Below are 288,358 nucleotides of genomic sequence, written 5' to 3' on the forward strand. Positions count from 1 at the left end.
AAAACAAAACAAAGCAAAACTCACATTATCATCACAAATGAAACATTTATAAAGTTCCCATGAGAAACTGCTGAACAGATGTTAGTATCAATGGTTGTACTAATATTAACATTGTACTAATATTGGAACTAATTTGAATACTAGTAATAGTACTAAGGAATAGAGAGAAACCTATCATTGACTCCTTTTTAACTGAGGTAACAGAACTATGATTAGATGGCCTCATGGTTGTTCTTTTTTTCATCAAAATAGTTTAAGAAGGGATCAGAATGCTTTAGCCCTTTGAGGTAGAGGAAACTACGGCATCTAAGAACTACTGTGTTCCTTTTTTAGGTAGAAAGTGGGGGATGAGAGAGTGCATCTAATTAAAAAGATTAAGCTAAAAATGGTGGGATAATACTTGATTATTGTTTAATTTTGTTTTGTAGAGAGTAAATAGGTGTTCAAAATAATTTTTACTGACCTCTCAGTGTTTTGGCATTTTAAAACTTTTTCTTATAATTTATTTAAAACGAACAAATTAGATGTAACCTCCCTCAAAAGGAGTGATCTCTTATTTTAGCAAATGTTTAGCATAATTCCTAATCAGATTTTCTTATGTATGTCTCTAATAACTCATCACTTTTCCTGAGCAAGTAGAGGAATGATAATTTGCAAGATTCTATTATCTGCTTACAAGTACTCATGTGATTTGAAATCTTTTTTATTAAATGCCCACACCCTATCTTTCTTCTAAAAATAATAGATCGTTTGGCATTATCATTTTAATATAACAAACACTTACATGCTAGGTGTCAAGGATGCAATAGTGAACCATCAGCCACCTTATCCTGAAAGCAGGTTAAAAATACTGTCAATGAGCAGTTTGTCAAACTGAGATTTTCCTTTTGGGGAAAAGATGCAGAGAAGTGAGAAACAAAGAAAAAGACCTGAAGTGAGATTTCTTTGTCTTTTTTTTTTCTTTTAAAGCAAAATTTCTTTTTTTAAAAAAATATTTTTTTTATAGTAGATGGACACAATACCTTTATTTTATTTTTATGTGATGCTGAGGATCAAACCCAGTGCCTCACATGTGCTAAGCAAGCATTCTACCAAGTGAGCCCCAGCCCTAAGCAAGACTTGTTAAGGAATGGTGTCATCCTTATTGTCTTTCCCTCTATGGGCTTGGAAAGATAGGAAGCTTTGTACCCCAAAGGCGGAAGCTTGGGATTAAAATCATCATCATTTAGAAGGATCCCTAGTCCCTGGCTCTAAAATAGAACATTGTAAGATGCAACACAAAAAGAATGGCATTCTTTAAGAGAGATGGAAGATGTAGCATGGGTTTTGTGGAAGAAATCAATAGACATACAGATCAAAGAGCAAAACAAGTTTGCTTTATCTTTATACAAAAAGCAAATTTTTGTTTTGAAATTATCCTTTTGAGGGAAAAATGGGCAGAAATTTCACCTTGAATATTTTTTAAAGAATGAATGAATTATTTTCAACAGCTTTCTACTGTTTAGTGATGAGGGGCGGGGATGGTTGGGGGTGGGGGAGGACGCCAGAGAAAGAGCATACTAGAGAGAGAGAAAGAAAATCTCAAATGCAAACACTAAACCCCCACACTGACCTGTTTCCACTGCTACCTAATCAGCGGGCCCATAATGTTCAGAACTAGAGTGGATGCCCCTGAAAGACAAGAGCCATCCCTTGCTGTTTGAGTGACTGTTCATGCTGGCAGCAATTTTCACAGAGAGAGAGAAAATACCAGATACAAGGGAAGAAAAGTTCTCTTTCATTTTCTGTTCCTCTACAATACAGAAAATAATCTGCTGACAAGTAGGGGGTGGGGAAAACTCACAGATGACTGTGTATTTAATTTTTATTTTAAATTTTTATATTTTATTTTTTTAACATCAGGCTTCAGCCAGGAGCTTCCTTCCCTCAGTAAGTTCTGATCAGAAACCGGGGGTCAGATAACCATGTTATCTGAGCTCACAACATCCTCTACTCCCCATCTCGTGGTGCGCAGTACTCCCATACTGGCCACATTTCACTGATTCACAGATGTCCTTTGTTTTACATTTGGTTTTCCTCCAAGGCAGGAGCATGTCTTACAATGACTCTTGCACAAATAGCAGTTGTGGAGTAGTTATCAGAGTCTGTACAAGGGCCAATGTGCCATGTACCAGGGATCAAAACTTGTAAAAGAGGTGCCAGTGGCATGGAAGGAAGCCCCTGAGACAAGAGTGGAGCTCTCTTAAGCCCTGGAAACCCAAGGGTTGTGGAGTTGAGATGGAGGGGATGGTGAAAACAACCATTCCAAAATGGGAGTCAAAAGCCAGCGTAAGAGCCCAGCCCCAGTGGCTTCTAGCTTTCAAGGACTCTTCTAAGAAATGCTGCATGGCTCACACTCTTGGTGTCACAGAGGACATCAGTGGGTGTGAGTCTTCTAAAAAGGAGATTTGGAAGAGAAGGGCTCTAAATGTACAAATGTTTTAGGAATATATTAACCAGCTTATTTTTCATCACCAATTTCCCTTCATATGTATTCTCAAGAATATATACAATCCATATTTAATTAAGTCTAAATTCTTTCAACCAGCATAAAAAACTCTAAAGGATAAGAAAGATTTGTATCATCATATAACTTTTTTTTCTTTTCTTTTCTTTCTTAGGGGTACCTGAAACAATGGTGCATTAACTATGATACAATAGCTATTTAGTGTCTAGATTTTTAGGCCACAGGAGAAGGACCAGATGTGCTTCCTTTACCTCTGGATCCTCAGCAGCTCTCACTGAACTGGGACAGAGTAGGCACCAAGTACCTTTCTAATGTAGTGCCCTGAAGTAGAGTCCCTGACAGGCAAAGCCAAGGGTAGGACCACATCAAATGGCTAGTGCTCAGGCCAGATGTGGAAATCTGAAAGCCAGCTTGCTGCTTCTGGCATTTGACTCTGTTGGTCTTTCATTTGACAGTAATACCACTCGGCAGTGTTTTCTGGTATTGCTGTGTAAAATTACAAACCCTGCCCTGACAGCCTCACCAACAGCCTGACCCTTCTCTCCTCCCTCTGCTTGTCTCTGCTTTGGCCTAGGAACTGGCTATTCTGACTGTATGAGTGAATGGAAGGAAGTGGAAGTGTGTCAGGTCAAATAAATAAATGGTGCTATGTTAGAAGGCTGCAGAAACTGTATGTGTCAACCTTTCCTCACTGTGACCAAAATACCTGATTTAAACAACCTAAAGGGGGAAAATTTCATTTTGGCTCATGGTTTCAGTGTGTGGTTGACTGGCTCCATTGTTCTGGGCCTCAGATGAGGCAGAATATCATGGTGGAAGGAAATAGCAGAGGGAGCTCAGCTCTAGGCAGCCGGAGAGAGACTGAAGGAGAGGGAAGGGATGAGAAATACTGTTTCAGGCAAGTCCTTGTGACCTGCTGCCTCTAACCCTAACTCACCTTCTGCAGTTTACATTGCCCTAAACTTTTAAAAAAATGAATTGATTATAGTGAATAATTGTTTTGCATTGAGTAGAATAATGATTTAAGATTTAACAAGTAAGAGACTTGGCTGGCCCAGTGATGATCTGGTGGTGGTTATGAGTGTTCACAATGTGCCTGACATTACTCCTTATATTATCTAATTTCACAATATTCTATTGAACTAGGCACATTATTTTTTGTTGTATAATGAGGAAATGAGGCAGGGGTAAATTCTTTATCCAAACTTATACACCATCTATGCAAGCAGAACTGAAATTATCCTAGGCTGGTAAGCTTCAAAACCCCATGGAAAACATGCTGTAGAAGAGCTCAGCCTAGTTAAAATTTGAATTTTCAAATGCCTAGGAAAATTTGAGACATAGTGAACATTTGAGTTAGGTAAATTTTGAAGATATTAGATACATGATTATTTTATCATTTCTTATTTTTCGGCAGCCCTGATTGCCTAAACCAAGGGGTTCATGTGCCTGTTGCTGTGGACCGAACGCTTGTGTCCCCTCAACTTCACATGCTGAATTGAATTGCCAATTTGATGGTATTGGAAAGTGAGTCCTTTGGGTGGAGCCCTTATAAATAGGATTAGTTCCCTTGTAGGAGGACATAAAAACACTAGCTAGCTCTTTTTCCACTGTGTGAGGGTGGATGCAATGAGGGGTCAAAAATGGCAACCCAGAAAAGGATTTTCACCACAACTTGACATTGTTGGCAGCCTGGTCTTGGATTTCCAGTCTTCATAACTGTAAGAAATTACTTTCTGTTCTTTATAAGCTGCCCAATTTATGGTACTTTGCTATAGCAGTTTGGATCAAGATACCTATCCTATAACCCAGCAAAGTCCATAAATATCTTATTGTCACTTTAGGCTTCTGGAGAAAAGTCACTAATATATCTTGCATTGTCTTTCTCCATGCAAGATGCTTGTGAGAATAAGAGAGCAGTTTAATGACAGGGAGAGAAGGCAATCGAAAATCAAAGGAAGGTAAGAACAAAGAACTGTGAAGGGACCTATGAAAAATTGAGATGAGAATGAAATCACTGCCTGACGCCCTAAGGGAAGCTGACAATTGGCACGATATTTTTCGTGCCTTTTAACACAATGGAAAAAACATGACCTTGTTTTATTTATGAAGCAACTGAATATTCTCACTCTAAAATGAGGTTTCAAGACCCTTGTTTGTATTAGATTAGAGGAAAGCAATCTTTTCATAAGTTTTTAAGTACTCAGTGTTTTTAGCCATTCAGATTTTTCTTTTCAAATGTATTAAAACTATTAACTTTTCATGACACCCATGAATTTGCAGAAATGGAGAAATATATCACCCAATTTAAGGTATGAAATATATCCCACTTCCTTTAGTCTTTCTTTTTAATTATCTTTTTCTGAACTTAAATTATATAGCTGTCTATCATAGTGTGCAAATAAAAATTCCTACCATGACACAATCAAAATAAGATATTTGGGTACATAATTAAATTGCATGTTTATCTTGAATATATCTGATTCATTGCCTTACAAAGGACTTATTTAATTTTTGGATATAAAAAAGCACTGATTTCATGCTGCTTTGGTGAGCACTGATTCCAAGTACATGAAAAAATGTTCAGAATAGGCCAAAGTATAGACAGAAGATTTGTGGCTGCTTAGGGCTGAGAAGTAAGGAGTTGGGAGAAATGGGGATTGACAGCTCATTGGTAAGGGATGAAAAGTTTCTAAAATAAAATTGTAGCAATACTGGTGAACCATTCCTTTTTCACTTCCCTTTAAAGCCCAGCAGATTTACACATGGCAGTACCTGTAAGTATTGGCATAGCAAGCTCACACGGTTGCATTCAGTTATAGTGGTGAGACCTGATATTGTTTATATCTTCTGTTTTGTAAAGTTGGAATGTGGCCAGTGATTTCAAATCCATACACAAAGTGCAATGTTTTCTGGTGTAATTATCAAGTGAGAATGTAAATGACTGATGATCTGTATCTAATTTTAGCTCAACCATCAATTCATCTTTTAAAACTAGGAACTACAACATAAAGAAGGAACTTATATTTAAATAACAATGCTCCATCTGTAGAAAATCAAACCCAATTACAGTAACCCTTTATTTTCTCCATGTCCTCATTTTTGAAAGTCAAGAGGATAATGCCTTACCATCTTTTTTTCTCCTGCTTGCAGTTGTGCAATGAATAAGTAAATGCACACACACAAAAAGATACACTAAAGAAGATCACATATGTAAAGGAAAATAACAGTGTGTCTAGCATGTGGTGGGTATGTGATAAATAAATGATACAGTACTTTCTTAATAAATAGAAGGGGGTTGTTTCCTGCTAAATAGAAAGCAGGCTTCAGCTTGAAGCTTTTCACTAATGCATAATTACTATTTCATTATATGAGCTATTCAGGATATAATTAGTGATTTTCAGTAGTTAGACCTTTGCATATTGAGGTAGTGGCTGGAGGACAGAATGTAGAAAGGAGATGATCTATTCTTTGTTAGATCTCTCACTTTGTTAACATTCATGGGTAAAGGAATATTCCATCTATTTGGTGGGTGTTGGTGTTTTTCACCTTTCACTCTGATCTCCTTTGAGAACTGTCAGGAAATTTTTTAATTTTCACTTTTCTCCTTTGAGATCCACAAATCAAGTTGTAGAAGTAGTGTCCTGGGAGACAAAGACACTTTTCCAACTTAGCAACACCAGCCTTCAAGCTGATTTGAGAGAGGTGTTGAGGGCCCAGATACCATGCCAAATTGCTTTGACCTGCAATAGTAATGGTACACAGAGAGATTAGAGAATTCAGAGAAAACATGAAGCACAGCAAGCCATTCCTGCAATTTCATTAAATGTCCCCATAGTGGGAAAGCATCTAACAATACACTCCTCCAGTTAGGAGTAAGGAAAATCCAAATCACCTTTAGGGGAGCCTTGAAGACAGACACAAGGTCAGTAGCCTTCTTAAAATCAGATAATGGTGGCCTTGTTGGATGCATAGAAGATATGAGCTGACCTCTTTTGGGTGAGATGCATCATTCGTTAATTCACAAATTTTATTCTTTCATTTAGCTTAATAAACTGTGAGTGTTGATTATGTGCCAGACTCTGTGTCGATAGTGGAGATAGAGATGGAGATGCTGAAATAGAGATGGAGAAGGAGAAAAGAAAATATTAAATTATTGTTATTTCTAATCATCCCCCACCTCCTAAGAAGCAGCCTAGGTTGTTATTGACCAAAGTTAATAGTGAGAAGGGTCAAAGTTGCAATAAACAGAGAACGAGGAGAAATATTGGGAATATATCAGAAAAAAAAAGCTTTATTGGAAAATGAAAAAGAATAGCCTTGGGAAAGGGAAGTAGTGAGGGAGAGAGAAAAGCTTGTATAAACTGAATCTGCTGGAAACTAATTTTAAAGATCCCAATGAGGGCTTTTGTGATTACTTCTGCAACTGTGAAATTAGAAAAAGAAAGCCTGAGGGGGGAAAAACTGACAAAGAGTTTGAATTAGTGACTCCTTCTTTTTGAATTTTCTTTTTGGTTAAATTTTTTTATTTTAATATTTATTTTTTAGTTATAGTTGGACATAATACCTTTATTTTATTTATTTATATATGATGCTGAGGATCGAACCCAGTGCCTCACACGTGCTAGGCAAGCGCTCTACCACTGAGCCATAACCCTAACCCCTTAAATTTATTTTTTAATTGGCAAAAGCATTAAGACAAAGTAAGAGTGTACACAGTAAAAACATCTCTTTCCTAATCTAACACATAGTTCCTCTTCCTTAAGGTACCTATTGTATTTTGTTTGTCATTTCAGGGATATTTTGTGCAATTAAAAGCAAATATAAGGGCTGTGGTTATGGAGCACTCGCCTAGCACATGTGAGGCACTGGGTTTTATCCTCAGCACCACATAAAAAATAAACAAATAAAATAAAGGTATTTTTAGAAAACAAATATAAATATATAATATTCCCTTTCTTTTTATGCAAAGACATATAGAGAAAAAACATTAAAAATCTTCTGAGATTAGAATTACAATTTTGTGGGAAATGCTTGGTTTGACACTGAATATAATCAGATAAATATTCAAAGTTAAGCGCTGGGGATGTAGCTCAGTGGTGGAGCACTTACTGAGCACATGCAAGGCCCTGGGTTTAATTCCCAGCACAGAAGAGGAAGAGGAGGAGGAGGAGGAGGAGATTTTTTAAAAAAATATTCTAATTTGTTAATTTGTTATATATGACAGCAGAAGGGAGGAGATTTTTAAAAATTTATTTTGAGACAGAGTTGCTAAATTGCAAAGGCTGGACTTAAAATTGTAATCCTCTTGCCTTAGCCTCTTGAGTTGCTGGAATTATAGTCACGCACCACCCTGCCACCTTCTCTATTGAGTATTAACAAGAAACACAAATCTTTCACTACTTTGCTACTCCTGTTTGTCCAGCCACACAACTCTTCCTCAGACCTCCTTGTCCCTGTGTTCTACTCCTTCTTGTTTTCAGCTGTTGACCAAACAGCCCAACCATTTGCCACTGTCTGTGAGACTGCATAGTCTTACCTTAGCCCACCTTTCTTGGGCACAAATTAGATGACCAGGCAACAGCAACCAAAGCCCTGTTCATTGGGAAGATTTCTCTTCACACTGGTGGTCAGAGTCTTCTCTGGTCAATAATACGATGTTATCAATACAGTGGACCAAGGTGTTATTCTATAGAATGTCTAGAAAATTAAGTTCCCTCTGGGTTATATTTTGACATACTGTACAATAGTTAACAATACTACTGTGGCAAGACAGTAAATGTATAGTCTGGCCCAAGTGAATCTTTCTCATCTGTCTTACTGATAGAGATGGAAAATAGGGCATGTTACAGCTCATTGGCCACACCACTTCATGTACCAGAGGCAGTATTAATTAGATCTAACAAAGATACAATACCTGTCACTGCAGGTGCAATTTGGGCTACAAATTGGGATAGTTTTTTGTTGCCATATTCCAAGATATAATTTTTGTAGGAGAATTGGAAAGTTAAAGGAATTGGACCATTAATCCCTGTATCCTCCAGGTCTTTAAGAATACAATGAAATCACTTTCATTCCTCTCTGGGATATGATATAAATCATAATTAATTATAATTATGATTAAATTCACATCATTGTTGGGGAAGAAGAAGCTAATGCTTTCCCTTTACCATTTTTATAAAGTATAAAGTTTACCCTACAAACCAAGTAACTAAGGTAGGCATTTTGCCAACTATTAAGTATATGTGATCCAACATTATATTCATACATAAATACATGTACATATTTACAAGACACAAAAACAAATTAATTATATACAAAATACACAAAGAATGGAATGGGGTTGTGGCTCAGCGGTAGAGCACTCGTCTTGCACATGCGAGACCCTGGGTTCGATTCTCAGCACCACATAGAAAAAAAATAAGTGAAATAAAGGTGTTGTGTCCAACTGCAACTAAAAAAAAATACATAAAGAATGAATTATATTTTTTATACACTAGGATGGACAATAAGCAATACGAAGTACTGGGGGTGAGTCAGCAATAGAGCATTTGCCTACCTTGTTTGATTGTGAGGCACTGGGTTCGATTCTCAGCACAGCATATGAATAAATAAAATAAAGGTCCATTGAAAACTAAAATATCATTTTTTTTAAAAAAAGAAAAGAAATATCAAGTACTGGCAAGTACATGGAAGAATTGCTGGTGGAAACATAAATGAAACAACTACTTTGGAGAGCAATTTGGTAGTTTCTTAAAGAGTTAAACATACAATTTCTTTATGATTTAGTCATTTTATTTCCAGATATTTACCTAAGAAAAATGAAAGAAAATGTACATATAATACTTGAACATAATAGCTTTCCTTTTTTTTTTTTTTCCTGTGCTGGGGATTAAACCCTGGGCCTCGCATGGGCTCGGCAAAGTGTCTGCCATACCACTGAGCCATATCCCCAGCCTTAATAACCTTATTTTTATAGTCAAAGACTGGATACAACCTAATTGACCACCAATAGATGAAAAAAATGAATGAATTTAGTAAGTTCAAACAATGGAATACTATTTTAAAATAAGGAGTGGATTATTGATGCACACGACAATATAGATGAATTTCAAAAGAATTATGCTGATTAAAAATAGCCACATGAAAAAAAGAGTACATAGTTTTTGTATTAACTTATATGAAATTCTAGAAAACGCAAACTTTTCTATAAGTGAAAAATTGTCCAATGATTGAGAATGGGAGAGAGTATAAGGATGGTTATCAGAGAGGAAGAAAACTTTTTCAGGGGGTGGATATATTTATTGTTTTGACTGTAGTAAAAGTTTGGTGGTTATATACATAATCAAAACTTATCACATTGTACACTTAATATAGGTACAGTTTTTTGAATGTTACTTATGCAGCAACAAAATAATTAAAACCTGCATGTCTTTTGACTAAGGAACATCAGTGGGTAATATATGTGTAAAATACATTTATTATAGATAGCATGGTTGACATTGTGAAAGCTGATAACAATGCAATGTCCATTATAAGAGATTAGTTGAATAAAATTTTGATGTCATCATAAAATGGAGCACTAAAGTCATTAAAAATAATCTCTACAGAGAAAGACGTGTAAGATACTTTAAATATAAATAGTAACTTGTTTGCTGGTGAGGATATAAAATGGTGTGTCGACTGTGAATAATGGTTTGGCAATCCCTCAAAAAATTTAAACTCTTAGGTATTTACCTAAGAGAACTGAAAATATATGTCCTTGCAAAAACTTGAACATGAATATTCATAGCAGCATTATTCATAGTAACCAAAAAGTGGAAACAACTCAAATGATAAATGGATAAACAAAAAAATGTATTCATAAAATGGATTATCATTCATTCAGGCATAAAAAGGGATGAAGTACTGGTGCATTCTGGTTAGTGTAGATTAACCAAGAAACATTATGCTACATGAAGGAAGCTAGATATAGAAGGCCATATTTTGTATGACTCCATTGATATGAAATGTTCAGAATAGGAAAATCCTAAAGATGGAAAATAAGTTAGCGGCTTACATAGTTGGGGGAAAGGAGGAATTGGGACTAACTACCAATAGGTACAGGGTTTCTTTTGGGTGGGATAAAAATATTCTGCATAATGTGGTGATGTTTGTACAACTTAATGAACTTGAGTGTACACTTTCAAATAGTGAATTATATATTATGTGCAGTATGTTTCAATTTTTTAAAAAATTATTTAAAAAAACCCTGTGGGTAGTAAAAGGTGTGAAGATTTAAAAAGTAATTAGGATATAGAATAAATGGGTGTGATAGAATACTATTTTGTTTAAAAATCATATGCATATATTAATATGTATGCACAGTGAACAGTCTTCCAAATTTATTTACATGCATGTTCATGTAAATAAATGCATATGCATGTAAATAAATTTGGAAGACTGTTCACTGAACTGAGGAGTGAGTAGGAGAAACTGAGGCATGAGATAAGGAGAAACTTTATTTTATAAATAATACATTTTAGTGCTACTTGAATTTATTTATTTTTTAAAAATTTTAATTAATTTTTATATATATAGTGAAATGCATTACAATTCTTATTACATCTACAGAGCACATTTTTTCATATCTCTGGTTGTATACAAAGTATATTCACACCAATTCCTGTCTTCATACATGTATTTGAATTTTTTAAACAAGCATATTTTGTAATGAAGTAAAATTAAAGACTTTTAAATGATTTAAGAAATGTATTAAAAGAGTTCACTATTAAATATGTTGCATAGAAAATCTTTTTTAAATCCTTTAAAGTGAAAATCACTATTTTTTATAAAAATTTCTCTGATATAAGGGGGGTGACTCAAAATGGGATAGGGAGGAAGAGCATGAGAAGAAGGTTACCACTAAATAGGGAAGAGAGGTGGGAGGGAAAAGGAGGGAGAAGGGGAGTTGCACGGAAGATGAAAGGAGAACCTCATTGTTATACGGAATACATATATGATGTTGTAATGAGAAAAAGAAAAAAAAAAGTGTGTCACATTAGAGTGGATAGAGAGAAAGGATGGGAGAGGAGGGGAGGAGTAGGGAGGATAGGAAGGGCAGCAGAATAGAACAGACAATATGACTGATGTATGTACATTCCATGTATGTATTATATGTCAAAATGCATTCTACTATCATGTATGACTAAAATAAATAAATAAATAAATAGACAACTAATAGCCAGAAAAAAAATTGGGGTTTTTGTACATTAAAAAAAATATTTTTCCCTTAATATATAGGATGTATATAATAGGTAGGAGATATTTGTATACTGATTTTTTAAAATAATAGGCTCAAATATTGTTAATTGAAAACAATCTATTTTTCATTTTACAGAAAAATCTGAAGTCTGAATCATAAGTTAACAGTATAGGGCTCATAATATGTCCATCTCAACAATGGGTTCTGGGAATTAAGGATCCATACAAATTAAGGTAAGAAGTTTATTTTTGTTTTTGGTACTAGGGATTAAACTGAGTTCTATCCTCAGTCCTTTTTATTTTTTTTATTTTGCAACATGGTCTTGCCAAGTTGCTTAGGGTCACCTGATCCTCCTGTCTCAGATTCCTGAGTTGCTGGGATTACAGGTGTGTGCCACTGCACAGTTAGGACCCAGGTAGGAGTTTGGAATTTTTTTTAAACATATTTTTAGTTGTAGATGGACACAATACCTTTATTTTATTTGTATGTGGTGCCGGGGATCAAACCCAGTGCCTCGTGCATGCTAGGCAAGCGGTCTACCACTGAGCCACAACCTCAGCCCCAGGAGTTTGGAATTTTGAGGGAAGAAGGGACATGGTAGGAATAGCTCAACTTTTCTCAAAGAAAAGGTGGTAGAGCATGCAGAGTCCCTAACAGCTGTACAAATGGGCTTCTAACACAAACACTGTACTCTAAGCTCTTGGGAAAGGTTCAGGAAAAGGACATTGATAAATAAGAGGGCAATTTAACTTTTTAAGTTTATTTTAGTTGATATATAAAAATATAAAAATTATGCCTATTAAAGGGGTACCACGTCATGTTTCAGTACATGTGTATATTGTATAATATTTAGGTTAAACATGTCTATCTTCTCAAACACATATTTCTTTTGGGAAAACTTTCAACAACTGCTTCTGCTGGATTTCTGAAATGTCTAGTACATTCTTGTTGACTATGACCACCCTACTGTGAAGAAGCCTACCAGAATTCTTGTTCCTATCTAACTGTAACTTAATTCCCCTTGACCAGCTTTCCTCCATCCCCTGGCCTGTACATTCTCCCTGGCCTCGGGTAACTGGTACTACTCTCAACTTCTATAAGATCTACTTTTTTAGGTTCTGCATAGGAGTGACATCATGTAGCACTTTTCTGTGCCTGGCTTATTTCACTTAGTGATTTCCACTTCTATTCATGTTCTTTAAATGACAGGACTCTGTCCTTTTCTCATGGCTGAGTAGTGTTCCATTGTGTTGAGGATGAGGAGGGAAGCTTACTATTTGAATGACACCAGCCCTAGGACCTGATATTCAGAAGAGACCATGTTCAATCTTGAACCATGACCCTGTTCCAAAAGAGATGCCAGGGAAGGGGGAAGGAAAAAAAAAAGAGAGAGAGAGAGAGAGAGAGAGAGATGCAAGTACCTGTGGGATAGACCTTGAAGATATGCTGGTCATCCCTGAGCCTCTGTTCTATGCCCTGTAGCATTTTGGTGGCAGGAAAGGGTGGGCAGGTCAGAGGCTTATCGGCTGTGAAAGTAAAGAGTTTAGTTCACATTAAGCACTGATAAAACCACATGACTGAGAAAGATCACAATCAGACAGAACTGTTGAAATAAGTCTGTTTTAGACAGCTTTTGGGTCACTCTGATCAGAAGACCTGGCAAGAACAATTAAAGGAGGAAAAGTTGATTTCAGCTCATGGTTTCAGAAGTCTCAGTCCACCATCAGATGACTCCCTGCCTCTGGTCTTGAGATGAAGTAGAACCTCATGGTGAAAGAGTGTAACAGAGGAAAACAGCTCAGAAATGGCAACCAGGAAGCAGGGAGAGCTCCATACACCAGGGACAAAATAGAAACCCCAAATGCATGCCCCCAATGACCTACTACCTCCAGCCACACTCTTCCTGCCTCATGTTATCACCTAGTTAATCCATATCAGTAGATTAATCCACTGATTAGGTTACAGCTATCGTAGTCCAACCATTTCATCTCTGAAAATTCTTGCATTAACTCACATGAGTTCTGGGGGGACTTCTCATATGTAAACCATAGCAAAGTGTCTAGTAGGGACTAAGAGGGAAGGTCCACAGCACCTTCAACTTGAGGTATAGTTAATATGGAAAGTCTGAAATAAGGTTGGTATTAAAGTGGTGGAAAATAGAGCACTCCCAGACCTTCATTTTAATGGGATGATTTTTAAAAGAGAACTCAAAGACTGGGTGCCAGTCACAACAAATGCCATGCTTTGATTATCTAGTAGCATTACAAAATTGCTGAAGCATGTCCACCTAACAAATAGGTCTTTCGAGAAGGTATTTGTGTGGATGGGAGAGGGTCACAAGGCTTGGTACAGCTGACAATTCAATATGATTCCCATGGGAACAGGGACAGAGTCCTGTCTTCTGGTTTTTTGAGCCCTGGTAAAGCAGAAGCAAAATCTCCAGGTTGTAGATTCCCTGCAACCTGCTTTAACCCAGGGAAAGAGGAGCAGTTGCTCATAATAGAGAAGGTAAGAGACCAAACCTAATCCACAGCACATGTATCAGACCTACTCATCCTACAGTTGATGAGCAACTTATACCAGGAAGGGGAATGGAACTGGTTTCAACTTTTATTGTTTTGGTATTGGGAATTGAATCCAGGGGTACTTAACCACTGGGTCACATTCCCAGATAAATTGCTGAGGCTGGTTTTGAATTTGCAATCCTCAGATATAACTTTATTTTAAGTCTTTAAAGGCCCCCTGAAACAAGAAAAAAAGTGTATTGTTTATTTAAGCATTCTTGTGTTCTGGTAGTCCTTTTCTCCCCAGTCTTCATTTTTACCTTGGTTTAGAGTCCACACACATCATCAGACCATCTGTGCTTGTGGACTTGGGCTTCTCTAAGGGAGACCTAGGACTCGACTCTAGATGAACTGTCAGGTACAACTAGAGCCTGTGACACCCCATCAGGATCATGTATGTGTTCATCTTTATCAGACCATGGTACTAGAGTAGTTTCCACTCTGAGTATCTACATCAGGCAAAGGATTCTTGGTCTTGCCCTGATATAAAAAGAAATTGGACACAATTTTGTACAGTTGAACAATCAGCTTGAATATAGGAATGTTAGGCAGATGTTTCACAGCAAACTTTTGTTGACAGGTAAATCATGGATTTGTCTTTGCTAGCACTGCTTGGCTGTAGCTTGGCACAATCAGTCCTGAGTGGGGTATATTCCAAGTGTTGCCTTGGGACTTTTTGTCTCCTGTATTTTTGCTCACTGCCTTCTGTAGTTGTTAGCCAGGCAAGCACTTCCTGATTTGACTGTCCATGTAGAGGTCCTACCTGCCTATTCATGGCTGCTGCAAAAACAAAAAACGAAAAACAAAAAACAACAACAACAAAAAAAAACAGTTAAAGGTCTAAAAAGGCACTGCTCATAAAATGGCTGTTATGGGTGCTTGCATTGCTGGTCACTATGGGTGGTGAGGTGAACTGAGCATAAGTGTAGCCTAACATCTTGGTGAATTTGTGGGATCAGGCCAGCTGAGAGCCAATAGCCCAATACTGCAATGCTCCTGGTAGAGATTTCAGTAGATCTTTGTTGTAGCACACAAGGTAGCTTCGTGACCAGATCCATTAAATCTTAAAAACTCAGCTCCAAGTACTTGGCTTGGTTGATCCCTTCTACATATGTTTAGGCAAGATTACCCTTACAGATGAGGACTGTAATGGCTGTACAGAGCTGAGACACAAGGTATAAGTTGTTAGGAAAGTTGCTAGCATGGTGACCCCATGAGAAGGCAGAGCTGCCCTCTTTGCCACTCTTAACAACAATACAAAAACAACTTTTCTTTTTGAGATGAGGTCTTGTTATGTTTCCCAGGCCATCCTTTAACTTTCTATCCTCCCGTCACAGTTTCCTGAGTAGATGAGATTACCACACTCAGCTTTGCCCACTCTTGAGAGCAAAGATACATGTTCCTCTGTTCGGATCTTTCCAGTTATCATCAGCCAAAATAAGCACTCTGGCAGGGGTTCTTTCCACCCTTATCCCTGGGCAAAGTTTCTGGCATTGGAAATGTGTCCTCATAAGGATCAAGAACTGATGTTTCATAGGTCAATCCTTTTATGCTTACCCTGCCACCTTACACCATGTGCACAGTGAGTTGGCCCAGCCCTGTTGCTGCCTGAAGGTCTTAATTCTGGCCTGATCCTTAGGTTTCAGGTCAGCCAATATGTCTTTCACATTTGTTTAGGAAGCACTGGCATACCAGGCAGTCAGAACAAAGGCAGAATGCATTCTTGGTTTCCAAGAGCTGGGAGTCTATAGTGAGTGAGCCATGGTGGATGACCTCTGGCATCTGGTGAAGAGGGAAGGAGGAGGAAAAACTGTGGTAGAAGTGACAACCACACTAACAGGTGGATAGGGTTCTTGAAATATTTTTAAAGTTTGAAAGTATTTTTTTTCAATACAAACCAGACTATTGAGGTTAAGAGAGTCACTAATATTTTAATGTAACTTTTAAAAAAGCTTATTTCTCATGATCTGTTCAGACTCTACTTAAGGGGATTCTTTTTTTTTGAATTATGAGTTATAATCACAATTTGATCTTTATAGATTTAAAATTATCCCCCTCTCAAACTGAGCAAAATAAACACCAACATTTCATCAATAGCTGAGCTTTGCTGTTTTTGATTACAGATGCCTCCATATGATGGCATGGCAGCCATGAGATCTACTTCTCTCTCTCAGATCTACTCCTTTAGGAATGATAACTAACTGTGTTCAAACCACCGCCCTGCTTCCCCTGGACTGTTCCCATTGACTTCTCATGGCAGAATACTAAGGCAGGCCAATTTGTGGACATCACAAGGCTTCTCTGGAGGACAGCTTTGCCTGAGGACTCAGGCCTTGTTGAAATTTCCTTAGAATAAAGCTGATGACTAAGGTCTCCCTTCTCTCCTTTCATAGGAGTCAAATCAGCATTGTCTCAGCTCTCCATTTCCTCTCATCCGTATTTGTCTCAATAAATCTCTTGAACATCTATCTTAGCTTTTGCATCTCAGATGACTTAGTAGAATGACCCAAGAAAACAGATGGTAAGATGATGATTTGGGACTGATCCATTAACCACCCAGTAGGTAAAGGGGATCTCAGCTTGATTATAGATGGGACATAGATTGTCCCTAGGATAAGATAATGAGTTAAATGCAGAAGATTTCATTGATGGTGACCTGGGAAAATGTTCTGGCAGAGAAGAAAGATGTAGATGTGATGTCTGAAGCATTTGAAAGCTATGGAGAGAAAAATGTCTTCAAAGACAGCAGAATTGGATGACTACTATTAAGTTGAATTGATGCCCGTAGAGAATATTGAGAACAGTTAAACAATTAGCTCATAGTTAACTGTGTGAGTCTTACAAAGAGTTCCCTACTCCTTCCCCTCCCCTTCCCTCCCCTCCTCCTCCTCCTCCTCCTCCTCCTCCTCCTCCTCCTTCTCCTCCTTCTCCTCCTCCTCCTCCTCCTCCTCCTCCTCCTCCTCCTCCTTCTCCTCTTTCTTCTCTCTCTCTCTCTCTCTCTCTCTCTCTCTCTCTCTCTCTCTGCTAGGGATGGAACTCAGGGCCTTTTGCATGCTAGTGAAACAGTCTACCACTGAGCCACACTCCCAGACACTCCTCTTCTAATCTTTAAGGCTTGCAAAGGTGTCTTATCATTCCTGTTAGGGCTAGCACTTCTATTGTGCAAGAACATGCTGCAGAGGCCTCTCCCTTACAAGGGGACATGTGCTCTTCTCAGTAGCTGCTTTCTTTTCTAGAATCATCTGACCACCAAGGTTCAGTCCCAGCATAACCTGGGTCTGTATGTGCTAGGATGGATTAAGAAGAAAAGAGGCTGTATACCAGATGAATCTCAAGAATTAGCTAGTATATATTGACAGGAGCCAGAGGGGAATTTTGAGAGTGCTTGAATAAGGGATTTGGCATTTACTTTCTTAGAACCTGAGATCCAATGTTATGTCAAGGACCACAGGAAATAGGACAAACCACCACTGTACCTGTGGTGGTTCTTTGAAATCATGAAAAAGCAATGACCAAAAAAACCCTCAGTAAAGGAGAAGTTTCAGAGTTTCCCTCAATAGGAAAGAATTCTGCAACAGGTGTCGATTGCAGTGTAAGCAACGTGATTAGATGAAGGAATAAAGATGCTGAGGGAAGGGGAGTGGCTCTAGGATGTACCTCACAAGCATTCACTCTCCTGCCATTTCAGTGAAGTTTTCCACGGGCTCAACAGTCAGGAGCATGCTAGGACATCTTCTCCAAAGTACAAGACAAATAGGTGCATCTTGCATCATTACTAGGTAAAAGAAATTGAGCATTTGGGTAAGCCTCTTTGAGTTTGAATGACAATTTATTCCACAGGTAAGAATATTGCTCTGGCTCATAAACTATGTGATCTAGGTAACTACCAGTTTTGAATAGATCTCAGAGCATGAAAGGGCTCTGTAACATGTACATCAGCCCTGCTACTTGATCCATGTGATCAAACAGACCCTATTGCTTTGGAAGTGTCAGTAAAGGGAAAAGATGCAGTGAGAATGAATGGAGCTTATGGCAAGTTTCAGGGAAAGAGTTAGCTCCCCTAATGCAGTCCCTGCGATCCTTGAATAAGGTTATGCCAATCACTGAAGGAATAAACACCTTTCAAGAAATAGCAATTAAAGTGTCTGGTGGAAATATTCTAGACTATGGGTACAGAATTGCCCATTATGACTTGGGTTCTATTGAACTCTTCAAGTCATAAAGTTGAATAGGCCCTGTAATCCATGATCATATCTTGGTACATCCAAGATCAAGACTGAGCAGGACCAGAATCCATGAGTTCAGGGTATGTATAGGCTGCCCAAACTGCCAGCAACCCTCTGTCATCTCATATGGATAGCCATGTGGAAGTTCCCATATGATCAGCTGAAGGAAGAAGGAAAATCCTGGGCTTGGTTTATGGGTGGAATAGCTCAGTATATGAGTGCTGGCTGAAAATGGGTAGGATGACCTTGAAAAACAGTACAGAGGGAGAATCTTCTCAATGGAGAGAGGTATAAGCACTGCACTGGTATGGAAGAACTGCACCTGATATGGAAGCACTGAACCACTTTGTATGGAAGAGGTGTCTTGAGATTAAAAAAAAAATCTCTAGTTCCTGGGTAGTGATTAATGACCTGGCCATCTAGTCAGGAGCCTGAAAGAAAAAGGATGGAAAGATCAAGACAAACAGGTGTGAGGTAGAGGTCTGTGGGTGGACCTATGGGAATGGGTACAAACTGTGAATATTAATATTCATCAAGGAAGAGACACTGAACAACCAAGACACTGAACAGCCAGTGGACATGACTCTTACTGCCATTGACCATCTCAGAATTAGCATGATGGATATATGAACAGAGTAGACATGGTAGCAGAGACAATGCATTACTAGAGGATCCACTTCACAGCAAAGGATGTAGATGGTATAGGCCTTCAAACACAAATACTACATTATCTAGAAGCCAGTCTCACAAAATGCAAAAACAATCTATGGGTCAATAGAAAGAGTAGGAAATATAAGAAATATTTTTATAGCCACCACAAGTTCCAGTTTGCACTGTACAGATCCACATCTCCACCTAATTGACCCACTGACCCAGCCTCTAAGCTCTGAAATCTATCACTGCCTTTACACTGAGGGTGTGCTTCTTTTAGATTGCTCCTCACCAATGACTGTAAGAGGAATACCAAGTAGGCCTGTACCTGCAAGATGCTGGCCTTCTCTAAAGGGCTAGTATGGCTCAAGCACTCCCCATAGGCCTGGCTGAAACTTGCTTAGAACAGCACTTGGTCTAGAAATAACTTCTTTATTCCCTTCTTGCTTTCTTTTCTCCCTCTGTAGCTTCCTTTCTTCTTCACAGGGGCAGAACTGCATCATAGTCTGATGGCACCTCCATTAACCCCTTGTTCATTTTCCCTCTCTAGTATTTCCTTTCATAAATCACTTGCACATATAATCCCATCTTGGCATCTGTTTCTAAGAGGACCTAGACTAACACAGGTGGCTTGAATATGTGCTGGTGGACATCTAAGATAGAATGGCAAATATGCCAATCTTGCCATGCTAAGTATAGCCAACTGGTAATGGCTGCCAGGAAAATGCTGGATTAAGAAATACTCTAGAGCCGTATCTGTTCCATTGTAATGAATGTCATTGTCTGGTGGAAAGGTCCGCCATGAGGGCAAAGGAATAGGATCTTGGCTTTTCATTAATCAGGATTGATGAAATTTCTATCAAGAAGGGTTATGGTCAGAGAGCTACTGTATGTTAAACTCTTTTTGATGATGACTGGCATCCATAATGATAGTACATGATTAATGATAATGATGGTTAATGATTAATAATGATGGTTATGAAATAATTATGGAATTGTGCAATATGATTATATAATCATGTGTAATTAATAATAATATTTAATGATAAATGATAATTATGAAATGGTATCATATAATTGAGAATTCTAAAGTGCTACTAAATATAAGAAAATTTGTGGCTTAATTATTTAAGAAATAGATTTCACACTGAGTCATATGGAATCTAGAGAAAAAGATTGAAAGCATAAGGTTTTGTTAGTGGTTTCATCTCTGGCTTGGGGTGACTGTGCTCTGATGAGCTGAAGTGAATATTCCTCTTTCTTGGCAGGTCTACATCATGAAGCCCATCATAACAGGAGGCTATTCATGAGTATTACTCATTTCCTTTCTGATTTTATACTTTCCAAGCAACATTCTGATGTTAATCAAGCTTTAGAAGTTGGTTTTCCTACTGAAAACAGAATATGCTGACTAGTTTTCTGGTGTTTTTAGTTTTTCTAGTATTAGTTTTTTCTTCTACAAAGTCATCTTTAAAATTATAAAATAATACATGTTTACCATAAATAAAAATTAACAAGTATAAAAGCAAAATTCTAAGTCCACTTCTTACACATAGCTTCTTTCCAATCTGCTTCCTAGGAGTAAAGCTTTGTTTTTTGTTCTAAATTAATTGGTTTCTTCATTGGATATCCAGTACTCAAGATTTTTGTTTTATGATCTTGTTTTTAAAAAAGAATCTCTTGTGAATTGTCCAGAATGAATTAGTAAAACTGAGTTTCTAAATACACAAAACTGAGAGTCAACCTTTTCATTTATTCGTGAGCTAGTCTTTTGTTGCCTTTTATGATAGCCAACAGTATACTTTACAAGAAGTATAAACATTATTTATCATTCATAGAATATAAGAGACCAGTTTAGGAGAATATGTGTAGTGCTGAGCTCACTGCATTTTATGATTTATTTAGCTCTATGAACTACTACTCACTTTTTTGTGTGTGAATTGTATCACTGTCTACTTATTTTCAAGGAGTCTTTTCACATCCACCCACACTCAAGGATAGAGTGAGAAAAATAACTTTAGTCCAAGTGTGAATCACTATGCACCCACTTCAACAGCTTTTTAAAAAAGAACACAGGAAGACAAAATTGAAATTATATAGATGGGCTATTTTTTGTTTCTTAAGATTATTGTTATATTGGTTATTTCAAACTCAAAGCAGCTCCTAATGAGAAAAATTAGTTCCCTGAGATGAGTAAGGTTAGTCTTTCAGTTTTCATATAATTTATTTTGAAATATTTTACTCGGTAGAGAACACATGGATTTTTTTTTAAAAAAATGCTTTCCTTACTAGGATTCAGGGAAATCATCTTGAGCTTAAGATCTCTAAGGGAAATTATTGTTTTTAAGATCAGAAAAGACAACTTATCAAAATAACATTGACAAAATTATAAAGACAGATAATTGTATAACTTAAAAAACTTAAATCATGGTTTTATAAAGAAAGAGGGATTGAATCATTTGTATAAATGAACCAAAGTTACAGAGTATACTCATTTAAAGCTGATGAGTTTTAAAAATAATTTCAAAAATCTGATAAAATTAATTTTTTTAGTTGTAGATGGACATAATACCTTTTATCTATTTATTTTTATATGTTACTGAGGATCAAACCCAGTGCCTCCCACATGCCAGGCACATGCTCTACAACTGAGCCATAATCCAGCCCTGATAAAATTTTTTGAGAATAACTTTTTAGATGGCACAGTCATTATAGTGAACATTAATACAGAAATCTGGTTGATTATAGAGTTAAATTTAGACATCTTTTCCTGTAGATTAAAAAGATTTTCTCCCAAAAGCAACTCATTTACTCTCTCACACTTTTATCAAATTAGAATTTTTATTTCTATTTTATAGCACAGAAATAAAAATTCTCTAAAATATTAATAAACTTATCCACTTTATCTTTTTCATTAAAGAAAATGTGGAATTATTTTGTATTACATTTATTATTCACCAGTTTTCATAAAATGTAATGCTGTAAATGTAGTTACCAAAATACACTGTAGAAATATCTCTGGGAGAAGCTATGGTTTAGTAAATATTGCATTTGTTCAAGATGGTGTCAGAGAAGCAAGCCTATTATTCATAGGCTTTATTCGCTAATCTTCATTTTCTGATGTTAGAAGTCAGACATGATTTAATAACATTTTGAGGCAAAATTTATGTGCCTTAAAATCTTGTTACAACAAAGAGCCATAGTAGTGTGGCAATGTCCTTTCAGTTATCAGACCTAGTGGGTTAGACTGAAAAGTTTGATGATCTTCTTTTTAAGGTCAATGATTGTTGCTTGAGGAGCTTTAATACATTTGTTTCCGTTTTTTCTTTTAAAATTTTAATGTTGCCTTCGGGTTAGTCAAGATATCAAGGTCGGAATGCAAATTTGCATACTGCCTTAATACTGAATTTATCTCTGGCTTGGGAGAAACTGCTCTTTGGCCCCATGAAGTTGTTCATAGTTTCATGTGCCCTACTGCTGTGATTCTTAATATAGATGCTGAAGTTTAGAATCTCAAAAAACCATTGCCATGACTATCTATTACACTGACTCATGATGCCAGTTTGTTCTGGAACATTCCAAATTTATTTTTTGTCCTTATTTTCATACATGGGGGATGAAACTTACTTTATTTTAAAATTGTATCTTATTTTTTTTGCTGTGCTGGGAATCAAACCAGGGCATCCTGCATTCTAGGGAGATAACTCTAGTACTGAGCTACTCCCCAGCCTCCAAACTTTTACTTTAAATATGAACCTGTGTGAATGACCTTTTCAGTGTCATCTGAGTTGAAATAAAGGTTTTGAAAGCATACTTGCTTTCATGCAAATGTTATCTTCCAGTTCAACCAGATGACAAATTTTTAATAAAGCAATAAATAGATAAACACTCTTTTGTCACATTCTCAACTTACTTAATTCCATGTCTTGTAGGACTAGTTTTTATAAGTCCTACCTAAACATGATTTTAGAAGCCAGAGAAACTGGATTTAAATTCCTAAAGATACAACAGATTTGAGGGCACAAATGAAATAACAGAATAAACCCATGGTAAGATCAACATTTAGGGCCCAGTAGAACTCAAATTATTTCTGAAAAATAAGAATCCAGAATAATTACACATATAAACCAGTTTATTAGATTGTCATTGATACTTTGAGACAAATTTCAAGTTATTTTATTTTACTTCATATAAACAGAGGAAGGGAGGAAAGTTTTAAACTTCAAGCTTTGTTCAGCATGTGTGCAGTTAGCATCCACAAAAGCACCATTGGATATGGAAGAATTAGCACCACAGAATTTTAGGACCTAACTGTTAACATGCATCACTGAAAAACTTGGAACATGGAAACCAAAGTATTACATGGTATGGTCTATTATAAACAATACAAGGCAATTTATGATTTCTTTTTTATACAGTACAATACGATCACAATCAATGAGAACCTTTTAAGTACAATACAAGACAAAAAACACTTTGTACCCTGTTAACACTACAGCAGTTACAGATTTTAAAAAAATGTTTCTTGTAAGAGGCATTGGGTCGAATGATCCCTCCCCCCTCAATTTTTAAATTCAGAGTTGTATAGTTACATGATCTCTTGAGAAAGTATTTTCAAATCTACGTGTCTTGTACCTCAATGCTGACAAATGGTGGTTTGAAAATGGAAAGGCTGGATGAATTAAACAAGAAACCAAAAATCTGGAAAGAGTCAAGAAGTACTCCACTGTGGTGGAAGGTTTTCCACATAAGATCAGTTTGAAAATGATGCCAATGGTGTTGATACTTGTCTTCCTTTCCGTGGAGGAATGCCAAGTATAGAAGCCTTGGATTCATGATGAACTTCGGTTCATTTCTTTCACCAAATGTCTTTATTCTGGACTGTAACATTACAGATTTTATTCCTTATTCCTCAACTGTTTTTGTAGTATCATTGGGCTGTTCCTTATGCTTGGTTTGACAACAGTGAAAAGGGTTGATATTCTCTCTGGATTTAGGGTAATTTGTGAGCTAAAGAAAAAATATTAATTTAAATTTAGCAAATAGGAAATTTTAAAGGGAGTTCCACTATTTTTACAGTATAAACCCATTATATTATTGAAAACCTTTCTGTTAGAAAGCATGTAACAAACCCTTAATTTTAGTTGTGCCTAGGTCAATTTTGGCATATGAGAAGATACTGTATAAGAAATGTGCAGTAAGAATAGATACAGGTATATTCAGATCTCAATGCATTGATGCCAAGGAAAATATATTTTTACTCACCAAGAGAAGAATATACCTTGAAGCATCTATGCAGACACATGAATCAATCATGTATCTGCCCAACTTCTAATTCTGGAATAGTGATAACAGGGTCATTTAGGAAAAAGTACTCAATTACAGTACAGCAGCAATTTTATGTTGTCTATATTTAACAGTGAAACATTTTTGAAAATAGAATCAGTACTATACGGTAAGTTTACAATTCACCATATCTATACTTGTAATACATGCGGTTATTTGTTTTCCAAATTTTTAAAAATCCCACTAGGACCAACATCTTTCAGAACAACAATCTAACATTAAACAAAACTTTCTAAGGAAAATATTTAGCATCACAGATATTTGAGAAAAGTCTGTTATTCAGCATCACAAAATACTCAATCGATCTACATTTAAGATTGTTCATGCCTTGACATTAACACACCTTTGGGTTAATATATCTTATTTTAAAAAGAAAACAAACAAACCAAACAACTGACATGGAATTTGTCTTTAGTCTCTCCTTGATAAGGACAGACCTGATAAACTTGACTTCTTTCTATACCATGTAATGATGACTCCATCTAAGGAACTGCATTTACATTTAGTAAAAAACATTTCAAACTAGAGATAGAAAAATGGCTACACAAAGAAAGACTTAAAGATAAGTAACCTTATAGAAAAATGTTTTATTTTTTTTAAATATTCTGTTCTCAAACAAAAAAGAAAGCAAAGTTTGTTCACTTTGAAATATTCTGTTGAAAAACATTCTGAATGAAAAGTTAGCCTATCTTAATAAATGTCAGGAAGATGTTAAGTTTAACTTGAGAGGGTAGAACCCTTTTGAAAAAATATCTTGCTTTTCTTGCTGAACTATATCCATTCTATAAATCTACCCATTTCCCAAAGAAGAAACACTGCACATAGCAGTATATTTATGTGAATGATTTAAATTTGATAATTTACCAGGTATGACTGACTTGAGCAAAGAAGAAACAAAAGTGATTTACATTAAAAAATTCAGCTAAAATAAAACTGAGCTGTGATAGGCTAGCTGAATAATTTTGATTGCCCTTATATTTGATCAACATTTCAATCAAGGTAGTAAAAATTAAAAAAAGAAATTTAAAAATAAAAACTGTCCAAAAATTGTTCAATGATAAAGTCTTCAAATTTTACAATATTTTAACTTCAAATGATTGTAGACTAACTTAGACAGTTTTGCCATTATCATATATACTTTTGTTACTCTTGAGTTTTATTTCTGTATTGCTCATTGGCTATATTATGTAACATATTGTTCTGTTAAATTAAAATAGTTTGATTTATTACATTATACTCTAAGTGGCTTTAGAAAAACATATAAATAGGATAAATTTATAAAAGGATAAAGAATATTTTAAGAGATTTTAGACATATTCTATACAGACAAATAGCTAGAGTTCAAGGTAATAAAGTGCCTTCTTTTCCAGGTAATTAATTTTTCACTAAAATATTTTAAGGCTTGTAGCTCTTATATTATTTAATCTTTCAATCCATATAGTAATCTTTAATAACTAGCAGCTTAAAATTATAAATTTAAATTATCAATTCTGAATCCATTTTGCAGGGAAAGGAAAATATGTATAATTTCTAAATGCTGGGACTTTTACATAAGACTCTCATGTTGTTTGTGAACAATCAGGTTTACGTCATAATCTACAGCAGCCAATGTCCCTCAAAAAATTCAATAGAATATTTAATCATATGGCAAATGGGGCCATTATTTTGTTCATTTATTCATATATTCTGTTTTATTTACATTTAAAATGATTGTGCAACCTAAAATGAAAAAGGCCAGAGAAAACTAACAGGGAATTCTTCAGATACAGGCATAATGAATACCTTTTATTGCAACAGACTGTGCATAACCTGTATTGATGCCAACAGTTAATATCGAGCATTTATATTCTTTTTGCTTCTACTATCCATGGGTATATCATAGTAAAATACTGGTATCCTAATAAGAGTGTATCTATATGATATCAATAAGCATATGGAATTCTATTTATTATATGTTTAATTATTTCTCTTTGGGGATATATATGTTTTAAGCACATCTGTATACTCAGTTATTTAGACAGGTCCAGATTTTAGGAAAAATTATGACAACATACATATCAACTGCTTAGTAGCTCTTAACCATTAAAACTCAATTAAAATATTTGAATATTCAATTTTGGGAATTTAGCTATTTTGAAAAGATTACTGAAATGAGGTACAAGATTAAATGGCCAGGATACCTAAAATGCTTTTCTGACTGCCACTGGGTTAATTAAAAATGTTCCTTAAGTTAAAGGTTTTGCAGTCAGGATAGAGAAGGTAAGTGAAAACTCATTGAAAAGAATGGTTTAAGTTAATGTTCCATATTATTAGAAAAACAGGAATTACCAGTAGGGGAAATGCTAGTCTTAGAATTGGGTTTGGCTTTGAATCTAAAGCCTAGGGAGAGTAATTCCAGGGTTTAAAAAATTAAAGTGGCATAAACCTTTATAATTGCACATTCCTTTACCAAAGTGCCACGTTACCATATATTTATCTAAAATGCACATGATTCTACTTTTCAAAATCTAAATACATATACAGTTTTACCCTTTCCATACTAGTATAGTACAATTTCACAAACTTAGCAGAAATATAACTAAGAAGATGAATTATAAGTTTCTAAAAATGATATAGTTTGTGTGTTAAAGAAAAGTAACTGTTAAGAGCCTTTGTCATTATGAAGACTCAAGTCCAAGTATAGACAAAGCATTCCATGAAACTTGAAAACATCATGAGAGCTTGTTTAGGCAAATTTTAATAATACTGTGCCAGGCAACACACAGAAGTCATATGTTTAACAGAAAACAAATTGGTTTAGTTATCCTGTTTTTTATCTATTTGACTACATATTATACTTACTCTCTTCAATCACTTTCTATTATCTAGAAACCTAAGTTTTGAAAACAGTAGTAAATACTGAGGTTTCTAGCCTTAACTGGTCATTCCTCTGAAGTACAGCAAAAATGTCTGATGGGTGGGTTATTGATTTTCATGCTTCTCTTTATTCTAAATAGAAGCAGTAAGTAGAAGTGTACAGAGATAAAATAACAAGGACAAAAGCACAAATATATAAATATAAAAAGACCAAAGCACAAATATACAGAACAAATAAAATAGTAAGTCACTGTGTGAAAGTTCTGTGTATGACTGAATTTGGTCAATCAGGAAAAGAGAATTAAAAATGGAGATTTCCTTATCATGTAATAATTGTATGAATATATATTTTTATAAATAAACGGCATGCACATAAATTTAAATTTTGAATATTTTTGTTATTTCTGAATGTAATGAAATTAAACCAGGGTGTTGTCTCATTATAAACCAAGGTCAAAATTTTATATTGTTCAGGAGAAAGAGAGAATGTAGGGTCATGATTCTCAATGGCAGGTTATTTGGGTTCTGTTATAATACAAACTAAACACTGTGGTATATTGCTCCTTTCAATTAGAGTGAAAATGCGGGTGTTGGATATGGTGGTGCATGCCTGTCAATTTCTAGCTACTGGGGAGACTGAGACAGAAAGATCTGGTCAAGAGGATCACATACTTGAAACCCATCATGGGCAATTTAGTGGGACCCTATCTCAAGATAAATAAAAATAAAAAGGTCTGGAGATCTAGCTTAGAGGAACAAGGCTCCTGGTCTCAATCCTCAGAGCAACCCTCCCACCCCATCCCATCCCCTCCCCACTAAAAAAAAAAAAAAAAAAAGGAAAGAAAAGGCTAGTAAAAATATAAAAATACTAATTTTTTAAAATTGGGAGTAAATCATAGTCACAGAACATTAATGTCTACCAAAAAAGATTCCTGTCCTTTTCCTCCATTTTGAGAATGTATAAGAATGACTGTATAAAAGCTACATCCCTGGCCTGGGGATATAGCTCAGTGGTAGAGTGCTGGCCTGACATTTGCAAGGCCCTGAGTTGGATCTCCAGCACTACAATTTAAAAAAAAATTTTTTTTTTCAAAAGAAGAATTTGAGCCAGGTTGCATGTGCCACACCTGTAATCCAGCTGCTTGGGAGCCTGAGATAGGAAGATTGCAAGTTTGAGGCCAGCCTGGACAATTTAGAGATATCATGTCTCAAAATAAGAAATAAAAAGGGCTGGGGGTGTACTATCAGTAGTATAGTGTCCCTGGGTTTAATCCCCAGTGGTGGTGGTGATGGAAAGCATCTGAAAAACAAAAACAAATTATATAAACTTGTCTTTTGTCTAAGATGTAGGATGGGATAAAAATATCCCAGTCTTCTGAGAAAATTAACAAACTTTAAAAATGTAAGTAAAATCAGGGCTGGGGTTGTGGTTCAGTAGTAGAACGCTCATCTAGCAAGTGTGAGGCTCTGGGTTCGATCCTCAGCTCCACATACAAATAAATAAATCAAATAAAGGTATTATGTCCAACTACAACTAAAAATTTTTTAAAAATGTAAATAAAATCAGTTACCATGATAAATCACTGATAACAATTTCCACAAACCCAATATAATGACAGATTTAATCACAGAATAAATATTCACCTATAGAATCTTCTCAGTTTCTGACTTATAAAAACATAATACCTTGTTGGTAAATAATAGGCTTTGATAGTTTTAGTATTTAAAATTTGTTACATAAATACTGCAAATAAACATTGAAACGCAGAAGATTCTAGAGCTTGTGTATATGTGGTGCTGGGGATTGAACCCAGGGCCTCACCCTTTCCACATAAGTGCTGTACCACCGAGCCACATCCCTAGCCCCAGATTTGCAAAAGAAGTTGCTGACATGTGGGAACTTCACACTACATGAGATATTCCAACTGTATTTAGCACATATAACACCCAAATAATGTAAGACTCTATAATCTTTCTTGCTAATATACCCAGATATTTTCTTGACTTTGCAAAAGCTGGGTAGGCAATTGTGTTTACCTAAAATAAATTCTCCCTGGTAGCAGTCCTGTAGTGGTGACATGAAAGATTGGACATATATATGAGAACCGTTCCTACTATATTATTTAATCTTGTGTTTTTCTAATATTCATCTCTTTTTATAGCACTCTCATTTACAAAATGCCTCACAATACTACAGTAGTTATTTCTCACAGTATACTAATGAGGAAGGCAAAGTTAATAACTCGCCTGTGCAGTGATGAAGCTGCGGGAAACTTGTAGAAGTCTCTTGTAGTTTCTCGTCTGTAGGCAATTACCTGGCATTGCTCAATGCTGAGCACAATATATGCTCTTTGAGGCCAAATACTGGATCTCATCATCTGCTGTAATATCTTGATCTACTGCTTAGCTCACGTGGTATGCACAATAAATATTGCCCATCTCTGACTCCTTGAGAAAACCTGTGCAGGCCTCCTTTTGTTTCTCCACTAAAGTAGGGTAGGTAGCATTATGGTCTTAAATAATAGAGGTAGTATTACTCATTCTTGAGTCTTTATGACACAGCCTACCAATGACACAATTACTCCTAAAACTTTGAATTATTCATCTGTACTTTTACCAGGCATTTGAGTTAAAAGTTGTGCTGTGTGTATGGTAGATGGTTCTTTTGTAAGCTAATCCAAACATAACAAATCAAGGAAATAATCTTCACAGCTACAATCATTAGCATGAGTATGGAGCATACCAGAAAGAGACGAAAGGATGGTTACACATGTACAGCAATGGGGATCGGAGGACTAGTGGTTCTTCAATTTTTTGGCAATCAGAGCAGGAAAGCCAAGACCCTTGAGAAGATAGTGATTTTATTGAACTGGGTGAATGCTGAAAAGGTTGGATGATGACAAGACTTTTCTAGTTTTAAAATTCTTTATTTTGTTGTTCAGTGCTCAAAAATCTTTCTTAAGAAAAAATAATAGTTAAAACCCCCAAAGTTTTATGTTTTGAAACTCTAGAGCAACTGCTAAGTATCAAATGTTTTCTTTTTTAATTCCTTTTTTGGTGAATAGTTTATAAAATATTGAATAAATGTATTAAAATTGCATTGCTACAGTGTGGACATTTATAATAATTTATATGTCTGCAAAATTAGTATCTGGGAGTTTGTTCCTACTCCCACTACTTTATATAAACTTGTTGCCTTGAGAATAGGTTGGTTTCACTAATAATGTACAATTCATAGTCTCAATTCCCATTTCAGTGAGTGAAATGTGAAATTATTTCTTGTAAAGATTGGTTATGGTTTTAAATTATCAGTGAAAAAATATATAGATTTGATATTAAATGTGGATCTATATATTTAAATAAAAACACTTCTAATTACAACATTTTGATTGAGAAGCAATGAAAATGTAAGTCAGAAACTAGAAAGTAAAAACTAATTTTTTTTTTTTTTTGGTGTTGGGGATTGAACCAGGGACCTTAAACATGCTAAGCACATACTCTACCACTGAGCTACTTCTCTTACCTCCTAAAAACCTATTTTTTATTAGCTAGAACAATAAGTAGATGGGAGGAAGACAGGTGATTTACAATAAACTTTAACTTCTGATAAGCTAGGACTTCCTTTCAAGCAGAGTGCCCTCACTGAGAACTGAGGTTTATAATTCTTTAACTCTGAGATCTCTTTGCCTTTCTTACATTAAGCTGATATCATTTCTCATATTCAAATGGGAACAAGAGCCATATCCTCATTTTTTCATCTGGTAAGAAACATTATTGGCACTTACTTAAAATTAATTACTACAATTAAGATGATGGACTGTTTAGAGAGTTCAACTTACACATACTACTGAAAATAAGGTATCAGTCTTTAGAGTTGGGAACATATATCCTTGAAGCTTAGTGTGTCAGCACTATTGGTTCTCCTCATGAGTTAAGTTGTCCTAATGAGGTTTTCATGGTAATTCAAATGTAACTGCCTTTTATAAGAAGTAAGACATAAGTATCTCAATAGAAAAATAATTTGACAAAATATTGCATTCATTCATGTTCAAAACACTAGAAAAACTAGGGTAGTAGGAACATACCTCAACATTGTAAAAGCTATCTATGCTAAGTCCATTCTAAATAGAAAAAAAGTGAAAGCATTCCCTCTGAAAACTGGAAAAAGAAAGGATGCCCTCTTTCACCAATCCTATTCAATATCGTTCTTGAAACCCTAGCCAGAGCAATTAAACAAAAGAAAGAAATTAAAGGGATATGATTAGGAAAAGAAGAGCTCAAACTATCCCTATTTGCCTATGATATGATTCTATATTTAGCAACCCCCAAAACTCCACCAAAAGCTTCTTGAACTCATAAATGAATTCAGCAAAGTAGCAGGATATAAAATTAACACTCATACAGCAATCAATGACAAATCAGCTGAAAGAGAAATCAGAAAACTATCCCATTCACAATACCTCAAAAACAAAAACAAAGTAAAAAAACTTGGGAACCAATCTAACAAAATAATAAAAGACCTCAACAATAAAAACTACAGGACACTAAAGAAAGAAATTGAAGAAGACCTAAGAAAATGGAAAGACCTCTCATGTTCTTGATAGGCAGAATTAAAGTTGTCCGAATGGTAATACTACCAAAAGCACTATACAGACTCAATGCAATTCCCATTAAAATCCCAATGATGTTCTTCATAGAGATAGAAAGAACAGACACAAAATTCATTTGAAAAAAAAATAAGAGGCCCAGAATAGCCAAAACAATAAGTGAGAAAAGTAATGCAGGAGACATCACAATACCAGACTTCAAATTGTACTATAGAACTATAGTAACAAAAATGGCATGGTATTGTCAAAAATAGAATTGAAGACCAATGGAACTGAATAGAAGATACAGAGACATAACCATATAAGTATAGTTATCTCATACTAGACAAAGGTGCCATAAACATACATTGGAGAAAAGATAGCCTCTTCAACAAGTGGTGCTGGAAATCCATATGTAGTAGATTGAAACTGAATCCCTATATCTCACCCCACACAAAACTTAACTCAATGTGGATCAAGGATCTTGGCATTAGATCACAGACACTGCACCTACAAGAAGAAAAAGTAGACCCAACTCTCCACCATGTCGGCTTAGGAACTGACTTCCTCAAGAGCAAGAAATAAAATCAAGAATCAATAAGTGGGATGGTATGAATATGAATACACAACCAGTGTAATTCCACATAAATCTAAAAAGCTTATTCACAGCAAAGGAAACAACAAAGAACATGAACAGTGAGATTACAGAATGGGGGAAAATCTTTACCACCTGCACCTCAGATACCGCATTAGTCTCTAGGATATACAAAGATGCAAAAAACTTAATACCAAAACCCCCCAAATAACCCAGTCAATAAATGGGCAAAGGAAATTAACAGACACTTCACAGAAGAAATATGAATGGTCAAAAATATATGAAAAAATGTTCAACATCTCTGGTGGTTAGAGAAATGCATATTAAAATTACACTGAGATTCCTTTTTGCTCCAGTCAGAATGGCAATTATCAAGAATACCAAGTCACAATAAATGTTGGCAGGGATGTGGGGGAAAAGATTCAGTCATACATTGCTGGTGGGACTGCAAATTGGTGCACCCACTCTGGAAATCAGTATCCAGATTCCTCAGAAAACTTGGAATGGAACCACCATTTGATCTAGTTATCTCACTCCTCAGTTTATACCCAAAGGACTTAAAATTAGCATACTACAGTGATGCAGCCACATCAATATTTATAGCAGCTCAATTCACATTAGCCAAGCTATGGAACCAACTGAGGTGCCCTCCAACAGATGAATGGATAAATAAACTGTGGCATATATACACAGTGGGGTATTACTCAGCCATAAAGAAGAATAAAATTATGGCATTTGTCAGGAAATGGATGGAACTGGAGATGATCATGCTAAGTGAAATAAGCCAGTACCCCAAAATCAAAGCCCAAATGTTCTGATATGTGGTTGCTAAGCCATAACAAAGGTAGGGAGAGAAAGTACAGAAGTTTATAGAAATTCATTGGATTAGACAAAGGGAAATGAAGGGAAAGGAGAGGGGATGGGAATAGGAAAGACAGTAGAATGAATCGGACATAACTTTCCTATGTTCATATATGAATACACAACCAGTGTAATTCCACATCATGTTCAACCACAAGAATTGTAATGGGTTAACTCCATGTATGTATAATAAGTCAATATATACCCTACTGTCATGGATATTAAAAAAAGATAGGGCAAATTCTACATTAAAGTAGGTCATATTAAAGAGAAGTGCTTCATGTTAGTTTTTTTTGAATGATATCAGAATTAAATATAAGCATTGTAAAACAATTTAGAAACCAGAAGGAGGAAAAAATAGTATGAGAGGGCAGAAGGAAAGTAGGTGCATAGAGACAGGCAGGAAGTGAAAGAAATGGGAAAACAATGAATAAGAGTTTCAGAGAATTAAAATAATTGGAAACTTTATTAATATCCACTCAATACTCTGGCTGCATTTCTTATTTCATTTGGGTACTTTTCCCATAAAACTAATGTAAGCACTGTAGCACTATATGGCTGTCTTTTCTCTTACTCATGGATTACGTGAAATTGAAACCAATACCCATAAAAGCAAGACAATGGCTATGTGTATGCTATCAGTCTGTGACAGTGTTCTAAGATGCTTTTGTGTTCCTGTAGAATCTTGAAAGTGGAGATGGTTAAGGATGTGGGTAGACTAGCCAAAGATAGTTCAATCCTCTCCTTTATTTAGTTATGTCAAATTCAGCCATCTCCTTGATAAGAATAGAATTCTCTTGAAAATGACAATAGAGGGCAAAAATTCACCCTTTACCTCTATTAGAACTCATTTTATAGTATTATGGCTCCCAAGAATCACAGTATACTCTTTGCTTAAATGTATTCCTGCTCCCCTGGACCTCAATGAATCTTTGCATAAAAGAGCAAAACTTAGCTGTGTATAATTAGGACTTTCAGCAAAACAAAAATGCAACCTGGATGTTGCTTTTTTTGTTATCTACTCTTCTTCCATTTATATAAGCTTTACCAGGAACTTTAGATTAAAGTGAGTTTCTAACAATAAAACTGAACTTATCAGGTCCACATTATGTCATTTTGAAACTGGTATTAAGGCATCACCATATTGATAAACATTGAATGCATTCTTTCCAGCATGTTTTAATAACAGAGATACTAAAAGAATTAGCTCCTCACCTGGGATTATTTTTCACATTTACTTTCTGAAGTCAAAATAGGAGGACACAAGAATTCTATAGCCATCTCAATTGCTAAAGTGTACACCCCCATGTCTCTGTTTTTAGTAGCATAATTTAGAATCTCCCCAAAGAGTGTGTCTTATTCATATAACACTAAGGTGGGAGAGTTGTTTGATTGTAGGTGTATTATCACTTAATATTAGAGTGCATTTCTACCCCTTGAATGGTTATTATTAATTTGCTACCATGATTTTAGCAGTAGTTATGTGTCACTTCAGACACTTCATGAAGATCTGCTTGTTTCTTGCCTGTTTTAAGCAAGTTTCATCAGCAATAAAAAGAAACGGTTGACTGATGAACTCAACAATATGGATGGTCTCAAACCTACTAGGCATAATGAAACAAACAAAATACGAAAAAATACATGTTAATTTATGTGAAATTCTAGAATAGGCAGGACCTAAGCTGTGGTGATAAAAATCAGATTCGTGGTTGCTTTTGGAAGCTGGGATGGTTTGGGGTCTGTTGATGGTTGCTTTTGGAAGCTGGGATGGTTTGGGGTCTATTGATGTTGATTGGGAAGTTAGGTGTTACTTGGGAACTTTCTGGGATGACAGAGGTGTTCTGTGTCTCCATGTTTGTCAAAACTGATTGAATGGTATATTAACATTGGAGCATTTCACTCTATGTAAATTATATCTTAATAAAAATGTTATAAAATATTACAACTAAACACAATATTTTTGCAGAAGCGTCAGAGGATGGTTGGCGTTTGTTTTTTCATTTTAAACTTCTCCCTTCAAAGTATCTCACAGACAGAAGCATACCCTGGAGTGAAATCCAGGACCTATAACTCTACAGGAATTTATATCAAGGATTACTTGTGGAGCAGTAGGACACCACTAGTGTAGAAAGGAAACTAATTTGCCTAAAACTTCTAGGTGGGAATAAAAGAAAATGTTAACTTATACTTCTTGGTACATAATCAAATGTATATGGGATTTCACATTTCAAAACCATTTTGAATTTCAGTGATTGGGACCTAATTTATAATGATTACCTTATCACTTCAAATGTGAGGGGACATGTGTTTATCAGTTTTAAAGAGGTTACCTTGAAAGGCAAATATCCAATGAATTAGTGTAATCTTATTATAATACTTGATAATCCTAAGTAAGTGAGAAATTCTGTTAGTTTTGAGAATAGGAATATCCTGAATAGAATTTATGCACAAGTGATGCCAAATATGCATTTGCAAAATTAAAATTATAATCAAAAGTCAGATAATTATTCTCCAATTTTTTTTGTAATTTTTTCCAAATATACCAAAGATTTAAGCTGTTCCAAGTCCATGTTATACAAAGACATTAGAATATGTAATTTTACTATTCATTATCATTTTCACAAGATACTAGATGAAAAAGTAAACAATTTCCTTGAATAATACCTGACTATGGGACAAAAACAATAAGTACTTGTTGAATAAATAAATGAAGAGTCTTATTTACTTGTAATTGCGATTTCTTACCTCATATAGTGGCTTCTTACTCTATAAAATCAGATTTATTAAAAAGTGAAAGTTTAGGTATATGCTTATTTAGAAAACAAAAACAAGTAAGTTTTAAAATCCCTAAGCCAGACATTATTATTTTTATTGCTTTGTTAACATAAGAACTGCATAAATTTAAATTGGGGCAATTTAAAAAACAAATTGATACAGGGTAACATGGATCCTCACTATAAAATTTTCCCTTTAAAAACTCAATGACACTAAGGACATTGTTTGCCTCTTTAGGGTGAACAATAAAAACTTATGCAATCAATAGAATGGATAATGATGAGATGTTTCAGTTAACATTTCTGAGAGTTGAGAGGTTTAAAGGTCCAAAAGTACCAAAAGAAAACAGAGTTTCAGTGTAAGAAAATAGAAAAAATACTGTTCAAATATGAAAGCGAAAAAGCTAAGTGTTAAGACTATTATGGTCTGGGGGGTTGAGGTTGTGGCTCAGTGTTAGAGCGCTTGCCTAACGTGTGAGGCACTGGGTTCGACCTCTGCACCACATAAAAAAAAAATAAACAAAATAAAGGTATTGTGTTAATCCACAACTAAAATAAATAAATAAATAAACAAATAAATAAATACATACATACATACATACATACACACATACTATGGTCTAGGGGTTGGGGTTGTGGCTCAGTGGTAGCGCACTTGCCTGCATGTGTGAGGCACTGGGTTCAATTCTCAGCACCACATATAAATAAATAAAATAAAGGTCTATCAACAACTAAAAAAATAGTTTTTAAAAAGACTATAGTCTGTATGATTCTCTTTATGACAGGGCCTAAATTATAATAGTTTCTTACTATCCTGAAACCAAGGGTTAAAGTATGCATTCACTTTCAAAACCTATTTTTTTAAGAGTCAAATGGGCTAAAACATCATCTTATAATAACGTTTTCAATTTAAGAAAAAAAAACAGGTGAGGAAAACTTTCAGTTGAGAGATGAAAATAAAAATATTCTGATGAAGCCCACATATGTCCACTGATTTTGAAGCTAAGTAGTGAAGAAGCAGACAGTGGGTAATGGAAGAACCATTTAATAATATCGAGTTCATATTCTATAGTGAACAGTTAAATGATTTTTGAACATAACATTTTTAGGATTTTCCCCATCTGTTATGAATGAGGATGAAGAAGACTCCTTCAGGAAAAAAAGTTGATGACAGATATAGACAAGAAAATACCAGGTTGTCAAGTCATTATAGATACCCACACCAATACTAGAAAATAGGTGAATGGAATTCTTTTGGCACTGGGGAAAATGATTCCTAAATCCTGCAGACTGCCTAATAATGATCATCTATTTAAAAATAGAAACAAAGCAGTTATGATTTCCTCCAGGAATAAATGATGGTGTGATATTCCCTAGTCTGTGGGTAGGCCCTGGGTTTGATCCCCAAAACCACACACACAAAAAAAAAGGGAAAAAAAAGCTTTTCTTCTTTGAAAGAATTTGGTTGACCACAGGTCCTATAGGGTCGAGAAGCCTGTTTTGTTTTGTTATTGATACAATCCCACAGGATCTAGAATATTGCCCAGCATATAGCAGGTAATCAATAAGTATAAATTGAGTGCTGTATGAGTACATTTTTGGAACAAAAATGTAAAATTAAGTTAATTGTAAGTGCAAAATTAAGTAAAATGTAGAATTAAGCAAATTGACCTAAATTACATAAATGAGAGAGTTTGGGCTTGAATTTAGAACTGGCTGATGCCAAAATCTGTGCTATTTACTAGTTTATAGTAGGCCACATAGGGCCAGATAATTCTGCAGGGAGATAGTAACTGAAAATACAGTTGAAATTATTGCTATTGCTTAAGGGGGTGAATGGAGGAAGTAGGTTATAATAATTATTGTTTTATATCTGCCATAGCAAAGGCAAATGTAGAACTTTTATGAAGCTTCTCCTTGATAATCTTAGCATATTGATCTTTTTATATTTACAAATATATAATTTATAAACACATGATAATTCATAACAGATTAGGCTAATCTGTGAGTACAACTTTTAGGGCTTAAAATATTGAATCAGAATAATTCAATCTGCATGCCAGAATTGAGAATTCAGCCTGCTGATTCCCCAGTGATGCTACAAAAACATGGTTAACTGGAAAAGCCAGTGAGCAAGGTCATTTATTTAATGAAATTTCCTCTTAAGAGTTTTAATCGCAATGCTGTTAACCCTGTTGAAATGGAAACATTTCTAATATGTGCTATTTTGATTTTCTGCTCTAATAAATACGACATAATGAACATGATTGAATTTGTGTGCATGAATGGGAATATTGTAGTGCTCTAGTCTTCATCAACAACTTTAATTGCCATATAATGATGGAAAGGAAGTTGATGTGGTTCTTGAGTTAATTTGATAAAAACCTGGAATATTCCTTCCAAATAGTTTTTTGAAAAAGCCTGCTTCCTACTTATTATGTGGTCATTTATCTCTTGCTTGTAGGAGTATAGGAAAATGATTCACTAATTGAATCCAGAACCTTAAATATGGTAGGCAAGTGCTCTACCACTGAGCTACAGCCACAGCCTCACTAGTTTATTTTTAATTGATAAACTTCACAAATGAAGTAAATTCTCTGAGTAGTAAAATTTTTTCTGGGCTACTCTGCAATGCAGAGACTAGATACTAAGACAGAAAGAGATCAGGTTCTGAAACACTAGCTAAGGAGGAAAGCTCAGGCAGGGAGATTAAAGCACATAGGGTCAAAGACTCAAGAATTTAAGGCAGAGGCTGATATGTATATAGTTAGAATCCAGCAAATGATTTATGTACAGACATGTGCACCAATGTAACAAATACTGTGCCTTCTATTAGGGAATGAACAGTGTGAATTCAGGGCAGAAGCGAGCCTAAAGATGAGATAAAAATAAGAAAATGCCTAGAATACATTTAAAATAACATTTTAAATTAGCTATAACAACATGCATAATTTTTACCAAACCCTGAAATTTTATTAGGTAGCCAGGTGATTACAACAAATAATTTCCCCTGCCAGAGCCTCAGTTTCTTCATCTATGATGTGGGGATAGTGATATGGGGCTAAAATAATTTAAATTAGTATTTTCATTGAGATAAAATGAGATAGAATATGTGAAATATGAAAATAATTTTAAATTAGATGTAAATTATTATAATTTAAAGTTTAATATTATTTTTACCTTTAATTACAAAATATTTCAGGCCAGGCATGGTAGCACATTCCTGTAATCCCAGTGTCTTGGGAGCCTGAGGCAAGAGGATCTCAAGTTCAAAGCCATTCTCAGGAACTTAGTGAGACCCTGAGCAACTCAGTGAGACCTTGTCTCAAAGGTATCAGAATACAACAGTTACTAATAGGGCATTATGTAAAATTGTGGATGTATAACCGATGTGATTCTGCAATCTGTATTTGGGGTAAAAATTGGGAGTTCATAACCCACTTGAATCTAATGTATGAAATATGATATGTCAAGAGCTTTGTAATGTTGTGAACAACCAATAAAAAAATAAAAAAAAAATAAAAAAAATAAACAATACAAAGAGGTAGGGATGTAGCCCGGTGGTTAAGTGCCCCTGGGTTCAATCCCTGGTACAATAAAAAGAAAGAAACGATTTCATAGTTAATGACTAATTATGAGAAAACTTTCAAGACAAATCAATCTTTTGTACCTATAATTCAGGTCTCTACTAATGGTCTTCAGCTCTATAGTGAAAATTATTACAACCGCTGATTTACTAATACAGCCAATGTAGAATGGGGCTTATAATATTTGGCTAAGACATTGGTGAGATAGTCATCATAGTTGAGAACAACACTGATGGAATTTTGTAAATTCAGCTGTGAAGAAAAAAGGAATCTGAAGCCATGCATGGGGGCATAATCCTGTAATCCCAGTGATTTGGTAGGCTGTGGCAGGATGATTGAGAACCTGTCTTAAAAAAAAAAAAAAGGCTGGGGATGTGGGTCAGTGATAAAGCACTCTTAGGTTCAATCCCCTATACCCCCACTCCCAAAAAAGTCCTTCATGATGAGCCTGAATGGGGCTATAAAAGTGATGATTATAAAATCATTTCTAAACTAGGCGCTCATTACCACTTGAACACAGAAGGCACATGAGAACATGAGATGAAACAGAAGTGTTATTTTCATCTGAGGACATAAAGAGAGATTTGGAATGGGAAAGACAAAATTATTTTTTGAAATAGTTATCATTGTATTTTTCTAAGTCTGCACTATCATATTTTGAGCATTATGACAACATACAGATAATTAATAATATTCAAAGGATAAATTGTTAAACGGAAAATAAAATGCAGCTTTTTATAATAGATAGCTTCAAACATTCTCATATATACAAGCACACTGCCTGGCATGGAGGAAAAGTGGAATATCTGTTGAATGAAAAATATGTCAGTTTTATTAGGTTCCAAAAGCTGCTTTTAATCAAATAACTTTGGACAGGCCATACTTAAACCTAATAGCAGTGAAATATCTATCTTTTGCAAATAATTGTATGCCTAGTCCTAATGTTCACTGAATGAATAGAAGAACAGCATCACTTATTAAGTAAAGGAAACAAACACATTTCTGAAGTAAATTTCAGGATGTGCAGGAAACAAAAGACTCCACATTAAACTGTACCTTAGTTTATATTAACTTCAAAACAAAAATGACTAGTATTTCTTATCAGGTTTTAAAATGGTCACTTTTATTTCTATTTGTTCCCACTTAGATTTGTCTGTTGAATACTGTGATTTCAAAGGCAGAATAGGAAGAGGAAAAGGAACCATGGGGATTAAATTAAGAGGGATGATTTAAGGAATTAGTCCAGTGTTAGGTATAGAGGGGTATGAAAAGGAGAAATATACAGTCTCTGGTTTTAAATTTAAATTCAAGTTAAGAAGATAGGGTTTTCATACGGGAAACTAAATTTAAAAATATATTTAACAAGATTTAGGTTGCATATCTAAATAAATCTTTTGGAACTGATAGAACAGCCAATTTAAAGCTCTTGTATACAAAGTCAAAGGATAAGTCTTACTGACTGTATGTATATCATGCTCAACTAGACTTTATGTTAGTTCCAAGAGATTGGTGTACATACACACACACACACACACACACACACACACACACACACACACACACAAATGGAGTGTAACAAGGATCTGGATAAATTAGAGAAATAGTACACTGAAACTCTGTAAAATGGATATAACTAAATATGAAGGGTGCCAAGAAGGACAGGATGGTTAATAACTGTCAGGTGAAACAAAAATTTGGAGAAAAATGAGAAAAAGCCACATAAAGAAATTGAAGATATCTTAGGGGAAGTTTTGCTGACTCCAGGGATAACAGAAATTGACAGGTTTCTGAGAAATCAACTATTCTGGGCTAATCTCAACTGACAGATAAGCTAGTTAGGATCCAAAGAGGTTCAATGACTTGTCCCAGGGTCAGTCCCAAGCACAGATCTGGGGCTTCACAAGGGTAACATAGGGTCCTACAGACCTCCAAACTACACTTCTGCACACTATGAGGTCAAAGGCAAGATGAAAAGGGTTTTCTAAAATTCCATGAATGCTTGAAATCATAACCCAAATAATAAAACAACTAAACTTTTGGCTTTAATAATTGTAGTATAAATCTGGTACTTCAGGATTCACACTCAGTTTGTAGTTACCTTTAACAAATTTACTAATTTGTCATTTAGAGTTATTAAAAACCAGTTTAAAAATCAAGTTCTGGGTTACCTAAGACTGATATTTTTCCATGTAAAACATTTCTATCAAATAATATATAGATTTTATGTAATATATCTCAAATCAGATTCAATTCACCTTAATGGAAGGTATTGCATGAATTATTAGCTTGGTATGTCTTCTTCCTTCCTCCTCCTTCTTTTTATTTTTTTTAACTAGTGAGGGAGGTGTGTTGCTACGTTGCTCATGTTGGTCTCAAACTTGGGGCTCAAGTTATCCTCTTGCCATGGCCTTCCAAGTGTCTGGGACAACAGGTACCTCCCCTGCAACCACCACCACAAGACTTGGCTAAATAACAGCTTGGCCTGTCTTTAAATGCAGTATTTGGATCTTTAAAGGAGTCCAGCCAGATGTGATGGTGCACAGCTGTAATCCCAGTGGATTGGGAGGTTGAGGCAGGAGGATTGCAAGTTCAAAGCCAGTCTCAGCAATTTATCGAGGCTCTAAGAAACGTATTGAAACCCTGTCTCAAAAATAAGTGGGGTGCAGTGGCGCATGCCTATAATCTCAATGGCTTGGGAGGCTGAGACAGGAGGATCACGAGTTCAAAGCCACCCTCAGCAAAAGTGAGGCACTAAGCAACTCAGTGAGATCCTGTCTCTAAATAAAATACAAAATAGGGCTGAGAATGTGGCTCAGTGGTCAAATGCCTCTGAGTTTATTCCCTGGTATCCACCACCCCAAAATAAATAAAAAATAAAAAGGGTTGGAGATGTGGCTCAGTGGTTAATTGCTTCTGAATTTAATCCTTGGTACCAAAAAAAAAAAAAAGTCAAACAATCAATGGTGATTAAAAAAACCAAATCACACAGATACGGAATGACCCAAAGACTCTATTAAATACTAGTACTGTTTAATAATCCTTTAAGAACAATAATTCAAACTAACTTTAATTATTATAAACTGTGTAGGCATTCTTCATACTAAGTAATCGAATTTTTTTTATAAGTGACAAAGTAGGTAAAAATTTATGAAACAATGGCTCAGAATTTGGGGGAACTTTTCAGGCTGGAATGCACAATATTTTATAAAGTTTCCTATTGGTAAAATATTAGTGCCTACCTTTTGTTAGAGACTAGAAATAGAGGGAAGATTTAAGTTCTGGGTCCTGGCATCATGTGCTCTGATGAGTGCAGGACACTAAATGAATTTCTGTGGTTTAAGGGTGATAGTGGAGACAATGAAGAAAGATAGTGAGGGGAGCACTGAAAAGAAGAAGAGTAATTGACTAGTATGTTACTGAACCCGTTGCACCCACAACTTCTACACTAAATCTCTTCAACTTATGGGATTTCCACCCTCTTCCTTACTAAGAAAACATTTCTAATTTTTAAATGAAAATCAAAGGAATAATAAAGAATTCTCTTTAAAGTAACCAGCAGTGTTAAAAGAAAAATTTGAGTATTACAAAAATCATGGAAATATTCAAAATGATTCTAATTTGATTCCCTTTGTCTGAAAACTCATAACATTGACATTATAAATTATTAAATTCATAAAATGAAGAATCAGTTATTATTATTCAAGGGTCATGATCAACGAGTTTTTGCAGTAGTTCCAAAGTAAGTAAGGTCAAGAAAAGGTAGAATTTTTTTTTCCTGTGGCAAGATGATATGCAGTATACTCATAAGATAGCATTTTTGGGTATTTAGATGTATATTGCTTGCAGAATTTTAAAATTTATTGATTTCTTTGAAAAATTTTAATAATAAGAAGAAAATGTTTTGAAAAAAAACTTTTGAAAAATAAGTTTAAAAATGTTTTTGGTGTTTTTTCTCACTGCCAATGATTTTGAAAATAATATTTGAAACAGTTCATGTGCAGAAAAATATTTTTATTTTATAACTATTTCCTTCCAAATTATGCATCTATCTATTTAAAGCTAAACAGTTTGATTCTGAATTAAGCAAAGATTTTGAAATCATCTAGTGAACACTGATATTGTCAAATTCTAGAAAAATGTCCAGTCTACAGTATAAATTATGTGTTATGGGAAAACCAGAATGTACATAGGAAAAAGTCACAGAAAAAAAAAGTCAGAAATTCTAGCATTTAAACTTACTTGCTCTGGTAACTCTAATCTCCAACCTTCAACAAACAAATAAATGAGCAAGAAAGTATAAATATTCATTTGGAGTCCTCCAGATCTCAGGAAAATAGGTTCTTATTTTCCCCTTAAGTCAACAGAAAGCTTTCAGGATAAAATATCCTTCACTTACAATCAAAAAGTTTATAAGGATCTTTTATCTTAATATAAGTACAAATTGCTTTGTAATTGTAAAAATGTTTTTCACCTGTAAGAATTATAACAGTACAGGAGATAAGATTTATATAAGAGTGAAATAACAATAAACAAAAAAAAACTATTATTGAGAGGATATGGGTTAAGAAACCATTTTGCATATTTTTAAAAAGATTGATTATGTTATGTATTTTTGGCCACAATTAAAAAAAATTAACAGCACTAGAAGTGAGGCATTCAAAAATTGATTAAGGATATCATTTTACTTCTAATAAATTACAGGTTTATATCTAAAGAAATAAAAATTTTATAATAAAAGATTGAGAAAAATCATTATTTAATATTTAAAGGGTCAAATCATAAAAGACTGAGTTGAATCAATTCAATCAATCAGTCGATTGACTGAATCAATCACTTGATTCAGGCTGGAGAAATTTCAGAAAGTTTGTGTTGTGAAATAAAGGGAGATGTAACCAGTGGTTATATGGCAAATAAGAACAGTTTGAACTTCAGCTTGAGTTGGGGAGAAACTGGCATTCTCAGTAATCATTAGAAGGCTAGCCAATACAATAGTATAAAATCTTGGGTTAAATACCTGGACTTACGTCTTTAGCCTCTCTGTTTAAAGCGAGACCTAAACATTGTTAATACAGGAACCTCTTCCCCTCCCTCTGCCAACGGAAAAAAACCCAACCACCCATGGTGTCATGGAGACAGTATTAAAACTTAAGCAATTTCAGTTGGAAAAATGATATGTAAGTCAAAGTTCCACATTTATATGAAAATGAGCAAGACAATTAAAATGCCAATTTCTGAACCCCATTCAGTACCGAACAAACCAGAATCTCTGGTGACAGGGACCAGAACCTACATTTTGTAATGTCTGAGTATCATTAGACTAAATTTTAAGGGGAGAAAATGCTGTCCTTTTATTAATTAATGTCATTTAATGGTGAGAACTCATTAGAAGCAAATATAAAGTTTAATGATTAAAGGTATCCTTGATGACATCATCATGGTCATGATTCTTTGATTCTTCAGAGGCGTAGTAGAGATTCTGTGCTGTATAAAGGAGGGACTGTCAAGTTAAAACAATCTCTGAAGTATTAGAAGAGACACTTTTCTAGGTGGGTCACATGGTAGTTTGTGCTGTTGAGTACAGCAGCTCTTTGGCTAAACTTGAAATTTTTAGAGCTTCAACAAGAACTTTAACAGCTTTAAAGCAGGGATGATAAATATCAAATGTCTGGCATGAATGCTGTTTTCTCTCTCCCTATAGATGCAGAGTTAAATTCTCTACACAGCACTTTAAGACTGCTAATTCACTGTAGTAACAACTATGGTGAAACCAATTTGCCATTACTTCTTCAGGGCAAGAAAGTGGGGACAGGACAAGGCTTTCTTTATACTTTATGTAAAAATCATATAGATAAGGATTAGTTGTATAATATTTGAGTGGAGGAGTACAATTTTTATTTAATCATTTGCCCACTTGAACTGTATCACACAAAAGAATGAATGCTGAAAGAAATGACAAGGAAACACAGTGGACATTGTCATGGAAAATTAAATTTTATACTGGATCAGACTACATCCTGGATTTAGATTTTACTATTACCTTTTTGCGCTTTACAAAGCCTTGGAACTCACAAGGAGAGCATCACATGCATTATTTGCCAAAAAAAATTAATTTACTTGGAAACTAGTTTGCTAAATATTATAGATGCTTTGACCTTTGAACAGAATTTAATACGGATTTTTATAAATAAAAACTAAGTTTAGGGGTTGAGGTTGTAGCTCAGTGGTAGAGCACTTGCCTGGCATGTGTGAAGAACTGGATTTGATCCTCAGCACTACATAAAAATAAATAAATAAAATAAAGTTATTGTGTATGTTTACAACTAAAAATTTGTTTTAAAAACTAAGTTTAACAATATCCAATAATTTGATTTTCCAATCTGTCTTTTTAAACAGACCTATATGCAGAAACTTTTGAAATAGCAACATAAATACTAAATTTATTTCTTCACATAATCCTTTTTTAATATTCATTTTTTTAGTTGTAGTTGGACATAATACCTTTATTTTGTTTCTTTTTTTCTTTTTTTTTTTTTTAATGTGGTGCTAAGGATTGAACTCAGGGCCTCACATGTACTAGGCGAGTGCTCTACCACTGAGCCATAATTCCAACCCCTTCACATAGTCCTTTCTGAAAAAATATTAATAGTGAAAAATTTCTTCAAAAAAAGTAAAAAATTTCAGGGCAAATTGCATGAATACACTTTTAACTACTTCATTTAATTAGTAAATTTCATGGAAATTTGAAAACAAGTTTTTCTAGGAGTAGGAAAAAAGGGTTTTTTTTTTTTGGCAATGTTTCCAGATTAATACTAAAAAATTTGAAGTCTTCTTTATTCAAAGTCATAAATTCATAGACCCGAATACAAAAGTTCCAAGTACTATTCCTAATAAATTCTGAGTCTGAGTTGAAAAAAAATTTGAGGTAGTAACAATTCTTTTTTGAATTATTAATTACCTTATATACCCTATAGTAATTTCATACCTAGTCTCTGCCTTAAATAATTACAGAAACAGGGAAGTCTTATTCTTGAAGTGTGCACTCATGTTGAGCTGAAATTTACTATAAATCTGTATTCTGACATCAACTCAAAATTCTAAAACTTAAAAATTTTAATCTAAATTTATATCATAGCTTCCATGCAAACAGACTAGTGAATTTAAAAAGTTACAAATGATCCTTTTGAGTTCATGACTATTTCTATGTCAGCAGTTAATCTTTACTTAAGGATGCTTCAGTGTTCTGCAGTACTAATCAGTAGAAACTAGAAGGGTAGTAATGAGAGAGAGAGAGAGAGAGAGAGAGAGAGAGAGAGAGAGAGAGAGATATGTGTGTGTGTGTGTGTGAATGAACTTGGAGAACTGACAAATTTGTATGTATTCATATAATATTTCCAAAGGGGTGTGATCCCCTTTTAGAATAAAAGCTATTAAGAGGCTTATATATTTATTATATAGATTTATATATAAAACATGGTTTTATTCATTTTGATTAACACAAATATCTAATATCTACAAGGCTGACAAACATAAATTTTTTTAAATGATATGTTTTCAAAAATATGCTCAATGAATCCTCAGGAGAAATATCTCTAAATTTAAAGCAGTGGGTCCAGCTGTTGATCTAAGAAAGTACCATATCTACAGTGTAGTATATAGTTCCTCCATCCTGCAAAGGAAGGATATAGGAAGATGGTGAAAATACTATATGCTTTGAAGCTATATATTTCTCATCACTTATGTCTTGAGATAATTAGCATTTTAAGCATTCTTTAAATTTTGTTTACTTGCCCTGAAATAAATTTCAGATTCTATTTTTACACTATTCTAGTAATTTCTGAATCATTTGAGCTATAGGTTATGTGTCACAAAATGTAAAATTAATGGGCTAAAGTAATTCCAGGTCTCTTCAAGTTCTAATAGTTAATATTCACTAAACTTGGTTAACAATTTATTTTCCTTTACTAAGATTTACTAAAATTATTCACTTTCCTTTACAAAGATTTATATGCCAAAATTACTTATTAAATTAAAAATATGCTTGTCTCCATACATTTAAATTGTAAGTTTTTCATGTAAGTTTTCATAATTAAATGCTACCAGATTTTTCTCAAGATAGCTGTAGAAAAGTGAGAGGAAATCAGAAAGTTAAATGTGATGAAAGGATGAAAAGGGAAGAAAAACTCTAGTCAATGTTTTAAAAAAAAAGTTGCTTAAGATTTGTAAAATTCTCAAGGCAGAATAAGTAACAGAGTCTTTTACCAAGATACTACAGTTGTTTTGACCAAAAATGTTTCCTTTTTTGTCTTTTGTAGCTCATCAGCCTAGAACAGTGGCTCTTAAAGTATGGTCCTCAGATCAGCAGCATCCACTCTCCAGGGTATGTGTCAGAAATGCAAATTCTTGGTTCTCTCCCCACCCTACCAGTCTTACTGAACAGAAACTCTGGAGCTGAGGGCCAGCAATCTATGGTTAAACATACCCTAGACGTGCTCTTATTCACACTAATGTCCTGTCCTGGAGTAATGCAGAAAAATATATATCTGTAAGTAAAGCAGTTATCCCAGTTTATTTTGGAGTTAAGAGAAAGAGGAGGAAACTTGGTAATTAAATATGAAAAGGAACAGAATGACATAGGAAGCCATGGCAGGAAGGTTGTGAGAAATCACTAAGATGGCAGGAAAAAGTTGTGTGAAATAAACATAACTCTCAATAATCTTGATAAAATTTATTTCCAATAATTTAACATAGCCATTTGTATCGTAGACCCACAACGAATAGTAATTTGTCTCTTCTTTGCCCTTACAAATAAAATTGGAATGATCCATCTGCAGTCTTATCATCTGATCCCTTTTAAAAATGACTGGCATTTATTTGGAAGTTAATCAGGATTAGAGATTCAATCTGTAAACTATATTGAAGATCAAATAAGTTGTATTTATTAGCAGCAACTTTAAACGGCTGAATAAATTCTTGTATAAGCAAATGTCTCTTGGTGTGACAGTCCTGTGCATAGGGAGTAGTTTTGATAAAATAATTCCCAGTAATCTAAGGCAGATTTATTTAGAATGACAATGACAGGGGGGTTTAGATTGTGCTTTATTAGAGTTGGAGGGGAATCATTTTCACAGTAAATCTTAAAAGGCAGCCTGGCTTAACTGAATGAGCATAATCTTTGGCTTTGGTGTTTATTTTGGTTAGAACATATTAGTTCTGAAACAGTGAACCTGTTTCTAAGCCTCTGGAAATTACATGAAAATGGGAGTGATAATGGGGTTGTTATGAGGATTAGAAATAGTAGATAAAAGTGGCCCAGAAATGCCTAGTACAAAGTATTCAATAATACTTATTAACAAATCTTAATTGATTTTTCTTTTTATTACCCTCTTCTCTTTAAAAATGCTCATGATAGCCAGATGCAGTGGCATGTCTGTAATCCCAGCTGCTTGAGAGGTTGAGACCAGTCTTGTTTAAGACCAGTGTTGGCAATTTAGGGAAAGCCTGTTTCAAAACAAAAAATAAAAGAAAGGGAGCTGGCGATCTACCTTATTGGTAAAGCGCCCTGGGTTCAATCCCTAGTACCAAAAAAAAAAAAAAAAAAAAAAAAAAAAAAAGCAAATCATGGAGCAACTTTTCATTTCTAAAATTACCTGTCAATCATGATAGTAAAAATAGTTTTCTGAAGATCAATTGTGTACTGAAAAGTGGGGAATAACTGAACTTCCAATTCCTATCATTCCAAGTGAAATCTGTTTTCTACTTATTCATCTTAAATTATTATATAGAAATATGATAAGAGTATTGAGATTAGTTAAGTAGCAGGATGTCTTTCTTATAGTCTATGGATTTTGAAATTTCGAAAATGAGCTCCGGTCTTTTTTAAAAAAAAATTTAAAATATTTTTTTAGTTGTCAATGGACCTTTATTTTTATTTATTTATATGTGGTGCTGAGAATCGAATCCAGTGTCTCACATATGCTAGGTAAGCACTCTACCATTAAGCCACAACACCAGCCCTCCAGTCTTTATTATGAGCCAATTGTTATCTGAGAAAGAAATATGATGAAATGGGGCTCTGGTAGAGGTGAGAGTAATTAAACCACTTTCCAATAGGTTACATTGTAGGGGAGGGAAAAAGAGATTGTTAGACTGATGGAAATTTCAGATTCTATTTTTACACCTGACTATAGCATGTCATAGCTCATTTGGAGTATACACTAAGCAATAATGGATTTTTTCCTACTGGAATTCAAACATTTGGCATAAATCACACTGCTAGTCTGTAGAATCTAGAAATGAAATGCAGTGATGTTTGAAGTAAGTCAGTAAATTATAAAGTATGTTCTGAATCTAGGTGTCTGAACTTATTCTTATCCTTACTCCTAAATTGTCTTCTGGTTCTGTAGTTTCAACTAGCTGGGTAGTTTTTGCATTTAGATAACATTCTTTTGGTAAAGTTGTTTGGAATGTTTGACAGGAAGCTAAAGAAAATCTCTGCAAAACAGCAACTGCCAAACTAAACTATTCTTTCATATCCCACTTAGATTTCAAACAGCAGTAAAGAGAAGCAATCAAGAACATAAAATGTATCTGCTATTTTAAGAAGAGGGAAAAGAGAAAAAATAATCTACCTCAGCCAATTCATTCTATAGAATTTGTTGAAAACAGACCAATCAAATTGCTGTTGTCAATACTACTAGCCAAAGATTATTTGTCTTATGGAATATTTCAGTAATGGGATTTTATGTATATACTTGTTTTTGAAATAATCAAAATACATGTGCATATCCATTTCAAATTCACTTAGATTACTCTTAAAAACTGTTTGATAAACAAGTAGACACCAAAAAAGAGCTTTGGGGAGAAAGGTGCCTTTTTTTTTTTTTATTACTTTCTATAGACAGTGATGGTAGCATCGTATAGCAGAGGACTGGGGTACCTAAATAAATGCCTCCATCACAAAAACCTGTGTGTTGTTTCTCTTTCTCAATCATCAGACTTTGTTGTTTTTCCACACTAAACAATTAAGCATTAGGATGTTTAATTTTTGCAAACCCTAGTAGTTATAGGTCCTCCTAAAACAGAACAACATTTCACAGATCAGTGTCTTTCCTGTTGTTCTTTGTTAAACATCATTTTAAAGGTATGCTATTCAATATGATCACAGAAAAAAGGACCAAATGCAGTACTTAATTTTTAGGGACCACCACAATCACAGTTGTAGTTTACTGTTTAGCAATGTAAATCATGGATATTTCAGTAACACAGTATTCCAAGGATGAGACTTTGTATAGATAATAAAATATTTCTTTTAAAAAATAAAGTATATGTAAGATTTGCAGTTAGTACATAATAACTTGGTGTTGGGTAAAGAGATCCATAAATGTTAAGAACTGCATTGCTGTGTTAATCCTTTGGGTATCATCACAGTTTTCAGATTTATTAGAGTTGCTTTTAATATATAAAGAGAATCTCTTATACTTTCCAATTGTGATATACTTCATCTAATTTTTTTCCACACTCTAATGATTCAGAATTTTAAAAGTTTTAGAGTAAGAGGGATCCTTAGCTTCTAGCCCAATGTTGTTCCTTCTTCATGTAAGGAAACCACCCAACAGAAGTTAAATGACTTACTCAGAGTCAGTCCAGTATTGGTGGAATTAGGTCTTACTGCTTTTTCTGAGACTCTCTTTTAAAGGTGAAATAAATATTTAGTTTTGAGAATGACTCTTTTCCTCTCATTTCTGTTAGATTAATATATTATATACAAACAAAATCATTAGCCACTACTTGATTTTTCTATTTGCTCCTTCTGTGTAACAACTTCATCAAATCCATAACAAATAATTCTCATCAAATCCATAACAAATAATAAGTAAAATCCTGAAGAAGAGTATTATCCTGCAGAACCATTTTCCCTAAAAAAATAACATGCTAAATATTTCTGAATATAGTAACTTGAAATACTATAGGAATTCTGATTTGAAGCAGATTAAAATCAGATTTATACCATTAGTCCAATAAACACAAAAATCAGTAGAAGCCTTTTCCCCTCTTTGAGCAACTCTAACTTTTAGATATTTCTTAGGGTTTATTTTCCTTTTTCTTTACCCTGCTACTTCCTAGATAAATGAAAACTGTGAATAGAACAGCTCTTTCAGAAATTAAGTATAAGAAGGTGAGAAGGCGGACAATTGCTATTCAATCTTAGAAATAAGTAAAAAAATATTAAGGAAGAAACTATATAGTCCATTTAAAATGAGTTATTTTCTTCATATAACAAAGTAACTTTGATGCAGCAGCACTAGTTCATTATACCTTAATTTACTGGTGGATATCACTGGCCTCAAGAATAAGCAATTTTTCACAAGGGATACTTAAAAAAAGGTAAAATATGGAAAACATAATTTACCAGAAAACACAAATATGGAAAACTCATAACTAGGGATGGGGGAATTAGTAACTTTTTTGGCCTAAATTCAAGCAAAATTCATTCTTTTAAAAATTTTTTTGCAGTATAGGGGATTATACCCAGTGCTTTGCTCATGCTAGGTAAATACTCTATCACTAAGCTACATCCCCAGCCCTTTTTATTTTGAAACAGGGTCTAAGTTGTCCAGGCTGACCTCAAACTTGTTGGTTTCCTGACTCAGCCTCCCCCTTAACCTTCCTGGGATCACACGTGTGTACCACCATGCCTGGCCAAAATTCATTCTTGAAAGTGAATTTACCTTCCTTTTTGACCCCTTCTTTAAATAAGGAGAAATATACAAACATAGCATTTTTAAGTTTAAACAAATAAATGCCTGGAGATTTTTTAAGTCAACCCTACAGATTCTGTAAAGGATAATCAATGATTATGATGATCAAGATGAATGAGTTATTCATAATCAAAAGATCGATTCTAAGTGAAATAAGCCAGACTCAAAAAGCCAAGGATCAAGTATTTTCTCTTACATATGGAAACTACAGGGGTGGGGGATAAAAGGGGATCTCAAGAAAATAGAAGGGATATCAACAGAGAAGAGGAAGGGAATTGAGAGGGAGGGAAAAGGGAAGGGCATGGGGAAGTAGTAGAGGGGAAATGAAATATACCAAATTATGATATGTTCATGTATGAATATACAAAAAATGAATACTACTTTTGTATATAATTATAGTGCACTAATTAAAAAATAATAGAAGAGAGATGAGAATAGCAGATTATGGTGATTAGGGGGAGGAAGGGGAGGGAAAGAAGAGAGATACTAGGGAATGAGATTAATTAAATTATGTTCTGGGCATGTAAGAATATGGCATAATGAATCCCACTATTATGTAAATTATCATGCACCAATAAAAAATAAGAAAAGAATCAAACTCTCTTATGCATTTTAAGTATGTTTATGAGCATCCTGTCTTCTAATAATATGTTTCTCATTTGATAAACAGAAAATAATGCCACCAATCATGGAAAAATTATTATAAAAGTTAAATCATTGCCTTACAATTTTCCACCTTATAGTATTTTTATAAAATTTACAGATACCAATTCATTAAAATATTCTTTCTTAATCCACATTAAAAAAAATTTCTAATCGTATTCTTTTTTTTTTTTGTACTTAGGTGCTTACCACTGAGCCAACATCTCCAGGCCTTTTTATACTTTTGAGACAGGATCTCGATAAGTTGCTTAGGGCCTCACTAAATTGCTGAGACTGGCCTCAAACTTGCATTCCTCCTGCCTTCAGTCTCCTGAGTCACTGGGATTTTAAGTGTGAGCTGCCACATCTGCTGGCTTGTATTTTTTACTCTGGCTACGTTAATTTATAAGATTGAAGGGGTCAAGTATGGGATCTTTAATTTTTCAGATAATATTTTTTTCATGATCAATATAAAAGTGATCTTAATATGCATACTTGAGGGTTGGGGGTGTAGTTTAGTGGTATAGCACTTGCCTAGCATGCATGAGGTCCTGGATATTAGATCCCCAGGATAGTAATGGGGTAGGGAAGCCAGATCAAAAGAAAATGATATGGCGGGGGGAGGGATAGTTCAGGAAATTATTAAAGTAATTTTGCTTTTATTTTCAGGTTTAGTAATAATGCTAACTTCATTTTAATACAATTACATTATTAATTTAATATTCTTCCAGCAGAGAATGGAGAAGGTACTTTTAACTCTCAAATTCTCCATTTTCACTCTTTTTCCAAATCATCACCTTCTGATCGCAAGGATTTCTGACAGATACTGGGTTCTTTAATAAAAAAAAATAATAAAAATGATGTTTTAAACAATTAGGACCAATGTTATTTCTTTGCATATACTTGGATTTGATGCAGTCATTTATACCCTTCATATTATTAAGATAAAAGGTTTATATTAATAATCAAATGATTACAAAAGTCATAATCTTTCAATATAGTTCTAATACTCATTGGCTCTTACAATGGCAAGGTCTTTGGATTAAAAAATAATAGTAACAGGATTAGTAAAAACTGAAAATTACAATTTGTTAAAGCTTTTAATATGAGTGTTTCTCACTATAGAATGTAGTTAGCTTAAAATTACACTTGGTTACATCATTTAATATCTTGCTACTCCTAAACTGTTTTACTTTAGGAAAAAAGACCCAAAATTTCTTTTTGAGGAAAGAAAAGGAGGAATATAGAAAGGCAAGATGGTTAAGAATAGGGTAGAGAAAACAGTAGTCTAATCTGAATATTTGTAAATTTTAAAAATTAAAATATATATATATATATTTGTATTTTAAGTAATTACCAAAGGAATTTATTCAAAATTTCCTTGACATTCTGTTGGTGTAATAATAATATAATGTAAATTAAATGACATGTTAACTAGGTCAAGTATGATATTTAAATAAATTTAAATAAAAACAATCCCTTAAATGCCAGATCTAAAGTAATACCACAAGGTATGGGAAAGTATATGTTTTAATTTGTATGTTTAAGAATAATTTATGTATATAAACATTTGTATATGCAGAGTAACTCTAGAAAGATACACAAGAAATTGAATAACATTGGTTACTACTTTTCATTGTCTACCCATCTGTAGCATTTAAATTTTGTACTATATGCATATTTTTCCCTATTAAAAAAATATTAGAATCCACTACTAAAATAAATTTAAATGATTTAAAATGTAATGTCAAAGTAAGAACATAGGCTGATATTTTCCATCATACAAGAAAATATACTATTATTTTTCTAAAACCTACCTAACATAAATTTGGGTATATTTTCTTTATGACAGATTTACTGTGATCTAAAAACCACAATATTCACTTGATATTAAATTGGGAAACACATTTTTCCTGTACTTCATTGCTATAGTGTTGTGGACTATGGATTGTCTCAACAGCATGCTAGTATCTTTATTCCCTCATGGGCTAGCCAACATTCATCATTTCTCTGTGAAAGTCAAGAAATCTTTAAGGAATCTTCAGAAAGATTTTAAGAATCTTATCTGGCAGTGATAAATATCATACTTGCATTATTTTATAGGCATAGAATCAGTGTCAACTTCTCTTTGTTAAATATTCTGCCAAAGGTGTTTGGTATTTTGGTAAAGACGATTTCAAACTAAAGTGGTGACTAAGCAAAGCTCTCACATAAAGCTTGGAATAAGATTTCATAGTTTCAGTGAAAGACATTTGGAAATAAGCAGGACAAAAATATCTCACACATGAAAAAATTATTTTTAGAAAACCACTCAAAAATTCAAGTTAAATCTTACTCATTTAAATATTAAAATAACTATAAAACAAAATTTAAAGGAATGACAATACATACATCAGCTTTCAATGGTAGCTGCTTATTAAAAATGAGTATCTGAGGGTGTATTTCAATTTCATCCTCTTCAAATTGTGCAGCTGAGATAAATGTTTATTTTACTGAAAATATTTGCAAAATTACAATATAAATACATGATTATATTAAGATAGGATGACTATATAATGTATTCTTATCTATAGATATAAAATGAATGCAGTAAATATAGCACACTTTTGATGAATTGTTAGTACACAGTGTTTTCAGTAAAGTACATACAACCTATTATTAAGCAACAATTATCTACTTTTCACATGTACATCTTAGGAAGTTTTTAGGATGGAAGGATAACTAATTCCTCCAATACCCTCTTTAGTTGGCGAAGGGTTAGTACTTTTGCAAATTTTGATTTGTTGTATTTATTTTAGTAACTTATTAGGCTCTTTGCACTTCTTTAACTTGAAACATTATTTCTTTAGTCTGAGTGTTTAAAAAATATCAGCTAACCCATACTTGTAACTTTAGTATAGAATCAAGTTCTTATTATCAGTTACTTGAATCAGAATAAAACAGAATCATTAAAATTTTTTTAATTTGGAAAAATTCTCAGAATTAACTTTCAGAGTATTATGGAGGGTGTGTCTTCAAATAGATACAGTCTGAACTGCAATACTAATCTGGACTAGAAATAGTCTTTAAGAATACAAATATGAACTCTACTTTAAAATTCTTTGTTAAATGTATTGGGATTTATTTCAAAAGCATCTTCTACCCTTCTCCATTACACTGATTTAATGGAAACCTGTTACATCAACAGTTCCAACACAAACATATTCATGCAAGAGATCACCCTACAGATTCTAACTACATAGTTATTGGAACACATCCCACCTGTCAAGTGGCATAAATGTACATCTTCTATATACAAAAGGTAAAGTGCATTATTAAATTAGTGAACTGACAGATTGTCTGCCTGGACCATATAGCTTTCAAATAGACAAATGTGAAATTCTCTTATTAGAACCAACTTTTTCAAGAGGTTCCAACTAGCTTTTCCACCCTGTCATTTTTTTTTTTTTTGGCCATGCTCTTTTTAGTGCAAATATGCTTGTGTTTGACTCAAGTTTAAGGGACATGGCAGTTTGGGGCTTTAATAAGGAAAATTATAAAATGTGGCAGAACTTTAATACCTTTATAATACATTGCATCTTTTGCATATAAGCAACAAATTAGTGCTGCTTTCAATTGCTAGGAGCACACTGCCAACAATTATGAGGAACCCGTTTCCAAATTTCATACTATTAGCTTATACTATTACAGTTTGAGTCTGTACCACATTATGCCTGGATTATTATGTGCAAACATCATCAGTGTTTTAGCATTATGCAGTGAACAAGTAATTTTGGTTACTAACTTCAATGCTCATTTTTTACTTCAACGTCCAGTTGCCTTAAGAGTTTAATGTCTTCAAGGCAAAGATCCTATTGTTTTGAGGAATACCATGTACACTTGCAGCTCCATTTACGTTAAAAATGACAATAAAATATATATTGCACAGATAAGACTAGTAGCTTATTTAATAAGATACATGGCATTACATGTCCTAATACCAGAGTTTTGAACTGGATCATGCTTAATTATGGCTAATGAATTCTTGGGAAATTTTAGTATCAAAAATCATAGCATTATTTTCATTTCTCAATGAATATGTTAACTATGAAAAAGTGAAACAAAAGGACTGGTAGAAGCCTTAATGATTCTAAGAGTATATTCAATTGCCAGTATATATCCATCTATCCAATTTGCAGCTTTGAGATGGTAAAAACTTTGAAGTATACATACAAGGCAGAAAATTTGGCTGCTTAACTAATTCCTTACTTAAATAATTAAAGCAAAATTAAACTAATAATTTTATATACAATGAATTAAAATATTTAAGTCTGACATAGTATTGTGTATATATACATATATATGTATATGTACACACACATACTCAAATCTTATCAGACCAAAAAAGAAATCATTTAATCCTAATGGATATAAATATTTTTAAAATGAAGGTTTTAAGAGAGAGCATACACTCATAGCAATAGTGATAGGAATAATCAAATCTTGTAATATTCACAGCTCCAGTTTGCCAAAATCTGACAGGTTGATTATTAATAGGCACTATGATGGGCAGCAATAACAATCAGTAGTACAGTAATTCAAGTGCACATCACTCCTTCATAAACGAAAAACTATATTTTTAGCAAGCCTACAAAGTTATGTTATTTTACAGTTTAAAAATCCTTGCTACTTTTATTGTTTCAACACCCACCATGTGCTATTAACTTTAGTTATTAACATCATCTTCTAACCTTCAGTTGTTCCATAGTGATCCAGATGATCCACAATTATAATAAACTGAGATTCCTCATACTGCTTGAGGAAATGTGAAATATAATCTGCAAACCAATACCAGTATATATGTCTGAGTTACTGATCACTTGTTCTTATGTGACATAAACCAATAAAATTTTCTCAATTCATACCTTAAAGTTTTCTTAGAAACTTAAATGCATTTGGAGACAAAGTCTGAAGGAAAAAACTTAAATAATTTTGAGTTATAGCTTATCAAAGAGCTACATTCTGACCTCAATCCATGCAGCCAGCTCTCATCAATGAGAGCTATATTTGGGGGTTGAAATCAGTGTTCTGGCTCTTAGAACATGATTATATGAACTTACTATGTGGGAGGTGAATAAAAGCCAAGATAAAAGACAATTTCATTCAGAATAAAATGAAGCTTAACAGATGAAATTTCAGTTAATACAAGTTGGGTTGGTACACATATACACTATATCCACTTGTTTAAAAATTGCTTAGGTGTTGAAAAATTGATGTGGCACTTTCTGGAAAGTAATTTTTAATACAGGTAAAGGGATGAGTCTTGTGTAAAGTAAACCTCTTTTAAGTACCTTAAAGAGCACCTTGGAAAATGCCTGAATTTTCCTTTCAAATATGTTTACAACGAATCTAATTTTCAAATAATATTTTCCCAGGAAAAAAATTGTATTCTAAAGTCTTTAGGAAGAATATTTTTACTTCCCCTTTTGGAATTAAAACACCTGTAAAAGTTTGGTTTATACTGGAAGCTTGATGTGGTTTTAAGGGTGGCAACTCCAAAAGCACTACTGAAGTATATTATTACAGATATAGTTTTATATTAGATAACTGGTGACCAACCCCTCTGAAGTAGTTAAAACAAAACTCATAAAATATAATACCTTGAATTCATGACATATTTTAGGGATAAACCTATCACAATCTTCAAACTAGCACGAAATGCTAAAACACCAAAATTTCCATAGCAAAGCCACTGGATGAAGCCTCCCACTCAATTGTAATGTAAATGAAATTCCTGAACAGTTGGAAAATCAATACAACTATGTGGTACAACAAACAGAAGTGAAGATAAGATTTTAACTAGCTTAGGATACCCAATTAAAATGCTCCCATGGCTTTGATATGGCAACTGTAAACTGTAGGGTTACCACAAAATTTGAAAATTATAGAATACTCTAGTTAATTCTTAAGGAATATTAAAGGTTTAATTATCTAATAAGATTTGATCCTTTAATGGTACTGTTCAATATTATTATCCAATGGACAATATTTTTCTATTTTTTCTTTTATAAATAAATATAATGATGATACTTGATATAAGATTCTGTTTCTGTGGTAACTGTCCTACAGGTAAGCTTAGCAGTTTTTAATAATATAGGAATGGAATACTGTTTTGGAAATTTGTTAAATAGAAAATCACACTTCCATAATAAGTATATGTATCTTTTTTCAGGATTATGTCATAGTGCAATATAAATCTTAGTTATGATATTTAGAAGGTCAGAATGTCACATTTTGTGCTGATTTGCATACTTCAATAGTCTGGAGCAGTTGAAGCAGCTAAACTATTTAGCTCTGGGAAGGTTGGAATTCCCATAAGAATTATAGTGATCTATGCATAACATAACATGAAAATCAGACTTCTTGAAGTATAAACTACTAGAGGTATTACTAATAACAAAGGGCCAAAAAAGAGGAAAAACTTCTTCAAATGATTATGGATCAGTACTTTTAGCCAATTTATGATTTTAAATTTTGCCTGATGGAGTTCAATTTCACTCTAGTCGAGGCATTCTTGTTCTTCACCACTGGCCCTTCTGCCATCCATTCTCTTTTCTTTATGGCTGTTGCAAATTTTCCTCATCTCTTCTTCATACTTGATAAAATTCTCCCCAAACCTTGTCCAAGCTTTGAATGGAACAGTAATAGTATTACGGTAAGGTGGCCTCACCTCACTTACCTTCAGGAAAATTCCATATTTATTAGAGCCCACATCAAAGTAGAACCTTTTATTGTCCACTCTGAAAGAAGTCCCCTCTGGGAGTTCAAGTGGGTCATCATCTCCACCTCTTCGTTCTTCTATGTCCCCTTCGCCATAGTCTTCAATCAGCTGAACCAAGGCATCACGAAACTCAATCATTCCTTGTGCTGGGAGGACAATAGTCTGTTCTTGGCCCAAACTGTGGCCAAAATAACCTATCATGCCGGTTCCCCGCATCATGGTTTGTCTAATTCTTAGGAAGCGACCCCGCTGATTTTCCTTTAGGTCTAGGTAATATTTCCTATTGTCTCTCTCTATATAGTCTGTTTTGAGGACACTGTGAGTATGCTCTTCAGACCCAACGGAGACTGGCGGGGAGGGTGCTGAGTGCTTCTGCCTCCTCCTGGAACCTTGCTCTTTGCTGTGGCCATGCTCTTGCCTGTGGCCTTTCAGGCCCAGGTGGGCGTAATGCTCGATGAAGTCCCCTAAACAGTCCTTCAGCTCCGCTGCCACAGACAAGGATAGGGTCAGCTTACTCTTTCTGATATTGTCCTGCCGGCCTCTCCCTATCCAGACTTCGGCTATCTTTAGGAACCGGCCCCGGGAGCTTTGCTTCACGTCTAGGTAAAACCTCTTTTTTTGGATGTCCACTCGTTTGGAGGCCAGCTCCTGGATTTCGGTTGTGCCCCCAGCCTGATTAGGGGTGGCTGAAGCAGCGTAGTGGGGGTAGTGAGAGTGCTGGGCCTGGGGATACAGTCTACTCTTGCTTAGGCCAGAGCCCCCTATATTCTTGCCTCCACGGCCGCGGCCGCCGCCGCCTCCCCTCCGCCTGGCTCTTTCCATCTTCAGCTGCAAGTGACAAACAGACACACAGGGTGGGGTGGGGGAGGGGTGTTGAGAACAATCGCAGACGCCCCTCAGCCTGCAGTGCCCCCGCCCGGGACCCCCACATCCACTAGAAGCCCATGGCTCTGGCCTGTGCCCGATCGTCGTCGTCGTCGTCGGCGACGGCGGCTCCCGGCTCTGCACTGGGTACACAGCATCCCTCCGCCACCCTCGGGCCTCCCATTCCCGCACGCAGCCGGGCCGCCCACCTCAGGCTCCGCAGCACTGGGGTCCCCAGTCAGCAGGCACTCACATCATCTCTGCCATCATCGCCGCCGCCGATGCCCTTCACGACCGCCGCCGCCGCCGCCAGCTCTCGGCCCCTCTGCTGCAGCCGCCGCAGCCGCCGCCCCCCGCCTCCTCCCCCGCCTCTGCCCGCACTGCCCCCCGCCGGAGCAGCGGGGCAGGGGCATCGCCTGCGGCGCCCACCGCCGCCGCCGCCCCTTCTGCGGCCGCTGCCTCTCTTCGGGCACCGGCCCGACACCAGCGGGGAGGGGAAGGAGGAGGCGGGGAGGCTGACGGCGGGGGGCGGGGGGTGGACCCCGCCTCCCCGGTACAGCCAGCTGAAGGGATGAAGGGGTCTGGAGCCGTCCCTCGAGACGCGCCCTGACAGAAGCCCAGCGCGTGGGGATGGAGCGTGCGTGTGAGGTGACGAGACAGGTGTGAAGATGGGAATAAGGGTAGGGTGGTAGGAGTGCTCAGACTTCCACGGATTCCGCCGGGATGTCGGACTCTGGCGGCTCACCGGCACGGGCACGGCGACTACACTTCCCGACGTGCTCAGCGGCATCCAACATTTGCGCATGCGTGCCACGGCGCGCCAGCCCCAGCGGAAAGAACTGTGGTGGGAGGGCTACGACGCCGCGCGAGCGCTGTCATTCGGGGGCGGGGCCAGGGAAAAGACGGTCTCCCAGAGCTGAGGTGTACGGTGCGCGCCAGTGAAACTCCCATGTGGATTCTGCAGCGCCGGAGTGAATTTGGTTGATTTGGTGCCTAGCCTGGATGCCCAGGTTACAGGCCTTGGTGTTCTGGCGTCCCACAAAACTTCCAGCTGGAGAATTCCCGTTGAACTGGCTCTTCTCAGGGTAACGTACCCTCGCCACTCCTGCTTCCCTTAGCCTCCCACCCCGGGGGATGCCATTTTAAGCTTTTCCGACACTTGGAGGTGTTCAGACCTCTGGTGCAGGTCCCGGGGCTGTTTGGGAGATTCGTAGAAACGGACTGTCTCTTTTTCCTGTTCCCTCGGGAAGAGGAGCCCAGACCGCGGGTAGGCCGTCTCGGAGTTTTATCAGTCTGTAGTTGTGCTTCCACGCCCCTTCCGCCCCCTGCATGCGTGACAGGTTGTCTGTTGGTTGGAACTATCTTTCATTTCTGATCTTTTGCTATTCCTATCATCGAGACACTCCATGTTTACCTAACAAAAGTCTAGGGAAAAAAACCTGGTATCTGTGGTTTAGCAAGTTGTGTTGGGTTTCTTCAGTCTATATTCAGTTTTCTTCTGGTTGGATCTGACTTGTTCTCTGTATAAATTTGATATGTAAAGATATTACTTCCTGTTAGAGATGGCAATAAAATTTTTAGGGTGTGTGTTTAAACTTCATATGGTTTACTGACCATATAAAGGATGTTGGAGGTCCAGATGGGTAGGGCAGTTCAGATTTCCTTGACATAGTTGTCTCCATTTATTTAACTTGGGGATTGAACCCAGGGTCTCCCACTGAACTATATCCCCAGCCCTGTTAGTTTTTGCGATGATTGGGAATCGAACGTAAGACACTGCACATGCTAGGCAAGTCCTCTACCACTGAGCTGTATCCCCAGCCGTCCCTGTGTTAATGCAACAAATACTTAACAGAGATCCCAACAATGTATAAAGCAGAAAAATCTCTTTGCTATTAGTGCTTACGTTTTAGTGGAAAGAGATGTACAAAAAGTAAAATGTATAGTATGCTGGAAGGTGAAAATCCTATGGAGAATAATATAAGAAAGGAATGACGAGTGTGAGTGGGATCTGTAATTTTACAATAATTGGTCTGGGAAAAACCTCACTGAGAAGCTAATTGAGTAAAGAGCTGAAAGAATTGAGAGATTGATTACCTGTGACTATCTTATTTCCTGTGGAATTTTGACCCAGTGGACAAGTGGGGGATAGGACATAGATATAAATGGTTGTGATATTGATAGTTATGGTGATGATGGAAGTCCATAAATATCCAACTCAAATACCTTTAATTGATTTCTGTTTAACTCTGGAAAGTTAGATATTGAATTATATGTGGTTATATTACAACTCATAATTAACCCATAGGCCCTTTATGGATTTGTTTTTATCAAACTATTATTGTTGGAGTAGTAAGTAACTTAAACCATCTTTTTCTTTCTGTCCTTTTTTTCTTAATAGAATCTCACTATGTTGCCTAGGCTGGTCATGAACTCTTGTGCTCAAGTGATCCTCCTACTTTAGACATGTGCTACTATGCCTTGCTTTTTAATATCTTTGCTTGTCAGTTCAAAATCCTTCACTAAGGGTTTATTCTAATCCAGCTAGTGTAAAGTTTTTTCCTGATTTTCTGTGCAGTCTGCTTCTTGGGCTGGTCTTTCCTTTTGGGGTTAATGGACTATTGTGAATAATGCATTCATGAGAAGTCAGGCAGAGAAGCAGGAGTACTCTATGACCTTGTAGTTTCATATCTAGGAACCTTTAGAAATAATAATAATAATAATAATAATAATAATGATGATGTCTAGAAACCCCCACATATGTACATGGGTGTTCATTGAGGATTATTTATGGTAATTTTTTCAAATATCCTGTCATCAGTAAGGAATAGTTAAATAAATCATCATAGCTAAAGATAATGGAATTTTAAAAATTAAATTATTTATTTATTCTAATTTGTTATTCATGATGGCAGAATGCAATTCATTTCATATTACACATATAGAGCACAAGTTTTCAAGTCACTGATTGTACACAAAGTATTTCACACCATTCATGTCTTCATATATGTACTTAGGTTAATGATGTCTAACTCATTCTACAATCATTCCTACCCCTTTACTCCCTCCTTTCCCCTCCTTCCCCTTTGCACTATCTAAAGTTCCATTCCTCCCATGCTCCCCCCCCCATCACCATTATGAGTCAGCATCCTCATATCAAAGAAAACATTAGGCCTTTGGTTTTGTGGGATTGGCTTGCTTCACTTAGCATTATATTCTCCAACTTCATCCATTTACCTGCAAATGCCATGATTTTATTCTCTTTTATGCTGAGTAATGTTCCATTGTGTATATATGCCACATTTTTTAATCCTTTCATCCACTGAAGGGCATCTAGGTTGGTTCCATAATTTAGCTATTGATATGGCTGTGTCCCTATAGTATGCTGTTTTTAAGTCCTTTGGGTATAAACCAAGGAGTGGGATAGCTGGGTCAAATGGTGGTTCCAAGTTTTCTAAGGAATCTCCATACTGCTTTACATATTGGCTGCACCAATTTGCAGTCCCAACAGCAATGTATGATTGTGCCTTTTCCCCCATATCCTCGCCAACATTTTATTATTGTTTGTATTCTTTTTTTTTAATATTTATTTTTTAGGTGTAGATGGACACAACACAATGCCTTTATTTTTATGTGGTGCTGAGGATCGAACCCAGGTCCCGCCCCTGCGAGGCTAGTGTTCTACTCCTGAGCCACAATTCCAGCCCTATAGTTTGTATTCTTGATAGCTCCCCTTCTGACTGGAGTGAGATGAAATCTTAGAGTACTCTGTTTATCATAGCTAAAGATAATGGAATTTTATATTGACTTAAGAGATCAGATTAAGAGGAGGTGTTAGGGCCAGGATGTATGTAGCTTAGTGATAGAAGCCCTGGGTTTTATCCCCAACATGGTTAAAAAAAATTGGTATTAGGTTTTAGGTTTTAGTTATCCTGTTAACAAAGATGCTTTCATTGGAAAAACCAAAGTCAAGCTGACTTCAGCAATAAGAGGTTATTTGTTGGACTGAGGCTGTAGTAGCTCAGTGACAGACTGTTTGCCTACACATGTGAGGCGTTGGGTTTAATCCTTAGCACCATATAAAAAATAAACAAATAAAATAAAGGCATATTGTCCATCTACAACTACTAAAAAAAAATTAAAAAAGAGGTTATTTGTTGATAGCTTTAATAGATACATCCTGAGGTAGAGTGGCTTTCTGACAATTTTCTGGCCCTGTGCATTGACTTCTATGAAACTACCTTCAGGGTGGTTTCTTGTATAGCTATAATAAGATGGCTAGCTTCATCAAACATATATATATATATATATATATATATATATATATATATATATATATATATACATACACACACACATACATACATATACATATATACATCTATATGTATATATACACACATATACACATACATATATACACATATATACATATATATGTGTGGTGTGTGTATCTATCTATCTATCTATCTATCTATCTATGGATATCCTTCATATCTAGCAGGAGCAAAAGCATCCTTTCCCTCATCATAGAAGTAGTGTTCTGAGTTATTGTAATTGGGCTATCTTGGAACCAATAATTAAAACCAGGAGATGGATTCCAGAGAACTGAGACTTGGGTTATAGTTTCTTATCTCTGAATTGATTGTATGATGTTGAGAATGGAATTTTCCTGTTGGACTTAAGACAATTAGATTTCACCTCCGGTATTGGTGGTGAGATCTGTTTCAACCAAAAAGCTTTACTATTACACATGGTGGGGTATGGAATAGATTGCTCTTAAAACATACTGCACACAATGGGCCTGTAACCCTCTTCTTTCCTAGTGTGTATATATATATTTTTTGGTATTGGGGATTGAACCTAGAGCCTCTATCATGTTAGGCAAATGCCCCACCACTGAATTATTTCCTAGTCCTCTTCTTTTATAGTATTAAGGTAACTAGCCTCTTTTTCTTCCATGCGTTCCTGTTTTTATTAAAACCATAAGACATGTATATTCTCAGGATTCTAAGTTGAAAAAGTGTGTTTACACTGCTTATTATTTATAGAGGCCTTTCATATTGCTCCTCAGATTGCAAGAAAGATGTAGATGGAGGAGAGAGGGTGGAAAAGGAGAGGGGAAAGAGAGGGTGGGGAGGGAAAGGGAAATAGTATGGGGACAGAGAATGGGAATGAGAGAATGAATTTTGTGCATGTTGAGAGAAGCAAATGAACTTTAGAATATTGTACCCCACTCTTAACATATCTGACCTCAGTGCTATTCTGTTCCCTGTAGGGGCTCTTATTAACTGATATGTATCCTCCTGGATTGTTTTTTACATTTACATATACAGTCAGCTCTCTGAATCCATGGGTTATCATCATCATCAGTAGATTCAGCCTATCATGGATCAAAAATATTCAGAAAAAAATTGTTTCTGTACTGAGCCATTTTTTTCTTGTCATTATTTCCTTAATAATATAGTATAACAACTATGTGGCATTTACATAGTTATTAGGTATTATAAGTCATCTAGAGATATAATATATATAGGCTATATTGCAAATACACCACCATTTTATATGGGACTGAGTATCTACTCATTTTGGTATGTGGGGGGTGGTCCTGTAACTAATCGCCCATAAGTACTGAGGGGCAACTATACACAGAATTTCATCTTATATTAAAATTTAAATGGTAACTATTGCTGACAGTTTTTCCTGTTTCACTTAGCACATATCATAGAGAACTTGTTAATACATACTTCTGTTTTCTTTTACTGTCTGCTTAGTTTGCTATATTGTGGATGTGTCATTGTTTAACTATTAATTTACTAATTGCTTTCAGTATTTTTGCTATTATAAATAGTAATGAGCAACCTTTACTTTTTTGTGTATATATGCCAGTATTTCCACAGCGTAGGTGTAGTTGCTAATTTGAAGGTTATGCAGATTTAACTTTTGGTGTCTTCTACAAAACATCTCAAAATGGTAGGACTAGTTTTTTTTGCTCTCTTGCAAACACTGTATATGATCAGTTTTTTAAAATTTTTGCCAGTAATGGGATAGCCAGTTGTGTTGACCCCATTTATTGAACAGTTTGAACAGTGATTAGAATGCTTCCTTTATCCTATGTCAAGATTCCATATTTACCAGATCTATTTCTGGAGATGGTATGGTATGTTGTATTTATTTATTTAGTACGTATTTTTAAGGTATACAATATTAAGTTTTGAAATACGTGGAATGAAATGATTAATTACTAATGGTTAAGCAAATTAATATCCATCAGCTTCTACAGTTACCTTTTATTTTCTTTGTTTGGTAAGAGCATCTAAAATCTACTCACTTCATAAAACTTCAGTGTACTATGTAATGTACATGAAAACTGTAGTTTTCATGTTATATCTTAGATCTTTAGACTTATTTATTTTTTGTAACTAAGTTTGTACCCTTTGACCTTCCTTCTTCTCTTTTCCTTCCCCTCCTGACTCTAGTAGTCCGGGTCTAATGTTTGTTTCTAAGTATTTGAACTTTCTAAAGATTCTATATTTAAGTGAGATCATGCCATGTTTTTCCTTTTGATTTTGACTTATTTCACTTAACATAGTATTCTCCAGGTATATACATATTGTTACAAATGGCAGTATTTCTATCTTATTGAAGTCTGAATAATATTCTATTTTGTGTGTGTGTGTGTGTGTGTGTGTGTGTGTGTGTGTGTGTGAGTGACAATTTCTTTATCCATTCATTCCTTGATGGACACTTAGATTACTTCCATACCTTAGCTATTGTGAATAATGCTGCAGAATGTGGAAGCTGAGATATCTCTATGAAGTGCTGATTTTTTTGGGGGGGAGTGGGCACTAGGATTGAACCCAGTGGTGCTTAATCATTGAACCACATCCCCAGCCCTTTTTATATTTTATTTAGAGAAAGGGTCTCATTGAATTGCTTAGTTCCTCACTAAGATGCTGAGGCTGGTTTTGACTTTGCGATTCTCCTGCCTTAGCCTTCTGTGCTGCTGGGTCATCGTGGTTTTGATGATTACTGATGCTGAGCACCTTTTCATATACTGTTTGGTCATTTTTGTATCTGATTTGGAAAAATCTATATTCCAAGTTCTTTGCCCATTTTAAAATTGTTATTTGCTTGTGAGTTTATGAGTTTCTAATATATTTTGGATACTAATTATTTATTATATATATGATTTGAAAATTTTTTTTCATTCTTTAGACTTTCTTTTTATTTTGTTGATTGTTGCCTTGCTATTCAGAAACCTTTTAACTTGATGTAGTCTTACTTGTTTATTTTTACTTTTGTTGCCTGAACTTTTGATGTGATATCCAAAACATTGTGGCCAAGACCAGTTATCAAGGAACTTTTCTTTTTTTTTCTTTTAGTTTTAGGTCTTTAATCCATTTTGTGTTGATTTTTATGTATGGTATAATATAAGCATTCAGGTTTATTATTTGTGTTTGTGTGGTGGTAGGGGTTGAACCCAGGGTCTTAAACATTCGAGGCAGGTGCCCTACCTCCTATGTCCCCAGCCCTAGGTTTATTCTTTTGGATGTGGATATATACTTTCTTTTTTAAAAAATATTTTTATTTATTTATTTATTTTTTGTAGCTGTACACAATAACTTTTATTTATTTTTATGTGGTGCTGAGGATCAAACCCAGGGCCTTGTACATGCGAGTCGAGTGCTCCACTGAGCCATAACCCCAGCCCCATGGATATCTACTTTCTAAGTACCATTTCTTTAACTTTTTTTTTTTAAATTGTTGTACTAGGAATTGAACCCAGGGCTTCAAACATGCTAGAGAAGTGCTCTCCCACTGAGCTACACTCCCCAGCCCTTTATTCATTTTATTTTGAGACAAGGCCTTGCCCAGACTGGCCTTGAACTTTTGGTCCTCCTCTCTCAGGATTCTAAGTAACTGGAATTGCAGGTGTTTGCCACTAGGCCTGGCTCCCAACATTTATTGAAGAGATTATTGAAGTGTCTTCTTGGAAACCTTTTCCAAAATTAATTTACTGTGTATGCTTTGGTTTATTTCTGACTTCTCTGTTCTGTTCCATTGGTCTTTGTGTCTGTTTTTATGCTAATGCCATACTGTTTTTATCACTATAGCTTAGTAATATAATTAGAAATTAGGAAGTTGAGATACCTTCCTTCTCTTTTTAATTTTCTGGGGATGTAGCTCAGTGGTAGGGGGTTTGCCTACCATGTGTGAGGCTCTGGCTTCTATCCCCAGCTTGGGGTGGGAGGGAATGTTTTGATTCTTTCAAATCTTTTGTTCCATACCAATTTTGGAATTGATTTTTTTTTTTTAAAATTCTGTGAGAAATGCCACTGGGATTTAAAAAAAATACTTGTTTTTTTTGGGCTGGGGATGTGGCTCAAGCGGTAGCACGCTCGCCTGGCATGCATGCGGCCCTGGTTCAATCCTCAGCACCACATACAAACAAAGATGTTGTGTCCGCCAAATACAAAAAAATAAATATTAAAATTCTCTCTCTCCCTCTCTCTCACTCTTAAAAAAAAATAAAAATAAAGCCTCTACTTTCCACTCTAAAAAAAAAAAATACTTGTTTTTAAAAAAATGTAGTTGGACACAATACCTTTGTTTTATTTATTTATTTTTATGTGGTACTGAGGATCGAACCCAGGGCCTCACACGTGCTAGGTGAGTGCTCTACCACTGAGCCACAACCACAGCCCTGCCACTGGGATTTTGACAGGAATTGTGTTCGCTTTGTATATCTCTTTAGTTTTTAACAATATTCATTCTCCTAATTCATGAACATGTGGTATCTTTTTTGGATCATCTTCAGTTTCTTTCATCATTATTTTATATTTTATAGTTTCATTTTACAGGTTATTTGCTTACTTGATTAAATTTATTAAGTTCCTGAGTATGTTATGCTTTTTGATGTATCAAAAAACATCACAAATGATATGTTTTTCTCTTTTTGATAGAAGATTTTTGATGTAAGGAAATACAATTGATTTTTTTGTGTATTGATTTTGTATTCTACTTAACTGAATTCATTTATTGGTTCTTTCTTTTTAAAAAATATTTACTTTTTAGTTTTTTTTTTAAGGTGGACACAATATCTTTATTTTATTTTTATGTGGTGCTGAGGATCGGACCCAGTGCCTCACGCATACCAGGCAATTGCGCTACCACTTGAGCCACATCCCCAACCCTTAGTTCTTTCTTTTAATGGAGTCTTTAGGATTTTCTACATAAAGAATTGACTCTATGTGTTTTGTTCCATTGATTTATTTTTCTATTTTTACATCAGTTCTACTATTTTGATTACTGTAGTTGTGTAGCATTTCATCTTTGATAGTGTTTTCCCTTATTTGTGTTATTTTTCAAAAAAAAATTACTTCTCGAGATTTTTCTCTGTGAGCTTTTTCGTTTGTTTTTGTTTTGGTTTGTTTATGTTTTTGTTTGTTTTGTGGTGCTGAGATGTAGTGAAGTATGGGTTTTTTGTCTCATGAAGAGTGAGACCCAAGGACAGAATTTAGTTTTTAAACAGGAAGAGCTCTCACAAAGGAGGGATTCCAAATGAGTTGTCCTTCCCTGTGAACTTTAATATAAACTATGTGGTTCTGTGAAAAAATCCTGCTGACAATTTTTTTCTTGGTATTAATTATTTTGTACTGGGAATTGCACCCAGGGACACTTAATCACTGAACCATCCTCAGTCCTTTTTAATATTTTTATTTTGAGACATTGTCTCATGAAGTTGTTTAGAACCTCCTAAATTGCTGAGGCTGGCCTTGAATTTGTGATCCTCCTGCCTCAATTTCCTGAGTCACTGGGATTACAGGTACATGCCACCCCCTGGCCTTGGTATTACTTTTTGAGTGTATTGATTTAATTAGTATAGTTACAGTTTCGAATCTAGCCATCTAGGAAATCTTTGTCTTTTCTGGTCATTTATGTTTTTTGGTACTAGGGATTAAATGCAAGAGGCACTTTGCCACTGAGCTATATTCTAGTCTTTAAGTTTTATTTTGAGACCGTCTCAGCAAATTGCTGAGAACCATACTAAATTGCTGAGGCTGGTCTTGAACCTGTGGTGCTCCTCCCTCAAACTCCTGAGTCTCTGGGTTACAGGCACACACTATCATGTTCAGCCTCCAGTCCTTTATTGATGTCAGTAGTTGTCTTTAAAATTTTCTAGTTGTCTTTAAAATGGCCCTTATATTTTTTGTTGTTTATTCTAGGTAGGTGGTCATTTTTTTGCTGTTATTGATTTTAGATATAAATTTTGGATATAATTTATGTAATTTAGATTTGGATATATTTGAATTTGATTTTGGGTATATATAGAAACTGCTTAATTTGCATATGAATGAAATCTGGTCACCTGTTAAATGCATAGGTAGAATTACCTTCTCTTAAAGAGGTACTGGGGAATTTTTAAAATTTTTATTTTAGGAGACTTTAGTTCTTTGATAAAAGTTAAGGAGATCTTCCCCTTTGGCAAAATGCTTAATATGAGGAAAGATTCAGACAGAAGATACTTTTTGGACAATTTCTTCATGGAGAAATAAGAAATTAGGATGATTTCATATTCTTTTCTTTATGCCTTTGTTTCTGTCTGATTCTAGTGTTCTTGTCTCTGCATTCTTATAATCCCTTCTCCAGTTAGTTTTGCAGGTTAGCTATCAAGAGGATAGCAGAGATTCATCTTCTCTTTAGCTCTCTTTGAAGCTAAGATGCTAGTAGGAATAATAGAAGCCATCAGAAAAAATACCTCCTCCTGTAAATTTTGATGTGAAGCATGAGAAATCACCTCTTGATACCAGATCTCTCTCTCTCTCTCTCTCTTTTGGCAGAGGATGGTGGTGGGGTATCAGGGATTGAACTCGGGGACACTCGACCACAGAGCTACATTCCCAGCTCTATTTTGTATTTTTGGTCTCATTGAGTTGTTTAGTGCCTCTCTTTTGCTGAGGCTGGCTTTGAACTTGTGATCCTTCTTCCTTAGTCTCCCTGGCTACTATGATATAGGTATGAGGCAGTACCCGCCCCACTCAGATCTATTTTTGCTGTTAATTCATAAACCAGAATCACTGAACTACAGGGGAATGGTAATTGGTCTGGAAAAGAACTTTTTTCCTTGTAAGAGGTACACCAGAGGGCTGGGGATGTGGCTCAGGGGTAAAGTGCTCCTGGGTTCAATCCCTGGTACCAAAACCAACCAACCAAAAAACAAAAAAATTACCAAATTGTGTTCCTGGTTTGTGGGCAGTGTGGCTGGCTTTTCACTATGTTACAGCAGAGAGACAGAAGCTTTTATCTTTTCTCCTGTGCTACCATTTTAGTGGCATTTCATTTCATTCGTCCCATTTACACTTTATTTCACTTGGCTTTATTAATACAGAATTGTGCTTTAGATAATATTTGACAGTTATGAAAATTTGTTAGGTACCTAGAAGAGCTAAATCTCTCAAAACATCCTACTACTTTTTATAATTACTATAGCTGACTCAATGCTAATAGATAGCTTTATTTAGTTTTTCTGATTGACTTGCTTGAGTTTTTGGGAGAGAAGTTAAGATTATCAGAAATATAATAATAGATTGATCAAAGTCTTAAAAGTCTTTTTTAAGGGATTTAATGAAGAACTTTGTTAGAGATTCTTTAGTTTATCGCCATCTATCCTAGCGACCTAATGCAGGGTTCACAAGATCTGACTATTCCAATAACTTAAGAAAACATCAGAGAAAGCATGCACATACACAGAAGTACCTTTTCAGTAATCTGGGGACAGCTCTGGGACCTTATGGGTCTGTGGAAAAAGAGAGAGCCACTGGAATTCTTTATACTTATATAGGGGACATACAAGGGGAGGTTCCATGGAACATTGTATCCCAAAAAAAGGGCAAAGGGGTAGGATTACAAAGGAATAGGTAAATGTAACTCAACCCCCTCGGGTGATGCCTACACCTGGAGCCACGCCTTGTTATCTGAGCTGGGGTAATGCCCAAGTTACTGTGTGCCAGACTGTAGGCAATAATTGTTCAGAACCTGGTGCATCAGGACTTAAAGGCGTGTTCATCCAGGGCAGCTCCCAACATTTGTTCATCTATTTTCTTCTATCCTTTCTTATATTTGGAATAAGTTCATAGAAAAGTAAAAAGGAATTCTTTTTTCTAAAAATCTTTTTAATTGTAGATGGACATAATACCTTTATTTTATTTTTAAGTGGTGCTAGGATTCTACAAGTGCCTCACACATGTGAGGCAGGCACTTAACCACTGCGCTACAACCCCAGCCCCTAAAAAGGAATTAAAAACAATTTTTTTCCAGCTATCATTGGACATAGTATCTTTGCTTAATTTTTTATGTGGTGCTGCGAATTGAACCCAGTGCCTCACACATGCTAGGCAAGTGCTCTACTGCAGAATCACAATCTCAGCCCTACAAAGGAATTCTTAAAAGCATTAGAGGGGACTGAGTTTGTGGCTTAGTGGTAGAGCCCTTGCCTAGTGTGTGGGAAACCCTGAGTTTGATCCTCAGCACCACATATAAATAAACAGAATAAAAGTATTGTGTCCACTTAAAAAGCAATACAAGACACAGGCTGGGGAATATAGCTCAGTTGGTAGAGTGCTTGCCTCACATGCACAAGGCCCTTGGTTCCATCCCTGCACCACACACACAAAAAAGCAATACAGGGCAATACCTTGTAAATATTTCCTGTTACAATAAAGATATAAATGATACACATTAAGATTATGTATGTGTAGGTATGTATATGCGTGTGTATAGACATATATAAAGTAGTTGCTAGTATATTGTTAAGTATGTATAATATGCGTGGTTACATTTTCTGAAAATAATATAATAAATTAAAAGAAATCAGAAATCAGATCCAGCTTTTTTTTTTTTTTTTTAATGGGTACTGGGGATTGAACCCAGGGGCACTTTTGTTTTGAGACAGAGTCTCATTAAGTTGCTTAGGGCCTCGATAATTTGCTGAGGTTCGTAATCCTTCTGCTTTATCCTCTGGAGTTGGGATTACAGGCATGCTCCACCATGCCCAATGAATTTTAAAATTCATTGAATCATTGATTAAATTTGAAAGTTTTTTTTGACTGGAAGTTGCCTCTCAATAAAAATAATATAATTATGTAGGTGAAATCCAAACCGTCTTAACCAAAAATAGGACATTGATAATAAAATTGAATTGCTAAAATATTTAGGTTGCTTTGGTTTTATAAGCTTTCTGTGTTAGATTATTTTAAAATGCTTATTAATCTGGTCTTATAACTTTATTAGTTACTTATTATTTTTTTTTAGATGGATACAGTATCTTTATTTATTTTTATGTGGTGCTGAGGATCGAACCCAGTGCCTTACAGGTGCAAAGCAACCGCTTTACCACTGAGGTACAGCCCCAGCCCACTTTATCAGTTATTGAAGTTTCTTTTTCTGCATTTCTTTCTACCCATATCAAAATTTGGGTTAGTACATGAATATTAGGTTATAGTTGGAAATTCCTAAATACATTTTGTGAAGTATAGTTAAACAGAAAGTACATTAATGTTGAAATTCATTACTCCTTGAGTCAGGCCTGATGGGTAACAATGAAGTATTGTATTGGATAAATGAATCTATTTTTCTCTTTTCAGCTTGAATTTATCATTTAAAAGAACATCTACTTAAATGGTTAATTAACTGTTGATGAATTTATATACCTTGTCTAATTTGTGTGGTTGGTATCTATTTGTACCCGCAGATTCACAGATTTTTGATCCCTCTTAAGGGATTCCAGTATACTATAGGGGATGTGGTATAATAATGGTAAAGACCTATCAGTACTCCTACCAGTATTCCAACTCATAACTACAGTTTGAAAAATGTGACATCATGTTTATCATTGCTTATCTTCACATTAGCCCCATAGTCAACAAGATAAGTAACATAAATATATAAAAATAAGATTATCATAAGTAAAGTATTATAGTAATGGGAATATAACCCCATTTTCCAGATGAGGAAAATTTAGAAAAGCAAAGTGGCTTACTCAAGTGGATGCTAAGTGATCAAGTGTCAAACATCATTTTCAAAAAAATTTAAAGACAGATTTAGTTTTTGTACTTAGGATTGAATCTGGGGGTGCTTAACCATTATCCACGTCCCCAATTTTTTTTTTTAATTTATTTTGAGACAGGGTCTCACTAAGTGGCTTGGGCCCTCACTAAGTTGCTGAGGCTGGCTTTGAACTTGCCATCATCCTGCCTCAGCCTCTCAAGCTGCTGGGATTATAAGCATGCACCACTGTGCCTGCCTATGACACATTCTTATACAAATATAGATAGAACACATTGTAGGATTCATTTTATTAATGAGGGAACTGGCAGCATGATAAAGTTGTTTCAAAGAGCAACAAAAATTATATGGATATTGGAGAAAGAAGTTTAGAATGAGTTTGCTAGTAACTAACCTTTGAGGTTATCTTAGAAAAGATAACTGGACAGAATTCAGCTACATCTTTATTAGACAAAAACTTATGAGTTAAAATGAAACATGTTGTCTGAGTTCTTAAATCAGTACATAACCAATTAAAAATATATTTTCTAATGAAATGATCTTTGGATGGCCTTGTGCTCTTAAGACATCGAAAGGAAATATAGTCTGTTTTACTTCTGAGTTTTCTGACACAAGCAGCACTGGGGCCTGGGTTTTCTGATTCCAAGTCCAGATTTCATTCTACTCTACTTTTCTGCTTCTTTTTAGTATGGTTTGTAATAATAGACCAATTCTACTAATTTTTGCAAAGTCAGCTAGCTATTCTTTGTTATTAATTTCCCTTTGTGCATAGGGTAGTAATTCAACTTTGTTCCTTAGAAAATCATTGTGAAACTTAATGAATGTTTGTAAAATTTGCATAAATGCCAAAGTGAGAAATTGAAATTATAGATTAAGTATTGTGACTTCTGTCTTATGTTAGCAAATTTCAGAGTAGTTGTAAACATTCTTACCTTATGATTACAAAATCATTATTTATAAAACTGTTTATTCCAAATATGTAAAGTTAGCCTTACTTATTTGGAACCAAGTAGAATGGAACCATTTAAGGTAATAAGTGAAAAATTTGTCCACATGAAAAAATAAAACTGTGTATCAGAATTAAACATTGAGTTATTTATTTAATTTTGTCCTGGACTTGAAATGGTCGTCTAGACTGTGCCATTTAACTCTAACAGTGGCTTTTTAAATTTTTTAAAAATTTTAATGCTTTTAAAAAGAGAGTGGGGTACCTTATTCAGATTAGCTTGCAAGCAATTAGGCAAGCCAGTTACCATGGTCGTAGTAGGTATTAATTTCCATACCTTAGTTAGAGGTTTAATAACCAAAGAAATGTCTAAGCTCATCTACTGAAACCCAACTTTTCTTTTGAGACTGGCATTAAGTATGTCCATTCTCTAGAAGTTGACTCTAAGTACAAAAATGTGTTTTTGAGATGAATCTACTCTGTCAGAGTGAGTTAGAGTGTGGTTTAAAAACTAATTAAAAAACTTCTCTCAGCTAATTTGTAATGTGATTGGTCTTAATGTTTCAAAATTTGGTCTAACTTAAATCTGAAAAAAAATCTGAAATATTAGTAGTGTGATTTCCACTGACATAAACTAGAAATGACTTGTCCTACTATCACATTGCTGTCAAATCGAATCACTTAAGATGATTTTTCCAAGACATAATTCATAATTTCAACAGATAACCCCTCAACATTTAATGGGCCAATATCAGCCCTGTACAAAAGGTCTACTCATTTAGTTGTCATGAGGCATGTTTTGCAATTAATTGATCAGAAAGGCTTTATCAAGAAGTTGCTTTCTTATTAGATATTTTATGGATTGTTACAGAGTTAAAAACTAGCAATAGTACACTATTAATAACACTATCATTGGACTGTTTCCTTCTATTCTTTGAGCATGTGGTCTATGTTATACACTAGGAATTGGAAACTGGACAGTGGGCCACATTTGACCTGATGCTTGTTTTTGTGCTCATTTTGCTAAAATTTTAAATGGTTGAAAAAGACAGCAAAAGAAGAATAATATTTTTTAAAATTTGTATAAATTCAGCTTTCAATGTTCATAAAGTTTATTGTTATAATTGTGCTTATTTGGCTGAATGTTTTGGATTGCTTTTGTGTTTTAATTTATTCTAATTAGTTACACAGGACAGTAGAATGCATTTTGATATATTGTACGTAAATGGAGCACAACTTCTCATTCTTCTGGTTCTACATAGTACAGACTCATTCCAGTAGTATAATCATACATGTATATAAGGTAATAAAGTCTGTCACATTCTACCATCTTTCCCATCCCTACAGCCCCACCCCTCTTCTCATACCCCTCTACACAAACCAAAGTTACTTCATTCTTCCCTATCTCCCCTGTCCCACTGGATTAGCATCTGCTTATCAGAGAAAACATTTGGCTTTGGTTTTCTGGGATTAGCTTACTTTGCTTAGCATGATATTCTTTAGTTCCATTCATTCACCTGCAAATGCCATAATTTCATTCTTTGTGTGTGTGTGTGTGTGTGTGTGTGTGTGTGTATAGTAGTTTTTTTTGTAGTTGTACACAATAACTTTATTTATTTATTTATTTATTTATTTATTTATTTATTTATTTATTTATTTATTTATTTTTATGTGGTGCTGAGGATCGAACTCAGGGCTTGCACGTGCGAGGTGAGTGCTCTGTGGCTGAGCCATAACCCCAGCCCCAATTTCATTCTTTTAAGGCTGAGTAATATTCCATTGTGTATATGTACCACATTTTCTTTATCCATTCATTCTTTAGAAGGGTATCTAAGTTGGTTTCATAGTTTAGCTATTGTGAATTGAGCTGCTATAAACATTGATGTGGCTGTGTCACTCTAGTATGCTGACTTTTAAGTCATTTTGGTATAAGCTGAGGAGTGGGATAGCTGGGTCAAATGGTGGTTCCATTCCAATTTTTTTGAGGAATCTCCATATTGCTTTTTTCATAGTTATTGCACCAATTTGCAATGGACTGTACCTTTTTTCCCCATATCCTTTTCAACATTTGTTATTACTTGTATTCTTGATAATTGCCATTCTGACTGGAGTGAGATAAAATCTTATAGAGTAGTTTTGATTTGCATTTCTCTAATTACTAGAGATATTGAACTTTTTTCATATACTTGTTGATTGATCATACATCTTCTTCTGACTATTGTCTGTTCAGCTCGTTAGCTCATTTATTGATTGGGTTGTTTGGTTTTTGGTATTAAGTTTTTTGAGTTCTTTGTATATCCTGGAGATTAGTGCTCTATCTGATGTGGGTGTGGCAAAAATTTGCTTCTCAAATGTAGGCTCTCTTTTTATGTTACTAATTGTTTCTTTTGCTGAGAAGAAGCTTTTTAGTTTGAATCCATCTCATTTATTGATTCTTGATTTTTTTTTAAGAATTTTTAATATTTATTTTTTAGTTTTCGGCGGACACAACATCTTTGTTGGTATGTGGTGCTGAGGATCGAACCCGGGTCGCACACATACCAGGCGAGCGCGCTACCGCTTGAGCCACATCCCCAGCCCTGATTCTTGATTTTATTTCTTGTACTTTAGGAATTTGTTAAGGAAGTCAAGTCCTAAGCCAACATGATAAAGATTTGGGCCTACTTTTTCTTCTGTTAGGTGCAGGGTCTCTGGTCTAGCGTCTAAGTCTTTGATCCACTTTGAGTTGATTTTTGTGCAGGATGAGAGAGACAGAGAGGTTTTATTTCATTTTGCTACATATGGATTTTCAGTTTTCCCAGTACCATTTGTTGAAGAGGCTATCTTTTCTCCAGTGTATGTTTTTGGGTTTGTCTTTGTGTCTTCTATTTTGTTCCATTAGTCTATGTGTTTATTTTGGTGCCAATACCATGCCATATTTGTTACTATTGCTGTGTAGTATAGTTTAATTTCTGGTATTGTGATGTCTCCTGCTTCACTCTTCTTGCTGAGGATTTCTTTGGCTATTCTGGGTCTCTTATTTTTCCAAATGAATTTCATGATTGCTTTTTCTAGTTCTATAAGAATGTCATTGAGATTTTCATAGGAATTGCATTAAATCTGTATAAGGCTTTTGTGTTATAATGGCAGACTTGAGTAGTTGTGACAAAAGTCTAGCTGGCTCACAAATCCTAGAATATTTATTGTCTGGCCCTTTAGAGAAAAAAGTTTGCTAATTCTTGTTCTTTAATATGAAAAATAATTGTAGCCTTGATTGTTCATTTTATAAACCTTTTCCTCTTTTATTGGCATCCACCTTTTTTGGCCCCTAATTAATAAAAGGAATGCATATTCTATGTTATAGAAGTTTGGGATATGTAAGAAAGTACAGAGCAGAAAATTAAACACCATCTACAATTACTAAGATAACTAATAATATTTTGGTATACATTGTTCCAGACTCTGTCTCCCTTTCTCTCATGCACATACATAAAATTAGAAAACTGTTTTTGAAGACTGCATTTTTTGTGTTTTATGGATGTACTGTAATTTTTTTATATAACTGTAATAATTGATTAAAGTCATTATGAGATTGAGCATAAGAAGCTAGTTAATAGGTTTCACTGTTAACATAGCCCTGATGGCATACTACTTTCCAAATCAACTCTTTTTTTCTTGCTTGTATAAAACACTATGTTAACGGATTAGTGAGAAGATTGTTTAATCAAAAAAGTTTTCATTTCAGACATGCATCCATAATTATTAATAGGGTCCTCAGAAGACTATAAAATCCTTAAAAAAAAATCTGCTAGACATTATTTTCTTGGCAAAGAAGTTCTGAAACTAACCGGGGATGAACTCTTCAATGTAATAAATGAATACCTTAAAAACATACAAAATATGGTGCGGGGGCTGTGGCTCAGCCATAGAATGCTCACCTGGCATGTTCGAGGCTTTGGGTTTGATCCTCAGCACCACATAAAAATAAACAAACAAACAAACAAACAAACAAATAAATAAAGATATTGTGTCCAACTACAACTAAAAAAATATTTAAAAAAACCCCTACAAGATACATGAAACAGATAGGAAGTTACAAAGGTTTTACATTAAGTTCTGTCTAAAAATACATTACAAGTAATAAGTTGTCTATTCACAGAGATGTGATTATATATTAAAACTTACCTTTATTTTATTTTTCAACATTTTCAATTGGCATATTATAGTTATAAACACTGATGGGATTTATTGTTGCATATTTATACATGTACACAGTATAACAATATAATTTGGCTAATATCATTCTCCAGTACTTCCACACTCTCTCTGACTCATACCTCTGGGTCCTTTTCCTGTAACTGATCTCCCTTCGATTTTTAGGAAGTCTGCCCACATCTTTGTTGTCCTTTTTCCTCTCTAGCTGAGCATATGATAGAAAACATATAACCCTTAACCTTCTAAGGTTGACTTATTTCGCTTAACATGAAGCTCTCTAGTTCCATCCATTTTTCTGCAGATGACAATTTTATTTTTCTTTATGGAAGAATAAAATTTCATTATGTTTTTATATCACAGTTTCTTTATCTGTTTATCTGTTGATGATACCTAGGCTGATTGTATATGTCCTCATAATTCAGTTTGGGCAGATCATATGTTTCTAGAAATTTGTTGGTGTCATTGAGATTTTCTATTTTACTGGAGTGTAAATGTTCAAAATAGTTTCTGATTGCTAGAAATGATGAGCATTTTTTCATATATCTGTTGATTGATTGTATATCCTCTTCTGAGAAATGTCTGTTCAGGTTCTTGGCCCATTTGTTGATTGGGTTATTTATTTATTTATTTTTTGGTGCTTAGCTTTTAGAGATTAGTGCTCTATCTGATGTGTGAGGGGTAAAAATTCACTCCCAGGATGTAGGCTCTCTGTTTACCTCACAGATTGTTTCTTTTGCTGTGAAGAAGCTTTTTAGTTTGATCCCATCCCAATTATTGATTCTTGTTTTTAATTCTTATGCTATAGGAGTCTTATTAAGGAAGTTGGGGCCTAATCCCACATGATGAAGATTAGGGCCTACCTTTCTTCTATTAGACTAAAAGAGAAATGCAAGTCAAAACTATTCTAGGACATCATCTCACTCCAGTCAGAATGGCAGCTATTATGAAGACAAACAACAATAAGTGTTGGCGAGGATTTGGGAAAAAAGGTACCCTCATACATTGCTGGTGGGACTGCAAATTGGTGGAGCCAATCTGGAAAGCAGTATAGAGATTCCTTGGAAAACTGGGAAAGGAACCACTGTTTTGATCCAGCTATCCCACTTGTCAGATTATACCCAAAGGACTTAAAAACAGCATATTACAGGGACACAACCACATCAATATTTATAGCAGCACAACTCACAATAGCTAAACTGCGGAATAGATGCCCTCCAGTAGATGAATGGTAAAAAAAAAAGTGGTATATATACACAATGCAATATTACTCAGCAATAAAAGAGAATAAAATTATGGCATTTGCAGGTAAATGGATGAAGTTGGAGAAGATAATGCTAAGTGAAGTTAGCCAATCCCTAAAAAACAAAGGTGAATGTTTTCTCTGTTATAAGGAGGCTGACTCATAGTGGGTAGGGAAGGGGGAGCATAGGATGAATAGACGAACTCTAGATAGGGCAGAGGGGTGGGAGGGGAAGAGGGGGGGCAGGGAGTTAGCAAGGATGGTGGAATGTGATGGATATCATTATCCAGAGTACATGTATGAAGACACAAATTGATGTGAACATACTTTATATACAACCAGAGATATGAAAAATTGTGCTGTATATGTGTAATAAGAATTGGAATGCATTCTGCTGTCATTTATTTTTTAAAAATCAATTAAAAATTAAATAAATTAATAAAAAAAAGTTTCTAATTATCTTCTGTATTTTAATAGTATCTGTTGTGATGTTTCCTTTTTCATCATGAATTTTTATAATTTGAGTTTTCTCTCCTTTTGGTTAGGGTAGCTAAGGGTTTTTCAATTTTATTTATTTTTTCAAAGAACCAGCTTTTTGTTTTGTCAATTTTTTTAATTGTTTCTTTTGTATATTTGATGTCCACCCCGTAAGCCTGTTATATTTGATTTTCCAATTCATTCTTCAGGTTTGGGAAATTTTCTGATATTATTTCATTGAAAAGGTGTGCATTCCTTTGATTTGAATTTCTGTGCCTTCCTCTATCCCAATAAATCTTAAATTGTTCTTTTCATGCTATCCCATAATTCTTGGGTGTTTTGTTCATGGTTTCTATGTGGTCAACATTATTTTCAAGATTATGTTTTGTGTTCATTGTCCGAGGTTCTGTCCTCCAAGTGATATAGTCTGTTGGTGATGCTTTCTACTTAATTTTTAATTTGGTTTACTGTTACCTTCATTTCAAGGATTTATGTTTGGTTATTTTTCAGAATCTCTCTTTCTTGAAGTAATCTTTTGTTACCTGTATTTGTTCTCTTATCTTTTTATTGGAGTGATTATTTGTTGCTTGTATTTGCTCTCTTATCTCACTCTTTACTTTGCAGGTCATTTTATTTATGTACATTTCGAACTCCTTCTGACATTTCTACTGTGCTGTCAATGGATTCTATTATTGTATCATCTTGGTTTGTTTGGGGCACTTTCTTCTCTTGTCTTTTCATGCTTTCTGTGTGTCTTCTCCTCTAGTAGTGCAGAACCAAGGTGTTACAGTTTCTACCTTATAATCTTATAATGCCCCTGCAAGTTTCTAATGTCTTGCCTTTAAGGGGGAGATCAATATTAATAGCACCCAAGGCAAACAGTATACCTTCTTAAACCAAATAGTTGCTGTTTAGATGATTACAGTTTTGTCACAATAAACAGAAATGATGTGTTCAGTTATTATCTGCAATATAAACAGGAAATTTGCAAAGGGTTCTAAAGTTTCTACTGGTGGACAAAGAAGTGGGGTGGGTGTGTGTGTGTGGGATGTGATATTTATGAGTTAGGTTGTGAGAATATAGAGGTATTAGATCATAGGAAGGGTGAAAGAGGAATCAAAAGAAGTTGGCTGTTAAAAGGAGAAAGAGAGAAAGATGTGACCCCATGCAAGGCTCTTTCCTACCTCTGCAACAAGATGGTGGCTGTTAGCATACCTAGCAGGGGTACTTCTGGTGTAACCAAGCCTGCAGGAACCTTGTTGATGATCTTTTGGGGTCCTGGCTGTTGTCCCTAAATAGAAGCAGCCATATCCCTAGATGGTGGTGGTGCTAGCATTAAATCTGTAAGTACCTTGGTGTTGGGCTTCCAGTCCCTGGCTGGTGTCCCAAGTGGAAGCTGTACAACTGAAGATGGTGGTGGCGGCTGCATGGGTAACCCGAGATGGTGGTGGAGGTATTCTAAGATGGAGGCGACCACTTTCAGAGATGAGGCTGAAAGGGGCCCTGTGATGGCCTTGGGTGGCCTGCTCGGAGATGCAGTGCTGTGGTGTCTGGTTCAGTGGTGGGCAGCTGCCACCAGGCCCTGTCCATTGTCCCAAGATTGAGGCTACTATATGGGGAAGGCTATGGTGATGGCTGCAGTGTTCCAAGATGGAGGCAGGCCTGGGTGGCTATGTGTTGGTAAATGGGGAGCTATAGGATGGTCCTCTGCACTGGTCAGCAGTCTTCTGTGCAGGTAGGTGGTCCTGTCATGGTCCTGCATGGGCTGCATGTGGGTCACTGGTCCTCACGTCCCCAGATTTCTTAGTCTCTACAGCAGTCTGACTGTCCAGTATTGAATTTTGGTGAAATCCCTCTTTTACCCACCTTGCAGAGAAACAGTCTACCACTGCTTGAATCCCAAGCCACAGAGTGACTAGGAATGCATCCTTCCTCTAGCCCGCTATCTTGAATCCCCCTTGCCTTTAGTTTTGAGTTCTTCATTAAGTGATGTAATAAAAATAGTGGGCCTAGTGAAATTGAAGCTCCTACATAACCCATTTTCAGCTTCAGGTGAAGAATGCAATTAACTATTTCGTTACTGAAATGTGTTGACAACACAAAGGAAGGTTTTAAACTAAGAACAAATCATAAATTATTCCTCATTAATGTTTCTTACTTTGTAGATTTATTGAAGTAGTTATTGGCTCCAAAAATGGGACATTAACTAACATTATGAGTACTTACATTATTGAATCAAAAATGCAGTGATCCTATGGAAAACTTATTAATTGGTACTGACAGTTTATGAATTCAGAGCAAAAATTCAGCTTTAGAAAAGTGAAGTAGAAGTGATGTTTAATTAGTGTTATTTGAAAACCAAAGAAGACTCAATAGTACTAATAGAGCAAAGTTAATGTGTATATGAGACAAAGTTTTATTATTTTGAAACATTTGGTATAAAAATTCAATTGAATTAAAACATCAGAAGAAATTAGAATATTTCTTACAGAAAAAGAATGTATTAGATTTAAAGATTTTTTTTTTTCTGGAGAGTAATTTAAGGAGATTAAGTTGCTGGAATACTGATTAATGGTGAAAATAGAGATTTTGGTCTGTTGAGGCAAAAGCTTCTCTTTTGCCATTTGCTACCACTTGTGCTTTTTTGGTGATGGTTGCTATGTAGATTTTGAAGAAAATAGCATGTTGTTCAGAAGCGAAGTGTAGTGTAAAACCTAATATAGTTGAACATTTATAATGGGAAAAGGATGAATTTGCTAAGTCAGAAAACGTAGAAAAAAGGAATCTGAAGAAAATAAGATGAATACTAGTTTAGTCCAAGTACAGTGAAAAGAGAAAAGTCATGCTGCCAATGAACAAGATGAATTTCCCTGTTGAAAGACAAATCTGTTTAAATTGGGCTATTAAAAATGGAAAAATAAAAATAAACAATAGCAAAAATATTTGAAAGCCTTAAAAATAGTGATAAAGGTTGAAAAGTTGTAGATAGTAGTAAATGGATAGGCAAAAAGATTTCAGGACAGTCCAGAAAAGTCCCAAACAAATCAAAATATAATTTATTTCAAAGGTGTATATAAAGTATTTTAATGACAAAACATGAAGCATTAAGAAATGTTAAAAGACATGATTTTGGAAAATGGTGAGTCAAAGTTGCTTATATGTAACAACATTAGCAACTAAATATGAATACAAAAGTCTTTTTATTGTGAGATTTTGATCCCTTTCAACAATAACCTTTGTTTGATGAAGAATTTAAATCCTCATGTATATTAAAAGATTTCCTATTGCAAATTATTCTACAACTTTAATTTTCTGTGTTTTTTTATGCCCCAAGATCTAAGTAAGCTTGACAAAAATGTTGGATTTGTAAACAAATTTACTTTTCAAATTCTTTACCTGGAAATATCTAGATCAAATTTTGTGTGTGAAAGAGGCTGGTTTATATTAGATATAAATTAGACAGTTCAAATTAAAATGATGTTAGTGTTATACTTAGTCACAGGTAAGAGTTTTTAAGATTTATTTTTGTTTTAAGAGTGTAAGTGAGTTACTCAAAATATCAAGATTATTGGTTGTTCTTATAGTGTTTGCATTATTTTCTGAAACCTAGTTTACTTGTCATTTTGCCAGTGATCTACTCTTTTTTTTTTTTAAGAGAGAGAGAATTTTTTAAATTTATTTTTTAATTTTCGGCAGACACAATATCTTTGTTTGTATGTGGTGCTGATGATCGAACCGGGCCACAGGCACGCTAGGCGAGTGCGCTACCACTTGAGCCACATCCCCAGCCCCAGTGATCTACTCTTGAGTATAGCAGAAACTAGTTTTCCAGCCTTATAAACATATATATGAAGATTAAGAAGAGATCATATATATACAATTTGGGATAAACTTGACTTCTTCAAGGGTTTTGAATTTGTGAAAGTAGGATCTTATCAACCACTAACATTTGTAAAATGCTTTACGGTGTACAAAGCATATATATTTTGCACATTTTATGCTTTGCTTATTGTGAATATGGTAACATCAAGAGTTGAGTTGTCTGTTCTGATTCAGTGAATCATAGATCTTACCAATCCCAAACTTTCCTAAGAATGTTGTTTTTTTGAAGGAGTCTCAAATAGTGAGAAACAGATTTGAAAAATGTCCCTTTCTTCTGTATTAGGAGATGTCATGGTTTTGAATTAACAGAGAAGTTTTGAGTATTACGTGTAAAATCATTGCCCAAAGGCAGTTTTGAATTCTGAGTTTATATTCTCATAATTACACAGCTTTTTTCATTACCCTTCATTTTCCATTTATATATTTAGAATCTGTAATTCCAGCCTTATTTACAATAAGCAGTTTAGATGGTTGAGCTCTCCCTTGCTAATCACATTTTCTAAATGGGGACTCCTTAGTTTTCTTCTAATAAATACTCTTAACAGGTTAAAAGTACCATTTGACTTGAGGTAATTATCATGTTTACTAGGACCCCTGGTTGAGCTCTTTTCATTCTTCCTCCTCTTCCTTTACAAGCCTGAGTTACAAGCCTGTAGTTAATTCTTTCCATCCCAATGCATAAGAGTGATGGATTTTGTTTTGTGTGGAAAATTTAAGTTTGGTAAAGTAATTGTTTTAAGTTGTTTTGTTCCATACATTGTCAGTATTCTCAGTTTTTAGTTCATGCTTTGGGAAAGGGGCAATTAGGGCTAGGGATTGTGTTACTAAATAGTCTCAAATATAACAGGCTATCCCTAAATTCTAAGTAGTTATTGATTGTTTAATAGCATGTTTCATCATGAGAATTTTTAGGAGTATATTTAAAACTACTACTCCTTTATTAGAAAGTTGAGTTAATATGAAGTAAAGTTGCGATCTGTTGCTGAGAACATAAGCCTTCTTCAATTTATTGTAAGTCACATCAGGGTATGGATCCATTAGCAAAAGGAACATGTTATGGTTCTCTTTTTTCTCATTCACAGCTTTCTTTTTTATTTTTGGTATCAGGGATTGAACCCATGGTGCTTGCTTAAACACTGAGCCACATTCCCAGCTCTTTTTAAAATTTTTATTTTGAGACTGGGTCTCCCTTAAGTCTTTGTTAAATTGCTGAGGCTGGCTTTGAATTTGCAGGCTCCTGATCCCCTGGGATTACAAGGTGTAGTGCCCTGCTCATTCACTGTTTACTTTAACTAAACTTAAGTTTTGTTTACATTGTAGAGAGCCCTCAAAACTAGTAACACATTTAAAAAAATTCTCTAAGAAGCTCTTAGTTTTAGGGTAATGTACACTTTCTAGGAAAGGACATAATAAAAGAAATCCTTAATATAGAAGAGCTGTTCTGTGTTTTAAAAGGAAGATTTTCACGTATACTTGTGAATAAATCTAATGGTCTTGCTTAGTTTACTTTGATTGTAGATAAAAATTTTACAGAAAATTAAAGATAATTTTTTTTGTTATTGTTGTACTGGGGATTGAAGTCAGGGACACTCTACTACTGTTTACATCCCCAATCCATTTTATTTTTTATTTTGAGACAGGGTTTCAGTAAGTTGCCAAGGCTGGTCTCGAATTTGAGATTCTCCTGTCTCAGCCTCCTTAGTCTCTTGGATTTTAGGCATTGTGCTACAGCATCTGGCTGAAAAATTTTTAATATTTCATACACCCAAGAATTCTCTTTGTTAATGATGTAAAGGTTATTTGAAAGGATTAAAGTTGTAGAATAATAGAATTTTGAAATTGCCAGAACTTTAGAACTCAAAATGACCCACTTGCTTTAAAAGAAAGAGATACTTAATGTATATTTAATAGAAACTATTATATTTATATATTATACTTGGGCCTAGATGTGATCATTTAATTATGTATGTTCAGTTTTGTCTCATTGACAGGACTCTCTCTTGAGTTTTCTTTCAAGGATTTGCATTTATTCACTAAGTCATTGTTTTTTTTTTTTTTCTTTTTGCAACTAGAGATTTTAAAAATGAATGAAAAAGATCTGGAAACAAACCCACAGCAACGGAAATTTCCTAAATGGATGACAATGCAGAATAAAAAATGTGCTGTAGAAGAAAGAAAGGTATATTATTTATTGATTATTCTTTCATATGGGGAATTTAATTTAAATTTGGCTGTAGAATGAGTCAACCCTCACTTGTAAACTTCAGGTAATTATTTAGGTTAGTGTTTCTGATGTGTGAATGAACCAGCATCTAGTTCTAGAATAGGTGAATAGTAATAAATTTTGGGTTTACAAAGGAGAACTTCTTGGGTTTTACAAAATGAGAACTTTTACTGTATATTCCCCCTTTATGTCAGTTTACATGGTTGGCCTTAGTAGTTTATTTGAATTCAGATAATTTAGAAACACCAACACTGGTGAATTTTGGGGGGAAGCCAGTTTAAGACCTTCTAGAATTAAGTTCTGACAACCAGTTATCAGCATTTTAAAAAAATATTTTTTAGTTGTAGATTGACAAAATACCTTTATTTATTTATATATATGTGGTGCTGAGGATCGAACCCAGTATCTCACTCATGCTAGGCGAGTGTTCTACCACTCAGTGGACTTTATTATTTTGGTAAACATTTATTATTTAATATGAACTTTACTTGTATCTGTGTTGAATTTTATTTTTCTTAAGGCATGTATTCTGAAGAGTGTTTTTGAAGATGACCTTCCCTTCCTAGAATTCACAGGATCTATTATATATAGCTATGAAGCTAGTGATTGCTCTTTCTTATCAGAAGATATTTGGTAAGAGATTTGAATTTCATTGATTTTTGCATCCTTAGAAGATAATAACTATTTAGTTAATATTTGTGAGTATAGTGAGTTTTATAGTTGAGATGTGTTCCAGAGGAAATTAATTCTATAATATAGAGTATTAGTAAGTTCTAGTCTACTTTTTAAATAAAAATAAAATCATTATGAAAATTAAATTTGTAATATCTGTTCATTCATAAGCAATTTAGAAAAATGGCAAAAATTATTCAACCTCTAAATGTTGAGTAATATAATATAAAACCTTATTTAAAATATCAACTTGGTAATATTAAATAATGGCTATGATTGGTTCTCTTATTTGCTTAGTGACAGTATCACCAAGTGAACCTTAAAAAGAACATTAGAAATGAATGCTGGTACTGTTAATAGTTGCTCTAACAAAATTATTACACACTGGGTAAATTATAAAATTATTTCTCACAGTTTTGAAGGCCGAGAAGTCAAAAATCATGGCACTGGCATTTTGTGGAGTCCTCTGTACTGTGTCATAAGATGGTAGAAGAACAAGTGAACAGAGAAAGGAAAAGAGCATAAGGAGCTAAACTTAAATCAAATCTGCTCTCTTGATAACCTATCCATTCATGTGATAACATTATTAATCCATTCAGGAGGGCAGAGTACTCTTATTAGCCACCTCTCCTAACATTGTTGCACTGATGTTTAAATTTCCATATGAGTTTTGGAGGTGATATTTAAACCAAAGCAAATTGGAACTGTAATCTTTCAGTCTAAACCTCTTGAAACATTTTGTAAGTAGAAGTAGTAAGGAAGTAAATCAGATCTGCTTTCTTTTTCTTTTTTTTTAATTGTGCATCATAATTTTACATAATAATGGATTCATCCTGCCGTATTTGCACATGCACATAATTTGCTCAGTCTCCTTTTCTATCTTCCTTTTCCCTTCCTTCTTTCTTCCATCTTCTTTGAAGTTGTTACACCTATCTTTTTTTAACAAAACAAAACAAAACAAAAAAACCTGTTACATGTTGGGTTAAAAAAAAAAAGAAATAAATTAAGCTATTTATTAATGTTCTGGTGATAGATGTAATCTAGAAATAGTATTCAGTTGTCCTCACTTCCACTCCAGTCCATTGGGTTTTATTGTATTGAATTAAATTAGATTCACAGAGAGGGTAAATTCTTTATATATTAACTTCACTAGCTACCTTTGACATTGCTATAGTATATCATATCTAAAATCAAAACATATAAATGATTTGAAGAATTAGGGTGTTGATGAATTGTATTTGCTTTATAAGAGACAAGGCAGAATTTTTGTTTTTTGTTTTTTTATCCCCTGTCCTGTGGTCACTTTTAAGATTTATACCATCTATCAAACTAAAAGGCTTCTTCACAGCAAAGGAAACAATCAAGAATGTGAAGAAAGCCTATAGAATGGGAGAAAATCTTTGCCACCTGTGCCTCAGACAGAGCATTAATCTCCAATATATATAAAAGAACTCAATGCAGCTGAGGTTATGTCTCAGTGGTAGAGCACTTGCCTAGCATATATGAGGCCCTGGGTTCGATTCTCAGCACCACATCCGAGTAAACAAAGTTAAAATCCATTGGCAACTAAAAAAAAAAAAAAAACTCAAAAAACTTTAACACCAAAAAACTCAGATAACCCAATTAATAAATGAGCAAAGGACTGAACAAGCACTTCACAGAAGAAATATGATCTGTCAACAAGTGTATGAAAAAGTGTTCAACATCTCTAGCAGTTAGAGAAATACAAATTAAAATTATACTGAGATTCCATCTTACTCCAGTCAGAATGGCAATTATCAAGAATACCAATTAACAATAAATGTTGGTGAGGGTGTGGGGGAAAATATTCAGTTACGCATTGTTGGTGGGATTGCAAATTGGTGTAGCTGCTCTGGAAATTCAGATTCCTCAGAAAACTTGGAATGGAACCACCATTTGACCCAGTTTTTCCACTCTTTGGCATATACCCAAAGGACTTAAAATCAGCATACTACAGTGACACAGCCACCTCAATGATTATAGCAGCTCAATTCACAATAGTTAAACTTTGGAACCAATCTAGGTGCCCCTCAACAGATGAATAAATAAAGAAACTGTGGCATATATACATACAATGGAATACTACTCAGCCATAAAAAGACATGAAATTATGGCATTTGCTGGTAAATAGATGGAATTAGAGACTATCATGTTAAGTGAAATAAGGCAATCCCAAAAAACCAAAGTTTGCATGTTCTCTCTGATAGTGGATGCTAACTCACAATAAGGGGTGTGGGTAGGGAAGAATGGAAGTACTTTGGATTAGACAAGGGAAATGAATGGAAGGGTGTGGGGAATGGGAATAGGAAAGATAATAGAATGAATCAGACATTACTCTCCTATGTGCACATATGCATATAATGACCAATGTAATTCTACATCATGTACAACCAGAAGAATGGGAAGTTGTACTCTATATATGTATAACATATCAAAATACATTCTACTGTCATGTATAACTAATGAGAATAAATAGTAAATATAGCTGTTAAAAAAAGATTTATACCATCACAGGTTTCCCCCAATTTATGATGTGTCTTTGTATAGTGTGGTTTGTATTTATCCTGCTTTAGATTCATTGAGTTTTTTTTTTTTTTTTTAGGGGGGGATTTGTGGGTTTATTGCTTTTATCATACTTAACTTCAAATTAACTTCAAATATTTTTTCCTTGAATCCTGATACACAAGTTAGAGTGCTTAATTCTGTTTCTATTTTCTCTTTTGATTTTTTTCCTCTTTGTGCTTCAGTTTGAATAGTTTCTTTTGCTTTCTTTTAAGTTCACTATTTTTTTCTTCTGTAGTATCTCATCTGTTTATCTCATAAATTTTTTATTGTGGTTGTTATACTTTTCATTTTACTTTCCATTTAAAAATATATATCTACCATTTTGGGTCTCATATTCATGCCTTTAAAATATTCTTGAACATATGAAACATATTTGTAATAGCAGTTTTAATTTACTTGTCTCAATTTCATTATTTTAGGCCTTTTTTTTTTCTTCTTCTATTGAGTTGTTGTTCTCCTGGTTATGACAACATTTTCCTGTTCTCATGACTTCTAATTTTTTTTTTTTTTTGATTAGGCATTGTGATTTTTACCTTGTTTGATTTTGTTGTCTTTCAAAGAAAGGAGTTTTGATTGTCAGATAGTTAAGTTACTTAAAGATCAACTTTATATTTTAAGTTATATTTTTAAGCCCTTAACTCTTGTGGGTACTTTAAGCCATTTAAAGGTGTGATTCTTTTGGAATCTTTTAACTCTTAATACCAAGGAATTATTCAATTTATCGTCTACTAGTAGTTCTTTGCTTAGACTCATAGAATTTCAGTCTGCGCATGCTTGTCTTAGTATTTTACAAAGTCTCAAGGATAGCCTAGGAAGACTTATGGAGCTTTTTTCCTGCCTAATGCCCTTCTCTCCAAAAATATGCTCTACAACTTCCAATTGATTTAGTTTCTGAGTTTAGTGTTATTTAATCAATTCACAGTGTACATCACTTTTATTGGCTTTAATTCACTGAAAGTTCTTTTATTTCATTTTATTTCATTTCAATCTTAATTACTAATAATCTGTAACACTCAAGTCACACATTCTACTTCACATAATGATGTACATAGGTTAAAGTAAAGCTAAGAAAGGGTTAAGACAGCCAGGGTTTCAAGGAGGCAGTGCCAAGAGAAAGATAGGACACAGATACAAAATTGTTATTGTGTGGTCAGATAAGGGAACCAGTTTAGGAGAGTTGAGTCAGGGTACAGTTTATAGTGCCCTTTGAGATAACATCTATTATGAGCTCAGTGGTCAGCATTTCCTCAATAGTTTTTATACTACTTTAGTATTTTATATTCTCAAATATATATTATTTTGTCCATTTGAAAACATTTAAAAATGTTGTCAAACTGTATGTGTACTATGTATTTGTATTTTTTCAGTCAACATTATGTTTTGAGAACTTTTCATATTGATCTGTGTAGTTCCATTTTGACTTTTATATGATGTTTATATGATATTTCATTGTTTTTGTATGCTACAATATGTGCATTCTCTGATTGACAGAACTTTAGTTTCCAATTTTTTGCTAGTAGGAACAATGTTGCAATTAACATACTTAAACATGTTTGTCTCTTTGTATATGTGTAAGAATTTCATATATTTGTAACAAAAAATTCCCAAGTCATAGTGTTTATACATTTTCAATTAGAAACTGTCAAAGTTTTTTTCCAAAAGAATTTTACCAATTTATATTTTCATCAGTAATGAGCAGTCTCACCCATATTTGTTTGTCTTAGCATTTGATACTGTGAACCTTTAATTTTTGCCAATCTGATACATGTGAAAGAGTGTAGAGAAAATTGGTATCTTCATATAGTTATTTAGGTTTATTGGCCATTTGAATTTCCTTTTGGGAATTGCCTATTGCCGTTTTCCTCCATTCTTCTGCTGGATTATTTATCTTATTTGTCTTTTCATTCCTTCCATCCCTCCTTTTCCCCATAGGTGTTTTAATGCTGAACTACACCAGCACCTTTTAATTTTTGTTTTTAGACAACCTTTCATAAGTTGCTTAGGGTCTTACTAAGTTACTGAGGCTGGATTCCAATTTGTGATCCTTCTGTTTCAGCCTTCTGAATTGCTGGGATTATAGGGTGTGCCACCATGCCTGGCTTCTTAATAATATTTTGAGGAACTTTTAATATTTTCTGGTTATTATCAGTTGTATGTATCACAGATAACTTCTCCCATTATATGGTTTGTCTTTTAGATTTTGTTTGTCATTTAGTTTTAAAATGATGTCTTTAGTTCTGCAATTGTTTAAAATTTTAATGCAATTAACTTACACTATTCTTCTGGTCAAAACCCCCCACCCCCCAGCATGAATCTGTCTGATGGAGATGTGATAGGATTTGATATGGAATGGCCGCCAGTATACAGTAAAGGGAAACTAAGCAGAGTTGCACTAATTCAATTGTGCGTGTCTGAAAGCAAATGTTACTTGTTTCACATTTCATCAATGGCAGGTTGGTTATCTCTTTTTCTTTGTTTCATTTTTATATTGCTGATAATTGTAATATGTTAACTTTATCCCTGTAAAATTAAACTCTTTCATTACCTGGTACTTCTTTCATCATCTTACATTTATTTAACTATTTAGTTTCCATCTGATTCACTCATATTCCTGTTTAATTTTCATAGCACCCTGTGAAGCATTGATATTTTTTCTGTTTTAAAGAAGAGAGAAATGAACTTTAGAGGATCTGAATGATCAGTAATACACTCTTGGTTCTAGCAGAGTACTCACACTCATGTTTTCTTACCATTTATTAATCAGGAGTTTTTGATTTAGGCAAGAAAATAAATACTTGAGGTGAATGTGTTTCCAAATTTAAACTTAACATAAGCAATTTAAAAATACAAATGGCATGTGTAAGAAATAGAGAATAAATCCATTATACTTAACAGAATTTATGGAAATAACAAAATGTTATAGTTTTTCCCCAGGGATTAAAAATGTTGCTTGAAAATAAAGCAATTAAAAAGGCAGGTGTAGGAATTGAAGGAGATCAGTGGAAACTTCTACGTGACTTTGACATCAAATTGAAGAGTTTTGTGGAGTTGACAGATGTTGCCAATGAAAAGGTAGAAATAACAAGTGTATTATTTTCATAAACAAGACGATACTGTGGTTTTTCTCTGTGGATGGTATCTTGTTTTTAAAAAAATAATTTAAGCTATGTACTGTTTTTGTATGAGTACAAAAGTTCTGAGTGAATGTACCATAATGAAACCTTCAATTTTAATCCATCATTTTGGCAGTACTTAGTTTCTTTAAGTTTCCTGTCTTTCTTATCCCCAATTCTTGGTATTGTTTGACTTTATTTTCTATTGCAAATTTAAATATTTATTTTAAGTTTTTTAAAAAAGTATTTGTACCAATAACTTTTTTTTAAGAGAGAATATAAAGTAGCTATTGTGATATAATTCTCTGAGTGGAAGTTTGACCATTAATTCCATTTCCTGTATTTCACATATTTTATTAATGAAGTCATTAAATTCTCATATTTGGCTGGGCTGTGGAAAGCATACTAAACTATTGGGCTTTCCCCCCCATGAACAATACTTGTAAAGTCCAAGAATTTTAATACCTACATTGGCAAAATTCCAGAGTTAAATTCTTATACTGTAGACTACAAATGAGATTTTTAGTGACAGAAAATTTACTGAGGGTTGTTTATTTGTGGCCTGGTCATGTGGTGGTATTCAGGAATATCTGATAATAGAAGAAAGTAATTTTTCCTATGTTGCTTTCTTATTACTTCTAGCTGAAATGTATAGAGACCTGGAGCCTCAATGGTCTGGTTAAACACCTCTTAGGTAAACAGCTTCTGAAAGACAAATCAATCCGCTGTAGCAATTGGAGTAATTTTCCTCTCACTGAGGACCAGAAACTATATGCAGCCACTGATGCTTATGTACGTACTTAAAAATTTTTAGGTTGTTACGTATTTTTTAAACCTTAGCATAAATTACTTTAGAATAACTATTTTGGAAGAGGCATAAACTCTACTAAGATTATTAATATCAGTTTGGCAGCAAGAAATGCTTTCATGAATTGAAACTTAAGTCTTGTTATTAATTAGCAAGTATCAGTCAATACATTGCTCAGTACTAGTTATTTTCATTGTCATGAAGCCAAAATAATGTGTATTTTGTATATAGAAAAAATGTGAAACTTGCTAGAATCATGAAAGACTAATGAGCTCAGGCTTGGAACGCACAAATGGTGATGTATTCAATAATTGCTTATAGCAATTCAGAATAAGAATAGTTGCAAGACATTTTCTATATTGAAACTGGCCTTATTTCTTATATTTAAACTGTGGCAAAAATTTAGAAAAATTGCCTCCAAATTTAACTTGCTGCTTCTGTTAGATATATTTTTATTAGTACAGTTTATATATAGTCAAATCTCAGCTTATCTTTACAGATAGCATTATTTGTATATATGTATTTAATATGAGGAATATATTTTGTTCCACAGTTAATTTCTTTTTCCCTAATTCATACTTTCATTTGTTGATGAATTTATTATTTCCCATTTTGCATCTATTTTTAGGAATGTAAGCTTAATTTGTAACCAGAAAAATAATTTGAATTTTCTTATCAGGGTAATAGGGTGATACTTTTTCTTTAAAAAAAATTAAAAAACTTTTCAAACTATCAAAAGTTCTGTAGCAACTTCATTTGTGAAAAATCATTTTACTTGACTATTCCTGTTAACCATTCTTAGAAGGAGAACTGCTCATACACTAACATTCTCAGCTGATTTATTGAAATGGAAGGAAGCAGGTATCTGTAATCAAAGCAGATTCTCTCACTATAATGTATTTTGTTAAATTGTATATATAAGTCGTATATACCTGCTCATATATTGAGTGTTAATAAACGAAAACTTATATTTTAAGGCCAAGGCAGGTTACTGTCTCGATTCTTACAAATGGAATGGTGATTAAATGAAGATATTTGTGTACCATAGTAGGGTTAAATTCAGTATTCTGGGTGCTTTGGAGATCATACTTTTGGATTTATCTAAAGCTGAGATGTATACCTTTATTTTGGTTATCTTTAACCTGCACCTATTTTTCTGTTTTCCTGTAGGCTGGTCTCATTATTTATCGAAAATTAGAAATTTTGGATAGTGCTATGCACATGTTTGCTCCAAATAAAGGTATGTTATGATCTAAAAAGATAAAAGGTGAATTTTCTTTTTTTTTTGTGAGATTTATTTCCAAAAAAACCCCAATATTCAGATATTTGTAAAGGTATTTTCAATATTAGAACTTCTCAAATGTCTGAGCAGTGTTGATGTGAAGGTGAGATTTATCAAGATCAAAGATTAGAGTTTTAGGTATGTTACTTGTGGTGGAGCAGCATTTATCACTTTTGTTTTGTAGCATTGGAATTTTGTTGGAAATTTGTTGGAATTGGGACTTGTAGGTTTGATAATATCACCAAAGCAAAAAACTTTCCTCTAGGCTAGAGATTATTCATCCTTGCTATAACTATTTAAAATGTTTTATATGTATAATGCTTTAAAATGTTTAAGATGCTTTATATTTTTCTAGTTTAAATTGTCATATTCTTTCTGCTGTGTTTCTTCACTCAACTTCAGTGCCCTTGTTAGATGTTGTGATAGATCGGTGACTGCATAAAGAGTTATGTGGAGTGGATGAGCATGCTTTTGTGTTATGTAGACCAGTAGTGGAATTCCAGTCGTGTGACCTGGGGTATATCTCTTTCCCTATGTTTGGAATGTGGATAATAGTACAATATCCAGCTGTAGAGAGAGTTTTTAATATATCTTGAGCTTCTCTAATCTGAAATATGGAAGGCTTTGAAATCCAGAACTTTTTGAGTGTAAACATGATGAACATATTTTGAGGTATTCAATAATATTTCCTAGAGAGTGATGTTTTAGGCAAGACCTTAAATATGAGCAGGCATTAGCTACCTGAAGAGAAAGGGAAAAGTGTTGTAGACCCAGGAAAGGCCAGGTGCAGAGTGTTAGAGATCAGAGATATCATGCTGGTTGTGAGCAACTGAAATATATTGAGTCTAATGGGGTAATATAGGAGAAGCAGAAAAGGGAAAGAAGACAGGATGTGTTAAGAAGTTCACGTTTCCTCCCAAGAGCAATTGAAGATGTTAAACACAGGAGTGAAAAAACATTATATTTCAAAATAAAACGGATCAAAACAAAATTTGAAGTATAGAGTACAAAGTGTAGGAGGGCAAAAGTCAAAGTGTGAATTCCCTTTGGGAGACTATGATAGTAAACCCAAATGAGAAGTAATGTTAACTTACCAGTTCTTTGTAGTGAGTGATGTGGATATCGTCAAACTACATTTAGTAGATTGGTATTATCAACAGAATTTTAGATATGGATGAGAGGCCACAATTTTTTTAATCCATTCATCCACTGAAGGGCATCTGGGTTGGCTCAGAGACCATTTTAATAGTCCAGATAACAGATGATAATTGTTTGGATTAGGCTAGTAGCAAAGAGAGGTGGTGAGAAGTGGTGGATTCTGTAGATTTTTGAATATTTAGTGAAGTATTTGTAGATGAAGGGTCAAAGACCATTCTTATGTTGTTGGCATAAACAACAGGAATGAATTTGGGGATGAGGATTCATACAGTATGATTTAGGATGTTAAAGGAGAGAAACCTAAGACAGCAAAGGGGAGGAGGCTTGTAGGCATTTAGATATGTAGGCTGTATCAGAGGACAACATGAGTTAGAGGTAAAAAATTGGGACTAAACTCTAAAGAACTCTTAGTCTTTAATGGTTGCATGGAGGAGAGAACACCACAGGAGTTATCCCAGGTATGGAGAAATCCAAGTGAAGAACATGATCTAAACAGGAGGATGTTATCAACTGTTAAATTCTGCAGAGAGTTTGAGGGACTGGGACCTAGAATTAATCATTAGCTTTGGTAATGTGGCAATGTTTGTAAACTTTTACTGTAGTAGTTTTAGTGTATTGGGTGACAAAAGAGAGAGAGTGGTCATTTGGGACATTAAAGCAGAAAGGGGTCTGGAGGCTTTGGTAACAGGAAGGTATCATAACCATAGCAAGTGTTGAGTAGTGGAATGATGTGGGTGAAATCATATTAATGTCAATAGAGGAGTAATTAAATCTAAGGAATGGGATCTTAGATGTGTATAAACAATCTTTTTTAGAAGCTTAGTTTGAAAAGGGAATATTCATTGATTCATGTAACACACATTTGTTGAGTGCTTATTATGTGTTTTGTAAGTGCTGGAGAAAATTCTTTGAGCAAAACAGCCCAAGCTCCTTCATTTCATTTGACTGAAATGAGTGAGGAGGGCAGGTGGTTATCTGAAGGATGAGCCTTGCATAATTAGAGGAACAAGTGCAAAGCCTCTCAGGTTGAATGCTTGCTTTGTTTAAGGGCCAGTGAGTGTATCTGAAGAGAAATGAAGAGGGGTAAGAATGGTGGGAAAAGAAGCTTGAGCCAGATCATTTAGGACATTGTATGCTGTGAAGCTGACTTCATGTTGTATTAATGAAAACAAGTGTGGTGCTAGGTGATGGGGAACCCTTAGAGGGTATGGTGCAGAAGAATGGTATGATTAAAATTTTATTTTAAAAGGGTTTTCCTGGCTGCTGTAAGAGGGAAGGGAGTTAGGAGACCATTTTATTTATTTGGTTTTTTAGTTGATTTAATAAAAAATGACAGCAGAATGCATTACAATTCTTATTACGTGTATACAGCACAATTTTTCATTTCTCTGATTGTATATAAAGTATGTTGACACCAATTGTGTCTTCATACATGTACTTTGGATGGTGATGTCTATCACATTCCACCATCCTTGCTAATCTTCTGCCCCCTCCCTTTTCCTTCCACGCCTCTGCCCTATCTAGAATTTATCTATTCCTCCCATGCTTCCTCTCTCTACCCCACTATGAGTCAGCCTCCTTAAATCAGAGAAAACATTCGGCATTTGTTTTTTTGGGGTTGGCTAACTTCACTTAGCATTATCTTCTCCAACTCCATCCATTTACCTGCAAATGCCATGATTTTATTCTCTTTTATTGCTAAGTTAAATTCCATTGTGTATAAATGCCATATATATATTTATTTTTTTAAAATCCATTCATTCACTGAAGGGCATCTGGGTTGGCTCAGAGACCATTTTAATAGTCCAGATAACAGATGATAATTGTTTGGATTAGGCTAGTAGCAAAGAGAGGTGGTGAGAAGTGGTGGATTCTGTAGATTTTTGAATATTTAGTGAAGTATTTGTAGATGAATTCTAAGAGTCAAGACTGAAAGAACAATCAAGATATTTTGGTTGAATCAGTTGATAAATGGAAAGGTCAGTTATAGTGGAAGATTATGAGAAGAACAAATTTTGGTGAAAAACATTTAGATTTCAATGTTGGACTTGATAAATTTTAAATCGCTTTGATACTTATATGATATTTTAGTTGGAAATGCAATTTTGGAGTTCGGGGAAAAGATTGAGGTTGGAGATGTAACTTATGAAACTGGATGAGAAAATAGGGAATGAATGAGGGCTGAGGCTGTGGCTCAGTGGCAGGGCACTTGCCTAGCATGTGTGAGGCACTGGGTTTGATCCTTAGCACCACATAAAAATAAATAAAATAAATGAATTTTGTTCATCTACATCTACGATTTTTTTTTAAAGGGAATTAATGAAATAAAGAAGAGAAGAGGTATTGACATCAAAGGGCACTCCAACACTTAGATGAAGAAGATAAGAGAGCAGCAAAGAGGACTGAGAAGGGGAATTAATGAAGCAGGAAGTATCAGATTGTGGTGTTCAGGGGCCAGGTGAAACTGTTTTAAGTAGGAGGAAGTTTTCAGCTGTTTTAAATTTCTGAGTTTGATGAGATGAGGATTCAGGGTTAACAATTAGGTTTAGTAAAGTAGAGGCCGTTAGTAACATTTCCAGAGGCAGCTTTACTTTACTGATAGGGGTGAAAGATTAGTTGGAGTTAGTTTAGATGAAAATTGAGAAATTTGAGACAGTGAGTGTGGACAATTCTTTTAAGGGTATTTATTGTAAATGAAAATAAAGATATGAATACAGATCAATATGTGGTTTGTAGAGTAGGAGGATAAAGTAGTCCTATTATTGTTTCTATTTTCTTAGTGAAATTAGAGGTGAAGCTATTTCTTGAGTAAAAGGAAGGATAAGCAGGTGTTGGAGGCTCAAAGAGAAAGGAAAAGTTGTCAAATGGTCGTCTTTCCAGTGGGAACTATAGATCTGTGCCAGGAATTTAAAGTGAACTGAGTGATTCTCTTTGTGTTTTATTTTCATCTATATTCTTCTGCTTGGGTGTAGGTAAAAAAGCTGGATTTCATTAGAATAGGGGTTTTGCCAAATAAGTACCATTGAGCAGGAGAGCAAAGATGTTGAGAGTCTATGCATCAAATGAATGATTACTAAAATGGGAGTAAGAAAAGAAAGACAATGAAGTGGGACTAGGAGAATAATGGAAAAGGAGGTAGGTTCAATAGATTTGGTTCTGAAAGTGTCAAATAATTGTATGGAAAGAAAGTCATGCTTGTGCTCATGGGGAATACTTATAATTGAATTTTTTCTTCTTTTTAATATTTTTATTGATGTGTACTTGGACTATTGAAGTGATGATTTTATTGGCAATTACAAGGTCAAAGATATATTTAAGGGAATAGGTGGCTGAAGTCAGCTGAAGAAAAATTATTGGAAATGGAGATGTCAAGGAGTGGAAAAGGCCACATTTTTGGATGGACCATGTCTGTGAATGCTGAAATCACAAGGAATGATCACAGGAATAATTGTAGAGGGAAAGACAGTTAATGAACAAGGTGTGAAAATCAACACGTAAAGGCATGTGATTTTGAGATGACAAGAGAACTGTAGCAATCAGGAATAACAGGTTTTATGGCCCAATGTCAGATGCTTTAGAGCTAGACTTTTTAAAGGACAAGGGAAGTTGTGATGAAAAAATGCTAAGAAAGGAAAGGTTTGGGGAAGGAGAACAGATTTTGTGCTGTTGATGGAAAATGAGATATAATGAAATTGATAATTTGGAAAATGATTACTGATTAGAAAGTCTTGCATTTGATTTTGGTTTTGACTGGTAATGAGGGCAATGAAGAATGACTGTTAGAAGAGATTATATTTACCAAACTATATCAGCCCTCATGTTACTGTATTGGTTTCTAATTTAGAAATAGTGCAGATGAGTGAAGCAAAGTGATATGATTTGGAGATGAATAGTCTTTTTTGTTGGAATTTAGTTTAAGGAAAGAATATACAAATCTGAGCCCTAATACTACTTAATGAAGTAGCTGAATAAATATTTCTGTTTTGCAGTTTGAAAATGAATATTGATTTTTATTTTTCCCTAGAGGAGAAAATCTCACCTGGTGAAGTAAAGAAACAGTTGACTTCAATCTCTGAGGAGATGATGTATTTGGCTAAGCATTTTCCTGACAGTTGCAGAAAATTGGAAAATTCACAGAGGTTAAATATGTTTTATCAATTACATTTATTCTCATTCCTATATATGAAGAATTGACTGTTCATAAAAGTGGATTTATATATAGATTCATACATCCAAACGTCTAAGGATTTTCTGTCTTCTTTACAGGCTATTTTATGAACAAATTATGTTTTTGAAATTACTTTTGTATTTTTGTTAAAGCAAAATAAAATAAGCACATATTAAGGAAAATACTTGATGCAAAGTTGTCTTTTTCTGTTATGAGCATCTTTCATTTAATTATAGTTTGATCACTTGAAATCTTTAAATAAAATAGGTTATCATCTGGTTATTATTTAAGACTCTTATCTAGTTGGCAGACTATTAAAATAGAGGGTATACAAAGTTTAAAAATTGTTTTATGGTGAAACCACTAAATAACTTGAGATACTTGGATTGAATGTTCTATACAGATTAATAGACCTTAGACTCCAGGTGCTATGTAACTAAATCTTTTTGGAACCAAACCTTGCTTTGGTCTTAATTGCTGAATGACTTTTTTCTTAAGTCTTTAAAAGCAGGAATGTTCTTGAATAGTGAACAATGTAATAATGTATTTTGTGGGCAAAGATATTTGTTAGAAATGTGAAGCGGTTAGCTGAAATAGAAAATATTTGACTCTGGGAAAGTGCAGTGTTAATGTATTCTTTTTTGGATAAGATTTGTGATAGATTTTGATTAAGAGATTAAAGAATGTAGCATAGAAATTCAAATTTCTAAGTCATTTTTTCCTTTATGAAGAAGTTGTTTTGGTGGTTTTTAGGTAACTGAGAATTTTGAAAAAATATAACTTTTAAATGAGTAAAAGGTACTAGTAAATCCATTTCTTTGTCATTTTTACATTTTTCTATAAAATTAGAAAAATCATCTTTTATCTGATTTTTATATACCTTTCAGATTTTTGTACTGGCAGTTAAAATATCTACTTAAGATAAATTGCATATGTTTAATGCTTTTCTTCATAACACCAAAGCTAAATAGATTTTCTTAAAACTTAACAATGTGAAATATTGGGTCTCATAAAATTTTAGTGTCAAAACAATAACTAATCAAATCTCTTATTTCATGTTCTTTGTTATACATCTTCAGTAAAACATATCTTATTCAGATTATACTTCAGAACTAGGAGGGAGCAAAAAAGGCCTTTTAGTAGCCAAAATACCTGCCATAATAAGCATGCAGTTGGACTCACTTTCTGCATTTCCATTGAAGTGAATAGGATGCATTCAGAGTACATTTACTTTTTGTTTATAGATTGAGTCTGACAGGCTTGGATTTCTAGTTAAAATGACAGTGATATGAATAAAGAATGATATGTACATGACAGCAGCTAGAACTGATAGCTAGCAGTCTATGAAGGAGTAGCCAAATTTTAATAAATTTGAAATAAAACTCTTAAAGAAGTTTGAAGTTTATTGCATAAGGGAATATATGTTTCAGTAGAACCTGGAAGTTCACTGAATATAGTATTGCAGAGTTATTGATTTAAATTCAATACATTATTTGTTTTATTGTTGTTATGTATTTGATATTCTGGTGGATGCCAAGGCTGTCCACAGGCAACTAATGCATGATAACAATTCCAAGAAAGAAGGGGTGTATATTATGTCCTATTAAAGAAGGCAGAATGGCCTTTGGTATTTGTTAGAGTAAATATTAAATTACCTTGTATGAAATATTTTTTGAGATTAGTGCAGGATAAATAAGCCAATCTATTGGTTGGTTGATCTGTGCCACTTTTGCTATATTTATATTACAGCATCCTGTACATTTAATAATTAAGCTGTATCACATAACTGTTCCTACTAAATTATTATAGACAGTTCTTCAAATTGAATAGCTGTGTATAATGCTAAATATTCTTCTCTCTCTCTCTCTACACACACACACACACACACACACACACACATACACACACACATATTAGTTGTTGATGGACCTTTATTTTATTTATTTATATGTGGTGCTGAGAATCGAACCCAGTGCCTCATACATGCTAGGCAAGCGCATTACCACTGAGCCACAACCGCAGACCTAAATATTTTTAATAGTTGTATATAATGCTAAATATTCTTTATAAGATTTAGAGAATTTTATAATTTTAAAATCAATGTTTTGGGGCTGGGGTTGTGCCTCAGTAGTAGAGCACCTACCTAGCATGTGCGAGGCCTTGGGTTCGATCCTCAGCCCTACATAAAAATAAATAAAATAAAGGTATTGTGTCCAACTACAACTAAAAAATAAATATTAAAAAATGTTTTTAGTTTTTGGATTTAATTTTGCTGTTGATTTTGTTTGTGTTAATGTAGAGTTTGCTTAGAAGCTTAGGCCCACTTTGAAGTGCTATTAATGGTACAATTTTCAGTATAGAAATAATTCCTGGTGGGAAATTTTTCTTCTATATTTCAAAGGATATGTGTCCAGTTTTGATAATTTTGAAGATGCAAAAAGTATCATTTTTAAATTGTAGCATAAGCACTATTATGATTTGCATTTGGGACTAGTAATTAATTGATCAGTGAGTTGAAAAAGTTAGCTATAAAATGAGATCATAAAAGTTTGCTTTTAACTTAACATATTAATATATTTGTTCCCAATTTTTTGGTATGTACCAAGGGTTTTTTGTTTGTTCTTATTGTTTGTTTTTAATTATAGGCCTGCTGTTTGTAGTTCTTCAGGGTCTTTCTTGTTCAGACTATACTCAAAATATATTATCTACATTTTCTCATTTCAGTTTCTTTTAATTGAAGAGAAAAATTAAGATGCTTGAAGCTATGTGAGTGCACAGTCCTAGGAATTTTCCTTCAGATTTTAATTTTTGACTATAGTTTATCAAATAACTTTTTTCTTTGTAAAAGAAATTTGCTAGGTCTTTCTATGTGTTCAACCCAGAATTTAATGAAATAGTTTTTCTTTTATGTGGTCATGTTTCATTGACTTACTTTATAGTTAATTGAATTAGGTACTGTGCTCCCCCCCCCAAAATAAGTAAAGCTGGCATAAATAAGTTGATTATCAAACACTGTTTACTCTTTGCATACAAGTTAGTTGTTAGATGCAAAAGTACCTTGCTGTGCTAGAGAGTGCCTACCACCTATCCTTACATGGGCACGAGGGACTAGGGGATGAAAAGCAACTTTATCCAGTGGGTCTTCTAGCAGAAGGTCAGTTTAAAAGCTTTAAAGCTTGCTAGTATAGTTAATGCAATTGAATAATCTTTCTTTAAAAATTTTTTAGGGTTTCTATAATTTTGAAGGATATTTCAGAAAATCTATGTTCACTGAAGAAGATGATATTTGGTTCTTCTAACACCGAGACTGAACTGAGGCCCAGCAGTAGCTTTGATTTATTATCATTGGAAGATTCAGTTGTTGGTAGACATCAACAGAAACAAAGTAGAGAACATAAAATTTTAACTAAAGATGAGCCATGGGATATAACACTTGATAATTTAGTTAAACATGATGGAAAAGATGTACTTGGAAATGAAGTAAAGCAAGAAGATGGATTTAAAGATGGAATAGAAGACAATAAATTGAAAGAAAATACGGAAAGAACTTGTTTGATGTCATTAGATATTACAGATCAAGAACTTGAAATTTTGGAACAACAGGCTCAGGAAGAATCTCCTCTTAGTGATGTTTCTTACCTTTCTGCTGAGGTACTAAATAAGGAGGAAACACTTTGTTTATTCATTAGTAGGAATTGTCTTTTTTCTTTATATGGACACATAGTAAATATTTTACACTTTATGGAACATACAGCTACTCACTTCTTCCATAGAGACAATTCTGTAGTGTGACCATAGCCACAGACAAATGTAAACAAACATGCCTTCTGTTTTTTAATAAAACTTTATATATAAACAGTGGGCTGTATTTGGTTTGTGAGCCACAGCTGTTGCCCTGGTCTTAGTATAATAAATAGCACTGTATAGTGGAAAAAATTTATAGTATCAATAGACATTTGTTGTAATTTTCTATTTTATAATTTCTTATGCTTTTTTTTTCTTTTTTATATAATAAGTATCTGTTTTTTGTGTATTCTTTACATATCTGCTAGTATTTACTCTTCTAAACTTGACTTTTAGGTAGTTTTTATTTCATACAGAGTTTTTTACCTGCTAGGTAAAGTTTTTAGTAAATACCTCATGTTTTTGCTTGACATGTCTTACTATCATCTTTAAAAGTCAGGTACTTGGGGCTGGGGTTGTGGCTCAGCAGTTGATTGCTTGTCTCACACTTGTGAGACCCTGGGTTCAATCCTCAGCACCAAATAAAAATACATAAGTAAAATGTTTTTCCCCCCCTTAATTTCTCATTTGTTTTTCATTAGTTAAGAAGTCCATATTCTCTGGAATTTTATACATTTTTTGTAATAAGATTTTAGATTTTGAAAGCTTGCTAATAGGATTATGACCTCATTTTTCTAATGGAAATGAAATTGGAGAAATTCTCTGCTTTGATTACTATATTAATAATCATTTCTATTATGTAGATATATTTTATTTTAAAATTGCTTTTCAGCTATTCTCATTTCAATCATTTGTTCAGAAAGCAATTTCCTCCTTTGGGAAATACCATTTTTTGCTAGCATCTGTATTACTCTTTAATTTTCTAGACATTTATTTTTAGATATATACTTTAAAGTGATATTTTTCATATGTAGAATTATGATAATATTTCTTGACTATTTTTAAACCAGTTATAATTTTTATTGTATAATTATTAGCATTTTTCCTTATTCATTCATTCATTCATTCATTCAAGTTTTTCATTTATTTATTCAAGACCTTATTTAAAAAGTAAAAGAGGGCTAGGATTTTGGCTCAGTGGTAGAGCATTTGCCTAGTGCACGTGAGGCAGTGGGTTCAGTCCCCAGCACCACATTTTTAAAAGAATTTTTATCTCCTAGTAAAATACTTCCTTTAAAGACCTTTTTTTTTTTTTTTTAAAGCTTAAAATTGGCAGGTCAATTAAGGCTATACTTATCCCACTTCTAGCTTAAATATGCATTTTGGAGGCAGATTCTCTCCCTCCCTCCCTCCCTCCCTCCCTCCCTCCCTTCCTTCCTTCCTTCCTTCCTTCCTTCCTTCCTTCCTTCCTTCCTTCCTTCCTATTGAACTCAGGGCCACTCAACCACTGAGTCACATCTCCAGCCCTATTTTGTATTTTATTTAGAGACAAGTTCTCACGGAGTTGCTTAATGCCTTGTTTTTGCTGAGGCTGGCTTTGAAATCACAATCCTCTTGCCGCAGCCTCCTTAGCCTCTGGGATTACAGGTGTGCACAAGTGCGCCCGGCTTTTTAAAATTTCTTTTGTGAGTTTTTGATCACTTGATGTACTGGGATTGCCAAATTATTCTAAAGATTCCGCATATCCAAACTTCAGCAGCAGACCAAGTAAATAACACCTTTTCAAACATATATAGATTTTCTTGGAAAATTACTGATTTATTTAGAGATACCACAGTCATAGTGTATTAGCTTTCATATCCTTTTTTTTAAAATATTTTACTTTTTAGTTGTAGTTGGACACAATACTTTTATTTTATTTATTTTTATGTGGTGCAGAGGATCCAACCCAGGGTCTCATACGTGCTAGGTGAGCGCTCTACCGCTGAGCTACAACCCCAGCCCCAGATTTTGTATCTTTTTTAAAAAGTCAGTAGATTTAATAAAAGAATAATTACTGTTCTTGGCTTATATGGTTTTTTAGCCCTGTGAAGTTTCTTGTACTTAAAATGTTTGAGAGACACAGTTTGATGTTGTTTAACCACAGTTGAACTTTGTACTCTTATTTAGAGCAGGAATTTTATTTTATGTATGTTTATCTAACTTGTCTATCTTGCTGTATTTATTTTTTTCCTTTTATTCATTTATCCTTCTTCTTCTCCCTTTTTTTTAGATATTTATTTTTTTAGTTGTAGTTGGATACAATACTTTTATTTTGTTTACACTTTTTTATGTGGTGCTAAGAATTGAACCCAAGGCAGGGCCTTGCATGTGCTAGGTGAGTGTTCTACCACTGAGCCACAACCCCAGCCCGCCTTCTCCCCTTTTTAATACATTTGTTGAATAGAGAAGAGGAAGATATCTGCAGTTATCTAGCATATGGAAACTTTATTTTGTAGGAAAGAGGATATAGATCGATTATACTGGAAATTAATGTTTGAAATACTTTCTTTTAAAGCATTTGTCTCCCACTGATAATGAAAAAGATTCATCTTACTTAATTGAAAGTGATGAAGATTTAGAAATGGAGATGCTTAAGGTATGTTTAAAAATTTGGAAAAGTTACCTATTCTTTCTAAAGGACACTTAATTAAGTAAACTATTAATCTGATTCTAAACCAGTTTCCACAGTGATGAAGTTGCTACCAATTATGTAATATTCTGAGTACAAGAAACTCTTCACAGGGCTAAAAAACCATACAAGCCAAGAACAGATTTAGTGTTTTTCAATTCATACTTCTGTGTATGTTTATATGGTCTATAAATAAAGTCCTTTAGTTAAAACTATAAAAAATAATAATAAATGGAAGTTTTAATGGTTTCATGAAATCTTCCATATCACTTCTTTGTAAAAGGTTTCATAGGTGAAATAATTTTGAAATAGATAATCCTAATATTGTGTAACCAGAATAAAGCCAAATAATTTTTTTTCACATACATAATATTCTTTCCTAAAATTATTTCCATCTTGTTTTTTGTTTCAATAATTGCAAAAACATTTTCATTGTTTGCTTATGGTTTAAATCTTATCCTTATTCAGTAAGAATGACTGACATATGATATAGAGAAACTTATTACAAAAATACCATTGGAATCTATATTTATCAATTTGGAATTGCAAACATTTAAATACAAGAAAGAAAAAAATGTTTAAAATTATCCAAATTCAAAATTTATGATAGATTTCCCCAGGGGCAGTTTATTGTATGCTATTAATGAACCTTGTTTATGCTGGATGTATTCCATCTTTGGCCTTGTGCCTTGGAAACCATTCTTAAGCACATATTTATAGAGGAGCACACATGTTCTTTTGTGGTATTGCTTGCACATCTGCCAGCTTTGAACAAAATCGTAGGCTCTGTTAATAATACTTCTTTGTGCTTGATGAAAAAGATTTGATACTGTCAGTGGTTTTGCTTTTAAATTTTCTTTTAAACTTTCAGTCTTTAGAAAATCTAAATAGTGGCATGGTAGAACCAATTCATTCTAAATGCTTAGAAATGGAAAGAAATCTGAGACTTTCTACTGAAGAAGAAGATGATGATAAAAATGAAGCTATTGAAGAGGAAGAAGAAGATGAGGGTAAGCACTGAAGTGTGTTTTATTTAAGTCTCTTGATCCGCACCACTGTCTTTAATTTAGAGTACATGTGTTCTGGAGGTCAGCGACTTTGTGACATATAATTATTAGTTCCTTTAAACTTGCTATGAAATTCCTTAGTGCTCTTGTCTCCATAAAGCAGAGTCTTAGTTACTATTTATAAAAATGTGTAATAGAAGTGTTGTTTCATTCAGTGGATGTGGTGAATTATATATTTACTTTTTTCATACTGAATTATATATTTTATCTGGATCTTAATGATGGTCAAAATCATTTGCCAATTACTTATATTAAAGATCATTGTGAGTGACATGTATGGATATGTAGCATTATTCTTCAGGATCTTATTATTTAAATAAGTGGGACAATATAAAGGAACAAAGTGGACTTATTTTTAGACTGTATGTTAACAAAGAATTTATTAAATGAACTTTCTGTGTAAGTGCAAAGAAGCATATTATGGAAAGTTTGGGTTATTCTCATAAAGTAGCATTCTTACTAAACTCAGACTTCATCATTGACAAATGAAAATTTTAAAGCCATTTTATAGGTGGAAAGTACATATGAATATGTTGATAGATGTTTTCCTCTTTGTTTTCTTATAATTTGTTCAAATATGTTTGGTTTTCTCTCTATAAATTATTAATTATGGATTGTTATATTGCTTATAATGGTGGATTCTAGATGTTAGATCTTAAAAACTTAGCGGATTTCCAAAACATTAGTTTTTTGCAGTGCTGGTAAAGTCTGAACCACAACAAAATTTTAATACTTTAGTAAAATCAAGGTATTTACCTGAAGTCATTACTTATACTCTGAGAACCAAATTAAGTTGGAATTAAAACAGTAACCTCTGAAACCTACCACTATATTTATTCTTTAAAAAAAGCCAATGAATAATAAACTCCTTCCTCCTCTTATTTAGTGTATTTCTATTTGAACAGAAATGCCTATTTTGTTTTATTTTAAGATCTTTTATTGCCAGAACCCAATGAAAAGCATATTGTTTGCCTCAAGACCTACTTTGGCCATAACAATTTTAAACCGTGAGTATAATTTCAGTTAATTAAATAAAATAGTGTTTTCTTCACAAAGAACAAAAAGGTAAATAACCCATTTTTTAACAATAGCATACAACTTTTCTGCAATCATGCATGCCATACACTGTATTTCTTATGTGTGACTATAAAATTATTTCTGAAAATTGTTTTTATCAGTAAGGAAAATGATTTTCATTTTAATTGAATGCTTCTGTTTAGAAACTAGCTTAAATATATTAAAAAATGAATTTTTATTTAATGCTGATTTTTTTCCATTAAGTATTTATGTGCTTTTTTTTTGTGAATCATATTTTCCATTGTATGCTAAGAAGTTCATAAGGCAATAGTTTAAAGAATAGTGGTAATTTTATCTGTTTTAATATACTCAAATGTATTCACATCTAACAGGCACATTTATACATAAAAAGGATGAATAAAAGTGAAAAGAACAAGAAGTAAATTTGAATAAAACTGTTAAGAATGTAGACTGTTTTCCAGCTTTTCAAACTTGCAGAAGAATATATTGAAGCATTGTTTTCTGTTTTAAGATATTTTTATTTAAATATATCCTACATACAGAAAAATATACATATGATACAGATCAATGAATTTTGATGAACTGAGCATCCTGTGTAACCAGCACTTAGATAAGAATAGGTTATTATCAGCATAGCAGAGGATCACCTTTCCAATTGATTTTACTTTGACATTTTATTAAGAAAAATTTCTAAGATACAATAAGTTGAAAGGATTACTACTACTACTACTGCTGTGGACTTGGGCATATTCACCACCTACATTCTATTATTAACACTTTATTTTGTATCCATTTATACATATCTCTATCCATTCATGACTACAGTTTTTGGTATAAAATTTGCATGTAAGGAAGAGTACAAACCTTAAATATATGTTTGCAAATCTCAAGTGTACACACACACATCTATATAACCTAAGTCTTCATCAAGATATAGAACATTATCACCACAAAGTTCTGTTATTTTTTTTCACTTTTTAAAATTTTAATTTGTTATATATGACTCCAGAATGCATTACAATTCCTATTACACATATAGAGCACAATTTTTCATATCTCTGATTGTATACAAAGTACAGTCAAACCATTCGTGTCTTTATACATGTACTTAGGGTAATGATGTCCATCTCATTCCACTGTGTTTCCCATTGCCATTCCCCTTCTCTTCATCTCCCTCCCTCTTTCCCCTGTGTCTTATCATCTAATCCTCCCATGCTGTGCCCCCCACCTCCATTATGAATCAGCAGCCTTAAATCGGAGAAAACATTTGGCATTGTTTTTTGGCATTAGCTAACTTTACTTAGCATTGTATTCTCCATCTCCATCCATTTACCTGTAAATGCCATGATTTTATTCTCTTTTATTGCTGAATAATATTCCATTGTGTACATATATCACATTTTCTTTATCCATTCATCTACTGAAGGGCATCTAGGTTGGTTCTATAGGTTAGCTATTGTGAATTGTGCTGCTATAAACATTGATGTGGCTGTGTTCCTGTAGTATGTATGCTGTTTATAAGTCCTTTGGGTATTGACTGAGGAGAAGGATAGCTGGGTCAAATGGTGGTTCCATTTCAAGTTTTCCAAGGATTCTCCATACTGCTTTCCATATTGGCTGCACCAATTTGCAATCCCACCAGCAATGTCTGAGTGTGCCTTTCCCCCCCACATCCTCACCAATACTTATTGTTTGTATTCTTAATAGCTGCCATTCTGACTAAGCCAGATGAAATCTTAGAGTAGTTTTGATTTGCATTTCTCTATTTCCTAGGGATGTTGAACACTTTTTCATATATTTGTTGACTGATTGTATGTCTTCTTCTGAGAGGTGTCTGTTCAGTTCCTTGGCCCATTTATTGATTGGGTTATTTGTTTTTTTGGTGTTTTTTTGAGTTGATTTTGAGTTCTTTATATATCCTAGAGATTAGAGCTCTATCTGGTGTGTGAGTGGTAAAAATTTGCTCCTATTTTGTAGGCTCTCTATTCACTTCACTGTTTCTTTTGCGGAGAAGAAGCTTTTTAGTTTGAATTCATCCCATTTATTGATTCTTGATATAGGATTCTTATTAAGGAGGTTGGGGCCTAATCCAACATGATGGAGATTTGGGTCTACTTTTTCTAATAGATGCAGAATCTTTAGTTTAATTCCTAGGTCTTTGGGAATTAAACTTTGAGTTGAATTTTGTGCATGTGAGAGATAGATAATTTCATTTTGTTCCCTATGGATTTCCAGTTTTCCCAGCACCATTTGTTGAAGAGATTATCTTTTCTATAATGTACATTTTTGGCGCTTTTGCCTAATATAAGATAATTGTAATTATGTGGGTTAGTCTCTATGACCTCTATTCTGTACCATTGGTCTACAAGTCTGTTTTGGTGCCAATACCATGTTGTTTTTGTTACTATTTCTCTGTATATAGAAATATAGTTTAATGTCTTGCATAGTGATGCTACTTGCTTCATTCTTCTTGCTAAGGATGCTTTAGCTATTCTGTTTTTTCCAGATGAATTTCATAACTGGTTTTTCTATCTATGAGGAATGTCAATGGGATTTTGATTGGAATTGTATTAAATCTGTATAATGCTTTTGGTAGTGTGGTCATTTTGACAATATTAAGTCTGCCTATCCAAGAACAAGGTAGATCTTTTCATCTTCTAAGGTCTTTTAAAATTTCTTTCTTTAGCATTCTGTAGTTATCATTGTAGGCATCTTTCACCTGTTTCATTAAGTTGATTCCCAAGTATTTTATTTTATTTTATTTAGGCTGTTGTAAATGGGGTAGTTTTCCTTGTTTCCCTTTCAGAGGATTTGTCACTAACTTACAGAAATGCCCTTGATTTATGGGTATTGATTTTGTATCCTGTTCCTTTGCTGAAGTCATTTATTAGTTCTAGAAGTTTTCTGGTGAAATTTTTGGGGTCTTCTATGTATAGAATCATATTGTTGGCAGATAGTGCTAAGTTGAGTTCTTTTATATCTGTCCGTATCTCTTAAATTTCTTTTTTCTTTCTGATTGCTCTGGTTAGAGTTTCAAGAACTATGTTAAATAGAAGTGGTGAAAGAGGGCATCTCTGTCTTGTTCCAGTTTTTAGAGGGAATGCTTTCAATTTTTCTCCATTTAGAATGATGTTGGCCTGGGGCTTAGTGTAGATAGTTTTTATGATGTTGAGATATGTTCCTGTTATCTTTAGTTTTTCTAGTGTTTTGAATATGAAGGGGTACTGTAATTTGTTGAATGCTTTTTCTGCATCTATTGAGATGATCATATGATTCTTATCTTTTAAGTTTATTGATGTGATGAAGTATGTTTATTGATTTGCACATGTGGAACCAAACTTGCATCCCTGGGATGAACCCCACTTGATTGTGGTGTACTATCTTTTTGATATGTTTTTGTATTTGATTTGTCAGAATTTTATTGAGAATTTTTGCATTTATGTTCATTAGAGATTGGTCTGAAGTTTTTTTTTTTATGTGTCTTTGTCTGGTTTTGGAATCAGGGTGATATTGGCTTCATAGAATGATTTTGGAAGTGCTCCCTCTTTTTCGATTTCCTGAAATAAATTGAGGAGTATTGGTATTAGTTCTACTTTAAAGGTCTTGAGGAACTTGGCTGTGTATCCATCTGGTCTTGGGCTTTTCTTGGTTGGTAGGCTTCTGATGGTATCTTGTATTTCATTGCTTGAAATTGATCTGTTTAAATTGTCTATATCATCCTGATTTAATTTGGGCAAATCATATGACTAGAAATTTGTCGATGTCTTCAATATTGTGTATTTTATTGGAGTACAAGTTTTCAAAAATAATCTCTCATTATCTTTTATATTTTTGTAGTGTCTGTTGTGATATTTCCTTTTTCATCACGTATGTTAATGATTTGAGTTTTCTCTCTTCTTCTCTTCGTTAGCATGGCTAAGGGTTTGTCAGTTTTATTTATTTTTTCAAAGAACCAACTTTTTATTTTGTTAATTTTTTCAGTTTTTTTTGTTTCAATTTTATTGATTTCTGCTCTAATTTTATTTATTTTTTCTCTGTAGCTTGTAATTCAAGGCTCTAATTTTAATTATTTCCTGTCTTCTACTGCTTTTAATGTTTATTTGTTCTTCTTTTTCTAGGGCTTTGAGATGTAATGTTAAGTCATTTATTTGTTGACTTTTTCTTTGTTTAAAGAATGAACTCCAGGCAATGAGGTTTCCTCTTAGAACTGCCTTTGTAGTGTCCCAGAGATTTTGATATGTTGTATCTGTGTTCTCATTCACCTCTAAGAATTTTTTAATCTCCTCCTTGATGTCTTTTGCAACCTATTATTCATTCAGTAGCATATTATTTAATCTCCAGGTGTTGGAATAGCTTTTATTTTTTAATTTATCATTAATTTTAATTTCATTCCATTATGATCTGATAGAATGCAGGGTAGTATCTTGACTTTTTTTTTATATTTGCTAAGAGTTCCTTTGTGGCATAATATATGGTCTCAAAGTTCTTTAATTTTAAACCTAAACATTTCTTTTGTTTAAAGCATTGTTCTTTTGAATATCTAGTATAAAGCTTGAAATTCATTCTATGTTTTGTATATATGTAACAACATTTAATACATATACCAAATGGAAACTCCTAGTTTTTCAGTCAACCTGAATGGGAAGTTGATCAAATGAAGTTCTTTGTTTTAAAGATCTAGGTTATGAACATATTTGTACATGAAGCTCAAAAGTATAAAAGACATTTTTTAACAGAAGTAAAAAGATTAAGTAGGTTTTAACTTTATCCATTTAGTGTCATCTTATTAATAAAATAGCTTTATGCTTTTTACCTTCAAGGGTTCAGTGGAAAGTTATTCATTCTGTTTTGGAAGAAAGAAGAGATAATGTTGTTGTCATGGCAACTGGTAAGTTATACTAAGCAAGTAACCTGTCTTTTGAAAAATAAAACTTGAAGATTTAAAAATGTTTAATTTCTCATTAAATTCTCAAAATACAAATAGAATTGCTATAAAATATGTAAGACTTGATATAGAGGATGAATGCACAAATTTATGCATGAATTATCCTTGAGGAAGATGAAATGTTAATATGATCATTCAGCTATGCAAGTGCCTTTTAAGAAGAAGATTAAAATATCAAGGATTAATTTTTTTCTATGAGTATATTTTTTTTAATTTCAAGGATATGGAAAAAGTTTGTGTTTCCAGTACCCACCTGTTTATATAGGCAAGATTGGCATTGTCATTTCACCTCTTATTTCTTTGATGGAAGACCAAGTGCTCCAGCTGGAGTAAGTAATGTTTGCATTGCCACATCTTTCCCTCTTTTATTCTATGAGTGAAACATCTGATGTATCATGTATGTTAAAATTTAGTTCATACTAATGCTTTTCTGAAAGTAAATGACACTTTGGAGGAAGGGCTTTTTTTTTTTTTTTTTTTTTTTAAGGCTCCACCACCACTGTGCTACATACATGTCCAACCTTGATTTTCTGTATTGAGTTCTCTGTAATTCAAGGCTATCAGGTGGCCTTGTGAAAATTTTCTGAAAAAGCATTATTATATTATGCCAGTTTATATTGACTGTTTCAAAATTCTCTTCTAGTTCTGTTACTCATATTCTTTTTTTTTAATAATAGTATGTTTTTATTGAATTTTCAAATCTGCTTGTTGATGCTATTGATATTTGGATTCTATTCAGAAAATCAAATCCAGGATGGATAAGCTAATTCTGGAAGATTACTGATGTGGGCACTTATCCATTTGGAACACCACTTATTTTTATTTTTATTTTTTAATTTCTTTTCTTTTCTTTTTTCTTTTTTATTGATTTAAAAAATGACAGTGGAATGCATTACTATTCTTATTACACATATATATCACAATTTTTCATACCTCTGTTTATATATAAGGTATGTTGACACCTAATTTGTGTCTTCATGTATGTATTGGATAATGATGTCTATCACATTCCACCATCCCCTGCCCCCTCCATATTCTTGTTTTAAAAAATATTTATTTCTTTTAGTTGTATACAATACCTTTGTTTTTATTTATTTATTTTTATGTGGTGCTAAGGATTAACTCAGGGACTTGTACCCGCTAGGCGAGCGTTCTACCTCTGAGTCACAACCCCAGCTCTGTTACTCATATTCTTTTAGCTTGGTATGAAGTATATATGTAAAAGTATATTTTTTAATCTGTGAAAACCTTTCCAACTTCTTCAACCTGAGCTTTCAAATCTTTTTTTTAAAGACTCTCTTTAACAACTACTTTCTGATATAGCCCTTGAAAAAATTTATCAAGTTAGTGAGATATAAAAAGAGAATTTCTTTTTGGTTTTTAAGTTTTAAAAAGCTTAATATGTCTCTTTTTCCACATTTTTATTGATGCATTATAGTTGTCATAATGATGATATTTGTTACATATTTGTACATGCATACAATATAACAATATGATTTGCCCAATATCACTCCGTAGCACTTCTCCCCTGACCCTTATCCTCCCAATCCTGTCCTTTTCCCCTACTGATCTTTATTCTGATTTCATGAGATCTGCCCCCACCTTTCTTTTCCTTTTTTTTCTGTAGTTTCTACATTTGAAAGAAAACATATGACCCTTGACATAATGGTCTTTATTTCTACTCATTTTCCTGCAAATGACATAAGTTCATTTTTCTTTATGGTTTAATGAAACTCCATTTGTATGTATGCCACATTTTCTTTATCTATTCATCTATTGATGGACACCTAGGCTGGTTCCACAATTTGGCTACTGTGAATTGCCTGCCATAAACATGGGTATGTTTATATCACTGTAGTATGATGACTTTAATTCCTAAAGAATTAAATGCTGAGGAGTAGTATAGCTGGGTCATATGGTGATTCCATGCCTAGTCTTTTGAGGACCCTCTATTCTGATTTCCATAGTGATTGTATTAATTTAGTTCACCACAAAAAGTGAGATTTCAAAGACAAGGAGTAACACATTATCATGTTTCTTTATTCCTTCTCAATTAAAAATGATGTTAATATTTGTACTATAGACATTGCTCTAGAATATTTGTCTTTCTTCTCATAGAATGTCCAAAGTTCCATCCTGTTTTCTGGGATCAGCACAATCAAAAAATGTTCTCGAAGATGTTAAATTGTGAGTAATTTATATGATTTCATGTGGTCAGTTGTCTGTGTGGGAGAATTATGTACACACAAAAAATTTACTGAATCCATGAATAAAATGGCCATGATTTTAAACATGCTTTCTTTTTATAGTTTATTTGAGAATTATTAATTTAAAAATCTTCAAAACTTAAGATATCTATTATTTTTAGTTCTTAGATTAGCATTGAAGTATAAAATTTTGATTTTAAAAGAGAATTTGGAGAATATCTAGATTTGTTTCATTTTATAGATGAGAAAATTGAGGCCCAGAGGTAAATCATTTCCCAAAAACCACTCAATTAATTTGTGGCTGAGAAGGGACTGTATTCTGGGTCTCTTGTCCCACCATTTCTATCATGATTCATTTTTAAGAAGAATATCATTTCAGATATGCACAAAAACATGCATGTATTTTTAATATATGTATATATGAATTTACATATGTATATTTACTGAGTAACCCAAACCCCATAAAGATAATTGAATATTACTGTTATTTTGGAAGATTTCTTCATGTCCCTTCCTAGTCTATCCTTCCAATCTTATATCCTGAGGCAAAGCACTGTTCTGATTTTCCCTACCACAGTTTAATTTTGTCTTCTTTGAGTTTCATGTAATTGGAATCAGACAATATGAACTCTTTTGTGTAAGATTTTTTTTCATTCAGCATAATCTTCTTGTGATTTCCTTTATGTTGTTGCATGTGGCAATAGTGTTTGTTTAAAATTTCTGAGTTATATTTCATTATATAAAAAAGTTTGTTTTTACATTTCTTCATTGATGGATATCTAAGCTATTTCTGGTTTTGGGCTATGAATAATAAAGCTAATTAAAACATTATTATAATAGTCATTTGTGAACATCTGTTTTGTTTTTAAAAACATTTTTATTCCTTTTATTGAGATATAATTCATATATAATAATTTTTACCTATTAAAAATATAACTAAATAAGTTTTGATGTATACATATACCTAGAAAAATCATCATCATAGTCCATATAATGAACATATCCATTACATGCAAAGTTTACTCATACCGTACCTTTCTTCCTGTCTCTGCCTTTCCCACCCTAGTCACCAAGTAACTGTTGATCTACTGTCACTATTAACTAGTTTGCATTTTCTAAAATTGTATGTAAACAGAATCATCCATGTATTATATGCTCTTTTTTGTCTGGTTTAAATAATAGAGCATATTTATTTTGAGATTTGTTTATGCATTAACATTTATTAATAGCTAATTACAATCAAGTAAATTACAGTATATGGATATATTGTAGTTTTTCCAATCACCTATTGATATTTGTATTGTTTCCATTTTTGAGCTATTACAAATAAAGCTTATGAACTTTTGTACATCAGTCTTTGTTTGAACATAAAATATTTTCATTTTATTGGTATATACCAAGGAATGAACTGATGGGATGAAGGGGTAGATATATATTTAAACTTTCTTTTTTCTAATTGAGATTAAGTTCATATAACATAAAATGGGTAGCCATTTTAACCATTGTTAAAGTCTGGTAGCTTTTAGTGTTAATATCTCTTTCCAGAACATTTTAGCACCCCCAATGGTACTGATACACTGATTATGTAGTTCCTTCCAATTGTCTCCTTTTCTACTTCATTCCAATTACTAATCTACTTTGTGTCTCTATTTAATTTGCCTGTTCTGGACATTTTGTGTAGTGAACTCATAGAGTTTTGTAGTCTTTTGTACCTGGCTTTTTAAATTTAGTTTAATATTTTCAGTACTTCATTTCTTTTTATATCTAAATAATATTCTATTGTATACTCGTTCCACATTTTGTTTATCCGTTCATCACTGATGGCCATTGGGTTGTTTCTGCTTTTTGGCTGTAACTAATAATGGTGCTATGAACATTTATTTACAATTTTTTTTGAGAGAGAGAGAGAGAGAAAATTTAATATTTATTTTTTAGTTTTTGGCGGACACAGCATCTTTATTTTATTTGTATGTGGTGCTGAGGATAAAACCCAGTGCCACGCACATGTCAGGCGAGCGCGATACTGCTTGAGCCAAATCCCCAGCCTATTTGCAAATTTTTGTATGAAAGTGTGTTTTTAAGTATTTCGTGTATATGCTTAGGAGTGGATCTGGAATATATGGTAAATCTATGTTTAACTTTTTAAGAAACTATCAACCTTTTTGAGATTGGTATACCATTTTATATTCCCACCAGAGAGATCCAGCCTCCTATCCTTACCATTTCTTGATGTTACAGTCTTTAATTTTAGCTATTTTAATTGGATCTCATTGTGTTTTCAATTTGATTTTCCCTAATGACTAATTATGCATTCTTTCATATCTACCTGTATGTCTTCTTAGGGAAAACATCTAATCATTCTTTTTGCCCATTCTTATTTTTTTCTTATTTTATTGGTGCATTATAATTATACATATTGGAGGAATCCATTGTTATATATTCATGTACACAACATAATTTAGTCAATTTTATTGTTTCACTCTGCTTTTCTTATTGAGTTTTGATAGTCATTTATATATTCTGTATTCAGATCCTTTATTATCCTTTATTTTGTTTATATTTTGCACACATATACCCCTAGTTTATGACTTTTCTTCATTGTCTTCACAGTTCTTTTGAATAGCTGCAATTTTACATTTTGATGAAGTCCAGTTTGTCAATTTAGTCTTTTTATGGAATTTACTTTTAGTGTTTCATCCAAGAAATCTTTGCTTAGTCTAGGGTCACAAAGATTTTATGTTTCTCCTAAAAGTTTTATAGTTTTAAATTTCACATTTAGATGTGTGATCTATATTTTAGTAATTTTTGAATATTGTATGAAGTATTGATTGCAGTTTATTTTTCACACAAGTATGTCCAATTGTTCTAGTCTACTTCTTGAAAAGATTATCCTTTCTTTACTAATTGACTTTGCACCTGCGTCAAAAATAGGTTGAGTACATACATGTGGGACTGTTGCTGCTCTATTCTTTGTTTTGTAAATCTATTTTGTCTTGATGATTGCTTAGATTACTTCATTACATTGAAATCAGGTTGTGCAAGTCCCTCCAGTTTTTTTTTTAAAGAGAGAGAGAGGGAGGGAGAGAGAATTTTAATATTTATTTTTTAGTTTTCAGCCGACACAACATCTTTGTTTGTATGTGGTGCTGAGGATCGAACCTGGGCCGCACGCATGCCAGGCGAGTGCGCTACCGCTTGAGCCACATCCCCAGCCCCAGTCCCTCCAGTTTTGTTCTTTTCCTTCAAAGTTTTTTTGGGTATTCTGGGTTCTTTATATTTCCCTAAGTATTTCAACATCACCTTTTCAACCAAAATACCTGCTGGGATTTTTATGTTTTATTTTACCTTGAATCTAGAGATCTAAAGAATTAGCTATCTTGATAATTATTTTTACTGTTTTATACTGAAAAAACTGGGGCAAACTAAAGCTAACCTGCTAAAGATCACTCAGTTTGTAAGAAATAGAACTGCAGGGGCTGAGATTGTGGCTCAGTGGTAGAGCACCTGCCATGCATGTGTGAGACACTGGGTTTGATCCTCAGTGCCACCTAAAAATAAATAAATAAATAAAATAAAGATATTGTGTCTACCTACAACTAAAAAATAAAAAATTAAAAAAAAGTAATAGAACTACAATTCAAACCTAGGCAGTATGATATTAGAGCTTGTTATTTCTATTGTGTCTTATGCTAATTAGAATACTATATTAATTTCATGAAAGTAAAGACATTTGTTGTGTTCCTAATGAAAGTGCAATGCCTAGCCTGGAATAGACACTCAAATACTTGTTGGATGAATGAATTAAATATTGTAAAGTTATTTTTATGTAGAATAAGTTTTATTTTATTTAACTCCATCTCTGGCTTCATTTGCTGGAATGGGGAAAACATTCTAGAAATATTTTGCTTAAGACCTAGCCTTCATTACAAACATAGTCTTATTATGATTCTTTCTGCCTAGAAAAAGAAATTAACTGCAACTAGTGTAAGCAAATATTGAGTTTTATATTAGGGATAATGTCTCATATGGATTCAGCTAAAAAGAAATTAGCCAGCCCCACTTAGGTCGACTATAATTTGGTATGGAAAATACAGAAGGGCTTTCTTTTTATTTGCATATGTGTCCTCATCATTTTTCTTTCTGAAGAGTTTAAGTATTCTCAACTTGTCTTGTTACAAAATAGAAAATGGCTGCTCTGCAACTCTCTTCTTTTTACAATTGCAGTGACTAGTTATTTCTTTCCTTTTTGGGTGAGAGAGGGTACTAGGGATTGAACTCAAGGGCACTTGGCCACAGAGCCACATCCCCAGCCCTATTTATATTTTATTTAGAGACAGGGTTTCACTGAATTGCTTAGTGCCTCGATTTTGCTGAGGCTAACTTTGAATTTTCAATCCTCCTGCCTCGGCCTCCTGAGCCGCTGGGATTACGTACTGGTTATGTGCTACCTCACCTGGCTTGTTGTTTCTTGATCAGAACTCCAGATTCCAAGATAGAAACCTTTTGGCTTGGCTTCGATACAGTGTCTTTCCAATGCCCAATAAGGTTTAAACAAGAAAGCATAATACATAGAGTAAACATGAAGACTGAGGATTTAATCATAGGAGAGCAAGGATACTGGGCTGTAGTTCTCAGAGAAGTGGGTGGTATGTAGCTGGGATTACATTGTGAAAAGTTTATTAAGGCTTGATCATTTAATTGGAACACTTTAATTTTGGGACTCGAATGCTGGAAATCAGTATCTGGCTTTTAATGTCATCTTAGTACTAAATAGTCTGTGATAAGAGTTTTGACACATTTTATTTTGATATGTTGAATAGAAATCAAAGAATTAATGTATATCATATATCCTCACATGAATAGCATTCATGTAGTTTTTCATAAGTGGCATAATATAGTGTTAAAAATCTATTAGGTATTTCGATTTCAAGTATAACTTATTGAGGTGGTTATTTTCTTTATTGTATGTTTCCTTTTCTGGTTTTTATTTATTTGTTTGTTTGTTTGTTTATAGAGGCAAATATCAGATTGTATATATGACTCCAGAATTCTGTTCAGGTAATTTGGACCTACTCCGGCAACTTGAGGCAAATATTGGTAAGTGACAAATAGATCTTTGTAAATACTTCCTGAATTGTTACCCATTGAAGTTAAACCTGTGGGTACTGGATTTCAAATATTTCCTTCAAGGAATCTCTGATTCTCTAACTTGGTGTTTTTCTTGTCTTATCTCTTAGAACATTGTAATTCTTTTTGCCATAGAAATTGGGTCCCTGTTTTAGAACTGTCTATTTATGTATCTGTTTTGCTTTTCCAAGAGACTACAAACTTTTTGAGTGAAAAATACCATTCTTGTTTGTTTATATTCCCTGAGTGTGTTGCTTGAAATGTTACTGAAATGTACCATTGAATGAATGTTGAATACTAGATTCTCTGAAATTATGATTTACCTTTTTTCACATTCTGATCTAACAGGCCTAGGATGGGGCCTGGCACCTCTAGCTGTTCATAGGTGATTTTTATGAGTAGCCAAAGTTGGAAACCACCTTTAATTATAAATGAGTATGACTGATTACAGAACAACTAAACCTAAAACCTTGATATTCTAAGTCAGAGCTCATTTACTAGGAAATGTAAATATAGAATTAATCAAAATCTGATGCCATTTTTTGTTTTATACTTAAAACTTTTGGAGGCTGCGGTTGTAGCTTAGTGGTAGAGTGCTTGCTTAGCAAGTGTGAGGCACTGGGTTTCAATCTTTAGCACTACATAAAAATAAATAAATAGAATAAAAGAATTGTGTCCATCTACAGATTAAAAAATATTTAAAAAATTGTTTTTGCCTGGGTGCAATGATGCATGCCTGTAAATCCCAGGGGCTCAGGAGGCTGAAGCAGAAGGATTGCAAGCAAGTTCAAGGCCAACCTCAACAACTTATCAAGGCCCTATACAACTTAAAGAGGCCTTGTCTCAAAATAAAAAAAAAAAATAAGAAAGTCTGGGGATATAGCTTAGTAGTAAAGAGCTCCTGAGTTAAAGCCACAGTACCAAAACAAATAAACAAACATAAATAAAATAAAAATAAATAAAATTTGTTGTTTTTTTGATGATGAGGCTCAGCCACCTGTGAGTTGTATCATGGCTTCTATTGCAAATGATTATATTTCAAATTTTCAATTGAACTAAAGTTTTCCCAGATTGTATGATCTATTTGAATAATTATTTATTGAAATAATTCCAAATAGGTTAGGTTTATAATATCACAACTGTTAGTTAATATCACATATAGGGAAAGTAACAGTTTTCTAGCAATATAATGAAAACAAAGTTGTATCTTTTAGTATGTGATAAAACAAAGAATGAGAATAGATATTAATATTTGAGTTAAATATATTACCAAAGAGTATACCCATCATCTGTTAAGCTCCCTTATTGGTATATTCAATTTTTGCCTTTAATGTGAATTTGAAATGTCTCCTTTTAGGTTGTATGAAATTTCTTGTTAATATTTCACTTTGGGTTAAGCTTAGCTACTTCATATGGTTCTTGGTTTTATTGCAGAAGTTAGTATCTGTGTCCATAGTCGTCTGGATATTTTTGTTCCACTTTAATATTTGTTTTATATCTGTGATACTGTTACAATGAATTAATAGTTTAATTATTTAAGTAAATATTTATTTAATTAAGAGTTGTAAATTTCTAGTTTTTGTAATGTATAAATTATGAACCCTCATTCATTAGAGTAGAGCATAGAACATTTTACTTATGAAGGATGAAAATGGTTTTTTTTTAGTGACTCAGTGTTGAATTAAAAGGGACAAATTAAATGAGTTTTTTTTTGAAATATTTTCCTTTGGCTTTTGTTTGTAGGAAATTGTGAAATGCTTGCAAAAAAGAACATACTCAGTGTGTTATATATATAGTAATCTGACATTTAGCTAATCAGATTTATCAGTTTTAGGTAAATGTTAAATTATTTAAGTAGTCTAAATTTATAACAAATAGCAAGTATGCTTGTGTGTGGAGAATCCTTACCAACCATACTTGTAAATTGTCTTTTAACTTTGGAAATAAGGCTTAAAAGGCCAGTATGCCAAAATGAAATATGTCTAGGACCTGGCAAGACACTTGAACTTGTACATTTAAAGTGTATTTTAGCTGCGTATGGTGGTTCATACCTGTAGTCCCAGTGACTCAGGAGGCCAAGCCAGAAGGATTGTGAGTTCAAAGCTAGCCATAGCAACTTAGTGAGACCCTGTCTCTAAGTAAAGTATAAAACAGTTGGGGATGTAGTTAAGCATCCCTGAGTTCAATCCCTGGCACCAAAAACATCAAAAATAAAATAAAGTGTATGTTGATAAAGTTTGCCTAAACTGATTGTAATGTACAAGGTTCAACTCCACTATAAGCTACTTTATCAATACTGCAACTAAAACTTTTAAAATACAGGAGGACACTGTCTTTGTTTTAACCTATTTAAAGTCTGGTTGATTTAGTTTCAAAATAAGTATAGTGGTAACACTGAAAATTTCCCAGTCAGTAACCAGAGAATTTTTTTGCATTTTTTTTTTTTTGGCACCAGGAATTGAACTTAGGGGTACTCAACCACTGAGCCATATCCCCAGCCCTGTTTTGCATTTTATTTAGAGACAGAGTCTCACTGAGTTGCTTAGCACCATGCCATTGCTGTGGCTGTATTTGAACTCGGGATCCTCCTGCCTCAGCCTCCCTCAGCCTCTGGAGCTGCTGGGATTACAGGTGTGAGCCACCATGCCCACTCTTTTTAATTTTTTTTAAATTATTTATTATTTTTAGATATGTGTGACGGTATATTTTGATATTATGCATACATGGAGTATAACTTATTCTAATTAGGATCCCATTCTTGTGGTTGTAGATGATGTTGAGTTTCACTGGTGGTGTATTTATATATGAATATAGGCAAGTTATGTTCAATTGGTAATCAAAGAATTTGCTAATCAACCTACTTTGCTTATTTGCTTTCTTTTTCTTTCATGCTCTGTTCAGATTATCATAGCTAGTACAATCTCAACGAATTGCCATTGTTTATTTTTATGTCCATTTCCTTTTTTAGAATTGTGAACTCTTTGAGATCAGTGTTTCTTGTTAATATTTCACTTTTTATTCCTAGAAAAGGATTTAGATTAAAATGACCATATAATAACTAAAATAACAATAGTTTTTTTTATTAAACTCTTTTTTTTTTTGCATCAGGCCCTATTTTAGCCTTTTATGTTAATGACTTTATTTAATCTTTAGAGTTATAAGAAATGTTAGGTACTATTACTATCCACAGTTTATTCGTAAGGAAACCAAGACTTGGAAAGCTTGAGTAACTTGTTCAAGGAAATACACATGGTAAGTGGTGGATCCACATTTTACATCTGTGCAGTCTGATTCCAGAGCACATATTTTTAATCACCACCCTGGCAGAACATTATTAGTACTCCCATAAAGGGAAGTTAACTTTGTCTTTAACTTGGAAATTGAGAGCAAAACCAATATTAGTCATTACTTTGAAATGTCTGAAGACATTTTATTGGATGGTTTTGCAGTGACATGTAATACTACACACTATCAACTCTGTTTTAGTGTATGTCTATAGTGTGGGAAGAGTAGAGAGAATGCTGGGAGGCGGGGGGGACCAAATTATATTTTTTCTTACCTGCTTTGTATGTAATGAGATTTAGTTCTTCCCATATACCCTTTTACATTAGACAATGTGGATTTCATCTTGTCTTCTATGACGTATTAGAGAAACTTCCTGCAATATGATATGTGATCAATTTTGGATACTGATGCACTTAATCTCAGTGGAAATATACTCTGTTTCTTTTGAAAGCTAATCCAGGAGATAAGATTTAAGGTGTTGCCACAGAAAAATAGAACAGGCCCCTTTTAAAAAACATTGTTGTGAGATGGTTCATAAGTGATAGTTTAAGTCATTCATTTTCCCAAGGAATAACAATAAAAGCTGAAATTTAATAAATATGTTATTTGAATTAATGCATACTTTTTTTTCTTTCTTTATCCTAATGCCTTTAAAAAATTTTTTTGTAGTTGTAAATGGACAATACCTTTATTTTATTTGTCTACTTTTATGTGGTGCTAAGGATCGAACCCAGTGCCTTACGCGTGCAAAGCAAGTGCTCTGCCGCTGAGCTATTGCCCCAGCCCTATCCTAATGCCTTTTATCCATATTTCTTTCCTTCTCCTTTTTCTAATAGTGTTTTTTAAAATGTTATCTGGTACTATTTATACTTATGTTTTTGTATGAAACAAATATTTTGATTTGGGTTATTTTGGGGTTTTTTGGGTAATATTTATATAGTCTAAAGTGAAAAGAACGATGTTGATTTAGATGAATTTTTTTTTTCTTTTTGAACTTTTATTTTTCTCATTTTTGTTTTTTTGTTTTGTAGGTATCACACTTATTGCTGTGGATGAGGCTCATTGTATTTCTGAGTGGGGGCATGATTTTAGAAGTTCATTCAGGATGTTGAGCTCTCTAAAGGCAACACTCCCAATGGTAAGCTTTGCCAAGTCTAATGTTTTTTAATGACATTTTCACCAAGTGGAGCATTCAGATCTTGGGAATGGCCAAAAAGCTGAAGACTTCTTTATCAAAGGGCAAACGGATGATGTAATCAGGGGAAAGGTTTTAAAAAATTCTAACCTTGGCTTCTTTATAAGGTTGGTCTATAATATATGGAGAAATACCATAGAATAAGGCTTGGCAAACCTTTTCTGAAAGAATCAGATAATAGTTACAGTAGTCCCCCCTTATTGATAGGGTATATGTTCCAAGAGCCCCAGTGGTATAATACCTGAAGCAGCATATAGTACTAAACCCTATATATTTATAAATTAGGCACAGTAGGAGATTAACAAACATAACTAATAGTAAAAGAGAATAATTATAACAGTATTCTGTAATAAAATTGCCAGTACTAGTACTCTTGCTTTCTGGAGCAGTAACTAAGTAATATAAGTGGAATTTGAATATAAGCACTACCATATAATTTTTATTTTTAATTTTTTATTAAAGCATCATAAAAATACATAGTAATTACATTCATTTTGACAAAATCATACATGCAAGGAATTCAATTTCAAGTTTCATCCCCTTCTTTTCCAATCCTCCTCCTTCCCTGATTTTCTCTCCTCTACTCTATTAAATTTCCTTTCTTCTATATATACATAAATGTGAAATTCTCTTTGGTATATTGATATATGAATATAACATGATTTTGTTAGATTCATCCCATCTATCTTCTTCCTTCCCTTTCTCCCTCCATCTTATTCTTTTAACTCCATTGCTATTCCCTAGGTCTTTGTGATATCTGATCCCCTCCCGACTGCCTTCTTTCCCTTATTTTGTTTTAGTTTTTGCATATGAGAAAACATTTGACCTTTGATATTCTGAGTCTGGCTTATTTCACTTAGCATGATTTTTTTCTCCTTTTCATCTGTTTACTGGCAAATGCCATTATTTCATTCCTCTTTATGGCTGAGTAAAACTCCATTGCAAGTATTGCCATATCTTGACTGTTGGTCTCATAACCAAGATAGCTACTAAATGACAAACCAGCAATAGCAAAATAATGATAATACCAAGTGCTGGCATGGAGGCAGAGAAACTGAATCACTCACATATTGCTAATATTAGTCCAAGGCTGTAATATAAACCTGGAGGTTCTCAGGATATAGATAGTATTAAAACTATATGTTGGGCCAGGCATGGTGGGGTGCATGATTATAATCCCTGAGATTCAGGAGGCTGAGGCAAAAGGATTTCAAGTTCAAGGCCAACCTTGACAACTTAGCAAGACTCTATTTAAAAACAGAAAAATAGAAAGGGCTGGGAATGTAGCTCAATGGTAGAACAACCCTGGGTTCAATGCCTAGCATGGGGCAGGAGGCATGGGGGATGGGGGGAGACAAGGGCTGTTAGAGTGCATGCCTAGCCTACAGCAGTCCCTGGTTCAGTTCCTAGTACTGCAAAAGAAAAAGCCCTATCTGTTAGATAAGATGATAAGGAATTTGAGTACAAAAGAATAAGTCCAAGGACTAAGGTTTCAAGCTTTCCAACATTAAAAGGATAAAGAGATGAGAAGGAACAAAGGAGACTAAGGTAAAACCAAGGAAGAAAACCAGGGTAGTATGCTGTTCTGTGACAAGAACTGTTTCAAGAAACAGTATAAAGATATTGTAAAACCAAGGAAGAAAACCAGGGTAGTATGCTGTTCTGTGACAAGAACTGTTTCAAGAAACAGTATAAAGATATTCAACAGAAGAAGGACAGCCTTTTCAACAAATGGTCTGGAGCATTATAAGAGAAAACAATGAACCTCAACCTAAACTCCACACCTATATAATTGAACTCAAAATGGATCACAGACCTAAATGTAAAAAATAAAATTATAAAGTTAAGGAAAAATAACTATATAAGAAAATCTTTACCATCTATGGCTAGGTGCAGAGCCTAGTCCCTAAGTGAAAAAATTGATAAATTGGATTTCACCAAAATTTTAAATGCTTGCTCTTTTAGGCACTGTGAAAATGATGAAAAGATAAGCTAAAACTGGAAGGGAGTATTTGCAAACCACATGTCTAACCAAGGACTCAGATCTAATGTAACATATAACATAATATCACACACGTATGTTATATGTATATATACACATACATATATACATATATATTTATTTATTTTTAAAACTCCTAATACTCGACAGAAAAAAAATTTAAACACAATCCAATTAAATCAGATATTTCTTCAAAGAGGCAACTTAAACAAAAATCTCAAAATCATTCACCATTAGACAAATACAAATTTAAAATACAAGATATCATTCCATATCTATCAAAATGGCTAAAATTTAAAAAATAGTGTTAATACCAAAGGGTGGCAAGGATGAGAAGAAACTGCATCTCTCATGCATTGCTGGTGGAAAGTGAAAATGGTACAGCCACTCTGGAAAACAGTAAGGCAGTTCGTTAAAATCTTATTATCTGCAGTTTGGCTGTCTGTGGTTTCAGTTACCCATGGTCCAAAAATATTAAATGAAAAATTCCAGAATTAAATAATTTGTAAGTTTTAAATTATATACCATTCTGAGCAATGTGATAAAATCATTCCAATCAGCTCCATTTTCCCTAGGAAGTGACTTGTCCAGTACATCGATACTGTGTATGCTATTATTTTTTGTTACTTTTTTTAGAATATAAATATTATATTCCAAAGAATATTTATAGAATATGTATATATGTGTGTGTACTTGTGTGTATGTGGTATACATACACATATAAACACTCATGTAGATATATAGTTACCTTCTGAAGATTTTTATACTTAGATGTCTAATAGGTATCTCAAACTGTTTCAGAATGACTTCTTGATAGTCTCACCGCTCTAGACCTTCCCTTCCCAAGAATCTCCAAAATCTTATTTAATAACAGCTTCATCCTGGTTTGGGGGTGTGCTCAGTGGTAAATGTCCTGAGTTCAAGTCCTAGTACCAAAAAGAAAAAAGAAGAGGCACAAAGGAAACTTTGTAAATACAGAAAACTGAAAGTGCATGCGTAGGTGGTTTGGCATCAGCCTGGTGAGTTTTTTCTATCCTACCTTACTTCTGCATCTGAGCTTTGCTCTGATACTCCTTCTTCCTGAATACTTTTCACCCAGTTAATTTATGCTCCCTTATTTCTGTCAGATATTCACTGAAATATTGCCATCTCATTTAGGTCTCTTGGGCTACCATATTTGAAATATCACATTAATCCTCCTTCCCCAACATTAAATCTTCCTCAGATATTTTTGCTATTTTTAGAAATAGTGTTTATCTCTATTATTATCTCTATTTTTTTAAACTTCCTATATTTTGTCTGTTTTCTGTGAGCACCTACTAGAATTTTTTTTTTTTTTTTGTGAGGAGGGATTTTTGGTTGGTTAAAAAATCTGTAACAGTACCTGGATCATGGTAGATGCTCAGTAAATAATTGGGTGATTGAATGAATGAATTCTGATTAGAAAGCTGATAATCAGTAACTCTCCTACACAGATAGCTGTGAAAGAGTTGGGTAATAAATAGTTACACCGAAAGACTCTGCTAATTTCTATAGTAAATGATTTGGAAGAGGCATAAAACATAGTTTCTGCTTTCAGATAGTAAAAGAATTTAGATTCATACCTATAAAAATAAGATCAGTACTAGCATGCATGAGACTTTGAGTTTGACGCAGCAACATCACACACACACACACAAACATATACTCACACACAAATGAATAATACCTAACAATATAAAGTATGTGGACTGGTACAAATAATACAGAAAGATTAATAGTGATAGTGTTAATAGTACATGTAATAGATAGAGAAGGGATTTGATGGTGAAATCCCATAGGCACAGTGCCCTAGAGAACTTATTTTCATTAATTTAGAATGGTTTAAAGCAACCTTTTGGAAACTAAGAAAATCGCTTTCTGTAATCTTTTCCTAGGCCTTTGATACTGGAAGGATTGTTTAAAAGGAATTTTAAATATTTTATGTAGTTCTTAAACACTTTTCAGGTGGAATTAAATCTTTTATTATGTCTAGCTATTGACGTCACTGTATCATTTTCATTTCTTGGGATGATTTAAATATTGCATGTTCCTTCTGTTGAACCTCTGGGACAGGGTGTTTGTCAAGCAGTGGCTGAGAAAATGTTGTTCTCTTGGTGTTTTCAAGAATCCTCTTTATTAGCTAACTGGTGAGAAATGCCACCTGGTGGTTGTAGCCCAATCATTTTTCTCATTGTTCTTGGTGCTGTTTTTTTAATTCCAGTGTCACTAGGACACCTGTTATAAACCTGGATTTCTTATTGTATTATTTCAGTAAGTCTAAAAAATAGCAAAAATATCACTAAACCATTTGGCACAAAGATTTCTATTTGGAAGTAATTATTAAAGGGAGCCTTGAGAAAGAGCAGCCAGGCATAAAACTCTACAGAAGTCTTAAAATTCTGTAACATTAATGGGGGAACTGTGAAATCCATGAGACATATTGGTCCTTTGTGTTACTTTCTTCCTAGTACCTATTGGAAAAAAGATAAGCATGCAGCAGACACTCAGTAACCATTTGAAATGAAGGAATAAATTCTCTGTGTATTATAGAATATAGAGTTAAACATGACCCAAATTTAGAAGCAAATGGAATAGTTATAGTTTTCTAAATCTTTGGGTGTTGCACTATGGAAATATATGCTAAATATCTTCTTAGATTTATAAAATCACACGATTATTTTATATTTTGTTGCTTGTTTTGGCAAAAATTGATGCCTGAAACCTAGACTTAATAAACTCAAATAATTAATTTTAAGACTTAGTAACTTATTACAACTAGGTGGCAGTATAATTTAGCATCTATCCAGTTTGCTTCTGAAAATTTAAGGGTTCAAATTCTTAATTATGCTGTGACTACAAATATAAACTGAGAGTAGCCCAGTAAAATGAGCATGTATGATCACCCTTCTCGTAACCTGCCTGTATATTATTTTTTAGTTTGCTTATAAATTATGTGTGGTACCTGGGGTTGAAACCATGGCCTCACTAGTGACATGCTAGGCAAGTACTCTACCAATGAGCTACATCCCCAACCTTCTTTGTAAAATCGTAGCATCATAAAGTACCCAAAACACAATTCTAAGAATAGGTTCTATTTACTTTTGAAGTGAATCTTTATTGTTTCTTCAATTTTATTATGTTACTTTACTTTCTAGTTGCAGGAGCAGCATTCCCTTTTTTAATAACTTCATTTTTCATGTGATGCTGAGAACTGAATCCAGTGCCTCATGCGTGCTAGGCAAACACTCTACACTGAGCCACAACCCCAGCCCAGAAGCAACATTCTTAACTGTGACTTTTAGAATGTTGGAGGCAAAAGAGTAACTATTTATATTATAATCATTTTCACTGTTAGCTGGTCACTGGAATTGGGACTTTCTAAGCAACTGGGGATTTTTAAATTCCAGGGGTCTAACAGCCCACTTTTCCAAAGCTAGTGGCAAATCTGGGACTACTGCCCATATCTGTGAAATTTCCATACAGAAACCTTTTTAATTGTTGCAATAACAATAGTGGTTACAGTTGAAAACTTTTGAGTGTTCTATGCTGTCCTGTATATTTGGCATTTTACATATTTTGTCTCATTTAATGTTCATAAGAACTCGATGATACTGGTTCTGTTATTGTAGCCATTTTTTATAGGACAAAACCAAAGCTCGGAGAGATAAACACACAGCTAAAGGTAGACATTAAACCAAGTAGTTGATTCCAAGCCAGGTTTGTTTCACTGCTGTGCTGCTCTTTTGCCTGATGTTTCCATTAACTTTTTGGAGATGTGACATTTAATTTCCATATTTTCGTAAATGCATTTTCTGTCTACTGATACATTATCTCTCTTAGAAACATATCCAGCCCCGTGCTCTCTTTTTTTTAATGGTCCCTTCCCTCCCCTTTTATTTTTATTTATTTATTTTTATGTGGTACTGAGGATTGAACACAGGGCCTCATGCACGTGAGGCAAGTGCTCTACCACTGAACTATAATCCCAGCCCTAACCCTCTCTTCTTATGAGCTATATCCTAAAAAATGTCCCTTTTTAATCTGCATATGCAGATAAACAAGTATTTATTAGTGCATTTATAAATAGGTTGATTGAAGCACTTAAGGGAAATGCTTTATTGTCAGGGTGAGAATGTGTATGTCCTAGTAATTTCTATTTTTTTAAAAATATTTTATTTAGACATTGATGGACCTTTATTTTATTCATTCATTTATATGTGGTGCTGAGAATCAAACACAGTGCCTCACACATGCTAGGCAAGCACTCTATTACTCAGCCACAACCTCAGCCCAAAACTACTAATTTTTCAACTTCCCTATTCTCAGCCATATATTTGTTAGTACCTATATATTAACACAGAAATGTATCTATATTAAGACTTGGTTAGAGAAATTAACTTCTTTAAATTAGCCCATTTATCTCTACTTCCTTATGGAGGCATTCAAAATTCAGAGAAGAGTCTGATTGGAAGCCAGAGATCAATTAAATTAGTTTTGGGGTTAAGTTTTTAAAAAGTTTTACAGAATTTAAGGATAGAGAATATAAAAATGATGCAATTAATTGGTCATGTTGGTTTTATTTTTTTTCATTCATAAAATCTCCCAAGATGAGATAGTTTTTAATTTAGTAAATCTATATTAATTGCAAATGTAACAAAACAGTTTGTAATTTGTATCTTGTTTTAATTTTGAGTCAGACTCTACACTTCTTTTCGAATTGGTAAATTGTATGTAAATTTTTACATACAAAAGATAATTATTTAAGCTGGTTTGTGTGATAGCTACAGCATATCCAAAAAAACCATTTTATTGAGACATTGTTTCCTCTGTCTGTAATAAGCCAAAACGTATTTTTAGGAAAATTGTATTCTGGTAATGGAACAGCTAATTATTTAGGAACAACCTTAAGATGTAACCCATTTTTTTCCTGATTGTGAAATATAGCATAATTGAGTATGATTCCCTTATATAATAGGAACAAAAATATGAAGTGTAGTTTTATGGGAGATATTTTGTTATCGTGCCTTTGAATTTCTGGAAGATTGTATGTTTTTCCTCATGCCTGCTATGTTCCTTTTTGGTTGATTATATAATTCAGAGTCTTTGCTAGACTGAAAATAGAGTATGGTTTCATTGCTTTAGGAAGCAATTAATAATACACATTTAATATTATATATACCATGCCATTGATTCACTTTAGTAAGACTGGAAAGAGGTTATCCAGGTCAGGGGAAGCTTTGCTTTTAGATATGAAAAGCTGTAAACTGATATATTTCATGAGAGACAAAAAAACAAAACAAAACACTAAAACACTGATCTGCCAAAAAAAAAAAAAAACCCACAGAAAACACCTCATTGATTTATACAGTTAGATTTTCCAAAAAAAAAAAAAAAAAAAAGTAAGTAATGCATCTTTACTTATATGGGTACTATTTATAGATGTAGTAGTTTAAAATAATAACTGGAAAGATAGCGAGCTAATAAATACATTTAATTTAATAAAACAAAGTAAATTGTATTTAGTGCTTATAAATAATTTCTGGTTTTTTTTTTAAGAAGCAATGTTATGTTTAGAAGACTAAAAAACAGTTAAGGAGCTTCTTTTTCTTTTATTAAAAAGTGTAATTTTAAGGTATTTTTGACAGTGTACCTCCTCAGCACTCTTTTTGTAAGAAGGCAGTAGAAATATTCAGAATTAGTGAACATTTTAAAAAATCATGTTTATTCACTCAGGTTCCAATCATTGCCCTCACTGCAACTGCAAGTTCTTCAATCCGGGAAGACATTGTACGTTGCTTAAAACTGAACAATCCTCAGATTACCTGTACTAGTTTTGATCGACCAAATCTATATTTAGAAGTTGGACGGAAAACAGGGAACATTCTTCAAGATCTAAAGCCATTTCTTGTTAAAAAGACAAGGTAAGGATTTAATGGTTGATGGATTTTTGTAGCTATTTCTTTTTTTATAGAAAAATTTATTTATTTTTTTACTATTTCTTTCTAATACATGTTTGACTTATTTCAGATTTTACCTAGCTGTGGTTCAAGTTAAGTGTGGTATTACATAATCAGTTCAGTAACTTGAGAAAAAGTATATTTTTGAAGTTAGGGACTAATTCTTCTGTTATTTTTATTCCCTGTTGATGCTTGAATAGGAGTATTTGTAATCTTTATCATTCTCTTTGCCTTTTTGGGCGGGGGCAACATTTTTTCCTCAATTTTTAAAAAATTTTTTTATTAGTTGCTCAAAACATTACAATGATCTTGACATATCATACATTTGATTCAAATGGAGTACGTAATCTTAATCTTATTTTTCCATGTGTACAGATTGCAGGATCACATTTGTTATACAGCCACGTTTATACATAGGGCCATACTAGTGTCTATTGTATTGTGCTGCCCTTCCTATCCCCCCCTCCCGTCCCCTTCCCTTCCCTCTTCTCTTTCTACCCAATCTACTGTGACATATGTTTTTCTCTCTCTTTTTTCTTCCCCCTCACACCATCTTATATGTAATTTTTCATAACAATGAGGGTCTCCTATCATCTTCCATGCAATTCCCCTTCTCTCTCCCATTCCCACAAACCTCTTGTCCCTATTTAATGGTAATCTTCTTCTCATGCTCTTCCTCCCTGCTCTGTTTTGAGTCACCCCCCTTATATCAAAGAAGACATTCTGCATTTGTTTTTTAGGGATTGGCTAGCTTCACTTAGCATAATCTGCTCTAATGCCATCCATTTCCCTGCAAATGCCATGATTTTGTCATTTTTTAGTGCTGAATAATATTCCATTGTGTATAAATGCCACATTTTTTCTTTTTATCCATTCATCTATTGAAGGGCATCTGGGTTGGTTCCACAGTCTAGCTATTGTGAATTGTGCTGCTATGAACATTGATGTAGCTCTGTCCCTGTTGCATGCTCTTTTTAGTTAGGTCTTTTGGGTATAGTCCGAGAAGGGGGATAGCTGGGTCAAATGGTGGTTCCATTCCCAGCTTTCCAAGGAATCTCCATATTGTTTTCCAAATTGGCTGAACCAATTTGCAGTCCCACTAGCAATGTACAAGCGTACCCTTTTCCCCACATCCTCGCCAGCACTTGTTATTGTTTGACTTCATAATGGCTGCCAATCTTACTGGAGTGAGATGGTATCTTAGAGTGGTTTTAATTTGCATTTCTCTGATTGCTAGAGATGGTGAGCATTTTTTCGTGTATTTGTTGATTGATGTATATCCTCCTCTGAGAAGTGTCTGTTCAGATCCTTGGCCCATTTGTTGATTGGGTTATTTGTTTTCTTGTTGTTTAATTTTTTGAGTTCTTAGAGCTCTATCTGAAGTGTGAGGGGTAAATATTTGTTCCCAGGATGTAGGTTCCCTATTTACCTCTCTTATTGTTTCTCTTGCTGAGAAAAAACTTTTTAGTTTGAGTAAGTCCCATTTGTTGATTCTTGTTTTTAACTTTTGTGTTATGGGTGTCCTATTAAGGAATTTGGAGCCCGACCCCACGAGATGGAGATTAGGGCCAACTTTTTCTTCTATTAGACGCAAAGTTTCTGGTTTGATTCCTAGCTCCTTGATCCATTTTGAGTTAACTTTTGTGCAAGGTGAGAGAGAGGGATTCAATTTCATTTTGTTGCATATGGATTTCCAGTTTTCCCATCACCATTTGTTGAAGATGCTATCCTTTCTCCATTGCATGCTTTTGGCACCTTTGTCTAATATGAGGTAGTTGTAATTTTGTGGATTGGTCTTTGTGTCCTCTATTCTGTACCATTGGTCTACCTGCCTGTTTTGGTACCAGTACCATGCTGTTTTTGTTACTATTGCTCTGTAGTTATAGTTTAAAATCTGGCATCACTATACTGCCTGTTTCACTCTTCCTGTTTAGAATTGCTTTTGCTATTCTGGGTCTTTTATTTTTCCAGATGAATTTCATGGTTGGTTTTTCTATTTCTGCGAGAAATGCCGTTGGGATTTTGATTGGCATTGCGTTAAACCTATAGAGAACTTTTGGTAATATGGCCATTTTAATGATATTAGTTCTGCCTATCCATGAACAAGGTATATCTTTCCACCTTCTAAGGTCCTCTTCTATTTCTCTCTTTAGGATTCTGTAGTTTTCGTTGTATAGGTCCTTCACCTCTTTTGTTAGGTTGATTCCCAAGTATTTTTTGTTGTTGTTGTTGTTGGTGGTGGTGAGCCACATCCCCAGCCTTGTTTTGTGTTTTATTTAAAGACAGGGTCTCACTGAGTTGCATAGGGCCTCTCTAAATTGCTGATGCTTGGCTTTGCACTCAGGATTCTCCTCTCTTAGCCTCCAGAGCTACTGGAATTATAGGCAAGCACCACCATATGGGCTTCTCTGTGTTTTGACACTGTTGGTCTCCATGTCTTATGCAAATGTTTCCTTCTATTTTTTTTATGTTAATTCTTCTAATTTATGTCTTTGTTACTTTATATCCCAGACTGAATATCTCCTAACAGATTTCTCTCCTCCTCTTGCTCATGGTTTCACTCTGCACATAACTTTCATATTCATCTTCTGAAAGCACACCTCTTAAAATCTTGGAGCACCTTTCTGGAATTCTATTCTAGGGAATGAAGATCAGACTCCTTTACCTAATATTGGAAGCAATATGTCAATATTTAATATGGAATTTTTTTCTAAAAACAGATCAAGAAATATTCTGTACCCATTTTCAGTCTTCTTCAAGCAGATTATAGTAGTAGTAAAACACTGAGAGTCAGAATGCTTTCTACAGATCTGAGACATGAAGTAGAGGGTAATTAAGGCTTCAGATCAATGGTTTTTTATTTCCATTTTCTTCTCTTACTTTGATTCTGCCATTTGTCAGTATTTACATTTTTTCTATTTATTGATTGAAAATGTTTTTTAAAATAGCCTTATTTTGTTTTTATATTCACATTATATATTTTTTAAACATTTTTTAAGTTGTAGATGGAGATTATATCTTTATTTATTTATTTTTATGTGGTGCTGAGGATCGAACCTAGGGCCTCACACGCACACAGCGGGCATCCTACCACTGAACCACAGTCCCAGCCCTCACATTATATTTATTTAGATAATTAGATGAACCTCTTTTGCCTATTTCATTTAATGGTTAGGCAAATAAGGACTGCTTTTTGTTTTCACCCTCAGGAAATTGTTATGAAGACATAACAGTTTTTAGTAAGTTACTTCGCAGTAAATTCCTTTTGTAAAAGGAATTTTTAGGCTTGATTTGTTAAGTTTGAATTTTTACATATTATCTGTATCTTTTTAAATTTTAAGATTTAATATCATTTTGAATAATATGGATGCACTTGTAAGTTGAAAATGGCTCATTTTTCAGTCCCATTCTCTATGTATATTTACTATTGATATTTTGATGTTTAGCTATATAGACTTCTTTGACTGTATTACTATGCAGATGTGCACCCCTATTTTGTTGTTGTTAAGTTTATAAAGAAATAATTTCATACCATATTCATTTCTCCTTTTATTTAAAGTATCTTTCCATATATTTTATTTTATTAAATTAGGGCCTTAATGTGTAGAATATATTATCCAGATTTTGGTGAGCAGTTTTTTATTCTTTGAAAATGTGTTTTTTATAATAAGATTTTTGTGAACTAAAAAAAAAAAAGTTTAGCCTTTCTCACTCCTTTATGATGTTTACTATCAAAACTTGTGTAGAGTAGGTTATTAATATTATTAAATTACCTGATTTTTCTGTTTAATTTTCAGTAGCCTCTGCCATAGTCCTTCTTAATGATTTTATAAGCATTTAATTTTTAAAAAACATTTATTTTTTATAGTTATAGGTGGACACAATATCTTCATTTTTATTTTTATGTGATACTGAGGATCCAACCCAGTGTGTCATGTATTGTAGGCAAGTGCTCTACCTCTGAGCCACAACCCCAGGCCAAAACATTTATTTTTTAAAAATGTTTGTTTAGGAGGACTGGGGTTGTGGCTCAGTGGTAAACCACTTGCCTAGCATGTGTGAGACTCTGGGTTCTATCTCGGCACCACGTCAAATAAAATAAAGGTATTGTGTCCCTGTACATCTAAAAAAATAAAAAATAAAAGATATACATGACAGTAGAGTGTAGTTTGACATATTAAAAAGTTTTTTTAGTATTCCATTATAAGAATATACATAATGATGAACATTTAGATTATTTTTCACTATCATAGTTTTACTCTGAATATTTGTACATATTGTCTTTTGGCAGATAAGTATTTTTATAAAATAAATTCCCAAAATTCATTTTGGAGCCAGACAAGGTGGCACATTTCTATAACCCCAACCACATGGGAGGCTGAGGCAGGAAGATAAGCAAGTTTGAGGCCAGACTTGGCAACTTATAAGACCTTTCCTCAAAATGAAAATTAAAAAAAGGAAAGGAGACGTAGTACAATGGTAAAGTACCCCTGGGTTCTATCCTTAGTACCCAGAAAACAAATAAACTCTAAATTGAAATTACATCAAAGGGTATATGAATTTAAAATTAAATCAAATTATGATTTTTGTAATTATAGATGGACAGATGCCTTTTTTTTTGTTTGTTTATTTTATGCAGTGCTAAGGATTGAACCCAGTGCCTCATACATCCTAGGCAAGCACTCTGCCACTGAGGTACAGTCCCTGCCCTAAATTAACTTTTCATGAATCTAAAATAGTTGTTTGTCTGTAATAATTAAGTCAGCATAAATGAATACCCTTAAGTAAATGAATGCATTGAGGTATTAAATGTTTTATGGAAATCATTGTTTACACTCTTAATAAGTAAGCACAAATTTCTACAATAGACATTGAAAGAGTTTTTTCTTAAACATTGATGGTCTCAAGATTGCTAGTAATTACTTCTTTGAACCATAAAAGGAATCTTGCAATATTCCAAAAAAGGTCTTTTTTTTTAGTAAATAAGCTCAACTTTATGAACATAAAAGAATAAAAATTTTTATACATATTTCTATATAAATATTCACTTCTACAAAAATTAAGACTAATTGTTTCTCTGTTGTGTTACATTCCTAGAATATTTGCATCAATACTTGATACATTTGTATCACGGCTTCTGCTAGGACAAACTTACTTGTTCCATGTTTTAACTTTGATTTGAACCAAAACTAAGTCAAAAGTTTTTGGAGCTCACTACAACTCATTTCACATGTGATTCTCCATAATGTTTTAGATTTTCATGAAGTTAAATATGTCATTGTTTTTTAATATGCTTTTAGTCTTTTGTTTAATGGAAAGGAAATATTAAATGAGATAAAACCCAAACTGGTCTGAAATATTCTTCCCCCGCCCCCTTCTTTCTCTCACTATGTTTGTTCTTTTTTTTTCCTTTTTTCCTTCTGGTTCTGATTGGGAATTTGAAGGTCCAACTATCATCTATTGTCCTTCTAGAAAAATGACAGAACAAGTTACTGCTGAACTTAAGAAACTGAAGTTAACCTGTGGAACATACCATGCAGGCATGAGTTTTAACATAAGGAAAGATGTTCATCATAGGTTCATGAGAGATGAAATTCAGGTGTGAAAATCAATTGTCATTACTCTCTGTGCTCCTTAGAGAAAATAGATATTTCTCAAATTATATCATATCTTTATTAAATACTTTTTGGTATTAAATATAATATAGCTTCTCTGGTTAAGGAAATCAGTCTATATGTAATGTGAAAGGTAAGTGTATGAATAAACTGTTGCAGATTATTAAGTATAAAAAGCCGTCTGAGATAGGTTTTGTGATGTGAGTTGACTATCCAGGAAGGTGCAATTTGAATAGAGTTTGAAAATGTGAATAGAAGTTTGTAGGCTGGTAGGTGATGAGAGCAGAAGAATGGGTTTTAGAATTCCAGGAAGAAGGACTAACGTGTGATGTGAGAGTGCATGCAGGGCTCAGCAAATTATGAGTGGTTTGGAATGACTGGAGGGAAAGAGCAAGGGATAGGAATGGCAAAAAGTATGGATAAAGAGGCAGTAAGGAACTATTAAAGACTCCTAAGAAAAAGATTAAATGGATTTGTTGGCCAGGTTTATGGATGGCTTTAAAACTTGTAGGAAAGAGATATACTGGGCTTGGTGCTAGATTCCTGTAGTGTTTCCCGATTACTTTAACCTTAGAATTTTTCATTTAAATGAGCTTTTATCTAATAGGTAAGATAGATTAAATAATAATTCTAGTTGGAGTTGGCATGAGGGAGAAGGGAGACCTGAACCTCCCAGGCTGTAAGACAGCCTCTGTAGGTGTTTTGTAATCCTTAGCATGCCACAGAAAAGAGTTTGAAAATTAACATGATGAACTCTTCTGTGTTTTTGAGCAGAATGATATTATCATAAAAATAGACTGGTAGCATTTAATAGGATTAATTTTAAGGGCAGAACTGAAGAAGGGGAGGGCAATGATGAAGTTATTATGAGATGGTGCCACTGAGACTCCTGTCATGATTGGCTTGGTTCAGTAGGCAACCTAGAGAATATCTGGGAGAATTTAAATTCAAGTCACATGAGTTGGTTTCGATCAACAATTTAATGATGTCAGCATCATATCCACATGATCACTATAAGCCAATATAATAGTTCTTCCTCTCAAGAAATGAACTTGCATCAGCCCTGGAGTTTTCTATCAGGCCCTCCCTATGAGAGGTAGTTGTTATCCACTTCAAACTAGAATTGTTCAAACATCTTAACACTTAAGTATAGTTCATATGTACTGTCTATAAAGTTCACTATGTGTAGATTTGCTGTAATGCATATCTGCCCCAAAGTATCTATTCTCTTCTTTCCCCTCCTTTCCCCAGATAGAAACAGCTATCATAACTGGACAGAGATTTTATGCAAATTTGTGTTTTTTATTATCTCAGTGGCTTGAAAATTGTCTGATAAAATTTACTAGCTGCCTACTAAATCTTAGCAATCAGTCTTCAAGCCTTTAACTGACCAATGGTTTATTCTATGTTCAGGTGTTCATTTAATTTAATAATTATTCATTTAGACTAAAATATCTCCCAAAAATATGAGAGAGTACAAACTTTATCCATGTTATTTTGTGATGGTTAATTTCATTGGATGCATCTGATTTTCCTACCAATACACAGCTCCTTTAAATATTAATATTTTGAAATATGGCTTAAAAATCCTCATAGTAATCTTTTAGCTTACACCTGATCTCTAGAAGGGTGTATGTATATATGTGATACTATATTTTCCCTTTCTATGGTGGGATGTCAAAATATTTATACATATTATGAAGATTAATAAGTTAGTATTGATTATTTTACTCTAGTCTAACATCAAGTTTTGTTTTATCTAACAGCTGGTCCAGATAGTCCTTTGTCATTAATTGTTTAGAAGTTCCACATTTGTATTGAAAGTTCTCAAATCACTTTTTCAAGTGATGAAAATATATTTTATCTTCTATATGGAAGAGGCTAGTGCTTTTGCAGTTGATTACTTGTCATTGATATTTATTTAGTGCTTAATGAATGAATAAATATCCTGAATTCTAAATATTCACTTTTCCTGTAATTCTTTTTACAATTGACTTATACCTTAGTGCAGGGCTAAAGTCTAGCTGATATCTTCAACTCTTAATAGCTTAGATTGAGTGATGCTTAGAATCTTAATATTTTTAGAAAAATAGACTTTTGTGATTATTATAGCCATATCTAACTATATTTGCATGTAGATTTACCTTTTAATCTAGCCATTCATTCTTATATTTAATCCTGACTTTTTGTTTTATATCCATTTGTATTTTCACTTGTCCTTTGATGCTACCTTAAATTCTCTTTCTTTCTGGAATGAGGCTGCAAATCACTTATTTGATAAAATATATTTATTTATACTTGAAAGTTTATAGGGATATTTTAAAAATAAAGTCTATGGAATTGGTTGATCTCTTCTAAAAATAATATGATTAAAAGTAGAATCATTATTGTGTTGCTTATTAACCCTTAAATATAAAAAAATTGCCTAGTCTTTGTCCAAAGCTTTAACTTATTATTGATGATTATTAGTATTGCTGTATTTATTTTTCTCTCACCCTTCTCATCATCCTTTAACTAGTTCAGTAGTTTTCTTTTTTCCTTTTATCCTTTTTATTCTTCTGCCCTATCTTTGCTTACCTATTTTCTTTAAAATGGACTTCAATTTTTATCAGTTATACGTACAACTCCCTAAGTAGCCCCTCATGCCTCTTCACTTCTTTTTCCTACTCTCAACTCTTTTAGCTGAGCCTTTAGGTGTTTAAAACTATTTTTTTGGCCACGATTTGCTTCTATTGCTACTACTTAATTTTTTAATATGTTTTAGGCATTACCTATTGACTCCCCACTGTGAAGGATGAAAGTTTAGATCTTTTTCACATTCTTTAGTGTCCTTTTCCTCTCCCTCTCCATTTTATGCATTTCTAACCCCATTTCCTCAATTTACTTGTTTCTTTTTCTTTCATTTTTGAGTTTTTTTAAAAAATTATATATTGACAGTGGAATGCATTACAATTCATATATACATATTACACATATAGGGGACAATTTCTTATAACTCTGATTGTATACAAAGTATATTCACACCAATTCCTGTCTTCATACGTGTACTTTGGATAATGATGACCATCACATTTCACCATCATTTCTAACCCCATGCCCCCTCTCTTCCCCTCCCATCCCTCTATCCTATCTAGAGTTTATCTGTTCCTCCCATGCTCCCCCTCCCTACCCACCTATGGTGTAGGGGCTTCGTTATATAAGAAAAAATATTCAGCATTTGATTTTTTTGGGATTGGCTAACTTCACTTAGCATTATCTTCTCCATCTCCATCCATTTATTTGCAAATACCATGATTTTATTCTTTTATTGCTGAGTATAATATTCCATTGTATATATATGCCACATTTTTTTAATCCATTCATCTACTGAAGAGCATCTAGGTTGGTTCCACAGTTTAGCTATTGTGAATTGTGCTGCTATAAACATTGATGTGGCTGTGTCCCTGTAGCATGCTGTTTTTAAATCCTTAGGGTATAGACCGAAGAGTGGAATAGCTGGGTCAAATGGTGGTTCTATTTGCAGTTTTCCAAGGAATCTCCATACTGCTTTTCGTATTGGCTGCACCAATTTACAGTCCCACCAATAATGTATGAATATACCTTTTTCCCCACATCCTCACCAATTTTCTTACAAATTTTTTTTTTTTTAAAGATGAGGTCTCCCTTCTTCTCAGCAAAAGAAACATTCAATAAGTTGAACAGAGAGCCTACATTTTGGTAGCAAATTTTTGTCACACACATGTCAGAGCACTAATCTCCAGGATATATAAAGAACTCAAAAAACTTAACACCACAAAAAACCAAACAGCCCAATCAATAAATGGGCTAAGGAGCTGAACAATCACTTCTCAGAAGGTATGAATTTGATCAACAAATATATGAAAAAATGTTCAACATCTCTAGTAATTAGAGGAATGCAAATCAAAACTACTCTAAGATTTCATCTCATGCCAGTCAGAATGTCAGTTATCAAGAATACAAACAACAGTAAGTGTTGACGAGGATGATGGATGCAGGTAGATGGATGGAGTTGAAGAATATTATGCTAAGAGAAGTAAGCCAATCCCAAAAAACCAAAGACCAAATGTTCTCTCTGATAGGTGGATGCTGATCCATAATGGGGAGCGGGGAGGCATGGGGAAAATGGAGGGAACTTTGATTGAGCAAAGGAGAGGGAGGGTAGGGAGGATGCATGGGGGCAGGAAAGATGGTGGAATGAGATGGACATCATTACACTAGGTACATGTATGACTGCACGTATGGTGTGGTGCTACATCGTGTACAACCATAGAAATGTAAAATGGTGCTGCAGTTGTGTACAATGAATCAAAGTGCATTCTGCTGTCTTATATACCTAATTTAAATACATAAATAATAATAAAAGATGAAGTCTCCCTGTATTGCTCAGGCTGATATTGAACTCCTGTGCTCAAGTAATCCTCCTCAGCTTCCTGAGTAGCTGTGATTATAGGCATGGGCTACTCCATTTATTTTTATCATAATTTTATTTCATTGTACAAGATTTACACAATTACTCTGTAAAGGTTTTTTTTTTTTTATCTTTAAGCAATGCAGTCATGTAGTTTATTATGGTTACTTGTCTTTCTCTCTCTCTCTCTCTCTTTTTTTTTTTTTTGTAGTGGGGATTGACCCCAGAGGTGCTTAGCTACTGAGCCGAATCTCCAGCCCTTTTTGTATTTTTTATTTTGAATTATATTAAATTTTACTAAATTTATTAGTAAGTTGGTTACAGCCTTGCTAAGTTGCTGAGGCTGCTTTTGAATTTATGATCCTCTTGCCTCAGACTCCTGAACAGATAGGATTACAGGGGTGAGCCACCATGCCCAGCTCTTTTTGTATTCTTTTTTATTGTTGTTCTTACATGACAGTAGAATGCATGTATAAGTCATACATAAATGAAATATAACTTCTCATTCTTGTAGTTGTACCTGATGTAGAATTATACTGGTTGTGTAATCATATATATACATAGGATCATAATGTTCTATTCATTCACTCCCTTCTGTCTAATACAGAATACCTCTATTCTTCCCTAGCCCCCCACCCCCTTATTGTGGATTAGCATCCACATATCAGAGAAAACATTTGGCCTTTGATTCTTTGGGATTGGCTTATTTCACTTATCATGATAGTCTCCAGTCCCATCCATTTATTGGTATTCTTATTGTTAATACTTGTTAAGATTTCTTAGCATATACATGCATATTAGGTATTCTGTCATTTCCTCTTAAGGATGTAGAGAAAATTAAGGATGAAGTGAAAATTATGTTTCACTTCACTGTCTTTAATGAGACGTTTCTGTCTTAGAATCATGTTAGGATAAGATACTTTGCTATGTAGTAAGATACTTGAATACTTCATAATATAAACATTTCATTTAATACAATAAATTTTTTTAAGACCCTCTTTTGTGTCTCACACTCACAGATGTTCAGAGAACCCACTTATTTTATGATTTTTATAGAGAATGAACAAAAATCCCATTTTATAGTTACCAATCTTTTTTTTTTATTGGTTGTTCAAAACATTACGAAGCTCTTGACATATCGTATTTCATACATTAGATTCAAGTGGGTTATGAACTCCCATTTTTACCCCGTTTACAGATTGCAGTATCACATCGGTTACACATCCATGTTTTTACATATTGCCATACTAGTAGCTGTTGTATTCTGCTACCTTTCCTATGCTCTACTATCCCTCCTCCCCTCCCCTGCCCTCCCATCTTCCCTCTCTACCCCACCTACTGTAATTCATTTCTCTCACTTGTTTTGTTTTGATTTTTTTCCTTTCCCTTCACATCGTCTTATATGTAATTTTGTATAACAATGAGGGTCTCCCTCCATTTCCATGCAATTTCCCTTCTCTCTCCCTTTCCCTCCCACCTCTTGTCCCTGTTTAATGTTAATCTTTTTCTCATGCTCTTCCTCTCTGCTCTGTTCTTAGTTGCTCTCCTTATATCAAAGAAGACATTTGGCATTTGTTTTTAGGGATTGGCTAGCTTCACTTAGCATAATCTGCTCTAATGCCATCCATTTCCCTGCAAATGCCATGATTTTGTCATTTTTTAGTGCTGAATAATACTCCATTGTGTATAAATGCCACATTTTTTTTATCCGTTTATCTATTGAAGGGCATCTGGGTTGGTTCCACAGTCTAACTATTGTGAATTGTGCTGCTATGAACATCAATGTAGCAGTATCCCTATAGTATGCTCTTTTAAGGTCTTCAGGGAATAGTCCAAGGAGGGGAATAGCTGGGTCAAATGGTGGTTCCATTCCCAGCTTTCCCAGGAATCTCCATACTGCTTTCCAAATTGGACTCACCAATTTGCAGTCCCACCAGCAATGTACAAGTGAACCCTTTTCCCCACATCCTCGCCAGCACTTGTTATTGTTTGACTTCATAATGGCTGCCAATCTTACTGGAGTGAGATGGTATCTTAGGGTGGTTTTGATTTGCATTTCTCTGACTGCTAGAGATGGTGAGCATTTTTTCATGTACTTGTTGATTGATTGTATGTCCTCCTCTGAGAAGTGTCTGTTCAGGTCCTTGGCCCATTTGTTGATTGGGTTATTTGTTTTCTTATTTAATTTTTTGAGTTCTTTGTATACTCTGGATATTAGGGCTCTATCTGAAGTGTGAGGAGTAAAGATTTGTTCCCAGAATGTGGGCTCCCTATTTACCTCTCTTATTGTTTCTCTTGCTGAGAAAAAACTTTTTAGTTTGAGTAAGTCCCATTTGTTGATTCTTGTTTTTAACTCTTGTGCTATGGGTGTCCTATTAAGGAATTTGGAGCCCGACCCCACAATATGTAGATCGGAGCCAACTTTTTCTTCTATCAGACGCAGAGTCTCTGATTTGATATCAAGCTCCTTGATCCATTTTGAGTTAACTTTTGTGCATGGTGAGAGAAAGGGATTCAGTTTCATTTTGTTGCATATGGATTTCCAGTTTTCCCATCACCATTTGTTGAAGATGCTATCCTTCCTCTATTGCATGCTTTTATCCCCTTTGTCAAATATAAGATAGTTGTAATTTTGTGTATTGGTCTCTGTGTCCTCTATTCTGTACCATTGGTCCACCTGCCTTTTTTTGTACCAGTACCATGTTGTTTTTGTTACTATTGCTCTGTAGTACAGTTTGAAATCTGGTATCGCTATACCTCCTGATTCACACTTCCTGCTTAGAATTGCTTTTGCTATTCTGGGTCTTTTATTTTTCCATATGAATTTCATGATTGCTTTCTCTATTTCTACAAGAAATGCCATTGGGATTTTGATTGGCATTGCATTGAACCTATAGAGAGCTTTTGGTAATATCGCCATTTTGATGATGTTAGTTCTGCCTATCCATGAACAGGGTATATTTTTCCATCTTCTAAGATCTTCTTCTGTTTCTCTCTTTAGGTTTCTGTAGTTTTCATTGTATAAATCTTTCACCTCTTTTGTTAGGTTGATTCCCAAGTATTTTATTTTTTTTGAGGATATTGTAAGTGGGGTGGTTTTCTTCATTTCCATTTCAGAAGATTTGTCGCTGATATACAGGAATGCCTTTGATTTATGCGTGTTGATTTTATATCCTGCCACTTTGCTGAATTCATTTATTAGTTCTAGTAGTTTCTTTGTAGACCCTTTTGGGTCTTCTAGGTATAAAATCATATCATCCGCAAATAATGATAATTTAAGTTCTTCTTTTCCTATCTTAATAAGTAAATTGGGCAGATACTCTTTTATTCTATAGGTGATTTGTTGAAATTATATTAAATTTAGTTTTATGCCAGATACTTTAATGATTGAATTATTGTTAAAGTTTTAATTCTGTTAAATATGTTTGTCAAACTATGATATTTATTCTCAGTGTGTCATCGCTACTATAGCTTTTGGAATGGGCATTAATAAAGCTGACATTCGCAGAGTCATTCATTATGGTGCTCCTAAAGAAATGGAATCATATTATCAGGAAATTGGTAGAGCTGGCCGTGATGGACTTCAAAGTTCTTGTCATGTACTCTGGGCTCCAGCAGACTTTAACTTAAATAGGTAAAAACTATTGTTTTCACCTTGCATATTTCTTTCTTTCCAAGAAAATATTTGAAGCAGGGTCTAAAATTTCAAGTAATTTTCAGGTATATTTAAAGTAAAAAAAACACGATTAGGTAGAGAGAAGTGAGGGGAGGGGAAGGGAAGGGGGGAATGGAAGGACAGCAGAATAAAGTAGACATTATTATTGTTGTGGGTATATATGTGAGTGCATGACCAATGTAATTCTGCAACCTGTACACTCAGAAAAATGAGAGATTATTTCCCATCTGATTCAAATGTATGATATGTCAAGATCATTGTACTGTCATGTGTAACTAATTAAAACAAATTTTAAAAAAGTAAAAAAACCCAAACAAACTAAAAAACCCAAATCAACCAACAAATGAAAGCAAAAATCCAAAACAGACAACATCTATGAAGAACATTGATGATAAATGTTGCCACATAGAGGAGATGACCTAATTTTAGCCATTCCTGAGTGTGAGGAATTACCTAAATAAGTTTTATACTTAGGCATATAACATAGATCTTACAGAATACTTTCCTACTGTTGTACATCAAGTGAATAGTATTTTTTCCTCCTCATGTCTTTTCATGTTGTAATGTCTTCAGCCATAGTTACCTTAGAGTCTGTTTATTTATTCTTTCATATATGTATGGAGCATAATTCAGAAATCAGTTTCATTCTGTAGTTCCTTTTCCTTTCCCTCCTCCCTCCCCTTCATTTACCTTCTTCTGTTTATTCTTGGAAAGGTATACAAAGCTATTCAGGAGATTTTTATCATTTGATATTGATATTTATAAAATTTATTCACAGAAGGCTAGACATAAACAGGGTGAGCTTAGTTGCACTGACTTTTTAGAAGATGACGTGTTTTAATAGTATTTAACAATTTTTTAAAAATATATTCTTAGTTGTAGTTGGACACAATATCTTTATTTATTTTTATGTGGTGCTGAGGATCAAACAGAAGGAACAGAAATCCCATTTTATAGTTACCAAGTGCGAGGCGGGCGCTCTACCACTAGCCACAGCTCCAGCTCGATTTAACAATTTTTAATAAATTCAGTATTATAGAAGAAAATCAATTATACTTGTTTGAGGAAGAAATTTATTTCTTATACTTTATTGGTGTTCCTGCATACCTCAATATACAAAGTTAATTTTGGAGAATCAAGAAATTCTCTGAAGAGTTAATAGGGATAAAGACTCCTACTGGTAATGAGCCTCTTTTGGTATTCTTTTTATAAATGCTTTCAGTTTCTTAAAAAATAAATTAAAATAATGCATAGACTTACCTGGGAAAAGGTAAAAATTTGTGTATAATAAAAGATTTGCTGGAAATCAAAAAGTTTGTGACATATAAATCAAAATGAAGAACTAGCATGTATAGTAATTTTTCAAAGGCAGCTTAAGAATTGTTACTTGGACATAGGTAGTATTCTTTTTCTTTTTTTGATACCAGGGATTGAACTCAGGCCACTAAACCACACCCCCAGCCCTATTTTGAATTTTATTTAGAGAAAGGTTTCACTGAGTTGATTAGTACCTTGCTTTTGCTGAGGCTAGCTTTGAACTCTGAATTCTCCTGCCTCAGCCTCCCCAGCCTCTGGGATTATAGGTATGCGCCACCACGCCCAGCACTGGTAGAATTCTTTTGAAAGCAATTTTTATAAAAATTACAAAAGTGCTTCCTTCCTTTGGGGGCATTGATTGTGAAGAAATATAAGAGAACTTTCTAGGGTAATTAGAAATATTCTTTATCCTAATATGAGTGTGAGTTTTGTAGGTTATGAAAATAAGCAGTAATAAATAATAGGTTCACATATCCCTGTGAAATTTTGAATTGACAGGAACTGCCTTACTGAGATACGTAATGAAAAGTTTCGATTATACAAATTAAAGATGATGGCAAAAATGGAAAAATATCTTCATTCCAGGAGATGTAGGCGACAGTATGTATTATTTATTTTATTTTATTTGTACTTGTGATTGAACCCAGGGATACTCTACCACTGAGCTGTATCCCCAGTCCTTTTTATTTTTTGTTTTGAGATAGGATCTTGCTGTGTTGTCCAGTCTGGCTTAGAACTTGTGCTCTTCCTGCCTCAGCCTATTGAGTAGCTGGGATTATGGGCATGTACCACCAAGCTCAGCTGTATTACTTATTTTATATCAATTAGTAGCCTGGCTTTTGAAAACTCAGGCTATTTCTCTTTTAAGAAAAACATTTGCTAAATAATCAGGATTATTTTGAAAGAATATTTTGTTGATGTTATGGTATGCTCAGTTTTAAAGGCAGCTTTCTTTGTGCCTGAGTAAACTAAACTCAAATAATGAGGTTCCAGGCAAATAATTAATGGTGATTTTATCTATTTTTAGCAATGAAGTTAATGTGTGTGTATTTGTTTATTTAATTTTGAAATTTCTCTTGGCTAGAATCATCTTGTCTCATTTTGAGGACAAACAACTAAGAAAGGCCTCCATGGGTATTATGGGAACTGAAAAATGCTGTGATAATTGCAGATTCAGGTACAGATTTCTTCTTGATGAACATTCTAAAATTTCTCTCTCTTTTTTTAGGTCATATTTAATTGAATTTTTGTTGAATGTATATTTTAGTTTTTTTAAACTAAATGAATTTACTTAAAAATTAAAAAGCAAACAATTTAGAGTATTTTACTTTATGTAATAGATAAAACAATAGAAGGGTAGACCTAAACCTAATCATAATCAATTGTTAAATGTAAATTGTCTAAAAATATCATTTAAAGGTGTAAATTCTCAGGATTGATTTTAAAATGTGATCCTATCTTATATGCTATAAGAAATCCACTACAAGTATATTTATAAAGGTAGGTTAACAAAAGAATGAAACATGGTGTACCATGAAAACACAGGTCAAAAGAAAGCTGAAGTTGCTGTTTTAATGTTGGGCAGTGGACACTTTGGAACAAAAATACTAGCGGGAATGAAAGAGGACATTGCATGATGTAAAAGGATCAGCTCACTCATTTATTAGTCCTGATTCTCCAGAGATATAGGATGAATGATTTTATATTAAAGGGGGAAGGATGAAAGGAATTATGCGGAGTTGGTTATAAGGAATTGGCTTACACAGTTGTGGGGGTTGGCAACTTAAGCAGTCTGGAAACATGGGCAAGAGTTGATGTTGCTGTCTTGAAGTGGAATTCTTTCTTCAGCTACATTTTTTGCTCTTAACATTTTCAACTGATTGGACGAGACTTACCCACATTATTGATGGTAACTTCCTTTAATTAAAGCCAGCTGATTATGAATATTAATCACAGCTACAAAATATTTTCGCAGCAACATCTAGATTAGTGTCTGACCAAACAGCTGAGTACCTCAGACTAGCCAAGTTAAACATAAAATCAACTATCCCAACCAAGAAGACATCCTAAATGTTTATATACTCCAAAGAAAGAACCTAAAAGAACTGAAAGGAGAATAGAGAATCCACAATTATAGTTGGTGACTTTAACATCTTCTCTCAGTAATCAATAGAAGTAGTAGAACAAAAAAATCACTAAGGGGATAAGAATAAAAAGAACTGTCAACAACCTGGCTCTAGTTAGTTTTTAAAAGAACACTTCATCCAACAGCAACAGAGTACACATTCTTTTTAAGGGAAGATGGAATGTTGTAAACATGAATCATACTCTGGGTCATAAAACAAAATTTTAACAAATTTGGAAGTAATCTTTTTGGATAAAGTATGTGTTTTGACTATACTGGAATTAAACTAGAAAGTTGTAACAGAATGATATGAGGAAAGTCTTTAAACCCTTGGAAATTAAATAGCACACTTCTAAACTATCTATTAATCAGAGAGAAAGTCACAAGTGAAATAAGAAAATATTTTTAACTGAATGGGATAAAAATACAAAAATGTTTAGTATACAGCTATACTAGGAAGGAAATTTATAGCATTAAATATTTATCTTATAAAAGGAGAGAGGTTTCAGACCAATTAAGCTTCCAACATAAGAAACAAGCAAATCAAAGCAAAATAAAGCAAATGGAAGTGGAAGGAATGAAATAATACAGATAAGAGCCTAAATTAGTGAAATAGAAAACAGAAAAAAGAGTAGTAAAAAATAGTGAATGCAAAAGGTCATTATTTGTTAAGGTCAACAAAATTGATTAAAAACTTCTAGCAAGACTGACAGAAGAAAGAGAAATAGATTTATTAATAGCAGGCATGGGAGAGGGAATTTTGCTACAAATCCAGTAGACATTAATAAGGATAAGAATAAAACACTATGAACAACTTATATATAAATTCACTAATGTAGATGAAATTATTTAATTTAATTACTTAATAATCTCAAACTAGCCATACTCAGCCACAATGATTTAAATAGGTGAACTTGAAGGGTCCCCCAAGCATTAGAGGAAGTGAATTCCTTATTAACAGCCTCCAAAAATAAAATTTCTAGCCCTGAAGGCTTCAGTGACAAAATCTAGCCAACATTTGAAGAAGAAATAACACCAGTTCTACAGTATGGTTCCATTTATATGATATTCTCTGAAACAAATCTGCCCTCAAAGTGGAAAAGTTTGATATAATTTTTTAGTTATTGGTAGGTTAAATAATTTTAAAAAATTAGCAAGTTATAGGAAATTTGGTCACTATAGTACAAATTTGATTTATTAGGCACCTAGTAATAGAAAACTTATCAAGCAGCTAGAGAAGTGGATTGTAAATTACTTTATTTACTTCATGATCCCCCTAACAAATGATCAGTATTTGTATCCCACACTGGGCTAATTGTCAGAATACAGGCAACCTGGACTGAAATAATTAACCTTTCAGCCCACCTAGAATCTGTTTGCAGCATATTGGTTGGGAGAAACTGAATGAGAGTCTATACTTCTCATGTATACATGGAGTATTTATAAATATTGACTACAAGAGCAGGGGTTGGCAATATGATCTTTGGGCCACATCCACTTCACTTGCTGCCTGTTTTTCTGTAAATAAAATTTTGGTGGAACTTTGCCATGCCCTTCTGTTTATGATGACTGCTTGAGTTAAGTAGTTATCTAGAAAACCCATTGTGGTCCACAAGGCCTGATGTATTTGTTATCTGGCCTTTTATGGAAAATGTTTTCTGACCCCTTTACTAAATTATAGTTTATCTCAGCATTTTTCAGTGAATTGGTATCTAATTCACCACATATTCTGATAATATATTAAAATCTGATAGTAAACTAAAAAAGAAATAAAAAATTCTTATGCATCCAGAAATCTAAAATAATACTTTTAAATAACTTAAAGAAAAATCAAACTGGAAATTAAAATATTTTTAGAATTTAGTGATAATTATATTAAAAACCAATAAATACAATACAGGTAGTTCTTTATGGGAATTTGATAGCTTTAGTTACTCTTATTAGTAGAGTAAATTAACCAGGTAATCATCCTACTAAAGATGTTAGAATAGGAGAATAAACCTAAACATAGTTTTTCCCCTTCCCTCCAAACATTGTTTTATCTGGAATATTGAATACATTCTTATTGCTATGAAAGTTATCAGTTGAATTAGGTGGTTGATTTTTCCCTAAGGATTTTTTTGTTGCTGTTCTTGACCTAAAAAAATCAAATTTGTATTAATAAAAATTTCATATCAACTTGAAGAATGATTTATGAATTTACCTTATATACACTTAAATGAAGAGTTTATATCTTTCTGTCATAATTTATAGTTTAAACTATAAGTTAGAGTTTAAACAGTTTATTGGATAGGAAATTTTCTTTTTAAGTTAAAATTTTCTTTTGTAATAACCCCATTTTTTTCCAACAAAACCTAACACAAAAGTCCAATGTTCATATATAATCCATCAAGTGGAACTGTCATACTTTCTTGAACTTCTTAGTCTTCTTCCATCTAAGGTCTGGGCCACTTGCCATGAAACTTGGCTTCTTAGGACTAAGAAGAACTAGAGGGGAACCATTAGCATAACATTCTGGGATGCTGTATTATAGTTTATTTGTCATGTTTGAGATACTTCACACGCTCTTGGCTATATAAATTTTGTATCTTCTACAGCAGTTGACACATTTGAGATATTTTTTACTTGGCTAATTTGCACATTAAATCTTTTTTTATTGCGTAAGGTATGTACTTTGTTTATGCTGTTTTAATAATTAATATTTTTATTCAGATTGAGTCATTGTGATTCTAATAATGACTCAGATGATACATCACAGGACTTTGGTCCACAAGCATTCCAGTTGTTATCTGCTGTGGGCATCTTAGAGGAAAAGTTTGGAATTGGGGTTCCAATTTTATTTCTCCGAGGATCTGTAAGTATATGTGAATGACCTTCTAAGTTATTTTTTTGCTCCTGTTGTAGTTTCTTTAAAGATTTATTGTGTTGTGATTATAGCTTTGACTTTAGGTGAATTATTAGAAATGAAGAAAATCAACATTAATTTACAGTTAAACCCTGCAATTCACTACTTCTGACAGAACATATGTATGTCACATCTATTGTTGTTTTGATGTTCCAAGCTTATGTTCAACTTTGCATCTCAGTCTAAAGTATTATATTAGTTTATTACATTGTTGGGGTAAATCCCTAGACTGATCTTTCTTAGGATAATTAAGGCATGTTAACTTTCATTATCAAGGGGCTGGTGGAACAAAGTTGGATTTTTTTTGGTACCCAGGAAAGAATTTTAAATTGAGCAAAACTGTAGTTTTGAGGATAATTTTGTAAATGTCTTAGTTCATAACAATATTTGGCAACATATTTTTTTCCTCTTCTGTTTCCTACCAGAAGTATAAAATACCAAGAAACAAATTTGACTTTTTTTTTGTAAAATAAAATATGATTTTATTCCTGATAAAACAAAATTAAGTGTTCTATGTTGATACTAGTTGACTAAGAGTGGAAAATAGGATACTTTACAGTTACGTACATTTATTTTAAATATTCTTTAAAATTCTTATTTTGTATGTAGAGTTTATAAAACCACTTTAGATAAGCATTTGTTTGTTAAATAGTCAAATGCTCATGTGAATATTTTTTAGTTTTTATTTTGTTTAGAAAGGTACCTGTTAACTTAGTTAAGGAATATTTTTAATAGTTGAAAACATATTAACTTTTCATTTACTGATATTTTAATATTCTGAATGGTATTTACATTTTTATTTTTAAATCACAAGTTTGATCAGAAATTTAACAGTGGAAGTGTCACCTAAAGAACTTTGTTTTAAATCCTATGAGTGATACTATATTTTTTATTTTAAAAAACAAACAAATTGCATGGGACAGCTTAAATATAATTGAGATCTATAATTTTTTAAAAAATTTTTATCACCTTTAACACCTTTGTACCCCAGTTGAATGTATAACTTATAAACATTATCCTTGTTTTAATTTGGTATAATCCAGTAGTATCCAGTATCAACAAATAAGTTTAAGTGGGCTCCTAGACTAACTTGAACTGGTCACAAGAGGGATCAGATTTCACCTATTATTTGAAAACCAACTCAGACCTTTTATACTGACAGTGTCTTTTGGGAGTCCTCAAATTAAGAAGTTTATCCTTTGTGAAATTTTATACTACCCTTGCTAGATAAAAGTGTAAAACTTTTAAAAAAGTACCACTTAATGAAAATTTAGAGACACTAACTGCAGTGAAAATAAGGTAAGTTCCCTATCCGCCACCCCCCATTTCAGTGATCTTGCTATCTACTGGGATATTATTTTAAAAATTATAATTGTAATACCTTTGGGAATTGTTCTCCTTAACCAATTTAGGATACATTAATATCTTTGTAGATAATTTTGATCTGTAAAATGATGTGTCTTAAACAGAGAAACTTTTGGAGTTTTTAAAAGAAATAATGTTATGTGTGCAAATATATAACAAATGCAATTTCAGCAATACATGATGCTGTTCATCTACACAAGATTTTCCTAAATAGCATAAACATTTATGCAGCTTATTCACAAGTTTGTAAGTGGAGTTTAAAATTTTGTTTTAAGATCACGTTTTATTAGAAATTAAATCATGATAGTATTGCCTAAGGAACTTTGTTTTAAATTGTTCACCATCTAAAAAATTTTACACCCCCTGTGTGAATATGGACAAGATATACAGTGGCCTTAATTTTAGTAGATTAGAAAATGGAAACACAGTCATTAATCTGTACAGGAAAGATTAAGTGAAACATCTTTTCTGATCATATTATTAACATGCTAAACCTTATCATTGCCCCAGCATTGTATAGTGCTTTTCATAAAAGATGATTTTACCTAGACAGCCATTGGAACTATTGGTAAGTTTTTAATCAAACTCTAATTTTCAAAGTACCTAACAGGAAAGGACTACCCATTAATTTTCTAGACAACCAATTTTATCTGATTAAAATATATTCCTAGAGATAATTATGGTTACTTTATCCTTTGATTTTATTTTACACGGAATTAACAGCTCAAAATGATTTTCTGAAGCCCTAAAGTGGTAATCATGAACCTCTTTTGCTTGTAGGAACTGAGAAAGAGTCTGTGTATTTGTGTGTGTGTCTGTATGTGTGAGAAAGATTTAATAGAAGCTCTGGACATGTTTTGAACTCTTTAGAACTTAGAATTCAACACTTCTTGAGTTGAAGTTTATAGCTATTTTTCCACTAGTTATTAAACATCTATTTTTGTGTAAGGCACTATATTGTATTTTGTAGGGGATCCAAAGTTGAATTAGATGAGGCTTATCATCTAGTGTAGAAAATATTACTTGGAAAGATGTAAGTATAATATAGTATAGAAAGAGGTAAAGGATATATGAACTGATAGGAACTATTATTGAAGTCCTAGGGAGAGTATTCTTAGGGGAATTAGAAGTGTTTGTGAAGATTTAATTGGAGCTTTCTGTTTTATGGGGGATACAGTAGATTTCTGAGAGGTATAGTTGATTTGGACATTTGGAAAAAGAATGAAGGAAGAAGGATGGAGGAAAATGCTTTTCCCAGCAGATAGAATTACTACAAAAAGCAATTGTGAATTTTAAAGAAGTTAATTTAGAAAAGTGGCAAAATTTTAGTCTTTTGTTTTCTCTGTCAGATACTAGGACAGAAAACTGCTTATCAAAAACTCATATGTCAGGTAGTGTAATTTGACTAAGTTTTGTTGACCCTGTTTTTCTAACCTGATTTTTAAAGGAAAATAATGAGATGATAATTTCCTTTTAAGATTGCATCCCATAGAAGTAAAGACTCTTAGTGCCAAAACTTGGCAAAAAGACTGGCCCTATTGTTTTATTTTATTCTAGTTGAAACAGAGTTTTAAAATGATCTGGTCTAGGCCATACTGTTACTTTGTGCCAGTAGCAGGATGGACAAATAGCTTTCCTAACAGTGCCTTTGTGTTTATTATGCTATTAAATGGAGTTCTAAATTTGTATTTTTAAATAGAATTATCTAGAGATACTAGAATGAAGATTTGTTATTGGTTGACGAGTGATATGTGTATAAAATTGTGCCCTCTATAAAAATCAATACCCAAAGCTCTATATTCTATTCTCTCCATATCAGCTTTCCCATTCCAGGCAGTTTGACTCTTGACAGTAGATAACCTGGAAAATTAAATTAACTGAAACATTAAAGCAATTAATGGAGGATGCTTTGCTTGGAGTGAGAAATCATCAAACATTTGTTGTTGAAAATTCTTACTGCAGTTTGCTTTAATTCTGTTTTTTTTTTTTAAGTTACTTGGTTCCATTTAAGGAATATATGATTTCTTTAAAACAAAAATGCTCTTTATCAAAGAGCAAAGATACTTCATTCTCTGCATGATTATTACTATGGAAACAGGACAGTGAAAACTTATTCACATAGAACTCAGTATTCACAATGATTATTAATCATAAAGGGAAGAGACAGTTACTCCTGACTAGTTAGAAAAAGCTTTATTGCTTCACACTAGTAGATGTACACAAATTCACTTCAGGTTTTTTCTGCTTAGGAAAGGAAAATCTATCCAGTAATTTTTAGTGTCTAAGAGAACTAGAAAGTGCTAGTTAGGCAACTTAATACCTTTTGATGTTACTAGTTTATAAGGAGTAGAATATTCTTCTACAAAGGTGAGCCCCATAGCAGATGTACAAGACTGTTAGCAAATGTTCCAGAGGAAACTAATATTGTTAGATTAGGGAATTCAGGTTCAGTTAAAGGATCTGCTGTGAACTAGTAAAAAGAAAGTTAATATTACTGAGATAGGATTTGTCCTACTTACTCACTTCATCTGTATAATATTCCCAAGACATAGAAACTATTATTATACTTGCATATCAAGTCAGGCCTAGAAGCATAGTTGAATAATTTGCCAGAGCAGTGACCTAAACCCAGGTAAAGTAGCTTAAGAATCTACCTAGTATATTGGTTGTGTGTGTGGGTGTATGTATGCATGCAGAGTACATGTAAAACTAATAAAAAATTGGTACTAGTTGTCTTGGAGGCCTATGTTCTAATCCTAGTTGTAGTACAAAGACATTGTGGGATGTGACATAACATGTTTGAGCCTCTGATTATTTGTTAGAGTATAAGTAAGAAAATGACTTAAGATAGATCAAACAGATTCAGCTTTCCTTTCAGTTGTTAAATTCTATGATATTTTCTTTTATGTCACTTATTTTTTGAAATAAATTTTATTGTGTATATTTTTAAGGTAAACAGAATGATGTTTGGAGGGTACATAAATATAATAAAATGGTTCCTGGAGTGAAGTAACATAGTATATCCATCATTTCAACATAGTTACCAATTTTTTATTTATTTGTTTGTTTGCTTGTTTTTGTGGCAAGAGCACCTATTCATTTAACAGAAATCCCAATTATAGTACTGTTTCATTAACTATAGTTCTCATGTTGTACATAAGGTCGTTAGATTTGTTCATCATATGTATTTGATGTTTGATTTTTAAACATTCTATTCAAATCAACCAAAGTGAGAGTTAGCATAGGCAAAGATTGTGGGTAAGAAAAAAGGTGTCATGTCATACCTAGTTTATATTTCTCTAAATCTTGTTCTAATAACATTTTCATAAATATAATCATCATGCCACTGAAATTCATTACTTCGTTTATTTTAATAAAATTTCTATTTTTATTTTTAAAATTTAATAGAGAGCAACTATAGACTGTTAACTACTCCTGGCGGAAGCCTTTATTTATATTCCAGTATCTAGGCACTGATGTCTCTGTCTCTGGTGGGAATTTAATCTCCTTTACTTCGTTTCATCCTAGCTTCTTTTTTTGAGGGATATACCTTATTTAGGCTATTTTTGGAAATCTGTGCCTTAGAAATGGTAGTAAATGACATAAATGTGTTAATATACCTGTTTTGGAATTCACATTTTTAGCATTACAAAATAATAAACCTGTAACCATTATGTTCTCATTAGTTGAATAAAGCTAGTATATTTTTAATAGAGTCTTACAGTTCCCTGAGTTATGTCTATTGTGGCTCATCCTGCATATTCTTTTAATTTTGACCTCTGGATTTGTATATACATTGGTTGTTAAACCTTCGTAGATGAAATGTTTAATTATCTTCCCAATTCTAAAATTTTAGATTGCATTTTTATATTAAGTATTATTTTATATTAAGTATTCAGAATATAATCACCTCTTCACATATTGAAGGGATGAATGTTTTATAACATAAATACAACCTAAAATACAATACTTATATTAAAAAGCTAATGATCATTCTAGTTAATTTAAACAGAAAGGATATTAAGTGACTTAGGAAATTATTGACAAGGTTACTTTGCAAAGCAGTCTGTCAAAAGAGCAGCTACCTCTTCTGTGATCAGGAAGCTCTCAACTTGGGAAGCTATCACTGACACCTTATCCTGAATTGCACTGAATTAGAAGCCATAGCACTCAGGAGGGTTCTATTTTTGCTGAGAACCACATTGAGGTTGCTATAATCTGTGTCAACAAAGTAAATACCTCTTGATACTCACAAAGCTAATAGTTGTTTGCTGGGTTCCTTGTTAATGTTCATTAAAAAAAAAACTTCACAATTATATGTTATCTACAAAACTAGTAGAGGAGTAGCCTTTACCTCACATTTTGCTTTTGCATACCATGCAAATATGTTTGCATACCATGCAAACATCTGATGAGCAGAACTTAAATCATATCCAGAAACCTGGCCAAAAGAGTTTCAGAAATTGTGTTTGTTACTTCCCAGATTGTGCAGTAGAAGTGGACTGAAGTTAGGATGACCCTTGAATTATTATCTGCTATATTTACCTCAACTATATTAGACAGGAATAGTTGATTATAAAACCTTCTGTTCATATATTACCATGTACATTTGAACTAGTATTTAAATGTGTAGGATGAAAGAGTCAGTACAAGGGTGATGTGAATGGAAGAGTACTTTTAGGGAGTGTAGGTGGTTAGAGTCCTCTCTCTGAAAGGATAAGCGAATTGCATGATAGACTAAATTTCCCAGTGTTTCTTGAACTTGATGGCTATGAATGGTCTCCCATAGGAATTCTCTCATCACTTAGGGAAAAATAACTCAAAAATCATCAACTGTTTAGCATGTTTTCCTTGGTATATCTCAGTGAAGCAAATAAATCATAAAGGAGTGAATAAACTTTGTAGTGTATAATGAAGAAACACACAGTAAAAGCAGCCATGGATGGAAGCCATGAATTGTTATAGGACCCTCATGTCACATTGTCTTTTAACATCCATGGATCTAGACTTGAGCTGTAGATCGTGATCATCTTTTTAAACAATAATGTATGTTATTCAAAGGTCTAAAGAGCAGAGATTGACAATTCCAAACACGTATTTAAACCTATGCATTGGGAAGTGCATCTGAGTTATATGTGAAAATTTCTGTGATTATTTAAAATATAAAGGAACACATACTATGTATGAGTTGGGTACAGAACAAGCAGGATGGATATAAAAATTTTATAGGGGGCTGGGGCGGTAGCTCAGTGGTAGAGTGCTTGCCCTAGCACATGTGAGGCCCTAGGTTTGATCCTCAATACTACATAAAGATAAATAAAATAAAGATATTGTGCCCATCACAACTAAAAAATTTTTTAAAACTTTTGTAGGTTGTTAAAGTTGGATTTTTTGGTTAAATCCAAAGAATCAATGGATGGGTTTGTTTTTTAACTTATTCCATTTAATTGGATAAGCATTTTTAGATATTAATTTTATTCCTGATTTCAGAGTTCTCAGCGTATTGCAAATAAATATCGTAGTCACAGTTTTTTTGGCACTGGTAAGGATCAAACAGAGAATTGGTGGAAGGCCTTATCCCGTCACCTCATAACTGAAGGATTCTTGGTAGAAGTTCCTGGGCATAACAAATTTGCAAAGATTTGCACCCTTACAAAAAAGGTAAACAGTATAGAAGTCTACCTGTTTGACTTAATTTTTCTCAACTATGCATTAAGATTCTTTTCTTATTTCAATAGGGTAGAAATTGGCTTGATAGATCCAATGCAGAATCTCCTCAGAGTCTTATGCTTCAAGCTGATGAAGAGTTGTGTCCAAGGAAGTTTCTTCGGCCAAGGTTCATTTTTCAGTTTTTTTTTTTTTTCTGTCAACTTATGGGTTTTTGGTGTTGTTGCTGTTTCAGTGATTTTAGGTACCATTCAAGTAAAATGAATTGCCTGTCTGTTTTTGCATATATCTACTTTAGTCAATTTGGAAGAAAGGGAGTCCCCGGGAAAAGATAAATCACAGAACTTTCTTGGTTGATGGGAAGTAGTTGACCATTAGAAAACTTCTTTTCCATTGATTAAGTAGCATTCACATGAATGCTGAAGAATTCATATACTGCATTTTCTTCTCATGTGTAGAAGATGGGAAGGGAATACACTTATTGCCTACTTTTTAATACCTTTACATATTCTTGATTGTGTATCAGTTTTTTCTTTCAAACATCTTCCTTTTCTGGGAAAAGAAATTACATTTAAAAGTCATTTAAAAAGGATAATATAATGTTATCTGCTTTTCTGAGAGAGTAGGGGTATGATGATTCACAATTAGATAATTGCATTTTCACATTTGAGATAATTTAATTTTATTTTTCAGTTCTAAAACTGTATCTTCAGGCACTGAACCGCATTCTTCTAATCAAATACCAATTGAATTAACTGCAGAGAAGGTTTGTTTTAAAGAGGTGGTTTTAATTGTTGCAACTCTTGTTTTAAAACATTATGTTAATTCTGCTTTACATAAAGAGGAAAATGGCACATAAAACAAGTCATAAATCGGAAAGAGAAATGATATGAATAGAGTAAAATGCAATATGTGATTTCTGGAGCTATTAGAAGAATTAGAAGTATTTGAGGAAAAAAACTTACTTTGATTCTTTTAAGCCTATTTGGTAACTAATTTAGCTTAGTTTTTACATATTTATAATGCTTACCGGTGATGAAAAAATAAGCCTACTTCCTAAATAGTCTCATTAAAGCTACATTACTCACTTCACATACACAAACACACATACACACACCATCCACATTTTCTTGCTTTGTTGGGATCTTAGACAGCTATTGTAGATTAGGAACTCACCCACTGGTGGACATTAGCTAATTAGAATGTGGAAACGGGACATACAGGTGAATTAAACTTTTTATACTTTTTCTGCTTTATTAAAATATATGGAATGTAATTCAATCAGTTTCATGTCTTGGGCTCTTACTGTACTTTAGAATGTTCTTTTGATCACTTATGAGTTTTGGATTAGTGGGACATTGGGTTGTATTTTTGTGTTTTATTTTTTTGGTACTGGGGATTGAACCTAGGACGTTGAGCAGTTAGGTAAGTACTCTACTACTGAGCTATATACCTTGCCTTTTTGAGATGGGTCCTCACTAAGTTGCTGGCCTTGACCTTGGGCTTACAGGTGTGTGCCATAGCCCCCAGCTGTTGAGTTGTATTTTTAATTGCCTTTTGAATTTTAAAAGTTGATAGTTCAAGAGCTTATTTTCAGTTGATTTATTTGATGACTTGGTTATCTGAGGAGAGATTGTCATTGTGAGATTTTGTACCCTTTTTTCTTTGTATTTAAGTGTTTTTTGAAACTTGTGATTTTTAAATGGACCTTTATGTGTTTAAAAGCAGTCTAACTTGGAGAGGAGGTGTTCTTCCAAAGCACTTGCTAACATTTCTTCTGGGAGTAACATTCCTAAAAAAAGGTACAGAGTTCCAAATATTTATTTCCTATGCTTATATTATCAGCATTACTTTCCTTTCTTTTCTGAAGATAAAGGACTATTAGATGTTGGCTTCTTCATTGACAAAAGGAGGTTAAAGCATAAGTTTCCAGTACTACAATTATTAAAGTAGATCCTGTTAGGTCCCTGGCGGCGACTTGGTGGGGACTTAGTGGCAACTTAGAACAAAGCAGCCCATGCCTGAAAAGAACATTAATCAGATGCTGGCAGAAATGCCTGTCAATCATCCAGATCTCCTGACTAACACCTGTCAATCAGCAGGACCCCTGGCCAATCCTAGAGTTCAGCCAACTCCAAGGGGGCAAAGGGACCCTAGAAACACCTATTCCTGTCCCCAGCCCTTCCCTTCCTGCTGTAAGCCCCATAAAAGTCCAGTCCGGTCGAGCTTCCACACGGTTTCTCCTCAGACCCTTCCCCTGTCCCCTCTGTGGGTCTGATCAAGTTCCGCCTGGGAGTGATATCTCAATAAAGCCTATTCAGCGGCCCTTTTAAATTTGCCTCCTTTGGTAGCTGCCTGCCTTGTCTGATCTGACAGATCCATACAATGATAGTATTAATTTAATAGCTAACATTTCATGGGTATTATTGTTTGCCAGGTTCTATGTTAAATGCTAAGCACTTCATATGTAACACTTCATCTTACAACAGTCTATGAGTTAGTACTCCCTATTATTTATCTCCATCTTATAGTTGAAGATACCAAGGGTTAAGAAGTTAACTAACTTGTTGAAGAACATATAGCAAATGGCAGAGATGACTTTTAAATCTATATGTGTATACAACTAGCCTTAACCACCGTTATTACATTTGTGTGAAATATACCCACTTCATTTTCAAAAAAAGGTATTTATGGTAACATAAAATGATAAACACATATAGAGTTGGGAGAGAATAAAGATAATATACTTGAACATTTAGGCTTACTATTTGATTTACTGATTAATGAAAGAGTGAGAAGAGTACAAATTCCAGAGTTTCTGAGGAAGGAAAATTTGAAAAGCATGTCATATCAGGGCCCATGTTATACATACACAGTTTAAATGGACTATGTTTACATTCATATCAGGTCAAAGTATATTAATGTGATCTATGATTGTTATGCACTTTCTAATGTTTTGCTCACTTTGATAATACTACTTTGGAGCTGTTAAAATGTTTATCATAATATCAGTTTTCTACCCCAATCAATTCCTTTTTGTTTGAATGTGTGGAATGTAATTACTATTGTTTTATATGAACAGAAAGGTTAAGGGGTGTAAAAAACAATATGTCCATTAAATATCCTGAAGCATTTTTTCATTTAAATATTTACTTTTTTTGCTAGGCTTCTTCTTCGTTCCAGGTGCTATTTTAGGTTTTGGAATTCAGTAGAGAATAATGGAGACATAGTCACCAGCCCCCACAGAGCTAATACTGTAATGGGATATACAGGGAAGGGAACATAAAACTACAATCCAGAAAATAATATTTTGGAAACAATAGAGGCTTAATCAGGGCTTCCCAGAAGTGATACTTGAAGCTTGAGTGGAAGTCAGTCAAGTGATATGAGGGAAAGTGTTCCAAGTAGAGGAATTGTTCACATGTAAAAAGCTGAAAGCAAATGAAGGTCTAAGCTCAGCAATATGGCTAGATGTTACCTGTCAATAGAGAGTGGTAAAATTTAAATATGATAGAAAATTAAATAGAGTCCAGAGTATCCAGTTTCTTCTAAGCACTTGACTAGATCATAAAGGCAGTTAGGAACCTAAGGAAGTGTTTTAAGTAGAACAGTAATGTGGTCAAAGCTCTACTTCTGAACAAGAGTTGACAGACTTTTCTGTAGAAGAAAGATAGTAAATACTTTAGTCATTGAAGGCCCAAACCTCTGTGACAGCTGCTCTACTTTGCTTTTGTAGCCTCAAAGCAGCCACAGATAATATATGAAGGAATAAGTGTGACCATGTTCCTACTAATCTTATTTATTAAAGTTTATATAATTTAGCATGTCACAGAATGATCTTTTTTTAAAATCCATTTCAAAGTATAAAAGACTTAGCTAAGTCCTGACCAAAAAAAAAAAAAAAAAAAAAAAAGCTGGAGTTGGCCTGTGGACCATTGTGTGCCAACCCTTTATTAATATGTTTGTTGTGGAGAGAATAGATTGCAAGAAGGTTAGAGTTGTTGTAGAGACACAAATAAGGAGGTGATTGCAGAGGAATTTGCAAGAGATGATAGCATAGATGAGAGAAATGGCAGTGGGCATGGGGAGAAAGAGACTTATGAGATATTTAGACTTCTAAGAACTTTTTTCCTTCAGTGCTGGGGATTGAACTCAGGGTATCACACACATGAGGCAAGCGCTCTACCACTAAGCTTCACCCTTGTCCTAGAGATAGAATTGTTAGTACTTGGTGATTGAAAAAGATAGATGGGTTAATACTGAGTTTGGGATACCTGTGGAATTGCCTAGAAATGAATTTAAATATAAGGATTTAGTGTACAGAAGTACACAGGGTACTTTTATTTTCATCAAATAATACATATGAAAAGTCAATTGATACTTCGAGGTCTGTAATAAAGTATGCACTTTCTAATGCTTTGCTCACTTTGCTCACCCTCCCTAAGCTTACTTAGCTGTATTCTCTGGTACTTAATCTTTGTATTTCTAAATGACATGCTTAGATACTAGTTTATGACTTATTAATTATAGGAATTTTTTATTGAATTGCTGTCATAGTAGGTTGCCTTCTTTCAATCCTCCCAACATACTTATAAGGTTTGGTCATATTAATAATTTATTTTTATATTGTTATAACCACAATATGGCCACCACTACCTTTATTGTTCCTGATGTTAATAATTGTCTCCTCCCACCCCACTAATTTTAGAATTCTTTTTCTGCTAGTTTGCACTCTATGAGAGTTCCTTTATTTTTAACACTTCCCATCTAGTGAACATTGAATTTTAGTTGTCAGATTTTTAATTGATGAGAATTCTGGTTCTCTTTTTGTTTAATAATATATAACTGTGTTTTCTTGTTTCATAGATACAGTATCTTTATTAATCTCTTTGATGATGTTCATTATAGTTACTTTGAACCATTCTTCTGTGAACTTGTAATGATGTTCAGAGATATCACATTCTTTTTTTTGTTAAAATTTTTCTGCATATATTTCTGCCTCAGGGATATTACCAAGGTTTGGCCAGTATACATAATAATAAAATTTCCTTTGTGAAGTAGTTTAAAAATCATTTTTCAAATGGCATTGTAGTATAAAGTTTGTATAATTCTAAGATAAAGGTTAATATGTAATTTAAAGCAGATTTATCATTTTCTTGAGTAACCTGATAGTACTAGTTCTTTGAACTATAGTGATCTTTCTTCAGGGTCCAGTCTATTTATTGTAGTGATAGGATTTGGTAATACTTAATTTGATAATTGTGAAAATGAAATTCTTTACATTATAGTTTCTGAGTTCTTATAACAGAGAAATCTATAAACATCTCTTAAATATCAAGTATGCTCTCCCTTTTGTCCCCCAAAGCAGGAATTTATTTAAATGTGACATCTCTTATGTAGGCTATTCTATACAATTTCATTTTTATAACTTTTCCTGTTTCCAATTAGTTTATCAATGAGAAATGTCTCTTGTAGAATATCTAGTTTACTGCCTAGCACCTTTCATACCATATTTTCTCATTAGGTATAGTTTTTCCCTCTTGAAGAGTTCAAAACAAAACAAAATTACTTCTTTTTTTTTTTTTTGTTACTGGGTATTGAACTTGGGTGCTTTACCACTGAGCCATATCCCTAGTCCTTTTTATTTTTTATTTTTGGACAGGGTGTCAGTAGCTTAGGGTCTTTCTAAGTTGCTGAGACTGGACTCAAACTTGCAGTCCTCCTGCCTCAGCCTCCTGAGTTGCTGGGATTACAAGTATGTACTACCACATCTAGCTACTTCTTTTGCTTTATGCTTATTCATTTCATTTTGAAGAAAGTTCTGAATAATATTATGTTTTCCATCAATTGAAAATCAGTGATTTTATATCAGGAATCATAAATTGTATTTGTATTAGTTAAGAAAAAAATGTTCTCTTTAGTATGGATATGCAGTATTTTCTTTCAAAACATTTGTTTGAGGAGGAGGATAGGACCGATACTTTTCTTAAATACATCAATTTTATAAAGAACTCAAATTATAGTTTTAACTTTATGATTATACTGACTGTATTTGTTCTGAAATATTTAAAATCTAACTGTTGCCACTTAAATAATAATTGCCCTCCTGGCATTGTTAAGAATAAATATTTGTACTGGGTTGGAATGATATTCTCATTTTTATGGGCAAAATAAAAATAAAATTAGGAGAAAGAAAAGACTTTATCATTTATTTATTTTTTAATATTTTAGTATCATGGTGCATTCATCAGAAAAATCTTACAGTTTCTCAGATCCTGTTCTTTTGGCCCAAGAGCAAGAGAATCAGGTAAGGTTTTTGTGAAAAGGGGTAATTAATTTATGAGAGGGGAGTTAGTATTCTGTGCATGCTTAAAAATCTGCTACCAGTTTATTAAAAATTGTTTTTAGCTAAGAATCTGAGATAGAGTTCAGTTTATTTTCATCTTAAGGGAAAATGTAGTATCTGAAGCGCTAAACATAACAACTGAATTTTTCTAAGTACATTAAAAAATTGTGTGTTCTTTTCTCTTTTGTTGTTGTTCAGATTATGTTATATCGCAAATTGGTAGAAGCTAGACAGAGACATGCCAATATAATGGATGTTCCTCCAGCTATTTTGGCAACAAATAAGATATTGTTGGATATGGCCAAAATGAGGTAAGCTGTTTGTTTACATTCTGATTTATTTCCTCTGACATAATAGATTTGTAAAATATATCATTAAGTAATAATCTGACCAGGGATTCAGCTATCGATTTGTGAGCTAACGCCCAAATCTCCCATGTTGCTATGCAGATCTCTTTCCTAAGCTTTAGTTCCACGTTTCTGCATGAGTTGAGAACCAATTATGTATAGCAGTCAGATTCAGTATATATAAAATCCAACTCATTGTTCATTTACCTTCCATGTACATATTTTGTCCAAATGCCAGTACTCCTCTCTCTGAATCCCTCATTTTTAGTGGTACTATCATGTTTCTAATCACACATGTTTAAAACCTGATATTGTTTCCACTCATTAACATATATCTTGTCTCTTATTCAGTTAGTGTTCATTGGAATGTTTTGGTGTTTATATATGCCTTCCTGCCTATTCAAAATAACCCCATATTAGTACTTATAATAGCCTTTTAAGTGGTCACTCTTCAGTTTCTCTCTCCATGGGCACCCATCTTAACTTCTTCTTTTTTTTTTTTTTTAAAGAGAGAGAGAGAGAGAATTTTTTTTTTTAATATTAGTTTTCGGCGGACACAACATCTTTGTTTGTATGTGGTGCTGAGGATCGAACCCAGGCCGCACGCATGCCAGGCGAGCACGCTACCGCTTGAGCCACATCCCCAGCCCCCAATCTTAACTTCTTTAGCCTAGAAATCAAGACACTCCATTATGGACTCAAATCTGCTTTTTTTCATCTAAGTCACAGAATTCAGAATGATATATCTTACCTGGATTGTCTACCATTTATTGAAGATTCCTTTTCAACTTATATATATTTATTTACAGTCTTGCTTTTGCCTTATGTTTCCTTGATTCCTCAAAACTCTTCTTAAATCCTTCAAGATCTAGATTTATTACTGTTTACTTCATGAAGCCTCCTATTGTGTTACTCAGCAAAATAATTCCTTTATCTTGAATTCATAAAGGACTTTTAGAAGAATTCTAAACTTGCTTTAATGGCACTTACCACAGAATGCTTTATTAATTTTTTATAATTAATGGGAGACATATATTATATCGTCTAGATTTTAGTCTCTGTGGATAGAGATATTTGTTCCTCATCTCTATGTGTCTTTCACAGTACTAAGCACAATGCCTAATAAAGACTAGGCATTTAATAAATATTTAGAAGAAATTATTCCCAAAGAATAGTTGCTGGGTAATTGTATTCATTTTTATACTTCCTTCCAAAAATGTGTTTGTTGCTAATTTTCATTCATTCATCTTTTAAAACTTCATTTAAAAATTGTTTGTCACTAAATTTCATTCAATAGATGTAACTCTAGCGCAGAATTTTCTAATGATATTACAGTGCTTTATATTTTACAATAATATTTTGTTGAAAATATTTACCTGTATTCTAAGTCAACACTTTAATATTTGGAGAAGATATTTAAGGAAAAGGAGTTATTATTAGCTTGGCAGATTTTTAGAAGATATTTTACGGTTTTTTGGATATTGGACACAATAAAAAATAAGAACTAAAAGCCTAGTTAGCAGATTTTTGTTATAGATAAACATTTTTAAAAAATAGTTTTAGTTGTAGATGTACACAGTGCCTTTACTTTGTTTGTTTATTTATTTGGTGCTGAGGATCAAACCCAGTGCCTCTCATGTGCTAGGCAAGCACTGAAGTACAACCTCAGCCATAGATAAACATTTTGTAGAAAAAAATGATTGAAATAGTCTTTAAAAAAGAGTTTTTAAGGCTCTTAATTGTCCTCAGGTAGTACCTCCTAGTTTTTGTTTTTGCAATAATAATAATATAAATAATAGTGTAAGATAAAATGTTAGCCTGCTTCTTTCTGACAGTGACCGGTTTACTAGATAGTACATCTACTATGCTTTAGTGGTGATAGAGGTAGTGGTGGTTTTATTCATGAATTGTTAAAACAGCAAATCTGTAAGTGGAGGAAAGCAAAGAAATAAATTTATAAAGTTTTTGCCTGCTTGTATAGTAATTTGTATTTTATTTTTTAAAGAAATATACATTTATTAAATATCACTATGAAGCTGAACATCACCTGTATTGCTGGAGTGATGCTGTTTCAGTGGTTTATTGACTTTTTTTTTTTTAATGATAGACCAACGACAGTTGAAAATGTAAAACAGATCGATGGTGTTTCTGAAGGCAAAGCTACTGTGTTAGCTCCTCTGTTGGAAGTCATCAAACAGTTCTGCATAGAAAATAGTATTCAGGTAAAATACTATTGGAACTATTAGAAAAGAACCTTTTTTGACCATTTCAAAAGCAACATTTTAGCCTTTTATTTGTATTTTCATACTGGACTCTTAGAAAATGGATTTAGATTGTTTTTATAGTAAATAGTTATAAAAATTTGTTAGTTACTTGTTAAAAGATGATAGTAAAGCGATTATCTGGGAGGCTTTTGTTTCTATTTCATTGGTAGGCTTTATTTTGAAATTTGACAAAGTCCTGTATTTTAGGTTGATAAATTCTTTCCTTTCTTTTCCTTTCATAGTGTTCATTTTATTCTTTTTAGTCTTCATAGTATTTTCATAACCTTTTATTAGTCTTCATAGTTTTTAAAAATCTCCTTTTATTATTTTATTATTCATTATTCCAATTTAAGTGACCACAAATATCATTTGGGTTTTTTCTTAAACTACACATGCATACCATGCTATATGGTACAGTACAGGTAAGACCCTGGGCAGTTGTGGAAAGACTGCTGGACTCAGAATCAAAGAATTTCAATTCTTTTTTTTTTTTTTTTCAAGTTGACAAATAAGAACTTTACTGAAGTAATGACTTTCCTGAAAATAAAGAACTGAATTGAAATAGACTGGAAGCAGTATCGCTGATGGACATACATGGATATAACTGTAAAACAAAAATGCTCTTGAATCTCCACCCTTTCAGGAGGCTGCTTTTTTTTAAAATTCTATATGACAGCGGAATGTATTACAATTCCTTTTTTTAATATTCATTTTTTAGTTGTAGTTGGACACAATACCTTTATTTTACTTATTTATTTTTAGGTGGTGCTGAGGATCAAACCCAGGGCCTCACACTTGAAAGTTGTGGCCACTGAGCCACAACTTTAACCCCTACAATTCTTATTACACATATAGAACACAATTTTTCATCTCTGTTGTATACATAGTATAGTCACACCATTTCATGTCATACCTGTACTTTGGATAATAATGATCATCACATTCCACCATCATTAATAACCCCATGCCCTCCTTCTCCTATTCCTCTGCCCTATCTAGAGTTCGTCTATTCCTCCCATGCTTGCTCCTGCTCCCTATCCCACTATGAATCAGCCTCCTTATGTCAAAGAAAACATTCAGCATTTGTTTTTTGGAGATTGGCTAACTTCATTTAGCATTATCTTCTCTAACTCCATCCATTTACCTGCAAATGCTACTTGATGATCCTGAACACATTCTTTAACTTCTGAGTCTTCATGTCCTGACTTACACAATGGAAGTGATACTTCCTTCTCTATCTAAGGAAGCAAATGGATAACTTTAGAAAGATAAGACATGGGATGTGTGTAAAAAGCTGGAAGAGTTAAAAACACTGAAGACTGTATTAGGGATTGTTTTTTTTCTTCCAAAAACCTCCTGTAAGCTTTGAGCAGGTACACATGGATCCTGCTCTAGAAAAATCATTCTCAAATTCTGTGCAGAAAACCCTTCTGGGGCTCAGAATATAGCTCAGTTGGTAGAGTGCTTGCCTTGCAAGCACAAGGCCATGGGTTCAATCCCCAGCACACAATAAATGAATGAATGAATGAATGAATTTTAAAACCCCTTCTGTGTGTGTGTGTGTGTGTGTGTGTGTGTGTGTGTGTGTGTGTGTGCTGAGAATTGAATTCAGGGACACTCAACCACTGAGTCTCATCCCCAGCTCTATTTTGTAAGTTATTTAGAGACAGGGTCTCACTGAATTACTTAGCATCTTGTTTTTGCTGAGGCTGGCTTTGAACTCTCAATTCTCTTGCCTCAGCCTCCTGAGCTGCTGGAATTATAGGTGTGCACCGCCCGGCTCTCTTCAGCTTTGTGTGTGTAGCATTTCCTTCTTTAAAATAGAATATTTTTGGCAAGTTTAAATTTTCTTTTTCATACTCTTATACAAGACATTGTATGAAATTTTCTTATATTTCATATTAGATACTTTGAAAATGAAATTAGTTTCTTAATGATTTGGTAAAGAATAACATACCTACTAGTAGTAATTTAATAAGTTCCCTCTCTTTGGACACTTGATATCTTCTTTTATGAATTAGTGGCATTATTTAATAATGAATGAATTATCTTATCCAGTTCCTCCTATGGAGAGGAAATTGAAATAGGGCAAAAGGTAAATGCTCCAAAGCATAGCTTTAAAAATCCTTTCTGAATATTATGGTCAGAAAAAAATGACTGCTAGCTTTTTTATAAAATTTCTTTTGGTACCAGGAATTGAACCAAGGGGCACTTAACCACTGACTCACATTTCCAGTTCTTTGATACAGGATCTCACTAAGTTGATTAGGGCCTGTCTAAATTGCTGAGACTGGCTTTGAATTTGTGATCCTTTTGCCACAGCTGTCTGAGCTGCTGAGATAACAGGCATATGCCACTATATGTGGCTAACCACTAGCTTTTGAGGTTAGAAATTATATGGATTATTTTGTAAATTGAAACCATTTATTAAAGAAATTCCCATTAATGTTTATTAGACCAGTTTTGTAATTCATGACTTTTGTTAAGCTTTTTAATGTATTTACTTCAAATTTTGAAATAAAATTTAAATACTACCATGATACAAATCTGAAGTTACAAATACAAGCTTGGGTGTGGTAGCATGTCACTGTAGTCCCAACTACTCCAGAACTTAGGTGGGAGGGTCATTTGAACCCATACATTTGAGCTAGTTCAGCAACATAGTGAGATTGTCTCAAAAAAAAAGAAACGCAGTTACAAATATGACATGAGTATTAAACCCATTAATGACAACTGTTTAGGAAAATATGCTAAAGTCACTTTAAAAAATATTTTTTATAGATGGACACAATATCTTTATTTATTTATTTTTATGTGGTGCTGAGGATTGAACCCAGTGCCTCACACTTGCAAGGCAAGCACTCTACCACTGAGCTACAGCCCCAGGCGTGCTAAAGTCACTTTATAGAAATATATTCTATGAAAATTATCTTCTTATGAATCATACTAGCAAATCCCTAAAGATTTTGGTTTCTGAGACAAAAAAGGATTTAGTAATATCTAAGACATTTGGCAAATAATCCAAAGTAATAATGTCAAGAAGTTATAGATAGAATGTGACTTTAGTAAGCAGAAGTTTAATCAAATCATATTCAATATAGAAAAAGGCTTTATGAACACAGTAGTGAATTATGGAAACATAAATAGAAAAGGCATAAAGACAAATGTAGGCAAAGACTACCTACATGCTTTTCAGATGAGAAGACATTTTGGCTAACTAGATTTGAACATTAAAGTTTTAACTGGCAAGGAGAATGTCTCAGCCTACCTTTGTTACTAAAATTACTTAAGACACTCTCTTATAAATCTTATAAATTCCCATGTTATATTCCAAGCTTACTAAACAACTTTCAGGAAGGCTGGCTTCCTATGTAGCTGTTTTTTAAGACAGAGCACACCAGTTGGGCCATGTGAAATGTTCCAGTTGTGTGCTTCACTATAAATGAATGAATTTGCTTCCTAGTATAAACACTTATAATTCCTACAGTGCAACTGCTTTGACACATCAGACTTTTAAGGTTGCAAGGATGAAGACTGAAACCCCACACTAACCCATGGCAAAATGCCACAGCATGGAGACCAGTCTAAGAAGCTTGCAAAGCTTTCCTAGAAAACACCTATTCTGTCTTGATGTGCTCTTTCTACAATCTCCAAAATGCAGCCATTCTGAAACTTTAAAATGGGAATAGAAAGGTATAACACCTTGCCCCATTTTATTTAGACCTATTATATGCTCAGAACATTAAATCCCTACCCTTCAGGTTATTTGTTTACATTTCTCTTTGATGTTAATGTGAAAGTATAGCTCTGAAATTTGTTATGAAATGCCCTCAAAGGTTTGGAAAACATGCAGGATAATTCAAATTCTAAAATTGGGCATTGTACATATAATAAGGAAAAGTCAGACATTTATATTTCTTGCCAATTGGTAGACGAAAACTTACATAACAATTTTTTAAGTTGAATTCTCTAAATGACAGAATATGGAAACAAAAAGTAAATGGCTTTCCCAAAGAAAACTCATATTCTTCCTCATGTATCTAAACAAAATTTAATAAACCATAATGATAAAAAACATTGCCAAAATGATACCAGTGTTACTCATCAGGAAACAAGGCTCTTTAAATTATTAAACTAGTTTGTTACAAATTTCGTTACGACTATAGTAGGCTGTTTTGTGTGTGATTAAGAAAATAGTTGTCTATATCTTTATGATTTTTTTTTCAGGCTTTAAGATATTCCAGTATTTCTATAATAGTTTTATTTTTACTCTGTTTTTTTCCTTTTAAACATCTTTTAAGGAACCATATTTGAGATTTTATATAATATTTAAAGGTTAGAGTTCTGGTTAGGCTATATTTTTATAAATTAATTTTGTGTGTGTGTGTGTGTGCATGTGTGTGTGTGCACACACATATTTGTGATTGTGGTTACCTGAAGTTGAATATTGATTTTGTTTATTCGTTATTCAATATTCACTTCCAAAGGATTAGGGATATAGGAACAGAGTGGTTCACATTGTAGTTCCTTTTCCTCTTGACTAAAGAGAAGACTAATAAAGTTTATTATTACAAATATTTTATTAGAAATTTATGTCCTCTAGTATTACTTTTCCTTTTAAAATCAGTATGTGAAAAATCCAACTTCTTTTTGAGCTCCCCATAAGAATTCTTTGGTTGACTTCTCTTATTTTTTCCTAATGGGAAATGATTATATATTGATATTATTATATCTATCATTGATGTCATTATTCATTACTTGTGCTACATTTACAATTATGTAGACAGACCTCTTTTCAAATATAATACCTCAAGAAGAACAGAAGAAAAGTCTGGAAGTTAAAAATGAAAAATGCTCACTCTCACAGTCTGTGGCCTGCACATATTCTTTATTCCAAGAAAAGAAAATGTCTTTGGTAAGTGTTACTTTTATGTTACAGAGAATTTTTTAGTTTATTTAAACTTGTGTTTTATTAGCTTTTGTATATTAGAGCTGGGAGTTGTGACCAATTTCTTCTAACTGCACAAGAAGTCTTATTTTATTTTTAATTTTAAAACAATGACATTTCCTCTGTTAAGCCTATCCCTGTCTAGGAGCAACAGTAAAACTGGTTTGACAATGATTTTTTTTCAAAGAGATTATATGCATTATAAGTAAACACATTTATAGCTCAGGGATACTGCAGGAGCAGTATTTTTAAACTATTTTTTAAATGAGACTAATAATTTAAAAAGCTATTATATGTATTGTTAAGAAAAAAATCTCCTAGAGCGGGGGGTGTAGCTCAGTGGTAGAGTACATGCATGATTAGCATGTGTGAGGCCCTTGGTTCAACCCCCAGAAACCATATACACAGAAAAACAAAAAACGAAAAAGAAACAAGGAAGAAACAGTGTTAAAGATACATTAAGTTTAAAAAATGGACATGCAGAATGGTGTTTAAAAAAAAAAAAGAAAAAACTATATATATATATATATACACACATATATATAAATGTATATATTCCTGCTTTTATATTCATATCTCCTTGTATGTGTTAAAAATGAGTAGAGTTATCTCTGAAAGTATATTCAAAAACTAGAAATAAAAAATTTTTTAAAAAACCTTATTTTTACTCTATCTTCTAGCATTTTTTTTTTAAACTAAACAGATGTTCTTTGGGACAGATTTAATTACTGTAAAGAAATAGCCATTCTTAATGTTTTTTCATTGTTCTTTAATAAATCTTTAAGGCTTCTGAGGTTTTATTTGTTTTGATGGGTATACAAAATGAAGAGATAGAATAGGGATAGAATGAGGCTTCTTGCTGAGTTTAGTTGATTTGAATTCCTGTTCTCTCTGACATTAAATTGATTTGGAACATATTATGGGATCCAATGCCAGCTTTTCATATCCACTGTGCCTCAATCCACTAAGCTGCATTATGCATCTTTACTTAACTCAGGGTCCACTGTAAATACAAATAAATTGTTCATAGCTTATCTTACTAACTTAATGGTCTAATTAGATAGTCTGGTTCCTCAATTAAAAGTATAAAAGTTATTACCTGAGAAACAAAATAATTCTATTGTACTATTTTTGTAACAAAATACATGTTAAATAGAAATTTTAAGTTGAATTCTTATGTAATTAGTAATTTACACATACATGTTAAATATGCCTGTATATCCATGATTTGGCCATATATATATGGTAGAAATGGATATAGTTATTAAGGAAATCTGGTATAGTTTCCAGATTTTTTTGAATAAAGTGCATTCTAATAGTCATAATATGAGGTTTTATATGTTATATTACACATTCATACTTTAAGATAAGAACAGTGGTATATCTTCATTTATGTCTTTTGGGGTTTGGTAGTATTTTATTGTGTGATATGATGGTTAATTATTTGTACCTCCCTAGAGTCTGAGAGGGTCTTGCCAGTTAACCACCAAATTAAAGATGCCTAACAACTAATTAATCAGGAGCAATAATACAATTAGTTTGAGGTAATTTGATGCCTAGTATCAAATAACCATATCAAATAACCATGATATTATGCACACATGGTGCCCACTTTTTAGTAAAAAAGATAGACATTTAATGAAAGTAATTTAATACTACTTTTGAAAGTAGCACCTTAAATGGACTGTTTTGTAAAAGTATCAATGGTCACAAAGATAGTCTACAAATTTAGACTTTAGAAATACATGAGGAGTATTATGAAATGTTATTTATTGTGAAAAGAATGTTTCACCTAATACATATCTTAATATATTTGGAGTCACATTTGTTTTAAAAACTTTGTAAATATGAAACAGTATCCTAAATTTAATGTAATTCATGCTAAATTCAATAGTAGGATAGTGCTGACAGCCCTTGTTAAAATTATAACTATTATTTTGTGAATAGAGCCCATTTAAAACACCTGTTAAAGTCTTTGCATGAGCCTTTTACAGAACACATATGAAACCTTATGTTATCACTAAGCATTTTAAGATTTGTTTCCTTGGAAATTGATGTAACTAAAGCACCGTCTATTATTTCAAGTATGTAGAATATTACAGTACAATTTTCTGTATTTTCAGTAGGATATGACCACTATTAGATTTACATGGAATGGCTTCCCTCTGCCACTAATAGTTTTAAAGTGAATAATTAGGTATTAAGATTGAATTTTTGGCTAAAGTTAGGTGATTTTGTTTTAATCAATATAATGATTATAAAAAGTAGATCCTGTGGAAGTCTGTAGTACTTTTAAAGAAATAAAATGAAAAAGTTAAGTGAAAGTGTAGTACATTATTTATTTCTCATTGCACATATACTTTCTGAAGGTTTTAGGTATTTTCTTACCATGAGGTATAGTGAAAACTTGAAAAAAAATACTTTTTTTCTTCTGCTGTTTGTCTAGATTAGCATAGCTGAGAAGAGGATTCTGCCTCTCACAGCAATTGGTATGCACTTAGCCCAAGCAGTGAAAGCTGGCTACCCACTGGATATGGAGAGAGCAGGCCTGACTCCAGAGGTTCAGAAGATTATTGTTGATGTTATCCGAAACCCTCCCGTCAACTCAGGTGATAAACATGGCCTTTCTTTGCAGCCTTAATGACTTGAGTCACTGTACCCAGATGAAGTAAACAAGCAATCTGTTAATACTTTTCACTTTAACAGAATTGACCCTTTATGAAAATATTGTAAAAGCCTAACTTATGTAATGCTTCTTATTGTTTTAGAAAAACAAATTTTCTTCCTAGTATCATTCAGAGAAAAGTATACTGGGAAATTCTTTTTTCCTTCCCACTTTAGATTACAACTTCCCCAGCGCCCCAAAAGGGCACTTTACCCTTTTCTAATTTCTACCTCATTACTTGCAAAAAAATACTTCTCCACATTCTTTCCCAACAGCTTGTTGACACCTTGTTTTCCCCTAAACCTTTCTGATTCCTTGTTTGACTTGAGTAATCTCTCTAATCAACAAAATGGTTGTGACATGGGATGGATAGGCCAAGCTTTGTAGCTCCTGTAGCAGGATTTGCAAAATCTCAACTGTGCTCATAGAAGTAGAGCCTCTTTACTTGACCTGCAAAAAAATTATAAGGAATGATCCATTGTTTACAAAAGTAAAGTTGTGGGATATTAGAGGATTTCTCCCTTAAATGTATATATATAAACTTGGTTTGTTATAATTCAGTGAATCTGATAATTTTTTTCCCAAACTATTAAGATAGAACAAACATAAGGCCTTATCTCTGAAACCACATGAATAGTTATGTTTTATGACCTCAAATTCTTTCCCACATGGAAACAACTATAATGTTCTCCCCAAGAATTTGAAAATAAGGGAAATAAGATCACTCTCTAAAAGCAGTTAATAGTATTTAATTGACCAGAGCAAAAATAATCAAGTCATCTTAAAAGGCAGCATTATTTATAGGATAAAGCAAGACTTGACTGAAGGTGTAAAGAACAAACACTTTCATCACTTCCATTAACTCACTGTGGAAGCCCAGAGATAGGAGAAAAGGGCATGTTCTGGTGAGCTCATCTAAGATCCAGAGATGAGGAGTGGTGGCCATCAAGCCTTCAACTAGTGAGCCTGTTTTGATAATGTTATATCAAGATCATGTCTGATTCTCTTAACAAGTAATTCACCTTCTATGTCATTTTCTAGCTTTCTGGTTATAATTTTCTCTAACTATAGGGAAAGCATACTCTAGTCATGCTTATTTAAGTATCTATTTGATAATTATATATTAATTGTAAGTTAATAAATTGGAATTTTTGTGAACTTGGTCAGTGTGAATCTGATAAGGGTTAAATTTGGTTTCTAACTTTGAAAGCCCAAGGGCCAAATCCTGTGCAATAAAATATTCAAGGTAATTTAGCTGTGGATTATCTTCTGAGAAAGCTAGCTAGCTCTCCTGGTCACATTCCAGTCTTTATAACATCAGCAGCTACTTTGCTGGTAATTAAGGTTGAGGGAGGAAGATAGTAATTACTTTAAGGGATTGGATTAAGGTGGTAAAATCTGTTTCTTCATTGCAAAAAGATACTGTTTTAGAAAAAGTCAGACTCAAATGCCTTCTTGATTTTAATACTCTGAAATTATTTTTTCATTGTAAATGTGTTATCTATCAGGACTCAGAAAACAATGTCTTTTGATAAAATTTTCAGTAGTAGGCAACAACCTCTAAGTTTGTATATTTTTCCTTTTTTTAAGAAAAATATTGACAATGATCTTTGCTGTTATTTAACTACCTTCCTTAAATCCTGAAGACTGCCTTCCTTAAATCCAGATGTTTTTACCTAGTCAATAAGAGCAAAAGTTCAGCCAACAGATATATTCTCAGATCTTCTGTCTACGATTTTATGGTTATGTGAACATTGATAGATTACCCAATCTCTCTGACCCTCAGTTGCCTCATCTTTATAATAGGGAAGGATAATATTGCTTGTCTTACAGAGAAATAAATTAGATAAAACAGAAAACCCTGGCACATGATAAATAGTAAGTGGTGATGCTAAAAGATTATAACTGAAGAAGTAGATGGTAATATCTTACAACATCTTAAAAATACCCTTTAAATCTGATTCCTTTTATACTTTATCCTTTTTAATAGCTAATTCAGAATATATGAAGTTGATAAATATGGATATAAAAAGGAAGATTTTAGAAACTACAGTCATCTTTCAGTGTTTGCAGGATATTGGTTTCAGACCCCTCTCTCCCCTGCATAAATCCCAAAATGTGGGCTGAAGTCTCCTATATTAAATGGTTTAGTATTTGCATGTAATCTACATAATGCTTCTGTATACTTTAAAACATCTCTAGATTACTTACCATAAATACCTACTATAATGTAAATGCTATATAAACAGTTACTATCCTGTATTGTTTAAGAAATAAGAACAAAAAGTAAACCCAGGACATGGAATACAGGGATGCAGAACCCACAGATATCAATAGCCAAGTGTATTTTACAGAAACATACACCTTTAATAATTCTGGAAGGACATAATGTGTCTTTTGTGTGTGTGTTTGTCCTAAAGAATTCTTGGGCAGGAGGATCACAAGTTCAAAGCCAATTTCAGCAACTTGGTGAGACTGTGTTTCAAAATAAAGAATAAAAAGGGCTGGGGATGTGACTCAGTGGTTAAGTGTCCCTGGGTTCAATTCCTGGTACCAAAAAAAGAAGAAAAGAAGAAGACATTTTGGGCAATATTCTTCAGTGACATAAGATGAATATTCTAATCTCAGTTTATTATTGGCAGCGGGAAATGATAAAGGAAGATTTAAGATTATATTTATTCAGTCAAATATTGACAACATCTATTTTATTTGTCTATGATGAAGAATTGAGTTGCTGGTGATTTCATTTCTAAATCATATAGTCATAAAGTTATGGAATTTTATATTTGGAAGAGAAATTGGGAACATTAAATTTTTTCTTTCCCACTCACATCCTGTATTTAGAGACAGAAAAGTCAGACCTGTAGAGTTGCAAAATTGTTTTAATATGATATCTAAGGTTAGAGCAAGTTTTTTATTTATTTATTTATTTTTCTTTTTTTACTGGTTGTTCAAAACATTACAAAGCTCTTGACACATCATATTTCATACATTAGATTCAAGTGGGTTATGAACTCCCATTTTTACCCCAAATACAGATTGCAGAATCACATCGGTTACACATCCACATTTTTACATAATGCCATATTAGTGACTGTTGTATTCTGCTACCTTTCCTATCCTCTACTATCCTCCCTTTCTTCCCTTCCCATCTTCTCTCTCTACCCCATCTACTCTAATTCATTTCTCTCCTTGTTTATTTTCCCATTCCCCTCACAACCTCTTAAATGTAATTTTGTATAACAATGAGGGTCTCCCTCCATTTCCATGCAATTTCCCTTTTCTCTCCCTTTCCCTCCCACCTCATGTCTCTGTTTAATGTTAATCTTTTCTTCCTGCTCTTCCTCCCTGCTCTATTCTTAGTTGTTCTCATTATATCAAAGAAGACATTTGGTATTTGTTTTTTAGGGATTGGTTAGCTTCACTAAGCATAATCTGCTCTACTGCCATCCATTTCCCTGCAAATCCCATGATTTTGTCATTTTTTAGTGCTGCATAATACTCCATGGTGTATAAATGCCACATTTTTTTTAATCCATTCATCTGTTGAAGGGCATCTGGGTTGGTTCCACAGTCTAGCAATTATGAATTGTGCTGCTATGAACATCGATGTGGCATTATCCCTGTAGTACGCTCTTTTAAGGTCTTCAGGGAATAGTCCGAGAAGGGCAATAGCTGGGTCAAATGGTGATTCCATTCCCAGCTTTCCCAGGAATCTCCATACTGCTCTCCAAATTGGCCGCACCAGTTTGCAGTCCCACCAGCAATGTACAAGAGTACTCTTTTCCCCACATCCTTGCCAGCACTTGTTGTTGTTTGATTTCATAATGGCTGCCAGTCTTATTGGAGTGAGATGGTATCTTAGGGTGGTTTTGATTTGCATTTCTCTGACTGCTAGAGATGGTGAGCATTTTTTCATGTACTTGTTGATTGATTGTATGTCCTCTGAGAAGTGTCTGTTCAGGTCCTTGGCCCATTTGTTGATTGGGTTATTTGTTATCTTATTGTCTAATTTTTTAAGTTCTTTATATACTCTGGATATTAGGGCTCTATCTGAAGTGTGAGGAGTAAAAATTTGTTCCCATGATGTAGCTCCCTGTTTACCTCTCTTATTGTTTCTCTTGCTGAGAAAAAACTTTTCAGTTTAAGTGAGTCCCATTTGTTGATTCTTGTTATTAACTCTTGTGCTATGGGTGTCCTATTAAAGAATTTGGAGCCCAACCCCAAATGTAGATTGGAGTCAACTTTTTCTTCTGTCAGACGCAGAGTCTCTGATTTGATATCTAGCTCCTTGATCCACTTTGAGTTAACTTTTGTGCATGGTGAGAGGAGGGGATTCAGTTTCATTTTGTTTTATATGGATTTCCAGTTTTCCCAACACCATTTGTTGAAGATGCTATCCTTCCTCCATTGCATGCTTTTAGCTCCTTTATCAAATATAAATAGTTGTAATTTTGTGGATTGATCTCTGTGTCCTCTATTCTGTACCATTGGTCCACCCACCTGTTTTGGTACCAGTACCATGCTGTTTTTGTTACTGTTGCTCTGTAATATAGTTTGAAATCTGGTATCGATATACTGTCTGATTCACACTTCCTGCTTAGAATTGCTTTTGCTATTCTGGGTCTTTTAGTTTTCCATATGAATTTCATGATTGCTTTATCTATTTCTACAAGAAATGCCTTTGGGATTTTGATTGGCATTGCATTAAACCTATAGAGAGCTTTTGGTAATATCGCCATTTTGATGATGTTAGTTCTGCCTATCCATGAACAGGGTATATTTTTCCATCTTCTAAGATCTTCTTCTGTTTCTCTCTTTAGGTTTCTGTAGTTTTCATTGTATAAATCTTTCACCTCTTTTGTTAGGTTGATTCCCAAGTATTTTATTTTTTTTTGAGGATATTGTAAATGGAGTGTTTTTCCTTATTTCTGTTTCAGAAGTTTTGTCGCTGATATACAGGAATTCCTTTGATTTATGCATGTTGATTTTATATCTTGCCAGTTTGCTGAATTCATTTATTAGTTCTAGTAGTTTTTTTGTAGACTCTTTTGGGTATTCTAGGAATAGAATCATGTCAGCCGCAAATAGTGATAATTTAAGTTCTTCTTTTCCTATTTTTATGCCTTTAATTTTTTTCGTCTTTCTAATTGCTCTGGCCAGTGTTTCGAGAACTATATTGAATAGAAGTGGTGATAGAGGGCATCCCTGTCTTGTTCCAGATTTTAGAGGGAATGCCTTCAATTTTTCTCCATTCAGAATGATGCTAGCCTGAGGCTTAGCATAGATTGCTTTTACAATGTTGAGGTAAGTTCCTGTTATCCCTAGTGTTTTCTAATGTTTTGAACATAAAGGGATCCTGTACTTTGTCGAATGTTTTTTCTGCTTCTATCGAGATGATCATATGGTTCTTTAAGTATATTGATGTGGTGAATAACATTTATTGATTTCCATATATTGAACCATCCTTGCATCTCAGGGATGAATCCTACTTGATCATGGTGCACAATTTTTTTGATGTGCCTTTGTATCCGATTCGTCAGAATTTTATTGAGGATTTTTGCATCTAGGTTCATCAGAGATATTGGTCTGTAGTTTTCTTTCTTTGAAGTGTCTTTGTCTGGTTTTGGAATCAGGGTGATGTTGGCCTCATAGAATGAATTTGGCAGAGCTCCCTCTTTATCTATTTCCTGAAATAACTTGAAAAGTATTGGTATTAATTCTTCTTTAAAGGTTTTGTAAAACTTTGCTGTATACCCATCTGGTCCTGGGCTTTTCTTGGTTGGTAACTTCTTCTATTTTATCCATTTAAATTGGTCTGTTTAAATTGTGTGTATCCTCCTGACTCAGTCTGGGCAAATCATATGACTTTAGAAATTTATCGATGTCTTCACTATCTTCTATTTTATTGGAATATAGGTTTTCAAAATAATTTCTAATTGTCTTCTGTATTTCTGTAGCATCTGTTGTGATATTGCCTTTTTCATCCCGTATGTTAGTAATTTGAGTTCTCTCTCCTTCTCTTTGTTAGCATGGCTAAGGGTCTGTCGACCTTATTTATTTTTTCAAAGAACCAACTTTTAGTTTTGTTAATTTTTTCAATAGTTTCTTTTGTTTCAATTTTGTTGATTTCCGATCTGATTTTAATTATTTCTTGCCTTCTACATTTGCTGTTGTTTTGCTCTTCCTTTTCTAGGGCTTTGAGATGAAGTGTGAGCTCATTTATTTGTTGGTTTTTCCTTTTTTTGAGGAATGACCTCCAGGCGATGAATTTTCCTCTTAAAACTGCTTTCATTGTGTCCCATAGATTCCGATATGTTGTGTCTGTATTTTCATTTATCTCTAAGAATTTTTTGATTTCCTCCTTTATGTCTTCTGTAACCCCTTGATCATTCATTTTCATGTGATGTAGGATTTTTCCTTGTGATGTTCATTTTCCATGTGATGTAGGATTTTTCCTTTCTTCTTTTATCATTGATTTCCAGTTTCATTCCATTATGATCAGATAAAATGCATGGTATTATCTCCACCCCTTTATATTTACTCAGGGTTGCCCTATGGCATAATATATGGTCTATTTTTGAGAAGGATTCATGTGCTGCTGAGAAAAAAGTATATCCACTTGTTGATGCTTGATATATTCTATATATGTCAGTTAAGTCTAGGTTATTGATTGTGATATTGAGGTCAATAGTTTCTTTATTCAACTTTTGTTTGGAGGATCTGTCCAATGGTGAGAGGGGTGTGTTGAAGTCACCCATAATTATTGTGTTGTGGTCTATTTGATTCTTGAACTTGAGGAGAGTCTGTTTTATGAACGTCGCAGCACCATTATTTGGTGTATAAATATTGATAATTATTATGTCTTGTTGGTGAATGGTTCCTTTTAACAGTATATAATGTCCTTCCTTATCCCTTTTGATTAACTTAATTTTGAAGTCGATTTTATTCGATATGAGGGTGGTCATCCCTGCTTGCTTACGAGGACCTTGTGCGTGGTATATTTTTTCCCAACCTTTCACCTTCAGCCTGTGTATGTCTTTTACAATCAGATGTGTCTACTGGAGGCAACATATTGTTGGATTTGTTTTTTTAATGCATGTTACCAGCCTATGTCGCTTTATTGGAGAGTTTAAGCCATTAACATTTAGAGTTACTATTGATATATGGTTTGTACTGCCAGCCATGTTTGATTATTTATCTTTTTTTTTTAATTTAATTTGTTTCTCCATGATTATCTCCCGCCCCCCCCCCTGCCCTCTGTCATTACCGAGGCACTTCCCACTGATGGTTGGTTTTGGTTATTGTTTTTCATTTCTTCCTCGTGTAGTGTTTTGCTCAAGACGCTTTGCAATGCTGGTTTTCTGGCTGCAAATTCTTTTAGCTTTTGATATTCATGAAAGATTTTTATTTCGTTGTCGTACCTGAAGCTTAATTTTGCTGGATACAGAATTCTTGGTTGGCATCCATTGTCTTTCAGTGTTTGAAATACATTGTTCCAGGATCTTCTCGATTTCAGAGTCTGTGATGAAAAATCCATTGTTAACCTTATTGGTTTACCTCTGAATGCAATCTGCCTCTTTTCTCTTGTAGCTTTTAATATTTTCTCTTTGTTCTGTATATTGGCTATCTTCATAACAATGTGTCTTGGCGTTGGTCTACTGTGATTTTGTGTGCTCGGTGTCCCGTATACATCTACAATTTGCATATCTGTTTCCTTTTTTATTTCTGGAAAGTTTTCTGTAATTATTTCATTCAGCAGGTTACTCATTCCCTTGGTTTGAATCTCTGTACCTTCTATCCTGATGACTCGTAAGTTTGGTTTTTTTATGTTATCCCATATCTCTTGGATGTTTTTCTCGTGATTTTTTACCAGCCTTTCTGAGTTGGCTAGACTCTTTTCAAGATGATATATTTTGTCTTCATTATCTGACGTTCTGGCTTCTACTTCCTCCACTCTGTTAGTGATACTCTCAATTGAGTTTTTAATTTGGTTTATCGTTTCCTTCATTTCTAGAATTATTGTTTGATTTTTTTTATAATCTCTATCTCCTGATAAAGATGCGTAACTTCTTCTTTTATCTGTTTATGTAATTCATTTTTAATGTGTTCTTTCACTGTTTGGATTTGCTGTCTCGTATCCTCTTTAAGGTTCCATTCCATCTGTCTAAGGTATTCCTTGAGTTCTTTATATGACCATTTTTCCTGTGACTCTAGGTCCTCCTGAATATTTAGGCTGTCCTGCATTGTTTTTACTCCTTTTCTTCCTTGCTTTTTTATGCTGCTCATATTACTTCTTGTTCTGTTTGACTGCTGAGTTACTGTTTACTCTTATAAATTTATTTGATGCTTTTTTAGGAAAGATATTAGAAGGGAAGGGAAGAAGTCACTAAAGAGAATGAGTGTAGGCAGGTAGAATTCAAGGAAGGGAGAATAAGAAAATTGAAAAGACAAAAGAAAAATAGAAAATAAAGAAAGAAAAAAAAATTTAAAAAATAATGATTAAAAAAATGAAAATAAAATTAAAATAATAATACTAATAATAAAATAAAATAATTAAAAAAAATTAAAAACATTAAAAAAACGTTAAAGTACAACAGCAGCAACAAGAAAATGAAAATGAAAGAAAAAAAAAAACCCAAATTAAAAAAAATAATAATAATTCGATTAACTTCTCTTCCAGTAGGTGGAGCTGTGCCCACTGGGCCAAGCTTCTCCTCTCAATAGGTTGGAACCAATCACTGTGCAGCAGCCCTTCCTCCTAGACTGTGTGGGTCTCCAATCCTGAGTGCCTAGGGCCTTCTCTTGTATTTCCTGGAGCCAGGCCCTGCTTACCTGTAAGGCTCACCACAATACTGGCTACACGCCAGGTCTGCTGCTCCTGGGAGCCCTGTTTTCATGAACACCTGGGCACACTCTCCCTGTTTGCCGCCCTCAGACCCTAAGTTTGTAGGGCTTGGGGCTGAGAACCCCCAGCGAATTTGCTTCCCCTCCAGTAGGCATGCCCCCGGTAGCTGGTGCAAGAGACCTCAGTTGTCAGCACTGGTGGGAGCAGTAGCCGGGAGTTCTGCACTGCAAGTCCTGCGCCACTCGTGATTCCCTCGGTGGTCTGGTTATCACCCTCACGGGAGAGCTGGGAGGAGCCCTTAAGGTTTCCCCGCTGTGTGGAGAGGGATGGCTAGGGGATTACACACCTGTCGCCGCTAGTTTCAATGAAGTTATCTCCTCCGCCCGTGACGTTAGTTCTCTGCCATGGTGGTATCCCATGCAAATGGTGACCGTTCATTCCCTTTGCCGGGTGACCAATGCAACAGGTGGGTCCTGACTGTCTCTCCCAAGCCCCGTTTTAATCCTGTGGCCACTGCCTATGAAGGCTCGGTTGGCTTTTACCTCTGTTAGTTTAGAAGAACCGACCAGTTATTTCAGCGGGATCGTTAGTGCTGAGTCACGAGAAGCAGGCAAACAGGAGCTTGAATGCAGCCGATCCGGGATCGGTGTGTATTCTGAGAGGCCCAAACTGTTGGCCCCAGATCCACGTCAGCTCAGCATTGCCTAGTGATCCTGAGCTAACAGCATTTAGACAGTTTACGACTCCCTATGCCCACGCAGCTGGAGAGGTCAGAGACTTGATCTCTCTGTGCCCGCTGCCATGTTGGATTGACCGCCAAGTTTTTCTTTTTATTAAACCATGTTTACATTGTACTGCCAGTTAACTTAAAAGAAGGAAATATGCAATTTATAAGTCTTATATTGAATTCAGGTTTATAAACTTCTAACTTGATAAGTAAAATAAATTAGCTTGATAATGTTTTGTTTAATAAGTTTAACAATTTCAGTTTCTGATGTTAGATAACTTTTTAAATTAAACAATATTGAAATCAATATGTAAGCATGAAACATTCTTATAATTGAACAGCTTGATTTTAACAAATATTAGGGAGACGAGAAAAATATTTTGCAATAATTAATGACTAAAACATTAATAAAATATTTGTCTTTACCATTATATGCAGAGTATAGCATTAAATAAATTTCTATTTGGAGATAAATATCAAATTGAAATTGAAAAGAGTAGCGGAGAGTTTTTGACTTATTTAGCACATATTTTAGCTTTCTGTCAATATATGTGTGCAGGTTGCATACATAATATTAAAAAAGTATATTTTTTGGCCTACTTTCCTTCCAGAGCCAAAATGGAGAAAGTTAAGAAGGTTGTGATAACCATAAATTCTGACTTTTATTTGTTTTGATAGTATATTTATAGTCTGTAAGATACCATAAATTGATGTGAGACTTTGCTTTTAGATTTTTGTTTTTCTTTGATAAAATATTATTTGTTCTCCTACTGGAGAAAACATAATTAAGTTATAAATGATAAGAAATAAAGATATACTTGTTATATTAATGACATATTATTTTTGTCTTTTTTAAAATAAATTTAAAAATTTTGTTATATGACAGTAGCATTACAATTCATAGTACACATATATATTACACATATAGAGATAATTTTTCTTATCTCTGTACACAAAGTACAGTCATACCATTCATGCCTTTATACATTGTACCATCTTGCATACCCCCGTGCCCCCTCCCTTCCTCTCCTTCCCTTTTGCTGTATCTAGAGTTCATCTAATCAATCCTCCCATGCTCCCCCCAGCAACTCCATTATGATCAGCATCCTTATATCAGAGAAAACATTTGGCATTTGGTTTTTTGGGATTGGGTAACTTCATTTACCATTATCTTCTCCAACTCCATCCATTTACCTGCAAAGGCCATGATTTTATTCTCTTTTAATGCTGAATAGTTTTCCATTGTGTATATATACCACATTTTCTTTATCCATTCACCTACTGAAGGGCGTCTAGGTTGGCTCTACAGTTTAGCTATTGTGAATTGTGGTTCTACAAATATTGATGTGGCTGTGCCCCTATAGTATGCTGTTTTTAAGTCCTTTGGGTATACACTAAGGAGTGGGATAGCTGGATCAAAACAGTGGTTCCATTTCCAATTTTCCAAGGATTCTTCATACTGCTTTCCATATTGGCTGCACAAATTTGGGTGCCTTTTCTCCCACGTCCTCGCCAATACTTATTGTTTGTATTCTTAATAGCTGCCCTTCTGACTGGAGTGAGATAAAATCTTAGTTTTGATCGGCATTTCTCTAATTGTTAGAGATGTTGAACATTTTTTCATATATTTGTTGACTGTATATCATCTTCAGAGATGTGTCTGTTCAGTTCCTTGGCACATTTATTGATAGGGTTATTGTTTTTTTTTTTTTGTTTGTTTGTTTTGTTTTTTGGAGTCTTATTAAGGAAATTGGGGCCTAATCTGACATGATGGAGATTTGGGCCTACTTTTTCTTCTAATAGGTGCACTGTCTCTGGATTAATTTCTAGGTCCTTGATCCATTTTGAGTTGAATTTTGTGCAGGGTGAGAGATAGGGGTTTAATTTCATTTTTTTTGCATATGGATTTCCAGGTTTCCCAGCACCATTTGTGAAGAGATTGTCTTTTCTCCAATGCATGTTTTTGGCACCTTTGTCTAATATAAGATAACTGTAATTATGTGGGTTTGTCTCTGTGTCTTCTATTCTGTACCATTGATCTATAGGTCTATTTTGATGCCAATGCCATGCTGTTTTTGTTACAGTTGCTCTGTAATATAGTTTAAGGTCTGGTATAGTGAAGCCACCTACTTCCCTCTTCTTGCTAAGGATTGCTTTAGCTATTCTGGGTCTCTTATTTTTCCAGATGAATTTTATGACTTCTTTTTTTAGCATTATGCCAATGATATGATTCTATACCTAGAAGTCCTAAAAAATTCTACCAGAAAACTTCTAGAACTAGTGAATGAATTCAGCAAAGTAACAGGATATAAAAATCAACATCTATATATCAAAGACATTTCTGTATATCAGTGACAAATTTTCTGAAAGGGAGAGAATTTGTCACTGATATACAGATACAATAGCCTCAAAAAAAAAAAATTCTTGGGAATCAACTTAACGAAAGAGGTGAAAGACCTCTACAATGAAAACTACGGAATGCTAAAGAAAGAAATTAAAGAAGACCTTAGAAGATGGAAATATCTACCTTGTTCTTGGATAGGCAAAATTAATATTGTCAAAATGACCATACTACCAAAAGCACTATAGAGATTTAATGCAATTCTAATCATTTTATTTAACTGCAGCTTTATCACGTAATTGTGTTTTAATGAACAAGTTTAATTGAATTTTAAATGTGGCACCATCCTGAAGTGAGAAATTTTCTATATTTTATATAACATAGTCTTTACCTAAAAATTAAGTATTGGTGTATTAAAATATTATTTTGATACACCCTTATTTGCTACATAGATTTGGGCTATATAACTCTTATGGAAGTCTATTTCTTTGAAATCTTCTGTATTTATATAATCTTAACCTTTTTATTGAGTTGATTCTGACTGTATTTAATAACTAATTAAGAAAGGTATTTAATGAGATGCACAGATAATATTTTGAGTGATTTCTTTCTCCCGTTTTTGTGTACTTGTAACTGGAAAATAAAAGGTGGCTTCCAAGGGACGTGCCATAAAAGTAGGGGTAACATGGTCTCTTTTAAAGCACTGAAGGAGGGCTGGGAATGTAGCTCAGTTGGTAGAGTGCTTGCCTCGGTTGCAAGAGGCCTTGGGTTCAATCCCCAGCACCATACACACAAACACAAATACTTAAATCACTGAAGGAGTACAGCTAGTATTATTATTTAGTTCTTCAGATATTTATTTACTTGGAAAGTTGGACCAGAATAAGATGGATCCTTAAAGCTAGATGTCACTTATTTGCATATATATAATGAAGGATGACTTTAAAATAGAAATATAAAAGGTACTTAAAGAAATGTGTAAAAAATATGAATTTTCTACTTGTACCTAAAATTTTATTAACTTTATATATTTCTTAAATCACTAACAGAGGTTAAACACCAGAAGCATTGGTTTATATATTGTAATTTTATGAAAAAGAAGACATTATAATATTATAAATTAATTGATTCAAAATACCTTTTTAATTCCTTTTTAAATGACTCAATTAGCCTGTATGACATTATGGTAGTTCAAGATTGTATGGATTTAAAAAAAATTGGTTTGCAAATATTACATTTATAGCATGAAGAAATTAAGGATGAGCGGGGCATGGTGATACATGCCTGTAATCCCAGCGGCTCTGGAGGCTAAGGCAGGAGGATAGAGTTCACAACTAGCCTCAGCTACAGTGAAGTGCTAAGCAACTCAGTGAGACCCTGTCTCTAAATAAAATTGAAAAATAGGTCCGGGGATGTGGCTTAGTGGTTGAATGTGTATGAGTTCAATCTTTTCAATGTGCAAAAAAGGAAAAAAAAAAAAAGAAATTAAGGATGTATTTAATTTTTAGATACCCACAGAAGAAAATATAGTACATTGTAGTTGTATTAATTGATTAGGTTGTGTGACAATTTATACTTTTCTAGAGCAGCACTATTCAATTGAAATATGATATTAGCTACCAATTTAATTTACTTAATATACTAAAATTTTATTATTTCAACATTTAATCAATATAAAATTACTAATGATATTTCTCTTTTTCTGTAATAAACCTTTGAAATCAGATATTTTACACTTATAGCATATCTTCTGATGCTAAAGTTTAAGTAGAAATACTATAGGTATATTAGATTTCATAAAATTTACATCTTAACAAGTAGATTGGCATAATCAAATTGCTCCAAAATGCTTAAGTTTTCCAATAAAAGAATCAAATATCAGTTTTAAATTTAATTTTAAATTAATTAGAGTAAGTTATATTTAAGAATTCATTTTTTATTCATACCAGCCACATTTCACTTGCTCTATAGCAATATGTAGGTTATTAGTTACTGTCTGGAAACAGTTTGGCCATATACATCAAAATATAAAAGGTGTCTAACCCTTGAACTATCAATCTGTCTCCTAGGAATCTATAAGTATGGAAAGATATACATAATATGATATTCATCATAACGCTGGTTTTTAAAAAACAGAGAAGACAAAGGGAACTCAAAAAGTAAATTCTGACATACACATAGAACTAAACATTCTTCAGTCATTAAAAAGTGATGAAGTAATAAAATTTGTGAGGATTCCATGGTATATTAGAATTGGATAATGATCAAGGAACAAATAAAATTTTAGTTTAGTTGGTAGATATGGCAACTAGAGGCGATTTTCCTTTTCTAAGACTATGCTTAGTACCAGTCTTAAAAACTTTAAAAATACTTAGATAACCCAGTGTCCTAATTTTAATGAGCTTCTTAACTTTCTCCTTTTTTTAAATTTTTTTAATCAAAGTGGAGTGTATGGGAGAAGGCCTGGAATAGCGAGCTAAGATCTTTGGAAGAAAAAAGATGTAAATCTGAAAACTGTAATAATATGAAACAATTTTTTCAGGGTGGGCATTAAAAAACGACTTGGTTTCTGACTACTAAATTGAATTGTTAGAATGTTTGATGTGTTTTATAAGTCACATGAATATGAGTAGATTCTATGCTGCTTATTTTTGTTATGTTCTAGAGCATGCAGGTGAATATGATGTTGAAGGAAGTGCTTGAAACATGCCTAGTGGTTTGTTTGTAAGAGATTGCTACATAATTTGTAGAAGGTGTGTAGAAGACCCAGTCTGAATTAGTTCTGTTGGATACAAAAAATTCAAAGTTCCTTGATTTTGAATATGCATCATATGTTTCCCAGAAAGCTCATCTAGTTAATAAGCATTTTGAACAATTGATGTGTTTTGTTATGCTGTAATACCCATTGAAAGGATTCTTTTTGTTAGTATATTACAAATATGATTAGCTCCTATTTTAAGAATAAATTATTTTTAAGATATATTAATTTGTAATGGATATTTGTAACTCAAAGCAGTTTCCTGTAGGAACATTTCTCTAAATGCTTGGATTGATTCTCAGGAAGATCTACAAAAGGCAGTGTGAAACATAAGTTTATTCAGAGTCAGAAGTACTGACCTATACTGGAGCCAGGTGGATTGAGGGGATGCAGGAGTGAGGGGGACATGTTTGTAGTCCATTATCATTTTTGTAGGGCTATAAGCATGTGAAAGAGGAAATTTTTCTTGGGTAATCTTTCTCCTTCCTTTCTAAAAAATATTTCACTGTATCCAGCTCATAGGTTTTTCTAAAGTATTCTGCACAATTTGTTTTAAAATTGTTTTTTCATCTTTTACAGATATAAATAAAATTAAACTAATTAGAATGTTAGTTCCAGAAAACATTGACACATATCTTATCCACATGGCAATTGAGATCCTTGAAAATAATCATGACAGCAGACCGTTATTCCAGCCTTCGTGTGATTCCAACAAAAAGAGATGTTTTCCCAACTCTGAAGAGACCTGTTTAAGTTCTAAGAGAAACAAGGAAGAAGTAAGCACCAGTACTAAGGTGTTAATTATATGTAGACTTTTCATAAAGAGCTTATTCAGTTTGCATGTTCTAATACTAGAATGATCTGTACTTTCTTTTATTAACTCAGTATAAATATAACATTGGGGTTCGTTTAGACATAATTATACAAGCATGGAATATAATCTGCTCCAATTTAGTCTCCAGTACTTCCCCTTTCCTGCCCCTTCTTCCTCCCTTTATGGGTTCCCCTCCTTCCTCCCTCTATTCCCTTTCCTCATCTCTACTGATTGTTCTTCTGTTTACTTATGATTTTTTAAAATTAGTCAATTATGGATATACATAAATAATGAAATTAACTTTGGTTCATTCATGTATGTGCACAGGAAAGTTTGGTCAGCTCCTCCCTCCCTCTCAATCCCCATCCTCCACTGATCTCCCTTCTATTTAGTTGATTATATATTATATCAGCTTAATTTGTAGCAGTTTGACCTTATATCTGGGAAATTGTTTTTTTTTTATTTCAGTGGTGTAGATAATGGATTTAAGCATATGGCAATTTATATAGTTAATGAAAAGAAAAAGAAAACAAATTCTATTATAAATATCCCCCAAGCTTATTTATATATCATTTTGTCATTCATCATGCTGTTACTATTACATTGAATATGTGGGATACCAGGATAATTTCGTTCACAGTTCTGAGCATATCATAAAGTGTTTTATGCATGATGAGAGAAATTTACAAATTTAGTATTATTTTAGGTAGTATATTGTATTAAAATCAAATGCTTTGAAAATTATTGCTTGATGTGTTATATGAGATAAAAAAAGTGATCAGAGTTCATTTATTCCTCCCATGTTCCCCTTCCCTACCCCACCAAGAGTCAGTCATCTTATATCAGAGAAAACATTCGGCATTTGTTTCTTTTGGGGGTTGGTAAGAAGAATTATAATGTATTCTGCTGTCATTTATTTTTAACAAATCAATAAAAAAAAGTGATCAGAGAATAATTATTCTTTGACAAGGTGACTCTTAAATGATTGCTAAATTATACAATTTGACCTTCAGTGTCTTCCAGGTCTAAAATTATATGAGTCCAAGATAAAAGTTGTTGAACATTTAATAATACACTAAAAAATTATTTTAGTTCCTAGATGATAAATTTAGTGTAATAGTAGGTTATTAATATTTAAATTACAAGATTAGGGACTACAATTTAATTCTAAGGTAATCTTTATAGGATTTCAAACAAACTCCTACTTTTCTCAAAACCTTATAAATAAGGTAACTGGTCTTTTGAAATTCTATACTTAGGCTTGTGTATAGTCATGTCCTAGATAACCTAATGAGATTTAATTAGCTGAATAGTTATAAAAGGAACATTAAAGTAAATATATTTTGGGTGGAGTTAATGAAATTTGTCTTCTATGCCCAACCTTTCATTTTTGTAATCTATACTAGGTTCATTTATTAGGTTCTTAAGGCCCTCTTATTTTTCCCCAACTTCTAATTGTCAGTATAGGAAAAGATGTAATTTATTTTTTCTTGTTACTTTACCTTTACAGTAAAGTATCATTTTAACCACACATTAGCAATTTTGTTTTTTTCCCACTGAAATAGCAACAGATGCCAACAGAGAGTGGAGACAGATTTTGGGAGGTGGGTGGGAGGAAGTCATACTAAGCCTATTGGATCCTAAAGGTATGTCTAATTAAGCCTTTTTTCCCCACTTAGGAGAATAAGAGGTGAGGGAGCCATCAAATCATCTTTTGTCAGCCTCCATGTATAGAAAGGTGCTCTGATTAATGTAGTCTCTTGGAGGCCTCCTTTCAGAGCCTTTTGTGTTTTAAAGTTCATCTTCTTTATTGACCTGGATTATATTCCTTCTTCTGTTCCATTTTATCATTGAGGCTTTTGATAAAGAATGTAATTATAATGAATTATTTTTATTAGTTGATGCATAGTTATTATGTCTATTTTATTTACTGTTACATCAGAAGCTTGATCTAGTCTTAATGGAAGAATTCTATGTCTTGATAATGATAGTTTTGATTTAAGATACATAGGAATACAGTGGGTTCTTTGAATATATAGTTTTTTATTCTGAAATATTTTCTTGAATTATGGCTTTAAATTTTTTTTTGTTTAATTCAAGAAAGTTTTCTTAAACTATATTTTCAGTATTTTGTTCCATTGCTTTGTTTTTCTTCTTTAGGGACTTCTATCTATATGTTATGGTCTTCCTTACCTACCTTCAATATTGGTTGCATTTTATGAATACTTCTTATTTCTCTTTACAATTTTATTTAACTTATTTCTCTTTACAATTTTACTTAGCCTTCTATTTCTGTTTAGACATAATATTTATTTCTGTTTTCTGCATAATTTAGTACTCATTAAATTCTTTCTTTCTCTTCCATTATTTTTCCCCCTGAGTTTTTCTTTCAATTTTTTAGTTTTCTGATTTGGTTTATGGTGTTTTTCATGTTTTGAATAATTTTATTAGTGTTTTTCAGCTCATTTTCAAAGGTTGCTATTTTACTCTGTGTCTAAGCAGGTCTGAACCTGAGATGTGATCTTGATTCTTTTCTGTTGCTCTTTTTAATGTGAAATTAGTTTTCCTGCACTTTAAAAGAAGGCATGGTCAGGATTTCTTTTTCAATTTCACATAATTCTAATGTCATTTTAATATTCAAATATGAGATATATAGGGCTTTCTTTTCCATTTGTTTCTGTTGTACATGATCTACTTGATTTTGATAACCCTAGCACTTTTTCTTGAATGTGGGGCCTTCTCCTAGAAGACAGCCTTGAGTGGTCACAGATTCATCAAAGCTTTAGCCACTTCAGACACCAGTGGGAATTCTTCACATTCACATGCTAATTGGGTTGGACAAAAGCCCTCCAATTTTCAGATGCTGTTTTCACATTACTCTATCATCTCTATCATGCTTTCTATTGGTGTGGGTTTTTTTTTTTTTTTTTTGTACCAGGAATTGAACCAACCAGGGCACTTAACCACTAAACCACAAAGCTACAGCCCCAGCCCTTTGGTTTTTTTTTTGAAACAGGTTCTCACTCAATTGCTGAGGCTCGTGTTGAATGCATGATCCTCCTGTCTCAGCCCCCTGAGCTGCTGGGATTATAGGCATGTACCACCATGTCCACCCCAGCGGACTGTTTTGGGTTTCTCCTGTTTACAGACACCTCACTATTTGTTTTTGCTTTTTCTCATACAGATGTTTATTGTGTTGGTCTTTTTTTTTTTTAATGTTATTTTTATTGTTGTACTGAGAGGATTGGACTCAGGTGTGCTTAACCACTGAACCACATCCCCAGACCACCCTTTTTAAAAATTTTGAGACAGAGCCTCACTAATTTGCTGAGGCTCTCCTTGAACTTGTGATCTCCCTGCCTCAGACTCCTGAGTTGCTGAGATTACAGGTGTGCATCACCTTGCCTGGTGGCTATATTGGTGTTAATGGCTATTGGTTGTCTGTCTTTACCTGCTTAATAGTTTGACTTTTTTCTAGATACCTCCAAGCTTAATTTCCTTGTAAATGTAGAAGGTGAACTTCTCCCATGCCCTTGAGTGCCATTCATATATGAAGTCAAACTGCTTGTGGATTAATATATAATGCATAACATTTATTGTTTTCATTTGCTGTAAAACTAAAGATGACCTAAAAAAACGTTGAATTCAAAAAGAAAAAGATGGATTTTGGGTTTTGCTATCTATTTTAATACTGGGATTTAGAAATATTAAAAACTTTGCTGCTGAATACTACCATCTTTCCAATACCTTTTCCTTTATTATTTTTTCTTTTTATTTTTCTTGACTACATAAGAGAGAGTTTTCTTTTAAGCTTGCTTTTTTTTCCCATACTTTTTTTTATTGGTGTACTGTAGTTGTATACAATGTTGGGATTTGTTGTTATATATTCCTACAGGCACACAGTAAAACAATATAATTTGGCTAGTATCATTCCCCAGTATTTCCCCAGCATATGACCCTTAACCTGAATTTGGTTTATTTCATTTAACATTATGTTCTCAGGTTCCATCTGTTTTCCTGCAGATGACATAATTTCATTAAAAATAATGTGTTTACACCACATTATTTTAATCTACTCATCTGTGATATGTACCTGGGCTGGTTCCATAGTTTGGGTATTGTGAATTGTGCTGCTGTAAACATGGGTATGCATGTATCACTATATTATGATGACTTTTCCAGTCTTTTGAGGAACCTCCATACTGATTTCTATAGTGGTTGTACTAATTTAGAGTTCTACAGACAGCATAAAAGTGTTCCTTTTTCTCCACATCCTCTCTAGTATTTATTATTGTTAGTATTCTTGCTGACTGCCATTCTTATGAGTGAGATGAAATCTCAGTGTGGTTTTGATTTGCATTTCCCTAATTGCTAATGATGTTGAACAGTTTTTCATGTATTTATTGGCCATTTGTAATTCTTCTTTTGAGAAATGTCTGTTTAGTTCACTTGTTCATTTATTAGTTCAGTTATTTGTTTTTGGTGTCAAGTCTTGAGTTCTTTATATATTGTGGATATTACTCCTCTGTCAGAGAGTAGCGAGCAAAGATTTTCTCCCATTCTGTAGGTTCCATTTTTATATTCTTAATTGTCCTTTGCTGTGCAGAAGCTTTTTAATTTGATGCCATCCCATTAATTAACTCTTGGCAGCATTTCCTGAGCTTCCAGAAAGTTGTTGCCTGTGCCTATATGTTAAAGTATTGACCCTAAATTTTCTTCTAGGAGTTTTATAGTTTCTGGTCTAATTCCTATATCTTTGATCCACTTTGAAGTGTGTGTGTGTGTGTGTGTGTGTGTGTGTGTGTGTGTGTGTGTGTGTGCGCGCGCTCAGAGTGAAAGATAAGGGGCTAGTTTCATTCTTGTACATATGGATATTCAATTGTCCGAGCATCATTTGTTAAAAAAGGCTTTCTTGGACAGGGGATGTGGCTCAAGCGGTAACGCATTTGCCTGGGGTGCTGGGTTTAATCCTCAGCACCACATAAAAATATTAAAAAATTCTCTCCCCCTCTCTCTCTCTCTCTCTCTCTCTCTCTCTCTCTCTCTCTCTCTTAAAAAAAAAAAAGGCTGTCTTCTTTCCAATGTATGTTTTTGGCACTTTTGTCAAAGATCAGATGATAGCATTTTTGTGGATCTGTCTCTGTGTCTTCTATTCCATTGGTCTTCATTTCTTTTTTTATGCCAGCACCATGAAATTTTTGTTACTGTAGCTTTGTGGTATAATTTGAAGTCTTGTTTTGCAATGCTCCCAGCATTGCTTTTTTTTGGCTTAGAATTGCTTTGGCTATTCTGGGTCTTTTATTCTTCCAAATGAATTTTAGGACTGTGTTTTCTAGTTCTTTAAAGACTGTCATTGGAATTGCATTGACTACTCTGTATGTTGCTTTTGGTAATATGGCCATTTTAACAATATTAAATTTGTCTACCCATGAACATGGGAAGGTCTTTCATCTTCCTTTGTCTTCTTCACTTCCTTCTTCAGTGTTCCATAGTATTCATTATAGAGGTCTTTTATCTCTGGTTATATTTATTCCTAGGTATTTATTTTTTTTAAAATTCAGATGTATATTTCATAACCAGAAACTTTATAAAACACGTTTACAAAATGTATTTGCATGCTTGCTTATAAACATCTCAGGAGGATATTGAAGATTATAAGCCTCTTGAAGGTGGGAAGCAAGCTGCCTTTATTACATTATCCACAGCACCTAGTTCTTAGCACTTTTTTTTTTTTTGAGGCAATTGTGAGATTTTTTTCCTGATTTCTTTCTCAGCAGACTCATTATTGTTATATAAGAAAGCTGTTGATTTTTTTGTGTTGACTTTGTAACCTGCTACTTTGCTGAATTTGCTAGAATTTCAAGTACTATATTAAATAGGAGTGGTAAGAGTGGACATCTTATTCCAAATTTTAAAGGAATGTTTCCACTTTCCCCCCATTCTCTATGATATTGGCTTTGGGGTTTTTGTAGACAGCTTTTATGATGTTAGGTTTCTTCTATTGCTAGTTTCTTAAGTGTTTTTATCATGAATAGATGGTGAATTTTGTTAGAAAACTTTCTCTGCATCTATTGTGATGATCAAGTGTTTTTGTCCTTAATTCTAATTGATGTGATAAATTACTTTTATTGATTTGTATGCTTTAAACTGTCCTTCATCCCTGATGTAAAATGAACTTGGTATAATATACAATCTTCTTAATATGTTGTTGAATATGATTTTCTAATATTTCATTAAATACTTTTGCATCAGAGTTCACAGGGATATTGGTCTGTAGTTTTCGTTGATGTGTCCTTATCTGATTTTGTTCTACTTTCTTAGGAATAGATTTTTTTTTAACTAAGAGAATAGTGTATGACATAACTATTTTATATTTTGTAAAATTTTTAAAGGTTGTTGGAATGCATTCTGATAATTTTTCAATGAAAGACAGAGATCACAGACATCCAATAAAACCAACTTCCTGGAGTCAGCCATCCAACTATCCAGAAAAAGAAGATTTATTTTTAGATTCTCATTCACAGGTAAAATTGATTCATGAAAATAGTTTTCATGACAAATATGTCAGGCTTGATAACTAATATGTTTAGAATTTTCTTAGTTATAGATGAAATTAAATGTGAATATAACTTATTTCTCTTTACTTAAATATGTGTAGGCATATAATCAGCAAATGAGTTAATGTTTTCTATTACAACTTAATGGCAATAGTATGGTGATAGAATTTGGAACATCAAATAGAGGTAAATAGCCCCATAAAATTCCTTTTTATGATGGCTGGGAATTTTATTGTTCTACTGATAAAGGAAATAGACACAGGAGAGCAATGTTTGTAATAAATGACTTAGACCTCATAATTAAGGTCTCTTCAGATACTGATTGTTGAGACAGAAGACACAGTGAATATAAGTAAGCATTTCCCCCTTTTTTCTCAATGAAATAAGATCATTGTTATAATTATAAATACTGACAAATGCTATAGAAATATTGTAGGAAAAAATAATATTAGTAAGTACCAAGAATAAGTCAAGATGTGTTTTGATATTTTGCACATTTTCATTTAACTCCAGAAACTTCAGTGATGATATATATATACTATGATTACCCTTTTCTGTGGAAGAAATTTAAATAACATGCATGAGTCATACATATTGCATGTGTCTCTGTTGGAATTTAAACCAAGGACATTTTTTCTTTAAACAGTACTGAGGATTGGACCTAGGGAGTGTTCTACCACTTATCCACACCCTCAGCCTCTTTTATTTTTTTATTTGAGATTTGGTCTCACTAAGTTGCCCAGGCTGGCATTGAACTTGTGATCCTTCTTTCTCAAACCTTCCTCAGTAGCTGGGATTACAAGATGGCACTAACAACTTTTTACAATATAAAGTTTCATAGTGTATTGCCTGTGACCGTTTGCTTTTTTTCTTATCCTCAGCTATTTAAACATAAATAGTTTTTAAACATAACAAACAGTAAAACATAGCTAGCAGTTGATAAACAATATATAAATAAACTATCAGTTTTTAAAATAAATTATAGCTATACCTTAGGGTAACAGATGTTTTGTAACTTGAATAAAGCTACCTTCTCATAAAGCCTTCAAATACTTCCAGTCACTAAGTTAACTCTGCTTGATTCCAAGGCATACTCATGTTAGAATGATTTCTCTGTTATATTATTCTGAAGTTCTAGTACTCAAACTGAATGCTCAGATTTATGCTATTATAGAGTTAGGGAATTCTTGCCTACTTAAAAAAAATTTTGTTTTTTCATGTATGGATGGTATGGTACACAAACCCATCCTGTGTATTCTTTTTTCCAGGGACTTTTAACCAATAGTTAAGAGGCTTTTAGTGCTTGAGTTGCTAAAATTGTGTGCAGTGTTGCACCTGTGTTCATTTGTCTTTTTTTTCCCCCCTGGGAAGGGGATTTGTAGTTGTCAGCAGAGTCTCAAAGGACTCTGAGATTTAAAAAAATATATTATTTTTCATTTATTCATTGACTATTTCATGAGTGTCTGCTGTGACTTGATCATTCTGCAAGGTGCTGATAATAATTGGATCACTCTTCTAGTCTATCTGCCATTGTGGACATTAGAAGTTATGTTCTTTTTCAAATGCCTAATGTGTGTCTGCATACATGACTATACCTTTCTCAGAAAATTAAAAATTCACCATTTTGGTTAACCCAAAGCAGATTCACCATGGGATTAAAATAATGTCCAAATTCTTCCTTTACTAAATTAGTGCCTAGACTTGAGTGTCTAAGAACAGATGACGAGATAGCAAGTAATTGCCTAAAGAAATGATAATGATTTCTTTTTTCATTAACTTTTTGACCCATAAATAAATTCTATGGATGTCACTATTTGGTTTGGTTGATTTTGTGTGGGGAGGAAAGGTGGTTGTATATCCAGGAACCTGTGTTACTTTTTTGCACATGCTATATATTTTCAGTAATAGAGATCTTTTTTTTTTTTTTTTGTATTTTCTTTCTTTCTGTTTCCTATAGGCTGCATCATCAGAAGCCTCAAAAAGAAAATTACCTGAGTGGTTTGCCAAAAGAAGTGAAACATCATCTGCCACCAGCAACAAATCAATGACCAAAACTATAAAGAAAGGTCTTTTTAGTTAAGTTGGCAATTACTAGAATGACCTTGTGTGTCTTACTGTTTTATAAGAGGAGAGAGCTATATTTTATTTTTGAAAAGGGTTAGGAGTAATAGTTTAGCTAAAAAATTATTCTAATCCCAAAGTAAAACTCACCTGTATATTGAAGGACTGGCATCTTAAATTTTCACAGTTCAGATAAAGTATTTCAGTCTTCTCTCAATCTAAGTGAATATATCATAAAATAGAATATTAAAATTTCTTTCAGATTGATTTTGGAAATGTGTTGTGTCTTGTTTTTTAATTTTTTTATAATAATATATTTGTAAATTGTTATGTGATGATTTGATATATATAACAGATTAATAGTTGTATAGTGATTATGTGATATAAAATCTTTTTATTTTACCAAAAATCTGTCTTGCAAGTGTAAGGAAGCATAGTTATTTCACAAATTGTCTTACTGTCTTTCAAAGAAGCTTTTGTGTGTGCATTGTAGATGGTATTAGTTGACCAGACCAGTGAAAATGAAACAGTATTTTGGAAAACATGTAAGTGGGGAAAAAGAAAGTTAAAAGAATTCCATTTGTATCAGGCAGCTATTACACTTTGTATTTTCTAGTTTCTGATATTTTTTCAAATAATAAAACAATGTCCTTCATGTTAAATATTATAAAGATATATACATATATAACTTTCATTTACTTAATTACTCCAAATACCTTTTTATATGAGAATGTCAGCATTTGATTCTAATGTCTCTTATATAGTACAAATAAATATCTGAAGCTCAAACTCTGGCAGAGTTTGGTAAACCATGATTATATATCTTTAAGCAGTTCATCATATAATTTATAAATACATTCCAGAACCTTGATTGCCTCCCATCCCCAGAGTACTAGGAATTGAACCTAGGGGCATTCTACCATTGAGCTCTATCCCTAGCCCTTTTTATTTTTTATTTTGAAATGAGGTCTCACTAAGTTGCCTAGACTGGCCTTCAATCTGCAATCCTTCTTTTTCAGTCTCCTGAGAGCTGGGGTTACAGGTGTGCACCATTAAACCAGGCTGATTGACTTTTTTGTTAATAAAAATAACGATTGTTAATAAAGAAGAAATATTTGTTTATTATAGAAGAATTACCAAAGTCCAAAAAGTAGAAAAAAGAAGATAATAAAAATCACCCTTAGTTCTACTGATAGGAAATCATAGTTATCTCCCTTTGTATATCTTGCTAGACCTTCTCATATTTACTTGTTTCCTTAATTGGTTATATATAATTATACATAAAAGAATTTTAATTGTAAAACATTCAAACTATAAATAAAAAGTAAAAGTTCCCTGTGTTGTCATTTTATCACATCCCAGTGCCAGAAGGGAATACTTATTAAATATGTCATACATAGTTTTCTAGATATTTCTTGTACATTTCCATGCATTTACATTCTATGTGATGAAATGTCAAGTACACATAAAACATTCTTGCTGCATGCCAAAGTGTGATGATCATCTCTAGAAATTTGATTTTGTTTGATTATTTGAGTTGTGAATTGAATTGGCTACTTTGTTTCATGGTATATAATTTTCACCAAAAAAAAAAAAAAGACAGAAAACTTGGTTATTCAGCAACAATTTCTCAAGATGAAATGAGAAATGATGTCAGCTTCTCACTTCACCAGTGATGATATTTGAAATTTCTAGTAAAATTTATAATTTTGGAAAACTTATATCCTTTACCAAAAACTTGCCACTTGCCTTAACTTAAAGATTTATCTAATGAGATAGATAATAATTTTAAAATATGACTCTTGATATTAAAGACTTTATATATGTTTAGAAGATTTGCATAGCTCAATGAATCAGTATTTTCTGGATGATTAATTCATGGTGTTACATAATCATGCATGGATAAAAGATCTGTTGGATCTTAGGTATCTTAAACTACAACTATCTTAAACTATAACTTATTCAGTTTTGGTATAATTTCAAAACTGTCTACCATTATCTGAAAAAGCTAGTAAAATTCCTCTGTTTTCCAACTGTATACTTGTGTCAAGTTCAATTTGCCAGAACAGCATGTCAAAATAAATTAAATGCAGAAACAGATCTGAGAATCCAGCCACTTCTGTTAAACTATGTCATAAGATTTCCAAAAATGAAACAGTGCCATTCTTGTCACTATTTTTTTAAAAATACGATTTTTTTTAAAAATCATATATTTATCTTAGCATGTAATGATTTAATATTTTTAAACAAATTAATAAATATTTTTAAATCTTCCTATGTTTGACTTCTTAAATGGTAATGATAACTATAAACCACATTAACAAAGACTCTTTGGGATCCTCAATAAATTTTAAATCTTTTTTAAAAGGGATACTTTTGATCTCAGAGGTTGAAAACTGTTGATATAATATCTTATTATATGTGTATACAATGAATTATTTAACTGACTTATTGTTGAACACTGAAGTTACTTCCATTTTTTTTGTTTGTTTTGCTATTTTAAACAGCAGTGCTTTGAACATTCTTGAAACAAAATAGGTATAGTCTGGTGCCAAAAACCTAACCAAAGGGAGAATACATCTGTTTTTCTTTTCTTTGTTAGATTTTATACCTTTGCAGTGTAATTTCTCTTTTCTCATTACCTGTGGTTCTGTTTTCTGTTTGGGTTGATTCTAAGGAGGATCAGTCCAACCTGGATGTGGGATTGGCAGCTATGGCCATATCTAAGCCAGTCCCTGGTAATAGCATTTGAATCTGGAGTAGCTTCATGGCCTGAGCTGTTACAATTAGAGTGAATGTTAGTATTTTTTGTCAAAATGCTAGAGCAAATATGTTCTCTTTTCCCCTGATACTAGTTAGGAAGAAATTTGGGGGGCAGTTTTAGGAACATGAACAATCATCCTTTAGTGAGACTGGCACTGAGATAGGCAGTTCAGAAATACGGAAAAAAATTAGATTATTGGATGTTGCTGAGCTACTAGTTCATTTACCCTACTTTGAATATTTCAGATAAGTGGGACATTAATTCTTCTTTATATTAAACCTGTTTGAAGGAGGGTTTTTAAGATATTTTTATTCTTTTCAGTTATACATGACAGTAGAATGTATTTTGACATATTACACGTACATGGAGTATAATTTCCCATTTTTGTGGTTGTACGTGATATGGAGTCGCACTGGTTGTGTGTGTATGCATATATGAACATAGGTAAGTTATGTCCAGTTCATTCTACTGTCTTTCCTGTTACCCCCTATCCCTTCATTCCTGTTTATCTAATCCAGTGAACTTCTATTCCTCCTGTCCACCCCCCACCCCGTACCTCGTTTACTATGAATTAGCATCCACATATCGGAGAGAACATTGGACCTTTGGTTTTGGGGATTGGCTTATTTAGCAAGATAGTCTCTAGTTCCATCTATTTGCCAGCAAATGCCATAATTTTATTTGTCTTTAAGGCTGAGTGATATTCCATTGTGTATAGGTATCACATTTTCTTCATTCATTCATCTGTTTAGGGCATTTAGGTTGTTTCCATACCATAGGTAACATGAGTTGAACTCCTACAAACATTGATATGAGTATACTGATTTTAAGTTCTTTGGGTATATGCCAAAGAGTGGGGTAACTGGGTCAAATGGTGGTTCCATTCCAACCCTTTGGTAGATAGGCAGCCACATAAGTATATTTTTCTCATGATACATATCTGTGTTAGTTTGTTACAAAATAACTCAAATATACATTTTACTTGTTTGGTGTGTATTTCAAACTGTAGAACTTTACAAAAGTAGATGAGGAAAAGAAAAAAATGATTTTTATTAAGTGTTTGTGTCAACCTTCCAAAGTGGTGTTAAATTTATGAAATTGCAAACAAAATGAAACCAAAAACTTCCAAACCGCAACAAAAGTAGATGAGGAAAAGAAAAAAATGATTTTTATTAAGTGTTTGTGTCAATCTTCCAAAGTGGTGTTAAATTTATGAAATTGCAAACAAAATGAAACCAAAAATTTCCAAACCGCAACAACGTCAAAAAGCAATTTGGTGAATGCTGTAATTATTAAAAGTGCCTGTCAAAGCCATGCATGGGTTTTTCAGGGGGGAAGTTTTCACTTCTCTCCTAAGCATTTTGCAAAATAAAGTAAAATACAGCTTTATGTAATAGAATTTCACAAACTTCAAATTCAACACTTCAAAAATATTGCTTTTACTTTCTGTAACTCAGAAATCTCTATTTTAAACCCTAATTCTTCTTGATAACAGACAACAAAAATCTTAGTTTCCCCCTCCTCAAGAGGCTTGATTGCCTCAAGGTTTTCTTTCCTCCTTCTCTCCAGGAGTGAAAGGGAAGCTTTTAGCAGAGGTACTGAGGACAGAAACAGGGTTTCTGTCCTCAGTACCTCTCTGACTCCTGCTATTTTGCTCTTAGGCTATCTCCCTGTCCCAGTCTTTGCTTCAGCACACTGGACTCTGTGCTGTTCCTGAAGGCAAATACATTATGTCTTAGGGTGTTTATACTGACTGTTTTTTCCTCTTGGAAGGTACTTCCATTAAATGACTGGAAGGTGTAGGTTAGTGGAAGAGAACTTGCCAAGAGCATACTCAGAGCCATGGGTTCCATCCCCAGCACAGCAGAAAACAAAATAGAATTATACTCTAACTAACCTCCTTTAAATTTCAGTACCCTGTCCCTCTCTATTACCTGTTCCAGTTCTTTCCACAGTATATCCCCTTCCAGTATACTGAAAATTTACTTATTATGTTTATGATCTCCCTGGATAGAACATAAGCTCAATGAGGACAGGGATTATTGTCTGCTTTGTTCACAGCTGTGTACCTAACACCTAGCAAAGAGGGTGGCAGAAACTTAGGAAGTATTTGTTCAATGAATAAATATGTGGGAGCATCCAGATGCTACAGGATTCTAGTCAAAGCTCCGTTAGCTGGGGAGGCATATGGATCCCTAGTCATCTCTACTTTCCACACAGGTCCTTGGTCTCAGTTCTGTAAGATACCTTTTCCCTTTATAACTTTGCCTTTGGACCCCAGACTAGCTACACACACAATCGAGTCTTCAGCTCTGCCATCTATTAGCAAATTACTTACACACACCAAGCCTCTTTTAAACACTTTGTAATACAATGTAGAGATGTTGCTGGTTTCAGACACAATGTATGTAGACTGTTTAATAATGGTTAGCACCCATAGTTGGTGTTCATTCTTGTAGCCATAGAAACATCTAACAGGAAAGACACAGTCAGTGATCCAGAGTCCAGACAGGTCACCTATCTCCCATACATTCCTTGGTGGGCAGTTCTTTGTGAGATCACAGTGGTCCTGTGAGTGCCTCTTACTGTGCTTGGTTAGAAATCTCAGGTGTCAGCAACTCAAACTGGATATCTCTTTCAAGGGCAGATTCTGACTGTCATTATCCAAGTTGACAGAGCTACAAGTAAATATTCAACAGATAATTTACTGAGTAACTACTATGTGCCAGACACTTTTCTAGGTTCTGGGGATACGGTAGTGAATAAAAGAAAATGTGTATTTTGTAATCCCTTAGATGATGATAATGTGGTAGAAGTGGGGGAAGGAGGCAAGAGTATTTTTCACATTGGATGCTGAGAATGTGAGTTGAGCTCTGGAATTAGCCTGAGTTGAACAGCTTGTAACTATAACCTTGAGCAAATCATTCTACTACAAGACTTTTTTATTAAAATCATTTTGTAGAAGAGGAAACAGGCGGGAGTTGAATGAAGTGAAGCATTTAGCACAATCTTTATTGGACTATGAATAATAAACGTTAGCTATTTTCATCCTTTCTCTAGGAAAGCTATAGAGGAAGCCTAGTTTGCCTAGTGGTTTGGTATAAAAAAGGGGAGTTATAATTTTGATATTTGGTGATACCAGACAAGGTTTATTTATTCTTTTTTTTTTCTTTTTTTGGTTTGTGTGTGTGTGTGTGTGTGTGTGTAAAATAGTTCATATTTTATGTTATGTGAATTTCATCTCAATATGAATAAACAAATGGTAAGGGACATATGCAGAAAGAGATATATCTACCACCAAAAATAAATAATATATTTAAAAACTGTTTTTCAAGGGAGAGCTAGGGAGGGAAGTGGCTAATTTTAGGACTCCTACCAATTCCTAAGAAGCCACACTTCTATATAGCTCCACCTGCCAACTGCAAAGCTCCTACAATCCTGGGTTCTAAATAGTTACCACAAGCAATACAATTCTAGAATTATCTGGTATTTTCCCTTTCTGGCAATTTCACCTTAAATTGGGGTCTGTGGGTTCAAGAGTCATATTTATGAACCAAAATTTAGGACACATACTCTGATTAAGTACCAAGTATATTCCCAGAGACGACTGCACCAAAAATTCCAGGATATCTGGCTGTTGAAATTACAACCTTCTCAACAAATCTACTATGCAAGGGATTATGAGAATCAGTTACAGAGATTTTATATATGGAAATATTAACAGCAAAACTGAATTTGATAAACAGTTCATTTTCAAATAAACCAAGCAGCTGAAACAGGCTCCAGTGCTGCCTACAGTGGCAGGTGTTGGAAGTCTCCTGCTCCTAGGAGCAGTGGGCCTTTTTTGTGTACCGGATTTATCTTGGCTCCTACTTCTACTTCTGTGACACCATCCTTCAAAATGCCCACTGTGCCAGCTAGAATGTGTGTCTGAGCGTCGCCCTCTGTCTCCATCCCTATTCTGTCTTCTCCTGCCTTCTTTCTGCTTGAGGACTTGTGTTCTTAGGTTTCTCCTTCTTAGGATCCCTCTCTGCACCCTCTGCCCTACCACAGCAGGAAATCCTGACCTCAGGGAGCAAGGGTGGTGCTTCTGCCCCTCTGGATTTGGACTTATGAACCTTCTCTGAGTTCTTGCTGCTGTGCTTCTTAGGGGTAGAGTCATTCTTTTCTTTTATTGTCTTGTTTCCAAGCAATGAAGAGGATGGCTGCTCTGCCTTTACCTCCTGACAGTCTTCTCTTTGTCTTTCTCCTCCCCCCCCCTGCTTTTTTGTGTGTTTTTCATCTTTAGAACCCTTATATGAACTCAATGAGGGAGTTTTAGTCCCACAGCCCTTCTCCTGAAGTTCTTTGGTCACGTCATCCACTTTTTCTGAGTTCTTAGGAGCCTCATAGTAAGACACGTGATCCATACCAATAGTTCTTCCTTTTATCTTGATCCCATTGAAATTGTCAAATGCCAGAACTGTGCTCCTCTGGTCTTCATAGCAGAGGAAACAGAGCCCTTTGGATTTCCTAGTCTTCTTGTCTAGCACAAGATTGATGTTAGCAATCCCCCATATTGTGAGAACACACAAATGATGTCCCCTTCAGTCAGTTCACAAGGAAGCCCTCCCAGAAAGATCAGGCACTGTCTTTGTGCTCAAGTGTGCCAGGACACCTTATCTGCCACCCCAAATTGGACCTCTCTTTGTTCAGCTTGTTTATCAGCTTCACTTTAAAGAGTTCATCTTCACAAGGGCAAGCTTCACCAAGGCTTCTTGATGTACCAAAGCAATGCTTACTTTTCACTTAACAAAGAATACAAAGGGAAGGGCATTCCAGAAACTTTTTAAAGAAAATAATCGGAATAGTCAAATAATTTGCATGAAATATTCTGGTTTGTGAATTGGCTGTTTATTAAATCACAGTTTTTATTTCTCAAGGGCTTACTATAGTTGTTTAAAAATAGAGGTATTTAAGCTGGGAAAGATTGATGAACAGCAGGGAGAAAAAAGCATTTTCTGTAACTTACAGAATGAGACTTGGCAAGCCTTCCAGGCCCCATTGTTTTGGGTCCCAGTAGGGACATTTTATTATTTTTATTTAAAAATTTGAATTTCATACTCTGTAAACAATAAGAAATTATGTTTTGTACCCCCCGCCCCTTTCCGTCCCCATCCCCCCCCACTTTTCTATTTATCTTCCTTTTGCTTCTTTGGCTCATGATTTTCACTCTGGGGGGAAAAAAGCAACATTTTACTTCACTGGTTCAAGATCACCATCTACTGGTCACATCTGGCAATTTCAGGTTATATGGTTCATCGTAAAATCAAAGACCATCTTTTGGTTTTGTTTGGATTTGGTCAATTCACTTATTAAAGCAGTTTTCTAGGTGGAAGATAATGTGAAGACCAGGAGGGTAAGTGGAGCAGAGTGCTTCTTATGCCACAGACAATGGGAAACTCAAGACTAAACCTCTAACATTGTTAGATAGTTCAAACCTGACAACTGGCATAAAGAAAGTGGATCCGCACTCCGAAGTAAGCTGGGTGTCCTATCTAGGCAGAGAGGGTCAACAAGGTCCTTTCCGACAAACACAAAAGTCCCCCAAATCTCAATAGCATGGGGGTTAGTGATGAGGTGGGAGGTCACTCAGGAACTTCGGGCAGCTTCTGGAAAGCAAACTGTCCTCTGGCTGCAGGAACAGGGCAGGCTTCTGGAGATGATGTTTAGATGGCCTGGGGGAGTGCAAACAAGGGACAAGCAGGTGGAGAGCAGAAGGGTATGACAGATGCAGGGAACAACCGAGCCAGGACACAGAAGTGTATGCGAGGGAGTCGGGTTTTGCTAGAGAGTAGACAACAGATGCGGGGCGATATCAGACTGGGAATCAGCAAGCAGTCCTCCTGAGTGCTGAATCAGGAGCCTTTGACTCTGGCCTTCCAGCAACTCACCAACATACTCATTTTCTTTTCCCCTTATTGCTTCTTCTTCTTTGGCTGGAATGTAGGTCCACCTTTAGCCGGTGGACAAAATTCAGTTCAATAAAGATCGCAGATCTGGTCCGGGTAGACCAGGAGAGGCAGGAATGTATCGCTTGCGCCTCCTGGTGGCAATTTTAGGATTGTGATCCTTTATCTTTTTCAAAGGCCCAGCGGAAGGAGACCTGCTTCTGAAAACCAAGAGGATTTCTTGTCAGTGAGTGAAAGTGTGACTGTAATTATAGGAAGATACAGAAAGATTAATATTTGTCTGGGACTGTGGATAAAATCAGTATCACCTTACTTTTGAGTAGTGGCTCCTTTTCCCTCTTGAGCAAATTGCTCTCCTTGATAACCACAGGCCTGGGATAGCACTGAATCATTCAAATCCATCCTGTTGGAGGATTTCCCAGTTTGTGAGTGTTGTGTATACTTATATTTGCACATGTAATCATTCTCTCTCCCTCCCCCACCCCATTTCTCCAGGCTTTTGGGAAATCAAATTCTTAGATACTCATCTCTCTCTTGTTTAAAGAACTCTAACTCTGCTGACTCGATTGTGGTGTCCATATTCAGGAAGAAAATTTGAACGAGATGAGGATCAATTATTGATTTGAGGGGAAGAAAAGAGTGAATGCTTTCTGTTCTAGAGATAGCCTCAGATTGTCAATAATTGATTTTGTTTTCAAGAATAACGGAGGAATTTAAAGTAGTGTGCAATTAAGGGGAGTGGTTTTTGCTTACAAAGCTTTTTTTTTTTTTTTTTTTTTGCTTTGACAGAGACATGTCTAGGATTGTAAAGCTTTAAAAATCTCATGTAGCTGATGGGTCCAGATTTGTCATCATAGAGGAAGCTGAAATCTATTTATTTACTTGTAAAATTGAAGGGATTTGAATTTAACTGACCATCAGTCCGTTTGGGCAGGGCATAATTGGATTTACTTCTCTGTTCTCATTTGGAAATCTTCCTTTGACTTGTAGTGAGAAAATTCTGGGTCTCCCCACAGTCCAGAGAGGGGCTTCTTAAACTTTCCTTCCTCTTACCCCATCCTGTCAGAGAGAACTCAGCCTCACAGACAGAATGACGGCAATCCTTCATCCTCACTTACCGAGTTTCACAATTATTTCTAGTCTCCAAATCTTGTGCCTTAAAGAAAGAATTATACTTCTGTAGAGAGCATCTCTGAAACAAAGGGTAAGCACCCTATTTCTTAGATAAAACCTACCATCAGGCCACCTGTCCTCCAGTTTGATAGCCACAGTGCCAGTATAACCCTGAGTTATGGGCTGATTTGTGTACCTCCCAAAATCAGGTGTGGAAGTCTTAACCCCCAGAGCCTCGGAATTTAATGGTAGGGCCTTTAAAGAAGTAATTAAGTTACAATGAGGTCACTAGGAAGGTTCTAGACTGGTGTTCTTAGAAGAAGAGGAGATCAGGACATAGCCACAGAGGAAAGGCCATGTGGGGACATAGGAGAAGGCAGCCACATATGCAAGCCAAAGAGAGAGGCCCCAGAAGAAAGTAACCCTGTCAATACCTTCATCTTGGGTTTCCAGCCTCTAGAAATATGAGAAAATAATTTCTGTTGCTTAAGACACCCAGTCTGTGGTATTTTATTATGGCAGCCCTAGCAGACTAATGTGCCCTGAGTTTCTCATTGTTCAAATTCATCCCATAAAATGGATTAAACAGCCTCTATCTAAGCAATGTTTTCCATTCACACCCTCGTTCTGTGGAGTGCAGAGATTCTTCATTTTGAGAATTCTAACCTGGATTAATTTCTTCCCTGTTTAGATCTTATTTGGGAGATGCTGAGCTCACCCTTCCTAATGGAAAGGAATGTAGGAGAACAAGACAGGGGTAAGCTCCTTGATGTTGGCCAATATCCTGTGTGCATTTTAAAGGCTGTAAGAACCTCTTGGCCCAAAATGCAAGGTCTTTAGCAATATACCATCAATTTTTCTTATACAAACTTAAAAGCAAAGTTGTAAATGTAGTGTAAAAAAAAAAAAGAAACACAATTAGAAAAATAAATTCCTATTCTGTACCTACTCTCAATTACCCATTGTTTCAATTAGGAGTTTCTTGTTTTGAAAGCAACTTTAAATACTTTTGGATGTACTCTTATGACCACATCATTTTTAATGGTCACACAGCATTCTGTTTCATGATGTACCATGCTTTTTTCAATTAGTCTCCTATTTTTCATTGTTATAAATAATGCTGCAATGGACATCATTTTAAATATTTTTTAAAAGTGAAATTTTTTTGATATGAATAGATTTGTATGGTCAAAATTCCCCATTTAGAGAATATGTGTGCATATTTTCCAATTGTCCAAAGTATCCAAAGTGTTCTTGTCTGTAACCTCTCCAACATTGCCTACTTTCAATCTTTTGCCTTTTTGTCAATCTGATGGGTAAAAAATTGTCACTTATTATTGTATAATGATTCGAATCTCTTTCATTATTTATGAAGATTAAACATTAATCATACAGATTTATTGGTAATTTGTATTTTTCTTTATTAAAAGTTAGGTATTTTAAAAACATTACAAAACTATAAAAGCTGCTTTATGAGTTAAAGATACTGGCTCAGTCATGTTTATCTCTCAGTTATGTCAGTCTGACATTTACCTTTTAATTAGATTCATGATTTCTTCACAAACAAAAAATAAATGTATTATAAAAATTTATGAAGTGCTATTTAAAATTATATCCATCTAGAATTTATATTGGAATAAGTTGTGAAGTACACAGTATTTAAGGTCTCTGGATTTTCTAATAATTATCCAGTTACTCCAGGACCAATTATTGAACACTATTATTTTTTTTTTTTTGGTATTGGGGATTGAACCCCCAGGAGTGCTTAAACATCGAATTACATCCCTAGACACCCCCCGTTTTTAAAATTTGGAGACAGGGTCTCACTGTGATAATTAAGCCAAAGTGACTCCATTTTGTTTAGTAACTCCATTTTGTAAAACAGCCATGTCAAATAGAAAGGTCATGATTGGGGCAAGTTGTTTTTCCTTTTGTTGTAGAAACCTTCAAGAACATGGAAATATCTCATGGGGCTCTGTTTCTGTAACTGGGGTGAATGAGCTAATTGTGATTGGCTAAGCTTCCTGCCGCCTGACTGCAATCTCCTGCTTCTGTAACTTGGCTTGCTTGCATTGGCTAAACCCCCAAATGTCCCTTTTGTGGTTTTCAAGCTTAAAAGGAAGGCCCTTACAATTGTTCGAGGCGGATCCAGAACAGACTTTATGCTCCCAGTCAGTTGCCGTGCGGTGTGCTTCAATAAAGGCTTGATTCGATTGTACGTGAGTGGTCTGGAAGTCATTTTATGAAACCTGGGACAGTGCTTAAACTATAACATCACTAAGTTTCTGAGGCCTCACTAAGTTGCTGAGGCTGGCCTTGAACTTTCAATCCTCTTGTCTCAGCCTCCCAAACCACTGGGATTATAGGTGTGTACCATAGTCCCTAACTCAGTTATTGACACTAATACAGGAGTTAGAAAAACTATGTTTATGGTATTACCTTCTAAACTATTCTAAAATTGGGTCTCTTTTGGACTTTCTATTATATTCTGTCAGATCCTGAGTCAGTACTATGCTGTTTTAAATATTGCAGTTCTGTAATATATATTAATGTCTGTAAAGCAATCCTCCTAATTTTCAAAAAATTCCTGGATATTCTCCTATAATTGGCTCATCTAAATGATTTTAGAATTATTTTGTAAAATTCCAACAAGTTTTTTTTTTATTTGGATTGCTTTAATGTTATAGATTAATTTGGGAGAAAAATCATGTAACATAATCAAAATTTTTCTATAGGGAACATAGCTTATTTCTTGTTTTTCTCCATTTTTAAAAATGTCTCTTAGTAAAGCTTTGCAGTTTCCTTAATCTAGGTCTCATGTATATCTCAAGTTTATTCCTGGGTAGTTTTTGTTTTCCTGTTTGTGTCATGAATTTGGACCTTTCCCTTTATATTTTTTAATTGGCTAGTTATGATAGTAATAAAATTATATATTTGTTGAGCAATAACTGTTATATATAAAATTTTCATTGATTCTATAGGATTTTACAGGGAGACACTCATATTATATGCCAAACATGGTATTGATATATATTGCTGTGTACTATGTATATCTCTTAATTCTTCTTTTCTAATTGTACTGAATAGAACTTTCAGAACAATGTTGGATAATTGTGGTGAAATCAAATATACTCATCTTGTTTCTAGCAATAATTTCATTTCACTACTTATTATATTTAATAGTAACTTCTGATAACTATTTGCTTACATGTCCAGGAAGTTTCCTTCTATTTGTAACATATTCAGTTTCTAATTTTTCCCCAGAATGGATGTTGAATTTTATCAGATGTCCTTACTGACACCTATCTAATATCTTTTCTATCTTTGGTTTGTGAATATGATAAGTTATCTACATAGATTTTCCTAATATTATATACTTTTTTGTTTCAATGTTTTTCTGGTAGTGATAAATTATTTATTTAAGTTGGAACCAGATTTAATAGTCTCATAATTTATTTTGTATTAGATTTTTAGGAATGATTCACTTGTTTTCTTCTTTCCTTCTCTCCTTCATAGGTCTCAGTATATGGCTATCCCAGTTCCATTAAAAATTGAGACATTTTCTGGTGGGGGTTTGGGCTCAGCGGCAGAGTACTCACCTAGGACATGCAAGGTCCTGGGTTTGATCCTTAGTGCCACATAAAAATAAATCAATAAAATAAAGGTATTGTGCCCAACTACAACTAAAAAATAAAAATATTTAAAAAAATGAGACATTTTCTTCTTTGTGTATGTTTCTTACTTTTCTATTTGGTTTATTTTTCCAAATAGTTTAATTTCTTCTAGAGCTGAATGTGGTAATGTATATCTGCATAGAAATTATTAATTTGATCAAAATAATTTTATTTATCATAACAATGTCTCACTTATTGAAAAGCCACACAATGATAATGTTTTGTAGTTGAAATTTTTTCCTTTTTATCTGTTATTTGATTCCATTCCTTGTTTTTATATTTTCATTTTCTCCTTTTCGGTCTTGGTTAGACTTGCCAACAGTTTGTGTCTCTTATTGATCTTCTCAAGGGACATTCTTAATATTTGCTTGTCAATCTTTTTTTTAATTTCATAATTAGTTAATTTTACTTTTTAATAAGTAATTCCCACTTCCTGCTTTCATTTATTTTTTTTCTGGTTTCTTCAATTAGTTGATTTTTTTGTAAAAATGTAATTTTAAAAATATTTAAAGCTCAAAATCTTTTTCTTTTCTGAGTATTTGGGGATTATTTCTCTGTGCTTTGCTATGTATTGTTATTATTGTGATTGATGTAGATAGTATTACAGCTCTTACTTTCTCTTACATCCAAGGATTTATAAGAAGACTGATTTTTAAATTTGCAAGGGATTTGATTTTTAAAAGTGCCAGACTTTTTTATTTTTATTGTGTCTGGCAGATGCTGCTATTTGCATATCAGATATCCATCTCTTCCATTTTTCTCTAGTCACTGAACTCAGATTTTGTTGATTGCAGCAAACTATGCAGCATAATTGCTCAATTTTCTACTCACCTTGTAGATAGTCCTGGCATGGGGCATGGTTCTGACCAGTGAGATGTAAACACAAGTTCCTGGATTCAGAGTCCTTTTCTGAACAGAAAGGCAAAGGCTTTCCAAAAGAAAACTCATCACTCCTCTCTCACTCTCTCTTTAAAAAAAAAAAAAAAGAAAAGAAAACTCATCACTTCTTTGCCCTTTTTTCTTCATCCTTGCTAAATTCCCTGAATGCAAATGTGATGCAAATGTTATGTCAGAGGTACAGGAAAAGTCAAGGGTAAAGACTAACAGGCTAGGGAAGGCAAAGCAGAAAGAGGGAAAGGAACTACATGACTTCTAATTATGTAGGCCTATGAATACCTCTCCTGCTAGTACCTATGCTTCCTGCTACTTGCAGCTGAATGAATTTCTAATGGGCACATTTCCCTGTACCTAGAAAATGTGGCTTGCCAGAAGTCTACTTTCCCTTACCAATTATGATATGCTAATTGCTATAGTGGGTAGGCTACTCCATGTAAATCACACTGGTCCTGTTTTCTTTGTTTAGGGGTGAACATGGAGCTAAGCTATGACCACTCAGACAGTGATGGAAGTCAGATGGCTTGAGGATACTTCTGGTCAAGATTTTTTTGCTCCAAAAAGAGGATTAGAATGGAAAAGTCCTTCATTATAGTGCTCCCATGACAAGGGAGCAAAGAGAGGCTGGTGCGGTCCTTACATCCCCTTCAAAGGCACACCTCCAATAACCTAAAGATCTCTTACTAGGCCCCACCTTTTAAAGGTTCCATCATCTCTCAATAGCACCAACCTAAGAGCCAAACCTTTAACATGTAGTCTTTTGGGGTATATTCCAGACCCAAATTATAGCACCTTGTTAGCTTAATCTTATAGGTAAATTTGCCTGTAGTTTCCAATGTTAGAATTTGCAATTCAGAGATTCAAGTATCACCTGTCTTTTTTTGTGGTTTTATTTTGTCACTTTTATTTCTAATGGACTGTGAGAAACTTCAAAACAGCTGTAGCTCAAGGCAGTACAATGGCCCACAACTTCACAGCTGAGCCAAGCTGCTTTCGATGTCTATTGTGGCAAAAATGATTATAGAGACTCTGTCTATGGCTCTAACTGCCTGACCACCCTCATTGTGAACCCACCATGGCAACACCCCAGTTGGCATGTTATGTGAGGTGGACACTAGGCTTTCCCTTTTGTACCTACATTTAGTTCTCTGAAGTTGATTGTAGGTTCAGACTTTGTGTTCTTCATACCGTCAGTTAAGTTCCTGGCCTCTCTGAATTGGAGAACGTTGTTTTTGCTTGATTTGGATCTGTTGTCAGAAGCTCAGGTCACAATCAGATACAAAGCAGGGAACTTTGTTGTGGTGTCAGATATTTTCCAGACATTATTATTTTTCTTCTTTTCACTTCTCAGGGCTTGGCTTTTGCTTTTCTATAGAGCTCTGCAAAGATTTGGTCTTCATTCTCTGACTCTTTAATCCTCACACTCTTGCACTGGGTTTTATCTACTCCCTTCTTTAAATTTCCTATTTGGATAATGCCTTATTCTCCCTCAAGAAACTGAATCCACAGGAAGTAATCTTCTGTCTTAGTACCTACCTGAGTACATCTTGTGTCTCCATGAAATTACTGGAAAAGATGATGTTTGTCTCTACACAAGTTTTTAGTCAGAAGAATGGGCTGGAGTTCAGGGAAGGTGAACGTGGTTCAATTCTAGGGTGATATTCATGTCAGCAGAACTGCCAAACCATCAACTAAATTGTCTGTCTAAAAAGCAATTTTTAATAAATAATAGTTTAGGTAAAGAAAATACTCTGGCTCTGCCTTTAGAAATAATGGACCCATTATTGTGCTGAAGTGTATTGGGCGATTTCTTGCTCTTTATTAGTGCTGGATCACTTATCTAGGTCTCATGAGGTTTAGTGTCTGCTTTGTTTTTTAACTCACAGTATTAAATGTGAGTACATTCTATTTGTGTGTGTGTGTGTGTGTGTGTGTGTGTGTGTGTGGCACCAGGGATTAAACACAGGGCACTTAATGAGTAAGCCACATCTCTAGCTTTTTTAAAAAATAATTTTAATTCAAAAAAATTTTTTTGAGACAGGTTCTCACTAAGTTACTTAGGGCTTTGCTAAGTTGCTGAGGCTGGCTTCAAACCTATGATCTTTCTGCCTCAGCCTCCTGAATTGCTGGGATTACACAGGCAAGTGCCACCACACCTGGCAAGTATGTTCTTTTTATAATCTCTGGAAGGTGGAAAGTTTTTTGAATTTGATTCAAATTCACCCCTTCACGTGGTATATCACAGATGTCAATTGCTTACAACCCTCTCCTGCCTTCTGATAAACCTAGCCTAATTACCTCTTAAGATTGGGAGCCATCTCGCCACATGTTGGGGACCACAAATCAAGTCAAGATGGTGCCTGGCAGTTTACCAGGAGGAGTGGTTTGTGAGGTAATGCCACCGAGCCATTAAGATGATGGGATTCCTTATTGGCTGATTGCCCTATCTGGATGATGCTAATTGAGTCAAGCTGTGTGTAATCAGTTAGGTATATATACCTCTGCTGTAATAAAGGGGCTCCTGCTACCTTGGGTACCCGCTACTTTGAGTTCCCGCGCAGTTCCTGCTTCAATCTTCAAGTTGCTGTCACCTCCCAGTTATTTTTCCCAGCCGAACTGCAGCAGCCACAGAGGCATGAAAGGTTCATTTCGTCTTTACTATAAATCACTGTGATTTCTAAACTTGCTTGGAATGCCTGCCCATGCCTTGAACTCATCCATGCCAGGCTTTCCCTGACCAGATAACAACCCTTTCCAAAACCTTAGTGGAGCCTCATAAATTCTGGCTTTCCCTGGCCAGATAATGACCCTCTCTGAAGCTCTAATGGTGCTTTAATAAATTCTGACATCGGGACCAGGTAAATATTAACTAACCTTTGTGTTAGGCTTGTCAAAATTTTGTTATCTGGCAAGACTTGCCAACTAAACATTCATTTTAATTTTTTCAATTCTAACTTAAAATTTTCTGCTCATTATTTCTATTTCTCTTGAATGCAATATTAAATATAAAAAAATTTGTTATCTATAAATTCTGAAGACACCCTCCTTTTGTGTAACTTTCTGTGCTATAAAGCTATGCTCCTAGAGAGCTGCTGGGCTATCTTCTGTTCCCGAGTTTTTCGGGAGAAACAGCCTGGGCCAGTCGGAATTATAAGCTTTCTTTAATTTGATTTCAATTGGAGTAAGTAGTCTTTTCTTTGCATTGTGGTCTAACACCTTCCCACAGTAATCATGCCATTGTTGACTTATTCTGTCTGAACACATCCTAGAAAAGTCAAGAAGTCTTCCCATGATTTTTATAACCTGAAACTAATCCCAGGTTCTTATGATGTACCTGGCTTTTGTATCAAGACATGAATCTGGGACTGGGATTGTGGCTCAGTGACAGAGCACTTGCCTTGCACAGGTGAGATTCTGGGTTTGATCCTCAGCACCAAATAAATAAATAAATGTATTTTTAAAAAAATAACTGTGGTGCAAAACTATAAAATTAAAAAAAGCCATGAATCTTCTGTTCACCTTCCCCCAACTCCTGTCACACATATCAGTTTGAATAAAGAAGTTATTATCACTCAAAGGAATTTACTTAGACAAAAAGAATCCAAGAGCCTCCTAGAATTACCTGAAGATTTCATCAGGGAGGTGAGTATTCATGTGTAGGACTTTATGTAGCAGGCCCCCACAATGAGTAATCCATCTCCTGCATATTCTTGTTCTTCCCCAAAGTCTGTTTAGGCTACCACATCTCTAAGGGTGTGTCTGTTCCCAGCTTTGAGGATTCTCTTTCCTCATCTACACTAATTTCTCCTGGGACCTTCAGTTTCTTTCCCTTAAAGCAAAGGAGACCCTCCTCCTCTCCTTGACCTAGACAATAGCAAGGTCCATAGATTGAACTCACCTTATAACTCAAGGCTTATCTACACATTTTCCTAAGAGGAATGTTGGTGTTGCACTTCAGAGCAATTCAATTAATAGAATGACCTCAATCTCTCACTGGTTGTTTATATGCTCTCTAAATTCTGCTATTCTTTAGATTAGGTGGGAGTGGAGGGGAGGAGATTACAGGGATAGGAAGGATAGTAGAATGAAACAGATATTATTATTAATTTGTGTGTATATTTGTGACTGCATGACCAATGTGATTCTGCAACCTGTACACTCAGAAAAATGAGAAATTATATTCCATCTGATTCAAATGTATGATATGTCAAGGTCATTGTACTGTCATGTGTAACTAATTAAAAAAATATGAAAAAAAAGGAAAAAAATTCTGCTATTCTCTACAAGCTAACTCAAATTCTTCCTCTTCTATTAAAATCTTCCAAAGTCTTCTATCTCAACAAAATAAGACATAGGGTTCTTCAAACTATCAGTACAATTTTGAACATGGTTGTGAGCATCTTAACTTTTTTTCTGATTGAACAGCTCTTTGGCAGTCAACCAAGGATTGCTATATAGGCTCCTTCTATTGTTATTTACCCAACACATATTTTAACATTGTTTCTGTACCTACCTTTTCTTTTGAGTGAAGAAATCTCTTTTGTATGTTTCATGGTATTCATTAAATACTGATTTTGTATTTTTGATTTATTTAGCAATAGTTTCTAAGTGTTCATTAGAAAAAGTCAACAGTAGTAAAATAGATATTCTTTGATTTAAGGTCATAGTTATTCTTTGGGTTGAAAGGGGAATATAAACATTATATCTGTAATAGTCATATCTAATCATGTGGGTTTAGGGAAATTAATTCTATATGGATTCCTCACAGCCCAGAACTACTTATATTTCTTCATAACTTCCAGCAACAGCCATTCTCTTTTAGGATCTCCAAGTCAATATCAAGTGGCAAGGCGATGGTGGCAGTGGAGGGTTTGGAGAAGGATTGCAGAAACCATGCCAACAATAGAGTTCTGGAGGGATTAGTGGCAGTTGGGATTTTTGAGGAGGGATAAAGGAGCTAAAACAAAGCTGAAGTTCTTAGTTCCAGATGACCACCAATTCCCAGAAATGCCCTGGGTTTTCACTGTAAGTTTCTAATTAATTAGATTAACTCTGACTAAAAAATCATATGGTCAGATTATTGTATCCTGACTAATTAATCTTGCTCTATGCCTTGGCAAATCTCCATAATCCATACACCAGTTCCAACCTGTTGATTAATCAATAAGCCTGCTCACAGTTCTGTCTAGGGAGTACATATTTATTTATCAATAATATAATGTGCTACTGGCCTTTTAAAAAATATTTATTTTTTTAGTTGTAGTTGGACACAATTATTTATTTATTTTTTTATGTGGTGCTGAGGATGAACCCAGGGCCTCCCAAGTGCAGGGCGAGCACTCTACTGCTGAGCCCTGTGTTACTGGCCTTTGATGATGTCAAAAGGGCAACTGATTTCTCAAGAGTATGCTAATTCAATAAGAAACAATAAGTAAAATTGCCCTGAATTTAGAGATATGTGATTGTAGAAACTATCAATTAGTCTGCATCTAAAAGTTCATTTTTTTTAGTGAAGAATGGCTCACTGATTTAATTTTGATAGCTCTAATCCTGAACTTTTGGCAAAATAAGCAAAAAAAACAAAAACTCCAACCAAATATATGCAGAAGCCACTAGTTTTCTGGGTATTTTCTTAGCCAGATAGATCTATTTTCTGGGGTGAGAAGTAGAAGTCAATTCATAATTATTGTTTTTGCCATGGGCCAGAAAGGATGTGTTCAATTATATGATTCTATGAATTCCTGTCTATCTAACTCTTGAAACAGAGCAAAGCATGAAGAGCAAATGACCCAGTCAGTTTTATTTCCTGAATAATGACTTGTATCTTCATAATAATTTCTTAAGCCCCAAGCAAACCAACCTTTTTATAAGAAAAAGTATAAGCCTGACTTTATATGTATTTTTTCTTTGTTTTTCATTTGTTTTCCATCTCTCCTCCTTTTACTTTTCTTTTCTCTCTTTTTTGCCCTTTTCCTCTTTTCATGACTGAAGCTAATGATTCTATCATCTTTCTTCACCCATTCAATTGTTTATCTTTTCAGTGGGCATTCTAATAAAGAATTCAGTGTTTAGCAAAATCCAGTTCCCAACAAAGACATACAAAGTTTTGATTAGTGCAAAAGGTTAATGATTAGTAGCCATTAGGTAAAATTTATTTGTAATAAATATTAATTTTAACACATTGACTTTCCTTCATGGTGACCAGAGTAACAGAATATTGAGAATTTAAAGGTGCTTAGGTTAGAAACTAAATAGGAATGGGACTACTGGTCAAAAATAGGAATGGGTAATCTCTCTCAGGACAATGCTATGTAAAAAGGTATGAAAAATATAAAATTTAAATTACAAGAAAATTGTAGGTTCAAATTCAGTTGTAAGAAATAATACATAATGATCCTATGCACCCTTTATCTAGTTTCACTGAGTGTTAACATTTTGTAGATATAACACCCAAGGTATTGACATTGATATAGTCCAGATATAGATGTCTTCATCACCAGAAGGAAGCTTGGTGTCATTCTCTGATAATCACACCCACTCCTCCCTCCTCACCCCATTTCTGATCTCTGGGAACAACTAATCTGTTCTACATTTCTACAACTTTGTCATTTTAAGAATGCTATCTAAATGGAATCATACAGTTTGTCATATTTTGAGATGGGCTCTTTGACTCAACATAATTCCCTGGAGATGGAGTCAAGTTATTGCATGTATGAATAGCTTGTTCTTGCTGTCTAGTTTTCCATAGCATAGAGGTGGCATAGTATAGAGTTTAACTGTATACTTGCTGAGAATATCTGTGTTGCTTCCAGGTTTCAGTTATTATGATTAAAGCTGCTATGAATTTCTGTTTACAGGTTTTTGTGTGAATATATTTTTCATTTCTTTGAGGTAAGTAAGTACTGGGGATTAAATCCAGTTCCTTATACACACTAAGCAAGTGTTCTACCATTGAATTACATCACAGAACTTTTAAAAAATATTATACATTTAATTTATTTTTCCACTGTTTTTATTGGTGTGTACCCAACACTTAAGATTTTTTTTTTAAAAGTTTTTGGTATCAGGGATTCAACTCACAGGTGCTTAACCACTGAACCACATCTTCAGCCCTTTTATTTTTTTAATTTGGCAACAGGGCCTTGCTAAGTTGCTGAGGCTGGCTTTGAACTTGTGATCCTCCTGCTTCAGCCTTCCTTGCTGTTGGGATTTCAGCCATGTGCCACCAAACCTGTTTTTTTTTTTATTGGTTGTTCAAAACGTTACAAAGCTCATGATATATCATCTTTCATACATTTGACTCAAGTGGGTTATGAACTCCCATTTTTACCCCAAATACAAATTGCAGAATCACATAGGTTACACACTCACATTTTTACATAATGGCATATTAGTGACTGTTGTATTCTGCTACCTTTCCTATCCCCTTCTATCCCCCCTCCCTTCCCCTCCTATCTTCCCTCTCTACTTCATCTGCTGTTGTTCAATTCTCTCCCTTGTTTCGCCCCCCTTTCCCCTCACAACCTCTTATATGTAATTTTGTGTAACATTGAGGGTCTCCTACCATTTCCTTTGGGCCCAAGGGTTGTGGGCGTAGTGCCCCATCCCAGCACTTCATGGGGGCATCTTCTGCTCCTGGCACTATGTCCAAAAGCCCCATAGTCCTTGTCCTTCCCCTGTGGGTGGAAAATGAAATTTTAGGGCATCAGCAGAACCACATCCATGGCTCCATTATCAACAAAGGACAGATTTTCCACTCTGAGTTCAGTAGTGCCTTTTTAGGAGGGATTCAGATGGGGGACATATTGATTACTATGCTATTTGAGATTCTAGGGTCGTTCCCTAGAATTGACACAGAATTGACAAGGGCACTAGTAGGAAGAACTGGAGATCCTGAAACAGAGGATGTGGAGTCAGGTTTCAACAAATGCACAACATCCTGGCTGGATATGATACTTATTTGGAGATATAGTGAACTCTGGCAGCATCTCAACAGACCATGTGGCCTGGTGAGGCGTTCCCAGGCTAGGCCCTCAGGGGACTGGGATGGACAATTCAGTTACAGAGACTGAAGCATGCAGGATCTAACCCAGGCTCACTGATCCAAGTCACCCCCTGGCTCTCCATATACCTAGGCCTCCTCTTACCTAGGGTCCTCCTCCTCTGGTGGGGGAGCCCTGGGACCCCCTGCTGCCTTTCACATTCTGGGTTTCATGAGTCTGTGTGGCTGAGGCTGTAATGACCCATCCACTGCCTCATCTCCTTAGAGTCAGGTTCTGCCTTCCTCAGGGGCTTGCTTTTAGAATTTTCTGAGTTACAAGGAAAAGAAAGGAAAAATGTCATATTCACAGAGAAATAAATACTTTCTTCCCCTGTACACTGAGCAGAACTCATGACCACAGAGTCAAGTCTGTTACCCACAATGTGATGTCCCTTCCCCAGATGTTTCTCCATTCTCTGCTGTGGCCACCTGGTCCAGGAACAGGACCCTGCCTTAGACTAGACACACTGCATGGGAATGTAATGATAGATTTGCACCATGAGTGGCTGATTCTAGAGAACAGGCACCTCTCTGTGGTGGCACAGTGTCAGTGCCAGGAGAGGAAGTGATTTTTTTGAGTGATGAGATAACCATGGCCTCTAGGACTGGTATACGTAGTGCTCTTAGACACCTATTTGAAAACCACAAATGCAGTGTGGTTTCCCTGCTTTATTTTCATTGCTACCTTTGAGGTCAGAGTAGACAGTTTTCAGGAACAATGTCCCAAAGAACATCTATTTTCTTTTATACTTAAACTTGAGCTCATGATCTTGATTCTTATGTGCTGGCTTAACATTACTACCCTGCTATTTAGCTAGTTTCTAATAAATATGAAATCAATGTATTTGAAGTAGAAGTGAACAAAGGAAATATTTATGCTTGACATCTCCATGTGATATATTAGGCCCCCAAATCAAGAAGTGACAGATTCAAAATATTGACATACGACCCTGCATTTTCCTGATCATAATGGGATAAAGATATAAATAGCAACAAACACGGACATTTGATTAAGATATGGAAATGGACTGACTGACTATTCAAGAAACGGTTTTCTTTGAAAAACAAAAGGGAGAAATTAAAAAATGTCGTTAGCCTAATGGAAATGGGGTAACAATATAGCAAAACCTGTGGGATGCCACAATAGGAAGCACTAAAAGGAAAGCTTCTGGCAAGGAGTGGCTAGATAAATATACTAATATATTTATATATGTAAATATAACGGATAAGTGATCTCCAATAAGTAGCCTAAGGAGGCTCCCAAACCTCCGACAGTAGAAAAATATAAAATAATAAATATCACAACAGATGTATAACACAAACAACTGTTGTGATGAAATAATAAATAAAGTTGAAAGGCCTTTTGCTACAAAAACCAGAAAATATAAACACAAATAAAATAACAGAGGAGAATCAGGTGACCTGAATAAATTAGAGGTGACAGGAGACATTACAACTGACACCAGAGAAACTAAGAGAATCCTGAATCATGAGGAATTCTTTTTGAAAAAAAAAATGCTAATAAATTTTAAAATCTTGAGGAAGTGGACAAACTCCTGCCCTTGGACATAAAATGCCCATGACCTTTCAAAATTGACCTCGGTATATATTCAAAACACAAGAAAGGAACTGAACCAGTTGTTGTAAAGATTCTCCCAAGGAACATCCATTGGTAGATAGGATCACTGCTGAGTTTCAGCGAATTTTTGACAGGATCTAAAAGCAATGCTTCTCAAATGCTTCCATACAATTGAAAGGGAGGGACATTTAGAAACCTATTCCATGGGGCCTGTTAGTGGCAGAGCAGGCTGAAGCAATGTCAGCTGCAGGGTGGGCTGAACACTTGACCCTCACCCATCTGGTTCCTTATCCCTTGTTTGCCTCAAGTCAGAACCCTTAACCCCACTCAAGGCTGAACACTTGACCCCCACACATCTGGTGCAAAGGAAACCCACATCTAACTTCTTCCCTCTCACTGAGGGCAGAAGATGAGACCCTTAGCAACTACTGTATGATCCAATCACTGTGGGCCAACAAGGCAGCTTGCAGACCCAGAGACCCCATCAGATGTTGGCTCTCAAAACTCTCCCCTCTCCCTCTCTCTCTTTCCTGTCACTCTCTCTTCCCCTCTCTCTCTCCTTCTCCCTCTCTTTTCTCTATTTTCTCTCTCTTGTGCTTTGCTGTCTTCTCTCTCTCTCACACACACTCTCTCTTTCTCTCTCTCTCTTTCTCTCTCACTCTCTCTTTTTCTCTCTCTTTCTCTCTTTCTCTCTCACTCTCTCTCTTTCTCTCTCTCTTTCTCTCTCTCTCACTCTCTCTCTCTCTTCTTTCCCTGTTAATCAGACTCCACCACAATAAAGATCTCTTGGTCACTCCAAGTGTCGTGGTCACTTTCCTTTCAGGGCCAACCTTCACCTGTTTATTTACCAAAACTGAGGAGGACACAAGAGAAAAAGCAAAAATGAACTAACCACTGACATTGAGCCATGAAGAAGGAAATTCTATCATTGTGGAGAGCTTTCCTGGAACTGGAAGATGCCACATTCTACACTCTGAAAGATAAGGCTCTAGGGCTGGGCTGTAGCTCAGTGGTAGATCGCTTGCCTTGCAGGTGTGAAGCCCTGGGTTTGATCCTCAGCACCACATAAAAGTGAATAAATAAATAAAGATTTAAAGCATAAAAGGCTCCAGTGTTTTCTCTCATGTGTGGAAACTAAAGGAAACAGATGACTCAAAGGTAGAGGTGGGATCCCCAAGGACTGGGAAGGGTGTGGCCAGGGTGAGAGATGGAAATTGAAGACAGAAGGAGGGGAAATGGGTAGAAGGGTGGATGAACAGGGGAAAGCTTGATGTGCATGGATGAAACTACCAGGATGAAGCCCATTAATTTGTTGAATTTACAGTTTAAAATGCCCAGGGCAAAAACGACCAGTTTCCATAGAACTCCTCCACCTCCCCATAGAGCCCAGAATGGTGGAGTAGGTTTCCTCTGAAATTTGAATATTCCTGCAGTTATTAAAATGTTGAATGATTAATATAATCTTTCTAAATGCAAACACCCCCTGTTTACAATGAAGTGATGCTTATCCAAGGACCTACACCTCCATCATTTCCTGTTTCTCCTCTACTCTTTTCCCCAGCCATAATCTGAAGAACCCATTGGGAAAGGAATCCAACCTGAGGTCCATCTGTCCATTCCTAGTCTGTCAGCAGGTTGTCAGGCAGGTGGCTGCTGGGCAAACACCACAGGAGCAGTCAGCTTCCTAGATGTCACAGAAAAGGGAGGGACATTGGATACTGCCCTGGGGCCACGGGATCACATGCCTTTTCTAATGCAATCAACCTAATCCCTGTGGACATTCCTGTTAAAAAATGTCTCACACATTTGCATCTCAGTTCTGTATTTCATGTATCTGATTTGGAAATCATAGGGTCGTGGATCAATGTTACTTACCTGGACATCTGTGTGAACCTTTCTGAGATAATACTGCGTATATACATGTTTACAAAAACAACACTCAAATGATTCTCAGGCATTTAGCAGATAAGAAATGCAAGATAATATTGAGTTTCCATGAATTTGGGTTACTGTTGTCTGAAGGATGATTTTTATTCCTCTACACTTAAATATGCATTTGTTAAAAGAAATATATTTGAGTGGTTCAAGTGTTTGTAAGAAACACATTATTGTGAGATGAATGATATGATTTCAGTTTTGCCTTTAAAAGTCCAGTTCTTTCTCTTCCTCTCTAGAGTCTGGAATAAACAATTTGTGACTTGAAAATGATAATTTTGAAAACTGGGTGGTAGACTCCTCACGTGTACCTAATTTTCTAGAAATTTTGTTAAAGACTCAAATATAGAGATGAATAAACCATTGGTGGTATACTGAGAAATCATTTTACAATCTGTCCTTTGGAATTCTTCTCTGGCTTCTAGATTTTGACTCCCCACTTAGTCTCCATCCTGGGTGGAGATGTGGGTTCCATGTTTTCCTTCAGATCCCTCCACAAGCTGCACACACAGAAGGTTGACCATTTTATAAGCCAACAGAGGTAGACAAATACATTTCAAACTATGTTCCAGATCATTCCACTGAGGAATGAGATTCAACAGAGTTAAGGGACGAGAGAATGAACACATTAGATCATTAATCTATTTAAACTATTTATGACCCGATATGAGTACTGGCATTTGGGTGGAGAAGTCTGTACATAAGATACATGAGTACTGGAAGGAACATTATCTTGAGCATAATAAAAATCTTATTCCCTGCCTCCTTGATATTTCTGGCAAAGACAAGCAGACATATTCCTAAAGGACGTCCTTTTGAATTCAAAACCATCATGGAAACGTGTCAGGACACGTCCAGCATGACTTGGTTTATTGAGAAGGAAAAGAAATGTATCTTTTTCTCAGAAAAGTGGTTTAAAAGTTTAATAATACATATGTATTTTAATAAGTAAAAACATTTTAATTGAGATATTACCACTATGTCTATGTGCACGCCTCAAAATGCTTATGAAATGTGGTTATAAAAATACTCCTTGGGCTGAGGATGTGGCTAGAGCGGTAACAGCAGTTGCCTGGCATGTGCCTGGTGCTGGGTTCGATTCCTGGCACCACATAAAAATAAAATAAAGATGCTGTGTCCACCGAACAATGAAAAAAATATTAAAAATTCTCTCTCTCTCTCTCTCTCTCTCTCAATCAAAACAAAACAAAACAAAACAAAACAAAACGAAAAAAACCTCCTGAGATCCACAAACAGGGAAAAGAGTCAACCAGTCTCTCCAGGAAGTGAATCGACCACACCCAAATCAGGCCTCAGGCTTGTTGGTTTTGCAGTGCACCACTGCATATCACAACCAACACAAGGTTGCTTCTTTAATGCCAGCGAGAGACCTTCTTAGGGTCTGTATTTTCCTGTATTTTCCCCTTTGTGAGTCAGGAGGAAAAAAGTGTCAGGCTCACCTGGTCAACTTAGATTCACTCTGGATTTTTCCCTGTGATTAACTGACTGTGAATGGAAATTGTATCTGAAAAACCCCTTCATCATTGCCACATATCACAGCGCAGCCCTGAGAGTGTTAGTGCTCAGAGCCCCGGACATGGAATTACTTCTTCAACCCAATAACATTCTGCTCTCTAGGCAACAGAGACAGTGTGAGCTCCTAAGTTTTATGGAGAAGATACTGAGTAGAAAGTGCTGGGACTGAGAGAAGAGCACAGTGTGAGGAGGAGAAAATGACCCCTGGGGAGTTTTGAAGGGGCTGCTGCTAGGTAAGATGGGTTTTTTTCTATTTTTTTTATGGATCCATGTGGTTGACTTTCACCTGGGGCCCTGATGCTGAGTCTGGGTCTTGGTCTCTCTCTACATGCTGCAGGCTGCAGACAGGGCTGTTTGGTCACATCAGGACACCTGGTGGTACCTAGGTGTGATGCTTGGCCCATGCCATGCCTTTTGATGGCAGCCTTGGCAACTTTAAGGGAGACCCCTCTGGCCTTTGGATCGCTATCTTCACACAGAGGACAGGGTTCTGCCCAGAGTGCTAAAATAAATAAATTTAACTAAATTTAATTTTAGTTGAAAAGATTCAAGTGAAAATTTTATAATAGCCTGATTGAAAGTTATTCTTACCAGTCCTTAATTTTTTTTCATATTTCATGTTTCTATATCATTCCATATTCCTTTACTATAAATTCTATGAATTCAATGTATGTACATTCTGGATTTCTGAAAGTAAGAATGTTGGAAGCTGAAAATGAATAGGCTGGTGCTTTAACAGTTTGATCTCCTGCACACCTAGTTTCTCCTCTGCCTCATGAGGTCCTCTCAACCCTTCTTTTGTGAAATTGATCTCCTTGCTCTTCCTAAACTAGCTTGTCAATACCCTTCTAGGAATTGGTGACCATTGAAGACGTAAGCAAAAGTTTCACTCAAGAAGAGTGGGCCATGCTGGACCCATCTCAGAAAATGCTACAAGGATCAGTGATGCTGGAAATCATTAATCATCTGTTATCAGTTGGTAAATCCATTAATGATCTATATGAAAGATGTGAGGGTATACCTATTTCTTCAATAACAGTATCTGGAATAGCCTCTCTCTATTCAATTCCAATCTCTGTCCTGACTTTCTCATAGAACTTATAATTACATGCAAGAAAGCTGTTCTTATTTATTGCTTTAATTACAACATATTTTACACCACACTGCAATATAGTCCACACCATAATGTTATGTATCCATTAAAGTTAAACTATACATAGACTTAAAATTTATAAATAATTATACTTATATTGTCACTGTGCTGGAGGATTGAATACCAAAACAAGAGAATTCTGAACATTTTTGTGTGATTATTTGGATTCCATTTGAAAGTAATATTTAGTGCAGAGATGAAGTTCCTGAAAGAACTGCTGATTTGGCATTCTTTGAATGTCATTGTGAGTGTTGGTGCCTTAAGTCCTCCCTGGTATGGGAGCATTCTAACTTTTATTCGACTGCAGTGAGTAAACTTCAAAATTTTCTCTGCTAAATACTTTTTCCCAGTGACTTGGTTCTCTATTGTTGTTAACTCATCTTCTTGGCCTTGTCGCTAATGCACATTTCTTGGCAGAGATGCTAAAATCCTATGGCTTTTTTTTTTTTTACCATGCATAGGGTATCTGTTCTGCAAATCAGATGTGAATTTGTATCTGGAGGAAGGAAAAATCCTGTGGATGGGAGAAGGGACAGGATTTCTCCCAAGGCAGAGTGCAGGTAAGAGACAGAGACATTTGTGATTCTACAGAGATGGTTGCACAGCCAGTGATTGAGCTTGGAAATATTAACTGAAATAGCTGTGAAATTAATGTGGTTGTCTAAAATATAGTAGGGGACCATGCGACATAATTTCTCATGTATGGCGTAGCTTCTTTTAATCTAAATTCAAAATGTTTCCTCTATATTTAAATTTTCATTGAGGTCAAAACCAGTGTGTTTTTAAAGTCAATTTTCATGTCTCTTTTTCAGATTTTCTCCTTTAAATTTTTTCTCCATTACTTAATTAACAATAATTCTATGATGATGTTTTTTATAATTCCTAGTGTTCTATTTTTCCAAGATATATATATTTTTTATCTAAGCCATATCCTCCATGAAAGAGTCAATGATGAAAAAAGACATTCTCATGAGATTGTTCACTTTCAACTGTATGTCTCTGAATTTCATGCTACCAATTTGTATTTCCAACGCTTCTAGGGATGGAAAATGAATATCAAAACATGAAATGATATCCAGAGCAGTTTTGAAAAGAAAGGCTACATCCATCAACAGGTCAATGGTAAGTTTCAGGAATGGGAACACTAATTATGTAAGTTAAAAACATGTCAGTGGAATAAATTAGTGACCATGTGCAATTTGATGGCTGTCCTTATGTTTGGAATACACAACTTCTGTGTTAAAATATCTGTATAGCTTGCATTCTGGAGAAATTAAAAAGATTCCAAATGAACAAGCATTTCTCATGTAGCTATTTGAAATATTGAAGACCATAAAGTTAGTCAGAGCCCCTTTAAATAAAATACTAGAAAATGTAAAATACTTGGCTCACCTGGGAATTATCTACAATGTTCACGAAATTAAAAGTAAGAAGATTTTCATTTTCATATTACAATGGATTGTTCTAAGATTCTTATGTAGAAAAATTAAGTTTCTATGGAGACATTGTTAAGAAATGTTCATCTTCTTTACAAAACAGGAATCTCATTTTAAAGAGTATTCCTTAAAATGGAGAAAAGAGAGGAACCACTGGGACAACAAACACTGTGCAAGATCCCTTGCTAACAATTTGTATCTTTGTGAAAACAAGAAAAATGATTGTGTCTCATGTGAAGGGCAAGAATATTTGAAAGGACATAGGAACTGTTTACAACCTAAAAAATTCAACAAGAATGACCCTGGAGATACACTATGAATGTCATCTATGCAGCAAATTTTTTAATCAAACCTAATCTAAGCAGACTCAATGAAACTAGAACAGGGAAAAGAATTGTGAATATAATTTTTCTGAGAAAGTCTTCAGTTACTGCTCTAAGCATAGGCAACATGAGAGAACCCAAACAGGTGATAAACAAAATGAATGCCACGTGTGTGGGAAAGCCTTCAGGAAGTCTTACAACCTTAAAATGCATGAGAAAGTCCATACTGGAGAGAAACTATACAGATGTCATCGGTGTGGGAAAGCTTTTTGTAAATTATACAACCTTCAACTGCATGATAAAATCCACACAGGAGAGAAACCATACAAATGCCATGTGTGTGGGAAAGCCTTCAGCAAATCAGTTCACCTTTGTCGTCATCAGATAACCCACACGGGAGAGAAACCATACCAATGTCAATTGTGTGGGAAATCCTTTGGTCAATCATGCTACTTTAAACTTCATCAGAGAACACACACTAGAGAGAAACCCTATCAATGCCACCTGTGTGGGAAATCCTTCAGTCAATCTTGTTACCTTCAACCACATCAGAAAATCCACACTGGTGAGAAACCATATGTATGTGGTGTATATGGGAAAGCCTTTAGTGTATCATCTGGCCTTAGACAACTTGAGAAAACACACATTGGAGACAAACAATACAAATGTCACCTATGTGGAAAAGCTTTCAGTACATGCCTGAGACTCCATGAGAAAACACATACTGGAGAGAAACCAGAGAAATGCCCTGTGTGTGGGAAAGCCTTCAGTCCATCATCTGGTCTCAGAGTTCATGAGAGAACACACACTGGACAAAAATGACATGCATGCCACCTGTGTGGCATACTCCTTGGCCATCACCCTACTATGGAAAAATGAAACATGACTTGCCTTGGAGTGTTGCCATTGGAATGTTGCCTGTGTAGAAAGGCCTCTCTTTAAGACCCTAACCTTAGAAAAATCAAGCCAGCTCAATGGAGAGAAACCTCATGAGTGGCACCTATGTGGGAAAGGCTTCAGTCAATCTTACTACCTTAGACTGCACAAGAAAATGTACAAAAAATCAATCCTAGGAATGCCAGCTGTTTGGGAGGTCCTGCCAATGTTCTGCATGTAGGAAACCATGATGGAGACAAACTTGAGTTTCTGTAGCATATATTCTAACCTGCTATTACAAGATATAATAACTAAAATTTTTTTCTCTGTAGGTCCCATATTTTTGCTCCTTCTCATATTTTTTCCTACTTCCAAATTGGAAAATTATTTGATTCTTAACCTAGCTTCTTTCTTAGTAATATGTTAAGTTATAAATGTTCATCTAAGTGCTCTTTTATCCCAGAAATTCTAATAATTGAAGCTTTTATTATCACTTCTTTCAAAACACTGTTTATTTCCTTCTCTTGTGCCTTCTTCCTTGACCTGTGAATTATGTATAGGTGTTCCATTTTGTGTTGAAGGACCTGAAGTGTGGTGATGGGATTCTATAGATCTTAAGGTGATTGATTTCTAATATAATCAATTATGTGTTAAACAATCTGCATGATTTTAACTTTTTTAAAAGGCAATGGAAATGCTTCAAATTTGAAATATAAGATTGCTATTCGTTACGTACATGTCAAAACTATCAAATTGCATGCTGTCTGCTTAGCTCTGCCTGCTTCTTGCCTGCTAATGAGTGTTGGAAGAAATTTTCCTGTTCAGAGCAGAATAAATCCTCAGAGTGGCTCTCTTTTCCTGTCTATATTGGTAGTGTGGCTCTGGCAGCAGATGCTGGGCAGTCCCCCCTCCTGAACAGCCTGTGAGCCAAGGCAGATTGCAAGACTCAGGTGCTTTCCATGTGCTGCGGGAGGAGTCTGGAAATTGCCTCCAGACAGCTCTGGGCATGGGGGAACTGGGGCCTACTGAGCTAGAATGCTGAAGGTAGCACCTTTCTACACCCCAACTATACACAGTTCTATGTCCTGGTGGCTTTGTCCCTATCTGAGAGTTCAGATCCGCTCTTTGAAATGGATGTCCCCTATTGGTTGTCTCCACTCTGCAGACCTACAGCCTAGAAGCCAAACTTTCTTTCACTGCCCAAAGCTCCTGGGAAAACTTTAGCACATTCCCACTCCTGTGTCCAGGTGGACTCAAGACTTGGTCACAGAAGTCAGTGAAAATACAGGACCCATGGCCACTTCATCTTGGGTACACAAACAAAAGCAATCCCAATGATACCTCATTACAAGTTCTGCTCCCTCACATGTTGAAGTGTAGCATTAGAGCTGCATGCTGAGGCAGGCATATACAGCAGGGTTTATTTAAAACTGGGTAATAGACTTCTCCTGTGAGGGCGAAGGGTACCATAGCTGTTATCCTGATATCCCAAAAAGTGAGGTGTCCCTGCCCTTTTTATAGGTCCTAGACTTCCTTTGTTCTCCTTCCCTCTTCTTATCTTTCTCCTCCTGCTTACAGGACTAGGCCAAGGAAATGCTCAGCAGGATGGTCAAAAGGTAGGAAAAATTGGGCTGAAGAGCAAAGGGCAGGGTGGAGCAGCTCAGGGCAAATTCATTAACAACCTTATAGCTCACAATAAGGAGGGACAATTCCTGGGACAGGTTACCTTAGCAACAGGTAGGAGCTGGGGTAGTTTCTCCATGAGTGTGGAGAAAGCTTCCTAAAGGAATAACATTTTTATCCCTCAGGGGACAGTGTCCAACTTCCAGACTCATTCAAAATTGGCCTATTCATCTGACCTGATTTGATTTGCCTATCTATGCTGACTGCCTGTCTAATTCTGGCTTCACCAAAACAAAGAATAATAAAAGAAAAAAACCAAACCAAACCAAAACCAAAAGAAAACTGCAGGGATATCTAATATTTTGGGCAGCAAGTGGACACAGAGGGTCTGTAAGCTGGCAAGACTCCCACATTCTCTACATTGCTGGGAAAAGCCAATTTCTCTCCCATACTGATTCCTTCTCAGTATCAGAATGGTTTTGTAGCTCAGACTGTGAAATTGCTGGACAACACATCCTGCTCCCTCTTCACCTTTTACCCTTGCCACTACTTGTCCCCACAGTCTGCTCATTTTATACATTCACATTGCTGCCACAGTCTGCTCATTTTATATATTCACCTTTTATTCTCAAAACTGACAATGTGCTCCTCCTCTGGCCTCTAACTGTGGGAGACACCCTCTAGATCTTCCCTCTTTTTTCTACCTCATCTCATCTTATCATGTCAGATTCGTGGGACCCAAATACATAATGCCAGATTCATGGGACCCCAATAGAACTCCTGGAGCTGAATCCAATTTAATCATACAAGAGTCCTTATTGCAAGCTTGAGCCAGGACTCACAACCATTTCTGACACAGGGGTCCTGAAGAGTGAGTCCTGGTCCTTTGTTCAGTGAGATTTTATAGGCTTTTAGGGGATACTCTATGTGTCACAACATCACTCACAAAACATTTCACACCATGGGAAAATCAAACAACAACTCTGAACATTGATTAGCACATTCACTGGAGGAAACAAGTTGGGTAGGGGTGATTGGTGAGTTCAAGAGGTGGATACATTTCAACTGATTGGTTTAAGCCTTTAGGGGTGTACATGCTAAACGACATGGTTTCCTAACATGTCATCAACCACTGAGACTACTGGGGAGATATCTGGCATCCCAGGTATTTGTCCCTGTCTCATGCTGATTAGTGGTTGCTAGGGGGTTGCTATCTCACCTAGCCTAACTGAGTCAGGGACACCTGGCATCACAGATCTCTCCTGTTATTAGCAGACAAACAACTCAGCAGAGTTGCTAGGTGCCTAGGAGTGCTCTGTTGGTTTTTCCAAGACAAGGGTCACCACCCCCTCCCTTTGGACAGGCCTTCAGGTAGAAGCTGGGTTTCAAAAATGGAATCACAGTGTTAGACCAGGACGCAAGGAAACACCACTGACTTCATTTAAAATCAAATTAAAGCAAGCTTATGATTTCAACTGGCCAGGTGCCTCTCCCTTCCAAAATGGCAAAAACAAGACAGCACCCCAGCTTTCCTGCAGCCCAGCTTTATAGCCCAGAAAGTTACACAAAGGGGGGTTACAGATAACAGAACTCTGAAAAAATCAAACTAATGGTAGTTTACATTTTTTGCTGGCCCCAACATCAGAATTTATGAGGACCATTAGAGCCTCAGTGAGGGTCATTGTCTTGCCAGAGAAGGCCAAGATTTGTGAGGCATCACTAAAGTTTCAGAGAGGGCTGCTATCTGGTCAGAGAGCCAGGCATGGGTGAGTTCAAGGCAAGGGCAGGCATTCCAAGCAGGTTCAGAATTTGCAGTAATTTATAGTAAAGCCGAAATTATCTTTTCATGGATTTGTGGCAAGATGCCCAATTTTAAGAAAAGATCAGGTTGAGTCTATCAACAGTAGTTTCTCAATCTCTACAGAACTGTGCTTCCCATTCAGCCTTGGACAGCAGTGGCTGTGCACTGGATTCCTCTACTGGCCATTTTCAGAAGATCCTTGCAACAAATTATTGATATCTTCTTGGAAATACAATTTGGCCCATGCCCTAACATGGCCCTCTCCATCACAATAACAATTTTTTTTTGTTAAACCATTTTCTTCTTGAAAATTTTTTTATTCACCTTTAATTATGTTTCAAAATCCACTATTCTGCCAGACAATTGTGCCTTTTGCCCATGGGACATTTATCTGCCAGATTTCTGGCCAGATTCCTATCATTAGAATGCTTCCCATGCACAGGATGGACTCAGGGCTATTTATAAGTGAATGAAGACCCATGTTATCTTGCAAATTCCCCCTCAGGAGTGGCCTTCCCTCATTGATCTCAAACTATGTGTGGAGAAACAGATTTAATGTAGTCTGGGATATCCAATCAGCCTGAGAGGGTGTGTTCCCAGCTGAAGACAGGATAGGATCATTGTCTGTGAAGCCAGGGTGTGTCCCTGGAATGTGGTCCTGATTAGATTTAGTAACTGATTATCCATATAAAAAAGGAAGTCAAGCAAAGGTTGCATGTTCTCAGAGAAGGGTCATTGAAGAGACTTGGACTTCTGACCTATTAATCTGTGACTTAATGGATTTTATTGGTGTTGCCACTAAGTTTCTGGCAATGTGCTGCACATAACTAGAAAAGAAGCACAGTCTGGGAAAGGAGAGTGACCTTGATAGATGAGAAGGAAGACAGTGCCCTGACAGGTAGGGCTTGTGCTCTTTAACAGCAGAGGCACTATCACAGGTCAGCTTAGAGGTTGTGTTGGTGTGTTCAAAGACATTGTGCTCAGCTAAAAGGGAAAAAAAGATAAAATTGTTGCTGTCATATTTTCCAGTTGGATAAATTCGTCATCTAATGAAGACCATGTGAATCTTTGTTTAGGTAATTTTTAAATTATGAATTACCCTTTAATCAACAGGGTTATGATAATAACCCAATATTGGAAAAATTGTAATCACATTTAGCAAATTATTGGTGCTTTTTTTGTTCTGTTTTGTGTTTCTTTGTATTGTTTCTTTGTTTTTCATTGTTTTTCATTTTCATCTCTCTCTCTCTCACTCAAAAAAAAAAAAAAATTAAAAAATCCTGAGATCCATAAACAGGGAAAAGAGTCAAGCAGTCTCTCCAGGAAGTGAACTGACCACACCTAAATCCCTAATCTAATTAAGTGCTTGCAGGTGATTGGTGGATCTGGCAGGAAGTTAGTGGGTGTGGTCAGGAGGCTGAGCCATAAAAGACTGAAAACATGGACCCAGCTGTCATTTGAAGGCCTACTCCGAAGGAGAAGCTCTCTCCTCTGGAGATTCAGCAGGGAAACCTGGTGCTTACTGCTCCTGGAGACATGGAGGCAGCTTCACTCCACTGTGGAGGTGAGTCTCAGTTTGATGACTGTATAAAACCTGAATGTTCATCCAATGCAGCTGATGCTAAAGTCTATTTGGGTCCTTCTCTACCTGCAGAGTCATCGTTGTCACCTTGCCCTGATGCACACTTAAAGAAGAATTCAGCTCCTGTGGGGCCACTGCTGGCTCCTAGAGGGAAACTTTGTCTGAACTGGCAGAGACCTTCGACAGCTGGTGCTGGGCTGCAGAATATGGGAAACACTTGCTACGTGAATGCAGCCCTGCAGTGCCTGACATACACACCTCCCCTGGCAAACTACATGCTGTCCCAGAAGCATTGCCAACGCTGTCCTCCTCACAGGGTCTGCATGCTGTGTGTGATGCAAGCCCACGTGACACGGGCTCTCTGCCACCCTGGGCATGTCATTCAGCCCCTGCCTGCTTTGGTTGACGGCTTCCACACTTCACGGCAAGAAGATGCCCATGAATTTCTGCTCTTTACTCTCCATGCCATGCAGAAAGCATGTGTGCGTGGGCATAAGCAGCCAGGTGCTCACTCCAAGGACCCTACCCTCATGGGCCAGATATTTGGAGGGTGCTGGAGATCTCAAATCAAGTGTCTCCACTGCTGTGGCGTTTCAGACACTTTTGACCCCTACCTGGACATTATGCTAGACATCACGGCAGCTCCCAGTGTGCAGCATGCACTGGAGCACTTGGTGAAGCCTGAGTGGCTGGAAGGGGAGAACGCCTACCAGTGTGGTGTTTGTCAGAAGAAGAGGCCAGCCTGCAAGACCCTGACCCTGCAGAGGGCACCAAAGGTTCTTATGCTGGTATTGAAACGGTTCTCGGATCTCACAGGGGAAAAAATTGCTAAGCACGTGCACTACCCTGAGTGTCTTGACATGCAGCCATACATGTCTCAGCAGGGCAGAGGCCCACTGGTGTATGCCCTCTATGCTGTGCTGGTCCATGCTGGGGTGAGTTGTCACAGCGGACACTACTATTGTTATATAAAAGCTGGCAATGGCCAGTGGTACAAAATGGACGATGCTAAGGTAGTGGCCTGTGACATTACTTGTGTCCTGAGTCAGCGTGCTTATGTCCTCTTCTATGTCCAGAAGAGTGAACTTGAAACTGACAATGGGAGTGTGTCCCTGGGCAGGGAAACAATAGCTCTTGGGCCTGATGACACAAACTTGAGAGCCACTCAAGGAGAGCTCCAAGGAGACTCCTGTAGCAAAGCAGGAGAGCCAGAAGAGCGCTTGGTGGAAACAGCTACTGGAGAAATCACCTTGGATCAGTGGAAATTTCTCCAAGAACAGAACCGACCAAAGTCTGAATTCAAACTCAGGAAAGTGGAATTCACTCTTCCTCCCAATGTTGTTGTGATTCACCAGTCAAAACACAGAGAAAAGGAAAACATAATGGATAAGCAGGAAAAATACAAGCAGAACAAGGACACCAAGTACAGAGTAGGTGAGGAGTTGGTGAACACTGGCCAACTCCAGTGTCTTACAAGAAGGCCCAGAGCCAACAAGAAGAAGAAGAAGCAGGGCAAGAGGACAGTAATTGTGGTCTAGCAATCCAGGGCACTGTGAAGGCCTTTATATTGCAAACTAATGGTAAGTACTTAGCAGTCCCTGAAGTGCTTTGAGTTTCCTGAAGTAGAGGAGTGGAAGCAGAAGCCTGGATGATCACGGGATCCAGTTGTGGGTTTGGGAGTCAAACCAAAGCCTTTAGTCAGTCTCCAATCATTGAGACTTCTCCAAAGTGCCATGGCATCTCTGAAACCTTGAGAACTGTGGTGGATGGGCAGTGGAAAGAGGGAAAGGTGCCCATGGCATTCAAGCAGTTCAAGGTCAAGTACCACTGCAGCAGTTTGTCCCAACAAGCTCAGCTGCCTTCAGAGCCCAGGGACTTGGCACCCTCCAGGTGCCAGGTCACAGCCCTGCATCGCGTCCCTGAGGGGGCAGCAGCCCCAGACACCTGAAAGGTCATGGGGATTTTGATGTGGTTATCCAGGAACTCATCCCACTGCAGAAATCCTTCTCCTCCTCTTCTATCTCTGCTCCTATCCTCCCTCGCCTCTCCTTCCTCTTCTTCCTGTGGTCCAGGTGTGGGCAGGGCCACTTCCAAAGGCTGCCTAATTAGGAGCATTGGGCCTTCTTTTGTCCAAGGGATTGTCTATGTGCCCTGCGAATGCCTCCCTAGAAGAAATGGCTTTTCTAGAGGAAGGACCCTGCAGCCTTAAAGTTGATTCCAAAGATAGTTCTCCTAACTCCATGAACTCTGAATTTGCAGCTGAAGCTGAAGGTCAGAAGGATGGGATGGAAGGACCAAACGAAGCCAAGAAAAGCAGCTGAAATAGGCTTGGGACCAGGACTCCAAGCTGATCTCCCTGAGGCTCCACAGGACCTTCTAGGGAAATCCAGTGCCCAGAAGGACAGAAGCTGCCACCCCTAGGGTGAAGCCCAGCCCAGAAGTGTGTCCCAACCATATGGAAGGACCAGCCCTGAGCATCAAGGTCACTTCTCAGAAAGAGAAAGACTTGCCCCCAGAGGTCAGAGCCCAGGAGGAATAGCCTGACAGGAGCAGCTTCTGTGACACCACAGTGACCAAAGGACAGTCGTTGAGGAGCCCTCTCCCCTGCTAGAATATTTGGATGGCTCCAACCTTCAAAAACGGGTTGAGAAATCCAAAAGCATTCAGATAGGAAGGTGGTGATGGAACACCCTTCATGAGGAGGCCACTGGTGTGATGTGGACGAGATTGCAGGGTCAGACTCTCTCAGGAGGAACCTGTCTCCCTAAAGTACTCAGCAGTTCCAGAGCCTTCTTCCCTCTCTACTGACTACAATATGTAACCCTCATTTGTACAGAAGTGCTTGGTGTGAGTACACCAGCTACAGGGCCAGCAGCCCAAGATTAATGAGTTGATCCAAATATGGAATACCACACCCAGTTGTGCCAAAGGTATTTGAATTTATAAATTGACTGAAGTGTGAAATAAAGTAAATTGAAAGTAAATAAAGAAAAAGGGAACTTGCATACCATCTCTATCTTTGTTTCTTTTCCCTGTTAATTGATAGAATAATTGTGTATATCTACCGAGTTCCACCTGATATTTCCACTTCTCTGTTCATTGAGTAAATCTACTTCCTCAATGATACCATGAAATTGTGTAAGAATATCCAAAGTCCCTATTCTATCTATTTTGAAGTATACAAATCATTACTGTTCTAAGGATGTGGGTGGAACCAGATGGCATCTGTTTAGGTGAAATAATGTGTGCAAAAATGGCAAGAAACTTTATCATATTAAAGCAAAAGTTCAGCACTCTGCCAGCACTGCCCGGGGGCTGATTCCATGAAGGGCCAGGAGGTAAGTCCACAGATTGGTCTCTGTCATCCTTGCCAATAGCAAGTCAAAATGGAATTTGCCACATTAGGGTGAAACTGTTCTTGCACTGAGAGGTTGGCATTGCACTTTCTAGTTCCTATTGTAAACAGCAAACGGTATGCAAAATAAAAATTGAATGGCCAGAGCCTCAAACATTTCTAATCCACACTTCAGAGACACTGAATACTATAGATGCCCAACGTTTGTTTGGCACCCTTCGAGATTTGGCTGCACGCGCACACACATGCGCGTGTGTGCATACAAACACACGTTTAAATTGAACTGTTTCCAATTAGTTAACAGATATGTTGTTGATCACCGAGTGACCTCACAAGTATATAAGATTTCACTTCTACACATGAAGGTTCTACATCCTTGTCAACATTTGTTACATTTTTATTTCTTTGGTGATATTTATTCTAACTGGTGTGAGCTGGTATCTTTTCGGTTTATCATTGGCATTTCTTGATAACCTAATGATATCAATCACTTTTTTCAAGTGTTTGTTGGGCATTTGTATTTCTTTTTGGGGAAGTGTCTGTTCATTGCCCATGTTTTTGTGAAGTAACTACATGGCTCTTTTCATTTTTTGAGGTAGGGCCACTTATGTTGCTCAGGGACTCACCATATTGCAGAGGCTGGCTTTCACCTTGGGATTTTTCTGCCTGGGGCTCTGGAGTCTCTGGAATTTTAGGCTTTCCTTGGGAGCCTAACCAGAGGTGGAATTGTTAAGGAAATGAGCTCTTCTGTTTCTGTCTCAATGTCCTACTCATCAGAGGGTTTGTTATTCATTGAATAGCTACCGGTGAGCTTTCATTTTATTTTATTTTTGAGGTTCTTGATGCTTTGGTTATCAGGGTGATTGGGGGTGGTGACAGTTTGGGCAAAAAGAATTTCCTAGCCACTTGATAGGATGTGACCTGACACTGAAAGACTAGATTTCCTAAATTACATCCAGAGGTACAATTACAGCTGAAGAAGGATCTGATACCCAAGGCTTCATCTTTGAGGTTCTCTCCTGTCTGATGAGGCTCACTGTGGCTCTCAGTCACCATCATTGTCCTCACCCTGCTCTCTCGTCCATGACTATGGCTTGGAAATGAGGTCTCCTTGAAGTCTGATATTAAAAATCTAGAAATGTTGCAAACTTTTGTAGTTGAGATGATTACATTAGGAGAGACGGCTTTGACCTGATCAGTGAATTGATTGGCCAATAATTTGAATGGGCTACTGGAGGGAAACTGTTGGAAGTTGGGCCAGAATTGAGGAAATAGTCCCCTAATGCCCTTGGGGATTAAGCACCTCATCCCTGGCTCCTCACTCTCTCTGCTCCTGGTTGCCATTAGAGAGTATATTTCCTTTCTCATGCCCTTGTACCAGAATGTTCTGTCTCACCTCAGGCCTAAAGCATTGCAGTCAGGTGGCCATGGACTGAAACTCTCAAACTGAGTCCAAAACAAAATGCTTGTTGTATAAGTTGTTCTTGTCATTTATTTTGTTCACAGCCACAAAAACTGGCAATGAGGGGGGTAGTTTGCTCATGCAATTACACACACTGTGAGCTAATCAAAGGGAAGGCACCTGAGAGAACCTGAAAAGCTGAGTGGTGTAACAGGAATCTATTACTTGTGTTAGGAGGTTTGCAGACAGCACTAAACTCTGAACAGGTCTCCTTCAGGCACAGAAGAACAACTGTGGCCCTGGGTACAATATGGTGGTACAGTGCTTGTCTAGCCAGCCCAAACAATCAAACACTGCAACCAACACAAACACACCCAAATCTGCAAATTCTTACAGAATATCAAGAGACATATGAGAGGAAACAAAGCTTGGGGTGTCAAAATTCAGGTCAGAGCCCCACAGCCCCCAAGGAACTGGACCCTCCCCAATTCTGAGAGAGGGAGAATTAACAGGCCCCACAGAGATCATGATGCAGCCAGCACCTGCATGAGGTCCTGTGAAAGGCTTCCAGAGGATCCAACCTGCTCTGAGTTGGACTTCTGACCTATTAATCTGTGACTTAATGGATTTTATTGGTGTTGCCACTAAGTTTCTGGCAATGTGCTGCACATAACTAGAAAAGAAGCACAGAAGATTTCCCCTTCTCCCTCCAACAATTCACAAGATAAATTTAACATCCCAACAAGAGTTGAATGATTTATATGTAAAAGATGGAGAACAGGCTGAGAAAGAGAGTCAGGTGGAACAAATTCCATCTTCATTTTCAAGACACAGTTGAATCTGAGGCTGGTTAAACATAGGAAAAAGAGGAAAAACTACTAAATATATCTCTTTATGTGGCATAATCATTACTTTCTACATATTTTACAAATTCAAGCACAAATTAAAATTTTTTTCTTGTTCAGAGAACATGGGGGAAATGTCAATAAAAGCAACAGTTTGCCAACCACACTCTTTGTCTCATTATGTCTCTCAGATTAAAACTGTTTTATTCTACTTTTAATTATTGTTGATCTGGGTAACAAGAATACAACTGTAACTTATTATTATAAATTTAATCATTCATCATGCTCCCCCTTTGGAATACCAGATTAAATGGTGAGATGGGAGTACATCTAACTTAAAAGTAGACTAACGAACTTTGAGAGTCTAATGGACTGTGAGAAACTTCAAAACAGCTGTAGCTCAAGGCAGTACAATGGCCCACAACTTCACAGCTGAGCCAAGCTGCTTTCGATGTTGTGGCAAAAAAGATGAGCAGAGGCTCTGTCTATGGCTCTAACTGCCTGACCACCCTCATTGTGAACCCACCATGGCAACACCCCAGTTGGCATGTTATGTGAGGTGGACACTAGGCTTTCCCTTTTGTACCCACATTTAGTTCTCTGAAGTTGATTGTAGGTTCAGACTTTGTGTTCTCCATACCATCAGTTAAGTTCCTGGCCTCTCTGCATTGGAGAATGTTGTTTTTGCTTGATTTGCATCTGTTGTCAGAAGCTCAGGTCACAATCAGATACAAAGCAGGAAACTTTGTTGTGGTGTCAGATATTTTCCAGACATTATTATTTTTCTTCTTGTCACTTCTCAGGGCTTGGCTTTTGCTTTTCTATAGAGCTGTGCAAAGATTTGGTCTTCATTCTCTGACTCTTTAATCCTCACACTCTTGCTCTAGGCTTTATCTTCTCCCTTCTTTATAATTCTTATTTGGATAATGCCTTCTTCTCCCTCAAGAAACTGAATTCACAGGAAGTAATCTCTGTCTTAGTACCTGCCTGAGTACATCTTGCGTCTCCATGAAATTACTGGAAAAGATGATGTTTGTCTCTACACAAGTTTTTAGTCAGAAGAATGGGCTGGAGTTCAGGGAAGGTGAACGTGGTTCAATTCTAGGGTGGTATTCATGTCAGCAGAACTGCCAAACCATCAACTAAATTGTCTGACTAAAAAGCAATTTTTAATAAATAATAGTTTATGTAAAGAAAATACTCTGGCTCTGCCTTTAGTAATAATGGACCCATTATTGTGCTGAAGTGTATTGGGTGATTTCTTGCTCTTTATTAGTGCTGGGTCACTTATCTAGGTCTCAAGAGGTTTAGTGTCTGCTTTGTTTTTTAACTCACAGTATTAAATATGAGTACATTCTATTTTTTTTTTTTGTGTGTGTGTGTGTGTGTGGCACCAGGGATTAAACTCAGGGCACTTAATGAGTAAGCCACATCTCTAGCTTTTTAAAAAAATAATTTTCATTAAAAAAATTTTTTTGAGACAGGTTCTCACTAAGTTGCTTAGGGCTTTGCCAAGTTGCTGAGGCTGGCTTCAAACCTATGATCTTTCTGCCTCAGCCTCCTGAATTGCTGGGATTACACAGGCAAGTCCCACCACACCTGGCAAGTATGTTCTTTTTATAATCTCTGGAAGGTGGAAAGTTTTTTGAATTTGATTCAAATTCACCCCTTCACGTGGTATATCACAAATGTCAATTGCTTACAACCCTCTCCTGCCTTCTGATAAAACTAGCCTAATTCCCTCTTAAGATTGGGAACCATCTCGCCACATGTTGGGGACCATAAATCAAGTCAAGATGGTGCCTGGCAGTTTGCCAGGAGGAGTGGTTTGTGAGGCAATGCCACCGAGCCATTAAGATGATGAGATTCCTTATTGGCTGATTGCCCTATCTGGATGATGCTAATTGAGTCAAGCTGTGTGTAATCAGTTAGGTATATATACCTCTGCTGTAATAAAGGGGCTCCTGCTACCTTGGGTACCCGCTACTTTGAGTTCCCGCTCAGTTCCCACTTCAACCTTCAAGTTGCTTGTCACCTCCCGGTTATTTTGCCCAGTGGAACTGCAGCAGCCACAAAGGCATGAAAGGTTCATTTCGTCTTTACTATAAATCACTGTGATTTCTAAACTTGCTTGGAATGCCTGCCCATGCCTTGAACTCACCCATGCCAGGCTTTCCCTGACCAGATAACAACCCTTTCCAAAACTTTAGTGGAGCCTCATAAATTCTGGCTCTCCCTGGCCAGATAATGACCCTCTCTGAAGCTCTAATGGAGCCTTAATAAATTCTGACATCGGGACCAGCTAAAATATTAACTAACCTTTGTGTTATGCTTGTCAAAATTTTGTTATCTGGCAAGACTTGCCAACTAAATATTCTTTTTAATTTTTTCAATTGTAATTTAAAATTTTCTGCTCATTATTTCTATTTCTCTCGAATGCAATGTTAAATATAAAAAAATTTGTTATCTGTAAATTCTCAAGACACCCTCCTTTTGTGTAACTTTCTGTTTTAATACCATATCCAAATATGTAACCTTCAAAGAAAGAAAGTTCCAGACTACTATTCCTCAGGAACAAAGAGGCAGAAGTCGATAACATAATAGTGTCAAATCACATTCAACCTCACATTAAGCATTGTTCATCACAGTCATGTTGGTTACATTCTGAATATGAAAGAATGGTCCAACACAGGCCAATCAACAAAAGTAATATGCTTCATAAATTGAATGTAGGACAAAAACCACACAAACATCTCAACAGATGCATTTATAGTTTACAAATTAATTCATTTATAAATTTAAATGCCTTTAACACAAATGTGGGTCATATACCATAGTTTGATCAACTGCTTAATTTCCAGGTACATAGCAATTTCCCACTCATATTTATCTTTCTTCTCTGAATTATCTGAAATTTATTTAAAATTTAAAAATCTTACATTTTATCTATGTTGTTTTTTATTATTTCTAAGTATTTTTTGTCAAATCTCAATAATATAATATATAAATATGTACTTGGGAAATATATCTAAACTTCTTTTATCCAATTAAGATTAATTGTGTATATTTTCAAGAATATTTAATAGGAGCCCCTATGCCTTCCCATGAACATTAAGAAAAGAAATATAATAGAGCTTGATTTTGACTTTTTAATAACCTAATTTATATCATCATCAAGTTTGTCATTTCCTGAATTGAATCACTCATTTATTTGATTTACATGTTTATTATTACAAGTTAAATAAAAAAGGAAAGTGAACAGGTTTTAGATGATTTGTTTCACTGAAGCACTAGACCAATTTAAGGAGAATCTATCAACCAATCTACATACAATGGATCTAGAAAGGCAGTTTGATGAGATCACCTTTCAAAGTCACATGATAGCACTCTCAATCTAGTCAATAGGATCCAATGACATCTGACCCAATCATGATCCAATCATTTCTAAAATACTTTGAAACTTATTGCTTGACATTTATGCATATTAAAACATAGTGATGTATATATATATATATATATATATATATACACACACACACACACACACACACACACACACACATTTGAAAACTGAAAGCAAATTTTATGTACTATTTCCAATATACTGCTTCATACTCCAACTTGGTTTTTGAAATAAATACATGCACATTAACTGGAGTTGGTGGTGCACACCTTTAATCTCAGGAACTCAGGAGGCTGAGGCAGGAGGGCTGCAAGTTTGAGGCCTGCCTCAGGAAGTTAGTGAGACCATCAGCATTTTACAAAACCCTTTCTCAAAATAAAAGAAAGGACTGGGGTTGTGGCTCAGTGGTAAAGCTTCCTTGGGTCAATTTCTAGTAGCTAAATAAACAAATAAATATGTAAAAATAGATCCACAAGTAATGTCACTCTCTTGTCTAACATACCTCTAGTTTATTCCATTGCACTGTGGTTTACTAGTTATCTACACAGGGGAACTGAGATTTTTAAAATGTTCTAGTTGTCTATTCATCAACATTAGTAATTTCCAGCTCTCAAAACCCCCCCCCTCTATACCTTCAGAATTTACTTGTATTTCTCATCCTGAACTTCCTGAGTCTTATTCCAAATTGATCCTTTGTGATACCTGGTGGAACCCTTCAGAAAAAGTCAACAAAAATGAGAAAGTATAGCAATTCCACCTATGAGTTAAATGTTCTGTTATCGCTGCTTTCCTGTGTTTCTCACAGTGTCAAGATAAACAAATTCATGGTAGTCAGTTAAATTGTATTCGTTTTCTCAGTTCAACATGAATTACAAATAGAACAATACCCAATATTAGGGAGAAAAAATTGAACAAACTCTGATGAGACAGATGTCTTGACTCTAGTGACTCCATTTTGTTTAGGAAGTCCAGTTTGTGAACAGCCATGCCAAGTAGAAAGGTCACTACTGGGCAAGTTGCTTTTCCCTTTGTTGTGGAAGCCCTCAGGAACATGGAGATACCTCACAGCAGCCTTTGGTTTCTGTAACCAGGGTAACTGGGCTTATTCTTTTTGGCTAAGCCTCCTGGGGCCTGATTGTAATCTCTCACTTCTGTAACTTGGCTTCTTGCATTGCTAAACCAATAATGTCCCTTTCATGGTTTTTTGGCTTAAATATGAGGTCAGACTGAAGGGAGTGAGCCACTCTTACCATCTTACTTTAAGAGAGTAGAGTGTCCACTGATGGCCAGGAATAAAGGCTTTATTGGAATGGCAATGTGTAGTCTGAGAGTTATTTGAGGGTCTCATATCGGTATAACAAAACTGATGAAGATTCACAATTTCTTATCATTAACTACCACTCTTAGGATGCTCCTTGAACAAGTGTCCCGGTTACAATTTTGTACTGAGATCCAGCACACATTACGTCACCTCCAAAAAGAAGAGACCGATTGGGAGCCCTCTGTCTGTTTCTGTCTGCATTTCACCACTTTCAAGTGGACTCCAAAAATGAGGATGCTGCTTAATCAACATCATTTCCTGTTTGCAGTCAGGTTTCTGTCTGCTGCATGAACACAGTTGAGCCATTATTTGGAGGTTGGATTCATGCAGTGGTGAAAGAGGGAGAAGGAGAAAAATGTATCTACACATTTTATTCCAAATATGTATAATACATTGGGACACAATAAGTGGTTAAAAACAATTAAGTCACTGATTTATAAGTCAGGATTTCAGGTCCGGTCAGGCTGGGTCCTTTGCAAACCTCTCAGGGCCCTCCAGTAGGTGTTGTCTGAAGCTGTAATCTCAGGAGAGCCTGCTGGTCCTCTTCATATCCCACAGAGTGTTGGAAGGGTTCCATTCTGTGGGGGCTGGGGACCTCAGTTTCCATACTCTGGCTTCTGTTCCCTCCTGTATATCCCTGTCCCTTTCTATTCTATGAGGTACCCTGTATGATTTTTTTCTTCCATTTCAGGAGAGGGAAGTCAGGGCCTCAGGCTTGCTGGTTTTGCAGTGCACCACTGCATCTCACAACCAACCCAAGGTTGCTTCTTTAATGCCAGCAAGAGACCTTCTTAGGGTTGAAAACTGCCTGTAATTCCCCTTTGTGAGTGAGGAGGATAAAAGTGTCAGGCTCACCTGGTCAACTTAGATTCACTCTGGATTTTTCCCTGTGATTAACTGACAGTGAATGGAAATTGTATCTGAAAAATCCCTTCATCATTGCCAGAAATCACAGTGCAGCCCTGAGAGTGTTAGTGCTTAGAGCCCTGGACATGGAATTACTTCTTCAACCCAATAACATTCTGGTCCCTAGGCAACAGAGACAGTGTGAGCTCCTAAGTTGTTTTTTTTTTTTAATTTTTTATTTTTTTATTGGTTGTTCACAACATTACAAAGCTCTTGACATATCATATTTCATACATTAGATTGAAGTGGGTTATGAACTCCCAATTTTACCCCAAATGCAGATTGCAGAATCACGTCGGTTACACATCCACAATTTTACATAATGCCCAATTAGTAATTGTTGTATTCTGCTACCTTTCCTATCCCCTACTAAGCTCCTAAGTTTTATGGAGAAGATACTGAGTAGAAAGTGCTGGGACTGAGAGAAGAGCACAGTGTGAGGGGGAGAAAATGCCCCCTGGGGAGTTTTGAAGGGACTGCTGCTAGGTAAGATGGGGTTTTTTCTATTTTTTTTTAATGGATCCATGTGGTTGACTTTCACCTGGGGCCCTGATGCTGAGTCTGGGTCTTGATCTCTCTCTACATGCTGCAGGCTGCAGACAGGGCTGTTTGGTCACATCAGGACACCTGGCGGTACCTAGGTGCGATGCTTGGCCCATGCCATGCCTTTTGATGGTAGCATTGGCAACTTTAAGGGAGACCCCTCTGGCTTTTGGACTGCTATCTTCACACAGAGGACAGGGTTCTGCCCAGAGTGCTAAAATAAATAAATTTAACTAAATTTAATTTTAGTTGAAAAGATTCAAGTGAAAATTTTATAATAGCCTGATTGAAAGTTATTCTTACCAGTCCTTAAATTTTTTTCATATTTCATGATTCTCTATCATTCCATATTCCTTTACTATAAATTGTATGAATTCAATGTATGTACATTCTGGTTTCTGAAAGTAAGAATGTTGGAAGCTGAAAATGAATAGGCTGGTGCTTTAACAGTTTGATCTCCTGCACACCTAGTTTCCCCTCTGCCTCATGCTGTCCTCTCAACCCTTCTTTTGTGAAATTGATCTCCTTGCTTTTCCTAAACTAGCTTGTCAATACCCTTGTAGGAACTGGTGACCATTGAAGATGTAAGCAAAAGTTTCACTCAAGAAGAGTGGGCCATGGTGGACCCATCTCAGAAAATGCTACACGGATCAGTGATGCTGGAAATCATTAATCATCTGGTATCTGTTGGTAAAACCATTAATGATATATATGAAAGATGTGAAGGTATACCTATTTCTTCAATAACAGTATCTGGAATAGCCTCTCTCTATTCAATTCCAATATGTGTCCTGACTTTCTCATAGAACTTATAATTACATGCAAGAAAGCTGTTCTTATTTATTGCTTTATTTACAACTTATTTTACACCACACTACAATATAGTCCACACCATAATGTTATGTATCCATCAAAGTTAAATTATACATAGACCTAATATTTATAAATAATTATACTTATATTGTCACTGTGCTGGAGGATTGAATACCAAAACAAGAGAATTCTGAACATTTTTTTGTGATTATTTGGATTCCATTTGAAAGTAATATTTAGTGCAGAGATGAAGTTCCTGAAAGAACTGCTGATTTGGCATTCTTTGAATGTCATTGTGAGCCTTGGTGCCTTAAGTCCTCCCTGTTGTGGGTGCATTCTAACTTTTATTCGACTGCAGTGAGTGAACTTCTAAATTTTGTCTGCTAAATACTTTCTCCCAGTGCCTTGGTTCTCCATTGTTGTTAACTCATCTTTTTGGCCTTGTCGATAATGCACATTTCTTGGCAGAAATTCTAAAATCCAATGGCTTTTTTTTTTTTTTTTTTTTTACCATGCATAGGGTATCTGTTCTGCAAATCAGATGTGAATTTGTATCTGAAGGAAGGAAAAATCCTGTGGATGGGAGAAGGGACAGGATTTCTCCCAAGGAAGAGTGCAAGTAAGAGACAGAGACATTTGTGATTCTACAGAGATGGTTGCCCAGCCAGTGATTGAGCTTGGAAATATTAACTGACATAGGTGTGAAATTAATGTGGTTGTCTGAAATATAGTAGGGGACCATGGGACAAAATTTCTCATGTATGGCGTAGCTTCTTTTAATCTTAATTCAAAATGTTTCCTCTATATTTATATTTTCATTGAGGGAAAAACCTGTTAGTGTGTGTTTTAAGTCAATTTTCATGTCTCTTTTTCAGATTTTCTCCTTTAAATTTTTTTCTCCATGACTTTTTTAACAATAATTCTATGATGATGTTTTTTCTTATAATTCCCACTGTTCTATTTTTCCAAGATATATGTATTTTTTATCTAACCCATATCCTCCATGAAAGAGTCAATGATGAAAAAAGACATTCTCATGAGATTGTTGACTTTCAACTTTGTGTCTCTGAATTTCATGCTACTAATTTGTATTCCCAACTCTTCTAGGGATGGAAAATGAATATCAAAAACATGAAATGATATGCGGAGCAGTTTTGAAAAGAAAGGCTTCATCCATCAACAGGTCAATGGTAAGTTTCAAGAATGGGAACACTAATTATGTAAGTTAAAAACCTGTCTGTGGAATAAATTAGTGACCATGTGCAATTTGATGGCTGTCATTATGTTGGGAATACACAACTTCTGTGTTAAAATATCTGTATAGCTTGCATTCTGGGCGAAATTAAAAAGATTCCAAATGCACAAGCATTTCTCATGTAGCTATTTGAAATATTGAAGACCATAAAGTTAATGAGAGCCCCTTTAAATAAAATACTAGTAAATGGAAAATACTTGGCTCACCTGGGAATTATCTACAATGTTCACAAAATTAAAAGTAAGAAGATTTTCATTTTCATATTGCAATGGATTGTTCTAAGATTCTTATGTAGAAGAATTAAGTTTCTATGGAGACATTGTTAAGAAATGTTCATCTTCTTTAGAAAACAGGAATCTCATTTTAAAGAGTATTCCTTAAAATGGAGAAAAGAGAGGAACCACTGGGACAATAAACACTGTGCACGATCCCTTGCTGACAATTTGTATCTTGGTGAAAACAAGAAAAATGATTGTGTCTCATGTGAAGGGCAAGAATATTTGAAAGGACGTAGGAACTGTTTACCACCTAGAAAATTCAACAAGAATGACCCTGGAGATACAATATGAATGTCATCTATGCAGCAAATCCTTTAATCAAACCTCTAATCTAAGCAGACTCAATGAAACTAGAACAGGGGAAAAGAATTGTGAATATAATTTTTCTGAGAAAGTCTTCAGTTACTGCTCTAAGCATAGACAATATGAGAGAACCCAAACAGGTGATAAACAAAAAGAATGCCACGTGTGTGGGAAAGCCTTCAGGAGTCTTACAACCTTAAAATGCATGAGAAAGTCCATACTGGAGAGAAACTATACAGATGTCATCGGTGTGGGAAAGCTTTTTGTAAATTATACAACCTTCAACTGCATGATAAAATACACACAGGAGAGAAACCATACAAATGCCATGTGTGTGGGAAAGCCTTCAGGAAATCAGTTCACCTTTGTCGTCATCAGATAACCCACACGGGAGAGAAACCATACCAATGTAAATTGTGTGGGAAATCCTTTTGTCAATCATGCTACCTTAAACTTCATCAGAGAATACACACTAGAGAGAAACCCTATCAATGCCACCTCTGTGGGAAATCCTTCAGTCAATCTTGTTACCTTAAACCACAGCAGAGAATCCACACTAGTGAGAAACCATATGTTTGTGGTGTATAAGGGAAAACCTTCAGTCTATCATCTGGCCTTAGACAACATGAGAAAACACACATTGGAGACAAACAATACAAATGTCACCTATGTGGAAAAGCTTTCAGTACATGCCAGAGACACCATGAGAAAACACATACTGGAGAGAAACCATACAAATGCCCTGTGTGTGGGAAAGCCTTCAGTCCATCATCTGGTCTCAGAGTTCATGAGAGAACACACACTGGAGAAAAATGACATGCATGCCACCTGTGTGGCATACTCCTTGGCCATCACCCTAGTATGGAAAAATGAAACATGACTTGCCTTGGAGAGTGGCCATTGGAATGTTGCCTGTGTAGAAAGGCCTCTCATTAAGACCCTAACCTTAGAAAAATCGAGCCAGCTCAATGGAGAGAAACCTCATGAGTGGCATCTATGTGGGAAAGGCTTCAGTCAATCTTACTACCTTAGACTGCACAAGAAAATGTACAAAAAATCAATCGTAGGAATGTCAGCTGTTCGGGAGGTCCTGCCAATGTTCTGCATGTAGGAAACCATGATGGAGACAAACTTGAGTTTCTGTAGCATATATTCTAACCTGCTATTACAAGATATAATAACTAAAATATTTTTCTCTGTCGGTCACATATTTTTGCTCCTTCTCATATTTTTTCCTACTTCCAAATTTGAAAATTATTTGATTCTTAACCTAGCTTCTTTCTTAGTAATATGTTAAGTTATAAATGTTCATCTGAGTGCTCTTTTAATCCAGAAATTCTAATATTTGAAGCTTTTATTATCACTTCTTTCAAAACACTGTTTATTTCCTTCTTTTGTGCCTTCTTCCTTGACCTGTGAATTATGTGTAGGTGTTCCATTTTGTGTTGAAGGACCTGAAGTGTGGTGATGGGATTCTATAGATCTTAAGGTGATTGATTTCTAATATAATCAATTATGCCTTAAACAATCTGCATGATTTTAACTTTTTTAAAAGGCAATGGAAATGCTTCAAATTTAAAATATAAGATTGTACTAGTTACGTACATGTCAAAACTATCAGATTGCATGCTTCCAATATGTGCATTTTATTGTACTTCAATTTTACCTCAATAAAGCCATGGAAAAAATGTAAAGAAATGTTCAATTGTACTTGTGAAATCTAAATCTGAGCACCCCATCATTCAAGAACACCCTTAATCAATATGAAAATAGTTGAAGTAATTTGAATCCTCTCTTGACATACACAAGTCCTTGTAAAATAAGCCATATGAATGATGTTTGATTTAAAAGGTCATAATAAGTGATCTTTCTTAAATGGCATATGCTTATTTTAAACCCTGTCAAGAAAAGAATGTAGTAACCTACAATTTCAACTCTCAGCTTTCAACCAACCAGAGTGTTTGACAGGAAAGTCATATTGACACTGTCCAGGTCCTAGGCAGGGTTTGCTCAATCCTGTGTATGTTCAGAACATACCCCACCCCCTTGTATTCCTCAGGAACTTCTTGAGCTTCATTCACATTGGTTCCCTTGTGTCCACTGGGGGAACTTTTCAGAATTAAACAATTTTTTTAAAAGAAAATTTGCATTTTCAAGGACTTCACGTTCAAGTTTAATGTTCTCTCATCTCTCCATTTAATCTGGTATTTGCAAAGGTGAAGCAAGTTGAATGATTGAATCTACATTATTAAGTGACAGTTGTACTCCTATTACTCAGATCAACAATAATTAAAACAGAAAAAACACAATTTTAAGTTGAGAGACATAATGAAACAAAAAGTTTGGTTTGCAATTTGTTGCACTTAATGATAATTTCCCCCATGTTCTTTGAACAAGAAAACCAATATTAATTTGTGCTGGCATTTGTGTAATATGTAGAAAGTCTTGATTATACCACCAAGGAGATATATTTAGTAGTTCTTTTTCTTTTTTCCTGGTTTTCACCAATGTCAGAATCAAGTGGATTTAGAAGATACAAATGAAATTTGTTTCACATGATTCTCTTTCTCCGCATGTTCTCCATCTCTTTCATGTGCATCATTTAATCTTCTTTGGATGTTCAATTTATGTTGTGAATTGTTGGAGGGAGAAGGGGAAATTCTCTGTGCTTCTTTTCTAGTTATGTGCAGCACATTGCCAGAAACTTAGTGGCAACACCAATAAAATCCATTAAGTCACAGATTAATAGGTCAGAAGTCCAAGTCAGAGCAGGTTGGATCCTCTGGAAGCCTCTTACAGGACCTCATGCAGGTGCTGGCTGCATCATGATCTCCTTGGGGCCTGTTGATTCTCCCTCTCTCAGTCTTTGGGGAGGGTGCAGTTCCTTGGGGGCTGTGGGGCTCTGGACCTGAATTTTGACACCCTGAGTTTTGTTTCCTCTCATATGTCTCTTGCTATTCTGTGAGAATTTGCAGATTTGGGTGTGTTTGTGTTTGTTGCAGTGTTTGATTCTTTGGGCTGGCTAGACAAGCACTGTACCACTGCACTGTACCCAGGGCCACAGTTGCTTCTTCTGTGCCTGAAGGAGACTTGTTCAGAGTTTGGTGCTGTCTGCAAACCTCCTAACACAAGCAATAGATTCCTGTTACACCACTCAGCTTTTCAGGTTCTCTCAGGTGCCTTCCCTTTGATTAGCTCACAGTGTCTGTAATTACATGAGCAAACTACCCCCCTCATTGCCAGTTTTTGTGGCTGTGAACAAAATATATGACAAGAACAACTTATAGAACAAGCATTTTTTTGGACTCAGTTTGAGAGTTTCAGTCCATGGCCATCTGACTGCAATGCTTTAGGCCTGAGGTGAGACAGAACATTCTGGCACAAGGGCATGAGAGAGGAAAGATACTCTCTAATGGTAACCAGGAGCAGAGAGAGTGAGGAGCCAGGGATGAGGTGCTTATTCCCAAAGGACATTAGGGGACTATTTCCTCAAGCTCTGGCCCAACTTCCAACAGTTTCCATCTGGTAGCATATTCAAATTATTGGCCAATTAATTCACTGATCATGTCACATCCATCTCTCCTAATGTAATCATCTCACCTCCAAAATTTTGGAACATTTAGAGATTTTTAATATGAGACTTTAAGGGAGACCTCATTTCCAAGCCATAGTCATGGACGAGAGAGCAGGGTGAGGACAATGATGGTGACTGAGAGCCACAGTAAGCCTCATGAGACAGGAGCGAACATTAAAGATGAAGCCTTGGGTGTCAGATCCTTCTTAGGCTGTAATTCCACCTTTGGATGTAATTTGGAAAAACTAGTCATTCAATATTAGGTCACACCCTACCCAGGGGCTGGGACATCCTTTTTGTCCAAACTGACACAACCCCCAATCACTCTGACAACCAAAGCATTATGAGCCTCAAAAATAAAATAAAGCTCACTGGTAGCTATTCAATGAATAACAAACCCACTGAAGAGTAGGACATTGAGGCAGAAACAGAAGAGCTTATTTCCTTAACAATTTCCTTAACACTCTAGCTTAGGTGCCCAAGGGCAAGCCTATAATCCCAGAGACTCCAGAGCCCCAGGAAGGAACTTCACAATTGGAAAGCCAGCTTCTGCAATATGGTGAGGCCCCAAGCAACATAGAGAGCCCCTACCTAAAAAAGAAAGAAAGAAAGAAAGAATGAATGAAAGAAAAAATAGAAATGGCCAACAAACACTTGAAAAGGTTGCTGGATATAACTAGTTTTCAAGGAATGCAGTGATAACCAGATGAAAGAAATAACAATATAACAAATGTTGGCAAGGATATAGAAGGTTTGTTAGTTAAAGCTCATAGTTGTAAGGTCACATACGATGATCAATAATATATTGATCATTCTATTTGTTAATGAATTGGAAACAGTTCAATTTAAACATGTGTTTGTATGCATGGGCATGCATGTGTGTGCATGCAAACAAATTTCGAAGAGGGCCCACAAAGCCTGGGAGTCTATACTATTTAGTATCTCTGATGTGTAGATTAGGAATGTTTGAGGTTCTGGCCATTCAATTTGTATTTTGTACACTGTTTGCTTTTTATACCAGGATATAGAAAGTGCAATGCCAACCTCTCTGTGCAAGAGAAGTTTCACCCTAATGTGGTCAATTCCATTTTGAATTGCTATTGGCAATGGTGACAGAGACCAATATGTGGACTTACCTGCTGGCCCTTCATGGAACCAGCCTCCGGGCAGTGCTGGTAGAGGGATGCGCCTTTGCTTTAATAGGGCAGGCTTTCTTGCCATTTTTGCACAGATTATTTCACCTAAACAGATGCCATTTTGTTCCACCCATATCTCCATACCAGTAATGATTTGTATACTTCTTGCTCTTTATTAGTGCTGGGTCATTTATGTAGGTCTCATGAGGTTTAGTGTCTGCTTTGTTTTTTAACTCACAGTATTAAATATGAGTACATTCTATTTTTTTTTTGTGTGTGTGTGTGGCACCAGGGATTAAACTCAGGGCACTTAATGAGTAAGCCACATCTCTAGCTTTTTTAAAAATAATTTTAATTCAAAAAAATGTTTTGAGACAGGTTCTCACTAAGTTGCTTAGGGCTTTGCCAAGTTGCTGAGGCTGGCTTCAAACCTATGATCTTTCTGCCTCAGCCTCCTGAATTGCTGGGATTACACAGGCAAGTCCCACCACACCAGGCAAGTATGTTCTTTTTATAATTTCTGGAAGGTGGAAAGTTTTTTGAATTTGATTCAAATTCACCCCTTCATGTGGTATGTCACAGATGTCAATTGTTTACAACCCTCTCCTGACTTCTGATAAACCTAGCCTAATTCCCTCTTAAGATCGGGAGCCTTCTCTCTACGTGTTGGGGACCACAAATCAAGTCAAGATGGCGCCTGGCAGTTTACCAGGAGGAGTGGTTTATGAGGCAATGCCACTGAGCCATTAAGATGATGGGATTCCTTATTGGCTGATTGCCCTATCTGGATGATGCTAATTGAGTCAAGCTGTGTGTAATCAGTTAGGTATATATACCTCTGTTGTAATAAAGGGGCTCCTGCTACCTTAGGTACCCTCTACCTTGAGTTTCTGCTCAGTTCCCGCTTCAACCTTCAAGTTGCTTGTCACCTCCTGGTTAATTTGCCCAGCGGAAATGCAGCAGCCACAAAGGCATGAGAGGTTTATTTCGTCTTTACTATAAATCACTGTGATTTCTAAACTTGCTTGGAATGCCTGCCCATGCCTTGAACTCACCCATGCCAGGCTTTCCCTGACCAGATAACAACCCTTTCCAAAACTTTAGTGGAGCCTCATAAATTCTGGCTCTCCCTGGCCAGATAATGACCCTCTCTGAAGCTCTAATGGAGCCTTAATAAATTCTGACATCGGGACCAGCTAAAATATTAACTAACCTTTGTGTTATGCTTGTCAAAATTTTGTTATCTGGCAAGACTTGCCAACTAAACATTCATTTTAATTTTTTTAATTGTAATTTAAAATTTTCTGCTCATTATTTCTATTTCTCTCGAATGCAATGTTAAATATAAAAAAATTTGTTATCTGTAAATTCTCAAGACACCCTCCTTTTGTGTAACTTTCTTTGATATAAAGCTATGCTCCTACAGAGCTGCTGGGCTGTCTTCTGTTCCTGAGTTTTTAGGGAGAAACAGCCTGGGCCAGTCGAAATTATAAGCTTTCTTTAATTTGACTTCAATTGGAGTAAGTAGTCTTTTCTTCACATTGTGGTATAACACCTTCCCACAGCAATCTTGCCATTGTTGACTTATTCTGTCTGAACACATCCTAGAAAAGTCAAGAAGTCTTCCCATGATTTTTATCACCTGAAACTAATCCCAGGTTCTTATAATGTACCTGGCTTTTTTATCAAGACATGAATCTCGGACTGGGATTGTGGCTCAGTGACAGAGCACTTGCCTTGCACAGGTGAGATTCTGGGTTTGATCCTCAGCACCAAATAAATAAATAAATAAATGTATTTATTAAAAAATAACTGTGGTGCAAAACTATAAAATTAAAAAAAGACATGAATCTTCTGTTCACCTTCCCCCAACTCCTGTCACACATATCAGTTTGAATGAAGAAGTTATTATCACTCAAAGAATTTACTTAGACAAAAAGAATCCAAGAGCCTCCTAGAATTACCTGAAGATTTCATCAGGGAGGTGAGTATTCATGTGTAGGACTTTATGTAGCAGGCCCCCACAATGAGTAATCCATCTCCTGGATATTCTTGTTCTTCCCCAAAGTCTGTTTAGGCTACCACATCTCCAAGGGTGTGTCTGTTCCCAGCTTGGAGGATTCTCTTTCCTCATCTACCCTAATTTCTCCTGGGACCTTCATTTTCTTTCCCTAAAGCAAAGGAGACCCTCCTCTTCTCCTTGACCTAGACAATAGCAAGGCCCAGGGAGTGAACTTACCTTATAACTCAAAGTATATCTACACATTTTCCTAAGAGGAATGTTGGTGTTGCACTTCAGAGCAATTCAATTAATAGAATGACCTCAATCTCTCACTGGTTGTTTGTATGCTCTCTAAATTCTGCTATTCTTTAGATTAGGTGGGAGTGGAGGGGAGGAGATGGGAGGGATAGGAAGAATAGTAGAATGAAACAGACATTAGTATTACTGTGTGTATATATGTGACTGCATGACCAATGTGATTCTGCAACCTGTACACTTAGAAAAAATGAGAAATTATATTCCATCTGATTCAAATGTATGATATGTCAAGGTCAATGTACTGTCATGTGTAACTAATTAAAACAAAAAAATAGGAAAAAAAATTGAAAAAAATTCTGTTATTCTCTACAAGCCAACTCAAATTCTCCCTCTTCTATTAAAATCTTCCAAAGTCTTCTATCTCAACAAAATAAGACATAGGGTTCTTCAAACTATCAGTACAATTTTGAACATGGTTGTGAGCATCTTTCCTTTTTTTCTGATTGAACAGCTCTTTGGCAGTCAACCAAGGATTGCTATATAGGCTCCTTCTATTGTTATTTACCCAACACATGTTTTAACTTTGTTTCTGTACCTACCTTTTCTTTTGAGTGAAGGAATCACTTTTGTATGTTTCATGGTATTCATTAAATACTGATTTTGTGTTTTTGATTTATTTTGCAATAGTTTCTAAGTGTTCATTAGAAAAAGTCAACAGTAGATAAATAAATATTATACTTTGATTTAAGGTCATAGTTATTCTTTGGGTTGAAAGGGGAATATAAACATATCTGTAATAGTTATATCTAATCATGTGGGTTTAGGGAAATTAATTCTATATGGATTCATCACAGCCCAGAACTACTTATATTTCTTTGTAACTTCCAACAACAGCCATTCTCTTTCAGGATCTCCAAGTCAATATCAAGTGGCAAGGCGATGGTGGCAGTGGAGGGTTTGGAGAAGGATTGCAGAAACCATGCCAACAATAGAGTTCTGGAGGGATTAATGGCAGTTGGGATTTTTGACGAGGGATAAAGGAGCTAAAACAAAGCTGAAGTTCTTACTTCCAGATGACCACCAATTCCCAGAAATGCCCTGGGTTTTCACTGTAAGTTTCTAATTAATTAGATTAACTCTGACTAAAAAATCATATGGTCAGATTATTGTATCCTGACTAATTAATCTTGCTCTATGCCTTGGCAAATCTCCATAATCCATACACCAGTTCCAACCTGTTGATTAATCAATAAGCCTGCTCACAGTTCTGTCAAGTGAGCAGATATTAATTTATCAATAATATAATGTGCTACTGGCCTTTTAAAAAATATTTATTTTTTTAGTTGTAGTTGGAAACAATGATTTTATTTCTTTCTTTCTATGTGGTGCTAAGGATGAACCCAGGGCCTCCCACATGCAGGGCGAGCACTCTACTGCTGAGCCCTGTGTTATTGGCCTTTGATGATATCAAAAGGGCCACTGATTTCTCAAGAGTATGCTAATTCAATAAGAAACAATAAATAAAATTACCCTGAATTTAGAGATATGTGATTGTAGAAACTATCAATTAGTCTGCATCCAAAAGTTCATTTTTTTTAGTGAAGAATGGCTCACTGATTTAATTTTGATAGCGCTAACCCTGAACCTTTGGCAAAATAAGCAAAGAAACAAAAACTCCACCCAAATATATGCAGAAGCCACTAGTTTTCTGGGCAGTTTCTTAGTCAGATAGATCTATTTTCTGGGGTGAGAAGTAGAAGTCAAGTCATAACTATTGTTTTTGCCATGGGCCAGTGCTTTCTGTATGTGTTCAATTATATGATTCTATGAATTCCTGTCTATCTAACTCTTGAAACAGAGCAAAGCATGAAGAGCAAATGACCCAGTCAGTTTTATTTCCTGAATAATGACTTGTATCTTCATAATAATTTCTTAAGCCCCAAGCAAACTAACCTTTTTATAAGAAAAGGTATAAGCCTGACTTTATATGTAATTTTTCTTTGTTTTTCATTTGTTTTCCATCTCTCCTCCTTTTACTTTTCTTTTCTCTCTTTTTTGCCATTTTCCTCTATTCATGACTGAAGCTAATGATTCTATCATCTTTCTTCACCCATTCAATTGTTTATCTTTTCAGTGGGCATTCTAATAAAGAATTCAGTGTTTAGCAAAATCCAGTTCCCAACAAAGACATACAAAGTTTTGATTAGTGCAAAAGGTAAATGATTAGCAGCCATTAGGTAAAATTTATTTGTAATAAATATTAATTTTAACACATTGACTTTCCTTCATGGTGACCAGAGTAACAGAATATTTAGAATTTAAATGTGCTTAGGTTAGAAACTAAATAGGAATGGGACTACTGGTCAAAAATAGGAATGGGTAACCTCTCTCAGGACAATGCTATGAAAAAAAGCTATGAAAAATATAAAATTTAAATTATAAGAAAATTGTAGCTTCAAATTCAGTTGTAAGAAATAATACATAATGATCCTCTGTACCCTTTATCTAATTTCATTGAGTGTTAACATTTTGCAGATATAACACCCAAGGCATTGACATTGATATAGTCCAGATATAGATGTATTCATCACCACAAAGAAGCTTGGTGTCATTCTCTGATAACCACACCCACTCCTCCCTCCCCTCCCCATTTCTGACCTCTGGGAACAACTAATCTGTTCTCCATCTCTACAACTTTTTCATTTTAAGAATGGTATCTAAATGGAATCATACAGTTTGTCATATTTTGAGATGGGCTCTTTGACTCAACATAATTCCCTGGAGATGGAGTCAAGTTATTGCATATATCAATAGCTTGTTCTTGCTGTCTAGTTTTCCATAGCATAGAGGTGGCATAGTATAGAGTTTAACTGTGTACTTGCTGAGAATATCTGTGTTGCTTCCAGGTTTCAGTTATTATGATTAAAGCTGCTATGAATTTCTGTGTACAGGTGTTTGTGTGAATATATTTTTCATTTCTTTGAGATAAGTAAATGCCTGAGAATGGAAGTTTAGTTTAGAAACTGCCAAACTATTTTCCAGAGTGGTTATATTATTTTATAGTCCTACCAGCAATGTATAAGGATGGTTTCTAGACTTTCTCATCAGCATTTGTTGTCCTTAATTTATTTTTATTTTAGCTGCCCTGATAGATGTGCATTGCCATGCCATTGTGGTTTTACCTTTTTGTTCTCTAATGCTAATGACATAGAACATCTTTCATTCACTTAATTACCATCTGCATATGTATCTCCATAGGTAAAATATTTCTTCATGTCTTTTGCCCATTCTCTAATAATAAGACTTTTAAAATTATTGAGTTTAGAGAGTTCTTATTATATTGTACACACTAGTACTTTGTTGGATATGTAGTTTGTACATATCTTCTCCCAATGCATAGCTTGTATTTTCATATATGTTAAGGTTTAAATCTGCATTTTATTGTTTGTTTTCAATTTATTTCTCCTGTCCTCTTTATCTGTGTGTTATTTGAACAGTTTTTAGGGTATTATCTGGATTTACTGATAACATTTTGGGGGACCTCTTTTTGATAACTTTCTTAGTGGTTACTATAGGTGGAACTATCTATGTGCAAAGTGTCTCATTTGGCTGATATCAGTGTTTTCCCAATTCAAGTGAAGAATAGTAAATTTACCTGTGCTTAGGTTTCTTTACCCTTCCTTTTGTTAAAATATATTTGTCAAGTATTTCCCTCTATATTCATTGACCTCCATACCAGATAGCATTATAAATTTTGCTTCAGTTATCAAATATGATTTAAGAAGTAGGATAGCCTATTGTTCTTATTCAAATTTTCTTTTTTTAACTTGCTTTGATGTTCCTTCTTTTTTGAGGTTTCTGTTATTAGAGAAAATTCTTTATGTGTAGGGTACTATCTAGAACTTTATTTAGCTTTTTTTTTTTCTGGTGGTACTGGGGTTTGAACCCAGGTCCTTATACACACTAAGCAAGTGTTCTGCCATTGAATTAAGTCCCAGGACTTTTAAAAAATATTATACATTTAATTTATTTTTCCACTGTTTTTATTGGTGGGTACCCAACACTTAAGAATTTTTTTAAAAGTTTTTGGTATCAGGGATTGAACTCACAGGTGCTTAACCACTGAACCACATCTTCAGCCCTTTTTATTTTTTCAGTTTGGCAATTGGGCCTTGCTAAATTGCTGAGGCTGGCTTTGAACTTGTGATCCTCCTGGCTCAGCCTTATTTGCTGTTGGGATTTCAGCCATGTGCCACCAAACCTGTTTTTTTTTTTTTTTATTGGTTGTTCAAAACGTTACAAAGCTCATGATATATCATCTTTCATACATTTGACTCAAGTGGGTTATGAACTCCCATTTTTACCCCAAATACAAATTGCAGAATCACATAGGTTACACACTCACATTTTTACATAATGGCATATTAGTGACTGTTGTATTCTGCTACCTTTCCTATCCCCTACTATCCCCCCTCCCCTCCCCTCCCATCTTCCCTCTCTACCTCATCTGCCCTTGTTCAATTCTCTCCCTTGTTTCCCCCCATTTCCCCTCACAACCTCTTATATGTAATTTTGTGTAACATTGAGGGTCTCCTACCATTTCCTTTGGGCCCAAGGGTTGTGGGCCCAGTGCCCCATCCCAGCACTTCATGGTGGCATCTTCTGCTCCTGGCACTGTGTCCAAATGCCCATGGTCCTTGTCCTTCCCCTGTGGGTGGAAAATGAAATTTTAGTGCATCAGCAGAACCACAACCATGGCTCCATTATCAACAAAGGACAGATTTTCCACTCTGAGTTCAGTAGTGCCTTTTTAGGAGGGATTCAGATGGGGGACTTATTGATTACTATGCTATTTGAGATTCTAGGGTTGTTCCCTAGAATTGACACAGAATTGACAAGGGCACTAGTAGGAAGAACTGGAGATCCTGAAACAGAGGATGTGGAGTCAGGTTTCAACAAATGCACAACATCCTGGCTGGATATGATACTTATTTGGAGATATAGTGGTCTCTGGCAGCATCTCAACAGACAAGTTGGCCTGGTGAGGAATTTCCAGGCTAGGCCCTCAGGGGACTGGGATGGACAACTCAATTACAGACATAGAAGCATGCAGGATCTAACCCAGGCTCATTGATCCAAGTCACCCCTGGCTCTCTGTATATCTAGGCCTCCTCTTACCTGGGTTCCTCCTCCTCTGGTGGGGGAGCCCTGGGACCCCCTGCTGCCTTTCACATTCTGGGTTTCATGAGTCTGTGTGGCTGAGGCTGTGTGGAAAGACCCATCCACAGCCTCATCTCCTTGTAGTCAGGTCTGCCTTCCTCAGGGGCTTGCTTTTAGAATTTTCTGAGTTACAAGGAAAAGAAAGGAAAAATGTCATATTCACAGAGAAACAAATACTTTCTTCCCCTGTACACTGAGCAGAACTCATGACCACAGAGTCAAGGCTGTTACCCACAATGTGATGTCCCTTCCCCAGATGTTTCTCCATTCTCTGCTGTGGCCACATGGTCCAGGAACAGGACCCTGCCTTAAACTAGACACACTGCATGGGAATGTAATGATCGATTTGCACCATGAGTGGCTGATTCTAGAGAACAGGCACCTCTCTGTGGTGGCACAGTGTCAGTGCCAGGAGAGGAAGTGATTTTCCTGAGTGATGAGATAACCATGGCCATGAGGACTGGTATACTTAATGCTCTTAGACACCTATTTGAAAACCGCAAATGCAGTGTGGTTTTCCTGCTTTATTTTCATTGCTACCTTTGAGGTCAGAGTAGACAGTTTTCAGGGACAATGTCCCAAAAAACATCTATTTTCTTTTATACTTAAACCTGAGCTCCTGATTGTGATTCTTATGTGCTGGCTTAACATTACTACCCTGCTATTTAGCTAGTTTCTAATAAATATGAAATCAATGTATTTGAACTAGAATTGAACAAAGGACATATTTATACTTGACATCTCCATGTGATATATTAGGCCCCCAAATCAAGAAGTGACAGATTCAAAATATTGACATACTACCCTGCATTTTCATGATCATAATGGGATAAAGATATAAATAGCAACAAACACGGACATTTGATTAAGATATGGAAATAGAGTGACTGCTATTCAAGAAACAGTTAATCTTTGAAAACCGAAAGGGAGAAATTTAAAAATGTTGTTAGCCTAAAGGAAATGGGGTAACAATATAGCAAAACCTGCGGGATGCCACAATAGGAAGCACTAAAAGGAAAGCTACTGGCAAGGAGTGCCTAGATAAATATATATATATATGTAAATATAACGGATAAGTGGTCTCCAATAAGTAGACTAAGGAGGCTCCCAAACCTCTGAAAGTAGAAAAAAATAAAATAATAAATATCACAACAGATGAATAACACAAACAACTGTTGTGATGACATAATAAATAAAGTTGAAAGGCCTTTTGCTACAAAAACCAGAAAATATAAATACAAATAAAATAACAGAGGAGAGGCAGGTGATCTGAATAAATTAGAGGTGACTGGAGACATTACAACTGACACCAGAGAAACTAAGAAAATCCTGAATCATGAGGAATTCTTTTTGTCTTTCACTCTCTCTCTCTCACTTTCTCTCTCACTCTCTGTTTCTCTCTCTCGCTCTCTCTTTCTCTCTCTCTCTCTCTCTCTCTCTCTCTCTCTCTCTCTCTCTCTCTCTCTTCCTTCCCTGTTAATCAGACCCCACCACAATAAAGATCTCTTGGTCACTCCAAGTGTCGTGGTCACTTTCCTTTCAGAGCCAACCTTCACCTGTTTATTTACCAAAACTGAGGAGGACACAAGAGAAAAAGCAAAAATGAACTAACCACTGACATTCAGCCATGAAAAAGGAAATCCTGTCAACTTCAAGAGCTTTCCTGGAACTGGAAGATGCCACATTCTACACTCTGAAAGATAAGGCTCCAGGGCTGGGCTGTAGTTCAGTGGTAGATCGCTTGCCTTGCAGGTGTGAAGCCCTGGGTTTGATCCTCAGCACCACATAAAAGTGAATAAATAAATAAAGATTTAAAACATAAAAGGCTCCAGTGTTTTCTCTCATGTGTGGAAACTAAAGGAAACAGATGAAGAGAAGGGATCCCCAAGGATTGGGAAGGGTGTGGCCAGGGTGAGAGATGGAAATTGAAGACAGAAGAAGGGGAAATGAGTAGAAGGGTGGATGAACAGGGGAAAGCTTGACATGTGCATGGATGAAACTACCAGGATGAAGCCCATTAATTTGTTCAATTTACAGTTTAAAATGCCCAGGGCAAAAACAACCAGTTCCATAGAACTCCTCCACCTCCCCATAGAGCCCAGAATGGTGGAGTAGGTTTCCTTTGAAATTTGAATCTTCCTGCAGTCATTAGAATGTTGAGTGATTAACATTATCTTTCTCAATGCAAACACCCCTGTTTAAAATGAAGTGAGGCTTACCCAAGGAGCTACACCTCCATCATTTCCTGTGTTTCCTCTACTCTTTTCCCCAGCCATAATCTGAAGAACCCATTGGGAAAAGAATCCAACCTGAGGTCCATCTGTCCATCCCTAGTCTGTAGGCAGGTGGCTGCTGGGCAAACACCACAGGAGCAGAGTCAGCTTCCTAGATGTCACAGAAAAGGGAGGGACATTGGATACTGCCCTGGGGCCACGGGATCACATGCCTTGTCTAATGCAATCAGCCTAATCCCTGTGGACATTCCTGTTAAAAAATGTCTCACACATTTGCATCTCAGTTCTGTATTCTATGTATCTGATTTGGAAATCATTGGGTCCTGGATCAATGTTACTTACCTGGACATCTATGTAAACCTTTCTGGGCTAATACTGTTAGACCACAACGCAAGAAAAGACCACTGACTCCAATTAAAGTCAAATTAAAGCAAGCTTATTATTTCGACCGGCAGGGCTGCCTTGCCCCTCAAAATCGGGGGAGCCAAGGACAGACCCGAGGCTTCTTTGTGGCCCAGTTTTATAGTGCAAAAAGTTACACAAAGGGGGGTTACAGATAACAACACTCTGAAGAGCATAACACAAGTTTACATTTTTGCTGGCCCCGGCATCAGAATCTATGGAGATCTTAGAGACTCAGAGAGGGTCGTTATCTGGCCAGGGAAGGCCAGAATATATGAGGCATCACTAAGGTTTAGGAAAGGGTTGTTATATGGTCAGGGAAAACCGGACCTGGGTGAGTTCAGGGTGCGGGCAGGTATTCCAATCATCTTTACAACATCAACTAATGGCTAGGCCATACAGACATCCTGATATTTTTACAGAAAACAGAAATGAATCCTTCATAACTTGTGACAAGCTGCCTTCTGATCAAATGAGATAACTAGGCTAGGTATATCATTCCCCCCTTTTCTGATGTGTCCCTTTCAAATCTTTGATAGGGAGCAACCAGTAATGTCAGCAACATATGTTAATACTGTCGGTGGTACATAACAGAATTGAGTTGTAGCCCTATAAACCTGAGCACATAGTTAATAATGCATGGGACAATAACTAATAGGAGAAGAATACAAATGATAGGACTTGCAAGAGAAGTGAACCATGGAAACCAGTTTTTTAGGTCTGGCCAAAAGTTGTCCATTTGAATCTAGTTTATTTCCTTTTTCATTTCATCTATCTGTTGTTGAATAACATTAGAATAGTCAGTAATATTAAAACGGCACATGCCTGGGAATTGTTGGCAGCCCAAATGATGTTTCAGTAGCAGAAAGTCAGTAGCTGCTCTATTTTGTAGTACTGAGGTTCAGAGTTCTTTCATCTCTTGATTAATTTCTGCTAAAACTTGTGCTGTAAGGTTAGCTGTTTTGCTAAAACTACAGGCTAATTTAGTGATTTCTCTTTGAATTCCTACCATTAGTCCAGGGACTGGTAGAATGAAAGCTGCCGCAATTGCAACGTCTAGTGGATCCAGGAGGATTACACTGTCATTGCAATTGGGGGGCAGACTTCGGATAACTCGGTGGGGAGATGCCAGGGATGGCAGTAAAGGAAAAATCCTCCCAACAGAGCAGATTCCAGAGAAATTGGTAGGCAACGCTTGGAAGGTTGTCTTATTACAGAGAAAAACCCATCCTGTAGGAAGTCGTTTGCCATTGGGTAGGGAGATATATTGTTCAATAGAACAATTTGGTGGGGATCGAGGAAGGGTGCAGTCTATGCATAGACAATGTTTCTGGACAATTAGTGAAGCTGGCAAGGCTTACTCTGTATGAGACACAGGCCAGTTTTGCTGTGTAACTATCCCCAGTCACCTTAACACAGTCATCATATTTTATAGACAGGCCCATAAGATTATTAGCTAACAATTGATGGACTGAGCTTCCTTCTTGTATGCAGAAGGAACTTTTGTTCATAGTATCAACAACCAATTGTAGCCAGAAGTTCTGGTTATTTACAGACTCTAGGGGGCTCACAGAAACATCCACATTTAAAGTGGCACTTGAATAGACAGTGTCCACCAGGGCTCCCTTTTTAAGCTTAACACAGGAATATTGCCCTGAATCTCGTGGGTGAGCTGAGTATTTATAGATTCCAAAGTTTATATCATCTCTTTGGGACTGATCTGTGAGGTTTTTCCATGGTCCCTCCCTGAAGATCTGACTAAAAACTTCTTGGTTATCTTTATACCATCTGATAGGGCCGATTATTGGATCCTGACAGGAGTAAGTGCAATTTAATATTAGTGGGGATCCTGCAATGGCAGGTCCTACCTGGGCTACAGAAGGGGTGCAAGGTTCGTTGAAATTGGCATAGCTAAAACCCAAGAATACATATATATTACAACAAGTGAAAAACATTAGCATAATGTTTACAATGACAAGGAAAAAAATGAGAAGTTAATGACAAAACATTAACCCTTAAAAATTTTAATTTTAAAGGGTCCACGTTTAGTCACTCTCCACCTTTGGTTGCTTGATTCTCCTCCAGTGGGTTCTGCAGGTGCCTTCTTAAGCTGTGAATGGTGAATCCATGCAGGAATGCCAGCAACTTTGAGGACAGTGGGAGTGCGGAGAATCATGATGTAAGGGCCTTTCCACATGGGTTCAAGACTGTTGGTTTTTAACCATCTTATCAGCACAGCATCTCTAGGCTGGAATGAATGATCAGGCGATCTGTGTCCCATGTGTTGAGCAGCCTGGACCTGAGGAAAGATCTTATCCATGATTAGTTGTAACCCTTTAAGTGCCTCTGAGACTGGAATGTCTCCCAGCAGATCTAGATGTATTCTGGGAACCATAGGCGGTGTCTGCCCATATATTATTTCCTAAGGGGTAAATTTTTCCCGATAAGGAGTACAACGGGCCCTCAGCAGGGCAAAAGGCAGGAGATCAACCCAGTTACCACCAGTCTCAAGAATTAATTTAGTCAGTGTTTCCTTCAATGTTCTATTCATCCTTTCTACTTTCCCTGAGCTTTGAGGATGATACATACAGTGTAATTTCCAGTTTATATTAAGGGCCTTTGAAATCAATCGAGATAATTTGGCCGTGAAGGCCGGGCCATTGTCAGACCCCAAAATTAGAGGGAGGCCAAATCTAGGAACAATCTCAGTTATTAGCTTTTTAACTAGTATTTGTGCTGTTTCCGTCCGGGTTGGAAAAGCCTCTACCCAGCCTGAGACAGTATCAACAAAGACTAACAAGTATTTATATCCATATAGTCCAGGTTTAATTTCAGTGAAGTCTAGTTCCCCAAATTCACCAGGTACAGTACCTTGACTCCTGTTTCCTTGTGGAAGTTGGTTCCTTTTAGCGTTTACCTGTGCACATGTCATGCATCGATTTGAGATATCTTGAAGCATCTCTCGATGTCCTGGTAGCCAGACATAGGGTGAGATCAATTCTGACATCTTCTTGGGGGAAAAATGCATGGCTTGATGAAGATTAGTTAACCATTTTCTCCCTAGTAGCTTAGGTATGCAGATTTTTTTATCTGGGAGGATCCACCAGCCATGACAGTTTTGCTGGGCCCCCATTGAGGAGTATGAGTTTATTTCTTCTGTAGTATATGACGGGGCCTCTTCCCAAAATTTAACTGGAAATTTTGGATAATTGGAGAGCTCTAGGACAGCTTGGTATTTTGGCTCTCCAAGGGCTATTTCCCTGGCTGTTTGATCTGCCAGGTTGTTACCCTGGGTCTGAGGACTATCGTCTTTGCAGTGTCCAGGCCAGTGGATAATAGCCAATTTGTCTGGTAACCAAATTGCCTCCAGTAGTTCAAGAATTTCTTGTTTATTTTTGATGATCTTGCCATCTGAGGTTAGAAGTCCCCTTTGTTTATATATTTGTCCATGCACATGTGCTGTAGCAAAGGCATAACGGCTGTCTGTGTAGATATTCACCCGTTATCCTTTTGCCCATCTCAATGCCTGTGTCACAGCAATGATTTCTGCTTTCTGGGCTGATGAGCCCCTGGGCAGAGCCTGTACCCAAATAACTTCTTTTTGACCTGTGACTACAGCTGCCCCTGCATACCTTATTCCATCCCGGACATAGCTGCTGCCATCGGTGTAAAGGTCTGCGTCTCTGACGGTGAGAGGAATGTCAGTCAGGTCTAGTCGAGTACCTTGGATGACATCCAGCATCTCTGAACAGTCATGAATTGGCTCCTCTGGATTGCTGTCCAGCAGCAGCATCGCTGGATTGATGGCCAGGGATTTACTGAAGGTTAATCTGTCTTTATCTAGGAGTAGAGCTTGATATTGAGTGAGGTGGGCATTTGACATCCAATGATTTGTGGCATCCCTCAATAGAGCTTCCACTGCATGAGGGGCAGTCACAGAGTCTGCCCTAGGGTAAGCTTGTCTGTTTCCTTCACCAGAAGTGCAGTAGCCACTATGGCTCGTAAACAAGGGGGCCATCCTGACCCTACTGGATCCAGCCTTTTTGAAATGTAGGCAATAGGCCTTTTCCATGGCCCTAGATTTTGGGTAAGAACCCCTTTTGCAATGCCCTTTTTCTCATGAACATACAGATGGAAGGGCTTAGAGATATCAGGGAGGGTTAGGGCTGGAGCCTGTGCCAGGGCCTTTTTTAGATTCTTAAAAGCTAATTCATTTTCTTCAGTCCAAACTAAGGGTGAGTTGCCCCCTGCAGTTGCAGTATATAAAGGCTTGGCAATCTCAGCAAATCCAGGTATCCAAAGACGGCAGTACCCAACTGCCCCCAGGAACTCCCTAACTTGCCTTTTAGTAGTTGGGATTGGGATCTTCATTATGGCCTCTATGTGGGCTTGGGATAGCAGCCTTTTCCCTTCCCTCAGTTCATATCCTAGATAAGTAACTCGAGGAGAACAGATTTTTGCTTTCTTTTTGGAGACTGGTACCCCAAGTGAGCCAAGGTTCTCAATAAACCCTGGATGGCCCTTAAACAGTCCCTTTCATCCCTTGCTGCTAGTAAAAGATCATCCACATATTGGAGCAAGGTTATCTCGGGGTACTCACTGCGGAAGAGGCTCAAATCTTTGTTGAGTGCTTCATTAAAGATGGTGGGGGAGTTCTTAAATCCTTGAGGTAGTCGAGTCCAGGTTAGTTGTCCTGATATCCCCTGTTCCAGGTCAGTCCATTCAAATGGAAAGATGGGCTGACTCAGTTTTGACAAAGGAATGGAGAAAAATGCATCTTTCAGATCTAATACGGTGTAGACTGTATGTTCTGGTGGCAACATACTGAGCAAGGTATAAGGGTTTGGGAGGGTTGGGTGTACAGTTTCCACCCATTTGTTTACTTCTCTTAAGTCCTGTACCAGTCTATAATCATGAGTCCCAGTCTTTTGGACCGGCAGCAAAGGGGTGTTCCAGGTTGACTGGCATCTAATTAGTATTCCCTCTTTTAGGAGACGTCTGATATGAATTTTGATGCCTTCTCTGGCTTCAGAGCTAATGGGGTATTGTCTAACCCGAATGGGCATAGCCCCAGAGGTTAGTTGGACTAAGACTGGTGGCACATGTTTAGCTAACCCCAGAGGGTTATCTTCAGCCCAAACTGCAGGAATTTCTTGGATTAATAGTTTTTTTCCATTTTCCCACTGAAGCTTGGATAGTATTTTGAGAAAGCAGATATTCCTCACTTAATGGGCATGTTATAGCTAAGGCTCTTGTAGGACTCCCCAATTGTAGTGTAGGCATCTCCCCTGAAAATGATATAGTTGCCTGAAGTTTGCTTAGAAGGTCCCGCCCCAGCAATGGGAAAGGGCATTCAGGGATAACAATAAAAGAGTGAGTTCCTTGTCCTGCATCAACAGTCTGATCTGTGGTCCATCTATAATTTTTAATTTCTCCTGTTGCCCCTTGTACTTCCATAGTTTCATTAGAGAGGGGTCCTAGGGGCTTCTGTAACACTGAATATGAAGCCCCTGTATCTACCAAGAAATTTACAGGTTGGCTCCCAATTGTGAAGGTTACCATTGGCTCTCGGGAGTCTAGTTTGAAAGAGCCATGGTCCCCCTATTCTTCTAAAGTTAGAGCCGGTTTTGGCTGAGGGGCTTCGGTCTGCAGCAGGGGAAAGTCTTTTCGATTTCGTTGGGGGCAATGATTTTTCCAGTGTCCATATTCCCCGCAATAAGCACACTGATCTATTTGGAGGGGAGTCCGTCTTTTGCCCCTGGCATGTGCCGCCTGCATCTGTCTGGAATTGAAAACTTCGGGAGACCTTAGTGCAGCTACTGTGGCCCAATTTACTTTCCTTATCAGTAGATCATCCTGGCTCTCTCTGTTTTGGAACACCTTTTGGGCTATCTCCAATAATTCTGACCTATTCTTCCCTGCAAAGCCATCTATCTTTTGAATCTTTTTACGGATGTCTGTGGCTGACTGAGCTACAAAAGCCAGGTTAATCACCTTCAGATTTGTCGGGTCCTCAGGATCTATAGGAGTATATAGACGGTATGCCTCTAGGAGCCGTTCCAGAAACACTGAAGGCGATTCCTCTGGGTTTTGTTTCACCTCTGCTACTTTAGAAAGATTGGTGGGCTTGCAATCTGCCCTACTAAGACCCTCTAATAGAGCCTGGTAGTAATCGCTGAGTGCTCTCCTACCTTCAGCAGTCCCATAATCCCAGTCTGGTCTTCTTTTAGGTAAAGCCAAGTTGATTACTTCCGTTTTCTCCTCATGCATAAGAGAGTTTATTCCAGGCAGCGCTTTTAGCTGCTTCTGCCAGGATTTGCTCCCTTTCCTCCATAGTGAAAAGGGTATGCAGAATCTGTTGGCAGTCATCCCAGGTGGGGAGATGATTAAAAAAGACAGAATCAACCAGGGAAATCAGGGAACTAGGATCCACACTAAACGGGGGATTTTGGTTTTTCCAATTGTAGAGATCCATTGTGGGAAACGGTACATATATATAACGACCTTCTGGAACCTGGCGGAGAGGAAGGACAGGGGCAAGAGTCACCTCTTCCTCTGGGACAGAAATAGAAACAGTGCCTGCCGGTCTGCCTGGGGAGGGGATAGAATCAGGCCTTCCATAGAGGCGATCCTGTTGGGTATGGGGAGGGGATGGAACAGGGACTGGCTTATCTGGGGAAGTGATAGCAGAAGGAGTGGTGGAATGAGGTAGTTGCAGCAGCTCAGGGAAGTGGGGAGGGAGGCGGTGGTGCAGTTTTTGCAGCTGTCTCCTTTGTTCCCCCACCAGCAGCAGGGAGATAAGAGGAGCCCCAGTGTACAGGGGGGAGGAGGAAATCCTCCTGAGCGTCCTGTAAAACAGGGCTCTTAATTGAGGGCTCCTGGGAAGTTTTTTTGGTCACAATCAGGGTCTGCCCTCCCTGTCCATTCTGGACCATACAAACCTTCATCCAAGGGGGTGGATTAGTTGTTGCTTCTGCCCAGGGTAGGATATATCCTATTTGATCTGGGTGGCCAGGGTTGTCAAGAGTGGCATTAGTTACAGCCCATGCCACCTGGGGATCAAAGGTGCCCTCAGGGGGCCAGCAAACTCCAAAGTGGCTCAAAAAAAGCTTGGAGGTGATTCTTGGTGATGGGATTATCATAGCTCTGCTTAACAAAAGAGGGGTGAAGTTTATCAAAATTCCTTAAAACACAGTTCAAAGGGCTATCAGGCTTACTTGCTTTATTACCCATTTTGACGTCCACTTTCCTTAAGTTTCACCACAGAAGTCACACAACAAAAGACAGAAAAAACATATAGAACACAGACCAAAACACAAGGAAACACAAACCCTGCACCGAAACAGAAAAACAGAGGAGCAATGCAATGTCTTGCTAAAGCTCCAGAGTAGGAGTGCCTGCTCTCTACCCTTCCAGAGGAATTCCCTACAGAACAGAACAGAAGACAGAACGATTTCTCCTTACTGTCCAGACAGGAATATATGTGAACCTCAACAGGCCACCTCTCTGTCCTCAGAAGAGATCTCCCTTAACCCAATATCAGATGTTATAAAGGCGCCACTTACCTATGGAGGCCTCCTCTACCAGATGCTTGATAATTGTTTTAGTGCAGGAGTTCACTCCAGCTCTCCAAGGACCAAAGGCTCACCCTGGGGCCTTGGAACATCTCAAGGTGCACACCCCCTACAGTGGCTCTCCAGCCTGGAGCCCAGGAGCGAAGGTCCCACTTCAGAATTTCCAGCAGCCTGATATTGTAGTCTGGTCCTGCAGTTTGATCTCGCTGGGGAACTCCAAAATGTTAGACCACGATGCAAGAAAAGACCACTGACTCCAATTAAAGTCAAATTAAAGCAAGCTTATTATTTCGCCCGGCCGGGCTGCCTTGCCCCTCAAAATCATGGGAGCCAAGGACAGCCCCGAGGCTTCTTTGTGGCCCAGTTTTATAGCCCAAAAAGTTACACAAAGGGGGGTTACAGATAACAACACTCTGAAGAGCATAACACAAGTTTACATTTTTGCTGGCTTCGGCATCAGAAATTATGGAGATCTTAGAGACTCAGAGAGGGTCATTATCCGGCCAGGAAAGGCCAGAATTTATGAGGCATCACTAGGTTTAGGAAAGGGTTGTTATATGGTCAGGGAAAACCGGACCTGGGTGAGTTCAGGGCATGGGCAGGCATTCCAATCAGCTTTACAACATCAACTAATGGCCAGGCCATACAGACATCCTGATATTTTCACAAAAAACCAGAAATGAATCCTTCATAACTTGTGACAAGCTGCCTTCTGATCAAATGAGATAACTAGGCTAGGTATATCAATACTGCTTATATACATGTTTACAAAAACAACACTCAAATAATTCTCAGGCATTTAGTGGATAAGAAATGCAATATAATATTGAGTTTCCATGAATTTGGGTTACTGTGGTCTGAAGGATGATTTTTATGCCTCTACACTTAAATATGCATTTGTTAAAAGAAATACATTTGAGTGGTTCAAGTGTTTGTAAGAAACACATTATTGTGAGATGAATGATATGATTTCAGTTTTGCCTTTAAAAGTCCAGTTCTTTCTCTTCCTCTCTAGAGTCTGGAATCAACAATTTGTGACTTGAAAATGATGATTTTGAAAACTGGGTGGTAGACTCCTCACGTGTACCTAATTTTCTAGAAGTTTTGTTAAAGACTCAAATATAGAGATGAATAAACCATTGGTGGTATACCTGAGAAATGATTTTGCAATCTGTCATTTGGAAATCGTCTCTGGCTTCTAGATTTTGACTCCCCACTTAGTCTCCATCCTGGGTGGAGAGGTGTGTTCCATGTTTTCCTTCAGAGCCCTCCACAAGCTGCACACACAGAAGGCTGTCCATTTTATAAGCCAACAGAGGTAGACAAATACATTTCAAACTATGTTCCAGATCATTCCACTGAGGAATGAGATTCAACAGAGGTAAGGGATGAGAGAATGAAGACGTTAGATCATTAATCTATTTAAACTATTTATGACCCAATATGAGTACTGGCATTTGGGTGGAGAAGTCTGTACATAAGATACATGAGAACTGGAAGGAACACTATCTTGAACATAATAAAAATCTTATTCCCTGCCTCCTTGATATTTCTGCCAAAGACAAGCAGACATATTCCTAAAGGACGTCCTTTTGAATTCAAAACCATCATGGAAATGTGTCAGGACACGTCCAGCATGACTTGGTTTATTGAGAAGGAAATGAAATGTATCTTTTTCTCAGAAAAGTGGTTTAAAAGTTTAAAAATACATATATATTTTAATAAGTAAAAACCTTTTAATTGAGGTATTACCACTATGAATATGTGCACACCTCAAAATGCTTATGAAATGTGGTTATAAAAATACTTCTTGGGCTGGGGATGTGGCTAGAGCAGTAAAAGCGCTTGCCTGGCATGTGCCTGGTGCTGGGTTCCATGCCCAGCACCACATAAAAATAAAAAAAAGATGCTGTGTCCACCAAAAAATGAAAAAAAAATTAAAAATTCTCTCTCTCTCTCTCTGTCTCTCTCTCAAATGAAAACAAACAAACAAACAAAAAAACAAAAAACAAAAAACAAACTCCTGAGATCCACAAACAGGGAAAAGAGTCAACCAGTCTCTCCAGGAAGTGAACTGACCACACCTAAATCCCTAATCTAATTAAGTGCTTGCAGGTGATTGGTGGATCTGGCAGGAAGTTAGTGGGTGTGGTCAGGAGGCTGAGCCATAAAAGACTGAAAACATGGACCAGGCTGTCATTTGAAGGCCTACTCCGAAGGAGAAGCTCTCTCCTCTGGAGATTCAGCAGGGAAACCTGGTGCTTACTGCTCCTGGAGACATGGAGGCAGCTTCACTCCACTGTGGAGGTGAGTCTCAGTTTGATGACTGTATAAAACCTGAATGTTTATCCAATGCAGCTGATGCTAAAGTCTATTTGGGTCCTTCTCTACCTGCAGAGTCATCGTTGTCACCTTGCCCTGATGCACACTTAAAGAAGAATTCAGCTCCTGTGGGGCCACTGCTGGCTCCTAGAAGGAAAGTTTGTCTGAACTGGCAGAGACCGTCGGCAGCTGGTGCTGGGCTGCAGAACATGGGAAACACTTGCTATGTGAATGCAGCCCTGCAGTGCCTGACATACACACCTCCCCTGGCCAACTACATGCTGTCCCAGGAGCACTGCCAACACTGTCCTCGTCACAGGGTCTGCATGCTGTGTGTGATGCAAGCCCACGTGACACGGGCTCTCGGCCACCCTGGGCATGTCATTCAGCCCCTGCCTGCTTTGGTTGACGGCTTCCACACTTCCCGGCAAGAAGATGCCCATGAATTTCTGCTCTTTACTCTCCATGCCATGCAGAAAGCATGTGTGCGTGGGCACAAGCAGCCAGGTGCTCACTCCAAGGACCCTACCCTCATGCTCCAGATATTTGGAGGGTGCTGGAGATCTCAAATCAAGTGTCTCCACTGCTGTGGCGTTTCAGACACTTTTGACCCCTACCTGGACATTATGCTAGACATCACGGCAGCTCCCAGTGTGCAGCATGCACTGGAGCACTTGGTGAAGCCTGAGTGGCTGGAAGGGGAGAACGCCTACCAGTGTGGTGTTTGTCAGAAGAAGAGGCCAGCCTGCAAGACCCTGACCCTGCAGAGGGCACCAAAGGTTCTTATGCTGGTATTGAAACGGTTCTCGGATCTCACAGGGGAAAAAATTGCTAAGCACGTGCACTACCCTGAGTGTCTTGACATGCAGCCATACATGTCTCAGCAGGGCAGAGGCCCACTGGTGTACGCCCTCTATGCTGTGCTGGTCCATGCCAGGGTGAGTTGTCACAGCGGACACTACTATTGTTATATAAAAGCTGGCAATGGCCAGTGGTACAAAATGGACGATGCTAAGGTAGTGGCCTGTGACATTACTTGTGTCCTGAGTCAGCGTGCCTATGTCCTCTTTTATGTCCAGAAGAGTGAGCTTGAAACTGACAATGGGAGTGTGTCCCTGGGCAGGGAAACAATAGCTCTTGGGCCTGATGGCACAAACTTGAGAGCCACTCAAGGAGAGCTCCAAGGAGACTCCTGTAGCAAAGCAGGAGAGCCCGAAGAGCGCTTGGTGGAAACAGCTACTGGAGAAATCACCTTGGATCAGTGGAAATTTCTCCAAGAACAGAACCGACCAAAGTCTGAATTCAACCTCAGGAAAGTGGAATTCACTCTGTCTCCCAATGTTGCTGTGATTCACCAGTCAAAACACAGAGAAAAGGAGAATATAATGGATAAGCAGGAAATATACAAGCAGAACAAGGACACCAAGTACAGAGTAGGTGAGGAGTTGGTGAACACTGGCCAACTCCCGTGTCTTGCAGGAAAGCCCAGAGCCAACAAGAAGAAGAACAAGCAGGGCAAGAGGACAGTAATTGTGGTCTAGCAATCCAGGGCACTGTGAAGGCCTTTGTATTGCAACCTAATGGTAAGTATTTAGCAGTCCCTGGAGTGATTTGAGTTCCCTGAAATAGAGGAGTGCAAACAGAAGTCTGGGTGATCACGGAATACAGTTGTGGGTTTGGGAGTCAAACCAAAGCCTATAGTCAGTCTCCAATCATTGGGACTTCTCCAAAGTGCCATGGCATCTCTGAAACCTTGAGAACTGTGGTGGATGGGCAGTGGAAAGAGGGAAAGATGCCTCTGGCATCTAAGCAGTTCAAGGTCAAGTACCACTGCAGGAGGTTGTCCCAACAAGCTCAGCTGCCTGCAGAGCCCAGGGACTTGGCACTCTCCAGCTGCCAGCTCACAGCCCTGCATCACGTTCCTGAGGGGGCAGCAGCCCCAGGCACCTGAAAGGTCATGAGGATGTCGATGCGGTTATCCAGGAACTCATCCCACTGCTGAAATCCTTCTCCTCCTCTTCTATCTCTGCTCCTATCCTCCCTCGCCTCTCCTTCCTCTTCTTCCTATGGTCCAGGTGTGGGCAGGGCCACTTCCAAAGGCTGCCTAATTAGGAGCATTGGGCCTTCTTTTGTCCAAGGGATTGTTTATGTGCCCTGGAATGCCTCCCTAGAAGAAATGGCTTTTCTAGAGAAAGAAGCATGCAGCCTTAAGGTTGATTCCAAAGATAGTTCTCCTAACTCCATGAACTTTGAATTTGCAGCTGAAGCTGAAGGTCAGAAGGATGGGATGGAAGGACCAAACAAAGCCCAGAAAAGCAGCTGGAATAGGCTTGGGACCAGGCCTCCAAGGTGATCTCCCTGAAGGCTCTACAGGACATCCCAGGGAAATCCAGTGCCCAGAAGGAAAGAAGCTGCCACCCCTAGGGTGAAGCCCAGCCCAGAAGTGTGTCCTAACCATATGGAAGGACCAGCCCTGAGCATCAAGGTCACTTCTCAGAAAGAGAAAGACTTGCCCCCAGAGGTCAGAGCCCAGGAGGAACAGCCTGACGGGAGCAGCTTCTGTGACACCAGAGTGATTGTGGACCCTCAGGAGGAACCTCCTTAGGAGTCACTTGGTGACCAAAGGACAGTCATTGACAAGCCCTCTCCCCTGCTAGAATTTTTGGATGGCTCCAACATTCAAAAACGGGTTGAGAAATCCAAAAGCATTCAGATAGGAAGGTGGTGATGGAACACCCTCCATGAGGAGGCCACTGGTGTGACGTGGACGAGTCTCCAGGGTCAGACTCTCTCAGGAGGAGCCTGTCTCCCTGAAGTACTCAGCAGTTTCAGAGCCTTCTTCTCTCTGTACTGACTACAACATGTACCCCTCATTTGTACAGAAGTCCTTGGTGTGACTACACCAGCTACAGGGCCAGTAGCCCAAGACTCCTGGCCACCTCTCTGTGGGCAGCAGCCAGGACACAGCCCAGGCTGGGACAAGCAGCCACAGCCTCCTAAGTGATTATCCCCCAGCTCCTCAGTGAGCTCCCAGAGCACCTCCAGAGACCCAGAATTCCCATTCCCTCCAGGAGTGCAGAAGCTCCCTAGAAGAAGTGAAGGAGAAAAGGACATTCTGAGCGGATACTCTACCTCATCCCTGTGGCAGACAGGCATCTAGCTCCCTGACACAGGGACCTGGGGAGCCCAGGCTGAAGCAGGGCTTTATTGACACACAGTGCCACTTGGCCATGCTGTACTCCAAGTTCTCATTCAAGGGTACCTTTACAAGGTTCAGAAAAATTTATAGCAGCTCTTTCCTCACCTCCAGGGCTGCATCTCTGACTTCTGGGACACTGGGACACTGACAGTCTGCCTGTGGGAGCAGCTGCTGAAGGAGGATCTGGTCTGGGGGGTCTTCACCTGTCACCCAGATTTTGCACTTTATTATAGTGGGAGCCAAGAGAAGTCTGTTGCAGGCCTTGGGGCACCCCAGGTCATAGTCTTTGGGTCAACGGGCTGGGATTGCTCTTACTAGTGCACCTTGCCCATCCCACAGCAGGGCAAGATAACCATGGTCTCTGTGGTCAGCTTGTCCTTTTTTTTAGATGTTGAGACCTAACAGCAAGGTTTTTCTACTTCTAGAGCTAACAACTGTAATTTCTAAAAGTTTCTGTGGATGCCATTTGTTAAATGCTTTGTAAGGCATTTCTTATCATTTGGCCATGTTGTTTGTTTTGTTCAGTACTGGGGAAGGAATCCAGGCAGCGAGCTGCACTCCAGCTCCCCAGTATGCCTGGGGACCAGGGAGGAGAGACATTTTGTGACTTCTCCTGACTGACATCAGCATGAATCTTTCCTTCTTGGGAAGCAATCAACTTTGGGTGTTGTTTTGTTTTAAATGGGAAATATGCCCATTGCAGCATATTTGGGAAGTGCAAACAAATGTGTAAAGATCATTCTCATTCACTCTGAAAAATTAAAAATAAAAATATGAGGAGGCTCATGGTTTTTTGTAAACAAATTTTTTTTTATTCTAAAATAAAGATCACATTTATTATCACAAGTTGCATAAAAACACAGCTTTTACAAAAATGATTGATAGAAAAATACTCATTTGACTATGTCGTGATATTTGTGGGAACACCACACTATTGCTGTAACTCCAGCTAAAGCTTCAAAGAAACTGGTTTTCATAATTAAATCTCCACTCATTTGACTATGTCGTGATATTTGTGGGAACACCACACTATTGCTGTAACTCCAGCTAAAGCTTCAAAGAAACTGGTTTTCATAATTAAATCTCCACTCATTTGACTATGTCGTGATATTTGTGGGAACACCACACTATTGCTGTAACTCCAGCTAAAGCTTCAAAGAAACTGGTTTTCATAATTAAATCTCCACTATTTACCACAACCCATCTTTGGAAAGAAGTTCATACCATGTTCTGAACACACCAAAGCATTTGCTCAGTTAAATTACATTCCAGGCCTAGTGGTTGCTTGTGTAACATGAGACACATTTTTGATAATCACAGGATAGGTATGCTGGAACTTGTCCATCTCAGTTTATACCCTCCCTTCCCAGAGGAGGCTGAGCCACCTCCTCAGGGCACCTGAGCCCACTCCAAGCTTCTTTCAGTAAGTAACTCAGAAGAAGTAATTACAAAGATTTACAAAGAAAACCATTATTTCACCTGTCTTTTCCTCTGAGCTGAGAAACCAGAAATTAGATTATCAGATTAAGGAATAATACCTACTGAAACGGCACGGAAACTGTTAGGGGCACCTGGGTCATACACTGGCTTCACTCCCATGAGTTTCCCAAATAACTCAAGTGGTAGAAAGACACAAATCTACCTCTACTTATTTTCCTGGATGAACTGATAACCAACAGGGGGACAGCTATCATTGCAGCTTGGTCTCATTATGTGACCTGGTTTTACAGGTAGCTGTCCTTTGAGACATCTTCCTTTTCTTTGATAGGTTCCATGACCATTCAAAAGGTGAAGGCATTACTGTCACGTCTTCTCAAAGTTCCTGTGTCAGAACTTTTGCTGTCCTATGAAAGTCCCAAGGTAAGCCACCCCCAAGAGGCAGTCAAGCTCAATTCTCCACAGTAAGACATGATTAAACTGTCTGACATGGTCCAGTTCTGAGCAGGGAGCACATATTTATTAGACTTTGAGTAACCTGTGGCATGGAGGTCATGTTTTGTCAGATCTGTCTTACCCCCTACCTTTGTTCTAATTTTAGATGCCGGGCAGAGAAATTGAACTAGGAAATGACCTTCAGTCATTACAGTTTTATTCTGTGGAAAATGGAGATTGTCTACTAGTGAGATGGTAACAACCAGCTTTAAAAATTTAGTGACTAGACTGTTCATCGTGACTGGGGTTCGCTGGGAAGAAATGATTTGCTGGAATAGTTCTACTGCCAAATGAGGTTTTACAGCTTGCCCAAAGTATAACAGAGGATGTACTTTTCACCAGGAAGAGACCATTTGTAGGCTTGTATATAATAGCAGTAATAAAGGCTTTGACTACTCATGATCTTCTGATCTTACTTCATATGTATTTTTATAGCTCCTCACTATTATTAAATAGAAACTAACTAGTCTAATAACATCTGAATATAGCTAATGTCTGTCATAGACTAGTTTTAATGAAATTCTCTACTGATACTATTTTAAAAGATTACCGACATGATTTGGTCACGTGGGGAAGTGTCCCTTAAATTCAGGGAGGCACATCCTTTAAACTGTCTGACATGGTCCAGTTCTGAGCAGGGAGCACATATTTATTGGAATTTGAGTATTAGACTTTTTCTTCTCAGATATACTATCTTGAGAGTCCTTAACAAGGCAATCACAGGCTTTTCTCTATAGTTATACCTAAACTGAGCATAGTATTCGCAGGTTCCCAGCTCTGACGGACTTACCCAGGGGGCAATGATGAAAGCAAAATCCTCCCTATGGCACAAAACCCCAAAGAGATTTATTCATAAAAATGTGTTTTAACAGGAGTACTAAACTGATTTTCAGGATTTATCTTAAATGAAAAAAAAAAGCATTAACAAAAAACCATGGATATTAGTCTAAGTAAATGAACATATTTAAGCCAGGTTCACGACTGAGAATTATATCAGGTCCTTTCCAAGGTTCAAGAGCCACAAAATCTGACATTATTTCCAGAAACCCAAAACTATGGTCACTGCTCATGTAAGTAAGCACACAGTATTTGTGAGTTTTTTGGCATGTGTTGTCTAATCAAGCCATCTACTGCCAACCATGGCTGCTCTTCTCAGACTTACATGGAGATTATCATTCACCTGCCCTGGTCTTCACGCAGCCCGTATGAATCTCTTGTCACCTTGTTGCACACTGACAAGGGTCACCACACACTCCCTTTAGTTCCCACAGCTCTGTCAGCTCCTGAGGGGAGTACTGAGGGGAAGACAGCATTCCTGTCTCACAGGTCTTCTCACACAGCCACAGGCTGTCCTGGTATCTTCTAGGTCCTATGGCTGCCATCCAAATACCCATGCTTACATCTTCACCCTGATAGGTCTTTAATCTCCCCAAGTTGCTTGCCAGCCAGTTGACAATGTCCCTGGAGATCACATATCCTGACCCACATGCGAATGCAGGGTAAGCTGGGCTGGGGTACTCCAGTTCTTGCCACTTTCCAGTTCTGTCCACTGCCCAATTCAATCTGAAATTTCCCCACCAAACATTAGGCCCATCCAGACTCTTTTGGGAAATTCTTTTAAACACAGATTCTAAGTCTATGTAACAGTCATCATCTGTCTTCAGCAACAAACTGAAGCTGGTGGTTTCCACAGTCCATCTATAGAAGTTCAATAATTTTGCAGGAACATTTCGGTGTCTACAACATCCACAAAAACAATGTCACCATGAACACTGCTCTCCTCTGAAAGTAAGGCATCTTCCTCATGGAGGCTCCTCATGTGATCAGCGAGTCTCTGAGGCCGAGAGTGAAGGCTATGCAAGAGAGCATCACCTTCCTGAATGGTGTAAATGAAGCCACCTGCAACTCCTTCCACACCTTCCATGAATTCATGAGGCAGTGCGCCCTCCCCAGCAGTAATGATCCGGAGGACTCCGCCACCGTCATGCACGGTCACCCTGTGCAGGTTTCCCGACACGAGCCCGTGGAGGTCTTGACTCTCCCACACCACGGTCCCTTCAAAGCTCTCGGGTAAGATGAACTGCTCCACGGGCTTGTACCACAGCTTGTTCACCTGCACGCCACAGCTCGGAGGACTGAAGCGCGCAGTGAAGAGGGCCTCCTCCTGTTCCGCCTGGTAGAGCTTGACGGTGATATTTCTCTGGAAACCCTCATCACTGGCTTCATAGAACACTCCCAGGCTGGTAATGACAATCGGATGGAGCACTCGGAAGCTCACGCTGACGACCCTGGCCTCGGAGAGCCCAGATGAACCCTCCTCAGAAAGGCTGAATGCCTCGATTTCCTGATTCAAAACTGGGTTGGAGATATTGAGCAGTCTGCAGGAATAGGGGTCTTCTCGGTCCTCCACAGGCACGTCACAGCCCCGAGCACCTATGATGAATTTCACAAGCACCCGCTGACTCAGGGCTGGGTGACGCAGCAAGTGCTTCAGCCAGGTGTTTCTTATAGCATCCCGGAGCTCACGGTTACTGCGAGCTGACAACACACCCACCACCACATCATAGTGACTGGACTTCCACTGAGGAAAGAAGGCCTGGGAATCGGCCGCGCCGGCCCCGGGGGCGCGGGCGGGCGGCGCGGAGCGCAGCCGCAGCCAGAGGTGCAGCGCGGCCCCGAGCACGCACGGGCACAGCAGCATCAGCCAGTTTCGCATTGGCCGCCCAGCCGCTCCCCCTCGCGCCCCGCCGTGCGCAGGGCTCCCCCGCGTCCCGGCCAACAGCGAGGGCCCCGTGCGCGCCCGGCCCCGCAGGCGACTCCAGCCTGCGTCTCGCCTGCCTTCGACCTGTAAACAAAATTTTATTGGTTACTCTGAAGAAAAAAAAAGGTCCAGGACCAGATGGTTTCACAGCTGAATTAACTCATTTATAAATTTAAATGCCTTTAACACAAATGTGGGTCATATATCATGATTTGATCAACTGCTTAATTTCTAGGAACATAGCAATTTCCCACTCATATTTATCTTTATTCCTTGAACTATCTGAATTTTAAAATTTAAAAATCTTATATTTTTTCTATGTTGTTTTTTTCTGTATTTCTAAGTATTTTATGTCAAATCTGAATAATATAATTTGTAAAATATGTACTTGGGAATTATATCTAACCTTTTATCCAATTAAGATTAATTGTGTATATTTTCAGGAATATTTAATAGGAGCCCCTATGCCTTCCCATGAACATTAAGAAAAGAAATATAATAGAGCTTGATTTTGACTTTTTAATACCCTAATTTATATCATCATCAAGTTTGTCATTTCCTGAATTGAAATCTCTAATTTATTTGATTTACATGTTTATTATTACAAATTAAATAAAAAAGGAAAGTGAACAGGTTTTAGATGATTTGTTTCACTGAAGCACTAGACCAATTTAAGGAGAATCTCTCACCCAATCTACATACAATGGCTCTAGAAAGGCAGTTTGATGAGATCACCTTTCAAAGACACATGATAGCACTCTTAATCTAGTCAATAGGATCCAATCACATCTGATCCAATCATGATCCTATCATTTCTAGAATACTTTGAAACTTATTGCTTGACATGTATGCATATTAAAACATGGTGATATATATATATACACACAAACACACACACACACACATTTGAAAACTGAAAGCAATTTTATGTACTATTTCCAATATACTGCTTCATACTCCAACTTGGTTTTTGAAATAAATACATGCACATTAACTGGAGTTGGTGGTGCACACCTTTAATCTCAGGAACTCAAGAGGCTGAGGCAGGAGGGCTGCAAGTTTGAGGCCTGCCTCAGGAAGTTAGTGAGACCATCAGCATTTTACAAACCCTTTCTCAAAATAAAAGAAAGGACTGGGGTTGTGGCTCAGTGGTAAAGCTTCCTTAGGTCAATTTCTAGTAGCTAAATAAACAAACAAATATGTAAAAATATATCCACAAGTAATGTCACTCTCTTGTCTAACATACCTATAGTTTATTCTATTGCACTGTGGTTTACTAGTTATCTACACAGGGGAACTTAGATTATTAAAAAGTTCTAGTTGTCTCTTCATCAACATTAGTAATTTCCAGCTCTCAAAACCTCCCCCCTCTATACCTTCAGAATTTACTTGTATTCCTTATCCTGAACTTCCTGAGTCTTATTCCAAATTGATCCTTTGTGATAACTGGTGGAACCTTTCAGAAAACGTCAACAAAAATGAGAAAGTAAAGCAATTCCACCTATGAGTTAAATGTTCTCTCATCTCTGCTTTCCTGTGTTTCTCACAGTGTCAAGATAAACAAATTCATGGTATAGTCAGTTAAATTGTATTCATTTTCTCAGTTCAACATGAATTACAAATAGAACAATACCCTATATTAGAGAGAAAAAATTGAACAAACTCTGATGAGACAGATGTCTTGACTATAGAGACTCCATTTTGTTTAGGAAGTCCAGTTTGTGAACAGCCATGCCAAGTAGAAAGGTCACTACTGGGCAAGTTGCTTTTCCCTTTGTTGTGGAAGCCCTCAGGAACATGGAAATACCTCACAAAAGCCTTTTGTTTCTGTAACTAGGGTAACTGGGCTTATTCTTATTGGCTAAGCCTCCTGGGGCCTGATTGTAATCTCTCTTCTTTAACTTGGCTTCTTGCATTGCTAAACCAATAATGTCCCTTTTATGGTTTTTTGGCTGAAATATGAGGTCAGAGTGAAGGGAGTGAGCCACTCTCACCATCTTACTTTAAGAGAGTAGAGTGTCCACTGCTGGCCAGCAATAAAGGCTTCATTGGAATGGCAATGTGTAGACTGAGAGTTATTTGAGGGTCTCATATAGGTATAACAAAACTGATGAAGATTCACAGTTTCTTATCATTAACTACCACTCTTAGGATACTTCTTGAACAAGTGTCCCAGTTATAATTTTGTACTAAGATCCAGCACACATTACGTCACCTCCAAAAAGAAGAGACTGATTGGGGGCCCTCTGTCTGTTTTCTCTCTGCATTTCACCACTTTCAAGTGGACTCCAAAAATGAGGATGCTGCTTAATCAACATCATTTCCTCTTTGCAGTCAGGTTTCTGTCTGCTGCATGAACACAGTTCAGCCATTATTTGGAGGTTGGATTCATGCAGTAGTGAAAGAGGGAGAAGGAGAAAAATGTATCTACACATTTTATTCCAAATATGTATAATATATTGGGACAAAATAAGTGGTTAAAAACAAT

The 288,358-nt window shown here is 35.6% G+C and overlaps 4 protein-coding genes and 4 pseudogenes across 12 annotated transcripts; 4 read left to right on the forward strand and 4 right to left on the reverse strand.

The window, feature by feature from the left end:
* Positions 1–14,493: 14,493 nt before the first annotated feature.
* LOC101959970 (citrate synthase, mitochondrial-like) lies at positions 14,494–16,172 on the reverse strand (annotated as a pseudogene).
* A 7,133-nt stretch (positions 16,173–23,305) lies between these two features.
* Positions 23,306–61,588, reverse strand: Purg (purine rich element binding protein G). Of its 2 annotated transcripts, XM_078031164.1 has the most exons (3): positions 61,074–61,588; positions 59,915–60,784; positions 23,306–24,201 (listed from the first exon to the last, which is right to left on the reverse strand). In XM_078031164.1, exons 2-3 carry the CDS (start codon positions 60,776–60,778, stop codon positions 24,097–24,099), a joined length of 969 nt encoding a protein of 322 aa, XP_077887290.1. In that variant the 5' UTR covers positions 60,779–60,784; positions 61,074–61,588; the 3' UTR covers positions 23,306–24,096. The 2 variants fall into 2 exon arrangements, with proteins under 2 accessions (XP_077887290.1, XP_077887288.1); XM_078031162.1 differs by lacking the exon at positions 23,306–24,201 and having other exon boundaries at positions 48,507–60,784; positions 61,074–61,587.
* A 62-nt stretch (positions 61,589–61,650) lies between these two features.
* Positions 61,651–203,885, forward strand: Wrn (WRN RecQ like helicase). 8 transcript variants are annotated; one of them, XM_078031156.1, is made up of 35 exons: positions 61,653–61,905; positions 87,699–87,805; positions 88,371–88,483; positions 93,416–93,561; positions 94,032–94,180; positions 94,864–95,013; positions 96,200–96,269; positions 101,494–101,608; positions 104,865–105,288; positions 107,819–107,899; positions 108,804–108,942; positions 109,931–110,006; positions 114,858–114,925; positions 115,203–115,311; positions 117,101–117,169; positions 122,204–122,286; positions 126,633–126,739; positions 134,553–134,739; positions 140,200–140,375; positions 148,273–148,454; positions 150,312–150,413; positions 150,898–150,990; positions 154,651–154,792; positions 161,699–161,869; positions 161,947–162,044; positions 162,569–162,641; positions 163,604–163,677; positions 168,107–168,182; positions 168,420–168,532; positions 170,676–170,790; positions 175,616–175,747; positions 178,227–178,389; positions 193,699–193,913; positions 200,326–200,457; positions 202,448–203,885. In XM_078031156.1, the coding sequence occupies exons 2-35, from the start codon at positions 87,710–87,712 to the stop codon at positions 202,568–202,570; spliced, it is 4,362 nt and encodes a 1,453-aa protein (XP_077887282.1). In that variant the 5' UTR covers positions 61,653–61,905; positions 87,699–87,709; the 3' UTR covers positions 202,571–203,885. The 8 variants fall into 8 exon arrangements, 7 of the variants coding, with proteins under 7 accessions (XP_077887282.1, XP_077887285.1, XP_077887286.1 ...); XM_078031155.1 differs by having other exon boundaries at positions 61,654–61,905; positions 163,601–163,677; XM_078031157.1 differs by having other exon boundaries at positions 61,655–61,905; positions 163,601–163,677; positions 193,699–193,895.
* Positions 203,886–209,006: 5,121 nt separating this feature from the next.
* On the reverse strand, positions 209,007–211,668 carry LOC101960537 (RNA-binding motif protein, X-linked 2 pseudogene; annotated as a pseudogene).
* A 27,118-nt stretch (positions 211,669–238,786) lies between these two features.
* LOC101960833 (ubiquitin carboxyl-terminal hydrolase 17-like protein 6) lies at positions 238,787–240,370 on the forward strand. The gene has a single exon (XM_005340384.2). It carries the CDS (start codon positions 238,787–238,789, stop codon positions 240,368–240,370), a length of 1,584 nt encoding a protein of 527 aa, XP_005340441.2.
* Positions 240,371–277,935: 37,565 nt separating this feature from the next.
* On the forward strand, positions 277,936–279,519 carry LOC144370542 (ubiquitin carboxyl-terminal hydrolase 17-like protein 6). Its single transcript, XM_078031340.1, has one exon. The coding sequence runs from the start codon at positions 277,936–277,938 to the stop codon at positions 279,517–279,519; it is 1,584 nt and encodes a 527-aa protein (XP_077887466.1).
* A 251-nt stretch (positions 279,520–279,770) lies between these two features.
* Positions 279,771–281,579, forward strand: LOC144370543 (3'-5' RNA nuclease TATDN2 pseudogene; annotated as a pseudogene).
* A 402-nt stretch (positions 281,580–281,981) lies between these two features.
* Positions 281,982–285,855, reverse strand: LOC144370436 (UDP-GalNAc:beta-1,3-N-acetylgalactosaminyltransferase 2 pseudogene; annotated as a pseudogene).
* Between the last annotated feature and the right edge of the window lie 2,503 nt (positions 285,856–288,358).

The sequence above is a fragment of the Ictidomys tridecemlineatus genome, chromosome 14, assembly GCF_052094955.1.
Source record: "Ictidomys tridecemlineatus isolate mIctTri1 chromosome 14, mIctTri1.hap1, whole genome shotgun sequence".
Taxonomy (NCBI): Eukaryota; Metazoa; Chordata; class Mammalia; order Rodentia; family Sciuridae; genus Ictidomys; species Ictidomys tridecemlineatus.

What these genes read in the sequence shown, in the direction of transcription:
- LOC144370542 (XM_078031340.1), top strand. Translation starts at nt 277,936, where the DNA reads ATGGAGGCAGCTTCACTCCACTGTGGAGGTGAGTCTCAGTTTGATGAC.
- LOC101960833 (XM_005340384.2), top strand. Translation starts at nt 238,787, where the DNA reads ATGGAGGCAGCTTCACTCCACTGTGGAGGTGAGTCTCAGTTTGATGAC.
- Purg (XM_078031162.1), bottom strand. Translation starts at nt 60,778, where the DNA reads ATGGAAAGAGCCAGGCGGAGGGGAGGCGGCGGCGGCCGCGGCCGTGGA.
- Wrn (XM_078031155.1), top strand. Translation starts at nt 87,710, where the DNA reads ATGAATGAAAAAGATCTGGAAACAAACCCACAGCAACGGAAATTTCCT. An exon ending in AAATTGGAAAATTCACAGAG is followed by an intron (nt 101,609 to 104,864) that starts GTTAAATATGTT and finishes AAAATTTTTTAG; the next exon opens with GGTTTCTATAATTTTGAAGG. An exon ending in GGCCATAACAATTTTAAACC is followed by an intron (nt 110,007 to 114,857) that starts GTGAGTATAATT and finishes TTTACCTTCAAG; the next exon opens with GGTTCAGTGGAAAGTTATTC.